Here is a 223,906-nt window from a genome sequence, read left to right on the forward strand (position 1 = left end):
CCTTTCCCGATTCTAAAATAGTTGAGAACTAGCAGTTGCGTAGAATGAAAGCCACAGCGGTGATAAAGAAAGTCATTGGTAAATATCATTTGGATGAACTGAATGAAGTTTTACGGAGACAAAAATTCAGTTTCATAATTGATGAAACTACCGACATTTCCGCTACGTAAAATTTGTGTATTTGTGTGTGGTATTTTGATGAAGATAGCTCCAAACTGCATACTAAATTTTGACAGTTGTTACAGCTGTTTGACGAGAAAAATGCAGAGGCCGCTCATAAAGGTGCCAATGCTAATCGTTTGTACGATCTCGTACGTAAAGCCTTGTCAGTACATAATATTCCTCCTGGAAATTTAGTAGGATTTGCTTGGGATGGGTGCAACACAATGATGGGGAAAGATAATTCTGTTGCTAGTCGAATAATTAGAGATATTCCTGGTATTTTTATACAGAAATGTATATGTCATTCATTGCACCTATGTGCAAGTGAGGCTTGCAAACAATTACCAAGACTATGTGAAGACACAGAAAGGGATACATATTCATTCTTTAAGCATAGTTCAAAAAGAATAGCCCAGTTTGTGGAATTCCAACAGTTTTGTAATGTCGAACCTCACAAGATACTGCATCCGTCTCAAACAAGATGGTTATCTTTGTTAACTGTTGTTTCACGTATTCTAGAAGGATGGAATGCATTGCAATTATTTTTCACTTGCAAGTGGGAAGAAGAAAGATTGTATGCAGCTGAACAGTTAGCAAAGGCATTCAGAGACAACTTTGTACGTGTATTTTTTATATTTCTCGAGTAGATTCGACCCAAATTTTTGTCTCTGAATCAATATTTTCAAAGCTAGGAATTAGTAATTTACTCTTTGCGTGATAGAATGTGCAAAACGTACAAAGAAATCCTTCTCTGCTATGTCTCCTGATTATATCAGTAAAACTGATTTGACAGACATAGACCCAGCAAACCCAGCCCAATTTGTGCCTTATGCGCAAATGTATTTAGGTATAGGTGTGATGGATTTCATGAGCCAATCTGAAAACGTCTCACAAAAATCTAAAGTTACTGATTTCTACTACAGAGTGCAACAGTTTATTATAGTATCTTGTTGTGAGATAAAAAAGCGGTATGATTTCAACAATTCTGTTCTAAAAATGTTGAGATGGTTAACACCAGAAATAGCATTGTCAAAAAGTGCTGAAAGGCCGTCAACGATTGTTCCACTTATAAAGGCGGTTCAGAGGATTTCTCCAAAAGACAAAAGGCTTATGCAAATGATTAATGATCAGTGGAGAGCATTGCCACATGCAGAATTTCCCTAAAATCTACGGTCTAAAGAGGTGGAGGAATTTTGGGTGTTCATAAAGAACGCTAGGGACCTTCATGGTAACCAAGAGCTCCTCCAAATAGGAATCTTTGTGCTAGATATATTAGTTTTACCACATTCTAGTGCTGATTGTGAACGGGTCTTTTCAAAAATGAATCTAGTTAAGACACCATTGAGAAATAAGTTACATTTGGGTACAGTCAGCGCAGTAGTGCTCACTTCCCAGCGTGTGAAGAACTGTGTACAGTTCGAACCAACCAGTGTAATGATTGCATCAATGAACACGTCGAACATTTATGCTAAGAAGAAGGAATCCCATCGGGATAGTGACGTCGATTTCGCCGATGTGGGGTTCGACAACGATGCTTATTAGAGTGAGTTTAATTATATTATTATTTTTAATTATATTACGTACACAATGCTACTTTTCGATCGGGGTTAGCGAATTTTCCTTGCATAAAATCTGTGATGCTTTGGACACTTCCGAGTTTATCTGGTTCTGAACATATTTTTAATACTTATCATAGCGATTAGAGACGTTTTGGTTCGTAATTAGGAGGTTTTATGGACAAACATTTTAAAAGATGAGAAGACTTAGCCATTTACGATTGAAAACAAATATTGTGTACGTCATTTTATCAGCACTATTGTTTTTTTTAAGGTTATCAATATAAGATAATTTTATATAAAAAACGATAATTTTAAATACAAAATGCCATAATTTTATCTTCGGGGATTGGCAACGCTGCTGTAGCGTTGGGCAGTTGAAGGTGAGGCGCCAGCAGTGGTGGATGTGGGGAGAGAGATGTCCGAGTTTTGAGAGGTTACTATGAGCCGACGATCTTAAAGTATGTCATCAGAAAAATGAAATTTGTAAGACTGGATGTCGTGAACTGATATATATTATGACTTTTGAACACTATTAAGGTAAATACATTGTTTGTTCTGTGTCAAAATCTTTCATTAGCTTACTATATGCCCATCAGTAGCTAGTGCCTTAAATTAGTTAGAATCTTCTATTTAGCTGGCAGTATTGGCGCTCGCTATATTGCAGTAGTTCGAGTACTGAAGATTTTTGTAAGGCAAGTGTGTCATGAAAGGTATAGGTTACTGTTAGTCAGGGCTATTCTTTTGTAGGAATTATTAACAGTCACATTGCGTTGCGTTAAAATACTGTGTGTCAGTTTATAAACGGTCAGAATAAGTAAAGAGAAAACTGAGTACGTTCAGTTTGACTCAGCTGTTTCTGTATGAAATAAAGTAGAAATTTACCAGCGCACTCATTCTTTACACTCAAAGGAGAAGATTCATGTTCAAACCAAAAGTAAACCATAAAACCTTACAACAAGACTGTTTCTTCGTACAGTACAGCTGCAGTAAATGTGTCGTCGAGCAGCAGTAATCATAATGTGAACCAATGTGAAGCAAGACAAACGAATGTAACAAATGAACGTAAATTAATGTAAACTGATAACATGAAAACTGAACCATAACTATGCACACTATTGGGACAATGACGAGAGTGCTGTAGTATAGGAGCACTCGCAGAATGCCAGTAACAAACAGCGCCTCCATACCAGTATGTAATAATAATATTTTTGCAAGCGAAATGAGACGTGCAAAAACTGTAAAAAAGGGGTCATGTGACTATTAAATGCGCAAAGACAGTGTTTTATGCGAACAATTACGAAAATTAATAGTTTAAAAAAAAACAAAGCAATAATGATGTATTTGAAAAATAAATGCCGCGCGGGATTAGCCGAGCGGTCTTCGGCGCTGCAGTCATGGACTGTGCGGCTGGTACCGGCGGAGGTTCGAGTCCTCCTTTGGGCATGGGTGTGTGTGTTTGTCCTTAGGATAATTTAGGTTAAGTAGTGTGTACGTTTAGGGACGGATGACCTTAGCAGTTAAGTCCCATAAGATTTCACACACATTTGAACATTACCATTGTACTGACAAGTGTTCATCTGCGGTCTTGAACCGATTTATATATGTAAAGGTTCTCTCTCTCTCTCTCTCTCTCTCTCTCTCTCTCTCTCTCTCTCTCTCTGTGGTTGTCTTCCCAACTGTTATTATACTGTTTATCCAGGCGCGTAATGTAATGTAATTTAGTGAACTGATGCCAAATGTATACTAAGCTTTGTTTAAGTTGAATTTTATTTATAGAAATGTTAAATCTATATCTTCAGAGGATCGAAAACATCATCGCTGGAGCGCTGGGGTTCGCCGCCATTACGCGGTACACTTAAAATTTACTTTATTATTCTACAGGCGCGTTACTATCAGCGCAGACTAATAATTTTTTCTCAAAGCTGGAGACCTGTAACAGACAGTTTAATGACGAAGTTGCCAGTCATTTTAAGGTATTGTATGGAATTAGGCCCTGGTCTGTACTACATCTAAAGGAAAACGACTGTCATTGCAAAAAGTGAACATAATATTTGAGATAGCACTTTGAAAAGCAAAGTGACAACTAAAAGCATATTTTCAAGAATAATTATCAAGGTGCATTTGGTTGTGTTTCAGCGTGTTCGTAAGGTATAGATCGTATGTGGCTTAGAATTTCTATAGCGTTGCTGGATTGTTTTTACTGTTTTATTAATTGTAGCAATATTACGCAATATATAGAAAATTTCACTGAAATAATAATAATAATAATATTTAATTAAAATAATAACATTTTCAAATAATGTATAAAACACAATTCAGGCAGAGTACAGGCACATTAAATAATGACCTTGCATCAGTATTAATTGTAACCTCAGGTTTTCGTATATGATGCATTTCCCTAATGAATTAGCGTCTAAAAGAAGCTACTCAAATATTCAACCAGATATTGATAAGATTTCAAATTTGTGTGAAGAGCGGCAACTTTCTTTAAATGTTCAGAAATATAAAATTGTGCACTTCACAAAACAAAAAACGTAGCACATCATGTGAATATATAAATTAGTCACAGTTGCAATCGGCCAACTAATACAAATGCCTGGGTGTTACAGTTTATAGGGATATGAAACAGAAGGATCACTTATTTTCAGTCGCAAGTGAAGTATGTGTCTGACTATGTTTTCCTGGTAGAATACTAGGGAAATGCAGTCAGCGAACAAAAGAGACTGCATTCAAAACACTGGTACTATTCATCCTATAATATTGCGCAAGTACGTGGGACCCGTACCAAACAGGACTAACAGGAGAGCCGGCCGGTGTGTCCGAGCGGTTCTGGGCGCTTCAGTCTGGAACCGCGATACCACGACGGTCGCATCTTCGAATATTGCTTCGGGCATGAATGTGTGTGATGTCCTTAGGTTAGTTACGTTTAAGTAGTTCTAAGTTCTAGGGGACTGATGACCTCAGATGTTAAGTCCCATAGTGCTCAGAGCCATTTGAACCAATTTCGAGCTAAGAGGAGATAATCGTATTAGAGAAGGGCATCCCGAAGGTCACAGGTTTGTATGCTCCATGGGAGAGTGTCACGAAGATGCTTAAAGAACTGAACTGGCCCCTGGAAACCCACTTATGAGGTTTCTAGAACCAAGTTTAAGTGATGAGTCTAGAAATATACTACAACTGCCTCCCTGTCGGTTCCACAGAGATGACGAAGGCAAAATTAGATTAATTAACAGCGCAGACAGAGGCATTTAAGTAATCTTCTTCCCGCACTCCGTGTGTGAATAGAAAGGAAAAAAGCCCTAATAACTTGTACAATGACACGAACCCTCTTCCATGCTCTTCACAGTGGTTTTCAGAGTGTGGGTGTAGATGTAGATGTATACCAACCCATGTTAAGTCTAGAATGTTTCCGGCTTTGATTTTTGCCCCAAGGCTCAATCGCAGTTCCACTTCTGTTCTTCATATAAGTAAACGATCTTCCGCCAAATATAAAACATGCAGAACTAGTTCTTTTTGCAGATGACACTAGTATTGTAATCAGTCCAAGCATACTTACAGAAACAGAAGAAATGGTGAACAAAGTTCTTAAAAGTATCATTGAACGGCTTTCTGTAAATGGCCTTGCACAGTTTTAAAAAGAGACAACATATTCAGTTCTGCATATATAGAGGTACTGCACCAATGATAAGAATAACACAAGGTAGGAAATAATAAATACGGTGGAAATTTCAAAATTCGTAGGGGTCTATATCGACGAGAATTTAAATTAAAACACGTTTTGTAACTCCTGAAACAACTCGGTTCAGCTACATTTGCACTTAGAATAATTGCAAATCTTCGGTAGAGACAAATCAGTAAGTTGGCGTATTTTACGTATTTCTATTCAATAATGACATACGAAATAATGTTCTGGGGTAACTCATCTGTAAGAAAGACAGTCTTCATTGCTCACCCACGATCATTTCGTAGATATCTTTTAGAGGAGTTGGGTTTTCTGACTACTGTTTCACAGTACATTTATTCCCTCATGAAGTTTTTGTAAATACTTCACTGCCGTTCAAAAGGAACAGTGATGTACACAATCGCAATACCAGAAGGAAAAATCACAATGCTGAAACTAAAATTTTTGATAACTTATCCAGTTCACGGCAAAGTAAATTTTCAAAACAAACTAGAAAAGTTTCCCCTTGACAACTCTTATTTCATAGAAGAATTTCTGTTGCTGTAATGTTTACGAGTTGGTGGGTAGGAATTACGAATTCACGTCTGTACACATTTAAAAGGAATCAACGTTTTAAATGTACAGCATGTAACCACATTTACAAATTAATTTGCGATGTGGATGGAAAATGAATTGTTCCACATCATTACGTTTTATCGTGAAAATGATAAATGGAACATGAAACTAATTAATTATATGGTAGCTAGAGAAAATTCAACGAAGAGCAGCGTCTTTCGTCTTGTGTTCGTACAGTAAGCACAAGAGCACCACGAAGATTCTTATCAATTTCCAGTAGCCCATGCTGGAAGACATGTGCTGTGTATCATGAAAAGGCTTACTTTTAATATTCCAAGTAAGCGCATTCAAAGAAGTGGCAAAATGTATTACTTTCTTCTTTGTCACAATTTCCGAATGAGACAGGAAATGTTGAAAATTATACCATTACTTGAAGTATATTCACCCACACACTGTATCTACATCTACCTCTATACTCTGCAAACACCGTGAGCTGCATGGCAGAGGGTACGTCACATTGTACCAGGTATCAGGAGTTATTCCTGTTACATTCAAGTATGGAGTGCGTGAAAAATGACTGTTGGACTGCCTATTTGCGTAATTATTCTAATCTTATCTTCACGATCACTATATGAGTGATTAGTAGGAGTTGTAGTAATGTATTCCCAGAGTAATAATTTCAAGCAGGTTCTTAAACTTCGTTGATAGACTTTCTTGACATAGTGTATATCTATCTTCAAGGATCTTCCAATTCAGTTCCTTCAGTATCTCCGTGACACTCTCCCACGGATTAAACAAACCTATGACCATTCGTGCTGCCCTTCTCTGTGTACGTTCAAAATCCCCTGTTAGTCCTATCTGGTAAGGGTCCCACACTCTCGAGAAATATTCTAGAATTGGTCACACGAGTACTTTGTAAGTAATCTTCTTTATAGATTGATTGCATTGTCACAGGATTCTGTCAATAAACCGAAGTCTACCACCTGCTTTACCCACGACTGAACCTATGCGATCATTCCATTTCATATCCCTACAAAGTATTACACCTAGGTATTTGTATGAGTTGGCCGATGTCCACAGTGACTCACTGATATTATAGTCATAGGATACTACATGTTTTCTGTTTGTGTAAAATTTTACATTTCTGAACATTTAAAGCAAGTTACCCACCTACATCTACACAGGTACTCTGGAAGCCACTGTACGGTGAGTAACGGAGGATACCCTGTACCACTATTATTTCCTCTACCAGTATGCCTCTGTATGAGCCCTAATTTCTCGTATCTTATCTTCGTGGCCCTTAAGCGCGATGTATGTTGGCGCCAGTAGAATCGCTCGGCAGCCAGCTTCAAATCCCGGTTCTCTAAATTTTCTCAATAGAGTTTCTCGAAAAGGACGTCGCCTTCCCTCCGGGGATTCCCATTTGAGTTCCCGAATCATCTCCGTAACACTTACGTGTTGTTCGAATCTATCGGTAACAAATCTAGCAGCCCGCCTCTGGATTGCTTTGATGTCTTCCTTCAGCCTGACCTGGATCGGATCCCAAACACACGAGCTGTACTCAAGGATAGGTCGCACCAGCGTCCTATATGCGGTCTCCTTCACAGATGAATCACTCTTTCCTAACATTCTCCCAATAAACGGAATTTGACCAGTTGCCTTCTCCACTACACTTTTCACATGCTCGTTACACCTCATATCGCTTTGCAGCATCACGCCCAGATATTTAAATGACTTGACTGTGTCAATCAGAACACTAGTAATTCTGCATCCGATCATTACAGGTTTGTTCTTCCTACTCATCCGCATTAACTTACATTTTTCCACATTTAGGACTAGCTGCCATTCACGCAACCGAACGTAACCTACAGTCACTCAACTTCCACACCACTGCGTCATCAGCAAATAACCGCAGATTGCTGCCCACCCTGTCCGCCAAATCATTTACGTATACAGAGAACAACAGCGATCCTGTCACACTTCCGTGGGGAACTCGTGATGATACCGTTGTCTCTGATGAACACTGGCCGTCGAGGACAACATACTGAGTTCTACTATTTACGAAGTCTTCGAGCTACTCACATACCTGCTATTTATTCCAAGTGCTCGTACCTCCGTTAACTACCATCAATGGGGCACCAAGTCAAATGCTTTCCGGATATCTAGATATATTGAATCTGCCTGTTGCCCTTCATCCATGGTTCTCAGTATATCATGTGAGAAAAGGGCGAGCTTAGTTTCGCACGAGCGATGACCTCTAAAACCAGGCTGATTCTTTGACAAAAGCTTCTCAGTCTAAAGGAAGTTTATTATATTCGAGGTGAGAATACGTTCAACGATTCTGAAGCAAATGGAAGTTAGGGATACTGATCTGTAATTTTGCGGGTACGTTCTTTTACCATTCTTGTACACTTCATCACCTGCGCTTTTATCCAGTCGATTTGGAGTTTTGTACTGGGAGAGAGATTTCACGATAAATGCAATTTAGGTAAGGGGCCAATTCCATAGAGTAGTCTCTGTAAAACGGAAATGGCGTTCTATGCGGAGCTGGTGATTTATTTGTTTTCAAATCTTTCAGTTGTTACTCAACGCCAGGTATGCTTATTTCTATGTCATCCATACGGGAGTCTGTCCACTGCTCAAATGACGGTATGTTTGTGCGGTTCTCCTGTGTGAAAGATTTCTTGAAAGCGAAATTTAAAACTTCACGTTCAAGAAATCCTATTAAGATATGACTGAATATTTATGCAGCTTCTTTCAGGCAGTACTTCTTTACAGATAACTACGACATCTGCAAAAAGCCCGAGACTGCTACGGTCGCAGGCTCAAATCCTGCCTCGGGCGTGGATGTGTGTGATGTCCTTAGGTTAGTTAGGTTTAAGTAGTTCTAAGTTCTAGGGGACTGATCACCTCAGCTGTTAAGTCCCATAGTGCTCAGAGCCATTTGAACCATTTGCAAAAATTCTGATTTTACTATTATTATTGTCTTCAAGGTCATTAATATACAACATGAACAGAAGGAGTCCCAACACACTTCCCTGGAGCACACCCAAAGTTACTGCTACACCTGACAATGACTCTCCATCAAAAATGACATGTTGCGTCCTCCCTACCAAGAAGCTCTAAATCCAGTCATAAATTTCACTTTATGCCCTATATGAGCGTACTTTTGACAATAATCGTAGGTTTGGTACTGAGTCAAATGCTTTTCGGAAATCAGGAAATACAGCATCTACCTGATTGCCTTGATCCAAAGCTTTCAGTACGTCATATGGGAAAAGTGCGAGTTCGGTTACACATGATCGATGTTTCTGAAATCCAACCTGGTTGGCATTGACGAAGTCATTCTGTTCGAAATACCTCATTATGTTTCAGCTCAGAATATTTTCTAAGACTCTACAACATACGGACGTCAAAGATATTGAATGGTAGTTTTGTACATCAGTTCTACTTCCCCTAGCGTTCTCGCTTCCCGCGCCCGGGTTCCCGGGTTCGATTCCCGGCGGGGTCAGGGATTTTCTCTGCCTCGTGATGACTGTGTTGTGTGATGTCCTTAGGTTAGTTAGGTTTAAGTAGTTCTAAGTTCTAGGGGACGGATGACCATAGATGTTAAGGCCCATAGAGCTCAGAGCCATTTGAACCATTCAACTTCCCCTCTTGTAGACGGCGTGACATGTGCCTTCTGTGCCTTTTTCGAAGGACTGGGCACCGTTTTTCGTTCGAGGGATCTACTATAGATTATAGTTAGAAGAGGGGTTCACTCAACTGCAAATTCGGTACAGATCTGACAGGGATTTAATCGGGCGCTGGATGTGATAACAGAGTATAAATGAGATGTATGAAACGTGGCAACCGCTTATGTATATCGCTTATCTCCATTCTAAAACGCGTATTTTATGACTGATGTACGCGAATGCTCTTACTTTCAGGTAGCTGCTCATGTAAATATGCTTTTGCTGAATGCTTTTGAAATGGCAGCAATATAATATGTTTCCTGTTTCTCCATTTTATATAATTCTCTTCTGGCGTCAGCAGTATGCGTTCAGTGGCCTCTGGAGTTCACAGATAAGTTTATAATTGCTTCATAAGGTTAGAGAGCGTTTCACAACGTCAACGATCTGTAGTCCGTTGCTGACAGAAACGAAAGAAGAAAGAAAAAAGGCGCGGATGCAGTCGCAAAAAATTCCAAGCATCCCCCCTGAGACGTCTGCAATGATATCTGCTATTACCCAATCTCCGTTACGTCAATCCTTCAGCGTCTGGTACGTCCGATAAGTAAGCTCTAAATAGCACATCTAGCGCACGAAAAACAAAATACAGAAACGCCCATTGATGTTATTTTATTAGGAATAATTATTTCTTCTAGAAAATTTGACGAGAATATTATTAACAGACAGAAGCAAAATTAGGGAGAAACCTACGGGTGAAATTATTGTCATTAGAAATGCAGGAATATCTCCGTTGGATAAGAATGCGGTATGAACTCAGGATCTTGTTGGAACCACCCCGACGTTCGCTTGGAAAGTCAGTCGAGGGAACTGGTGTAAATCCGTATGAAACTGTTTTGGGACGGAATCTGGACCACAAACTTCCTTTATACGATGCATTTTCAACACCGTACTTAAAGCGATACAGAACACGTCCATTTCGAATTTCACCTGTAATCACTAAATAATAAAACTATCGATCATACTGGTGAAATTCGATTCCCTGCCGGCTTATCTATTGAATTTACATCTGGTGAAACCTTCAGTAGGAAGACTACAATATTTTTCTTTAATTTTCCACCAAAAAATCTTTCGGCACCTAGGAACGTCCTACAGTTAGTGTCAGCATAGTTCCCGTAATTGTAGTCGTTATCAACGAATTTCACTTAGATTTCGTCTGATCTAAACTATTCTGCACATTACCCATTTAGTTCCCACTTATAAAACATTTCTAGACTTTAGCCTACAATGTAGATCTTCAGAATAAACAGTGCGTACCATCTGACAGATTTCATGTGGAGATTAAAGTTTCCGTTTTACATCTTGGTAAAAGTTATACCAAGTGTCTTCCATGACTACGAATGTGAGGAATTACACATAATAGATTTTCACCAAGATCTACGAATATTGGTTTTAGTGTTCATTCTTGTAATATTTATTATGCTTCTTAGCATTAAGAGCTATTTTTCTACTGCCTTTTTTAGCTATAAGAGCTACTCATAATTAGAAATCAGATACTGAGTGCAAGTCCGGAATGTCTAATACAATGCCCATAAAAACAAAAGTAAATGAATAATATGCAGCCCGAAGAGATATAGCTACAGCCATTAGGGATATCACATATTGTTGGACTTCTGTTACTTCTAGGTTGTGATGGGATCCTCAGTTACGGCAAAATTCACACATTTCGTGTAATTCCAAAACTTACTCATAATTCAGAAATGCATTGTATAGCTCTTAATTGGTTTGGTTCTGTTTAGAGCATTTTTTAGTCATTTTGTTTTTATCATCTTCAGTTAGTCAAAAATGGTTCAAATGGCTCTTAGCACTATGGGACTTAACTACTGAGGTCATCAGCCCTCTAGAACTTAGAACTACTTAAACCTACCTAACCTAAGGACATCACACACATCCATGCCCGAGGCAGGATTCGAACCTGCGACCGTAGCGGTCACACGGTTCCAAACTGAAGCGCTTAGAACCGCATGGCCACTTCGGCCGGTCTTCAGTTAGTCATTTTGATTAATTCACACCTAGGATTTCTCTTCTATTATCCTCATTGGTTCTAATTCAAATCCGCGCTGCAGTCAAGACCAAAGTTCTTACTAATATCATTGGAGCACCTTTGACTGAATATCAGCTGTCTTCCACTCATACAATGAACGATTATTAATGTATTTTAAACAATTTCCTCTAACACTGTGTGCGTACAAGGGGCAGTCAAATGATAGACCGATGGAAAAAAGTAAGTAAACTGCTTATTGTTACACAAGTAACTATTAAAACATTTATCCCATTGTGAGACAAGACTTTCACTGAGCAGAATAGCAGTGTGTATGTTCAAGGCCAGAAGCGGTAATAACAGATTTCTTATTTCAAGATCACTGATAAGGACTTTCAGTGCTATGTTACAAACATGGGCGATTTATATTCATGTTCACCGCGCCACGCCACCTCCTACTCCCCCCCTCCCCCCCAATCCTTTCCTCTCCCACTGGGAACTGTTCAGGGTCACCCAGGGAAAATACTGTCCCCTTGCAGACCCATCCCATTCCGTTCCTCCTAGATCAGTGAGACTGAAGCACCCCTTCGCCATCTACTTCTTTTACACTACTGGTCATCAAAATTGCTCCACCACAAAGATGACGTGCTACAGATGCTACATTTAACCGACAGGAAGAAGATGCTGTGATGTGCAAATGATTAGCTTTCCAGAGCATTCACACAAGGTTGGCGCCGATGGCGACACCTGCAACGTGCTGACATCTGGAAAGTTGCCAACCGATTTCTCATACACAAACAGCAGTTGACCGGTGTTGCCTGGTGAAACGTTGTTGTGATGCCTCGTGTAGGGAGGAGAAATACATACCATCACGTTTCTGACTCTGATAAAGGTCGGATTGTAGCCTACCGCGATTGCGGTTTATCGTATCGCGAAATTGATGCTCGAGTTGGTCGAGAGCCAATGACTGTTAGCAGAATATGAAATCGGTGGGTTCAGGAGGATAATACGGAACGCCGTGTTGGATCCCAACGGCCTCGTATCACTAGCAGTTGAGATGACAGGCGTCTTATCCGCATGGCTGTAACGGATCGTGCAGCCACGTCTCGATCCCTGAGTCAACAGATGGGGACGTTTGCAAGACAACAACCATCTGCACGAACAGTTCGACGACGTTTGCAGCAGCATGGACTATCAGTTCGGAGACCATGGCTGCGGTTACCCTTGACGCTGTATCACAGACAGGAGCACCTGCAATGGTGTACTCAACGACGAACCTGGGTGCACGAATGGCAAAACGTCATATTTTTCGGATGAATCCAGGTTCTGTTTACAGCATCATGATGGTCGCATCCGTGTTTGGTGACATCGCGATGAACGCGCATTGGAAGCGTGTATTCGTCATCGTCATACTGGTGTATTACCCGGCATGATGGTATGGGCTGCCATTGGTTACACGTGTCGGTCACCTCTTGTTCGCACTGACGGAACTTTGAACAGTGGACGTTACATTTCAGATGTGTTACGACCCGTGGCCCTACGCTTCATTCGATCCCTGCGAAACCCTGTGATAAAGATTGAGAGGGAGCTCGCTGATCCTTTGGAATAAATACAAATATATGGAGTTCGCTATTTACACTTTGGGAGGGAGAGACAAGGCGTCATACGTACATTTAGAAATTTAAAAAAATCATTATACAAAAGCTGTGATCAGCAGAGAGAGAGGCATGACGAGTAGATATAAGAGAAGGTACGGCATTGCACGTGCCTTAATAGTGGAAAACGGTGCACTGGAGACACACACGCACACACACACACACACACACACACACACACACATACACACACATACAGAGAGAGAGAGAGAGAGACATGGAGACACAAGAGAACGTCGTCACATTCTCACAAGTTCTGTGTACATGAGGAAACAGTGATGTTATTATATTCTGAATGCTGTGTGTTCTCCTCCAATACATGCGAGTTGCAAGTAATTTATATTTGAATTCGTGAAAAATATTTAGGTGTAATTAAAGTTACGTGTGTGGATAACATATTAAAACGTTACTATAGATGAAATCACAAGAAGTCTGCTGGTAGGGGACAAAAGGGGCTCTGTGCACAACATGGATAGCATGCATTTTTATCAGCATGACTTAGATTAGCACCTAATTTTATAGCCCGTTTTTAAAACGTTTTATCCTACGACTAACTATTTCTTCGTTTATTTTCTCTGGATGTATCAGTTGTGGCAAAGTTACTACTTTCGACACATATACAACTGAGTGTTTTGGAGGAGAGTGAGCGCATGTTGGAGAGAGAGTCAGCGTAGAAACTGTCTCAGATCTCATAACCAACCATACTGTCATGGGATACGTCTTTTAAGCACCTGAATCGTCCAGGATTGTTCAACAGATCCATTCGCAAGCCTGCGACCTCCTGTCAGCATCCGTAGTTCAACATTTTACAGACATACATAGTTATTACTATTTTTAAAAGTCGTTAACGTTTCCCTGTAAGGTAGTAAAGTGAATTTCCTACATTGTTATGTGTTTTGGGTGACACCATGCATACAGAAAAAATCACATCCACCCTACCCCTCGACTTGGTATATCCATTACATCCACTCTCAGAGGGAATGACCGAAAGTGCTGTCATCTTGAGTGCATGTTACTTGTAGCTGGACGCACGCCCCATGCCATGACCCGGGAGACACACGTCGCAACACACACACACACACACACACACACACACACACACACACACACACAAAATACAATAATTTTTTTGCAAGTCTAATCACATACAGGGAGCGAAAGGCTATTTACAATTTGTACAGAAACCAGATGGCAGTCATAAGAGTCGAGGGACATGAAAGGGAAGCAGTGGTTGGGAAAGGAGTGAGACAGGGTTGTAGCCTCTCCCCGATGTTATTCAATCTGTATATTGAGCAAGCAGTAAAGGAAACAAAAGAAAAATTTGGAGTAGGTATTAAAATCCATGGCGAAGAAATAAAAACTTTGAGGTTCGCCGATGACATTGTAATTCTGTCAGAGACAGCAAAGGACTTGGAAGAGCAGTTTAACGGAATGGACAGTGTCTGCAAAGGAGGGTATAAGATAAACATCAACAATAGCAAAACGAGGATAATGGAATGTAGTCGAATTAACTCGGGTGATGCTGAGGGAATTAGATTAGGAAATGAGACACTTAAAGTAGTAAAGAAGTTTTGCTGTTTGGGGAGCAAAATAACTGATCATGGTAGAAGCAGAGAGGATATAAAATGTAGACTGGCAATGGCAAGGAAAGCGTTTCTGAAGAAGAGAAATTTGTTAACATCGAATATAGATTTAAGTGTCAGGAAGTCATTTCTGAAAATATTTGTTTGGAGTGTAGCCATGTATGGAAGTGAAACATGGACGATAACTAGTTTGGACAAGAAGAGAATAGAAGCTTTCGAAATGTGGTGCTACAGAAGAATACTGAAGATAAGGTGGATAGATCACGTAACTAATGAGGAGGTATTGAAAAGGATTGGGGAGAAGAGAAGTTTGTGGCACAACTTGACTAGAAGAAGGGATCGGTTGGTAGGACATGTTTTGAGGCATCAAGGGATCACAAATTTAGCATTGGAGGGCAGTGTGGAGGGTAAAAATCGTAGAGGGAGACCGAGAGATGAGTACACTAAGCAGATTCAGAAGGATGTAGGTTGTAGTAGGTACTGGGAGATGAAGCAGCTTGCACAGGATAGAGTAGCATGGAGAGCTGCATCAAACCAGTCTCAGGACTGAAGACAACAACAACAACAATCACATGCTGAAGTTATGGCCAGAAAATCACACGACCGGTCTGTTGTCATGATCATCTTTACCCAAAGGTGTTTCTGCTAGATTGAAAAATCGTCATCTGTAAAAAAAAAGTAGCTGCCGTTGGCGGTCATATTTCTATGCTAAGGCGCATTGCAGTGTTTGTTCTCTACATTTACGATTACTGTTAGACAAACTGAAGTGGCATTTAAGATCACATCTTCTGGAGAATCAAAGTAAGTACTGAAGGCTTGTGTGGATTCCGGGTAGTCAGGATTGATTCTTTTTTTTTTCTTTTTGGGTCATCAGTCTTATGACTGGTTTGATGCGACCGCCACGAATTCCTATCCTATGCTAACTTCTTCATCTCAGAGTAGCATTTGCAACCTAAGTCCTCTATTATTTGCTAGATGTATTCTAATCTCTGTCTTCCTCTACAGTTTTTACCTTCTACAGTTCCCTCTAGTACCACGGAAGTCATTCCCTCTTGTCTTAACAGATGTCCTATCATCTTATCCCTTCTTCTTATCAGTGTTGTCCACATATTTCTTTCCTCTCTGATTCTGCACTGAACCTCCTCATTCCTTACCTTATCAGTCCACCTAATTTTCAACTTTCGTCTGCAGCAGCACATCTCAAATACTACGATTCTCTTCTGTTCCGGTTTTCCCACAGTCCATGTTTCACTTCCATACAATGCTGTACTGCAGACGTACATTCTCAGAAGTTTCTTCCTCAAATTAAGGCCGAAATTTGATATTAGTAGACTTCTCTTGGCAAGGAATACTGTTTTTGCCAGTGCTAGTCTGCTTTTGATGTCCGTCACTCATTATTTTACTGCTTAGGTAGCAGAGTTCCTTAACTTCATCTACATTGTGATCATCGATCCTAATGTTAAGTTTCTCGCTGTTCTCATTTGTACTACTTCTCATTACCTTCGTCTTTCTTCGAATTATTCTCAATCCATATTCTGTACTCGTTAGATTGTTCATTCCGTTCAGCAGATCATGTAATTCTTTTTCACTTTCACTCAGGTTAGCAATGCCGTCAGCGAATCGTATCATTAATATTCTTTCACCTTGAATTTTAATTCCACTCCTCGACCTTTCTTTTATTTCCATCATTGCTTCCTCGACCTACAGATTGAACAGTAGAGGTGAAAGACTACATCTTGTCTTACACCCTTTTTAATGCGAGACTTCGTTCTTAGTCGTCCACTCAGTTATCAGGACTGATAACTGGTAATAAAAATAAGTTCTGTACATCTGTAGTTTCAGTTAATTGGCATGGAGATCAATTACATGAATTACCAAGCAGCAATGCTGACAGTTATATTGTGAACTGAATCTGGGTGCATGAGAGTATATTCCTCGGAAACAAATCAATATGAGATACACTACCGTCTCAGAGCTTTTACTGATAGTATTGAGAATGTGGAAAATTCTAGTGTCAGTAAGTTTGCGAATGCAAAAAGCAGCTACACTTGGGTCTAATGATCTTATTATACATGTAGAACAAATCATACCTTCCTGGAAGGGATCTGGATCACTACGTATTAAAGTATTCGCATCTATGTAGTCCTAAGATAGTTCTGCATCTTCTATTGGGCTTTAACACGAGCTTATATGTAGCTGATCACACGATCATGACGTCTTTTGTGGTTATGGGTCCCAAAATTAGAATAAACAAATGTTACATTTTTAGCTTGTTGCGTAATTGTTGTGCAAGACTATTATTTCTTAATGGCACCATGAAATACCATACCTCAATACTCTGCTTAAAATAAAACAAATAGGACTATAATCTGTACTACTGTATGAACACAAGTCATTGATTAACATTGTTACCAAAAATCTCGAAAAAAAGTTCTTGAGTGTTTTGCTTCAAAATTTTACCACAATACTCTAATAAAATTTAGGTCTGAAATAATCCCCGAGCGATAATATATATACAGGAACTATATACATACCAGTCTTACAGTGATATAAACTAGTAAACTAATATTGCGAGACTTGCATGTCTTTTTATTGTACCTGTGAGCCCTATCACATCCTTCGATCACTGCCAGTGTGCTTGCACGTCTGCATTGTGTCACTCAATTTTCCCCGATATGACGAGTATGATTCACGTGCAAGAGTGCGGAAAATAGCATTTGCGCCAATCCCGCCGAAGTTTGAAGGAAAATTCATATTTACTTTACCAATGAAATGGTCAAAGGATTGTTGACTGTCCAGCTCGAATTTTTTACTTGTCTTCTAGCAATGTCACAGACTCTGCATAATTTGTTCTGTAGTTTATATCGTGTTACATGGTTTCATTCCACCTGGAAGTTCTGGATGACCGAGACCGACGTCAGCCATATGTAATCACTAGTTTTGAAAGATTCAGTCTGATTGGTCCAGAGAGGAAGGGGAGAGGGGAGGCAGTACTTGCCGATTAAACTGTTAGCAACTCGCTTCTGCAACGTCGTCCACTGCTTTCCACTGGTGAATATGTAAGCGTCAACCAGTTACGATTGATTTCCTATGGCGGGGCGCTCCCTCTCTGAATGCCGTATTTCGTAGCAGTAACCTTCGCACCAGGCACTATGCATGATGCTCGAACAGTCCACGCATATACTGCCGGTTCATAGTGTCCAACGGCACAATATTTCGGCGGTCAGACATGTCGCCATTGTTAGGTGCGCTGACGAACTGAGCTCCTGAGGGCGGTCGGCCGACCAAGCAATGGCCGAGAGCACAAAAGGCACTGCCCCCATATTATTCTTGTACAAGGGACGTCCCTCCCACGGTACTGACGATTCCACCCGCAGGCCGCTCTCTTCGCCGTCCGCGCCCGTGCGCCGGCGGTCGCGAAAACGTGGGCTTCGGAATCTGTCGTAGCGTCGATGTGCTCGCTACATCTGCCCTGGTCGCCAGTTCGTACTTCTTGCTGATAGTCTTCTTAATTACATTCAATGCCGGGTCCCAAGCCTTGCTCGACTGAAATATCCAATTTTATTTATTTAGCGTATGGCACGTACAAATCACCTTTATAGAGAAATAAGCTGCTACAATAACTTTATAACTTTGGCACTAAAAACAAGACATAAAGAATTAAATACAGTTCTGTCATGAACAACATTATATAATTACAAATTAACATTTAGGTTTTTAATATATTGAACTGCACTTCGAGTCGCATCCAGGAAGTCCGTTGTTTGACCTGAGTAGGCTCTCAGAGGGCACTCTCCAATGATGTGCCGGATCGTCTGCTCCTCAGCGCCGCAGTCGCACTTTGGGGATGGTGCTCTTCGCCATTTGTGTAGAGAGTCCGCACATCGACCGTGGCCCGTCCTGATACTGTTGAGGATGGTCCAGGTTTTACGTGGTAAGCCAAAGCCTGGAGGTCTGTTCGACGTTTCAGTGAGGTGTTTACCTGTGGTGGTGCTGATTCTTCCCATTCCACTTTCCAGCGTTCTTCAAGACAGAAACGATTTTCCTCCAGATCTTTGGCCCTTATAAGAGGTGGGTGTCTAGAGCGCAATCTATCTCTGTCAATGCCATTGCTCAAAGCGTGAATCGGAAGTTGCGGGTTGTATTGTATTTTTTTTAAATTCTCTGAGAAGCGCATGTTCTCTTCGTGAGGTGGCGGTATGTGGCTAAGTACAGGTAGCCACTGAATGGAGGTTGATTTTATTGTACCTGAAATAATGCTCATAGTTTGGTTCAGTACTGTGTCCACCATCTTGGTGTGAGCGCTCTTTAGCCAAACAGGGGAACAGTGCTCTGCCGCAGAGTAGACAAGTCCCAAAGCACAGCATCGCAAGGTAGAGGCGTAGGAGCCCAAGCTGGTACCACATAGTTTCTGAATGATATTGTTCCTAGTACGGATTTTTGCAGCAGTGTTGATGAGGTATTGTTTGTAGCTCAGGGTTCTATCTAATGTCACTCCCAGGTATTTTGGATTTTTATTATAAGGCACAATATTGTTATCAAAATATATCTTAAGGCGTCTGTTAGCCAATTTATTATTCAAGTGGAAACACATAGCCTCAGTTTTAGTTGTACTAGGTTGTGTGGTCTTCATTCACGAAAGTACGTTCACAGCAAGGACAAGTCGCTTGTCAGGACAGTCTCAGTATGCTCCATATCTCGATGCTGAGTAGCTATGGCCCAGTCATCTGCATATCCAAACTTTTCAGATTTAGTATTAGGCATATCGGCTATATACATGCTGAAAAGTAGCCGTGCCAGGACTGATCCTTGGGGCAAGCCATTATTGAGATTCATTGTTTTGCTCCTATAATTTCCAAGTATCACCTGGAATGGTCTGTTGCAGAGCATCTCGTTGGTAAGGTTAGCCATTTTCAAACATGGCACGATGTGGAGTAGTTTGTAAATCAGGCCTTGCCTCCATACAGTATCATAAGCCGCTGTCAGGTCTATAAATACCACGGATGTTTTTTCTTGTCTTTGGAAGCCTGCCAGCATGTAGGAAGTTAGTGAGAGGACGTGATCTGTGCAGCTTCTGTCTGGCCGGAAGCCTGCTTGTTCCACAGGGATACGCTTCAGGATATCTGGACTTATTCTGTTACATATAAGTCTCTCCAGTAGTTTGCATATCATGCTAAGAAGGGCAATTTGGCGGTAGCTGTTTGGTTGGTCATGCGCTTTACCTGGTTTCAGTATCGCTATGATTTTTGCTTTCTTAAGAGTATTTGGTATTCTTCCAGTTTCCATCAAGCTGGAGAAGAACTGTGCAAGCCATAATTTTGCAAATTTACCGCAGTGAATCAGAAACTCTGGATGAATTCCATCAAAACCTGGGGCTTTCCGTGGCTTGATGTCTCTCAGAGCCAGTGTTATCTCTTCGATTGAGAAGGGCTGCGAGTGTAGTGAATTGTTTCCTACTAAAGTTTTCAACTTTTTAAGTTCCTTTTTAACTTTTATGGTATGAGCTCGATCCCCTGGAGCTCTAGAGGTTTTACTGATGTGCGCCGCAACTGTGGTTGGAGAAATAGAGCTGGCTGGTCGTTGGTTCCTCTTACTGCCACCAAACTTCCGAAGTAGCGACCACGCCTTTCCGCTTGATTTTGTGAAGTCCATTTCCTCAACGGTCTCTATCCATTCAGTGCGCCTGGCAGCGTGCACACTGTGCAATAAGTCATCTGCAATCTCCCTATCCCCATGCTCTAGGAACTGTTTATAGAGGCGCTCGCTCTCTTCGTTCGACCCCGACACGTATTCTTTTCTAAATCCCCGGGGAATGCTGTTCTTAGCTGAGATGATGACTGCTCCCACAAATCTTTTGTAATTTTTATAAGTTGGAGGTATCCACCCAAGGCGTTTATCAAGTTTTTCTGGGAAAGTTGCCCAGTCCACTTTCCCAAAGTTCCATCTGGGCCGAGGATACGATGAAATTAGGGGGATAGTATATCTATGAGCACCGGACGATGTTGGGAGTGAGGGAAGTCCCCAAGTATTCTGTTGGAGGCTGGTATAGGTTTGTTATTAGTGTCAGCCGTAACAAAGATAGATCAGGGTGGGTTTCAGTTCACCATGCAGCTGACTTAAATGTACTTTGGTCTTTGGCGTCAAAGATTAGCTGTGTATTGCAATCTTCAGCCCATTTCACCAAGTCTTCACCATTCTGGTCAGATGTGCGGTATTTCCACAGTTCGTGGTGGCTGTTGAAGTCACCCACATATATTGCGGGGTGATGCAGGGGTTGTAGAACTTGTGGAGGCCACGAGTGGCCTGGAGGTTTGTAGATGTTGTTTACTGTTAGTTCACCTACTTTTACTGTAACTTCGTGGATATCACATGTGGTAGATGTAGAAATAAGGACTGCATCCTCTATGTCCTTTCTAACGTACGTTGCTGTACCATAATGCCTGTGATGTGTAGAACCTATCAGGTCATAGCCCGCTATTTTACCTCTTGATCTTAGCTGCTCATCGTTTTCTGTATGAATCTCCTGGATTGCAACTATGTCAATGTTGTACATTGTTAAAATTTTATGCATGTATTGGCATTTGGCTTTACTTATGACTTCAGTATTAAGTTGGCAGACTCGTCCGAGCGGTCCGAGCTGTCTAATCAAGTTGCCCTCAGATGGACGCTCAGCATTCCGTTTTCTGTGAGTCATCGTGATTTGATTATGACCAGGAGATCGTTTACCGATTGTATGGTCACCAATATGAGGCTAGTTCATTTAGCGTTACCCAGGGTGCACATGTAGTTTTCAACTACGGACGCGAACTAGCTTTACACCCCGAAATATCCAAATAAGTCGGCGATAGCAGAGTACTGTTTGTCCGAGAAACACGAGATGGATTATGAGCGTATCAAGATCCTGGCTCAGACCTCTAAATATTGGGACAGCGTTATAAGGGAGGCTATCGAAATTCGCACCAGGGAAAATCTTATCAACTGAGATTGCGGCTACAATCACAGCAAGGCTAGGGACCCGGCATTGAATGTACTTAAGAAGACTCTCAGCAAGAAGTACGAACTGGCGACCAGGGCAGACGTAGCAAGCACGTCGACGCTACGACAGATTCCGACGCCCACGTCTTCGCGACCGCCGGCGCTCGGGTGCGGACGGCGAAGAGAGCGGCCCGCGGGGGGAGGGGATTTAAATCGTCCGCCCGCCCTCAGGAGTTCAGTTCGTCAGCGCACCTGACGATGGCTACATATCTGATCGCCGAAATATTGTGCCCGTTGGACACTACGAACCGGCAGTACACCCCTGGACTGTTCGAGCAACAAATACGCCGGGAGAAACTGAAGAATCACTACACATGTTGTTTAAATAATGCAAATTTTTCTAACCTTTCTGGGGAGATGGTCTCGTGTGGTTTGGGCAGAATGTGGAGCTCTCTTGTTTTCGGCCAGAGATTCAGTGGCGACCGCACCCACTTGAGTCGTACCACACCACATCGGCACCTCATCTGATTAATTTAACTTGCATTATCGGGCGAATAAAGAGGGAGAAGGATTTCTTCATAATCTACGTGTGTATTTGTAGCAGTCTTTGATATTTCCACTGACTAGTTGGGACCTGTTTGCCGCCAGTACCGTGGGCGGAACGTCCCTTGCCCAGGAATAATATGGGGCCAGTGCCTTTTGTGGTAGCAACTTTCAAGGACACTGTTTGGTCGTAGCAGTGTTCGCAGCTACACACTACACGTCAGCGTTAGAGGAGAGGCCCTACCCCAACAAGCGACATATTTTTCACTGGGAGGGGAGGGGGGAGAGAGGGTTGTAGATACTAGTCACCTCTATATCAAGGTGCCTATTTTGTAGCAGCTCTGTGCTATTTTTTATTGGTTGGAAGCATCACAATTTTGCTCTGATTTCGAGTAGTCTAGTAATGTAGTGGTGACTTTGCAGGATTTTATCTATTCCGGTACGGTATTTCCTTTGCACCATTGGTTGGAAATCGGTAATACTTATATAATTTGGAATGATGTGAAACATTCGTAAAATTGTGGAAAAATGAGAGTTCTTACGTATCTGCATGGGTGTGGTCTCAGTTGGTGCCACGAATGACATAACACTAAATTGCTATTAACAAATAGATATTGAAGGAATGCCTTATCGTAACTTGTTAGTAACAAATGGATATAACCTGATCCTCTCCCCATGCTGCCCAGCTTCAGAGAGAATCCCGCCCACTCAAATGTCCTACCTATGAAAGATGATACGGGGTGCTTTAATAGCAGTGATAAATAATTTGACCACATGCTGCATTGCAATTGGCTAAGATGATTATGATGTCACTATGACATCATGGCAATGGTGAGCTGGAACTCTCGTAATTGGATAAAATATGAAGAAATGTTGAAAAATACGTAAAATTGTGGAAAATTCGGGAAAAATCCGACAGTGGGTGAAAAATACTTAAAATGGGGGAAAATACGAAAAAATGTGGCAAATATTGATAAATATGTAAAAGTGCCGCAGAATTACAGCAGTTATACCCATGGCAGTACGTGGTCTCTGTTGGTGCCTCGGATGACGAAATATTAAATTACTCTTAACAAACAGACCTGAGTGACATGGCTCAACATAATTTCTTATTAACAAACAGACCAGCCTGAATCTCTCCCTATGATGTACAACTCCAGAATGAATGCCACCCACATAAGTGTCCCAGTTATAAAAGATGAAGATATGGAAGCAGTGCTTCAATCTCAATGGTCTTGGGGGGCAATGAGATGAGAAAGGGCAGGTGGGGATAGTAGGGGAGGAGTAAGGGTTCCCCTGGGTGACCTTGATCAATACCTAGTGGTTTTCCAAATGTTGGGCAGAGGAGGCAGGAGGTGACCATGAACATAAATTGCAAAAGTTTTTAATCTGACGCCCAAACTGCTTACCAATGACCTTGAGACAAGATACTGGTTATAACCAGTTCTGGCTTTGAAGATGCACTGTTGTCCTGCTTCAGTGCCTTCATGCACGAGTGTACTAGGTGCGCATCTATTCGTCCAAAAGAAATCGATGGCGACAAGTGTCTATCGTCAGAGCTCAAAAAATATGAAAATCGCATGGCGAGAGATCGTCACTGTATGGAAAATGTGTAAGGGCTTCCCAGCGAAACTTCTCCGCATAGCCGAAACCACCCTGGAAAAATGTGTGCCCGCTTTGGATGAACAGGTGCACGCCTGCGTAGAATCATGATACCTTAAGCAACTGCTAACATTTTTCCATGAAGGCATCGAGCGTCTTGTATCACCATGGGATAAATGTATTAACGGCTATAGCGATTACTTTTGAAGCGGATAACACTTTACCTACGTTTCATCCATCTGCCTCTTTTTCATTTGACTGCTCCTTATACTTCAGCTTGTTCGTCTTTTTTTTTTTAAAAAAAAAAAGAATTCAAATGGATCTAAGCACTACGGGACTTAACATCTGAGGTCATCAGTCCCCGTGAGTTAGAAATACTTAACCCTAACGCAGTGGCTAGCACACTGGACTCGCATTCGGGAGGACGACGGTTCAATCCCGCGTCTGGTCATCCTGATTTAGGTTTTCCGTGATTTCCCTAAATCGCTCCAGGCAAATGCCGGGATGGTCCCTTTGAAAGGGCACGGCCGACTTCCTTCCGTAATCCGAGGAGACCAGTGACCTCACTGTCTGGTATCCTCCCCCAAACAATCCAACCACAACTTAAACCTAACTAAGGACACCACACACATCCATTCCCGAGGCAGGATTAGAACCTGCGACCACAGCAGCAGCCGTTTTTTCTTTTCTTCTCTGATGTGGCACCGTGCTTAGATTCGTACTTGGGAAGAGGGAGGGTTCAAGTAAACATCTGTTTAAGCAAATTTAGGTTTCCGTGGTTTTTCTAAAGGTAAATGCCTGGCTGATTCCAATATGCGAAGAGGACTTGCTGGTTCAAATCCTCGTCCGATCATTTGGATTTATGTTTGTGATTTTCCTAAATCGCTTAACGTGATGGCCAGAGAGGTTCTTTCGAAAGAGCACAGTTGATTTCTTCCTCAGTTCGAGATTGTGCTCTGTTTCTAATGATGTAATCTTTCTTTCCTTCGGTACAGTTCTTTCTAAAGGATAGGGCCGATATCCTTCTCCACCCTTGTCAATTATTAGCTTATCCTTTGTTTGTAAGGATCCTGGCGTCGACGGAACGTTAAACCGTAAACTTCCTTCTTCCTACAAAATTTGGTGTTCTCAGTGCTGCCGTGTCTCTAATAGTACATTATTACTCCCATTTAACTGGTGCTTCAGACGATCTTACTGGGACTGGTGTTGTTGTAGTGATTATGTTCAATATTATTGCTGTTTCATTTCTTTCGTTTCACTCGACGTTGGCTTACGTTACACTAATCACTTTTTAATGTTCTGTGCTTTTTTTAAACCCAGGATTGTTTCAGTCTTTCTGATCTTGCTTTCCTTTTTTCTTTCGTTTTCATTTTGACTTGGAATCTCTATCTCTTGTCATTGGTTAATTATTTTTGAGTTTTACCTGTGAACATATTTTATATGATTTGAAGCTCTTTTAAGTCCTTCTCCGTTTCTTAAAGCAACGTTAAACCGTAAACTTCCTTCTTCCTACAAAATTTGGTGTTCTCAGTGCTGCCGTGTCTCTCTAATAGTACATTATTACTCCCATTTAACTGGTGCTTCAGACGATCTTACTGGGACTGGTGTTGTTGTAGTGATTATGTTCAATATTATTGCTGTTTCATTTCTTTCGTTTCACTCGACGTTGGCTTACGTTACACTAATCACTTTTTAATGTTCTGTGCTTTTTTTAAACCCAGGATTGTTTCAGTCTTTCTGATCTTGCTTTCCTTTTTTCTTTCGTTTTCATTTTGACTTGGAATCTCTATCTCTTGTCATTGGTTAATTATTTTTGAGTTTTACCTGTGAACATATTTTATATGATTTGAAGCTCTTTTAAGTCCTTCTCCGTTTCTTAAAGCAACGTTAAACCGTAAACTTCCTTCTTCCTACAAAATTTGGTGTTCTCAGTGCTGCCGTGTCTCTCTAATAGTACATTATTACTCCCATTTAACTGGTGCTTCAGACGATCTTACTGGGACTGGTGTTGTTGTAGTGATTATGTTCAATATTATTGCTGTTTCATTTCTTTCGTTTCACTCGACGTTGGCTTACGTTACACTAATCACTTTTTAATGTTCTGTGCTTTTTTTAAACCCAGGATTGTTTCAGTCTTTCTGATCTTGCTTTCCTTTTTTCTTTCGTTTTCATTTTGACTTGGAATCTCTATCTCTTGTCATTGGTTAATTATTTTTGAGTTTTACCTGTGAACATATTTTATATGATTTGAAGCTCTTTTAAGTCCTTCTCCGTTTCTTAAAGCAGTATGGTTTGGTTTTTCTGTTGCGAAAGTAGTCAAAACCTTTTTTTGTTAGGCAACTTGGGTTCGTTCTGAGACTGTGTCCATAAAAATCAATTCTTCTCTACCACGCTGCGTCTGAGAACTTTTCGATTATTTGGTAAAGGTTTCGTTCCTGAACTAGATTAGTTTGTTGTTAAGGAATCTGGAGCCTACTGTCTTTTTACGTTTCTTTCCCTGACCTTCAGCATTTCAGTTTGTCCATTGTTGGTGATGGAGAGCGTTTATATTATGTATAGTGTCTTATTTTTGCGTTCCATGGGAAGGCTTTCATGTTATACGTAGTTTTTGTTGAGCTCGAATGCCAGTTCAGTTATATTTCTTTTTGATTATATTGCCTTATTCTCAAGGGTATTCTAGCTGATCCATTGCCTAAGATATTTGAATTCTTTGACTATTTCTATTTTTTGTTCTCCCACTGTTTATTGTTTCGATGTGATTTTTATGTCTGTCATTATTTTGGTCTTTTTCGAAGGAGATTTTGAGACCCATTTTTTCTGACTGTTTTTCTAGTTTCTTATGCTTTTATAGTTTCTTAGGCTTAGTCCTAAGTCTCACCTAGCAAGACAATATCACCTGCAAATGCTACGCAGTTGACATGGATGCCTTTGTTTTTTGTTCCTAGGCAGGTTTCACTATGTGTTTTCGTGTTCCACTCTCCGATTACTTTTTCTCAGTTACAGTTAAACAACGGTGGAAGAGCCCATCTCCTCGCCGTAACCATTTTTGGACTTAAAAGGGTCGCAAACTTCTCCCATGATTTTAACTTTGGAGTATGTGTTGCTAAGGGTTTCTCGATTAGGTTTGTGCTATTGTTGTATACTTTCAGTTCTTTTAATGTAGGTGTGAAGGATTGCAGACCAACTGAGCCGTAAACTTGTGGGAAGGCAATGTAAGTTATAACTTGATTTTATTCTTGATTTTTGGTCGGACGTGAGGTTTTTGAAGTTTAGGATTTGTTCTGGGGAGGATCACCCTTTCCTGAAACTCGCTTGGTGTTCTCCAAGTTGACAATCTGGTTGGGTTCTGTTCTGCTTAGTAGGGCTTCAGAAAAGATCTTGTATGTTACTTCTAGAAGTGGATCATTTTTTAAGGATCCTCTATTTATTTGGGATTCTTTCACTTATTCATATTTCTGCAAATATGTGTTGGAGAACCTGTGTGGCTTTTTGTTGACGTTTCTCCGAAGTTCGGCAGTGATTTGGCTTTCTCCTAAGGCCCTGTAGTTTTTGAAATTCAATGTGCGTTTTCGTAGTTCGTCGATAGTGGGTGGTTCCGAGGTTGGGTTGGTTGTTGCTGAGGTGCTAAATTCCCTTTTCCTGTGAGTTCTTTACAGTTGAGGAGATTTCAGAAATATCTGTCAATATTTCGCAAATCCCTGTTATTCTGGGCAATAATTCCGTGTTTTCCTGGAATTTTAGTGCCGATGGGTTGTATTTGATCATTATTTGTTTAGAAGTCTTATTAAAAAGTTTTATTTTGTTGTTTTTGATGAAGTCTTGTTTGGTCTGACATAGGTGCTAGTCCCCATGGGCTTTTACAATTCCTTTGAGGTTTTTTCCTCAATAATTTTCGTACACTTAAGATGTTTTGTCTTTTATGATCGTTCTTCTGTGTTTGACGATTTTGCCATGCTTTTTTACTTAGTTTAAGGAGTCTATCACATCCCTACGTCCACAAGGATAATTTTTGGCTTTGGTTATGGGAGTTAGTTTTAGTGTTTAGTTATTACACTTTCTTTTATTTAATCCCAGTTTTTGTTTTACTCGTCTTCAGTTGCGAGGGGAAACTTTTGAGCCGGACGCGGTGACCGAGCGGTTCTAGGCGCTTCAGTCCGAAACCGCACGACTGCTACGGTCGCAGGTTCGAATCCTGCGTCGGGCATGGATGTGTGCGATGTCCTTAGGTTAGTTAGTTGGTTTTAAGTTAGTTAGTTTTAAGTAGTTCTAATTTATAGGGGACTGATGACCTCAGTAGTTAAGTCCCATATTGCTCAGAGCCATTTGAGCCATTTTTTGAAACTATTGAATTTATCTTTCGTGGATGATATTTCCTGCTTTTGAGTTCGTTGATTCGATATTTCCTTTAGGGGATTTGTTGAGCCTTGTGTTAGAAAGATATTGTTCAGAATCTAGGCTGGCTTCTCTGAGGACTTTGACATTTTGTATTTCTTTATGGAACTTCCATTCGGTTGCTACGTGATCGAGCTGTAATTCACCTGGTGTGGGTTCATGAGATCCATGTTTTCTGTCTTATAAGTAGCTTTTTTAAGGCTGTGGATTTCAAGATCTTGTTGTGTGCTTGGCATAGTTATTTATTCTTCTTCTTATTGTTATTAGAATTTTAATTGAAGATAATCTATTATCGTGCCTGTTTCGATGTTTGAAAAGGTCTGAGGGGTCTGCAACTGCATGCATAAAAATATTCCATTTCCTTAATTGCCATTTTTGTATTTATTCTTTCGTTAGTGTCGTGTAACTGTATTCTTTCCGTCATAAACAGATTATCTGTAAATAACTGCAGACTACTTTCTTAAACCGCTAATGCACGCGAAATGACGCTTCTCAGAAATAGAACAAATATCCTCCGTCCTTCGACCGCATTCGCAAAAGATTGCCTACCCCGTGAGCTTTCTTGTACTTTTTCGTCTTGAAAAAGTTTTTCTAGCATCTTCCTGCATAGCTGCTTGTTTTTCCGTACTCTATAGGACTTCGGTAAGTGATGTTAGAAGTATATTGACCTGTGCTTTGCGTACTGATATGGCTAGCCTCTGTCGAATGTGTTATGAATGTTGATGTCACTTGCATATTCATGACAGCGTTCACTGACCCTGCTCATTAGCGTTTCTAGTCAGTAGAGAAAGAGCCACAAGGTGAAGGTACCAGAGAGGCAGGCCCTTGATAATGGAAGCAACAGTTTAGAAAAAATCAAGAAACGTTCACAAGATTTGTCGACCTAGAAAAGTCCGCAAATCGTGGTCTAGTGGCTAGTGTTGCTGCATCTGAATCACGGGGTCCCGGGTTCGATCCCCATCCAGGTCGAGGACTTTCTCCGCCCGGAGACTGGGTGTTTGTGTTGTTCTCACCATCTCATCATCGTTCTGGAAGTGCCGAGACTGCAAATGGAAAGATTGGGACATGCACGGGCGCTGATGAAACGATGTTGAGCGCTCCACAAACCAATATTATTATTGTCATCACACATTGACCCAGAGGAAGCGTTCGCTAGTATAATATGGCGTAAGATGTTCGCTATTCTCAAAAAAATAGCTGTAAGGTATAGGGGAAAAGCGTAAAGCACTGTATGTACGAGAACCATATGGAAAAAAAAGAATGGAAAACCAAGAACGAAGTGCTCGGATAAAAAGTGGTGTAAGGCATGAACGCTGTCTTCCGCCCATACCATTCAATCTATACGTCGAAGAAACGCTGAAGAAAATAAAAGAAAGGTTCAAGAGTGGGTTTAAAATTTACTATGGAAGGATATCAATGAAACGATTCTCTGACGACATTGCTGTATTTAGTGAAAGTGAAGAAGAATTACTGTAAATAAATGGAATGAACAGTCTAATGATTATAGAATTTGGATTGAGGGTAAGACGGAAGCAATGAAAAGTAGCTGAAACGAGTTTAGTGACAAACGTTACATCAAACTCTTACCTTGGAAGCAAAATAACATTTGACGGACGAAGTAAGGAGGACAGAAAAAGCAGACAAGCACAGACATAGAGGGCATTCCGGGCCAAAGGAAGTTTACTGGTATCAAACATAGGCCCTTAATCTGAGGAAGAAGTTGTTGAGAATGTACGTTCGGAACACAACACTGTATGTGAATCGTGGGCACTGCGAAAACGAGAAAAGAGGGGAATCGAAGCGTTTGAAATGTGATGCTATAAGAGGATTTCGAAAATTACTATAAAGAGTTCTGGTTTGTAATCAGAGACAGTCGCAGTGTATTCAGCAGATTTCAAGAAAGGATTAAGAACTCCACAAGAGTTATTTGATTCACCTACATCTACATCTACATCCATACTCCGCAAGCCACCTGACGGTATGTGGCGTCGTTCATTATTGAAGCACAAATTATGCCTACGTTCTATTCAGAAATCAGATACTTTGTTGTGATACCATTAAATTGGAAAATTGTTCATTAATACCCAAAAATTGGTTACATTACAAATGCTGAATGCGCAATTTATAAGTAACTGGAGCAGACGAGAGCATATCCGCTTTATTTATCCTGAGGTTCATTCCAGCTGTGGTCACTCCGAAAGCCTCCTTCCCAATTGTTGACACGTGAAGCGTTGCGTCACTACCGTTTGTCGGTCTCGAATCGAAATGCTGGGTCATCGCAGGCCCACTTAGTCTCAATCTGCATAGCAGGTCCCTGTCAAAGAGGCCAGCTCTCTATGGCCACCAAGTAGGCCCAGCGGCACGTGTCTACAATTGCCCTTCACATCACTTCGCTCTGGTTTGCCCTGGTTCCGATGCGGCGGTTACTTACCAATCCACTGGTGAGGCCCACTCCAACATCGTCGCAAATAACAAACGAAACAACAACGTCCGCTGTTTCTGCGGCAATGATGTGGACGAAAACTGCAAGGGATATCTAGATCTCCTGACACTGTGCGTGGTTCATTGGTGAATGTTCGCGATGCAGACCTATTCACCAAAACACCTCGCGCTGAATCAAGATTGGCTGTACTCAGTAAACAAACCTTTAGGATCAAAAGTTATACTGACAAACTCACTAAACTACACTAGTGTGCAAAACTTAAAGACGAAGTAACTGTTGCATGATGCGTCACTACCAAGTAACACTGTCGATCGAATTTGGGTCACACACAAAAAGAACTGCTACAATGTAGTGCAGACGGTAAATGAAATATGCAAAGAGACGAAGTGAAATGACACTTTTATTCAAAGACTATGACTACAACAAAGTCGTCGCCTGCGTGGCTGAGTGGTAAATTATTTGCCTACCATGCAGCGGGCCCCGGTCCGAGTCCTGGTTGTGCTGAAGATTTTCTCCGCTCGTGGTCTGTGTGTTGTGTTGTCCTCACCATCATTTCGTTCACCGAGACGCATGTCGCCCAATGTGGTGTCGCCTGAAATAAGACTTGCAACGCGGTGGCCGAACTTCCGCGGATGGAGCGTCCTGGCCATCAATGCCACACGAGCACTTCATACTTTTACAGTGCAGTCACTGTGATTCGTAATCGTCCCCTGGTCATTACAAAAAGTTGGTTCTTAATAGGGCGTATGATCGCACAAACGGCAATGCAAGTTCTGCAGTGCATTCCCATGCTGGCCACAAGGTTGGTGAGGAGCTCTTGTGGTAGGGCGTTCCATTCCTCTAGCCAGCGCTATTAACAACTGCTGGATGTTTGGTGGTTCATGTCGATGTACGACAATGCCTTTCCCTAAAGCACCCCACACCTGTCCGATAAGATTTAAGTCGGACGTACAGGCAGGCCAGTCTATTTCCAGAATATCATCTCGTTCTAAGACCTGCTCCATCTGCTCTGCTCCATGCAGTCGCGCTTTTTCATCCACAAAAATGAAGTAGAAAGCTCCTCTGAAAAGGCGCAGATGAAGGAGTACAGTGTCGGAATAAAGTTGAGCCGGCTTTGGTGGCCGTGCCGTTCTAGGCACTTCAGTCCGGAACCGCGTGACTGCTACGGTCGCAGGTTCGAATCCTGCCTTGGCCATGGATGTGTAATGTCCTTACGTTAGTTGGGTTTAATTAGTTCCAAGTTCTACGCGACTGATGACCTCAGAAGTTAAGACGCACAGTGCTCAGAGCCATTTGAACCATTTGAAATAAAGTTGACCGGTGAGTCTACCGTTTTCAAACATTTGGAGTTCAGTACGCCCAAGCAACATTTCACTTCTCTACACCATAGCACGTGGACCACCAAAACGATGCCGGCCTCTGCGGCCGAGCGGTTCTCGGCGCTTTAGTCTGGAACCGCGCGACTGCTACGGTCGCAGGTTCGAATCCTGCCTCGGGCATGGATGTGTGCGATGTCCTTAGGTTAGTTAGGTTTAAGTAGTTCTAAGTCTAGGGGACTGATGACCCCAGATGTTAAGTTCCATGGTGCTCATAGCCATTTGAACCTTTTGAACCAAAACGATAAAGTTCGACAATGTTCCTGGGTGTACTATGTGTTCCCACCTCTCGCCATATGAGGGTTCGTCCACAATGATCTCGAACATGATAGTTTTAGTGGTCCAGGTGTTATGGTTTGGGGAAGCATAATGTTCATGGGCGTACTCATTCTCAAATCTTTGCCCAGGGTACAGTTTCCGGTCAACGTTATTGCGACATGTGCTCTTTCCCCTTTTGCGTCTTTTCAGGGGTGTGTTCGGCCCTGACTTCGTTTTTATGATTCCGGACATCAGTCGTTAAAAATGGAATCCTTACTGAATCCTTTTGTTGTGTGTCCCTCTGTCCGTTTGTCTGTCCGACTGTTAAAAACACTTTCCCTCCGGAACGGGTAGACGTATCAAGTTGAGATTTATGTCACGTACTGGGGTCTATATTCTCTTGGTGGTATTATAAATGTATTCTTCTAAGTTAACGTAACCAAAAGATACGGCTATTAATGTCACATATTTTGATACTCATAATCTCACTCATCAGAACCTGCTAGTTACTTTCCGTTGACGTAGAATCATGAAATACGGCGAGAAGCGATGTTTCTCTGTACAAGTAAAAGAAAAATCTGAAAAGTTTTAATTTGTAATTATGTCAAATGAAAAAAATATATTTTTATCATTTGTTGTTCTACTGTCTATCTACAGTCAGTTTGCTAAGACCTATTTTTCTCTGGAACGGGTAGACGTATCATGTTGAAGTGTATGTCACAACCTAAGGACTATGGCTCCATGCGTTGTAAATCACTTAAGCTTCTAAGTAAATGCAAATAAGTTATACAGACATTTATGTCACATATTTTGATAATCGGAAACCTAGAAGTTTTACAGTGCAAGAAAAGGGAGAAATTCGAAACTGTTAATTTGTTATTATATCACATCAAAAAAACTTTTTCCCCTTTGTTATCAGACAGTCTCGCTGTTCGTCCGTCTGTTAAGACATCTTTATCTCACGAACGGGCAGACGTATTAAGATCAAGCTAAGGTTAAATACTGAGGTCTATAGTCCCTTGTGGTGTAAGAAGCTTAAGCTTATAGGTCAATGCAATCAAAAGATATGGCCATTTATTTTATATAATTTGATACCCGCAAACTCACTCATTAAAACCAATAAGGTACTTCCCGTTGACAAAGAATGATGAAACACAAAGAATGATGAAATATGGCAAGAAGCAAGGTTCCACTGTACGAATAAGGTAAAAAAAAAAAAAATCAGAAATTTTTTAATTTGTAATTAAATATTTTCTGAAATATTGTTTTACCAAATTTTATTAATTTTTAATTATATGACACCGAAAAATATTTCTTTTGATGTTTCTTATCCGACTTCACACTTGAAATTAAAACATTCTCGAAAGTCTTCGAATCTCCGCAACCGATGTCTCGCCAGTATAAATGTCGATAAAAGGCAAAAATCTTCGTGATTCTCGACTCCCGGAATGGATGGACTGTGTATATAGATAATTAAGTTTGTACGTAAACCCCAGAGCGCGGGCCCTACTAGCACCTGAGCAATTTTTTTGGATGAGAATGCGCGACCGCAAAGAACTGCGTAGGTGGAGCAGCTCTTGTAACGAGAATATTTTCAAAGGATGGACTGCCCTCCCCGTTCACTCAGATCCCATCGAGCACCTGTGAGACGTTGGGGGGACGTACTGTTGCACGTCCACAAACACCAACGACCATTCGGCAGTTGCCAGCCACGCTGGTGGAGGAATCGAACTCTCTACCACAGAACCTACGTAGTGACCTTGCAGCCATAACGGGAACACGCTGCAGAGCATGTATTGCCACCAGTGGTGAGTTTGGTTGGGACGGAGCAGCAGTTAGGTCCGGCAGCGCGAAGACATGTTGGGATTGCTGGTGGCACGCAGGCACTGCTGTATAAAGGGGTTGTAATTGCGAGGGCCATACCTCGTTGTCCATCGGACTCAGGACGTTTGAGTTGAGTGAACATTAACTCAGTAGTGAAACTTCCACTATTTTGAGATCACGATGTTTCTTCTCTCTTAGACGAAGAGCAAATGGATGTAGTGTTTGGCGTTGGAGAAATTAGTTATCTGTCCTCCGCTTCTTATTATTAATCATTGAATTCGTTGAGTTTATTGGTGAAGTTCAGCCAGGGGTATTTTTCTGCCTAGTGGCTGCTAACGCCCCAGTTACGTGCCCTAGAAGTTAGCGTATTTTCGTGGCTTTGTACCTTTCCTCGCCTTGCCACTGCTGTCCAGTAAGGCATGTTGTTAGACAGCCTCCTTAACTGTGGTTCGGATATGTTATTTCTGTTGGACTGCTTTGGTCATAGTGGTTCCTTCTACTTCTGGATGTTCCAAACGCCAGATTCTCAAGACTCAGTACTGTCTGCTGGTTCCGCCTTGCCTGGGTTAATCCATCTTTGTATTGGTTATCAGACGTTAGGTAGATTTTGCTAGAGTGTTGGTCTGCATTTAAACTCTCACTAGTTTGAGTTGCCATCCGGTTGAAGGACTTTCCCAGGCCGATCCTTGGAGCACTGTCTGAGGCCCACTTCTCTCTTGGTTGATCAGATTGTGATGATTGTTTTAAAAGAAATTTAATTTTGAGTTATTACTATTGGGTCCTTCAGCTGACAAATAATTTGAATTTCTGGTCAATAAGGCCTTCAGCTGTGAATACAATGTGTCCTAAGAATTTTTAATTAGATATTGTCTCTTAATAATGAAATTTTGATGATTGTCTTTTCTTTAAAATATTTTAGTTTCGAGCTATTACTATTGGGTACTGTTTGATTTAATGATGATGGCGTCCTCTTGGATAAAATATTCCGGAGGTAAAATAATCCCCCATTCGGATCTCCGGGCAGGGACTACTCAAGAGGACGTCGTTTTCAGGAGAAAGAAAACTGGAGTTCTATGTAACGGAGAATGGAATGTAAGATCCCTTAATAAGGCAGGTAGGTTAGAAAATTTAAAAAGGGAAATGGATGGGTTAAAGTTAGATATCGTGGGAATTAGTGAAGTTCGGTGGCGGGAGGAACAAGACTTTTGGTCAGGTGATTACAGGGTTAAAAATACAAAATCAAATAGGGGTAATGCACGAGTAGGTTTAATAATGAATAAAAACATAGTAGTGCGGGTAAGCTACTACAAACAACATAGTGAACGCATTATTGAGGCCAAGATAGACACGAAGCCCACGCTTCTACAGTAGTACAAGTTTATATGGCTACTAGCTCTGCAGATGGTGAAGAAATTGATGAAATGTATGATGAGATTCAGGTAGTGAAGGGAGACGAAAATTTAATAGTCATGGGTAACTGGAATTCGACAGTACGAAAAGGAAGAGAAGGAAACGTAGTAGGTGAATATTGATTGGGGCTAAGAAATGAAAGAGGAAGACGCGTAGTAGAATTTTGCACAGAGCGTAACTTAATCATAGCTAACACTTGGTTCAAGAATCATGAAAGGAGGTTGTATACAAGGAAGAACCCTCGAGATACTATAAGGTTTCAGATAGATTATATAATGGTAAGACAGAGATTTAGGAACCAGATTTTAAACTGTAAGACATTTCCAGGGGCAGATGTGGACTCTGACCACAATCTATTGGTTATGATCTGTAGATTAAAACTGAAGAAACTGCAAAAAGGTGGGAAATCGAGGAGATGGGACCTGGATAAACTGACTAAGCCAGAGGTTGTACAGAGTTTCAGGGAGAGCATAAGGGACCAATTGACAAGAATGGGGAAAGAAATACAGTAGAAGAAGAATGGGTAGCTTTGAGGGATGAAGTCGTGAAGGTAGCAGAGGATCAAGTAGGTAAAAAGACGAGGGCTAGTAGAAATCCTTGGGTAACAGAAGAAATATTGAATTTAATTAACGAAAGGAGAAAATATAAAAATGCAGTAAATAAAGCAGGCAAAAAGGAATACAAACATCTCAAAAATGAGGTCGACAGTAAGTGCACAATGGCTAAGCAGGCATGGCTAGAGGACAAATGTAAGGATGTAGAGACTTATCTCACGAGGGGTAAGACAGATACTGCCTACAGGAAAAGTAAAGAGACCTTTGGAGAAAAGAGAACCACTTATATGAATGTCAAGAGCTCAAATGGGAACCCAGTTCTAAGCAAAGAAAGGAAAGCAGAAAGTTGGAAGGAAGATATAGAGGGTCTATACAGGGGCGATGTTCTTGAGGACAATATTATGGAAATTGAAGAGGATGTAGATGAAGACGAAATGGGAGATAAGATACTGCGTGAAGAATTTGACAGAGCACTGAAAGACCTAAGTCGAAACAAGGCCCCGGGAGTAGACAACATTCGATTAGGACTATTGACCGCCTTTGGCAAGCCAGTCCTGACAAAACTCTACCATCTGGTGAGGAAGTTGTATGAGACAGGCGAAATTCCCTCAGACTTCAAGAAGAATATAATAATTCCAATCCCAAAGAAATCAGGTGTTGACAGATGTGAAAATTACAGAACTATCAGTTTAATAAGTCACAGCTGCAAAACACTAACGCGAATTATTTACAGACGAATGGAAAAACTGCTAGAAGCGGACCTTGGGGAAGATCAGTTTGGATTCCGCAGAAATGTTGGAACACATGAGGCAATACTAACCTTACGACTTATCTTAGAAGAAAGATTAAGAAAAGGCAAACCTACATTTCTAGCATTTGTAGACTTAAAGAAAGCTTTTGACAATGTTAACTGGAATACTGTCTTTCAAATTCTGAAGGTGGCAGGGGTGAAATACAGGGAGCGTAAGGCTATTTACAATTTGTACAGAAAGAAGATGGCAGTTATAAGAGTCGAGGGACATGAAAGGGAAGCAGTGGTTGGGAAGGGAGTGAGACAGGGTTGTAGCCTCTCCCCGACGCTATTCGATCTGTATATTGAGCAAGCAGTAAAGGAAACAAAAGAAAAATTCGGAGTAGGTATTAAAATCCATGGTGAAGAAATAAAAACTTTGAGGTTCGCCGATGACATTGTAATTCTGTCAGAGTCAGAAAAAGGACTTAGAAGAGCAGTTGAACGGAATGGACAGTGTCTGCAAAGGAGGGTATAAGATAAACATCAACAAAAGCAAAACGAGGATAATGGAATGTAGTCGAATTAAGTCGGGTGATACTGAGGGAATTAGATTAGGGAATGAGACACTTAAAGTAGTAAAGGAGTTTTGCTATTTAGGAAGTAAAATAACTGACGATGGTCGAAGTAGAGAGGATATAAAATGTAGACTGGCAATGGCAAGGAAAGCGTTTATGAAGAAGAGAAATTTGTTAACATCGAATATAGATTTATGTATCAGGAAGTCGTTTCTGAAAGTATTTGTATGGAGCGTAGCCATGTATGGAAGTGAAACATGGACGATAAATAGTTTGGACAAGAAGAGAATAGAAGCTTTCAAAATGTGGTGCTACAGAAGAATGCTGAAGATTAGATGGGTAGATCACATAACTAATGAGGAGGTATTGAATAGAATTGGGGAGAAGAGGAGTTTGTGGCACAACTTGGCTAGAAGAAGGGATCGGTTGGTAGGACATGTTCTGAAGCATCAAGGGATCACTAATTTAGTACTGGAGGGCAGCGTGGAGGATAAAAATCGTAGAGGGAGACCTAGAAATGAATACTCTAAGCAGATTCAGAAGGATGTAAGCTGCAGTAGGTACTGGGAGATGAAGAAGCTTACACAGTATAGAGTAGCATGGAGAGATGCACGAAACCAGTCTCAGGACTGAAGACCACAACAACAACAACAACAACAACAACAACAACTGTATTGGGGGCCTTCAGCCGACAAATAATTTGAATTTCTGGTCAATAAGGCCCTCAGCCATGAGTGCTACTTGCTTAAGAATTTTTTTATTTAGACAATGTGTCTTTATAGTCCAATTTGATAATTGTTGCTTATTGTCTACCTTATTTGCAATTGGTTCCAAATAAAGTGTACGTGAATTTAAAAACAAAAATCCTGAGCAACCAACGGTAACTGAATAAGGCCCCGTCCACACCGAATCCTGCCTTTCCCTAATTTCCATGTTTCAACTTAAATGTAATTATTGTCTTTGAATAAAAGCGTCATTCTGTTCGTCTCACTGCGCATGTTTTTCACTTACCTTCTATATTACACTGTAGCCGTTCTGTCTGGGTATGGTCCAAGTTTTATCGATCTATGTTACTTGATAGTGACAGATCATGCGAAACTTACGTTCGCCTTTAAGCTTCGCACACATGTGTGTTTTAAGATAAGGAGACCAATGATCGTAAATTAAATGAATATTTTTAATGAGGTGCGATACCTTGCAGATTAAACGCATGTAAAGCAAGTGCTTGTAAACAGATTACGTTTCATGACAAACTAGTGCGTGCTGTATCGACGTTTCTGGAGCGACCTTGGAAACCGATACACAATCGCTTGTGATGTGTCCACGGCAAAGTTTGTCAGTGTTTTCAGTTCGCGACTCTTGAGAGAGGGAGCATTATTCGCTACAGGAACTTACAGATATGTATTTAATTTGTTGCTCTGCGTGACATACAACTAACACCCATACAGAAAAAAAACACGTAGAGCTGGCCAAGATTTTTACGTAACTATTCCTCATACTTACAAGAGATAGTACTGGTAAAATCTAGAAACAAGTTCCATAAAAATACTTGCTGAGGTTGCGAAGAAAACAGTTCTCAGGGGTGTACTTCGCGTGATTTTAGACTGTGTATTTATTCGAAGTTTTGTTGAAAATATCCTAACTGAGTTGATACCTGATTATTTCGCCCCAGAAGAACTCGTTTTACTTCCGAACTGTGTGGATGTGGAGAATATGATTCCCAGAGTTCTGTTACTGATCGCGTTAATACTGTACGCTATGTATACCTGTTCACTTATCCCTGTAATTATCAACAACCAAGTCATTTCTCGGGAAAATGTGGTCACATGACTAAGTACGATATAAAAATAGTCAGCGTGTTTTGACAGCTGTACATTAAATTTAACCTCGCCGCGAAGCTTAGACCAGTAACGAACAAGCAGCTTTAATTCTATTGGTCTGGGGCCAGAAATATGTGTGGGATGCCGCAGTTATCCGCGCGACTGTACCAAATTACGGTATGCTAACTCACTTTGAAAATAAAATTACATACACATTTGTAACACATCCTCTGAAGAGGCACACAAAAATATGCAACTGTAGCAGTTTTAGTGTAAAAGAATGAGTTAATTTAAGAGAAGAAATGTACTTATAACTCATGTTGGATCAACAAAGCAAATTGAAAGTTAATAGTTCACTTTAAGCAATTTTATTTACGCAGAAAAAGTTAAGATAGGGAAGAAAATTGTTTTATAATGAAACAAACGGTTTACCATGTAGTTCTCTTAGTCTTTAACTGGGGAGAGCGCTCAGAAATGCAGTTTATCTGTTCGGCGTTGGATAGGCGTGGTGGCGGCAGCTTGTGATGTTGCAGATGAAATTATTACAGTAACTCTGTCGTATTTCCACGGTGAAGCGTCCTGGTGAAGTCTCTTCTTGGTTACTTTGCAAAGTCATCCGCAATGGTGTTTAACAAGCCACTAACTGAGTAGACGTAATTGTTGGTGATAATCCACAGGTTTAGAGTGTGCACGCAGGCTGCAGGTAGATTACTTTGAGACATGACACAAGTTGTACAGTTTTCGGTGATTAGTTAAAGAAAAATCGGAGGTGCTGTAACTTCAATGTACCTCGTATAAAACAAACAAAAATGCTCTTTATCACCAGTTTTTTGCGACAAGTTAACTGTGCTGTTAGAGAACGTTATCCTTTCATCGAGACAACGGATGTGGCTTATGCACGACGGGGCACCACGCCATTTTCTACGCCTCGTATGTCAGTATCTAAGTGTTTCATGAGCCATGGATTGGTTGAGGAGGCCCAGAAGCATGGCCTTCCCGTTCACCTGACCTTAATCACGTAGATTTCATTATACGAGGGTTGGAAGTTTAATACAGATCGTAGGTTGTGTTCCAAAAATGAACAGCATAGAGACAGAAGGGATGACATTTTCTGCAGGTCCTGACCATCCTTTTGCAGGACAATGCTCAAGCACGTACAGTGCAAGCTGTTAGTGATTTGTTTGACTGATTGGGGTGCCAAGTGCTATACCACCTACTCCACTCCCCTGACTTAAGCCCTCGTGAGATCAACTCGATTTCTAAGCTGAAGGAAACACTTCACGGCATTCGCTTCAGAACTGCTCTAAATTTGTCTGGCAATAGACCGCGGCGTTCGAACTGTCTTCCCAACTGGAATTGCTAACAGCATCCTACGACTTACACATCGCTGATAACGGATTATACAGAATGCTGGTCAATACTTTGAAGGTCAGCAAAACTGTGAAACACGTATCTATTTTGCACGAGCTGTAAATAAATAGTTGCCACTATTAAAGTTCCAACCCTCGAATAGGAACTACAGTTGTTAAACTATCACAAGCTACAGTAGACTATCATAAGTAAGCATAGACTATGGCCGTTTTCCTAGTAGCTTTGGTCACTTAAGATCGGAACCGCGTTACTTATAGCTTAGGTAAATTGTATACCTATCGAACGTTACATCATTTCGATCGATTTGTTTGAGTATGCGATCAATGTCTTAGTAGATACCCCTAGAAACCGGAAACTAGAAACTAAATGAAGACATATATAGGGCCGTGTAACCTACAGAAAATGTTCGTTCTAAGTATTTTTACACCTGCTTCTTACTTAAAAATGATAGTATTTAGAGCAAAATTGAAACTGTCAGTATTTAACTTAGGTCTGCAACGTGAAGCAGAGACTTACCGTGATACAATAAAAAAAGAAAACAAAAACAACGCAGATTTATCATTCAGCACTAGAAAACGCAATTTCTTCAAAAAAAAGTTAAAATTAAAGAAAACGCTCAACAACAAAATGATAACAGGAACTCATGTCTTTAATCATGATGGATAACTCTCTATTGAGTTAAAAAACAATAGTAACAATACTAATATAAATTTTTTATGTTTCTATACGTAAAATGCACTTGCATAAAGACAACGGATGTGGCTTACGTTTTGGCTACATAAAAGCGAGGAAGTTACGCTAAGAACTAGATTTTATTATTTATAAAATGTAACGTATATTTTGTAAGGATATAGAACGCACAATTCATTAACACTGAATGATGTGGAGTCTTAATTATATGCAAAACAAACCAAAAAGAAAAAGAAGTCGTCCGCTCCCAGTTTCTCTCTTACAAATTCATTTATGTTTATGTCCGTACCAATGCTGCCAAAGGGCCTACTGTCGGTAATCCTAGCATTTTCTGTGTCATTTATGTGTTGTATCAATACGATCGAAGTGTGGTTTTGGCAGAGGACAGCTCTTATGAGGACATAGAGTACTTGCGTATTCCACACCCATGGAAAGGAAGTAAGATTAGAGTTTAACATCTTTTCGACATCCAGGTCATTAGAGAGGGAGCACAAGCTTGCATTTTTAAAAGGAACCATCCTGGCATTTGAATTAAGCGATTTAGGGAAATCAAAGAAAAACTAAATCTGGATAGGTGGACGGGGGTCCACCTATCACAACGCGCCCACGTTATAGGAGTGTGTGACATGCATGTGATCAAATGCGAAGGCAACAAAGTGTGTCCGCTCGACTCTGTGATCCTCTGGGAAGATTGATGTAAGAACAGTATCGGTACTGGGCTCCTTCTGCAGTAACAACAGAAACATAGCTATCATAGGGCAGAATGGCCAACATCTCAACAAGCACTTGTTTCCGTAGACTGGTTTATCGGACCACCTCCTTTTGTAGATCTGATGTGTACCATCTCTTGTAAGAACATAAGATTCTCCTTTAAAACACCATATATAATATTCTTCCCACACGATATCCACAATGCCATGAAAGAGGTATACACTTCTACTAGGCGCTTCCCCAGTATCCGAAAGCGTTTTGATTCGCATCTGCCTCTACTAAAGAAAGTATCGTCCATACAGGTTTGCGACTGGACTGTGGAATCCGTAGTAGACAGGAAACAGCATGTTTTCTTCGGTGGACAGTCATCTGCAAACAGAGAAGTGTACCATGAAAATGTATTGTCCTTACTGCGCATTCACTTATTGGGCAGTATCAGCTGCAATTAAAGACTTTTGTCGATAACGAAATTGCTTGTTTTGAGGAAAAATGATGCCCTGTTACATCTTGAGAAAATATAGGCCTTTTGCAAATCATCAGCATAGCTGTTAATATAAAAAAGTGTATTGTATTTCACGAAATGTTTAAATTTAATAGTTTTTGGCTACACATAAATGACTCACTACTAGAGTTGGTCTTGTCGTTAAGATATTTCATAGGAACATTGTGTAGAGATATGCTGTAACATGACTATAAACATAATGCTAGGTAAACCAGATGGAAGGCTCTGATACTTTGGCACATTTGTGAGAAATTGTTGATTATCTGTAGAAGAGATCGCTTGCAAAACACTGACTGGAACATTTAGATTAGCTGCAGAAGAGATCGTTAACAAAACACTGACTGGAATATTTTTTATCTATTAGAAATGGCTGGTGAAAGCCTTCAACTATAAAAATAATGGTTTTGTTTTTTATGAAATAACATTTGCTTCTGCCAGTCACGCTTTTCTTTTATTTATTTCCTGCACGCCGCGCTGCAGGAAATAATTCCTTTCAGCCAGATCATTTTTCGTATATTACGGCATTTTTGAATGTTGTTTCCGATGTGTGAACTGCTGCATGTTGTTGCCTTTATCGTAATATACAAACACGTGTAATTTTGTAATTGATGATGGATCTTTGTATACAGTTAATATGCACACTGGAGCTCCTGACCCTGTAACATACACACACGCAACAGACATACATCTGCAACAGCCAAAAACATATTAATACAGGACACCCCATTTGAAATGTAGAGCAAAATGCCAAAGTACTTCATCAATTAGATCATTTTCTAAGTTAGCGGTAAAAATGCGATTAAGTGGTTCATTTGAAGAATTAAGATAATTTAGTAAAGATACCGCCGGCCGCGGTGGTCTCGCGGTTCTAGGCGCGCAGTCCGGAACCGTGCGACTGCTACGGTCGCAGGTTCGAATCCTGCCTCGGGCATGGATGTGTGTGACGTCCTTAGGTTAGTTAGGTTTAAGTAGTTCTAAGTTCTAGGGGACTGATGACCACAGCAGTTGAGTCCCATAGTGCTCAGAGCTATTTGAACCATTTATTAAAGATACCATTCCATAAAACTTTAAGCAACTAGATGTAGCATCAACAGCCTTCACTAAAATTAATGAAATTATAAAAAACTCTAAAAAACGAAAGTTCATATCGTGTAGGAATTACCAATAGAACTATGGAAAGTTGTTCAAACTTAAGTAGTGAGAACTTTTCGAGACAGATTAAAATACGTAATTATTAAGTTTCTTCACAAGAAAGGTGACAAGAAAGTCTTAAACAATTATCATCCAGTTTCCAAACTCACATCTTTTTCCAGAGTGTTCGAAAACTAGTATACTCACACTTAAATAGAAACAATTTACTTATCATATCACAGTTTGGATTTCAGAAGGGTTACCCGACTGAGATGCTATTTACACGTTCACTCATCAAATACCACAAGTCTTAAATAACAAGAAATCGCCAATTGATATTTTTTGTGATTTTTCCATGGCGTTTGATTGTGTAGATCCTATTACACAATTTGAATCACTCTTAACAGACAGAATGCAAAATGCATGCTGAGTAATTTGAATAACTGTAGAAGGGCAGAAATGTTAGTGACTGGAGAAAGCACGAATGAGTCGCACAGGGTTCAATTTTAGGTCCATTCCTATTCCTGATATATGTGAGTTATGTTCCATTTAACGTTCAAGAAGCATAATTGGCATTTAATGTAGATGATACTAGTGTTATAACAAATCCCACTAGACAGGAAGGCACGTAAGAGATTATTAATGATGTTTTTCAAACAATAATTTAGTGGTTCTCTGAAAATGGATACTCTCATCATTTCGAAAAGAAAACATTACATTCAGTTCTGTGCGCCAAATAGAGTCATGCCCACAAATGATGTAGCACATGAACAGGAGTCAGAAAATTGAGTAGAATGCTCCAAATTTTTGGATGTATATTGATGAAAACTTGAACTGGCACGAGCGTTTTACTGGGCTCCTCGAACAAGTGACTTCAATTACTTTTGTTCTTTGTGTAATTGCTAGACTTGTAAGAAAACAAATTAACCTCCTGACATACTTTGCAGACGTCCTTTCAATAATGTCTTATGGAACATTTTTCTAAGGTACCTCATCACTTAAAAAGAAGATACTGATTACACAAAAGCACAGGGTAAGTATAATATGTGGTGTTCACCTGGCGCATCATGTAGGTATGTTTTCAAGGAATTAGCATTTTAACTGAAACTTGGCAGTATACATATCCACTAATGAAAGTCATCATAAATAACCCATCACCGTTTGAGAACAATGATGTTCATGCCTACAGCACTAGTCAAAAAAGTTATTACTCATTAAAAAGGATGTCAGTGTCTCATAAAGAAGTTAAATATACAGCAACAATATTATTTTATCTTTTGCCCAATAACATAAATCGTACTAACAGTTAGCAAAGCAACTTTTGAATCTAGCTCACACAACATTTCTTCTGGTCAATTCCTCCTATTCCAGGGATGAATTTCTATTTAAAAGCTGGTAGCCTGTAAAAAATTGTTTTGATTTTAAATGTTGTTGCATGAGTAGAACTAAAAAATAAAGTGTTCATTAATGTTAAAACTGACTCGTTCCACATCATTTCGATAAAAGAATCGTTTAAAGGATCCATGAAATATGTAACTCACTAGCTAACTAAATAAAGGTAATAAGATGGAGATGATGTACTAAAGAAAAGCACCCCTTCTCTGTGGAGAGCTTACTATCACAAGTTTGTTAGTAACATGTAAAACATCTTTTTGGCTGTTTGTTACTGTACGTTCCTGTTTTTCCGTGTAATGTAGACTGGGCTGTGTAAGCGACCTTTAATATGTGTGAGTTTCTGCGTAAGAGAACTGCAAAAAGTCCGTTAGTAGAAGTTATTTTCAAATTCACCACTACCTATGTGGAAAGCCATATTTAATAAAGGGAAATCACAAAAGAAGGACAGAAAAATATGTGCTTGCGAAGCAACCTTGTGTAACAGAAGCTATATTTCAACTGACTGAAGAAAGAAGGAAGCACAAAAACATTCAGGAAAATGGTTTCAGATGTTCGATATACAGGCAAACATAAGCGTAAGCTGTAGCGAAAGACTGGTAATACACGGCATGTAAAAGACTCCATAGGGATTAACAGTACTTGAAGAATGAAGTGCTCGGGTAAGCATGGGTGTAGTACAGGGACACCCTATAGCTCCAGTACTTTTCAATCTCTACAGCGAAGAAGCGATGATGGGAATAAAAGAAAGTTCCAGGAGTAGAATTAAAATTCAGGGTGAAAGGATATCAATGATACGATTCGATTATGACATTGCTATCCTGAGTGAAAGAGGAGAAGAATTACAGGGTGTGCTGAATGGAATGAACAGTCTAATGAGTACTGAATATGGATTGAGAGTAAATCAAAGAAAGACAAAAGTAATGAGAAGTAGCTTGAATGAGAAAAGCGAGAAGCTGAACAACAGGACTGGTGACCACGAAGTAGATGAAGTTCGGGATTTTGCAAAATAACCAATGATGGACGGAGCAAGGAGGACATCAAAAGCAGACTAGCAGTGGCAAGAAGGGCCTTCCTGGCCAAGAGAAGTCTGCGAGTATCCAAAACAGGCCTTAACCTAAGGAAGAAATTTCTGCGAATGTGCATTTGGAGCACAGGATTATGTGGAAGAGAAACATGGGCTACGGGAAAACAGGAACAGAAGGGAACTGATGCATTAGAGATGTGGTGCTACAGACGAATGTCGAAAATTAGATAGACTGATGAGGTAAAGGCCGGCCGCGGTTTCCGAGCGGTTGTAGGCACTTCAGTCCGGAACCGCGCGACTTCTACGGTCGCACATTCGAATCTTGCCTCGGTCATGGATGTGTGTCATGTTCTTAGGTTAGTTAGGTTTACGTAGTTCTACGTTATAGGGGACTGATGACCTCAGATGTCAAGTCCCATAATGCTCAGAGCCATTTGAACCAATTTGATGAGGTAAGGAGTAAGGAGGTTCCGCGTAAATTCGGAGAGTTAGGGAATATGTGAGAAACACTGACAAGGAGAAGGGACCGAATGATAGGTCATCTGTTAATGCATCAGGGAATGACTTCCATGGTACCAGAGAGATCTGTAGAGGGCAAAACTGAAGAGGAAGACAGAGACTAGGATACGTCGAGCAAATAATTGAGGAGGTAATTTGCAAGTGCTACTCTGAGCTGAAGAGGTTGGCACAGGAGAAGAATTTGTTGCGGGCCGCATCAAACCAGTCATAACACTGATCACCAAAGAAAAAAAGTGCCAATGGAAATTAAAATCAGTCCCTTCCAGCAACAACAATGTGATCTTTTTCTCCAGCTGTCCAACTAACGCAAGGGATTTCATGAACTCTCAGGTCATGTGACAACAGGGACGAAGCTGATTACTTTACTTTTCCCGTCGGGATGGGGGGTGGGGGTGGGGGTGGGGGGTGGGGGGTGGGAGAGGGGGACGAGAATATCTACACCCTCTTTCTTCACAACTCTGCAGCTTTAATAGCCTTGCCATTGAATAAAAATAGATCTTCCGCTATACAAGGGAACTCCATCTTTGGAGATATGAGCCAAAGTTCTATCTCGTGTGTTTCTCAGCAGTTACACTAATGAGCCAAAACATTATGGCCAACTGTTTAATAGCATGTTGTTCCATTTTTCAAACACGGTACAGCAGAGATTGTGCTTGGCACTGATTCTGCAAGTTCTTGACACGATTCCATAAGAATGGGGCACCGGATGTCTACGCACAGATCAAGCAATTCCCCCAAATTACGGGATGGTGGTTTACGAGCACGCAGCTGGCCCCGATATGTGTTCCAGTGGGTTCAGATCAGCCACATTTGATGGCCAAGACATCAATGTGAGTTCACTACAATATCCCTCAAACCACTTAGCACGATTATGACCTTGCAGCACGTATAGTTATCTTGTGGGAAGGTGTCACCGCCGTGCAAGGCATGAAATCATACAGGTGATCCGCAGTAATGTTCACGTACTTTACTGCTGTCATAATACCTTCTATTACCACCACAAATTCCATGGACGCCCAATGAAATGTGCCTCATATCATAATTCTGTCCTCACCGCCCTGCATCTGTGGCGCGGTGCATGTTTCGTGCAGTCATTCGTCTGGATGACGGCGTGTAAGTACCCAACCATCGACACGGCGTAACAAGAAATGCAATTCATCGACAGGCGACACGTTTCTATTAATCCACGGAGAAAACTCATTGATGTTGTGCCCACTGCAGTCATAACTGACGACGTCGTAGTGTCAACACAGAAATACGTAGGCGTCGTGTGATGTGGTTCTCCATATTCAAAAATGGCCTTTGAACACTGTGCTCCGAAACACTTGTGCCTTTCCCAGCGCTGTACTCTGTCCTCAGATCTGCCACAGATTGCTCCGACCTCTACGTTTTGTGATGGTACGTGGTTGTCCAATACCATACGGTCTCACTTTCTATAGGTGCTCACGACGGTAGTATACCAACAGGCGACCTGCTTTGCCGTTTCAGATATTCTTGTTTCCAGCTGCAGTGCAACAACAATGTGCTCTTCATGAAAACTGCTTATATCTGTGGATTTCCACTTTTACGGCCTGTATCTTGCTGTAATGAGTGCCCATTCGTCTTTCTTCCGCTTACATTCTCTCCTTATTGCGTCAAGTGCCCGAATCACCACCAGGAGGCATTCAGCCTCGTGGTGGGCAGTGGTCATCATGTTTTGGTTCATCAGTGTACACTGGTCATATTCAGAGTAGCCCCACGTGAATTTTGCGACTATTGTTCAAAATCTGTTTAGTGCTCTCCGTGTACAATACTGTAGTTGCTGCCCTTGTGTGACTTCCTCTTTGGAAGTGTAGCTTTCCATTTTGCAGAGAATCCTACAATAAAGATATGGAGCGGGTCTTAGGTTGGCCTTCTAGGGGCACTGTCCGTTGGATAAGGTTCTTCGTCGATTTCAGACGAATTGGAACTGTTCAGTGGTTTCGTATTGGGGCCATGGGTCGGTTTGCTGTTTTGTTTCCTCTCTGTTTCACTGACTATTTTGCGTATGATATTTGGTAGTGCTGTAGCCACAAGTGGATAACTTTTGCGGACAGGTGTAAGCCTCACACATCACATAATCTCATTTAAAGCGACAACTGCTTGTTTGGGGTATCATGGCGCCTCCCATAGTGGTGCCACATATTCTCCAGAAAAAAAGTGTCCCACTGCTGATGACTGAAGAACTTAAGGCTGCGCTTCCCATATTGATGTAGTCATTTTTCGTACAAGATTGTTACTTAAACATATTTTTCCTTTGAGCTCAGGGCAGAGGTTTTTAAATAACAGTGTGCGGTCTAGCCTCACTGCAAGTATCTTGGGTTACTTCAATGGTCTAATCTAAACCCTCTCCATTCTGTTTCCAACAGTCTCGTGGCTTGTTGTTAAGTGGGTGGAATAAGCGTACTAGAGTTTTTCCTGGCTTAGGTGGCAGATGAGTTCCTCATAGTACTTCCCCACGGTTTCGAAATCCTCTGTCGCTATTCTTTCAACATCTTTACATGTTTTTCCTTGAGCAATAATAGCGGTGCCACCTACATATATGAATCGTTTTATGCCTGGTCGGTGTGGCTGGTTGTTTGTGTAAGTACTGTACAGACTAGAGGAAAGAACGCTCACTTGTAATAATCCGTTCTTTTGATTTCTCCATCTAATTGTCATCCCACGGAGGGTCACGTAGAATCTTGGAATCTGCAGCATGCATCTTAACATGTGAGTCAGACGAATGTCTTTTGTTGTTTCACAGACTTTCGTGAAGATTGGTTTGCTGTATCGTACGCACCAGAAGGATCAACGAGAACAGCACAGTTATTAATTTTCTTTCGAAACCGCCTTCAATGTGTTCAATCAGATTTAATATTAGACTTACAACACGATTTCCGTGATCTCAAACCAGTTTTCCCAGAGCTAAATTTTAACCGATTTTAGTCGGTACACTTTACGGAATCATTCCTTCAAATCCATACAAATTATAAGAAAGGATGTGTGTAAGTTTGTGTGTGTGTGTGTTTTTCACATATCCTCCTAAACCACAGGACCTATTTCAGCCAAACGTGGTACACATACATCGTACTGTCAAGTGACAATCACTACGGGGATAAGAACCATCGATCTATCAAAGGGGTAGGGGTGAGGGTGAAAAAGAAGCGTAGCCTGCGATGCGTGAATTCCCAGACTATTCATTCAGTATTTGAGAGTGAGAGCACTTGGCAACTTCCAACAACCTTTAAACACTGTTTCAAACAGTTACGAATTTTTTTCTCGCTGACAGACCCCTACAAAATGATGAAAGGAAAAATGATTACCTTTTACTGTTTTTTTCGTTCATACAGTAAAAGTACTGCACAAGGCATGACATTATAATTTATTACTTCTTTACTACTAACTGCCACATCATGCACGGCGTTTAAATTTATTGCTTTTTTCCTACTAAAGCTATTCGAAATAAATTTGACAGTCAGTATCCACATATTTTCTGAATGTACGTCCAGTATTATATCACTGTAAGACAATTAGTTCAAGAGATATGACGTCATAAACAGTGAGATGCTTGAAAAACTGCCGGATGGTACATGATGTGTTAATTTATTACTTCGTTCTTACTAACTCCATAAGGTTCAAATGGCTCTGTGACTCAACTGCTGTGGTCATCAGTCCCCTAGAACTTAGAACTACTTAAACCTAACTAACCTAAGGACATCACACACATCCATGCCCGAGGCAGGATTCGAACCTGCGACCGTAGCAGTCGCACGGTTCCGGACTGCGCGCCTAGAACCGCGAGACCACCGCGGCCGGCACTCCAGAAGGAACGCATTTTTCAGACAGTATGCACGTATGCCGCTGAATTTACCTACAAAATTGTATCATTTGACGACACATAGTTCAGGAGGTATGACCTCACAAACATTAAGCACAAGGCCTGACGCTGCTTGGTACGGGCGTGGACGTATAGCTAAAAATAAAATACTTTGGCAACGTCGGGTTCCTTTGCTACTAGGTTATACAGGCGGCGAGGTAAGGAAAAAGGATAGAAATTTTGTGGCTCAGTTGGTTCTTTGTCAGACTTTAGAAGTGCTGCTACTTGTGCTTTCCTCCACAGTTTTGGAATCTGAAATATTTCAAACATCCGTTCGTCCTTCTCACTAGCCATTCATAAAATTTTGACCCATACAGATCTGTTTGTTCAGTTCGCATGTTACGAGGGTTTGCTGCCTTATTTTCTTTCACTTCTCACACTGTTCTTCCCAGTACTTCTGGCCAGAATGAAGTCTCTAGAGATTCACTCTCTCCTCCTGTTTCGATTGAGATTCAATCTAGTCGCCTGTGTCTTGTTCTCCCTTTCAGTAGAAGTTGGTGGGCGGTGTGGTGTTAAGATTTTTACCTGTTTCCAAGCTCTTAGGCTGTTCTGTTTCATGTCGAGATCGTATAGTAATTAAGCTCATCTTTCATTTCTTTGTTCAATTATTGGACAGTGTTCCCCCCTTCAGTAGTATCTGCAGAGAAAGGATGTGTGCTGTACTTGCTATGATAGTCGTTCAAAGGGCTTTTGAACTTAGGCGATGGCCACTTACAGTGAGGTGACAAAATTCATGCCATACCTCCCAATACCGTGTCGGTCGTCTTTCGCCCAGTATAGTGCAGAAAACCGACGTGGCATGGAATCAACACGTCGCTGGAAGTCTCCTCTAGAAATACTGAGCCATGCTGCTTCTACAGCTGTCCATAATAGCAAAAGTGTTGCCAGTGCAGGATTTTATGCTCGAACTGACCTCTCGATTATGACACATAAATATTCGATGGGATTCATGGCTTGCGATATGGGTGGTCAAACCTTTTGCTCTAATTGTCCAGTATGTTTTTCAAACGAATTGTGACACGATGACATGGCACATTGTCATCCATAAACGTTTCATCGTTGTTTGTGATCGTGAAGTCCATGAATGGTTGCAGATGGTGTCCAAGTAGCAGAACATAACCATTTCCTCGATGATCGGACCAGAGGACCCAGATCATTCCCTGCAAACACAGCCCATACCATTGTGAAGCCACTACCAGCTTTACAGTGCATTGCTGACAATTTCTGTCCATGGCTTCAAGGGAGACCAGGAGAGGCGCTGCAGGTGATGTCGTTCTGTTAGCAAAGGCACTCGCGTCTGTCGTCTGCTGCCGCAGCCCATTAATGCCAAATTTTGCCGCACTGTCCTAACGGCTATGTTCGTCATACGTCCTAGTTGATTACTGCGGTTATTTCATGCAGTGTTGCTTGTCTGTTAGCACTGGCAACTCTTACTCAAACGCCGCTGTTCTCGGTCGTTAAGTGAAGGCTGTCGGCCATTGGCTTGCCGGTGGCGATAGGTAACGTCTTAAATTTGGTATTGTCAGCACACTCTTGACATTGTGAATTGATTGAATTCCCCAATGATTTCCGAAATGGAATACCCATTTGTGACTAGCTCCAGCTACCATTCTCCGTTCAAAGTCTATCAATTCCCATCGTGACGTCGGAAACCTTTTCACGCTAATCACCTAAATACAAAAGACATCTTCTCCAATGTACTGCCCGTTTACACGTTTTGTTCGCGATACCACCGCCATCTCTAAATGTGCATATCGCTATCCCGTGACTTATGTGACCTAGTGCTTAAATTGCGTCCTACAACCACGTGGAATAGGCCTCATTGATATTTTTTTCACAAGTTCGAGAAATTATCGTAGTTTTTGGGTCTGCCTCTACGCTTTTAACATCGAGATTAAGTTCTTCTCCGGAAATCTATTTGTCTTTCTTGAAGTTAAAATGGCGTTTGAAGAATAATATTTCTACTTGGACGATTCCAGAATCTATCAAATTATAGGGCATTATTTCGTCCTGGGGATGAGTTCTTCTGCTGTCTTCGTAACATGATGAGCAATGTTCTCAGTACTGAAGGTATTTTAGGGATTATAATATCTCTGTCAAGTCTTCATCTACATCTACATTTATACTGCGCAAGCCACCCAACGGTGTGTGGCGGAGGGCACTTTACGTGCCACTGTCATTACCTCCCTTTTCTGTTCCAGTCGCGTATGGTTCGCGGGAAGAACGACTGTCTGAATGCCTCCGTGCGCGCTCGAATCTCTCTAATTGTACATTCGTGATCTCCTCGGGAGGTGTAAGTAGGGGGAAGCAATATATTCGATACCTCATCCAGAAACGCACCCTCTCGAAACCTGGCGAGCAAGCTACACCGCGATGCAGAGCGCCTCTCTCGCAGAGTCTGCCACTTGAGTTTGCTAAACATCTGCGTAACGCTATCTCGGTTACTAAATAACCCTGTGACGAAACGCGCCGCTCTTCTTTGGATCTTCTCTATCTCCTCCGTCAACCCGATCTGGTACGGATCCCACACTGATGAGCAATACTCACGTATAGGTCGAATGAGTGTTTTGTAAGCCATCTCCTTTGTTGATGGACTACATTTTCTAGGGACTCTCCCAATGAATATCAACCTGGTACCCTCCTTACCAACAATTAATTTTATATGATCATTCCACTTCAAATCGCTCCGCACGCATACTCCCAGATATTTTACAGAAGTAACTGCTGTCAGTGTTTGTTCCGCTATCATATAATCATACAATAAAGGATCCTTCTTTCTATTAAGGGGACCTGCACGTGAACGGGCTGCATTTTTGTACCTCGCCCTCAGTGCACATTACTCTCGATCTACAATGCGGAGGAAGTTGTGTTTCTTTACCAACAATGAATGACAATGTAAAAGGAAATTTATTCAAATATCTGTTATGGTTTAAGAATTTTGCCTAATAGTTGTTTTTATAATACACGTTCCCCTTCTGGTACCATTTTCTGGTCCATCATCAGTCTAATAGCATTCAAACTGTGGCAGGCTGCTGTCAACATTCATAGGAACACCTTATGTCTCTCGTTTTGTAGTTCTGAGTATATCTGATGCTATAGAAAAACCCTTATTATACCACATTACTATTTTGTCTAAAAAATAGCGCTAAAATTATATACAGAGTGACAAACATGGATCATTTCTGCGATGTATTAGGCATAATACAAAGACACTATCCCATTCTTCACTTGAGAGAAATTTGGTGAACATTATGAAAACCATTGTGAAGTTATATGTACCTAATGTTCTGAAAATGTAGTTTCAAGGAAATGAGAAAAGAACGTTCACAGTGTTTTTGACTGACCGTATGCCTCTTTCAGAACATTCCAGCAGCATAATCTTGCTGGCCAGCTGCTTCTTCATCCTCCGTAGACTTCTTCAGGAGCCTTTACCTTACTCTGGACTCTTTAGTGGTGACTTTCACAGCCTTTTCAGCTTCAACTAGTCGCTGACGATCTATGGCAGTCAGAGCAGCTATTATATTATTTCCTAGCTAGATGACTAATTTGTCCATTACTATTGTTCAGCTGATTACACCATCATTGAAACAGATGACAGCATCCATCAGACCCACTTTGAGTACTGTCCATCCAACAAACACTGTTTTTGGTACTCGTTGACACACACAGCTGTTGAAACCCTCATTAGGGTTTTATGTACGGCCATGTAGACATTTGCTAAGTAATTTTGTATTTGCAAGGTCCCTGTGTATTGGCTTTATTGTTTCCATGACTGAGGCAGGGAAGAAATGTTTGTGGTGATATTCCTTGCCTGTCGCATGAGCGTGGCTGGTTTCTAGACTTTTGTTCAAAAAGCGTTTAAGATCAAATCAACAACTGAAAAGGAGATATAAAGACATTTTTTAAAACTGTCTTTCAGATGGTGACAAAAAAATGTTTTCGGAAATTTTAGTCATTTTACGCCCAGGTGATGGCGCACTAGTTTAGGGTCGAGAATAAGCCTCATTCGATCCCTTTCTGCCCAACTTTCTAGTTGTTCCTCATTATCATCAGTCGAATTATATCTCCCGTTGACACTTAGTTAAAATTTTCTAATACAAATCATAATATCTGATCGTGTTCCTGGGTGCATTCTTTGTTCTCACTTCTCGCGGTATGAGAGTACGTCCACCAATGTCGCATATGATCTTTTTGATGCTCCAGGTGCAATGGTGTGGGGAGGCATAACGTTGCTTCCAAATCTCTCCAAACGGTATACTTCCTTATCAACGTTATTGTGACACTGTATGCCTTACCCGTGTGTGTCTTTTCAGTTTTCATTAGACCCTGACTTCATTTTTATCGGTACAACGCGGGAGAGGAACGGACGGCGCAACTGGAGGAGCTCGTGGAACGACGGGATATTCTATGAATGGACTGGCCTGCTCGTTTACGTTACTTAAATCCCACCGAGTACGTGTGGGGTGCGTTTTGAAAGACGTATTGCGCCATGTCAACAAGAACCAACCACCATCCAGCACTTGTCAACAGCGCTGGTGGAGGGATGGGGCGCCCTACCCGAAGAGGTCCTTACCAGTCTTGTGGCCAGTATGGGAGCACGTTCCAGAGCATGCAATGCTGTACGTGGTGGTCGCACACCATGTCTTGCCTTCTTTTAATGTCCAAGGGACCACTCAAATAGTGGTTACTTCAGTGTAATTATAGCCTTTGAATGAAATTATTATTTCTTTTTATCTCATTGCGTATTTCTTTCAGTTACCTTCTGCATTATACTGGAACAGTTCTTTCTATATATGGTCCAAGTTAGATCGAGCCATGTTACTTGGCACTGACACACGATGCGAATGTTAGTTTCGTTCTTAAATTTTGAACATCAGTGTATTTCAATATGTATCTATAAATGTATCGGAACGGACCTAGTACATCACAATACGCCACATATTGTGACGTATTTGGTTCATGGTGCCGTATGATTGTTAGCCGCGCGTGCCGTATGCCTCAGTGAATATACCGAAATGAAACTCAGTGAAATACAAGTTATTAATTTATTGAATATTCATTTTTGCTTACAAATTTTCACATTAAATGTTGAAAGTGTCCCCCCTGTTGTTGAATACACAATTCATTTCGTCTACGCATGCTTCCAAACACTATCTGTAACATTTCTTCTGTAACAGAAACAGTGAAAGTGGATATTGCAGTTTTCAGTTCATCGATGGATTTTTGACGGTTTTTATAGACAGTTTCTTTCGCTGCACCCCAGAAGAAAAAGTCAGGTGGTGGTAGGTCAGGTGATCGCGAAGGCCAAAGTCCCTGTGAAATTATGCGATCACCAAAAACATCAGCAAGCAGTAACATTGTAAACCGAACTGTATGAGCGGTTGCACCATCTTCTTGAAAATAACCGTTCAGTATTTCACTTAACACAAGGTCTCCTATGAATGGGTACAGAATATCGCTGCAGTATCGTTGTGCGTTTGTTTCGTTGAAAAATATGGGACCCACAATCCGACGTCTAGAAATTGCAGTCCAAACTTCCTATTTTCACAGAATGAAGTGGTTCCTAATGAACACACAATGGATTTGCAGTACTACACATAAGAGAATTTTGCGAGTTTGTGTACCCGTATAAATGAAACCACGCCTCATCAGCGAAAAACGATTCATTAAGAATATCCCTTCCATTTTGTTCAACTAAATTTTTGAACCATTAGAATAATGCAGTCTCTTGCCATGATCGCTATTTTTAAGTTCTCGAACGACTGTCACTCTGTATGGGTGAAGTTCTAATTTCTTCCTTGCAGCTGTGTGGGACTTTCCGACACTAACATCGATTTCCTGGGTGAGTTTTCTTACTGACTTGTTCGGCCTCGTGGACATTTTATCGGAAATATAGGGTAGTTTATCCTCAGACAAAACGCTAGGACGACCACTTCTCGGTGCATCTGTCACTGAACCCGTACTTCGAAATTTGTTAATCAAATGTCGCACAGTATCGCGATGTGGGAGTGTTGTCTCCGGGAAAACAGAATTAAATGTTCTGAAACTGTGTATTTACCGCCTGCTTTGAACACTTGTTCGACTAAAAACACACATTCTTCAATGGTCAGCATTTTAATAGTGACAAAAACGAAACAAACGAAAAAGGAACTAAAAAGTTCACGTCAACACGTAACGACACACACCAATACTGCTGACGCTGGCTGACTTAACGGTGATTCAACACAATTTCTTGTGATTTATAAAGCTTTTACTCCTTTACCTTTCCCACTTAACAAATATGTAGTCGAATTCTAAGACGACGTACTTGTCTTGATGATAACCCATATGAATGGCGTCCGAAAGCTTACGAACACAGATGGAAACATTGAGAATATTGTACTCAACGATAGGCTTTGTGTACGAAGTAAATACACCACAGCCACATCAGAAGAAAATGTATCCTACATTTTGGATAAATGGTTAACTGTGAGAGTCCTTTGTGCAAGATTAGCGCTGTTTTTCTTGAATGTCGACCAAAAGCAGAAATTAAAATTAATTTCTCAGCAATGTTTGGATTCCTTTATAGCAGGTTGTGCATTAGTTCGCAGCGTTTTTCCGTAAGTTTAATAAATACAACAGATACACGTAACACAGGCTGTAGTCATCAAGAACATATTTTCCTTCTCTATTTACAACAGTCTGCCAACGCTGGAGTAAATTGTCGGTTTCGCGACTGTAGAAATCATGTGGTTTTGAGGCAAAGAACTTGTCGAGTCATTTTCGGAGTACATTATTTATCCGGAAAGGAAGTTCCTTGAGGGCTGTTAATAGAGAGAGGAAAAGGTGAAAATCTGAGGCGCAAGATTACTTGAATAAGGGGGGTGTGGAATGACTTTTCAATACAACTCTTGCATAGTGTTTCTTGTCAGTCTAGCAGAATGCGGACGGGCTTTATCGTGGAGTAGCATTACTTCTCGCAATCTTCTTGTCGTCATAGTTCGACTACGTCTTTAAGACGTCTCAGTTGAAGACAAATGTCAGCAGTGATGATTACATCTCGGGGAAGCGATCGTTAGTACACCACACAGCGGCTATTCCACCAGATGCATAACATTATCTTTTGTGGATTCGCAAACGTCTTTGTGCGGGGAGTTGCTGCTTTGTTTGGACTCAACCATTCCTTTATCTTCCTTACTTTAGCATAAGATCACCATTCCTCGTCAGCAGTAACGATACGGGATTGAAATCTCTATAGTAGATCTAAACCAGTCATCCACAAATGAAAAGTAAAAGCTTATTTGTGACCACGACTGTGATTGCTAAATAAATATTAATTTTATCAGGTCACTGTTACCTGGAACAATATTCCAAAAAAAATTATTAAGATGATAATTTGATGCAGAGCTCGCACTCACGGTTCGAAAAAATGGAACAATGGGTAAATATTAAATCGATACCAAATGCATAATACAAGTAAATGTGAGGACTTTCTACAAACGAAGTGCTTAAAGAATACCGACTCGAGTTGAAACTTATGCTAAGCGTGCCCGCTCTGGGAATCACGATCCACTCACCACGCCGTCATTAGGAACAGTCTCTCTCAAAACCCTCCAGATTTCCACGCTAGCCGCCGTTGTCAGAATCATCTTTGCAGAGTGGAGGTATGGCGGGTAAATTGAAAAAAAAAACACCAAATCGGGAGGATTGTTAAAAAAAAGCGGGAGGCAGTTGTTCTGTCACATTTGAATCAGATTCCGTGCAAACTTTCCGAGACTGTAGAAAGAGATGTAACAAAAACTACTCGAACATTCCTCGTAGGTAAGCACACCCAAGTACCCGCACATTCGCACGTTTCAGAGCTTATTTATGGTGGAGTTATGAAAAAAGAATAAAACAGGATGCCCTTATAAAAAACAAAATATAATAATCAGTAAAAATGAGTCCCCAGGCAATCCTTCTCCCAGTATAGAAAACAAAACAAAATAGCAAAAGCTGGTATAGCTCAGAGAAGATACGTACTACAAGCAACAGTTATGTGTAAGAAGACTGAAACAGGCTCCTTTTAACGTGTACTACGCTATTCTTCCAGACCAGATGGATAAAAATACGCGGGAAGAGGACTGAATTGTTAAAGAAAGCCGGCCGCTGGTGGCCGAGCGGTTCTAGGCGCTTCAGTTTGGAACCGCGCGACCGCTACGTCGGAGGTTCGAATCCTGCATCGGGCATGGATGTGTGTGATGTCCTTAGTTTAGTTAGGTTTAAGTAGTTCTACGTTCTAGGGGACTGATGACCTCAGATGTTAAGTCCCATAGTGCTCAGAGCCATTTGAACCATTTTTTTTTGTTAAAGAAATAAAAATTACACCACATTCCTCATATTCATCAAACATCTTTGTATCAAAATCTTATGTTGAAAACGCCGTGTATTATCTGTCTTTCGCCCATTTTGATGCTGTTCACCAGTTCTTTCATCCAGCAGAATTCACTTAAAGTTGGGTAACTTACTACATTTCACTTCCTCGATAATTTATATCAGTTTCACTACTGTTTATCCCTCGCAAATTTTTGTTCTGCTGCCCCTTTTATCATCTGGATAATTAATCCGGGACATTTTTGCATATTCTGATCCTCCATTGCTTCATACTGCATGCATACTCCAATAGTCATGTTATGGTGCTTGACAGAGAGAATTTCTGGTACCACAACTTTCACCCTTTCTTGTTCCATTCACGAATGGTACAGGTAAAAAACAACTGTTTATGAACTTTTGTATGAGCTCTACTTACTGCGGTTTTCTGGTCGTGGTCATTTTGCAAGACATATGTGGGAGGGAGTAATGAGATGTCCGTCTCTTCTTCGAAAGTACACTCTCAGAATTTCGACACTAAATCGCTCCGTGATGCATAACGTATCTTTTGTTGCGACTGCCACCGGAATTTGTTCATCTCACTAGCGCTCTCACGCCGGCTACACGATGGCGCAATGGATCGTGTCGCTCTTCGTTGCATCTTCTCTACCTCATGTGTTAACTCTAGATCGTAAGAGCTCCAAAGTGATTATCAGTACCCAGTTAAACAAGTTTTTAGTAAACCAATTCTTTCGTAGATAAATCTAATCTATCTGGGATTCTTCCACTGAATCTGTCCAGCATTTTGTTTTCCTATAATTAGCTTTAAGAGGTCATTACAGTTTAGTTCACTCCAGATGGTTAGGATCCACGGAGGATGTGGTGGCTGGATTCTTAGTGACCAATTTTACTCCTATGTCCTGGGCGAGTTCAATCGTTTGTCTGGAAGGGGAGGCCGACACTGCCCGCTTTCGGCCAGTAGGTGATATGCTGCGATGGCAGAATTAAGGCACACCCTGTAATCTTTCTCAAATGGTTTTACAGAAACAATTCGGTAAAAAAAATCATTTTTCCATTACGTATAGCTTTCTATGTCAGCTGCATGAGGACATGCCCATTATTTCGTTAATGGTTATAGATATTGTGATGTTTGTATTTAAGACAGTGCGCAAAATTCGAAAAAATTTGCAGTGAAAAATAGGGATCGTTATGATTTTGCGTTTGGTGCATACATAATTTGTTGCTGAATGTGAAATTTAGCTAACATACTGAATTTTCCCCTGCACTTGTGCCGAAGTCTATCTGTCACCAACGACGAGGAAACTGATTTTATGTAGTGCACTCATATGGGATCGTTTGTACCATCAATAAAGCCGGAATGAAATATGCGTAACGTTCCTCAGATCTCATAAATGGTTTTAGATATCAAAACAATAATTTGGTAAATGAGAGCACGCAAGAAGGAGAGTATTTTGCCATATCGTTGTTACGCGAAAATACATTATCTACTTTGTTTTTCCACTAACTAACAGACTTTTTCAATGAAAGAATACAATTTTTAAGGGCCTTCAGTAGCTCGCTAAAGGAGAAGTGCTGTGGGTTTTGGAACAACATAAGTGAAGAGATTACACGCTACTTTTTGCACTGAGGACGTGCTTTTTCGTAAGTTATTGACCTTACTTTTCGTCAGTACCTCACTTAGTAAACTTAATAAACCACTGTTTCAGAATTCTCTCGCTGTTGCGTCTGCAAAAAACGTTAGTGAGGTGACATTGTGTATACTCCGTTGTGTGTTGGCAAAAGACGTGAATTTTAACATGGAACAAGAGAAATGTAGGTTTTACTCAAAATCCGCCACTAATAAAAAATTAGAGACAGCTAATAAGTCAGGAGAAAATAAATCACTGTTTTTTTATTGCATTTTCAGCGGAATTCGTTTTAAATACTGTCCAAGCAGAAGTGACAGTAGGTCTTTATGGATGGTCTACACGAAAGTGCGGCCGTGGAGAGGCTCCACTTAATATTTACAATAATGCGGGCGTAGGCTTCAGTTCAGAATGGCACTTACCTCCAGAGCTTGGCACTTCCCAAGCAGCGCGTTGGTAACCGTTCATAACCCCTGACACTAGCGTTCTCCCCACGCTTGCGCGCAGGCCACGTTATTCTGTGCACACTCTGCTCGTAGGTACTTTAAGGCTGTAACTGTTTTTCACTATAACTATAATCCAACACTAATGGATAACTTTGTTTATTTACGCTCAATGTCCTATATTTATTTAGATTCAGGGCCAACTGCCTGTTCCTGCATCAATTATTGATCCTTTGCACGTCTTTCTGCAGTTCACTACACTATAATGTTGTCCCGAAATTACCTTTTTCGTCTATCGATTTCATTCCCTTAAAAATAATGTACTGAGTTGTATCTACAAGGATGCCTTCAATTAAGTCGTAAATCTGGTCCGGTACTCTGTAATTTCGTATTTTGTTCCCTACACGATGTTGGAGAACTGTATCGAATGCCTTCTTGAAGTCAAGGAACACAGCATGAGCCTGGGCGCATTTGTCTACGGAACTCCGGATTTCGTGGATGAACAGAGCGAACTGTTTTTCACAAGATACCTGTTTAGGGAATATATGTTTCTTGAGAACAATAATCTCTTCTACAAAAGCTCATGTCACAATGACAGAGTATAGAAAAAGTTCCATAATCCTGCAACAGATTGATATCAGGGATATAGGGCAACAATTGTGCAAATCACATCGTCGACCCTTCAGCTAAATACTCCTATGTCCACGGACTTCCTTTTTGTCTACTTTGTCAGTTTCTCATATCGTAGTTTTCCTCTCCAGCTAGTGTTGAAAGCTGTTAAGCGAAATCTGGTAACGATATCAGCCACAGTTTCTTAGCCCGATCAGCAAACCGCTGCAGCTCTCTCACTTTGTCCCCGTGACAAACACCATTGCCTTGGCAACTGTCAAGTTTCTCCCTCAAGTCAAGATACGCAACAATAGTGCTGTAAGCTGTTACGAAAGGCGCCCGACTGTCAGAAACGATAAACCGCTGCCATATATATGCATTCTCGGGGCAGCGTAATTCTGTGTGCGTGACTCTGCCGACGATACGGGCCCAGTGTAGCAGCGTCGGAAGCAAGAGTATGGCGTCGAACAATCTGAGCGCTATTCTCCACGGCAAGAATGATCTTCGTCTTGTGAGTATCCATTAACGCAATGATTGAGTTATCTTTCTGTCATACGGCCATAACATATCGAAGTATTTGTGTAATTCCAGGTTCGTGGCCCTGCGCAGAAGAATGTATTGTCATTTAGGATTAAAGTATCTCGCGTTTGTGACCGTACCGCGACAAAAAACTTAATCGGTTTAGTTGCTATTTCAAGGAGCCTTAATTAGTGTGACGATGGCAGTATTGTCATCCCAACGATGTTTGTATCGTCACTCAAAAGAAGGGCACCTATAATTATGATCGAGCCGGCCGTTGTGACCGAGCGGTTCTAGGCGCTTCAGTCCGGAACCGCGCTGCTGCTACGGTCGTAGGTTCGAATCCTGCCTCCGGCATGGATGTGTGTGATTTGCCCTTGGATTAGGTAGGTTTAAGTAGTTCTAAGTCTAGGGGACTGGTGACCTCTGACGTTAAGTCCCATAGTGTTTAGAGCCATTTGAACCATTTGAATAATGATTGAAACGTTGGAGCATTTGAAACCATTCTGCTGTAACAAGTCCAGAAGCGCTTATCCAAACTATCACCGTCCAGTGAATCCTGCTCTCTTATGTATTCTTCATTTTTATGTAATAGCATCCGGTCTAAGAAATTTATGTACTCTAGGTAATATAATACATTCGCGTTGTAATGAGATGGAGCAGATAATCGAATCACTTGCTGATCAGTAGAGCGAGTGTTACAACTGGGCTACTGCCTAAGATCTTTAGCTAGATTCAGAGGACCTACAGGAAGTTCTCAGTCTTTGTAGAGCTCTGTAAGCCTGTCAATGCTCTACAATCCGAGATGTGATTCATCTCAGAGTCTGAATCAGGAAAACAAAAATTTTAAAAGAGTGTATTGTAAAGAAATATCTGTAGTCAGACAGGAACAAAGGTTATTTAGTAGGGATGAGTTGTCCATTGAGGTAGTGTTCCAAGAAAACACTGCCCTGATGGCAGCATTGACACAGCTGGTTCTCTTTCAACAGCTGCTTTGCTCCGCTTGCGTTGTTTTCCATCTCAGATTAGAACGTTATGCAGGGCACATGACGACGCATAATCTACTTCGTGTCGTCAAGGAGGTTACTCGGTACTTCGATAGTCTCGAGTCAGCCTCCAATGCCAGCTATTCTAGGTGTGAAGAGTCTGCCACGCTGTCTAGCATAAGAAACTTTATGTAAACTCTTCACTCAAGCTAAGCTGGGCTCATATGAGATCATCGTCAATTAAATGAGGTAAGCGACTTCGCTTACAGGATCGCTTCCATAGACAAGGGCGTTTTCACTACCTATGCCGCCACTTTCCTATAACGTAGGGAACCAACAGAATAATTTCGGCAAACGACATGTCAGTCATCATACGAAGTTGATGACATGACGTACTATAGCACGGAATTCAACATATCACGACTGTGATCGACCCTACAATGCTCATCGAACAGCGTCAATTAGAATCTTCTATATCCACATCGCGCAGAAGCAGCCCGTAAAACATATTGGCTACATCAGAATGAAGCTTGGACTTGGTCATGACATTATGTATGGAAATGAATCTCCCCAGCCGGCCGCGGTCGTCGAGTGGTTCTAGGCGCTTCAGTCCGGAACCGCGCGACTGCTACGGTCGCTGGTTCGAATCCTGCCTCGGGCATGCATTTGTGTGATGTCCTTGGGTTAGTTAGGTTTAAGTAGTTCTAGGGGACTGATGACCTCAGATGTTAAGTCCCATAGTGCTCAGAGCCATTTGAATCTCCCCATCTCAAAATGTTGTGCTGAACAGGGTCTTTGTCTCTCGGACGCAATGTACTGCTTCAGAAAGACATGCACGCTGAAGAGTGTTTTAATCAGAAAAGCCTATTTAATAGTGCTTGGATGGGTGAAGGTCTGGTCTGCCGAGCTCTGTTGTTAAGTGGCGCGCACTCAGCCCTAGTGAGGCAAATTTAGAAACTACTTAATTGAGAGGTAGCAGCTCTGGTCTCGTCAACTGATAACGGCCGGGAGAGCGGAGTGCTGACCACATGCCTCTCCATATCCGCATCCTGTGACGGTTAATAGCTGAGGACGACACGGCGGTCGGTTGTTAACATTGGGCCTTCAAGGGCTGCTTGGATTGAGTTTTACTTAACAGTCTGTAACACCCTCTTTCTCCCAGATGACGATGGGGACGTATAGTGGCAAAGATTCTACAAGACACCATAAGTGGTGGGGAGCCAACTTGCTCTATGATTGTTCGGTTAGCACCCTCACGTCACGATCACTGGTGGGAGCCGTATTCAAGGCGGAGTATCCAAAGTGTGATCAGTACGGCTGAGATAAGATGATCTGTGTGGCCACATCCTCATGCGAGCAGACTGTACCTCAAACCTTTCTGTCCAAACTAGTTGGAGGTATGGATGATCTACTTTCTTACGCTAGGTGAAGCAGCAGACAGCAGATCTCTGTATGAAACTCCAGCAAGATACTGTGGCAGGGACCTCAATTCGCCCTTGTAAATGCCCCCATCCACATTCTCCACCCGCCCCCCTGTACCTCTACCTCTGTCCCCCTCCGCTCCACTCTCTTCACTTCACACCTTACGAGAATAACTCATGCCTGAACGGAAAGCCATATTAGTAAGGAGGATACATCATCTTAATGGTTTACAGTGTATGTCACCATTCATAACTTTATTTTCATGCCTCGAACCACCAGAGACGCTGTTCCTCCGACCATGTGCCCACTGAGACCTGTGGTGACCAAACGTGTGAATGGCGATTTCTGTATCCTTTGGCTGGGAGTTTCCTTTTTTTATTTCAGTTTATTGGCTTTCTGTTCGTGTCCATTCAGTCATCGCAGTAATGGGAAGATGATACGATTGGCGACCATGTTCTCGTCAGTTACGGCGATACAAAGGAAAGGACAACACAACATGCAGATCCCGAGCGGAGAAAAATGACGACCCGGTCAAAGCTCGAATCGGGCCCTTTCGGTAGGCAATCTGTTGTGGTGACCTCGCGCCTATCGAGGCGGATAGGCAGATAGTTTGTTTCGACAGCAGGGCTTCTGACTCGTACTTGTCTTCCACCATTGTCTTGGTGAGTGATCTGCTACACTATGATTTTTCTATCTGCTATTGTTCACGCACGATCTGTATATTGAACAAGCAGTAAAGGAAACAAAAGAAAAATTCGGAGTAGGTACTAAAATCCGTGGAGAAGAAATAAAAACTTTGAGGTTCGCTGATGACATTGTAGTTCCTCCAGAGACAGCAAAGGACTTGGAACCGCAGTTGAACGGAATGGGCAGTGTCTTGAAAGACGGATATAAGATGAACAACAACAAAAGCAACACGAGGGTAATGGAATGTAGCCGAATTAAGTCCGCTGATGCTGAGGGAATTAGATTAGGACATGAGACACTTAAAGTAGTAAAGGAGTTTTGCTATTTGGGGAGCAAAATAACTGATGATTGTCGAAGTAGAGAAGATCTAAAATGTAGGCTGCCAATGGCAAGGAAAGTGTTTCTGAAGAAGAGATATTTGTTAACATCGAGTATAGATTTGTGTCAGGAAGTCGTTTCAGAAAGTATTTTTATGGAGTGTAGCCATGTATGGAAGTGAAACATGGACGATAAATAGTTTGGACAAGAAGAGAATAGACGCTTTCGAAATGTGGTGTTACAGAAGAATGATGAAGATTAGATGGGTATATTACGTAACTAATGAGGAGGTATTGAATAGAATTGGGGAGAAGAGGAGTATATGGCACAACTTGACTAGAAGAAGGGATCGGTTGGTAGGACGTGTTCTGAGGCATCAAGGGATCACGAACTTAGTATTGGAGGGCAGCGTGGAGGGTAAAAATCGTGGAGGGAGACCAAGAGATGAATACACTAAGCAGATTCAGAAGGATGTAGATTGGAGTAGGTACTGGGAGATGAAGAAGCTTGCACAGGATAGAGTAGCATGGAGAGCTGATTCAAACCAGTCTCAGGACTGAAGAGCACAACAACAACATTGTTAACAATGCCAACGGCCCTGCCGCAGTGGTAATACCAGTTCCCGCCATATCACCGAAGTAAGTGCTATCGGACTTGACTAGCACTTGGATGGTTTACGGTGTGGGTCTGCGGAGTGCTGTTGACAAGCTGGGTGCACCCAGCCTTTGTGACGCTAAGTGAGAAGCTACTTGACTGAGAAGTAGCGGCACCAGTCACGAAAACTGATAATGGCCGGGAGAGTGGTGTGCTGATCACATACCCTCCACACTCGCATTCAGTGACGCCTAAGGGCTGAGGATGACACGGCGACCGGTCGGTATCGTTGGGCCTTCACGGCATGTTCGGACAGCGTTTCTTTCTTTGTGTGTGTGTTTTTTTATCACGATAGTCGACATTGTCCTGACCTCAAGGCGATGTTATCCTCCAAAGCTGACACAGGTGCGACTGGTTCTTTTCTTTTTTTCTTTTTCGAATCGAAGTATTCATGGCTCATTCTCGACGCGAAAATCTCAGTGCTTACACAACATGGGAGGAGCGTACCGTACGTCAGGGGCCCACGATTTGCCCGTATTCAAATCTAAATACTGTTTCTGTATTTACAGCCCGGCCGAAGTGGCCGAGCGGTTCTAGGCGCTATAGTCTGGAACCGCGCGACCGCTACGGTCGCAGGTTCGAATTCTGCCTCGGGAATGGATGTATGTGATGTCCTTTGGTTAGTTAGACTTATGTAGTTCTAGGGGACTGATGACCTCAGAAGTTAAGTCCCATAGTGCTCAGAGCCATTTGAACCATTTTTGAATTTGTATTTACAGTCACCGAATACCCAGAGACATCAGAGGAAGGAGAATGTGCATTGACCTCCCCTACTTTGTCTTGGTACGTGGCCAAATATTATTATTCCGACAATAGCCATGTGAATAGTGACGCGCTGATACGGGTTGACATGCGCCATTGTCTCAGCTGCAATATGACGCCGCAATAAGAAAGTGATGATGCTGATTTCAGGATTTCCGGAATGACATCAAGGTCGGGTTCAAGACTGGTTCTTGTACCCAGTGCTGCACCGCTCATGAATCCCGACACACTGACAAAAATACTGTTCACTTATTTCGGTAAACCGCAAATGAGTAACACAGGATGTAAAATAACTGTAAGGGCACGTAAATGGACTCCGAATGTCCCCACAGGATATCACGGAAAGATTGCCATTCAGAAAGAATCTGGAAGATTTCAAAGGTTTCCATGAAAAACACTAGAAACGGGTGAGGCTCTTGAACTGAAGAAAGAAAAGAGAATGGGAAATGGGAAATGAACTGTGGAAGGAAAGGAAGCAGGAAGAAAGGAAATAAACTTAGTAATGCGACACATTTATTATTTCTGAGAGCAAGATTTTATTCAGGATTCCAATACACCATATTATTTCCCACTCTTTTAGCTACAAGATCCTATTGCTCTACATAATCTCAGTTGAATGCAACGAACTTACGCCAACTTGCTGGTATGACATGCGCAATTGTCTCAGTTGCAATATGAATAGTCGACTTCGGTACGAACGTCTTGTTGCATCAATAACCTCCCCATCATCTCATGGAGTGCATCCTTCATTGGGACAAACGGATGGAAGTCGGAATGTGCGGCATCCTGGCTGTGTGGTGGCTGAGGAAGACCAGTCCAGTGAAGTTTTGTAATTTCCACTCTGGTGCGCAGGCTTGTGTAAAGCCTTGCGTTATTACGGAGAAGGAGAAGTTCGTTTGCATTTTTGTGGCGACGAACGCCATACAGGAGTCACAGCTGTGTGCGTGGCCGGAGAGTGGACAGATTTGCGCGATGCGCAAAAATGACAGATGTCTCGCCTAACGACTCACCATGCTTTTGTTCTCTGGCAGGTCTCTGCAGACATTCTACAAGCGCCTATAAATATATGTGATGCTCTGTTTTTCCACCAAAAGAAATACAATGACAGCTCTCTACTCGAAACCCACTTCTGCTACAGACAACATTTTGAAGGTAACGTATAGCGCCACCACCTATCGGAACTTCATGAAACTACAGGGACTGAAGCGAAAATACACTACTGGCCATAAAAATTTCTACACCAAGAATAAATGCAGATGATAAAGTGGTATTCATTGGACAAATATATTATACTAGAACTGACATGTGATTACATTTTCACGCAATTTGGGAGCATACATCCTGAGAAATCAGTACCCAGAACAACCACCTCTGACCGTAATAACGCATTGAGTCAAACAGAGTTTGGATGGCGTGTACAGGTATAGCTGCCAATGCAGCTTCAACACTATACCACAGTTCATCAACAGTAGTCACTGGCGTATTGTGACGAGCCAGTTGCTCGGCCACCATTGACCAAACGTTTTCAACTGGTGAGAGATCTGGAGAACGTGCTGGCCAGGGCAGCAGTCGAACAATTTCTGTATCCAAAAAGGCCCGTACAGGACGTGCAACATGCGGTCGTGCATTATCCTGCTGAAATGTAGGGTTTCGCAGAGATCGAATGAAGGGTAGAGACACGGGTCGTAACGTAAATGTAACGTCCACTGTTCAAAGTGCCGTCAGAGGGAACAAGAGGTGACAGAGACGTGTAACCAATGGCACCCCATACCATCACGCTGGGTGATACGCCAGTGTGGCGATGACGAATACACGTTTCCAATGTGCGTTCACCGTGCTGTCGCCAAACACGGATGCGACCATCATGATGCTGTAAACAGAACCTCGTTCGTCGTTGAGTACACCATCACAGTCGCTTCTGTCTGTGTTGCAGCATCAAGGGTAACCGCAGCCATGGTCTCCGAGCTGATAGTCCATGTTGCTGCAAACGCCGTCGAACTGTTCGTGCAGATGGTTGTTGTCTTGCAAACGTCCCCATCTGCTGACTCTGGGATCGAGGCGTGGCAGCACGATCCGTTACAGCCATGCCTGATGCCTGTCATCTCGACTGCGAGTGATACGAGGCCGTTGGGATACTCACTACTACGAGAATATTTACTTCTAAGTTACTCATGTTGGCAGCCGTTCTTGATTCGAATTCTGGAATAGTTACTTCGTCTTCTTTGGCGAAGGAATTTCGAAAGGCTGTGTTTAATAACTCAGCTTTTGCAGCACTGTCATGGATGGTATATCCATTGCTATCGGCCAGAGAATGCATAGATTGTATATTGCCACTAGCACACTTTACATACGACCAGAACTTCTGTGCATTTTTTGCCAGGTTTCAAGGCAAAGTTTCGTTTTGGAAACAAGTATAAAGCATCTCGCACTGAAGTCCGCGCTAAATTTCGAGCATCTGTAAAAGATCACCAATATTGCAGGTTTTGCTTTTGTTTAAATTTGTCATGCTTTCTTCGTTGTTTCTGCAACAATGTTCTGTGCTATGTTGTGTACCATGGGGGATCTGCTCCGTCGTTTGTTAATTTATTTGGTATAAATATCTCAATTTCTGTCGATTCTGTGTCTTTGAATTCAAACCATTTATGGTCTACATATACATTGTTAATTTGGAAGAAGTGGAGATTACCTCTCAGGAAGCCGTCAAGCGAAATGTTATCTAGTTTTTGATTAGATATACTTTTCGTTTATTTTTGGTGGATTTTAGAGTTGCAATACTCAGTCTCTCTACGACAGCCATGTGTCCACTTGAAAGCTGGAGTTCGTCACCAGCTTCAAGTTCGGTGTGCTCTCCTTAGGAAGATGTTGCAGCGTGACGTTACTGTAATGAGAAATTTTTAAATTTTTCTGGGACGTGAAGACATGCTGTGCAGGTTGTAGCTGTTTTCAGCCCATATAGGGTTTTTACACCCTTCATCGACAGAGAAAAGTTCGTGTTAATCTCCCTTAGGAGTCCGAAATTTACGATTGATGAGCCTAGAATGACCAACGACACCCGCTTGGCTACATACTTTTTCCTAGGAGTATTAGCCGTGCAAGTCGTGCCTGGACAATTCAACCATTGTCCACGAAAGTCAAGGCCGCTGGTTCGAATCTGCTGTAACGCCCACAATAAGGATGTTTATGTATACTGGGAATCACAATTCTGTCTAATAGGATGAGGGGGTTTCTTAGCCTGACACTTGCAAGACGGATCACCAGAAAGAGTGGGTGTCACATATGTGAGAGGCTGCAGACAAGTTAGGAATTTAATCCAGCATCCTAGCGCAAACCCTTCTCATCAGGAACTCCTCTTTCCTACCAAAGACTGGAAGTATAAATTTCTTCCACCGTTAGGATTCGAACCGAATACCCCGAGTAGAGTGCTGGCGTACGGATTTTCATTGGCCATCTTGACTATGGAAGCAGGTTAAACGGATTGTGTGTTAATGGAGGAGTTCGCTCAGTAATTTCATTACGCAGCAAACTCTCCGTAGCAAAACGAAGCTGGAACGTTAGTCAGCAGCACTGTGTTCATATTGAGGTTGTACAGTATCTAAATAATAATGTTGCAGTTCAGCCAAAAATAAATGTCATAATTGCCGGCCGCTGTGGCCGAGACGTTCTAGGCACTTCCGTCCGGAACCGCGGTGCTGCTATGGTCGCAGGTTCGAATCCTGTCTCGGTCATGGATGTGTGTGATGTCGTTAGGATTAAGTAGTTCTAAGTCTAGGGGACTGATGACTTCAGATGTTAAGTCCCATAGTGCTTAGAGCCATTTGAACCATTTTGATATGTCATAGTCCATCTAATGGTTTTAGAGGCTACGAAATATGGCATAAATCTTGACCACATGTCCATGAGTTCTGAGAAATTAGGATAATACGTGATGGACCAACGCTGGGTAATCATTTAGTATGTTACATAACACACAAATAGCACATGCAGTCAGGGATAAAATGCTCAAGTTCATGAAAAGTAGAAAAGAATACTCGCTGGTTGCGCGATGGTCACAATACGATAATTACACTACTGTTTGAATAAAAGTGGAATCGAGAGATGTGATCACAACTAAATTTAATCCACTGATTAGGGACATGACACTACTGAAACCATTCGCATTACAGACCTCTACATGGACTGTGACTGTGGGAATTCAGCACGGAGTAGCGCCACTATGTGCTGCATTCAAAGCTGCTAGAGATCGTGGTATGGAATCAAAGAGAACCTGATTATGGTGATGGGAAATACTCTGCCACACGATTTGTAGGCGCATGCACAAAACAATAACTGTGATTGCGGGAGGACCTGAACGGACAAGTTACCGACCGACAATATCCCAGACATGTTTGATGGGAGACAGGTCAGGCGAAGCGGCCGGGTTGGCCGAGCGGTTCTAGGCGCTTCAGTCTGGCACCGCGTGACCGCTACGGTCGCAGGTTCGAATCCTGCATCGGGCATGAGTGTGTGTGATGTCCTTAGGTTAGTTAGGTTTAAGTAGTTCTAAGTTCTAGGGGACTGATGACCTTAGAAGTTAAGTCCCATAGTGTTCAGAGCCATTTGAACCATTTGTCAGGCGAACGGGCTGGCCAGGTAAGCAGTGTTATTCATCGTTCTTCGAAGAAGGCTTGCACACTCATCGCCACATGTGGCCGGGTGTTATTCTGCTGAAATATGGCACGTGGAACGGCCTCAAAGAGGGGCAGTACCCCGGGCTGTAAAACCTTCCTAATGCATCTGTTCAGATTACGTCAAGCTGTAGGAGGTGAGATCGTGTCTTACAGGGAATGGCGCCGGGAACCGTCACACTTGGCATTTACCCGCTATGCGGGTCAACAATACCTTCTGCCCAACTGCATTCACCACGCTAGCGTCAAACTCGTAAGCGGCCGTCACTGTAGGACAAGTTGAAGTGGGATTCACCCGAAAACACTATATTTTAGCACTCAACATGTCAATGTCGAACTTCACGTGTCCATTGCAGTCCTTGATGTTGGTGGTTTCTGGTCAGTGGAAGCCGATGCAATGCCATGCGTGCAACCAGTCCAGCCCTCAGAAGACGGCGTCGAACCGTCGTCGCAGACATGCCCACACCCGTTGCACTCTCCAACGTCGCACCAACACTGCGGACGAAGATGTTCTGCCCGATACGGGAAAGCAGACAAGACGGCGGTCACCTCGCGCTTTGGTCACAATGACTCGTCCAGTTCCCTGTCGGAGCTGTCTACGGCCCTCTTCTCTCCACTAGTTCAACATACGCCTCTGCGTTGAAGCAGCGTGCCCTGTACGAGCCGCAATGTCACGCAACGATGGACCCAGATCCTGGAGGCCAATCATTCAGCCCACTCAAATGCCGATATTCCACCCTGGTATGTCGGCGAGGCATAGTGGCACTTGGTTACACGTTACCAATTCGTATGATGGCTCCGCACTGACAGCGTTGCACAGCCTTGACCTGTCCGGTCACACAAAGGAGGGCGCTGTTGAGTCAATGTTCACATCACCTCTCTGCCATTTAAATAACTTATAAACGTTCTGCTATTCTACTTGTCCTCTTACCCCGGCGTGTTGCAGACCACTGCTTGTGAGTGTTTTACTCTTAACAAGCAGTAACGTACTTTCATGTACATCACTTGATAGTGATAAAGACGATGAAACGCGTACAGGTTAATGCAGAAATTAAAGTTTGTTGCGGAATTTTCATAAAAAATTTTCAAAGTCAGTACTCTGACAAAATAATAAAATGCTGACCGAGCGAGGTGGCGCAGTAGTTAGCTCACAGTAGTCGCATTCGGGATGATGACGATTTCCCTAAATCGCTTGAGGCAAATGCTGGGATGGGTTCTTTGAAAGGGCACGGCCGACTTCCTTCACCAACTTTCCGTAATCGATGAGATCAATGAACTCCCTGATTGGTCTCTTCGACCAAATCAAATCCTATCTAAATGCCGATTTAATGATTGTGTACATACTGACTTCCTACAGAGGTTAATACGGTTTTCTCCTTTGAGGGACAATTTGTACTATTTAAAATAATCTCCTTTCCTTAACACCATACATACATTTATTAATTACTATTATAATTTGGATTGTTCGTCATCTTCAGGTATACATACGAAATGCCGTGGCACACGTAAACAATACTTCTGACGAACAAGATTGTTGAAATATTGTTTGTGTGTGCCACGACATTCGACATAAGCTTGAAAATGACAAACCACAGTCGCTTCTAATAAATCTATTGACCCTATTTCATGTACGGTAGAAACAATTATTACCGAAGAAGAAGACATATAAGAAATCTGTCCCTTGTATTGTTTCGTTTGATCGTTGTATTTCCAGTAGATTTTTCTAGCATATAACATTGTTAATGTGTAGCACAGTATTCGGGAAGTACGCTTGAAAATTGCAAACCATAAAAATTTCAATCATAGCCTATAATTTGACTGTCACTTATAATCAGTACTCATTACGCCCAAAAATTTTATAAAACTGTTCAATTGTGCTTCATTTAGATTCATCGTGGGAAACATCTAGAGACGAATTGCAAACACTTGCCTACGAATTCAGAGGAAAAGTATTGAAGTTATATCTAGAAGATATATCTAGAGTCTTCGTTAACGTCGAGTATAGATTAAAGTGTCAGGAAGTCGTTTCAGAAAGTATTTGTATGGAAGTATAGCCATATATGGAAGTTAAACATGGACGATAAATAGTTTGGACAAGAAGAAGATAGAAGATTTCGAAATGTGTTGCTACAGAAGAATGCTGAAGATTAGACGGGTGGATCACTAATGAGCAGGTATTGAATAGAATTGGGGAGAAGAGGAGTTTGTGGCACAACTTGACAAGAAGAAGGGATCGGTAGGTAGGTCATGTTCTGAGGCATTAAGGCATCGCCAATTTAGTATTGGAGGGCAGCGTTAAGGGTAAAAACCGTAGAGGGAGACCAAGAGATGAATACACTAAGCAGATTCAGAAGGAGTAGGTTCGAATGGCTCTGAGCACTATGGGACTTAACTACTGTGGTCGTCAGTCCCCTAGAACTTAGAACTACTTAAACCTAACTAACCTAAGGACAGGACACACATCCATGCCAGAGGCAGGATTCGAATCTGCGACCGGAGCGGTCGCGCGGCTCCATACTGTAGCGCCTAGAACCGCTCGGTCACTCTGGCCGGTCAGAAGGAGTAGGTTGCAGTAGGTACGGAGAGATGAAGAAGCTTGCACAGGATAGAGTAGCATGGAGAGCTGCATTAAACCAGCCTCAGGACTGAAGACCGCAACAACAACAACAACAACAACAACAACAACAACAACATCTAGAGCTAGTGGACTGACACAACGGCAACCTGGAAATTAGGTTTTCAAGAAGAATTACATCACCCAGTTAAGTCAGGATCACACACATCAAATCGCAGCATGCAACCAGCGGGTTTCGTCAATAAACAGTGAAAGTGATTATCAAAATTAGTATGTGAACACAGCAAGTCTTAAGTCAAGAAGAAAACAGCACTTTACTAGTAGAGAAAAATTTTCAGCGAGATGGGTCGTAATATTGAAGATAAAAATTAATAAGCTAATAGCAAGCACATACACTGTTAAACAGTCAGGTCATGATAAACCAGTAGCACGCAAATGGATATCGGGAGAGGAACAACAAGAAAAAAGTTTAACTTAAGGCCGTGACACGAAAACAAAATGGGGGCAAAGACACGAAGGAGCATCCCGATAACCAAAAATAACCTGAGACCTTCTGTAGACAGAAGGTGACATCTTTGAATATATCGTCAGAGATGTTGAAACGCGAAAAAACTAGCAGAATGCTAAAGCGAATTTCACATTGTAAGGCAAATAATACGCAATTGACGCAAAAAAGTCCACTGCTTAAATCAAAACTGTTGTCTACGCGTATTGGTGGAATTCATGGCTAATTTGTGACAAACAGGCTATCTGCGTTTGCTGTCTGATATATTAAAAATACTTCCGGTAACACTTTTACGGAATAAAGCCGAGCTTTTAAGAAACCATATATGTTTATTGTACTGAGTTAACAAGACATTGTTGGGCTCTTCAGTCAACAAAGAAATGACTTAACTGTAACTCTGACCATCTTCATGGGCATGACAACTATCTTCTGCTATTACAGATAAAAAAAAAGGTGACGAAAGTAATAACACTGAAAGCGTCATTACCAATATGGTTCAACTTTGGTCCCTACGTCAGAAAATCTCTTAAACAATCACTTCTGAGAGCGAATTAGCAATACTATGTCAGTACAGAGAGTAGTCGCAAAGGTGGTTTGGAAATAAGTGTGCAACTCAGTAACTACAGGTTTATAACGCGGTCAAAGTCCGAAAAAAAAAATCTTGTCGTCGATTGTATCCGACCATGATAGTACAAGACGCTTGTTGTAAGAGAGATATGAGTAATTTTTACATAGCACCATACACAAATCGAAAGGATAGAAACTAGCCAACATTGTTAGGAACTGGTCTTCGTTGTATACAACATGATGCATTGCTGAATATGTACTGGACGGTTAAAATGGTCACTCTAGGGAAGTTTACCGCTTACAGATTTTGAAACTTCATACACTACTCGTCATTAAAATCGCTACACCAAGAAGAAATCCAGATGACAAACGGATACTCATTGGACAAATGTATTATACTTGAACTGACGTATGATTACATTTTCGCGCAATTTGGGTGCATAGATCCTGAGAAATCAGTACCCAAACAACCACCTCTGGCCGTAATAACGATCTTGCTACGCCTGGGCATTGAGTCAAACAGAGCTTGCATGGCGTGTACAGGTACAGCTGGCCATGCAGCTTCAACACGATACCACAGTTCATCAAGAGTAGTGACTGGCGTATTGTGACGAGCCAGTTGCTCGGCCACCATTGACCAGACGTTTTCAATTGGTGAGAGATCTGAAGAATGTGCTGGCCAGGGCAGCAGTCGAAAATTTTCTGTATCCAGAAAGGCCTGTACAGCACCCACAACATGCGGTCGTGTATTATCCTGCTGAAATGTAGGGCTTCGCAGGGATCGAATGAAGGTTAGAGCCACGAGTCGTAACGTGTCTGAAATGTAACGTGCACTGTTCAAAGTGCCGTCAATGTGAACAAGAGGTGACCGAGACGTGTAACCAATGGCACCCCATACCATCACGCCGGGGGATACGCCAGGGCGATGACGAATACACGCTTCAAATGTGCTTTCACCGCGATGTCGCCAAGCATGGATGCGACCATCATGATGCTGTAAACAGAACCTGGATTCATCCGAAAAAATTACGTTTTGCCATTCGTCTACCCAGGTTCGTCGTTGAGTACACGATCGCAGGCGCTGCTGTCTGTGATGTAGCGTTAAGGGTAACCGCAGTCATGGTCTCCGAGCTGATAGTCCTTGCTGCTGGAACCGTCGTCGAACTGTTCGTGCAGATGGTTGTTGTCTTGCAAACGTCCCCATCTGTTGACTCAGGGATCGAGACGTTGCTGCACGATCCGTTACAGCCACACGGATAAGATGCCTATCTCGAATGCTAGCGATATGAGGCCGTTGGGATCCAGCACGGCGTTCTGTATTGCCCTCCTGAACACACCGATTCCACATTCTGCTAGCAGTCGTTAGATCTCGACCATCGCGAGCAGCAATGTTGCGATACGATAAACCGCATTCGCGATAGTCTACAATCCGACTTTTATCGAAGTCGTAAACGTGTTGGTACACATTTCTTCTCCTTACACGAGGCATCACAGCAACGTTTCACCAGGCAACGCCGCTCAACTTTTGTTTGTGTATGAGAAATCGGTGGGAAACTTTCCTCATATCAGCACGTTGTAGGTGTCGCCATCGGCGCCAGCCTTGTGTGAATGCTCTGAATATTTAATCATTGGCATATCACAGCATCTTCATGTCGGTTAAATTTCTCGTCTGTGGCACGTGATCTTCGTGGTGTAGCAATTTTAATGGCCAGTAGTGTATTATAAGGTAACACATTAAATATTTACAAGTAAAAAAATATAGACGAACATGCATTAATCCTAGGCTCTACACAGAGAGCCCTATCCCCAACCTAATGGAGTTTTGTGGCTAGTGCGGCAAAACGCTGTCCAGTCAAGTCAGTGCGATGCAGATACGTTAATATGACCACCTATCAAAAGGTCTTCCAACCACGGACATACACTGCGTGATGTGCCACACGTTGCATTGTCCTGCTGGCAGATGCCATCGCGTTAAGGAAAAAGAAGCTGCACATAGGGATGGATATGTTCCCCAAGGATAGATGCATATTAGTGTTGATCCGTTGTGGGTTCCAGAATGACGAGATCACAGACGGAATGCCACGAAATCATTCCCTAGACCATAACCCTACCTTCTCCGGCCTGGACTATTCTGAGTGTTGTTGCAGGGTGTTTGCTTTCAGGCGTTTCACGCCATACAAGCCAACGGCCTTGTGTCCGGTGGAGTATAAAACGTGATTCATCTGAAAAGGACAAGAGTCGACTCTCAGTGGATGTACAGTTGCGATATTGGCGTAGAAATTCTAGCTTTCGTCGCCGACGAACAACAGTCGGTATGGGTGCATGAAACGGGCTCTTGCTGCAGAATCTCATGAGGAGCAACGTCCGCTGAACGGTCGTTCAAGAGACAGTGTTGGTAGCCCACTGGTTCATCTAGGCGGTCAGTAGCGCGTCTATTCACCCGCACATGTCTCTACAGTCGTCGTTCACTCCTACCTTGTAAGACCTGTATTGCACCCCAGTTGCCTCAGCACCGGTTTTGTATAGGATTTGTACGGGCGCTGATTACAATGCACTTGAGCGCCCCACAAACCAAATATCATCATCCAATGTCATTAGGTCTAATATAATAGAACAGAGACCGTTTTAGACGATGTTAATCAGTTAATTAATTCAAAATGACAGCTGACAGCTCTGTATATAAAGGAATTTAGTAGTAAATATGTAGTATTACGTATGATACGAGGAAGTTTTTTTTTTGTCATCTGTCTACTGACTGGTTTGATGCAGCCCGCCACGAATTCCTTTCTTCTGCTAACCTCTTCATCTCAGAGTAGCAGTTGCAACCTACGTCCTCAATTATTTGCTTGACGTATTCCAATCTCTGTCTTCCTCTACAGTTTTTGCCCTCTAAAGCTCCCTTTAGTACCATGGAAGTCATTCCCTCATGTCTTAGCAGATGTCCTATCATCCTGTCCCTTCTCCTTATCAGTGTTTTCCACATATTCCTTTCCTCTCCGATTCTGCGTAGAACCTCCTCATTCCTTACCTTATCAGTCCACCTAATTTTCAACATTCGTCTATAGCACCACATCTCAAATGCTTCGATTCTCTTCTGTTCAGGTTTTCCCACAGTCCATGTTTCACTACCATACAAGGCTGTACTCCAGACGTACATCCTCAGAAATTTCTTCCTCAAATTAAGGCCGGTATTTGATATTAGTAGACTTCTCTTGGCCAGAAATGCCATTTTTGCCATAGCGAGTCTGCTTTTGATGTCCTCCTTGCTCCGTCCGTCATTGGTTATTTTACTGCCTAGGTAGCAGAATTCCTTAACTTCATTGACTTCGTGACCATCAATCCTGATGTTATGTTTCTCGCTGTTCTCATTTCTACTACTTCTCATTACCTTAGTCTTTCTCCGATTTACTCTCAAACCATACTATGTACTCATTAGACTGTTCATTCCGTTCAGCAGATCATTTAATTCTTCTTCACTTTCACTCAGGATAGCAATGTCATCAGCGAATCGTATCACTGATATCCTTTCACCTTGTATTTTAATTCCACTCCTGAACCTTTCTTTTATTTCCATCACTGCTTCCTCGATGTACAGATTGAAGAGTAGGGGCGAAAGGCTACCGCCTTGTCTTACACCCTTCTTAATACGAGCAGTTCTTGATCGTCCACTCTTATTATTCCCTCTTGGTTGTTGTACATATTGTATATGACCCGTCTCTCCCTATAGCTTACCCCTACTTTTTTTCAGAATCTCGATCAGCTTGCACCATTTTATATTGTCGAACGCTTTTTCCAGGTCGACAAATCCTATGAACGTGTCTTGATTTTTCTTTAGCCTTGCTTCTATTATTAGCCGTAACGTCAGAATTGCCTCTCTCGTGCCTTTACTTGTCCTAAAGCCAAACTGATCGTCACCTACCGCATTCTCAATTTTCTTTTCCATTCTTCTGTATATTATTCTTGTAAGCAGCTTCGATGCACGAGCTGTTAAGCTGATTGTGCGATAATTCTCGCACTTGTCAGCTCTTGCCGTCTTCGGAATTGTGTGGATGATGCTTTTCCGAAAGTCAGATGGTATGTCGCCAGACTCATATATTCTACACACCAACGTGAATAGTTGTTTTGTTGCCACTTGCCCTAATGATTTTAGAAATTCTGATGGAATGTTATCTATCCCTTCTGCGTTATTTGACCGTAAGTCCTCCAAAGCTCTTTTAAATTCCGATTCTAATACTGGATCGCCTATCTCTTCTAAATCGACTCCTGTTTCTTCTTCTATCACATCAGACAAATCCTCATCCTTATAGAGGCTTTCAATGTATTCTTTCCGCCTATCTGCTCTCTTCTCTGCATTTAACAGTGGAATTCCCGTTGCACTCTTAATGTTACCACCGTTGCATTTAATGTCAGCAAAGGTTGTTTTGACTTTACTGTATGCTGAGACTGTCCTTCCGACAATCATATCTTTTTCGATGTCTTCACATATTTCCTGCAGCCATTTCGTCTTAGCTTCCCTGCACTTACTATTTATTTCATTCCTCAGCGACTTGTATTTCTGTATTCCTGATTTTCCCGGAACATGTTTGTACTTTCTCCTTTCATCAATCAACTGAAGCATTTCTTCTGTTACCCATGTTTCTTCGCAGCTACCTTCTTTGTACCTATGTTTGCCTTCCCAGCTTCTGTGATGGCCCTTTTTAGAGACGTCCATTCCTCTTCAACTGTGTCGCCTACTGCGCTATTCCTCATTCCTGTATCTGTAGCGTTAGAGAACTTCAAACGTATCTCGTCATTCCTTAGAACTTCCGTATCGCACTTCTTAGCGTATTGATTCTTCCTGACTAACGTCTTGAACTTCAGCCTACTCTTCATCACTACTATATTGTGATCTGAGTCTATATCTGCTCCTGGGTACGCCTTACAATCCAGTATCTGATTTCGGAATCTCTGTCTGACCATGATGTAATCTAATCGAAATCTTCCCGTATCTCCTGGCCTTTTCCGAGTATACCTCCTCTTCTTGTGATTCTTGAACAGGGTATTCGCTATTACTAGATGAAACTTGTTACAGAACTCAATTAGTCTTTCTCCTCTTTCATTCCTTGTCCCAAGCCCATATTCTCCTGTAACCTTTTCTTCTACTCCTTCCCCTACAACTGCATTCCAGTCGCCCATGACTATTAGATTTTCGTCCCCCTTTACATACTGCATTACCCTTTCAATATCCTCATATACTTTCTCTATCTGTTCATCTTCAGCTTGCGACGTCGGCATGTATACCTGAACTATCGTTGTCGGTGTTGGTCTGCTGTCGATTGTGATTAGAACAACCTGATCACTGAACTGTTCACAGTAACACACCCTCTGCCCTACCTTTCTATTCATAACGATTCCTACACCTGTTGTACATTTTCTGCTGCTGTTGATATTACCCGATACTCATCTGACCAGAAATCCTTGTCTTCCTTCCCCTTCACTTCACTGGCCCCTACTATATCTAGATTGAGCCTTTGCATTTCCCTTTTCAGATTTTCTAGTTTCCCTACCACGTTCAAGCTTCTTACATTCCACGCCCCGACTCGTAGAACATTATCCTTTCGTTGATTATTCAATCTTTTTCTCATGGTAACCTCCCCCTTGGCAGTCACCTCCTGGAGATCCGAATGGGGGACTATTTCGGAATCTTTTGCCAATGGAGAGATCATCGTGACACTTCTTCAACTACAGGCCACATGTCCTGTTGATACACGTTACGTGTCTTTAATGCAGTGGTTTCCATTGCCTTCTGCATCCTCATGTCGTTGATCATTGCTAATTCTTCCACCTTTAGGGGCAATTTCCCATCCGTAGGACAAGAGAGTGCCCTGAACCTCTATCCGCTCCTCTGCCCTCTTTGACAAGGCCGTTGGCAGAATGAGGCTGACTACTTATGCCGGAAGTCTTCGGCCGCCAATGCTGATTATTTATCAAAATTTAGGCAGTGGTGGGAATCAAAGACGCTACCCCTAGACCACGGGTCTAGGGAAGTAACTAACTCTTATTAGGGGAATCACATTAAAAGTGAACTGGCCACATAGGCCATTTTTTTCATAAAGTAGTGTGTCCATTTTTCCCAATTGGACTGCCTATATCATGTCCGGAAAAATAAACACCGTTTTGGAAGAAAACTCATAAAAATATTTTTTTTCAAACGGAAATTTATTTTTACAAGAAAGAGCATTTTTAATCTGTTTTTCTACATAGTTACCACTATTGTTTAGGCATTTATCAAGGCAGGAAACCAATTTCTCTAAGCTCTCTTATTAGAACGTTGTCGCGAGTAAGGACAGTCACCGTTGAACAACGTTTTTTTGTGTCGTCATCGTGGAATCACTTAACTGTGTGAACACTACGGCTACCAGACTCTGAGACATTAGAAATCTGGGTCTGTCCGCAAATCGTGTTCAGACAGCCGAAGCAGTTAATGCGACTGCTCTCGTTAACTGGAAAACGTGAGTTCGAGTCTCTATCCGACACAAATTTTCAGTTCTGTAGCTGTGGTGGAACTGTATTCGCTGTTTCCGAACACATTTCATGATTTTGGTTTTAGGGTAGTTGCAGAAATTGAGGGGATGGACATGATGATTTTGGGGCGCTCAACTGCGCGGTTATAAGCGCCCGTACAAATTCTCAACCTTTTCTCAGTCCAGTCTCGCCACTTTCACGAATGATGATGTAATGATGAGGACAACACAAACACCCATTCATCTCGAGGCAGGTGAAAATGTCTTACCCCGCTGGCAATCGAACTCGGGACACCGAGTTCGGGAAGCGAGAACGCGGCTGCGAGACCACGAGCTGCGGACAGGGATGGACAGCCAAACGAATGAACAAGCATAACGAGAGTCTAAAATCCTTTTGCTGCACTATTGACTGTTTTCAAAATTAAGTTTTCGATACATCTGGAATGGTAAGATATAAAATGTATGTGTTTTCAATTTGGAATTATGGCAATGAGATGTTGACTTTTAATGTGAAAACCATTCAAAAACTGAAGTTGGCAAGCGATTAATGCAGAAGTACATGTCACGCAATTCTAGGAGACACTGGAAAACAATATATATATATATATATATATATATATATATATACAGGGAACAAAATGGTTCGGAAGACGTGTTTATGACGATAACAAAAATGAATTGGAGATTGGCGGCGCATGTCACCAGTGGAGTGGGTGGTAGGTGGTGCAAGGAGACGCTTCGGTGTAGGAACAGACCGAAACGACGATCTACTTGAAGGTATGGAGATGACGCTGAAGAACACGTAGGAACAACGTGGTTGTTGGGAAAAATTTTGAAACGGACTTTGTCCAGCAGCTAAAGATGGTCTGAATGCCAGTTTTTTTAAAAAATATGGGTAGATAAATTTTCAGATTATTGTAACAAATCAAATTTTTACCTTCATCAGCAGTGTGAAGGATTATTTTGTACGTCATGCATTTTGTGTGTTATCTTGCATGTGTATGGCCACAGATGATTTACTCATGTGTTCGAGTTTGATAGCATCTACGCGTTTTCCTTATGTTTTAGGAAGCTCCTCCTCGTTTTCTCTATATGGGAAGACGAACCGGCTACAGGTGAATACTTGTACACACCATTGCGTTAGTACACTATCAAAACAAAAGTATCCAGACACTACAATGTAAGCAGAATCGACCACTAGATGTCACGAGAGGCGGACCCGGCAGCGTAATTGGAGGGGCAGAGTACGGTGTTGTCTGTAGTGAAGTAGTAACAGCAGAAATTGTCCGTCAGGATGACTCAGTAGGTGTTAACAGAGTAACAGTTATATCAAGGACATATCAGCCAATCTAAAGCTGCCCAAGTCGACCGTTGGTGATGTGACTGTACAGTGGAAACGCGAAGGAACAACAAAGCTAGACCAACAACCGGTAGACCTTATGTACTGTCGGACAAGGGTTTCCAGACACTGCGAAGGGCGTTTACAAAAAATCACTTGAAACCAGTGGAAGGAATCACTCGTAAGTACCGAAGATCTACCAGTAGTCCAGCTAGCACAATGACTACGGTTAGGAAGTTAAAAATAATTGCGTACAATGGTCGAGCAGCTCCATGCAAGGCACACATTTCTGAATCAGTGCGAGGTGACGCTTGAGGTGGAACAAAGAGTAACACCACTGGACAATGGGCAACTAGAAACGAGGGATTTGGAATGGTAAGTCTCGCTATAACCTATGACAATCCGCTGGAATGCCTTGCGTTTGGCAATGCCTAGATAACGCTTCCCGCCATCATGTGTAGTGCCGACAGTGAAGTATGGAGAAAGTAGTGTTACGGGCTCGGGATGTTTTTCGTTGTTAAGATGTGGTCCTCTTATTGCACTTAAGAAAATGCTAAATGCGAAATTATATGAACACACTTTACAGACATCGAAAAAGTTCAAAGAAGGGCAGCTCGTTTTGTATTATTGCCTCAGACATGATACGTGAATTGGAATGGCAATCATTAAAACAAAGTCGTTTTTCGTTCGGACGGGATCTTCCCATGAAATCTCAATCACCAGTTTTCTCCTCCGATTGCGAAAACATTCTGTTGGCACCCACCTACATAGGCAGAAATGATCATCACGATAAAATAAGAGAAATCAGGGCTCGCACAGAAAAATTTAAGTGCTCGTCTTCCCACTCGCCGTTAGAGAGTAGAACGGTAGAGAGACAGCTTGAAGGTGGTTCATTCAACCCTCTGCCATGCGCTTTATTGTGAATAGCAGAGTAATCACGTAGATGCAGATGTAGATGTACTGCATCGTGCACTGTGCGCACCAGAGGAACTTTTTGGGAATGATGACTGTAGCAGCGTGAAAACGCACCCTGTCAATAAACCAGAATCTGTCAGGCAATGGTTTGTGGACAACAGCATTTCTGAAATTGACCGGCCTGCCCGAATTCCCGACCTGAACCCAATGAAACACCCTTGGGATGAGTCAGAAGGTCGGCTTCGTTCGAGAAGTACAAGCTGCCATCCCCCCACAGACATTCAGACATGTCATTGAAAATGTACCCTGCAGAATTCGTCATAAAGGCGAAGGGTGGACACACCCTGTCTCAATGTCCACAGACAGAGGTCTGGACACTTTTGATCAGATAGTGCAATTGTCCAGTTTGTAGAAAAACTGGTTATTAAGGGACTTGACCAAGTTTCACATGTCACGTCTCACTTAGCCGAGAAATGTTCAGCTAATTTTAGATGGCCTGACTCAGAATACACTCCACCCTACTACAGATTTATCTTTTACAATAACTTCTCCTTGATCTGAAATTTCCCCAATGTTGACGTAAATAAGCAGAAGCTAGCAATAAACGTAAGAATTGTTCTTTATTTTGAATCGAAATTGTTGACACCACTTATCCAGGAAACGTTTTGTATAACGTCTTTCAGTTGATAATCGGCCATTTTCAGGAATATTTGTTATACTTAAAGGTGTTAACGTATGGTGTCACCATTCTCTCATGTATTTGTACAAAAACGTTTACTGTGTTCAAGATTGACATTTTATTTAGTGGTCAATTGCTGAAAATGATCGCTTCTTTCTCAAGTAAACGTTATCTCACTCTCTATGAAAGGACAATGCATATACAGAAACTCGTTCAGTTCTCTACGAAATACAACCTGTAATTTTCTATCTTAACAGTAAGCACACCAAAGTTTGGCCTGTATTAACTTTACGCACGTTTTTAGATTGCCAGTTGCCGATTGGGTGAAAGGAAGACTACATATTACTGTTACGACTCAAGGTAAATGGGTGGAGCGTTCCTGCCGAGTAGCCCTCGTTAATGAATATCAGGACAGGTGTTTTTTTTACCTATGATAGCTCGTAGTTCCCCCCGCTCCCCCCTCCCCACAAATGTACCGTATTTTGCAAAGTATATTGTAGGGAGCACGGTCGACAGATACATCAGCTAAGAAAACAACTTAACTAACGAGCTCAGCTCTGTGAGAGGCTGACATATTTCTACAAGTTACAAAGGTGAAAAAGCAACTACAATGTCATCCACAAGCGAATTGCACTACCAGTAATCTCAGCCACAAAGACTGTGAGCTGGTGGCAACAGATGAATGATCTAATAATTCCTTTTGTTATCTCTGAGCACTATAACTGACATACGTCATTACTGTACTATTAAGCAACAAACTGCGTAATTTAACGTTGTCTTGTCTCTTTTTCAGGAGCAGAGGCCGATCCCAGAACCCGGAGAAAACGGTAAGATTCTCTTGGCTATGACCTGCATCTATATTTCATTTCAATGTTAATCGAGAAGTAAAATTTATATTTCGAACTGTAACTGCAGTAAAAAGGATTTTCATCTCTTTTTCTCGAGTAGCGAAAAGGGCAATATGTACCATATGTGTAAGCAATTTTTGTCCGTTGTTCAATTTTATCTCCTCGCTTGTTATTATAAGTGTACAATTTGAAATCTCGATAGTTTGGTGTGGAAAAACACAGAAGAGCCACTTTCTGTTCTGCTAGTTATCATAAAACACAGTGCTCAATAAGCGTGCTGTCACTGCCCACGAAACGGAAAGAGAAAAAATTTCTAAAACCAAGATCGGATAAATATTTCTTTATTTTCTACAACCAGTTCCGGCAGACTTTGCTGTCATCTTCAGGTCTTAGAAATTTTTTGTACAAAACATGTTCATTGTGAGTTGGAACCTCATATCAAGTTGTCATGTTAGTGGAGAAAATGTAGCACATTACAGAAAGCTTTCTCAGAAAGAAAAAAAAACATTTACAATCAAAAAGCACCGTGTGCACATGGTCATGTTTGTATATGTAGTGCTCACAGACGATTCTTACGTTATAAACATCGCAATACACAATAAAATGCACATTAATACATCTATTTATGTTAGCTTTATACTTTCCTTTCACTGATGATATATCTCCTACGCCGTATGAGGTGTAACTAGTTGTACTACGCAGGGTTCCCACTCAAACGCTTCAGCGCAAATATCTCTGAGTCAACAATAGATATTGAAAAACGACTTGCAGAGCTATGAATGAAGGGAGCGGCTCACCAAAGTAAATACTATGAGCCATTCTAAAAATTAATCTAATATTAGTTTCTACACACATTATGTTTTCTTTAAATGGGCACCTCATGTTACACTCAAGAGCCAAATAAACTGGTACCCCTGCCATGTAGAGCCTCCGCGAGCACAAAGAAGTGCCGCAACACGACGTGGCATTGACTCAAACTGATGTCTGAAGTAGTGATGGAGGGAACTGACACCATGAATCCTGCAGGGCTCTCCATAAATCTGTAAGAATACGAGGGGGAGGAGATGTCTTGCGAACAGCACGTTGCAAGGCATCCCAGATATGGTCAATAATGTTCATGTCTGGGGAGTTTGGTGGAGAGCTGAAGTGTATAAAATCAGAAGAGTGTTCCTGGAGACACTCTGTAGCAATTCTGGACGTGTGGGGTGTCGCATTGTCCTGCTGGAATTGCCCAAGTCCGTCGGAATGCATTATGCATTTAATGGATGCAGGTCTCAGACAGAATGCTCACGTACATGTCACCTGTCAGAGTAGTATCTAGACATATCAGGGGTCCCACATCACTCCAACTGCACAAGCCCCGCATCATTACAGAACCTCCACCAGCTTGAACAGTCGCCTGCTGACTTGCAGGGTCCATGGATTCATTGGGTTGTCTCCATACCCATACACGTCCATCCACTCGACACAATTTGAAACGATATTCGTCCGACCAGACTACGTGTTTCAAGTCATTAACAGTCCAATATCTGTGTTTACGGGCCCAAGCGAGGCGTAGGGCTTTGTATTGTGCAGTCGTCATGGGTACATGAGTGGCCCTTCGACTCCGAAAGCCCCTATCGATGAAGTTTCGTTGAATAGTTCGCAGGCTGACACTTCTTGATAGTCCAGCATTGAAATCTGCTGCAATTTGCCGAAGGATTGCTCTTCTCTCACGTTGAACAATTCTCTTGAGTCGTCGTCCTCTCCGTTCTTGCAGGATCTTTTCCCGGTCTCAGCGATGTGGGAAATTTGATTTTTCCTGATGTTTAGGGTACACTTGTGAATTGGTCATACTGGAAAATCCCCACTTGATCGCTACCTCGGAGACGCTCTGCCCCATCGCTCCTGGGCAGACTGTAACACCACGTTCAAACTCACTTAAATCTTGGCAACCTGCCATTGTAGCACCAGTAACAGATCTAACAACTGTGCAAGACACTTATTTCTTATATAGGCGTTGCCGATCACAGCGCCGTGTTCTCCCTGTTTACATATGTCTGTATTTTAATACGCATGTCTATACTAGTTTCTTTGGCACTCGAGTGTATTTCTTAAGTAATGAGTAACATGAAAAATAACAAAAAGCATAGCGTTGGTTGCATCGCAGTATGTCAATTACATCCCGAAACACTGCAAGGCGAAGTTGACTCTTGAAATAAACGAAACGTGCCGCTATTGTACTTCCAGAGATGCCTCATGTTGCTAGTAATTGCAATGTGATTTTCATACTACGTTGTGACAAACGCTGAATTTATTGCTGTTTACACTGTTATGAAGAGGACTGGAAAGAATACAGATGCCCAGCCACACGCAGTGAAAAATAAGGAAATGATTTGTTCAGGGTGAAACGATTACATAAACGTACAGCAGTACCTAGAAAACAAAACACGTCTTCTCAGAAACACACAAAATGTGCGCCGGTATGCAGTCACATTAGCCTGCCGCAATGGCCGAGCGGTTCTAGGCGCTTCAGTCTGGAACCACGTGATCGCTACGGTCGCAGGTTCGAATCCTGCCTCGGGCATGGATGTGTGTGATACCCTTGGGTTAGTTAGGTTTCAGTAGTTCTAAGTTCTAGGGGACTGATGACCACAGATGTTAGTCCCATAGTGGTCAGAGCCATTTGAACCATTTTTTGGGCAGTCACATTTCTCACAGCAGAAACGCTACAATGTATGTTCGAAAAGATCGCCGTTAAATGGGAACACGCGGTGCAACCTCCAACACCGATCGACTCACTGCTGTCAGTGTTTCTGGTGTTACTACACAACACGCAGCTGCAACATGGGCTCTCATGTTGTCCATTGTTGTTGGAACATACTGATACACCACATTTTTCACATGCCCCTACACCAAAAAGCTCATGGGGGTAAGGTCCGGCGACCGCGCTAGAAATCTCTCAATATGACTGCCCCGTCCTATTCATCTAGTTGGGAATTGTTTGCTCAGTGCATTTCTTGATACCATGGCATCATGCTGATACCACATTATTTGACGTAGGTGAAGAGATAGGTCTTTCATCAGTCCAGGTAAGGTACATCTCAAGAACCGCCCATATTGCCGCCCGTTAAGACTGCTGTCATTGAAATACGGGCCAACGATGTGTTGACCTGCAATGCCATATCATATGTTGGCACACCACTGACGCTGAAGTCCTGCCTGACAAAGCCAATGTGGGGTTTCCGGCGACCACTAGCGCATATCGTGTGAGTTGACGTTCCCACGGTCTGTGAACGTAGCTTCATCGGTAAATATCACCCTTAGCGTGAAGTCAATCCTTGCCGTAGAACCAACTGTAAGTGTTCCAGACGAACTGAAAGTTATTATCTTGTAGCGACACGAGGTACGGGTGTATTTATACCTGTGAAGAATAAGTAGCACTCTTGTTCGAGGAATTCTCGCCAGTCTCTTCATTCCACAAGCACTGGCATGAGGGATTACTGCAGCGGCCGCCAGAATCGCTACTTCTGCTGCCTCAAGTGTTACTCTTTTGCTACGAATACATGTCCATGGAGACACGTGTCGTGTTGCGAGAAGCTTTCTAACAATATTCGTAAAGATAAGTCGTTTCGGATGATGTCTATTAGTGTAAGGATGGCCAAACAGTTATGCCGCTCGTGTGCCATTTTGGTGTAGAACTCCGTAAAGTTAACATGTCAGCCATTTCTTCATTTGTGAAAACCACTTCCAATGCGTAAAACGGACGGATAGGTAAATTAATATCACGTTTACAACAATGATACCAATTACATTGTACAGTTTATCAGCGCCACTTATCTGTACATGAATCTACCTACTTCCAAGAGATCTGTCACATACACAGCTCCGATTGCGGCCCGTTCCAGTACACATCTGAGTAGTGTAATGGCTGAGCGTGTACAGACCGGTACTCTTCCGTAGTGCGTAAGTAGATAAATAAAATATGCAAGAGGAAAACCATAAGTATACATCCATGTTTGTGGCAGGAAACGGTATCATAACTTTGGGCTATCGTGATAACACTGAAAGTAAGATTACCTACACATAGCGTTTACGCGCAACCTGGAGTTCACGTTTACATCTCGGGATTTGCTATAGCGGTGCTTTTTGTTTATTTCAAGTTTCAACTTCTCTTTGCAGTTTCTCTGGATGTTATTGATGTATTGCGATACAACCAACGCCATCCTTTTTGTGATTTTCATGTTATTGATTGCGTAAGAACTAACAAGGGGTGTCCATTGAAGAAACATAAGTGTGCATTGAACCGACTGCTTACTTTTTAGAACATCTCATAGTATTTACTTTCGTGAACACCTGCCTTGCACTCATACCCGTGAAAGATGTTCTTCACCATGTTTTGTTGATCCAGAGATGTTTGCTCCGACAGTTTTAAGTGTGCCACCCTGTATACGCCATCTGAAGTTGATCATTAGTCAATGGAACCTGTCAAGTTAACGTAAAAAGGATGTGCTAGTGTGTATTTTATTGTGTATTGTGATGTTAATGACATAAGAATCATCTATGAGAGCCCGCATCTTGTGGTCGTGCGGTAGCGTTCTCGCTTCCCGCGCCCGGGTCCCGGGTTCGATTCCCGGCGGGGTCAGGGAATTTCTCTGCCTCGTGATGGCTGGGTGTTGTGTGTTGTTCTTAGGTTAGTTAGGTTTAAGTAGTTCTAAGTTCTAGGGGACTAATGACCGTAGATGTTAAGTCTCATAGTGCTCAGAGCCATTTGAACCATCTATGAGTGCTACATATACGAATATGACCATGTGCACAAGGTGCTTTTTGACTGTAAATGTTTTATTTCTGACAAATCTTCGTATAGCGTGCGACATTTTGGTCCGTTAACATGACGAGGTTCCAACTCACAATGAACACGTTTTGTAACAAATATTTCGAAGACCTGAAGATGACATCAAAGTCTGCTGAAACTGGTTGTTGATGATAAAGAAATCTGGGCGTTTGAAAGCTTTTCACGAAGTAAAACAGATCATTTCTTCAGATTTCTCTACATGAGGAAATAGGTACTCCTCCTGTAAGATGATGAAGTATTAGTTTCCTCTACACTTAAGTCTTCTCTGACGTAAAGGCACTGGATGGGTGGTCTCTATAGTGGCAGGGCTGCGTTGAGGCGTTGGATTCCGGTCAAGATGACGACCAGTGGTGGCTCAAGAAAAGAGCATTAACAGCCAAAAATTTTACGAAGATCGTACTGAAAGTAGTGTGCAACAATTTTTAAATTTATTAATACTTCTCTTTTTTTAGAGGAACCAAGTACATCATCCTAATCTACAGAATCTCCTGTCAGTTGATCTCCATTTCTTTGCATATATTTCTCATTGTTCGGCAAGTTTGAAAATATCCTTACGATAGAACTACGCTCCAGCGGGATGAGAGCCTTGAGTATCCTCCACTGTCTTGTAGTGTTTGCCTCGCATTTCTTCCTTTTTCAGCTTTCGTCGCTTGTCACAATACTCGTCAAAACAATCGTCATCTCCCTTTTGAAATCTCTGAAGAAAGTTTTGGCTTATGATTTTCTTCTGAACTTCGTGGCCTGCAGTCAATAAACGTGGGACAAAACGAGCGCAAACTTTTCGATAACCTAAGCTTTGAATCATTTCTTGCAGGGCACTAAGTCATACTACAAGCTTGGCAGCGATTTCATTCGTTATGACTGTCTGTCCTGTCTAATGAGACCACCATCTCTTTCCTTGCTGCGTTCCGTGGGGGCAGTTCACGGCCGATTTCTATGAGGTTCATCGCGGATGCCAGTTTTCCCGTTTTTGAAATGCTTCACACACATGCAGACATTTCCATAGGCAAGTTGAAGTCTGAGGTGAATTTCAGCAGCAGATTTTCTCTCTTTAACTAGGACAGAATGCTGTCGAAACAAACGCTGATGCCCGCCATTTTTGAATATTGCCTGTGGTCTCGTGGTACACAGAATGAAGTCACACTATGAAAACATGTGGTGTAAGGTCTGTAGATTGAGACCCTACTAGTGACCTTGTTGGAATTTGAATTTTAGAAATGGGTTACTCCCGTCTTTCAGTATGACTTTCGTATTAGAAAACAAGCCACAGCAATCGTAGCATCATTCGTAGTGCAACGCACCCTTAATATTCTTTGACGCGGCGAATACGGCTGTGCTTGATGCGAAAGACGGCTAGCGGCTGGGTCGGAATGCTTACATATGACGTCCGCAGTAACAAGTGCAACGTCTTAGCTCAAATGACTCTGAGCACTATGAGACTTAACATCTGAGGTAGTCAGTCCCCTAGAACTTAGAACTACTTAAACCTAACTACCTAAGGACATCATACACATCTATGCCTGAGGCAGGATTCGAACCTGCGACCGTAGCGGTCGCGCGGTTCCGGACTGAAGCACCTAGAATCGCTCGGTCATAACGGCCGGCCTGCAACGTCTTGTTACGACTCCGCAAATCACGAGGAGAACAGGGCAAGTGCCACCACCCGATTTATCACAAACTTCGCTCAACGAAAGAGCAGTCAACATAAGCGCACACGCGTCTCGGCTTCTCAGTGGGTATCCGACTGTTTCTGAAAAAAAAAAAAAAACTGTCAACGTTTTCAAGGCATGTTCGAGATACTTTATGTGCCTATTACCGCGGAATAGCCTCAGACGAAATGGTCGCTCTGTGGTTAGCTTCGCAACTTCTTAATTCTGGACCAAATGTTCGAATTGCGATTACTCTGTTTTACTTATTTTATTCTTATTTTTTCATTTATCTACCCACGTTCATACAAGTTTACTACACAAGTGTTTCTTATCATATTAGGGAAAACAAGGGCGTTATATTAACTGTAAAATTACAACTGGATTTCACTATAAGTGTCACACATTTATAATATATGTCTGCCTTATATGGTATGTTGAGGGGTTACAACCTGTTAAATTCTCGTAATCTAATATTTCATTCTCATATCAATTCTTACATTAATTCTTATATTTTATTCATTTGTTTATTCTTCTTTCTTTTGGATGATACCGATCGTAGAAACATTCGAAACATACATATTCTGAACACCACGAGCATTGCACAAAGCCAGATTTGCCGCAGCGACGTTTCTTCGTGTGAGTCTCACTCGGGAAAGAAACTTCGTTAAAAATGGTGAAGCATTCGCATGTTCACAAATAATTTTGTGACGAATCTTGCATAACGAAACACTTTTTTGAAAACTGGAGCTTGCAATTGATTATGAATCAAGGTACACTACAGGAATTACACCGAAAACAATTTAAGTTTATTTTTACATTTTTTTAAAAATCTTTCATCTGACATACAATTAGCAGACAAATAACTGTTATATCAATATTCAAAGGGAGACGTTTCTGTGGTAATCTTTTATAGACATGGGTATATAACTGATAAACACTAATAAAAGTAATAATCAGGTTTCGAAGATGGGGCACAACATGAAGAGGCTGTGGGGCTAACCAGTGTGCTACCATTTCGCCTGAGGATACGGCACGATAAAAGGCACACAAAGTACCTGGAAAACACATCGAAAACTTTGCGAGTCGCTCTTTCAAAAACGGTCGAGTGTCTACTGATAAACCGAGACAAGTATTCGATTATTTTGACCCCTCTGCCTCGAAGCGAAGTTTCAGCGAAATCGGGTGATGGCAGTTGCCGTGCTCTCCTCGTCAGCGCATGGCGCGCCAGTACATGCGGGCATCCCCGGCGATTCTTGCAGCGGAAAACAGCCCCCAGGCGTGGCGTCCGCCATTGCGAGCAGAGACATACAACATCAGTTTGCCTGCATAAGTGCGGGACATGGAATGACTGCACCGTTCCGGTCACGAACGACTCGCCTCCAGAGCTGAAGGTTGACTGCGGCTGAAGTGAGCCCCAAGGTGTCCCGCCTTCTGGAAAGCGTTAAGTCGATGAGAGCGGACATACTACCAGCAGTGGACATTTTTTTGGGAAATTTGTGGTAAATTCTATGGGACCAAACGGCTGAAGTCATCGGTCCCTAAGTTTACACACTACTTAATCTAACTTTAACTTACGGTCTACATCTACATCTACATGATTACTCTACAATTCACATTTAAGTGCTTGGCAGAGGGTTCATCGAACCACAATCATACTATCTCTCTACCATTTCACTCCCGAACAGCGCGCGGGAAAAACGAACACCTAAATCTTTCTCTTCGAGCTCTGATTTCTCTTATTTTATTTTAATGATCATTCCTACCTATGTAGGTTGGGCTCAACAAAATATTTTCGCATTCGGAAGAGAAAGTTGGTGAATGAAATTTTGTAAATAGATCTCGCCGCGACGGAAAACGTCTTTGCTTTAATGACTTCCATCCCAACTCGCGTATCATATCTGTCACACTCTCTCTTATTACGTGATAATACAAAATGAGCTACCCTTTTTTGCACCCTTTCGATGTCCTCCGTCAATCCCACCTGGTAAGGATCCCACACCGCGCAGCAATATTCTAACAGAGGACGAACGAGTTTAGTGTAAGCTGTCTCTTTAGTGGACTTGTTGCATCTTCTAAGTGTCCTGCCAATGAAACGCAACCTTTGGCTCGCTTTCCCCACAATATTATCTATGTGGTCTTTCCAACTGAAGTTGTTCGTAATTTTTACACCCAGGTACTTAGTTGAATTGACAGCCTTGAGAATTGTACTATTTATCGAGTAATCGAATTCCAACGGATTTGTTTTGGAACTCATGTGGATCACCTCACACTTTTCGTTATTTAGCGTCAACTGCCACCTGCCACACCATACAGCAATATTTTCTAAATCGCTTTGCAACTGATACTGGTCTTCGGATGACCTTACTAGACGGTAAATTACAGCATTATCTGCGAACAACCTAAGAGAACTGCTCAGATTGTCACCCAGGTCATTTATATAGATCAAGAACAGCACAGGTCCCAGGACGCTTCCCTGGGGAACACCTGATATCACTTCAGTTTTACTCAATGATTCGCCGTCTATTACTACGAACTACGGTAAGGACAACACACACATCCATGCCCGAGGGTGAACTCGAACCTTCGACGGGGGCAGGCGCGCGAACCGTGACAAGACGCAAGACGTCAGAGACCGCACGGCCACCCCGCGCGACCCAGCAGTGGACTCTTCGGTAGTGGAGCCAATCGCTCCTTAGCTTGTGTGTTCGTCCCCCTGTAGATGTGCTGCCAGGCAGATGCCAAATGCTAAAAAGGATTATACAGCTTCAATGCCTACTTGGTATGCCGCTCTATCTGTTCCAACCACGCACGCCAAACCAAGGCGGCGGCCAGCACTTAATTCCAGCTTGAGCAACTTTTACATATGTTAACCTCCAAACATCAAATATACGTAATTACGGGCTTTGACTTATAAATGACCTTGCTTGGTGTTACAACATGCACATGCCCGGATTTTAAAATCACTTTCATTTAGGTTTAGCCATTGAAGCCGGGATACGTCCCTGAATGGCAATCAAGACTGCTGCGCGCTACCTGAATTACGTTTGCATACGTGCTTTATGAGTCATCACATGAAGGTTCATTTCGCCTTTTCATTTTCCATTCGCGGATGATGCATGGAAAGAGAGATTCAACCTCTTGATATAACGCTGCGGTGACAGAAGTCATGGGGTAGCAATACGCACATATACAAATGACGGTAGTATAGCGTACACAAGGTATGAAAGGGCAGTGCGTTGGCGGAGCGACCTTATTAAGGACGCACGACTGGAATTAACAGCCTTCGAACGCGGAATAGTAGTAGGAACCAGATTCATGGGACTTTCAATTTTGGAAATCGTTAAGGAATTAAATATTCTGAGATGCACAGTGTCAAGAGTCTGAAGAGAATGCCAGATTGCAGGCATTACTTCTCACCACGAAGAATCCAGTGGCCGAGGGGCTTCACTTAACCACACTGAGCAGCAGCGTAGAGTTGTCAAAGCTTAAAGAGAAGCAAAAATGCTTCAAATAACCGCAGAAGTCAATGTGGGACGTACGACGAAAGCATCCTTTAGGCAGTGCGATGAAATTTGGCATTAATGGGCTATGCCGCGATTCCCCTGGGCTCATGACTGTATCAGTTGGACCCTAGACTACTGGAAAACTATGGCCTGGTCAGACGAGTCCCGATTTTAGTTGGCAAGAGCTGATCGTAGGTATCGATTGTAGCACAGACCCCTCGAAGCCATGGACCCAGGAAGTCAACAAGGCACTGTACAAGCCGGTGATGGCTCCACAATGGTGTGGGCCGCGTTTACATGGAACGGACTGGATCCTCTGGCGCAACTGAACCGATCATTGTCTGGAAATGGTTATTTTCGGCTGTTGGAGACCATATGCAGCCATTCATGGACTTTATGTTCCCAAGCAACGATGTACCATGTCGCCAGGCCACAACTTTTCGCACATGGTTTGAAGAACTTTCTGTACAACTCGAGGGGACAATGTGGTCACCCAGATCGCCCGATATGAATCCCATGGAATATTTATGGGAGATAATAGAGAGGTCAGTTCTTGTACAAAATCCAGCATCAGCAACTTTATCGAAATACTGGATTGCCATAGAGGCAGCAGGGGCCTTATAATTACTTGTTAGTGTATTATATTGTATGGTACTGGGGACCTAGAAACGACGGAGAGGCTTCGCTTCGTCCCCGCAGTAGCCCTCAGTGGTACACAACCTCACAACAGGCTACAGCATTGTGGTGCCGTTCGGTCCCTATTGGAGTCTCCCCCCCCCTCCCCCGCCCCCCCCCCTTCCCACCCAGGAACATCTCACACCAGACGATTGCAACCTCAATGTTTCTCAATGTTTGCGTGGTAGAGTAATAATGGTATACGCGTACGTGAAGATAGTGTCGACATGGTGTAACTGAGGCGGAATAAGGGGAACCAGCCAGCATTCGCGGAGGCAGAGCGAAAATCGCCTTAAGAACCATCCACAGACTGATCAATACACCGGATCTCTACATTATCCGCCGAGCGGATTCGTGCCGTGGACAGGCACGCCTTCCCTACCGAAAAGCAGTGCGTTAGACCGAACAGCTAACTGGGTGGGCTAACTACTTGTTAAGTCCACGCCATATCGAGTTGCTTAACTAAGCCGGGCAAAAGGAGGTCCGGCACGATATTAGGAGGTATCCCATGACTTTGATTACCCGATCTCTGCCTTTCCTTAGAGTTTTTAACCTCTTCAGCTATCTCAGGTTCCATGGAAATTGTTCCCTGATGCCTTAACACATGTCCCATCATTCTGTCCCTTCTTATCAGTGTTTTCCTTATATTCCTTTCCTCGCCGATTCCTCATTCCTTATATTGTAAGTCCACGTAATTTATAACATACTTCTGTAGCACCAGAGCTCAAACGCTTCGGTTCTCTTCTGTTCCGGATTTCCCACAGTCTACGATTCATTTTTATTCAGTGCTGTGCTCCAGACATGTATTCTCAGAAATGTCTTCGTCAAATTGAGGCCATTTTTTTTTTGTAGTCCTACTTTCGCTAGGAATGTGCTCTTTGGCTGTGCTACTCTGCTTTTTGTGTCTTCTTTGCGTCATTCGCCATACGCTATTTTGCTTCCGACGTAGCAAGATTCCTTCACTTCTTCTTCGAGGTCCGAAATTCTGATGTTAAGTTTATCGTTCAGCTCATTTCGGCTACGCCTAATTACTTTCGTTTTTCTTCAGTTTACACTCAGTACATACTGTGTTCCCTCTAAATTGCTCATTCAGTTCAAAAGATTCTCACCCTAAGTAAATATTATTTATTCTTCTAATTATCTCTATTCCTCCTGGTAATTCCGTAAGGCTTCTAGATCCGAGACCAATGGCAAAGATTTGGTCCAACGAGCCTTTCATAAGCGGCAACCTTCATCGGTGAATTATCCTACTTTGGGATTAGTCCAACAAATCTATCTGTGCTTTCCCACAGCTAATTTTGAGTGTACCTTTTCATCTAGTTGCGCGTTTCACGTTTTATTTAAGCATATTAGGGGACAGCTTTGCATCAGAAGCTAATGAACTGCGAGCCTTCCCACATTTGGCAATACTTTTTAGCTGTCTGTCTTCAATCTACACGACCGCGGCGTCTGCGCACAGTCTTTGGGACCTAAAAATTTTGTCTGCCTGGTCGTTTACGTACAGGTTGGTTATAATTAAACTTTCGCTACTTGAGAGGGTCCACGTGAAAACCTAGTCATTGTAGAACAAAGAAACTTTGTGTGAACACGTGTAAAAGTGACAAATGAACCATTGAAAGAAACACATTTTCATTTCCACCTTAGAGAGAAACATTTGTTAACTGCGTGTCATGTTCGCACACAGGTTACAAACGTTGCTCAATGTGACGGCCGTCAGCATCCACAACGGCCTGGAACCGCACTAGGGATAGCATTTCATGACTGTTAGCAGCACACATCGAATGGTGGACCATGGAATGTTCAGCTGTCGTAACACAGCTCGCGCACTGTTTGAAGATCGCACACTGCGTACAGCATTCTCACCCATGGAAACAGTAAATTACTCAGCAATTTGTGACGCAATTCCAAAATCGCCATTTAATTCGAACTTTGGAATCGTGCCGAAACAGGATCTCTCAGAATTTCTTTACTGCATCGATACTCGCGGAGAACAGCAGCACTATTGCTGTTGTTTTGATAAAACCGCTTTACGAGTAACGCTATGTTCACCTCGTGCAGATCTATATTGGCTGTCTGAAATTGTAGTGCACACTGATGCTTGTGTTTTAGTTCACCGTTGCTGTACCAGTACCTGCGGCTAAAGACAAGTCATGACACTAACATTACGAACATCGTAAATCCTGCAGCACACAGTTTGAACGTCATTCCCATAAAGTTAGGTACCCATACGGTAAATAGTTTTCCGCGTACACTGCCTGAAGTACCGAAAGGTTACTTATAAGCACCCTGTATACAGCGAATAAATAACTGCCTTATCCTCTTCCTAGATTACGCCGGAAGGAGGTATCATTTCTCATAATGTCTTCTCATTAAGAAGGACGTCGTAGAAAATCTCAGAAGGAAAACTCCTCATCGCACACCTCTCAGATTACGTGATAAGATGGCGCAGTGGATGCCCCGTCAAAAGCTGAACATGAAAACAAGCATGAAAGCAGGAAGAAGGTGTACTTAACTGTGAATAAGAAATCGAAACAGAAACAGTGAACGGTCCAAAAGGAAGAAGGGCGATGAGAAGTACATTAAACTGCTAAGTTGTCGTGGGTAAGTGGTCATGGCGTTGGACTGCCACGCGGGCGTGCAGTGTTTAAAACTCCCTCGACTTATTACTTTTCTTTTTCCCACAACATTATGAACTGTCCGACTTGTTATTGAAATGCCTTTTCTCCTCTGTAGTCTTTGCAGTTGTCATACTACTCATTGGCTATAGAATATGAGTCATGTGGTAAAAATACGTTACGGTCGCAAGTAAATGTGATGAATAGCGAGAGCAGGCGAGGTACCACATAGACGTTTTACAGAAATGAAAACAACAAATAAACTTTGAGTGAACTATGTCATAAAAAAGGAATTCAAGAGTCAAAACTTCCAAAAAGGAACGCAACTTCAAAAACTTTAGAAACACATGTTTTTGACAGAGTACAGAGAAACTGTGTGAATGTGAAACTGTTGCGGTCATTTGTTGCCGCTTATGTGACAAAATGTGTTCATCATTTTCTTGGGAGAGATCACTTTCACTTTCATACGAACCCTTATATCGGGCAAGGAGGCAGCTCTCATTCGCTTACCTGCCGTACAAATTAGGTGCGTCGATAAGAGATTCCTAGCACATAACACACGTACTGTCACTAATGCCGTGTATGACAGGCCAGGCGTGTTTTGCTGTGGAGGATTCGGTTGACTTTTCGCCTTGTCATCAAATGTTTGCGGATCCCATTCGAAAGCCACGTCCTTTCGTCTGCTAATAGAGTAGTTGTGCAGAATCAGCTAAGCGAACAGTGGGGGGGAATTGGCACGAGTTGTGTTTGAACACAGTCCTACACGTTAACTACTGAACCAGTACGTCGTGTCATTTCGCTTCTGATATATACTGCATTTCCTGATCTTGGACAGTTCACTGTTTATTTTATTTTATTTTATTTATTTATTTATTTATTTTTGTTTCACAGTCCAGTAACCCTTCTTCCTGTTTTCTTGCTTGATCTGTGTTCAGTTTTTTACGGGCTGTCCACTCGGCTCTCTTACCACTATATCTTAGGGGTTTCTGATGGGGAGTTTCCCTTGTCAGCAGGAAAGTATTAAATCGAATCACATACCTGCTCCGACGTTACGCAAGTAAGCGTTTTGTGAGTTAGTCGTCTGTACAGGAGCATTAAACCAGCCAGCACACAACATTGGAAGTTATGTTCAATAAATCAATGGCATATTGGTGTCAGTGAGATAGGTCTATTGTTCTTTGTGTCCTGAGCTATTGACTTCTATGCAACAGGCAAAGATATCCCAAACTGTAATAAAGCATTAACCTCACACTTTAACTTGAACTAATGCCAAAATGGCACGATGTGAGACACTCTATACAGTTTTTTATGACTACATTCTTCGATAAATATTTCCGCGATGTACAGATCGATGAACGTATTCGTTTCTCATTATATATAGTGGTCAGAAACAGTCTGAAAACTTGTGAGAGTGTTGCCGGGTAGGTTGTGCTCAAAAATAACTGAAGAAAAAACTTCGATACGTTGCGCTTTTTATGAGTTAATTAGCATTGAAGTTAACCAATCATGCCGCTGTGCGTGCAAATTCTAGTGGCCCACCGGATATAATAAGTGTCAGTTGTTATCGTAGCATAGACGATAGCACACGAGACTGCTTATCCTTTGGCTAGGATTCGAGTCTTGCTACCATTCCATGCCCAGTTTTTGTATCACGCTATTGTACTGTTTGGCGACATCATCTCTGACGGAGCACTTGAATTTGCATGTACAACGGCCTGATTGGCTAACTTCAATGTTAATTAAATCGAGAACGGCGGCATGTATCGAATTTTTTCTTAACAATTATCGCTGAGCACAGCCTACCCTGCAAGCGCCTTACAAACTTCTCACACTGTTTCTCACCACTTAGTATATTTAATAAGAAACGAAAATGAAATGATTATGAGGCATTATTGGCCGAGAGACCGCATTTGGGGTTCTTGGGCCACGTGGTGGAAGTCTTTATGTGACGCGACTTCAGTGACTTAATCTATGAAGATAAGATGAAACTGTTAGGAAAACATTGAAACCTAGAGCCCGAGCGAGGAAAATCTTCGACACAGCCGAAAATCGAACCCAGGACCGCGGGATCTTCAGGCAGCGACGATAACCGCTAGACCACGAACTGTGGATACGGGAAACAAAAGTGGATAACTCGTCCAAAGTCCTTTAACCAAAAATGGCACTTGTTTATAGCTGTATCTGTGCTTGTTTTTTCATGTCCCATGTTTTCTTCGATTTTATCCATCCTGACATGATACATATGTCCGAAGGTCAGAAGGACGCACAGATCACACTCGTCCATAAGAACGGCAGCAGAAGTGATCCACTGAATTACTGTTCAATATTCTTGATATCCATTCGTTGTAGAATCTTAGAACAAATTTTGAGCTGAAATGTAATGAAGTGTCTTGAACAGGACGACCTCTTCCATGTCATACAGTATGGATTCCGAAACCATCCATCATATGATATTCAACTCCATTTTTCTCAAATGCCATCATCAAACCTATGGAACAACTCAGTAAGATTAAAGCAGTGTTTCTTGATTGATTATTATCAAAAGTGTGGTTGTATGGAACATCAAGAGAAGAATGTGACTTGATTGAGATAGGACGCATCACATTATCTTAGATGGAGAGTTTTCGCCATGTGTAGAGATAATTTCGGGTGCGCCCCAGCGAAGTATTTTGCGACCAAATTGCATATTAATGCCCAATGGCTTCGTTGCAGTGGTTCGCCGGTTTCTGTGAGATCACCGAAGTTTGTAGCTGTAGGGTTTGACTAGCACTTGGATGGGTCTGCCATACGCCGTTGGCAAGAGGGGTGCTCTCAGCCCTTTTGAGGCCGATTGAGAAGCTACTAGATTGAAAAATTGCAGCTCTGGTCACTAAAACTGACAACGCGGAAGCGAGAGCCTCAGCCCTTTGAGGCTGATTGAGAAGCTACTAGACTGAAAAATTGCAGCTCTGATCACTAAAACTGACAACACGGAAGCAAGAGCGGAGTTCTGACCACATGCCCCACCATTTCCACATCCAGTGACGCCTGGCGACTGAGGATGGCTCGGCGGTCGATTGGTGCCGACGGACTTGTTTATAGTATATATAAAACTGTGCTCGTTTTTCCATGTCCCATGTTTTCTTCGAATTTATCCATGCTGAGATGTCTCTTCGGAGGCCGGCCGGTGTGGCCGTGCGGTTCTAGGCGCTTCAGTCTGGAACCGCGTGACCGCTACGGTCGCTGGTTCGAATCCTGCCTCGGGCATGGATGTGTGTGATGTCCTTAGGTTAGTTAGGTTTAAGTAGTTCTAAGTTCTAGCGGACTGATGACCACAGATGTTAAGTCCCATACTGCTCAGAGCCATTTGAACCTTTTTTTTTTTTTTTTTGTCTTTTCGGACGAAGTTCAGTTTTTGTATATTAACGACCCTGCTGTCAATAATAACCTCAGACATTTAGCAGACGTTGCAGTTATCTGTAATGATATCGTGTCTGAAAACAGATCGAAATAAATTCGCTGAATGTGAATGACTTGGGATCAGCTGTATTAGGTACAGTTGTTATACTTGTGGTGAAACATGAAAATTTGTGCCGGACGGGGATTCGAACCAGGATTTCCAGGTTATCACGAGTGGTCTCAGGCTACCCGTGCACTGCCCGGGGCGATCCAACCTCCTGTGTCTACATCCCTACACCTTTGAGGTAGAACATTTGTACCTAATGCAGCTGACGCCTACTTACGCGCATTCAGCGAATTTATTTCGGCCTAATTACGAACGGCTCTCTGTTATCATCAACGTAAATATGTCTGACGCAAACTGTGCAAATATTTAGTCAGACCTGGAGAAGAATTCTAGCTGGTGCAAAGAGAATCACTTGCTTTAAAGATTCAGAAACATAAAATGTTGCAATTCACAAAAAGAAAAAATGTAGTATCCTATTACTACGATATCAGTAGGACGAAACATTAATCAGTCAATTCATATAAGTAAGAGGATGTAACAATTTTCGGGGACATGAAGTGGAACCAGCAAACAGGCTCAACCGTAGACGAAGCAGGTGGCAGACTTCGGTTCATTGGTAGAATGGTAGGAAAATGCAGTCTACACTGCAGCCTGTTTGCAAAACACTCGTGCGCCCGTCTTAGAATATTGGTCAAGCGTTTCGAATCCTTATCAGATATGACTGACTACGGACATTGAACAAATAAAAAGAATGGAAGCACGAATGATGACAAGTATGTCTGACCCATAGGAGAGTGTTACATAGATGCTGAAGAAACTGATGTGGCAGACAGTTGAAAACAGATTTAAATTATCCCGAAAAAGCCTGCTTGCAAGGTTTCGATAACCAGTTCTAGGTGATGAATCTAGGTATAAACTACAGCTCATATATTTCCCATAGGAATCACAAAAACACGATTAGTGTAATTACAGTGCACACAAAGGCGCTTATGCAGTCATTCTTTCCGCCTTCCGTACAGGAAAGTGCTCTAATTTCTGGTACAACAGGAAGTACCCTCTGCCATGCACTTCGCAGTAGCTTACAGAACATAGATTTAGATGTAGTTGCAGATGCAGAAGAACTTCAACCTCTACACAAAAACAAGACATTTCACATACAAACTGAAAGGGTATTTATCCAAAAAGAAAAACACGTAATACTCAGTGGAGGTAGAACAACAGTCAACCATTTGCAAAATACAGGTTTACTAAACCTCGACCATGGTTTTGGAAGTTTTAAAACTGTTTTCTTCGGATGACATGCTATCTACTAACAAATATTACGACATTGTATGTAGAACGGATAGTGTAAATACTTTGCTATTTTTACCTGAGACTGTAAGCTCTTTATTTGCTATATGACTTCAACGGCATGCCTTGTAACCATCCCCCCCTTTTAAAGTTCTTAATTAATGTGTTTATTCCAGTAATAAATACGTACTTGTGCCTCCACTCTTCAGCTAGTCGGCGCATGTCACTTGTTCTGTATGTGGCATACTTACGCTCCTTGAGATCCGAGGCCACGTTTTATATTTAATGTCTTATGTACACAGATCTGTCAAGTGGCACACTACATGTTGTCGGATCCAGGGTCAAATGTGATATTTTAAAAAGATTTAAGACAAAGCTCTACAGTAGAGAGCTACTGCTTTTGAATCATATATTTTAAATGGTGATTAAGTGGGGGCGACGCACATGTACCAGAAAGACTCAACGAGTCCCATGTTGGATATACATAATGTGATTCTACGTGAGCATGCTTCACTAAACTTTTTTGTAAACGTTTCCTGTAGTTATGTTTATTGTAACGACGCCACATCTCTTCTACATAAAATGTCGTAATATTTGTTAATCGTGTAATATGTTCTGCAGAAGACAGTTTTAAAACTGTTGAAACCATGGTAAAGGCTTAAGAAACCTATATTTTGCAGCTAGTTGGCTGTTGTTTCCAAACCATTGAAGCTCTTGCACGCGTAGTGGCTGAAGAGCAGGCATGTTCAGAATCTAAGATATCATTCATTTTGGGCTGTCTGGGATACCTGTATTTCTTACGTTCACCGATCTTGCATGGGAAAAGTTCATCTTCTTCTTTTTCTTCGTAGCACGTGTCCGGTGATCGACAGCTGCTTGCAACATCCGCACGCTGCTCCGGTAGCCAGAACTGGCAAGTCTTGCACGGACGTCTTTTTCTGCTTGCAGAGGTTCTGCTGCGTATGGCGTGCGTCGGCATCTGCGGCTCCGACGTCCACTACCTGACACACGGCAGGATCGGCGACAACGCGGTCGAAGTGCCCATGACGATCGGCCACGAAGCTTCAGGGGTCGTCGCCAAAGTGGGGCCCGGAGTAAAGCATCTCAAAGTGGGTCAGTGCCACACGTTTGGAAATTTTTATTTTGCCACGACACGTGCGACAGAAACTTTAAATTACAAATTTAATAAAGTACAAGTATCTGTCGTCCGAATGATAAACCTGGTTGTCCTACTATGGGAGGCCACAATGCTGTGGTCGCTGATTTACTTCAAACTTTGTACACCTTTAGTAGGCCATTAAAACAATATAATGTGAAAGTAGTAAGGTGCACTACTCTGCCAATTCCGAGAAAATCGCAAGAGAAGTTTTACACTTATATTATGTGACTGATGTATCTGTGCGTAGGGGCCCCATGATAGAGATCTTGGTGCTCAAGTGATGCCGCACGGTAGCTCAGCATGTGCAGTTAGAGGTTTAGGTGCCCTCTGTAATAAAGAGAACTGAGTGAATGGATCAACTATGAACTTGAACGTGTGTCATGGGACGTCCGCCCCGAAAGACGAACGTGTATGAGGCGACGGTTCGACTCCTGCTCAAACCGTAAATTTTGTGATATTCAAAAAATTTGCACCTACACTATTCGTTCTCGTTACATTAGCTACGTCTCAGCGCTACGCAGGTTAACTGCCAAATCGGGTCTGTCTCTATGTCTACTGCTCGATGTTTTCAGGTACAAAGTAGTTCCGAGTACCTTACCAGTCTGCATATATAAGGGATTTAGCAAATCACGACAAACATACATTTTTAGGAAACCTCTATGCGTTTCTTCATTTACGTATCGATATTTATAAATATGTTTGGTCTAATAATTACATTTAATTTAAAATAGTAAGCCGTCAAATAACATGAAGTTCACTAAAACTTCATGCAAATACACATGGTTTTTAAAATTATATTATCATTGAATGTCATATAAATTAAATACTATGACAAGTGATGAAGAAATATAGATTAAAAATTAAGTTTGAGCAGAGGCAAACGGTCGCTTCATACACTGTCGTCTTACAAAGCTCGAACGCTAACCGCTTCACCAGCATGAAGTCTAACGTCCAGCCCCTGCGCACAGATACATGTTACATAATAGACGCGTAAAACTTCTCTTGCGATTTTCCCGAAATTACCAGAGAAGTGCATCTTACTGCTAACACATTATGTTGTTTTATGGCCTACTAAAGATGTACAAAGTCTGAAGTAAATCTGTGATCCCAGCGTCGTGCCCCCCCCCCCCCCCCCCCCCTTTGTTAGAGTATGACTTGCAAATTTGTCCCTTGCACTGGTAAACGTTTTTTGAGGACGAGTTTCTTCTTCTACAGCATTTCTTAATTTCTCTTCGAATATCTTTCGCTTCCAATCAGGTACGTCGTAGAAAAGATACTTGACAGACTCAGAAATTTGTAGTAAAAAAAACGAATTTTGGTATCCAGGTATCCTGTGTGGGGAGACTGATCCAGAAAATTAACATCATTCTCATATTATATGTGTGCCGCTGAAGTTATCTGCCAAAATTTAGTCATAAATTCCTCACCCGGTGTGATGAAATCACGTTGAAACATTAAAAAAATGTACATATTTTTTGTCAAGCAGTATGCCTACTTGAGCTCACGGTTGCTAATTTTGTACCGAAGCTAATTTTTCATGAAGAAGATTACGTTCTACTACAAGCCACACAGCTTGTTTTCGGCTAACATTGCTGCAGCCACGCAGCTATCATCATAGCTCATTGATAGTGCTACAGTGTTGCAAATTTCTCTTCTCACGGACTACTATTAAAGTCTATCAATTTCGATCCAATGTCGTAAGTCGCTTCTCACATTGTACATGTCATATAGAAAAGTTGACTGGTCTTCTAAGTTTTCTCTAAACTCATTTTAAAATATGTTTATTGAAATCATTTTATTTACATTACGGACTTCACTAGCATTAAAACTGACTTCCAAATAAAAGGTAATTGTTTTATTCATAAACTTTGCCTCCTTTTAACTGAAATCTGAACCTCAGCAGACTGAGGGTATGTTGGCTATGTATGTAGAAAACCTTATGAAACGTTCCCCGTTCGTATCATAAAATAGTATAACAATTTCAAATATCTGGTTCAAATAAAAATCACCGTTTTGACTGAGAATGAATGTGGATGTTTTGGTATGCAGATGCACCAAGGTAGGTCTATTATCAGGCAGGTGGAAGATCTTTAAGTGTCAATATTTGTGCAACTTTTAGTTCAACAGTTATATTATTTTTTCTTGACGTAAGTAGCTGCGTAAGGTCGGTATTAATGATTTCTCAACAACAACAAAGAACAAAAGGACAGTCGGCATACCTAAATAGAATGTATTCTCAGTGATTTCTACTAATAGGACATGGAGGAAATCTGTAAAGATGGTATTTAAGCCTGTAGATCTTTCACATGACAATGCAGTGTTAACTTTATCTGTTCTGTGTGTAGCATAAATACTCGAATGTACACTTCCAGGTGACCGAGTCGCCATAGAGCCTGGTGTTCCGTGCCGCAAATGCGACTTCTGTAAACAAGGCACCTACCACCTGTGTCCGGACATCTTCTTCTGTGGTACTCCGCCTCATAACGGAAATCTCTCTCAGTACTACAAACACGCAGCTGATTTCTGTTACAAGTAAGGCTTATAATAATATAATTATGTTTTTGTTTTAAAAACAACTTGTAACTTGGACTGTAGCCTTTCTGACATCCATTTTAACGATCTTGAAGTACAGAACATTGTTTCGCAAGATCGTTCATAAGAATCCATTCAGTTTTCCTGTTCTTGGAAAGATCTCTTCATGAAATATGTGTTATCCATAATGCAAAAATTGCCTGACTCGTTATGGAACATTAGTGATTTCGAAACATGATCTTTAAATGTATGAGCGTCTAAGTGGTCCTTCAAAATGGCTCTGAAGACTATGGGAGTTAACATCTGAGGTCATCAGTCCCCTAGAACTTAGAACTACTTAAACCTAACTAACCTAAGGACATCACACACATCCATGCCCGAGGCAGGATTCGAACCTGCGACCGTAGCGGTCGCGCGGTTCCATACTGAAGCACCTAGAACCGCTCGGCCACAACGGCCACCCAGTGGTCCTTCTTACAGTCCATCTTATCCACATTATCTTTAATAACTGCGAGTAAATTTTCCCTGTAGCTTCAGTTTTACGAAGTCAAAAACGGAAAGATGACGGTGTGCACTGTACCCTAACAAATCTAAGGCGATTTTTCGTCGTTTCTTAACTGAACTCTGGAATCGTTCCACAAAATTCTCTTTTCGTGGTCATTCTTAGACTCGAGACACCTCTCCCCACCATGTGTTAGGTGTCGTGTGAAACATAACATAAAAAAGAGAACGTTTTTCCTACTTCATTACCAATTAACAATTTTCTTCCCACCAACAGTAAAAAGAATTGTAAGTTTCGTATTCATTTCATTTAATAGACTCATGCTCCGAGAATATTTCCTCATTTCTTACAATATTATCACTAAGTCTTTAATCTTTATCTTAAGTCATGATTCCTAGGAGCAACTTCCGCCCCAGGAAATATCAACTAAATTTTTGTATCACAAGAAGTAAAAGCTATGACATTTTCTGATGAAGATGTACTTCTGTCTGAGAAAGCAAATGATTGGAAAGAATAATGCCTTCAAAGGAGATTATAAGAAGAACATCAACAAAAGTAAAATATGGGTAATGGAATGCAGTCGAATTAAACCAGGGCAGTCGAATTAAGCCAGGTGACGCTTCAAATTCAAATGGCTCTGAGCACAATGGGACTTAACATCTTGGGTCATCAGTCCCCTAGAACTTAGAACTACTTAAACCTAACTAACCTAAGGACATCACACATCACCCAGCCATCGCGAGGCAGAGAAAATCCTTGACCCCGCCTTGAATCGAATCCGGGAACCCGGGCGTGGGAAGAGAGAACGCTACCGCACGACCACGAGATGCGGGCAGGTGACGCTTAAGCTTGCGGTTGGACAAGAATATGACACACTAAAAGTAGGCGATGAATGAAAATACACTCCTGGAAATGGAAAAAAGAACACATTGACACCGGTGTGTCAGACCCACCATACTTGCTCCGGACACTGCGAGAGGGCTGTACAAGCAATGATCACACGCACGGCACAGCGGACACACCAGGAACCGCGGTGTCGGCCGTCGAATGGCGCTAGCTGCGCAGCATTTGTGCACCGCCGCCGTCAGTGTCAGCCAGTTTGCCGTGGCATACGGAGCTCCATCGCAATCTTTACCACTGGTCGCATGCCGCGACAGCGTGGACGTGAACCGTATGTGCAGTTGACGGACTTTGAGCGAGGGCGTATAGTGGGCATGCGGGAGGCCGGGTGGACGTACCGCCGAATTGCTCAACACGTGGGGCGTGAGGTCTCCACAGTACATCGATGTTGTCGCCAGTGGTCGGCGGAAGGTGCACGTGCCCGTCGACCTGGGACCGGACCGCAGCGACGCACGGATGCACGCCAAGACCGCAGGATCCTACGCAGTGCCGTAGGGGACCGCACCGCCACTTCCCAGCAAATTAGGGACACTGTTGCTCCTGGGGTATCGGCGAGGGCCATTCGCAACCGTCTCCGTGAAGCTGGGCTACGGTCCGCTCACGCCTCAACATCGTGCAGCCCGCCTCCAGTGGTGTCGCGACAGGCGTGAATGGAGGGACGAATGGAGACGTGTCGGCTTCAGCGATGAGAGTCGCTTCTGCCTTGGTGCCAATGATGGTCGTACGCGTGTTTGGCGCCGTGCAGGTGAGCGCCACAATCAGGACTGCATACGACCGAGGCACACAGGGCCAACACCCGGCATCATGGTGTGGGGAGCGATCTCCTACACTGGCCGTACACCTCTGGTGATCGTCGAGGGGACACTGAATAGTGCACGGTACATCCAAACCGTCATCGAACCCATCGTTCTACCGTTCCTAGACCGGCAAGGGAACTTGCTGTTCCAACAGGACGATGCACGTCCGCATGTATCCCATGCCACCCAACGTGCTCTAGAAGGTGTAAGTCAACTACCCTGGCCAGCAAGATCTCCGGATCTGTCCCACATTGAGCATGTTTGGGACTGGATGAAGCGTCGTCTCACGCGGTCAGCACGTCCAGCACGAACGCTGGTCCAGCTGAGGCGCCAGGTGGAAATGGCATGGCAAGCCGTTCCACAGGACTACATCCAGCATCTCTACGATCGTCTCCATGGGAGAATAGCAGCCTGCATTGCTGCGAAAGGTGGATATACACTGTACTAGTGCCGACATAGTGCATGCTCTGTTGCCTGTGTCTATGTGCCTGTGGTTCTGTCAGTGTGATCATGTGATGTATCTGACCCCAGGAATGTGTCAATAAAGTTTCCCCTTCCTGGGACAATGAATTCACGGTGTTCTTATTTCAATTTCCAGGAGTGTAACTAACGGTGGCCGAAGTGTACAGAACATGAATTGTAGTTGTGCAGCACCTCGACGTGGCCCGTATTCAACAAGTCGTTGGAAATCCCCTGTAGAAATAATGAGCCACGCTGCCTCCTTAGCCGTCCATAATCCTGAAAGTGTTGCCGGTGCAGGATGTTTTGCATTAATTGACCTCTAGATTATGTTCCATAAATGTTCGATGGGATTCATGTCGAGTGAGCTGGGTGGCCAAATCAAAATGTCCAGAGTGTTCTTCAAACCAAATGCGAACAGTTGTGCCGTTTTGAATCGGCGCATTGTCATTCATAAAAATTCCATGGTTGAGTGGCTGCATATGGTCCCAAAGCTGCCAAACATAACCATGGTAGTCAATTATCAGGTCAGTTGGACTAGGGGACCCAATCCATTCCATGTGAGTATAGGACACACCATTATGGAGGTACCACCAGGTTACACAGTTCCTTGTTGACAACATGCGTCCATGGCTTCGTTGGGTCTGCGGCACACTCAAACCCTACCAACCCTACCAACTGAGATCTGAACTCTTCTGACCAGGCGACGGGTTTCCAATTCTCTACGACCCAATTGATGTGGTCATGAGACCAGGGGAGGCGCTGCAGGCGGTTTCGTGCTGTCAGCAAAAGCGCTGCGTAGGTCGTCTAATGGTAAAGTCCATTAACGCCACATTTCGCGGCTCTGTCCTAACGGATACATTCGCACATTCGTCCTACATTGATTTCCTGCTGTTATCTCACGCAGTACACCTTGTCTGTTAGCACTGACAACTCTACGCAAACGCCGCTGTTCTTGGTCGTTAACTGAAAGTTTTCGGTGGTGAAAGATGGTACCTGAAATTTGGTGTTCTCGGCACACTACTGATGCCGTGGATCTCGGAATACTGAATTCCCTAACGATTTCCGAAATGGAATGGCCCGTGCGTCTAGCTCCAACTACCATTCCGCTTTCAAAGTCTGATAATTCCCGTAGTGCGGTCACTATCACGTTGGAAAACTTTTCACATGAATCACCTGCGTACAAATGACAGCTTCACCAGCGCACTGCCATTTTATACAGGGTGGGGCAAATAAAAGTGACCCGGAGAACAATGTTCCAGAGCACAAAGAAACACAGCAGAGGAGACGGAATACAGTACTAACCTGACTATAGCAGATGTTGAAAGTGACCACTGTTCATCGCTTGGCGTTTTTGGGCGCTGGTAAGTAAGTCGCTGAAGATGGATGGAAGCTGGATTGCTAGAATTGCAGCAATATCATCTGAAATGTTCTGCTGCCACTGTCTACTAATGCCTCTCTCCCACTGTGTTCTTTTTCTCTCCTTATCACTTTCTCCACATATGTCTCTGGAGATGGTTAATTTGGGGTTTTCACTCCTAGACGAGGGAACTACAGCACGTGAGTATAGAGGGTGTAGTAAAATGACCAAATCTTTTGTGTTAATTTCCGCTGGTCATGAGGGAGGAGTGAGGAGGGAGGAGGGGAGTGCGAAAAGTTTTGGCAGTTTATGTATGCGCTTCGTCATATTACTGTGCTATGACACATATGAATAACAAAGAAGTACGCGTGGTATAAGGTTAAAACAATATAGTCGCTCTTCCGCCGCAAGTCCACTTTACATTACTTTGCATAAAAATGCACAACATTTTTAGGCTACACGTACAGCATACCAAAAAATGTTCTGTGTGATTTGTAAGAACAAAGGATTTCGTATGACCAAATACATTTTTGTAACATCCTTACGTCGCCAGGTGACGCCATCGAATAATTTCCAGGTCAAACCGGTCTGTATAGGTGTGAAGTGCCCATTATTGAGAAGCAGCGCGTCACAATGTTTTGTTGGTGACAAAATGGCGACTAAAAACATAGTGGTGACATTAAAAGCTTTGTGGGTGCCCCAGAACTCTTTCCATGTGTTCAGTACGTCAGTTAAAACTACATTTACGCCACATACCGGACATTACGTGCTTGTTTTAGCTTGTTTTACGCGCATACGTACTGTAACTTTGAACATCTGGATCTTGCTAATGATAACGATAACGAAAAAAGTTTCTAATTTTCCCGAGAACATCATCTTAAGAACAAATGGTAAAAATTTTAACAATTTTCCACGAACGGAAAGTATAGAAGTGGCTTGCCTAGGCCGAAGGAAATGTGTAATGGTTAAATTCTGACTCTGTAGTAAAGGGTAGGTACAGTATTCCCGTTTTTCTGGTAGGTCTAAAAGCGATCGCTAGACCAAGGGCTATCCAAATCGCTTGACACCTTACATCTGTGATCAGTAGTGTACGAGACATGGCCCTCTGAAAAATTAAATTTTCGCGCGCGGATTTTTGGAAAGTATTGGTACTGTGCACTGCCATGCACGGACCGATAATAACAATTTTGTGTGACACAGTGGCCTGATGCAGGTCTTTCAATCTGGACGCCATTTCGGCGACTTATGTATTCCTAATCTACACTAGTTATCCATCCGCGAAAGTAGACCTGCAGTTTAATGTGGAATCCAAAACACTTGCCTTTCTGGCGACTCCTCACATCGATGAAATGTGATGGGTGGGTTAAAACGCAGAGTGAAAAGCGATGTTGAATCGAAATGGAGAAAAAGGAAATTTATGACACAGCTTGACGAAAACAAGGGGTCGCTTGATAAGACCCATCCTGAGGCATCAAGGAATCGTCAGTTTGCTGATGGATGGAAGTATAGGAGGCATTAATTGTAGAGTGAGACCAAGATATGGATATAGTAAGCAGGTTCACAAGGATGTAGGCTGCGGGTGTGAAGAGACTTACGAGACTTACACAGGACAGACCTGCTTGGAGAATTGCATCAAACCAGTTTCAGATTGAAGACCACAACAACGACAAAAAGTCAACTGGTCTCAGAAGGGCTGAGTTCTCCCCGCTTGCCAGCAGTACTCAGCAGACCCGGACAGTTAGCCATCCAAGTGCTAGCCAACCCAAACAGCGCTTGACATCGTTGATCTGACGGGAGTCGATGTTACTACAGCGGCAAGGCCGTATTTTGTCATAACAACCGGTCATAATGTGGCGTATGGAATTCTCACACATGACTTGGCGGAGGTATTCTAATGAACAGTAAATTTAGGGATACATCACTAACAAGTTTCGCACTGAAATTCCCCGGGTGACAAACTATGTGCTGGACAGGGTCTCGAACCTGAAACCTTGTCTTAAACGGGCAATGCTCTTAACAGTAATGCTGTTAGCGTGTGTCGCGTATCGTGGCTGGATAGCACATTTGGTAAGAGCAGTGTCCGCGAAAGGCAAGGTTTTGGGTCCCTTCCCAGCACACAGTATTAATCTGTCAGGAAGTTGCATAACAACACACACTCCTCTGGAAAGTGGAATGTTCGTTCTGGAAAACTTAGCACTTTCACCCTGGCGATGAATCGATTCGACCAGGTAAAACGTCAAATAACACTGACAATTGTCGAGCCACACAGGTCGATTTCAGTAACAGCAAGCAACACTCGAACATTCTTTGAAATAGGGTCTAAGACGCCGACAGCTCTCACGACAGCAGACACGATTTTGTTAGTAGGACTGTGGTCTAGTAATCTTGTGAGTCTGGCAAGTGTTCCCACCTCTGGGGTGATCTAGTAATCTTGTGAGTATGGCAAGTGTTCCCACCTCTGTGGGGTTTCACTAGGAAGTTGCTAGCGAACAAATGACTATAACGGATGTTTTGCCGACACCAGCATGCTCTACTGGCAACAGCTCTCTCATCACTTCTTGTGCTTTCCAGGTGAGTACCGTACTCTTTTATTGCATCTCAGATTAAATGACACTAAGCCTCCAGGTACTTCGAACAACTTCTCATGTCTGCTTTTTAGCTCATTTGTCGACAATGCTCATACATGCCAAGGTGGGATTTTCAAACTTATTGGAAGTTGTATTTGGTGCTTACGAGCCTAAAAGCTCATCTGCTGTCACCGGAGGGCCCTCTTCTTATCTCATGTTCATTCCCAGAAAGAGAGGTATTTGTGAATTAGCTTATCTTTCTAATGATTTACCTCCGTTTGAAAACTTACTGTTTACACATAAACTGTTAATTCAAAAGAGGTAGAAGAGCTAGCACTATACCTTCAGCAAAAATGTTTCTAAAATCGACCTATTTTCAATAAAGAAACATCATTCAGTTTTGTAAGACACTGTTGCTACACTGTCACGAATAAAAACTACAATAATAATAATAAACTCGGAGTAAGGTATGTAAGAGAAAAAGGATAGACCGTCAATAAAAACAGTGCAAACATAAAACAAGAAAGTGTGCCCACCTCTTTTATGTACGTGAAGAAATTTCGAGAAGTACGAAAATCACTGCCAAGGCAAACTGCTTAAGAACCATTCCACACCAAGTGGATCAATAATCCTCTCCTGACCATCACCAGTCTGAATAAAATTTTGCACAAATTATCCTTATAGAATAAAATTAGAGCTCAAAATGCAAAGAAGTCGTTGTTTTGCAAGACTTTCAGTAGGAGCCTGCGAAATGTTGTATGAGTCAAAGCAGTTTTGGTCAAATTTAAGACGAATTAAAATTGAAACGAGATGTAATCCAGAGGCGATATTTGGATTAGATGCACAGCTCTTTGTGTTTACCACGATGTTAAAATTTCAAGTTTGTATAAATCGTCGTGGGGTCAAAACTGGAAATAAATAAATTATGACGGCTTTCCAACCATTCTGTGACTACAATACAGTTTGTAAAACCAAATGTGTTGTTTACCCTTTAGTGGTTCCACAGGGAAGTAATTTGTCAGTTGCACCGAATTGCAATAATTATAAGGATGTAAATATGGCATCAAAAATTTACATTTACTTTATTTTTGTTTTCTTGAAGGGGCAATTTATTTTATACTACAAAAGGGTTTGTTTGTTAAGATTCATTGGATACGTTAAATAACATTCGCAAACCGTATTCTTGACTATGGCATTTACATAGAAGACATAAAAATAGCTACATGGTAGGGACATTCTTTGATCTATATATTCAGTACAGCTTTCGCAAAGCGTTTCAAAGTTTTTGCATACAACAGTCCATTTAATGCGTTTTCATTCCAGTTAAATTCCTTATACTCCAAGTAAGTTAAAAATCTATTTTGTATGTTACGAGAAAGAACTTCACCCTTTTTGTTATCAGGCTCTGCCAATGTAACCACCTGCTCTTCAAGTTTTCTAGCACTTTTTGCTAATTTTGTTGAAACTAATTTAATAAGCCACGTGTATTATAGTCGACTTTTTGGAGTGAGTTTTAATATTTTCATTTTACATCAGCATTTTAAGAACCTCAGTTTTTTGTTTCCACTCATTCAGTAAGCCATCATAATAAATACATCACCATTGCTGGTCGTTACAACTGTGTTATACAAATGTATCTGGTTGAAATCAACCAGCAACGAAATATGCCCAAAATTTCACTTCGTTATTGAGAATTCTGCCGTTTTATGTAACCATATGAATCTTATTTCGAGACTTTATGACTGTTTGGAAGAGTTGACTCTTTTTGCAGTTTCCATTTGCTCGTCACTACTGGACTCCGAAAACTCTGAGAAGAATAACAGATCAGCAGGTTTCTTGTGAACCTCATTTTGGAATATTGTGCACAGTATTTGTGAGCGTTCTTAATTCAGCAACTCATGATTTTTAACGATAGTTGGTTTTGCAATAGTTTGTAGAAATGATTTTGAGAGAACTTAAACAGCGTAGAAGCAAGACTTCCTGATATAAGCGTATAATTGAACATATTTCAAGGTCACAACCAAAGGCTTTAGCAGTCTTCGGTATGCGAGTGACTGGAGTCTTTTTTTACAATTACTAAAAGATACCCGATGAAACTCTCAATTTTCATAACAACCAATTTTGTAAGGTAGTAATTCACGCCCAGTTTTAAGTAGGCATCCTAGTGATACAAAACACTGAAACTGCTCGGGATACAAAGCAATTGTATAGATATGATGAGTTAGACAGCTAAGTTGGTGCCAAATTGAGCAGTGTGCCCTTGAACTGAAAAATTATTAATTCTTGGCTACAATTGAAAAACGTGGAAGAGACTACCACTCGCCCGTAAATGATTTGTACCAAAGTACGTCTTTAATTACCAGGTACCAGACATACACATACACACACACACACACACACACACACACACACACACACACACACACACACACATATTCGCAGTCGTTTACATACACTAGTTAACGAGCACTGCGTCTGAGTTGCTGATGGCAGCCACCAAACATTATCACACTGATGGCCAGACTGCCACCAACACCTGAATCGTAACGCACACGTTAACCATTACGTATCTGGAAATACTTATATGAGGCTACCTCTAGGACTTGAAAGAGTTCAGTTGTAGCGTCACCTGAATTCAGTGGTAAGTGGTAGGGTGTTTCCGATTTGGAATTATAACCAAGAAATGAGCCACCTTTGAGTCTAAGACTGGTTGTTAGACTAGCAGTTGTTGCTAGCTGCCACCAGCAGGTAAAGTGCAGAGTCCACAGCCCTTGTGTGTCTCGAGACAAATAACGTGGATTCAAATGGTCCAAATGGCTCTGAGCACTATGGGACTCAACATCTGTGGTCATAAGTCCCCTAGGACTTAGAACTACTTGAACCTAACTAACCTAAGGACATCACACACATCCATGCCCGAGGCAGGATTCGAACCTGCGACCGCAGCAGTCGCGCGGTTCCTGACTGAGCGCCTAGAACCGCTAGACCACCGCGGCCGGCACAAATAACGTGGATGTATTTACTACGTGAAGTGTGTTACTACGATTATCTACGGATGACAAATCGCCTGTTATCCTTTTTCAATTATTTCCACCCAGGATTTGTATTGTTGAATAATTTCTTGGATATGACGTGTCTGTCGGTGTAAAGTAAAAATATTATGAAGTACACTTAAAATTCTGTCAAAAATCAAATATAGCAAGAGTTTGAGAATGTTTGACTCCAGATTTTTCAAACTCATTTTCCAATCTTTACCCAGGTAGTATCCAAAAAAAAACCTTTTCTAATACAAAAACAATTCTCTTTCTAATGTGACGAAAATAAACAAAGTAGGTGGTCATATTCGGTCATACGACATCGAAGAATGAACAAATGTGAAGCAAAACTTTTTGATGGCATGTTTACGTATATATCTTCTAAAATAAAAATAATTGCTGTTGTACGGTAGAAGCGATAACAAGCAATTTCACTGCGGAACCACTAAAGGGCAATCGATATGTTGGTACAAAAATCGTTGGAGTCACAAAACGGTTGAATAATTGTGGTGATTAATTTTTCGTTATCTTGGACTTGACGTGGTGCCTAAAACGTTGAACGACTCAGCCTTGAAACTTTAACAGTGTGAAAAGCACAGAACGTTGTGCATCTCATCGACATATCTCTCTTATTTGGCAGCCATTTTCAATTTTAAGCCAGTTTTAATTTGCCAAAAACTGTAGTAGAGGTCGAAAACTATTTTGTGAAACTCCACTGAATGCCACTTAAAATTTTGAATCTTTGGTATCTTGAGTTCAAATTTTGCTCTATTCTGTTATTGGGAACCTCTACGAAAAAATGGTCAGGTGGAGCGTGTCTCTATAGATTGCACATTTACCCAACAACATAAAATGTCGAGTTCTTTCATTATAAGAATTATTTTGTGTGTACACCTAGTCCGGACACGACGTAGGTGACACTTCTTTACGTGAAGGATGCGATCTGCCTATTTCTTCTGAAGCCATTATTCAGCGATCTTTACACCGCTTTTCGTTATCTATATACCGGTTGCTATTAGAATCAGGCAGTGTTCCTTTGTTATTCAGAAAGAACTACAGTTCTGGATTGTGGGAAATTCTAGGCGGTAATTCACACTGATCGCTCACTTCCCCGATTTTCCTTTTATCCCAGTTATGTCAAACGTTTTGAAATTAAGATTCTCTGCTCGCACTGCACGACTTTGCTTGTTCACGTACAGCAAGACGAAGGGTAACATAGAGCAGTTTACCTCGGCGCAGCTCGTTACGATAACACTCTGAATCTTGAGCACACCGTCCACTCTAGATTACATTGGCTTATGACCAACCTCTGGGAATTTATTTTCCTTTATTGTTATTTTAATACCTGAAAAATCAGGTAGGCTGTCAGCGGCATGCTACGCCGCTCTTCAGCCATAGTGTTGACAATAACAGAACACAGAATGGAGAAACAGAATGAACATAGTGACGGGCAAAAAGTAGTGGTCACAGATACACAAAAAACATGGAGCCGTTCACACTCGACGATAACGACACTGGAAACACGTTGACACGGCGCACAGAACGCTGATGAATCCGACGGCACAAGTGAACGTAGGAGCGTGACGGCGGACACTAAAAACACGAAACGACGTTGTTGTAGTTGGCAGGAGAGCCAACCAGGGTTACTACAGGGGGCCGAAATGCACGCGTTTTAGCTCAAGCAGGCTGGCGTGAGGTCTGGAACATGACAAGGGAATTAGAATTGAGAAAAACGGACGTAGCTGGTGGAATACTCAACTTTAATCCATTAACAGAGAACGTCGCTCTTTATGGTACACGATTCACAATATCAATAGTACGGATACTGGCGCCTTGCTAGGTCGTAGCAAATAACGTAGCTGAAGGCTATGCTAACTATCGTCTCGGCAAATGAGAGCGTTGAAGTCAGTGAACCATCGCTAGCAACGTCGGCTGTACAACTGGGGCGAGTGCTAGGAAGTCTCTCTAGACCTGCCGTGTGGTGGCGCTCGGTCTGCAATCACTGATAGTGGCGCACGCGGGTCCGACATATACTACCGGACCACGGCCGATTTGAAGGCTACCACCTAGCAAGTGTGGTGTCTGGCGGTGACACCACAGACGTCACACACACAAGGTACAGATGGCGATGATCTCCGGCGCGCGAAAATCCACGTAGCGTGTGCGAGTCCAGGGACCTGCCAAGAGGGGAAGAAAGGTGAGGGGGGGAGGAGAGGGGGGAGATGGGAGACTAAAGATGCCAATGGCTGAGGAGATAGGAGGGGTAGAGGGACAGGGGAGGCGAAGCCCGGGGGAGGAGTGTGGAAAGAGGGGGGAGGGATGTAGTGTGCCCAAAGGAACAGACAGAGGAAGAGGGAGGGAGGATCAAAGTTGGTAGGGGGGGGTATATGGATGGGAGGAGGACATCATCAGGGAGGGTTGAGCTGGTGGAAGCCACCCTGGGAGAGGGTAAGGAGGGTGGAGAGATGGATACCAGGTGGGACATGGGAATACAGGCGCGGCAGCGGGCGGGGGCAGGAGAGGATGGGCGAGACAAGCGGGTGAGGAGGATCGAGTTTGTGGGAGGTGTACAGGATCCGTATCCTCTCAAGGAAAAGGAGGAGGTGGGGGAATGGTATGAGATCGTACAGGATCCGTGGAGGAGGGGAGACGGATGCGATAGGCAAGGCGGAGAGCATGGCGTTCAAGGATTTGGAGGGGTTTATAAAAGGTAGGGGGGGCGGAGATCCAGGCCAGATGGGCGTAACAAAGGATAGGGCGGATGAGGGATTTATAGGTGTGGAGTATGGTGCAGTGGTCCAGACCCCACGTACGGCCGGAAAGGAGCTTGAGGAGACAGAGTCGGGAGCGTGCCTTGGCTTGGATTGTCCGGAGTTGGGGGATCCAGGAAAGTCGACGATCGAGGGTGACGCCAAGGTACTTAAGGGTGAGATAGAAATCAAGGAGGCGGAAGGAAGGGGTGGTTTTGCCTACAATGATCGCCTGGATTTTGGAGGGATTGACCTTGAGCAACCACTGGTTGCACCAAGCGGTGAACTGGTCAAGATAGGATTGGAGAAGGTGTTGGAAGCGCTGCAGGGTGGGGGCAAGGGCAAGGAAGGCGGTGTCATCGGCAAACCGGTGAAGGTGGCCGGGGGGGGGGGGGGGGGGGGTGACGGCGGCGGCATGTCCGCCGTATATAAAAGGTACAGAAGGGGAGATAGGACGCAGCCTTGGGGCACTCCGGCGGAGGGAAAAAAGGTGTAGGAATCCGTGTTATGGATAGTGACGTAGGAAGGACGGTGAGAGAGAAAGGAGCCGATCAGACGGACGTAATTAATGGGAACGGCGAAGCTTTGGAGCTTGAAGAGGAGACCGGAATGCCATACGCGGTCATAAGCACGTTCGAGGTCCAGGGAGAGGAAGATTGTGGACCGACGGGAATTAAGCTGGTCGGAAAGGAGATGAGTGAGGTGAAGAAGAAGGTCGTCAGAAGAGAAGGATGGCCGAAAGCCACACTGGGTAACGGGAAGGAGGCGGTGCTGGCGGAGATACTGGTGGATGCGGCGGGTGAGAATATATATATATATATATATATATATATATATATATATATATATATCACATATCGGGTGGTCCATTAATAGTGACTGGGCCAAATATCTCACGAAATAAGCATCAAACGACAAAACTACAAAGAACGAAACTCGTCTAGCTTGAAGGGGGAAACCAGATGGCGCTATAGTTGGCCCGCTAGATGGCGCTGCCATAGGTCAAACGGATATCAACTACGTTTTTTTTAAATAGGAACCCCCATTTTATTATATATTCGTGTAGTACGTAAAAAAATATGTATGTCTTAGTTGGTCCACTTTTTTCGCTTTGTGATAGATGGCGCTGTAATGGTCACAAACTTATGGCTCACAATTTTAGACGAACGGTTGGTAACAGGTAAGTTTTTTAAATTAAAATACAGAACGTAGGTACGTTTGAACATTTTAGTTCGGTTGTTCCAATGTGATACATGTACCTTTGTGAACTAATCATTTCTGAGAACGCATGCTGTTATAGCGTGATTACCTGTAAGTACCACATTAATGCAATAAATGCTCAAAATGACGTCAACCTCAATGCATTTGGCAATACGTGTAACGACATTCCACTCAACAGCGAGTAGTTCGCCTTCCGTAATGTTCCCACATGCACTGGCATTGCACTGACGCATGTTGTCAGGCGTTGCCGGTGGATCACGATAGCAATTATCCTTCAAATTTCCCCACAGAAAGAAATCCGGGGACGTCAGATCCGGTGAACGTGCGGGCCATGGTATGGTGCTTCGACGACCAATCCACCTGTCATGAAACATGCTATTCCATACCGCTTCAACCGCACGCGAGCCATGTGCCGTACATCCATAATGTTGGAAGTACATCTCCATTCTGTCATGCAGTGAAACATCTTGTAGTAACAAAAAAAGGTTCGAATGGCTCTGAGCACTATGGGACATAGCATCTATGGTCATCAGTCCCCTAGAACTTAGAACTACTTAAACCTTACTAACCTAAGGACATCACACAACACCCAGTCATCACGAGGCAGAGAAAATCCCTGACCCCAGCGGGAATCGAACCCGGGAACCCGGGCGCGGGAAGCGAGAACGCTACCGCACGACCACGAACTGCGGACTTTGTAGTAACATCGGTAGAACATTACGTCGAAAATCAGCATACATTGCACCATTTAGATTGCCATCGATAAAATGGGGCCGATTATCCTTCCTCCCATAATGCCTCACCATACATTAACCCGCCAAGGCCGCTGATGTTCTACTTGTCGCAGCCATCGTGGATTTTTCGTTGCCCAACAGTGCATATTATGCCGGTTTCCGTTAGCGCTGTTGGCGAATGACGCTTCGTCGCTAAATAGAATGCGTGAAAAAAATCTGTCATCGTCCTGTAATTTCTCTTGCGCCCAGTGGCAGAACTGTACACGACGTTCAAAGTCGTCGCCATGCAATTCATGGTGTATGGACATATGGTACAGGTGCAATCGATGTTGATGTAGCATTCCCAAAAACACCGACGTTTTTGAAATTCCCGATTCTCGCGCAATTTGTCTGCTACTGATGTGCCAATTAGCCGCGACAGCAGCTAAAACACCTGCTTGCTTGAGCATCATCATTTGTTGTAGGTCGTGGTTGACGTTTCACATGTGGCTGAACACTTCCTGTTTCCTTAAATATCTTAACTATCTGGCGAACGGTCCGGACACTTGGATGATGTCGTCCAGGATACCGAGCAGCATACATAGCACACGCCCGTTGGGCATTTTGATCACAATAGTCACACATCAACACGATATCGACCTTTTCCGCAATTGGTAAACGGTCCATTTTAACACGGGTATTGTGTCACGAAGCAAATACCGTCCGCACTGGCGGAATGTTACGTGGTACAATGTGCTTGCTTATACGTTTGCGACTATTAAGCGACATCTATCACATAGCGAAGAAAGTGGTCCAACTAAAACATTCATATTTCCTTACGTACTACACAAATATGTAATAAAAATGATGGTTCCTATTTAATAAAAAACGCAGTTGATATCCGTTTTACCTACGGCAGCGCCATCTTGCGTGCCACCCATAGCGCCATCTGGTTTCCCCCTTCAAGCTAGATAAGTTTCGTAGTTTGTAGTTTTTTCGTTTGACGATTATTTCATGAGATATTTGGCCCGGTCACGATCAATGGACCACCCTGTATATATATACACTCCTGGAAATGGAAAAAAGAACACATTGACACCGGTGTGTCAGACCCACCATACTTGCTCCGGACACTGCGGGAGGGCTGTACAAGAAATGATCACACGCACGGCACAGCGGACACACCAGGAACCGCGGTGTTGGCCGTCGAATGGCGCTAGCTGCGCAGCATTTGTGCACCGCCGCCGTCAGTGTCAGCCAGTTTGCCGTGGCATACGGAGCTCCATTGCAGTCTTTAACACTGGTAGCATGCCGCGACAGCGTGGACGTGAACCGTATGTGCAGTTGACGGACTTTGAGCGAGGGCGTATAGTGGGCATGCGGGAGGCCGGGTGGAAGTACCGCCGAATTGCTCAACACGTGGGGCGTGAGGTCTCCACAGTACATCGATGTTGTCGCCAGTGGTCGGCGGAAGGTGCACGTGCCCGTCGACCTGGGACCGGATCGCAGCGAAGCACGGATGCACGCCAAGACCGTAGGATCCTATGCAGTGCCGTAGGGGACCACACCGCCACTTCCCAGCCAATTAGGGACACTGTTGCTCCTGGGGTATCGGCGAGGACCATTCGCAACCGTCTCCATGAAGCTGGGCTACGGTCACGCACACCGTTAGGCCGTCTTCCGCTCACGCCCCAACATCGTGCAGCCCGCCTCCAGTGGTGTCGCGACAGGCGTGAATGGAGGGACGAATGGAGACTTGTCGTCTTCAGCGATGAGAGTCGCTTCTGCCTTGGTGCAAATGATGGTCGTATGCGTGTTTGGCGCCGTGCAGGTGAGCGCCACAATCAGGACTGCATACGACTGAGGCACACAAGGCCAACACCTGGCATCATGGTGTGGGGAGCGATCTCCTACACTGGCCGTACACCTCTGGTGATCGTCGAGGGGACACTGAATAGTCCACGGTACATCCAAACCGTCATCGAACCCATCGTTCTACCATTCCTAGACCGGCAAGGGAACTTGCTGTTCCAACAGGACAATGCACGTCCGCACGTATCCCGTGCCACCCAACGTGCTCTAGAAGGAGTAAGTTAACTACCCTGGCCAGCAAGATCTCCGGATGTGTCCCCCATGGGGCATGTTTGGGACTGGATGAAGCGTCGTCTCACGCGGTCTGCACGTCCAGCACGAACGCTGGTCCAACTGAGACGCCAGGTGGAAATGGCATGGCAAGCCGTTCCACAGGACTACATTTGGCAACTCTATGATCGTCTCCATGGGAAAATAGCAGCCTGCATTGCTGCGAAAGGTGGATATACACTGTACTAGTGCCGACATTGTGCATGCTCTGTTGCCTGTGTCTATGTGCCTGTGGTTCTGTCAGTGTGATCATGTGATGTATCTGACCCCAGGAATGTGTCAATAAAGTTTCCCCTTCCTGGGACAATGAATTCACGGTGTTCTTATTTCAATTTCCAGGAGTGTATATATATATATTCTAATAACCACATTGTTGTGTGTGGCGGTGGGTACTTGCTCCCTCTCCTGTTGCAATAGCGAGTGGTTCACGGGAAAAACGGTTTTTAGTAAGCGTCTGTCCGAGCTCGAATCTCTCTAGTATTACTTTCATAGCCTTTTCTCAAGAGATAAATAGGCGGTAGCTGTGTATTAGTGAACTCTTCTATGAAAGTATTCTTGCAATACAGAAAGGAATTCTGTCAACACAGTATGACAGTTAGAATGTAACCAGGAAGTGAAGCCAATTTAGCAATAGCGACGAACACAACTGAGGCATTGCCACAGAGTGTGACCACAGTAGGATAACCGCATCATAACGTCACTCTGACAGAAATGGAAGGTGCCGTAAAAGCAGGTAAACCGTACACAAGGACAGCCTGTTGGTGCGGCAGAGAGCACCAAGTTGAAGAGGTGAAAGTGACAAAAAAAATGGCTCTGAGCACTATGGGACTTAACATCTTTGGTCATCAGACCCCTAGTACTTAGAACTACTTAAACCTAACTAACCTAAGGACATCACACACATCCATGCCCGATGCAGGATTCGAATCTGCGACCGTAGCAGTCGCGCGGTTCCGGACTGAGCGCCTTAACTGCGAGACCACCGCGGCCGGCGGGAAAGTGACAACTGGGCACCGCAGTACGGTGTAAAGTGCCGACAAGCTCAGAAAACGCGGCTAAATGATGCATTTTCACCATGATAGATAAGAGTAGGCTGCTCAGAAGGTAAGATCTTTTGCGCTAAACTTAAGGTCAAAATAATTGCTTGAATATTACGTGCTCCAAGTCGACGCACCCGCCCCGCCAAACGAAAAATCAGCCAGAAGTAGGAAGAGGAATGGAGTGCTTGCCATGTAAACTAAGAGCCGCATGACCAGAAGCAGCATACACTACAGCCTCGCATCCTGACTGGCGGACTAGCGTTCAAATACCTTATTATTACTGTCTTAAAAGAGATTGCCACATACTGACACTTGCAAAGATGCATAGCACCCACACTTTTCGATAAACAAGCGACAAAAACAAAGAATATTGTATATTGCAGATTCAGGAGTAGGCGCCATTCAGAGTAAACGACAGACCAAAAAATTATTCATTTCTTTTATTTAACTGACGAGTGGCGTATTTTATGTATATTTTTGAGATGATACATAAATGTTGGTGTTATTACGAAATTAGGAAAATTTAACAGCTTGACAGTAATTCTCTATATTGCTTAGCAGACTAATTGTAGTGAATTGCTATTCCTACTCTCGCCTTTAGTGACAAGACTCTCATACATAGTCAATGACTGGTGACAAATTCTTCGCTAATTCTTACCGCAGGAGTAGGAATCTGTCTGCAGTTGTTAGGAAGTTTTGTAGCATTCCGCATTCCCCAAAACGTTTATGTGCAATAACGTTCCAGGAATGATCAGATTGTACATTTTCTCACATAATCTACGCTTCCTTTTCTCCTTGCAATTTTTTCTCTTGTTCACTTACCTCATATGCTCCTCAATCCTGCGACAAACGATGTAACCCATTGTCAGTCAAGAAAAACTGTAAAAAGTTAACTGCATTGGGTATAACCCGAGGCAGCGTTCTTTTGACCGTTAATCAGCTGAAAATTTATTCTAAACGTCAGGTATTGGCTCACTATCTAAATCAGAAAAGTCCGTTAAATTGTATTATGCATTCATACAAAAATATCTCAAATCTATCGGTGACTGAAGAACGTGTTTGGACCACTTTGTGTGTCGAAAACCAACGTTGTGGAATGGTGCGCTAAGTTTCGCGCAGGTCGCGATTCGACACAAGACGACGTTCGATCCCGTACCGTAAATGTCGTAACGCAGAAGTCACGCCAACTAAAATGTGAGACTCTCGAGCACCGTCCTATAGTCCTGGGCTCCCCCCCCCCCCCCCCCCCCCCCGGCTTCGGTCCCTGAAAAGAACCTTGAAGAGTTGACGATTCCTGATGGACGAGAATGTGCAGCAGGCAGTTAGGGACTTCTTGACGCAACTGGACACAATGTTTACCAGATGGCCATCTTCAACGTCGTGCTTCGGTATGGTGATTCCCTTCACGCTTAGTGCGATTTTCTCTGATTGGCATACCGATTCCAGACTCTACAGCCTTCGAACGAAAACATTTTGGTTCAAATGGCTCTATGCACTATGGGACTTAACATCTGAGGTCATCAGTCCTCTTGACTTAGAATTACTTAAGCCCAACTAACCTAAGGCCATCACACACATCCATGTCCGAGGCAGGATTCGAACCTGCGACCGTAGCAGCAAAGCGGTTCCGGACTGAAGCGCCGAGAACCGCTTAGCCACGGCGGCCCGCGAAACATTTTGACCGCTCCTTATATTTATGATGGTGAAACACGTACCTTTCTTGTTAAAAGCTGCTTTATAGCTATTTTACAATAAAGTCTTTAGCAAGATAACTTCAATGGTAAATAATCCATGTCGTATTAGTGTATCAAAACTTTACACTTTATCCGTAACTGCATGTTTCGAGTTTTATGTAAATTTGTATGCCTCATCAATCAAATTAAATTTATCAACTCCATTACTATCTGACAGTGTAAGATAAAATAAACATGTTGGACTACGATTTAGCGACTTGATACATACTCGCAAACAACAACCATAGGTGCACTCACAGCGTGGAAACTAGCTGTATCTAACAACATCTCTGCTCGGCGTTTTGAAAGGCCATCAATACTGCCTCTTCATGAGTGATTAAATATCACTACTCCACAACAGGCGTAATGAAACAATTTTGCACAGATTAATTGGCTTGGTTAAGATTTATAAAGAAATCTTTCTTCAAAAATCTCCACTTTCTCTTCCTCAAGAGTTCGTTGATATCCTTTACGACACGGTACCCTTCATTTATTAAAAATATTACCCATAACCACACTACGTGCTGGCTATATCGGAACACACGATTCGCAGACACCACTTTAAGCAACAGACGTACGGAAAACCGATATTTTATCGTCCTAGCAAAATCGATACGAGAATAATTTATGAAGATTACAGCAAAATCAATTTCCGATAGTTTTATATTTGTCTGCTGCTAGCAGTGTTGCGTGTAAACGTGATGTGTAGACAAACCCATTTCCTGGAAAGCCACTCGTGTTGCCTCATTCAGACTCACTTACTCGTTGGCACCGGGCCCGCTCCTGCTGAGGAGCTGTGCTGACAGTAGTTTCCAGGTTTCTACTTTATCTGATAGCTCTTCATTGACTGAGCTTAGCATTATACTGACCTTTCGATCCACATGCGAGGCAACACGTGTGACATTCGCCTGCAGTCAAATCAGTGATAGCTGGTACAGTGCTTTACACAATCTCCACTTTTGAGTTTATTCGGATCAGTCTTTCTGGAGTTGAAAGTTTCTCAGAAGTTAGTATATTCTGAAATCTGCTGCTATAAACTCTTCTATCTAGTGAATTTATAAAATTACTAACTTTTTATAAGAAGGAACTCTAAATTACACATGTAAACACGTATGGTGTTCCATGGCCTGTCCGGACTGCGAACCTATGCATTTTCAGACAGTTGATTCTGAGGTAATACTTCCTCATTGACACACTGCACTTCTTGTCACGATCAGCCATAATCCATACTCCACCCTGCACCTTTCATTCACCTGCAGGGGACTCGCTTTCCCCAGCATTTGTTCATATACACTCATCCTGCACTCGCAACTCTATCATACACTCCTGGAAATTGAAATAAGAACACCGTGAATTCATTGTCCCAGGAAGGGGAAACTTTATTGACACATTCCTGGGGTCAGATACATCACATGATCACACTGACAGAACCACAGGCACATAGACACAGGCAACAGAGCATGCACAATGTCGGCACTAGTACAGTGTATATCCACCTTTCGCAGCAATGCAGGCTGCTATTCTCCCATGGAGACGATCGTAGAGATGCTGGATGTAGTCCTGTGGAACGGCTTGCCATGCCATTTCCACCTGGCGCCTCAGTTGGACCAGCGTTCGTGCTGGACGTGCAGACCGCGTGAGACGACGCTTCATCCAGTCCCAAACATGCTCAATGGGGGACACATCCGGAGATCTTGCTGGCCAGGGTAGTTGACTTACACCTTCTAGAGCACGTTGGGTGGCACGGGATACATGCGGACGTGCATTGTCCTGTTGGAACAGCAAGTTCCCTTGCCGGTCTAGGAACGGTAGAACGATGGGTACGATGACGGTTTGGATGTACCGTGCACTATTCAGTGTCCCCTCGACGATCACCAGAGGTGTATGGCCAGTGTAGGAGATCGCTCCCCACACCATGATGCCAGGTGTTGGCCCTGTGTGCCTCGGTCGTATGCAGTCCTGATTGTGGCGCTCACCTGCACGGCGCCAAACACGCATACGACCATCATTTGCACCAAGGCAGAAGCGACTCTCATCGCTGAAGACGACACGTCTCCATTCGTCCCTCCATTCACGCCTGTCGCAACACCACTGGAGGCGGGCTGCACGATGTTGGGGCGTAGCGGAAGACGGCCTAACGGTGTGCGTGACCGTAGCCCAGCTTCATGGAGACGGTTGCGAATGGTCCTCGCCGATACCCCAGGAGCAACAGTGTCCCTAATTGGCTGTGAAGTGGCGGTGCGGTCCCCTACGGCACTGCGTAGGATCCTACGGTCTTGGCGTGCATCCGTGCGTCGCTGCGATCCGGTCCCAGGTCGACGGGCACGTGCACCTTCCGCCGACCACTGGCGACAACATCGATGTACTTTGGAGACCTCACGCCCCACGTGTTGAGCAATTCGGCGGTACTTCCACCCGGCCTCCCGCATGCCCACTATACGCCCTCGCTCAAAGTCCGTCAACTGCACATACGGTTCACGTCCACGCTGTCGCGGCATGCTACCAGTGTTAAAGACTGCAATGGAGCTCCGTATGCCACGGCAAACTGGCTGACACTGACGGCGGCGGTGCACAAATGCTGCGCAGTTAGCGCCATTCGACGGCCAACACCGCGATTCCTGGTGTGTCCGCTGTGCCGTGCGTGTGATCATTGCTTGTACAGCCTTCTCGCAGTGTCCGGAGCAAGTATGGGGGGCTGACACACCGGTGTCAATGTGTTCTTTTTTCCATTTCCAGGAGTGTATTTACGATTAGCTGATCATCATGCCCAACAATGTCCATCATCTACTCACCACATCATCACATGCAGTCCATTACACTGATCTATTTTTTGTTTAAAAATTACGCTAAGGTAAATCATACTTGGTTGTGTCTTATCACATATTATTTTATTGGTTTAAATTGTATACAGGGTGTTACAAAAAGGTACGGCCAAACTTTCAGGAAACATTCCTCAAACGCAAAGAAAGAAAATATGTTATGTGGACATGTGTCCGGAAACGCTTCCTTTCCATGTTAGAGCTCACTTTATTACTTCTCTCCAAATCACATTAATCATGGAATGGAAACACACAGCAACAGAACTTACCAGCGTTACTTCAAACACTTTGTTACAGGAAATGTTCAAAATGTCCTCCCTTAGGGGAGTAATGTAATGGGGCCCCTTAGGGATACGGCGACTAAAGAGGGGAAGAAATCCAGTGTGCACTCCGTGTGCATTCCGGGAGGAGTCATTCCTGATGTGGAAAGGGTCCTTCCGGATGCCATGAAGAGCACAGGGTGCAGCCAGCTGCAGGTGGTGGCACATGTCGGCACTAATGACGTGTGTCGCTTTGGATCTGAGGAAATTCTCTCTGGATTCCAGCGGCTATCTGATTTGGTGAAGGCTGCCGGTCTTGCTTACGAGATGAAGGCAGAGCTCACCATCTGCAGCATCGTTGACAGAACCGACTGCGGACCTTTGGTGCAGAGCCGGGTGGAGGGTCTGAATCAGAGGCTCAGACGGTTTTGCGACCGTATTGGCTGCAGATTCCTTGACTTGCGCCATAGGGTGGTGGGGTTTCGGGTTCCGCTGAATAGGTCAGGAGTTCACTACACTCAGCTGGCGGCTACACGGGTAGCGGAGGCTGTGTGGCGTGGACTGGGCGGTTTTTTAGGTTAGAAGACCTCGGGAAAGTGCGGGATGGGCTGCAATGTCAAAGGGTGCTTGGCAATTACAGGACGTGCTTGGATCAAGGAACAGTCGGAATTATAGTTGTAAATTGTTGTAGTTGCACTGGAAAAGTCCCTGAGCTTCAAGCGCTAATAGAAAGCACAGAAGCTGATATCGTTATAGGTACAGAAAGCTGGCTAAAGCCTGAAATAAGTTCTGCAGAAATTTTTACGAAGTCTCAGACGGTGTTCAGGAAAGATAGATTAGGCAGAATTGGTGGTGGAGTGTTTGTGTCTGTCAGTAGTGGTTTATCTTGTAGTGAAGTCGAAGTAGATACTCCATTCGAATTGGTGTGGGTGGAGGTTATACTTAACAGCCGAATTAAGTTAATAATTGGCTCCTTCTACCGACCCCCAGACTCCGATGATATAGTTGCGGAACAGTTCAGAGAAAGTTTGAGTCTCGTAACAAATAAATACCCCATTCATACGGTTATAGTTGGTGGGGACTTCAACCTACCCTCGGTATGTTGGCAAAAATACTGGTTCAAAACCGGTGGTAGGCAGAAAACGTCTTCCGAGATTGTCCTAAATGCATTCTCCGAAAATTATTTCGAGCAGTTAGTCCACGAACCCACGCGAATTGTAAATGGTTGCGAAAACACACTTGACCTCTTGGCCACAAACAATCCAGAGCTGATAGAGAGCATCATGACTGATACAGGGATTAGTGATCACAAGGTCATTGTTGCTAGGCTCAATACCATTTGTTCCAAATCCATCAGAAACAAACGCAAAATAATTTTATTTAAAAAAGCGGATAAAGTGCCACTAGAAGCCTTCTTAAAAGACAATTTCCATTCCTTCCAAACTGACTATGCGAATGTAGACGAGATGTGGCTCAAATTCAAAGATATAGTAGCAACAGCCATTGAGATATTCATACCTCATAAATTGGTAAGAGATGGAACGGATCCCCCGTGGTACACAAAAAAGGTCCGAACGCTGTTGCAGAGGCAACGGAAAAAGCATGCGAAGTTCAGAAGAACGCGAAATCCTGAAGATGGGCTAAAATTTACAGACGAGCGAAATTTGGCACGTACTTCGATGCGAGATGCCTTTGATAGGTTCCACAACGAAACATTGTCTCGAAATTTGGTAGAAAATCCGAAGAAATTCTGGTCGTATGTAAAGTACACAAGCGGCAAGACGCAGTCAATACCTTCGCTGTGCAGTGCCGATGGTACTGTTATCGACGACTGTGCCGCTAAAGCCGAGTTATTGAACGCAGTTTTCCGAAATTCTTTCACCAGGGAAGACGAATGGAATATTCCAGAATTTGAAACACGAACATATGCTAGCATGAGTTTCTTAGAAGTAGATACCTTAGGGGTTGCGAAGCAACTCAAATCGCTTGATACGGGCAAGTCTTCAGGTCCAGATTGTATACCGATTAGGTTCCTTTCAGATTACGCTGATACTATAGCTCCCTACTTAGCACTCATATACAACCGCTCGCTCACCGATAGATCTGTACCTACAGATTGGAAAATTGCGCAGGTCGCACCAGTGTTCAAGAAGGGTAGTAGGAGTAATCCATTTAACTACAGACCTATATCATTGACGTCGGTTTGCAATAGGGTTTTGGAGCATATACTGTATTCAAACATTATGAATCACCTCGAAGGGAACGATCTATTGACACGTAATCAGCATGGCTTCAGAAAACATCGCTCTTGTGCAACGCAGCTAGCTCTTTATTCGCACGAAGTAATGGCCGCTATCGACAGGGGATCTCAAGCTGATTCCGTATTTCTAGATTTCAGGAAAGCTTTTGACACCGTTCCTCACAAGCGACTTCTAATCAAGCTGCGGAGCTATGGGGTATCGTCTCAGTTGTGCGACTGGATTCGTGATTTCCTGTCAGGAAGGTCGCAGTTCGTAGTAATAGACGGCAAATCATCGAGTAAAACTGAAGTGATATCAGGTGTTCCCCAGGGAAGCGTCCTGGGACCTCTACTGTTCCTGATCTATATAAATGACCTGGGTGACAATCTGAGCAGTTCTCTTAGACTGTTCACAGATGATGCTGTAATTTACCGTCTAGTAAGGTCATCCGAAGACCAGTATCAGCTTCAAAGCGATTTAGAAAAGATTTCTGTATGGTGTGTCAGGTGGCAGTTGACGCTAAATAAAGAAAAGTGTGAGATGATCCACATGAGTTCCAAAAGAAATCCGTTGGAATTCGATTACTCGATAAATAGTACAATTCTCAAGGCTGTCAATTCAACTAAGTACCTGGGTGTTAAAATTACGAACAACTTCAGTTGGAAAGACCACATAGATAATATTGTCGGGAAGGCGAGCCAAAGGTTGCGTTTCATTGGCAGGGCACTTAGAAGATGCAACAAGTCCACTAAAGAGACAGCTTACACTACACTCGTTCGTCCTCTGTTAGAATATTGCTGCGCGGTGTGGGATCCTTACCAGGTGGGATTGACGGAGGACATCGAAAGGGTGCAAAAAAGGGCAGCTCGTTTTGTATTATCGCGTTATAGGGGAGAGATACACGAGTTGGGATGGAAGTCATTACAGCATAGACGTTTTTCGTCGCGGCGAGACCTTTTTACGAAATTTCAGTCACCAACTTTCTCTTCCGAATGCGAAAATATTTTGTTGAGCCTAACCTACATAGGTAGGAATGATCATCAAAATAAAATAAGAGAAATCAGTGCTCGAACAGAAAGGTTTAGGTGTTCGTTTTTCCCGCTCGCTGTTCGGGAGTGGAGTGGAATAGTAGAGAGATAGTATGATTGTGGTTCGATGAACCCTCTGCCAAGCACTTAAATGTGAATTGCAGAGTAGTCATGTAGATGTACATGTAGCGAGGATACATGCATCCACCCTCCGTGGCAAGGAATCCCTGATGCGCTGATGCAGCCCTGGAGAATTGCGTATTGTATCACAGCCGTCCACAATACGAGCACGAAGAGTCTGTACATTTGGTACCGGGGTTGCGTAGACAAGAGCTTTCAAATGCCCCCATAAATGAAAGTCAAGAGGTTTGAGGTCAGGAGAGCGTGGAGACCATGGAATTGGTCCGCCTCTACCAATCCATCGGTCACCGAATCTGTTGTTGAGAAGTGTTTGAACACTTCGACTGAAATGTGCAGGAGCGCCATTACGCATGAACCACATACTGTGTCGTACTTGTAAAGGCACATGTTCTAGCAGCACAGGTAGAGTATCCCCTACGAAATCTTGGTAACGTGCTCCAATGAGCGTAGGTGGAAGAACATGGTGCCCAATCAAGACATGCCCAAACGTCCACAGAAAATCTGTGTTGATGACGTGATTGCACAGTTGCGTGCGGATTCTCGTCAGCCCATGCATGTTGATTGTGAAAATTAACAAGTTGATCACGTTGGAATGAAGCCTCTTCCGCAAAGAGAACATTTGCACTGAAATGAGGATTGACACATTGTTGGATGAACCATTCGCAGAAGTGTACCCGTGGAGGCCAATCAGCTGCTGATAGTGCCTGCACACGCTGTACATGGTACGGAAACGACTGGTTCTCCCGTAGCACTCGCCATACAGTGACGTGGTCAACGTTACCTTGTACAGCAGCAACTTCTCTGACGCTGACATTAGGGTTATCGTCAACTGCACGAAGAATTGCCTCGTCCATTGCAGGTGTCCTCGTTGTTCTAAGTCTTCCCCAGTCACGAGTCATAGGCTGGAATGTTCCGTGCTCTCTAAGAAGCCGATCAATTGCTACGAACGTCTTCCTGTCGGGACACCTTCGTTCTGGAAATCTGTCTCGATACAAACGTACCGCGCCACGGCTATTGCCCCGTGCTAATCCATACATCAAATGGGCATCTGCCAACTCCGTGTTTGTAAACATTGCGCTGACAGACTGCAAAACCACGTTCGTGATGAACACTAACGTGTTGATGCTACCTACTGATGTGCTTGATGCTAGTACTGTAGTGTAGAGCACTGAGTCACATGTCAACACAAGCACCGAAGTCAACATTACCTTCCTTCTATTGGGCCAACTGGCGGTGAATCGAGGAAGTAAAGTACATACTGACGAAACTAAAATGAGCTCTAACATGGAAATTAAGCGTTTCCGGACACATGTCCACATAACATTTTTTCTTTATTTGTATGTGAGGAATGTTTCCAGAAAGTTTGGCCGTACCTTTTTGTAACACCCTGTAAATCTCTCTAAATTTTAAATGAAATTAGGCTGAAGAAAACTAACATGGCCACTTGCCAACATACACGTATATTCCAAGAATAATTGCGTTATTCCACTACTAGTGATGATCCTCACGATAGCATTTTGAGCGAAATGCTCACTTAGAAAGCATAAAAAGGAGATCTCAATACATTTACTCACTGATGAAATTCGCAGTTAACAATCTATTGGAATCTGCGAGTAACAGGCGCTTTCACCAACATTACGCTATAAGGAAAGTGGGGCCCATAGGGAAGAAGATCCAAGAAAGTAGGGTAAGATGGTATGGACATGAGCATAGACGAGTGGAGTACTACGTGGGGAGAAGAATTGAAATCCTAGAATTCGAAGGATCAAGGAGAAGAGGAAGACCGAAACTGAGATGGAAGGACAAAGTAGCAGGGGAGCTACGGGAGAAAGGACGGCTCAGAGAAGAAGCACTGGATAGCCATTTATGGAAGAGAAGGATCGAGCAAAGCAACGCCGACTCCACATGACGTGGGGAAAGGCTGAGATGATGATGATGATGAAGAGAATGACACTAGCAGGAAAAATTGTTTTCCCTGCTCTCTATTGCTGGGCCTCAGGGTGTTTGTACCAGCGCACCGCATAGTGCAATGTGTCAGAACGCCTCTTCACTATTTTGACGACGATGCAAAGCCCCTTTACTCGACCTGGCTCAATAGCGCTGCTCTCTCTTTCATTTACGGTTGTCTCGCTCGTTCCACCTATCTCGACCTTTTCTAGAACTTCACCTCTGTTTCCTTCGTCATTGCTAAATGTTTATGTGCGGTAGGCGGAGAGCTTAGTTTGGTGGTACAATATTAGTGGGACAAAGCAGATTTAAATAATAATAATAATTTTCAATTTGGTTTCAACAGAAAATTATCTATTCTATTTTCTCATTCTTTTATTCGCAAATATGCTGCTAAGATCTGGAACAAGGGATCGGCTGTCAGCACTTAATTGAGCACTTCTTAAATTACAATCAGAGATGCTTGCACTCAATCTGGTTTTAGTACAAGACAAAACAGAAGAAAAACTTTCACATACGCATGTGGTATCAAACATAGAAATAATCTTCGCTGCTTCTCTGTGCAGCTTAGGAAATTCTTCCTTCCACAAATTCTGGTAGTATTCGAGGGGACCTTTGGTACTGTTAAATAAGTCCTTCCGATGATCATCGGTTTGCAAATCGATTAGTTCGAAATATAAATCGGGAGGCGCACTTTCAAATGCTTTCGACAAGATCTTTACAAGCGCTTCAGGTGTTGGCTGCAAGGTAGTAATATCTTGCAACAAAAAGAGAACCAAATGTTAATAATTGGAAAAAAAACTGGTTCACATGGCTCTGAGCACTATGGGACTCAACTTGTGAGGTCATTAGTCCCCTAGAATTTAGAACTAGTTAAACAGAACTAACCTAAGAACATCACACACATCCATGCCCGAGGCAGGATTCGAACCTGAGACCGTAGCGGTATCGTGGTTCCAGACTGTATCGCCGAGAACCGCTCGGCCACTCCGGGCGGCTGATAATTGAAAGTAAAGTATAAAGCTGCTTTGAAGTACTAAAAGGTGTTACGTTTTAAGAATCAGGTACAATGAACTATTGTTTTTAATGTAATGTAACACTTGTACATTTAACAAAATCGACTTTATTTTGCTGTTAATGATATACCTGTACATTATCTGGAATCGGTCGTTAAGCTCATTTTCAACGATTTCTCACAGCGCGCCTTCCCGTACAGAAGCTGTCAAACAAAACCATAATATCGTTATGAATAAAGCGCTTTCAAAACTACGGGTGGATTATTAAAGGTAAAAATTATATACCGCTTACCTAACACAAAACTGTAGCGGACTTTTAGCTGAAAGGTTGTTTTTGAAGAGCTGAAGTTTACTTTGTAAAGCGTTTATTTTTCCGACGATACCCTTGATGAGACTATTTTCTTTTTGGGGTTTCGGACTTAAATCATTTAGGAGGGCTATAATATCTGCTAAAAATCCTAAATCAGCTGTCCATTCAGGGTCATGCGAAAGTGCCTCCGGACATTCTTTTCCCTCCAAAATTGTCCGAAAACTCAGGAAATCTCTTTTCCTTCGCTCAGCCGGCATACCTCAGCATGGTAGGGGATATCTGGATATTCCTTCTCGAATGAACTATAAAAGTCTTTGAGTAGACTAGGAATGAGAAGGTGTGAAAGAATGTAGTTTACGATATGCACCTTCATTGCGTCTTGAAGACCAATAACTTTTGCACAAAGTGTGCAAAACAATGAACGGAAGGTAAAGCAGGCATGTTAAGCTTTTGCCACCGTACGGCAATAAATCCTTTTACTTTGACACATACTGCTGGCGGCCGCCTGTTGTTGAAGATAACAGCTTTTCCCAAGTGAGTCCTACTCTTTCAGCTGCTATTTCGATCACTTGTAAAATATCCGTCCCCGTAGCGGTGTCCTTCATCGAAATCACTTTCCAGGAGCACTTCCGTTACATGTAGGTCGCCTTTACGTCACATGAACAAATGGCTAACTGAGCGTTTCGCTAATATCCGTCGACTCATCAAGTGCGATGGAGTACACTAGGAGGTTTTCAATGTCGGCTGCCACCAGTTTGTGCAAATTCCCGGCAATATCGCTGATTCGACGAGATATTGTCACTCTGGAAAGTGGTAATCCGCAGTATGTGGAAGCTAATGTGGGATTCATTGTCTCTACTATGTCCAACAAAACATTCTTCATTAATGACCCTTCCATAAACGGCTTCCCATCTCTTGCTAAGCGTAGAACAACTTTATGATTAGCTCTAAGAGTCCTTTTGCAGCACCCTTCGTCTGCTTCGACGTAAATTAGAGTAAAAAGATTGTGTTGGGAATAATACAAGCGGAAACAAAAGCGAATACACATGTGAGAGGAATGTAAACAAACTTCAGTTCGTTTGGCTGTACCTTTAAGCAAAATAAACAAGCTAAAGTACTAGTACAAACCTCATGTATGGATGCAAAATTCTCTTCTGCAAGAGTTGGCAACCTCCTTAAGTCTTTCTCTCTGGCGTCCCCTATACTTTTCTGAATGCAGATTGCTGTAGTGTCTTTTAACAGGCGACTTTCGTACACACGTAACCACTGTGCCGAGGTTAGACACTTGGATTTATCGTCAAAATTAACAAAAAATAGTAAAGTTCTCATTCCAGTTTAAACAGACTTTCGGAAATCTTTTTCGGAGCAGTTTATTCCATTATTCCAGTAACCGTCTTGCGCTTATTTATTTCAGTGTCGGGTAAGCCTTCTATCGGCGCAATCGGCAGCACACCACGGCGGTTCACCATGCAAGCCGAGTCGAGGCGAATTAAGCCGTTAGACCGATTCACCGTGCAAGCACGCTCTCTGCACTTCGCTTGGCGCAGCCGCGCTTTTCTGAGAGTGAGAGGCCCTGCTTTATTGACTGTGATGTCGGCCCACAGTGAGTGAAATACTCATAAACATTAGCAAACGGTAGCAATTTACCAACTGAAAACTGAGTGATAGACTACGGAAGTATTTCGCAATGCAGAGTAAAATGTTTCCTCATTAACAACTGCTTCTACAACACAAAAATTTCTCTGACAGAAATAAGTAGTCAATTACAAGCTCCTAAATGTCAATCTTGTGGCTATTTAAATACAGTTTTTCAAAAGAATACGTAACTTTTATTCATTTTCAATGTTCCACATCATAAAATTTATCTTGAGTATAATCCGTTGACCACGTAATTGAACAAGATAACAATAAAATAAAGACTAATTTCTTCTCCAGCGGAACTGAGAAGGTTCAAGAATGAACCGCTTACAAGAAAAACTCCCCATCGCACCCCTCAGATACAGCCATAAAATAGGCCAGTGAGAACCCTTCAAAAACTGAACATAGATCAAGCATGAAAACAGGAAGAATGTGTACTACACTGCGATAAAAGAAGCAAAATAGAAATAGTGAACGATCAAAGCTCAAGATGTGCAACATCGAACGTACTGTGAAAACGGCGGCGTCAGGTTGAGTGACACCTCTCGCCAGGTTGCTGCCATACTTGCCGTCAATAGCCATTTGGTGTATCGCAGTAAGTCGATTCACCAGTGGACACAGTGCGAAACCATTCGTCAGCAGGCCTTGCTTTCCCATCGCGGCGCCATTTCAAAGCAGCCGTTCGAATGTGGTTTTAAAGGCAGCCTACTACGAGGTGTCATCAAAAAGTAACGGATTTTTTGTTTTTATTTCATCAACATCAGCTTTGTCCCCTTCAACGTAATCCACTTCAGATATAATGCTATTTTACCAGCGTTTTTTCCAATCTTGAAAACACTTCTGGAACTCATATTTCGTTAAAGTGTTGAGCTACTTGAGCAGTACTATTTTTTTCTCATCAACGGTGACATAACGAAGTCCTTAGCTCTCTTCAGCCACTGGAATAGAAAGAAGTCGCAGGGGCCCCCGTTCGGCAAATACGGTGGCCGCGGCAACATAACGATTTTTTTTTGTCAAAAAATCGCGAACAAGCATTGAGGTGTGAGCGGGAGCACTATCGTGATACATTTTCCATGAGCGGTTTTGCGACAGCTCTGGTCGTTCTCTTCGGACTGTTACACACAAACGGTGCAGAAATTCTAGCTAGTATTCGTTACTGACCGTGTGACCATAACGCAGGAAATCGTGATGCATTATCCCATTGCAAGCGAAGTAAACTATGAGAACATTCACATGTGATCGAAGGTCTAGAATTTTTTTCGGTCTTGGCTCTTCAGGCAGTTTCCATTTGGGATAATTAGACCTTGGTTTCGACGTCATACCCTCATACCCATGTTTTGTCGCCTGTATTGAACTCGTTTAGAAGTTCTGGATCACTGTTGACTTCATTCAGCAACTTCTGAATGATGTCTTCGCAACGTCGTTTTTGTTCAAAATTCAGCAATTTCGGAACAAACTTTGCTGCTACACGTTTCATGCCCAAAATATCCGAAGAAATTGCTTGTCATGAGCCAGAGGATATGCTGACATCACCAACAACATCTCTGATGGCAATTTCGCGATGTCCACGAATGATTTTCTTTACTTCTTCCAATAATTTGTGTCCTAGAACGTCCAGGATGGCCGCCGTCTTCAATGTCTTCTCGATCCTTTTTGAAACGTTTATAAAACTCGGAAACTCTAGTATTTCTCATAGTAGAATCACCAAATTCCACAGTCAACATTTCGAATACGATGCTGCACATTATTCAAATTTTCAAGCAAAATTTAATGCAAATTCTTGGTCCGTCTTTTTCGAAACGAAAAGGTCGCCCAGCATATAACCTTTTCAACTGTCAGTAACAAAATAATTATTCAAAACAGCTGAAAATGCAAACATACAACTGGAACATACATGTGTACCAACAAAAAAAAAAAAAAAAGATTTGAAAATCGGATTATAAAGCCCACGAAATTATAAAAATTGCCATTACTTTTTGATCACACCTCGTATTGGAGGTTTCCTTGTGCTACCGTGCTCAACATTAATTGTACGGGATGACATAAAGTGTTGTTGTGGTGTCACCGCCAGACACCACACTTGCTAGGTGGTAGCCTTTAAATCGGCCGCGGTCCGTTAGTATACGTCGGACCCGCGTGTCGCCACTATCAGTGATTGCAGACCGAGCGCCGCCACACGGCAGGTCTAGTCTAGAGAGACTCCCTAGCACTCGCACCAGTTGTACAGCCGACTTTGCTAGCGATGGTTCACTGTCTACATACGCTCTCATTTGCAGAGCCGACAGTTTAGCATAGCCTTCAGCTACGTCATTTGCTACGACCTAGCAAGGTGCCATATTCAGTTACTATGTATCCTGAACAGATAATATGAAACGTCCCCTTAGAACAATTTATACAAGACTGTGCTTAAACTGACACACAATATTTTTAGCGCAACGCAATCTGACTTTCAAAAATCCCTACAAAAGAATGGACCTGACTAACATTAACCTATACCTTTCACAAATCACTTACCTCACAAAAATCTTCGTTACTCGAACCACTGCAATACAGCGAGCGCCACTACTGCCAGCTAAATAAAAGATTCAAACTACGGAAGGCACTAACTACTGATAGGGATAGTTAGCAAATGAAAGATTTTAATAGAGAACAAACAATGTATTTACCTTAATAGTGTTCAAAAGCCATAATGTATATAGCAGTTCATGACATCCAGTCTTACAAATTTCAAAACTCCGCCATCTCTCTCCCCACATCCACCACTGCTGGCGGCTCACCTCCAACTGCGCAACGCTGCGCGCTGTTAACATCCAGCTGCCCAACACTACAATGGCGAGTATTACAACAATGCCAACCAGCCACAGACTGCGCTCAGCACAGCCAGTGATTTTTCATACAGAGCTCTATGTGGCGTTACCAATAAGAAAACCTAAACAGCCTACATACAAATACTGTGGATCATGTGCCGTCAAGAGCGATGTTCATCATTAATGGTTTAAAGTTAAGTATCAAACTAAGTCGTCCGCTTTCTGAATTCTAATTCCTTGTCATGTTCTAGACCTCATGTCAATATAGTCCTTCCCTCCTCACGCCAGCCTGCGTGAGCTAAAACGCGTGCATTTCGGCCTCCTCTAGTAACATGGTGTTGGCTCTTCTGCCAACACAACAGTTTTAGTGGGTCCATTATTTGTTATCCGATGGTATGGACAGCTGTGAGGTGTTAGGACGTGCCTGGTGCACCATACGGCAATCCTCCCCTCTGGTGGTCGGGCGTGCAGACTGGAACCTTGACAATGATTATACCTGCCCTCAGGTTCCCATGAAGTTCAACGTTGGACCGCTGTTACGTCCAAATACCTCACAAATCTGGATATTGCACGATTCCACCAGCTGACGAAATGGAGCCCCACAATGTGGCGCCCTACCAGTCGTAGTCACAACACCAGTGCACTCGGGTGGCCGCTGTGTCACGCTAGATTTTTAGCTCTAATCACTTACAAACTTACCAATGGTGTTTGCATTGGTCACTGTAGTCCCCTAAAGAGGTAAAATACAATATACATGTCTATATCTTAGCAAATTCAACGTAAATCTCTCCAGATTATTTGTTTAAGACAGTTGATATTAATGATAAAGGAGTTTTTCAAAAGACGAAGGTTGACAGGTGCCCCATTTGAAGAATCTATTATTTCTGAGATTCCTGTGTATGTGCCAACTGACCCCACATACCACATGTGTTATTTTTAGCAAGTGTATGTCATGGAGCGTATTTTATGAAGGCTTCCAGACCACGTGTCTCTGGAGGAAGGCGCCCTGCTGGAGCCGCTGTCGGTGGGAGTGCACGCTTGTCGCAGGGCTGGAGTAACACTCGGCTCCACGGTCCTCGTCCTGGGAGCAGGGCCCATTGGACTCGTCACTCTCATAGCAGCCAAGGCAATGGGAGCGGCGAAGGTACTCATAACAGGTAAGAACGAGGTAGACTTGTCAAGGTGCCGGCAGCTGCTGGTTTTCCAATTGGCTGATTACAGTAGAGAATCGATCGATCTTACAACGATTATAGGTGTGCCCGCTGACGAAAACGACCGTCTGGTCGGTTCCAGAATCAGAAAAGTGCTAACGAAAACTGTAACAGCGACAAAGAAAGAAGTATATTCAAATACAAAAAGGTGGATAACAGTGTTCAGGAGGCTCCATGTTCTGCTACGAAGCCTTTTCCTAGGCCCGTGTACACCCACTAGTCAGCGCCACCAGCCTTTGAAACGGGAAGACATGTAAGCCAGTACCACGCTAGTCTAATGGAACACACTGGTGAAGTCTTTCGAACCTTTTCACTCGCAGAAAACCACTTGTGTGATCACTGACTACCAACTTCCAAAATAACCCTACAACACTATCTCCGCCACAGAGTCCACAAAATGAGCGCCGTGTACAAACGAGGGCTGCCGCGGACTTCAAAACCGCTCCAGTAAATCATTTTAACCTGCTGTTAAGATTCCCCAAGCTGGCTCAGATATATGTTTTGGGAAAGAGGGATGAAGCACTTGTAGATGTACCGAGATACATAGACAAGTTTGAGATTCACTTTCATTTCGCCGAAGAATACTCAGTGCCCCTGCTGATCCGGACATCGGCGGCGCGGCGTTTGTGCATATGTCAGCTCAAAAGCCAGCACCAGAATCTGCTGCTAAGGCACCTGCCGCTCCGTCTCCGCGATGTAACTGCTGTTTAACCAAGTTGCAAAAAATTTTCAAATGTGTATGAATTCCTAAGGAACCAAACTATTGAGGTCATAGGTCCATAGACTGACACACTACTTAAACTAACTTATGCTAAGAACAACACACACACCCATGCCCGAGGGAGGACTCGAACCTCCGGCGCGAGGCGCCGCGTAATCCGTGCATGGCCCCTCAAACCACGCGTCCAACCAAGTTGCATCTCTAGTTGTCTAGTTGTTCAGATGATTGTTTTCAATTCAAAAAAAGTAAATATTTGTCTCCTGGTCTTTGTTCTTCTAACATAATGATACCAGTCATTATAACACCGACCATATTGCATCATATGCAATATAACTAGTTCTTCTGCGCCATGTCGAGGCTCTACATTCAGTTTTGATTCCTCTTAAAGGTGACATGAATCATAAATATACGGAACGATAAAAAAAATATGTTTGAGGACGCTACAGTAGTGTATATGCAACGTAGTGCGACTCTGAATAAAACCAGGTATCTTAGGTGTTGCGAAACAACGCAAATCACTTAAGAAAGGCAAGTCTTCCGGTCCAGATGGTATACCAGTCAGGTTCCTTTCAGAGTATGCAGACACAATAGCGCCTTTTTTAGCAATCATATACAACCGCTCACTTGACGAAAGGTCTGTTCCTGAAGACTGTAAAGTAGCACAGGTCACACCAATATCCAAGAAAGGAAATATGAGTAACCCATTGAATTACAGACCCATATCACTGACCTCAATTTGCAGCAGGATTTTGGAGCATATACTATACTCGAATATTATCAATCACCTTGAAGAAAATGACTTATTGATACATAGCCAACACGGATTCAGAAAACATCGTTCTTGTGCAACACAACTAGCTTTTTATTCCCATGAAGTAATGAGTGCTGTCGACAAGGGATCTCAGATCTATTCCACATTCATAGATTTCCAGAAGGCTTTTGATACCATTCCTCAAATTGCGTGCATATGGAGTATCGTCTGAGTTGTGTGACTGGATTCGTGGTTTCCTCTCTGGGAGCTCACAGTTCGTAGTGATAGACGGTAAATCATCGAGTAGAACAGAATTGATATCTGGCGTTCTGCAAGGTAGTGTCATAAGCCTTCTGCTGTTCTTGAGTTAAATAAATGATCTAGGTGATAATATGAGCAGTCCCCTTAGACTGTTTGCAGATTATGCTGTAGTTTACCGTCTAATAAAATTATCAGACGATCAATTCCAATTACAAAATGATCTAGAGAGAATTTCTCTATGGTGCGAAAAGTGGCAATTGGCACTAAACAAAGAAAAGTGCGAGGTCACCCACATGAGTACTAAAAGAAATCCGTTAATTTTGGGTGTACGATAAATCGCACAAATATAAGGGCTGTCAATTCGACTAAATACCTAGGAATTACAATCACTAGCAACTTAAATTGGAAATACCACATAGATGATATTGTGGGGAAGGCGAAACAAAGACTGCGCTTTGTTGGCATAACACTTAGAAGATGCGACAAACCCACTAAAGAGACAGCCTACATTACACATGTCCGTCCTCCGCTGGAATATTGCTGCGCGGTATGAGATCGTTACCAGGTAGGATTGACGGAGGAGAGGACATCGAGAAAGTGCAAAGAAGGGCAGCTCATTTCGTGTTATCGCGCAATAGGGGTGAGTGTGTCACTGATGTGATACGTGAGTTGGGGTGGCAGTCACTGAAACAAAGGCGAGGTCTATTTACGAAATTTCAATCACCAACTTCCTCTTCCGAATGCCCAAATATTTTGTTGACACCCACCTACGTAGGGAGAGATGATCATCATAATGAAATAAGAGAAATAAGAGATCGAACGGAAAGATGTTCCTTTTTTCCACGTGCCATTCGAGAGTGGAATGGTAGAGAAGTAGCATAAAAATGGTTCAATGAACCCTCTGCCAGGCACTTAAGTGTGAATTGCAGAGTAACCATGTAGATGTAGATGTAGATGATGCAGGTATATAAGCGCCGAAAGGTAGGCAAGGAATTAGTGTGGCATTCATATCTTTCCGACATGTTTACCGTAAATGCGTGACTGGACCATCTTGCTATTGCTCTTTTCTTGGTTGCCAAAGGACCAACATCGATAGACATCCGTCGGAGAATGAAGAATGTTTATGGTGAAGAATGTATGTCGTAAGCCACTGTCGTGGAATGGTGCGCCAAATTTGGTGCTGGTCGCTATTCGACACAAGACGCTAGTCGGTATCATATCACAAAGCAAAAGTGGGAGGTACTCCAGCACCCGCGTTGGAGTCCTTATCTCTCCCCAAGCCACTTTATGCCTTCGGTCCGTTGTAAAAGGTATAAACGGCTTTAAGGGAGCGACGACTTTTGTCAAACGAGGATGTGCAGCAGGCAGTCACGGACTTTTTCACGCAGCAGAATACGGTGACGGCTTTTATATGTTTATTTATTTATTTATTTTGAATCGTCCGTCTTCCCAATGCTTTGATTCGACCCCTTCACGAATTCCTCTCCTGTGCCAACCTTTCCATCTCAGAGTAGCACTTAAGTCTTAACAGATGTACCATCATCCTGTTCCTTCTTCTTGTCAGTTTTTTCCACACATTCCTTTCCTCTACGACGCACTGGAAAAACTCTTCATTCCTTTCTATATCAGTCCACCTAATTTTCATACGTCTCATATCATTCTCTTTTCTTCTTTTCCCGTTTTCCCACAGTCTGTGTCTCACTGCCATACAATGCTGTGCACCAAACGTACATTCTCATAAATTTCTTCTCAAATTAAGACTTATGTTTGATATTAGTAGACTTCTACGGTCCAGGAATGCCCGTTTTTCCAGTGCTAGTTTGCTTTTTATGTCCTCCTTGCTCAGCCCGTCATTGGTTATTTTACTGCCTGGGTAGCAGAATTCCCTAACTTCATCTACTTTGAGATCACCTATCCTGATGTTCAGTTTCTATTCTCATTTCTGATAGGTATGATACTTTCATCTTTATTAGATTTACTCTTAATTCACATTCTGTACTCATTAGACTGCTCATTCCATTCCACACTTACTTTCACTGAGGATTCGAATGTCATTAGCGATCTTATCATTGATATTGTTTCATCTTGAATTTTAATAAACTTCTATTTTATTTTGGTCACTGCTTCTTCGACATGTATGTTGGACAGTAGAACGATTATATCCCACTCTTACATCCTTTTTAATCCGAGCACTTCGTTCTTGGTATTCTATCCTTATTTCTCCCTCTTCTCAATTACCGGTCCTCCAGTATAGCTTATTCCTAGTTTTCTCAGTATTTTGAACATCTTGCACCATTTTACATTGTCGACCGCTTTTCCAAGTCGACAAATCCCATGGACAAGTGTTGATTTTTCTTCAGTCTCGCTTTCATTGCCAACCGCAATGTCAGAACTGCCTCTCTGCTGCCTTTGCGTTTCCTAAAGCCGAACTGATTGCCATCTAACGCATTCTCAGTTTTCTTTTCCATTCTTCTGTATGCTATTCTTGCCAGCAACTTGGTTGCAGGATCTTTTAAGCTGAGTGTGTGGTGATTTTCACATTTGTCGCCTCTTGCAATCTTGGGAACTGTGTCGATGATGTATTTTTCCGATAGTCCGATTACGAGGACTGGAACTTAAATAGTGGCAACTACTTATTCATAACCGATACGTAAGAGTTACATATTTACACCTTTTACTGTCCTTCAAAGTAGTCACCAGCGTAATGTGGAACCAGTTGCCCAGTCACGTGGAAGGCGTACTATATTGTTAGCAGAACCTGTTCTGTTGATGGTGCGAATGGAGCGGTCTACTGCCTGTCGAGTCTCTGGAACAGTTCTGATCGAATGCCACCGACAGTGCACAGTATTGCTGTTCGTTTTTGGAACATCACCTGCGACCAGTTCTGCGAAAGAAGCGGCTTCACTTTCTGCGCAACCCATCCATCATTTTGCATGACAATGCGCGGGCGCATACAGCGCAAGCTGTGGTTGCTGTGTTCGGTCAATGGCACTGGGAAGTACTGTGCCATCCACCATTCTCCCTGGACTTAAGTCCTTGTGACTCTGATTTGATTCCGAAGATGAAGGAACCACTTCGTGGCATTCGCTTCAGAACTGTTCCAGAGATTCGACTGACAGAAGACCGCCACCATCAACAGAACAGGCTGTGCTAACGGTATACTACGCCTTCCACATCGCTGGCAACGGGTTCTACACAACGGTGGTGGCTACTTTGAAGGACAGTAACAGGTGCAAACATGAAACTTTTCTGTATCGGTTGTTAATAAATAGTTGCCACTATTTAAGTTCCAATCCGCGTATATGTCGCCAGTCTTATACATTCAACACATAAAAGTGAATAATCATCTTTTTGCCACTTCCTCCAACGGTTTTAGAAATTTTGATGGAAGATTATCTATCCTTTCTGCCTTATTTAGGTCTTCCAAAGCTCTTCTAAATTCTGATTCTAGTAGTGGATCCTCTATCTCTTCCCTATCGACTGCTGTTTCTTCTTCTATTACGTCATCAGATAAGTCCTCTCCCTTACAAAGGCCCTCAATTCTGAATTTCCCTGAATATTTATGTGCTTCCTTCTTGAAGGATTTCTTCTGTTACCCATGATTTCTTCGCAGTTAACCTTCCTTGTACCTACGTTTCCTCTCCAACTTCTGTAACGTGCTCTTTTTAGTGATGTCCATTCCTCTACGACTTCTTTGCGTATTGATTCTTCCTGACTAGTCTCTTAAACTGCAATCTCCTCTTCATCACTAATAAATTGTGATCTGACTTTGTATCTGCCTCTTACAATCTAATATTTGATTTCGGAATCTCTGCCCGACCACGATGTAATCTAATTGAAATCTTCCAGTATCTCCCGGCCGTTTCCAAGTATATCTTTTGTGATTGTTGAATAAAGCATTCACTGTGCAGGCTTTCACGGCCGGAATAGTCTTCAGTTAAAACTTCCGGGCTGAGAGGCCGTGGTCGATGTATAAAATTTCCACCTGACGTTTCGTCTCCAGCTGCGGGAGACATCTTCCGAGGTCGTCCGGCTACTGCCACTGAGGCTCCAGGTACTCTCGCATTTATAGAGCGCATAGAGGGCACCACCATTCGTCACGTGATGCCGACAGTATGCCTATCTTTGGAGGCGTCATTATTCTCGATTACGAGTAATCGATTGTCATTCTTCTTGCGCAACGTCGACATCCATATTTTGTCCAATTTTAAAACTTCCTCTTTTCTATTAAAATTGTTGTGGTGTTTGTGGATCTCTATTGCTTCCCTATACATGCGTGCATGATAATGGGATGTTCGTGCTAGAACGCTAGTCTCATTAAATTTAATTTCGTGGTTCCCATCTCGAAAAACATGCTCAGCTACGGCCGATTTTTCGATGTGTCCTAAGCGACAGTTTCTCTTATGTTCGGCTAAGCGGGTGTTTACACTTCTTTTTGTTGTTCCAATGTATACTTGTCCACAACTGCATGGAATTTTGTATACCCCAGGTGTTGCTAGGGGGTGTCGAGCGTCTTTTGCAGTTCTTAAATATTCCTTAATCTTCTTGGTGGGTCTGAAGATAGTTTCGATCCCATGTTTAGCCAAAACTTTGCCGATGCGGTCCGTGACTTTATTAATGAACGGTAAGAAAACTTTTCCAATAGGTGACCGTTGTTGCTCTGGAATTCTGGCTTCTTTTCTTCTTTGATGGAGGGCTCGATCAATTTCCTTGCTGGTATATCCGTTTTTCATGAAGGCCGAACGTAAGTGATATAATTCGTCTTGCAAGTAAACCGGCTCGCAGATTTTGTTGGTGTCATGAAAACCTTGGTGGACAGAGCCACTCAGCTAACGGGGTCGGACAGTAATGACAGTGCACGTTTTCGATTCCCGCCGGGGTTAGGGATTTTCTCTGGCTCGTGATGACTGGGTGTTGTGTGATGTCGTTAGGTTAGTTAGGTTTAAGTAGTTCTGAGTTCTAGGGGACTGATGACCATAGCTGTTAAATCCCATAGTGCTCAGAGCCTTTTTTTTAGTAATGACAGTGAAAACGTCTTTGCGAATTTTCTTGCTTCGAAAGGGAGTTTCTGTTCCCTCGTAGATGTGATAACATTTCTCTTGAGACAGACATTGCAGTGGGGAGAGAATGGTCTGGATACGAGAAATATGCCTACGAATCGTATGTGTTCATTTTTCAGATATAAATTCTCATCGCCTGGAAGTATCTAAGAAGTTTGGTGCTGACTACACATTGCGGGTGTCTAAGGGTATAGACGAGAAGCAGGTGGCCAACGAAATACGATCTATTTTGGGAGTGGCTCCTGACGTCAGCATTGATTGCTGCGGCATGGAATCCACTGTGATACTTGGACTGCAGGTACAGCTGACATATAGCTAGTTCTTTTGTTGCCCGTACGGAGACGAGTTTGCTAACGGTGGCGTGTTTCTCTGCTGACAGGCGACGCGACAAAATGGCGTAGTGGTGGTCGTGGGGTTGGCGGAGACGCACGCCCGCATACCACTCAGGCCTCTCTTCTACGAGATAGACTTACGTGGCATCTTCCGCTACTGCAACGAGTAAGTATGCACTTCCGTCACCCTGACGCCGTATCACAGTCTATGAAAAACATTTTGGGAATGTCTACATTGCTGTAAAGCAGCGGCGATAACTGAAACTAAACGCCCGACAACGCAACATTTAGCGGGTTCACTACCAGGAGATTGTTTGTTAAAATTACTGCAGCTTAGAATAATAAATAGCAACAAAGAAATTTATTCGACTTACGTAACGTGCCTACAATTTTGTAGTAAAGTTGCATCGTTAGAATTTTTCGAGTTAACTAACTTAGAAATTTTCATTTTTATAAATTTTTACACCATCACTTACACCGTTTAGGCACCCTATTAATTAGAACATTACATGTACGGAGTGAATCACTTAAAATGTGCACCGCAAATATTGCAGAAACCGAAAGTGCTACTGAAGAGCGGTTTTCACAGAATCGATTGGTAATGAGGGGCTCGTACTGTTAGCCACTAAACAGATTGTGGTAATACTTAGAAAGTGTATCTTTGTGCAAACAAACTCTACTTTAAGTGCCCACTGACATTAACAAACTAAAAGTATGGTAAATTAGAATGCCAGTGGTGTTTGTTGTAGGATTCTAGTGCAGGTCGTTTGCGAGATATCGTGCAAGATTTAGGTGATTCGCCCAGTATGTCGGGAGCCCCATTCTACAGATAAGTGCAGGTGATCAAAACAGGCTGAAAATTATTTGATAAAATTCCAGTAAATCGGACGTTGGACAAGGGTGTAATATCTGAAACCTCTGGAGACTGGATAGAGGACTTAAAAAGAAGCAAAAAAGTTGATATATACATATTGTATTTTCTTAGATGCGTTTTTTTCGTCGTTTTGCTGTTTTAAAAACAAGATATCAACAAGAGTTTGGCGTTAATGTATCGGCTGGTATGACTGGAGAAAGATTAATCAGACTTTTCATTTTTCGTGGAATGCTAGCTGGAGCATCGTACAGTGAATTTTTAACGGAACATTCAAATGTTTTACTGGAAGACGTTCCACTAAACTTACCACAAACTATTTTATATTCCGGGCAACCGCAGCTGTCAAAACGCATGATGCTAGGAAAAACTCCTCTGGCAGCTGCTAAAATTGTTGTTTATTAAAACACAGCCAGTTTCGCGGCTTAAAGATACATCATCAGGTGCAACAACGTTAAAAGGTCATAAGCATACCCACCGCTCTTAGTCAAAATTCGTTATTCAGGGAATATCGTCAGTACTATTGTCTGAATAGTATATTTTAACTAGGAGCGATGACGTTTGACGTTGTTGCACCTGATGATGCGGCTTTAAGTCGCAAAACTGGTTGTGTTTTAATGAAAAACATTGCTACCAACTGTCAGCGGCGATCTTCCTAACATAATACACTAAAGTTGCGTCAGAACATGTGCTTCACACAGAATTGAGCATCTCCTCATTTTTCTCTGCAAGTAAAAACGATTTTAAATCAGTGTTTCCAAATTCTAAACGGATGGGTCATAGGGCAGCAACATGTTATCCTGCTCGTTCTCCTAATTTCAGTCCTCTGGTTTTTTTTATTATTTGGGGAATTTAAGGGACATAGTATATTCAGGACTTACTGTAAGTGTTCGTATTCCTCGCCAATGTGTTCAAGAAGGATTTCAGCAGATAGAGCAGACACTTGAAATATTGGAGCGAGTAAGACTATTCATGACGCGGCGTTTATAACCTTGCGTTAGAGCAAATAGTAGACATTTTGAACCTTTCATTTAGTCATCAGAACACATTTTAAAAGAAAAAAAAATCCTGTAAAACCAAATTGGAAATTTGATAACAAAACGACAGAAACGAAGCAAACATATAACTAAAAAAAAGCAATAAATAGAAGTTACCATATAAATATATGAACTTCATTGCTTCTTTCTAAGTTCTTTATTCATTCTCCAGAGGTTTTCCACATATTAGTTAACAACTTGTATTTAGTGACGACCTCTTGAGAAAGTGGAATCTTTTAGTTCATCAGTTAACTGCATGTGCTGATGAAAACAAACTGCAGAGCATCATCCGCAAGCTGAGCTCACTGTCCCAAAAACCAAATATGAAGATTATTTTATTCATTAAGGTTAGAGAACACCACAGCTGTATTCGTAAATTACACTGTAGGAAATGCTGCAATGATCCATAAGTTTACTTGAAATGATTCTATTGTACCGTTCCTAATTTCGGGCCTGAGCCCATCATCAGACGGTAGTATTGACTTCTTTGCAAGTTTTACATGTGTGCATACTATTCATCACTGAAGTGTCAGATCAGACTGAAAACTATTCTGTGCCAAAAATATCAAAATTGGTTTTTCCACAAACAACGAAATTAAGCCAAAATGATTCACGACCTAAATTCAAAAAATTAAGTACACCACAGGCCTGGCATTTATAAACTAAATTGTTGTGTGTGCCCAAAATTTTACAGTGGCCAAACAGAGTTAAAAGAGCGATACCGTTAACACTTGGACGCTCTCAAGGTCAATGACCTAGATAAGTCAACTATCACTATCTGATTGGTCCAACAAGGAAACACAGAGATAAGCATCGAAAAAAACTTACAGATATTACGTTTTGCCGAAAAAGGAGTGCAAATGAATTTGTTGACGAATTATAAATATACAACCACACTCACAGTAAACCTGACTGCATCGTGAATGATCAACTATAATTAAAAAACCAAATGTACCAGCGAAAGTTCATAAAACTCCTATAATTTGAAATTACAGAAATAATAATTGATTGAGAAAGAGTCAATTCTTCGTTGGCCGTTACCAGCATCTTTCAAACCTAATAAATTAAATGTATAATCGTATAAAATTATCCGTACTACGAACAAGTATCTTTGCAGTAACTCCAGAAGTATGCCATATCTGCATACATATCACATTCCTTAGCCCGCAAGATCAGCAACCGATGTAGACAAATGTATTCACCATCTCGTATTTTGTTGAGTTCATTGATCAGCTTACATCGTAAAATAAAATAAAATCTCTGCCTTATAATACGTAAAAGAGAGGTTTTCGTGAAGTGTAAAGTATTTGAAGTGCATACGTAAGTGTAAAACTATGCAATCACAAAAACCTTGTTATATTTTAGGACACAAATGTAAAACTTACAAAGAAGTCAATGCAAGCGTCTGACGATGGACTCACGCCCGAATCGGTACAATAAAATTATTTCAAGAAAACTTGTGGCTGCTTGCAGTATTTCGCACAGCGTAATAATACGAATATCTCTACCAACAAGACAAAATGAATGGCTTTGCGAGTAGTCCAACAAATAAGATGAAAAATTGTTTCTTATGACAAGACAACAGGAGATATAACAAATGTTAACTATCATGCAAGTCAAATAAATTATCTAGACGATTAAAATGCATGTAAAAAGACTTATATTATTTCAATATGTATCTTGCGTTGTAAACAGAATTTTGAAAACCTTAAGTAAGAAAAATTATGTTGTATAAATCTATGACAGTTTATGTACTTCTCTGCAGCAGTGGAACCTTGATCCTTGCTAAAGGACAAAGAAGTAAGATTCAAGCGTCTGAAATAAGCTTACTACAAGTTGTGAAACTGTGTACAAAATCAGACATACTAACAGATCCAGATATTATAAACGACTTAATAGTTGAACCAATGACAGATATAATAAATGAATACAGAGACCAATAGAAGGACCGTGTGGAAAGAATGCTACAGCGGTATGTCAGCTGCTCGCTATCAAACGTGTTTCAAATAGAGAAAGAAAATACGAGAAGAGAGGGCATGAATAAAATTGACCCATAAAGAAGGAACAGTCGTCACGTCTGGTCTCTGAAAGTGATGAAAGTCAAGCTTTGTCTCCGCAACCACAGCCGCCTCTTTTCGGCAGTCGTCTTTATCTCCACGCATGGGAAACACATCATCTCACTGATAAGGGTGTTTACCGTCGTCCCTCCATTTTATTTCTTGCCTTCAAAAATATTTTGTACGAAACTATCATATGAAATTAAGTGGCCAGTGAGTTTTGCTTTACGCTGGTTTACAATTTTCAGTCCTTCCTTCTCTCCTGTTTCTTGTAGCACCATCTCATTCAGTCCAGAACCACATTTCCGCAGCTTCAAGGTGAGCTTTCTCCTGCTTTGCTTACGACCAGCCTTCAGACTTCTCTGTCAGAACACTCCACACAAAAGTCTTCACAAATCTTTTCTCAGTGTGGAAGCTAGTACGTTTGTTCAGTGAAAGAGTTTATTTTGGAATTCGCTCTTGGGCAGCGCTAATCATCTCTTAATTTCCGTAGGACACATTTTGTTTTTCTTCACAGTGCTACCGAAGTAGCAAAATTCGGTTATTTCCTCTAGTTGCTCACTGCTTACTAATTTTGTTTCGCTGTTGCCTCGTCGATGAACATACTGAATAAGTGAGGTAATAGAGGATCTCCTTGTCTTACTCCACTTCTGATTTATGTTTTTTTCTTCCAACCATTCACACGCAATTAACATTTGTATGTACTCAAAATTAATAGCTTGTCCTTCCAGCGAAGCCTTACTTTGCGAATTGCTTTAAATAATAACAACTTCCAGTCATCCATATCTGATAGTTCTTCTGGCTCAAAAACGCTGTTTATTTCTGTAATTCTAATCTTCTTACAAAATCTGGTGTAATGCTAATATTGCTATTACTGTTCCTTTCCCTGATCTGAAGCCACATTGATAACCGGCTACGTTCGAATATATTTTCTTTTTCGTCCTCTCTTTCACTATTGACAGCAATCTTTTTATGCATGTGACAGAAGTGCAGTCCTTTGCATTTGTCCTTAGCTAATAGCTCTTCTTTTTTTTTAAGTCGGTTGTTATTGTACCCTCTTCATAACATTTAGATACCATATTAAATAACTTACTTTGGACGTGATCACAACTATTCTGTAAGAGCTCTGATGGGATGTCATCTATACACATTGTTTTATTTGATTTTAATCTGTTTGGTGCAAGGAAGAGCTCTTCTTTCTTATCTATGGTCTCTTATTGTTTTCATGAGTTAATTTTTCATCTTCAAGTAGACTCATGTAAACGTCCAGTTTCAGAAATACTGTACAGATCTTCGACATATTCTTTCCGTTTGCCACTTACATCTTCTATGTCAAATATCAGCTTCCCGTTTTAATCTCTCACTGTGTGGTTCTTGGTGCTCTGCCTTTGTTGCAATAATTTAATCTTTGAGCAAGCTTTATCCTGTTTTACACCTTTAAAATCATCTATTTCTTTGTTAATTTTTCACAGCCACTTTTCTTCCTTTAAAGAGCACATTGATGTTATCTTGTTTTTCACTGCATTATACTGATCATGGCCTATCTTCTTTTAGGCTGTTCCTTTTGTCAGTTGAGTTGTAAATATTTCTTGGATCATGTAACTTCCTTATTCCTAATACATCTGTCGATACACTTGTTATATTCGACTTGATAATATCCCAACTGCCTTCTTGCTGTGGGTTTCAATTGTTACATGCTTCAATTCCTGCACAGCCTCTACAGTCTTCCATTTATACACTGCCCATTCCTTTGGATATTTCAGCCGATGCTTCTTAAATCGGATACTGCACTTTGCTGAAACAAGTGTATGGTCACAATCTACATTAGCACCATGATAACTGTGACTGCATGTCACTTTATTCCTTTACCTCTGCTTTACTGTTATATAATCAGTCATATATTTCCCGCTATCGCCAGGTGTCTTCCACACGTAGTGGCTTTTCTTTGGCGCTTCATAACATGTGTTTGTTACAACCATCGGATGTTATTAACAAAAGTCTAATAATTTCTCACCTCCTGAACTCATTAATGGCTCAAACGGCTCTAAGCACTATGGGACTTAACATCTGTGGTCATCAGTCCCCTAGAACTTAGAACAACTTAAACCTAACTAACCTAAGGACATCACACACATCCATGCCCGAGGCAAGATTCGAACCTGCGACCGGAGCGGTCACGCGTTTCCAGACTGAAGCGCCTAGAACGCACGTCCACACAGGCCGGCGAACTCATTATTCCCAGTGCGAACGTACTAGTGCAATTGTGGTTCTCTTGTATATCTATCGATGCATTACAGTCTCCCACGAGAATAACATTTTCTTTTATGTTTATGTATTCTGTTTATAATTTTCATTAATTTTTCAATGGCGTCATAAATGTTTTTTGTTCCTTCATAGATGTTATTGTCGTTCGTAAATACGCTTAGATTACTGTTAAGTCAAGTGGGCTAGCTTTTAAGTTTATCATTAATATCCTATCAGTAGCAGTGGGAACAGCACTTTAAGAGAGCAGAAGTCTTTGTAAAGACAAAAGCAGGAGGCTGCAGTCAGCACGATGTAACTGTCTGAACGAATGAAGAAAACATTCCCCAGTAGTCTACAAACGTCAGTAATTTGTGGCAGTCGCGACCCAGGAATTCGAAAGTCGACTGTTTTGGAGAGTGCTGAGAAAAAGGCTGCGAATGAAACCGTATCGGATTCAGCTGCTCCAAGTCATTACACACGGCGAGAAAAATTGCATCGTTAAGCGGTTGCGGACTCACTCGTGCACAATTTGATCACTCAAAAGGCCTTCTCCGTTGGCCTAGCAGCCTTATTGCTGTAACAAAAAAATTCCTTGAGTTGTTACCATGCATATAATCATATGATACTTTGCCTCATTGCAAATATTTTTTGAAATTACTTGAAAGTGTCAAGAGCATTTTGAATACCCTTGTAATATCAGTTATCAGTAATGTCTCCAATTTTCTTGTAGACTCACGTATCACAGTAAGTTCAGCTTGTGGACAGCGGTTTGCAGTTCATTGTCATTAAAACTTCCTGGCAGATTAAAACTGTCTGCCCGATCGATACTCAAACTCGGGACCTTTGCTGTGAGTACCGGCCGTGAGTCGTGCTTCGGTAGCTCAATAGCAGTCGGCTTTCGGCCGTGGTCGCGTGCGGACCGGCTCCCCGCGCCGGACAGCGCACCGTAGTTTGTTTACTTCCGCGTCGCGGTATTTCGTGTTGTGTAGCGTCCATTTCTATTGCACCTCATGGCGCACTGTTACCGCCGAGCGACAGTTAAAGTAACATTCCAAGCCGAACATGCTAGACCACGCGCTTTTGAAATTGAGCAATTCATTCGCGAAGAGCTACGTCTGGACCCTCAGGAAGTGATAGGTATTCATTTCTCTATCACTAGCAGCATCGTCTATATTAAGATGACGACGGAGGAAGCGTGTGCTAACGTAGTTCGACAACACGCACGCGGACTCAAGTTCAAACATTCTGACGGGCATATTGGAGAGGTGACGGTCGATCACGCTGGTTTCGGACTTCGAACAATCCGGGTTTTTGAGCTCCCTTTCGAAGTGCCGCAAGATGTGGTCGTCGAAGCTTTCCGACCCTATGGCAATGTTGTGGGGCACATCGCGGAGAAATGGCAGACATTCACGACATACAACGTGTTGAATGGTGTCCGCCAAATCAAAATCGAACTCTCCAAACATGTACCATCCTATCTGCTGATAGGTGGCGTGCGAGCCATCGTTATGTATGATGGCCAGCCGCGGACGTGTGCCGGTTGCGGACAGGAGGGCCATGTTCGGTCAGAATGTCTCCGCCGACGTTTGCTCCAGGTCCCGACCAGTGACTCAGCTCCCAAAGTGACGGCCGCTTCTTTACCAGATAGCTACGCCACAGCCGTACGCAGCCCCGATGCGTCACTTCAGGAAGCACCTCTTCTCCACCCGGCACTCCCCACTGGAAATGACGGTGCTGCCATGGCCTCACCGGCACCATCTCCTCTGACGGCTACGACACCACCAACTCTCCAGAGCTCGATGGACATCGACGCGAATGCGGTGCCTACCTCTGCCTTTCTTCAGACTGGCGCGACCTCGGACATCGAACATCCACATTCTGATTCAGAACAGCACCTCCGAAAGCAACGGTCGCCCAGAAAACGGAAGAAGAGGAGTCAAACGCCATCTGACGACACACTTCTTCATGTGGCATCACAGGCAGTGGAGCTGATACACGACAGTGATCTCCCTTCGAGCGTTCTGACGACAGGAGAGGCTGCTCCTGATGTCCCATCTGAAGAACGTTCTCACACGAATATGACGGATTCCAAGGAGGGTGCCTCCCTGGACCCCACTACAGCAGCGTCGCTACAACTCGCCCTCGAGGAGTGTGACAGTCGCTCACCGTCTGTTCCAGTCTCCTGGGCTGATGATATCGACGAAGGAGCAGTTCGAGATGGTGGTCCTCCCATCAGGCAGTGCCCCATGGAGGTGCCTGACCCACCTTCCAGCCAGTGATTACGACAACGGTGACTACGTCAGATGTTACACGCCAGCCAGACATCTCTGCCGGAACATCTGTGCCAATGGTGGGAGCACGCCCCCAACATTACCGCATAGCGACGATGAATCTGGCCACCATTCGGGCCCCCCATAAACTGGCAATGTTCCGTGAGACCATTTATGCTGCTGATGTCGACATTGCCCTCCTCCAAGAAGTGTTTGTCGCCGATTTCCATGCCCCCACTGGCTACGTGGCACACATCTCCCATGCTTCTGACAACGGTAGTGGAGTTGCCATCCTCCTCCGTTCTGGACTCCCTGCTGAAGATGTAGTGTACCTTGCTAATGCTAGGGGTATGGCTCTCACGCTGTTCGGCGTCCGTATCCTCAATGTATATGCGCCGTCCGGCTCCAGTCGACGTCGTGATCGACACACTTTCTTTGCTGACGAGGTAACGCCGCTGTTTGAGGGTCCCCTAGATGATATGGTCCTCGGTGGCGATTTCAACTCCACGCAAAGGCCTGAAGATCAATTACCGCATCATTCCCCTTGTGCGGCCCTCTCCGTCATCATCGACAGACTCCAGCTTGTTGACACATGGACAAAGGTGCATGGCACCCGTGCAGGTTTCACATATTATACGGCGCATTCATCTAGTCGTCTCGATCGTATATACCTCACACGTTCCCTTGCTGCCGACACTCGACATGCCGAAGTATGGCCTCTGGCTTTCTCTGACCATGACGCCTACATCTGCGATGTCGTCCTCGCCCGCCAACAAGTGTGGCACAGCCGCGGCTTGTGGAAATTCAACGTTTCCCACCTGACTGTCCCTGACTGCCGACGAATCGTTGAGGATGCGTGGGCCCTCTGTCATCGTCGTCGCCCCGCCTACGCATCCACCTTATCGTGGTGGGTATCATGCGCGAAACCAGCTCTGCGCAGGGCGCTGATAGGATATGGCAAAGACTTCAAAGCCTGGCAAGCGAGCACCATGGACTTTTATTATGCAGTCCTTCGTGACTGCACTTCGATGGCCTTCTCTCCTGATCGTCAGATGATGGTGCATCGTGCTAAAGCGCAGATCACTTCCCTCACGCGACGGCGCTTAGAAGGGACTCTTGTCAGATCCTGCACCCGTAACCATATGCCTCATGAAACGCCATCGATGTACCACCTTCTCAGGGAACGCCGACGTCGTCGTCGAACCCTCATCCACGATCTCACAGATGCGGAAGGACGACGACACACTACGCAATGCGACATTGGTCACGCTTTCTATTCTCATTTCCGTCAACTGTTCGCTGCCGTCCCTCATCCCCCGACCTTAATTGAGGAGGTGGCAGCAATGACTGTCAACACCATGCCAGAGGATGTGGCTCAAGAACTTCAGGAACAAGTGACCTCTGATGAAGTCCTAGATGCAATCAAGGTGGGGGCTGCCAACAAGTCCCCTGGACCTGACGGCCTCCCCCTCGACTTTTACAAGTATTTTAGCTACCTTTTGTTACCTGCTTGGACGTCCATCTGTCGTGAATTGATGTCACCCACAACGATGATCCCAGCCACCTTCCTTGATGGGGTCATCATCCTGGTCCCTAAGCCACATGGGCGATCACGGATCTGTGATTACCGGCCCATCACTCTACTCAACAGTGACATGAAAATTTTCACCCGTTTGTTGGCCTCACGCCTCAAGAAGGCAGCAAGATCCGTCACCTCCCTTGATCAGACTTCGTTGGGCGGTGACAACAACATCCATACGGCCCTTTGCCGTTATAGGGACATGATTGCGCTCGCGCGCTCGCGACATTTACCTGGCGCATTGGCATCGCTTGACTTCCGTCAAGCTTTCGACCGTGTCGACCATACTTTTCTGAAATCGGTCCTCCAACACATGGGTTTTCCGGTTCGTACAATCACCGTGGTAATGCGGCTCTTGAGCGGCGCAACTTCAAGAATACTCTGTAATGGTCGCCTCACCGCGCCTCTAGCGATCGAGCGCTCTGTCCGACAGGGATGCCCACTTTCCACGATACTGTATGCTTTGGCATTAGAGCCCCTCCTACAGGGGCTTCGCCAACGCCTGGTGGGCCTGACATTGCATGGGCACCGCTTCTGTTGTACAGCCTATGCTGACGATCTAGTCCTCTACCTCCGCAATGAAGACGATGTTCGCGCTGCTCTGACTTGGGTGACGACTTATGGGGAGGCATCGGGCAGTTCTCTTAACATTTCCAAATCGAAGGTTCTGCTCATTGGTGAGGGTCTACCAGAAAGATCTGTCGCTCCTCTAAGTGTGGCCACCAGCGTCCGCTGTTTGGGCATTGATTTTATGAATGACCTCCGTCGCTCAGCGGCAACCAACGGTCGACGTCTCCTACAAACGATCAGGGCTGGCCTTGTGGACCACCGGCTTCGATCCCTCGACATTATACAGCGCGCGCAATACGTGAATGTTTATCACGCCTCACGCATCCCCCATGTGGCACAAGTGTTCCCGGTTCCGATTACCCTCGCACGTCGTATGTTGATGGCGATGGGATCCTTTGTCTGTGCCGGGATGTTATTTAAAGTTCAATATTCCTCCCTTGCCCTCCCGCGGGAGCGTGGTGGAGTGGGCTTATTCCATGTGCCAGACAGAGTTACCGCACTTTTTGTTAGCTCCCAACTGAAAGTCTGGCGTCGCTGCCCGACGAGCCTGACCGGACTGCTTTTGCGTGAATACGCACCAGTCTCCATGTCAGCCCCGGTCATTTTATCCGACATTCCACCCCCCTTTTATCACTTTCGGTACTTCTTCTTTGAAATCAGTTACATTCTGCACTCCTTACCCCTTCTCCGTATACTCCAGACAAAGACTGTATACGACACCTTACAAATGTGTCAAACCCCCAACCCCATTGAACACAAGTTTCCCCAGATCATATGGCGCCGTGTGTGGAAAGCAGTGCATGCTGGTTACCTCGACACCAGCGTTCAGTCCACCTGGTATATCACCGTCAATGGCAAACAGGTCAACCAGTCTCGTTTGCACCGCATCCGCCTTGCTGACACACCACTCTGTGTTCACTGTGGTGTAGAGGACACGGACGCTCATCGGTTCTCATGTGGTCCGTCTGCTGACGTCTGGAGGCTCGCGCAGCGTATCCTGGCTTTCCTCACCCGACAGCCGCCTGCTCAGATTATTTTCCTGACGCTTCTATTCCCGGATGTGATTCATTACCCCACAACAAAAACTAATGCCGTGAATTGGATACGCGGTCATACAGTCCGCTACCTTTTTGGGCCCGATGAGAAATCAGAACTAGGTTATTGGACGTACCTTAACGATCGACATTGTGCACTTGTTCGCAACCCCAGATACAAGCAGTTCTTTTCCAATTTTCTACGGAGCGCCTTTCATGACCCGCCTTCCAGCTGGAACGTCCAAGCCATGAGATGCTGATGTTTTTTTTTGCCGATATGATGTTCTGAACGTACTACACACGGAATCCCCACTAAAATTTCGAGAAGACACGTTTGGATGTTCCGCCAATTAGACGGCGCAAGCGACTCCTAGAATTCTGGTGCAACGACTGCCATAATACAAAAAAAAAATGAATAAATAAAAACATACATACAAAAAAAAACAACAAAGAAAAATAAAGAAAACAAAAATGCAATACAATAAACTAAAAAAAAAGTTCCTGTTCACAACAAATTTCATTTTTTTTTTATCGCTACTCTCTATGTTTCTTCCCCCCTACTTTCTTCCTTTCCTACACCTTTGCAGTAATAGGTTAGTTGTTTTGGAATAGGTGTAGATAGGTGCCAACGCCTGAAGAGGTGCATTTAATTTTATTTTTTTGTTAGAATACAAGTGGCGGTGGCAAATAGACATTTTTTTTTGTAGTTTTTCCTTAAAAAAAGAAAAAAAAGAAAAAAAACAAAAAAAAGATAAAAAAAAAGTTGGTAGAGCACTTGCCCGCGAAAGACAAAGGTCTCGAGTTCGAGTCTCGGTCCGGCACACAGTTTTAATCTGCCAAGGAGTTTCATATCAGCGCACCCTCCGCTGCAGAGTGAAAATCTCATTCATTTTCGTTATTATACACAGTTAACTTGTCGTCAGAGAACGAACAAATGTTTAATATAAACGTATACTAAAAAAAGTGCGGACGACAGACTACACCCTGATGTATATCGGTTTTATAAGATATTTTAACCAGTTTTGATCAATTATATGTATTTTTAGAATGGTAACTACTGACAGAGATGCCATTTACTAATTAATGGGATGCCCAAAAGGCGCATTATCATCGAATTTATTATAGATTAATGCGAAATGGCAACAGCATTTTTGTGTGCGCTAGATCAATGCATGTAATGTTGTCTGAGCAAAAATATATTTCTGCGATACAGTTCTTAAATTCTTCCACTACTTACATATATTTTTTGTGTTTTGCAGATATCCCATGGCCTTAGAGCTTGTCGCATCGGGGAAAACAAATGTCAAAGGTCTGATTACACACAACTTCAGCATGAAGGACACCTTGAAAGCCTTCTCGACTGCCGTTTCTGGGGAAGGAAACCCTATCAAAATCATGATCCATTGCAACAAAGATTAGAGCAAAATCTCAGCATTCAAAGTCTACAATCTAATTTTAAGGAAAACGTAGTATTAGTTATGGACATGAAACATTATGAGTAACTAATCTTAAGAATTCGACATGTAGTGCATCGTCATTTGTGATTATAGTATTTGATTCCATGAATATCGTGTCGTAATGTTAAAGATGTTTTCTCATTACTTATAATTTGCAGTGTTACTTCCCCAATCCGGGCTAACATATAATTGAACAAACGCCACGGAATCCAAGAGGCTTTTCAAGGCTGAGCTAGCCTTAATGTCCCATTAAATGATGTAATGTTCTACGGTAGCAGATACCAGGTTCTGTATCCAGATTAGACAGGCGCATGTACTGGACACAGAAGACTGGGTCTGTGAATGTACGATGATACGCCATTTGACAGAAATATGTAACGCCATTGCACTCTGATTATCTCATGCTCCTGTATGGTTCATGACATACTGACAAACGGAAGCTTGCAACGTATTTTTTTGTGGTGTTTCATGATAATATCAACGGATTCAGATTAGCTAATTTCCAATGAAATAAAGTATTTGTTATAAATAAAAAGCGACTTGATGCAAGAACAGTTGGCGATTGAAATAAACACTTCCGAAAATCGTTTGAAGTTGTCTATCGAGACAAGCAGCTGAGTTTCTCTGTAAAATCAAACAGCACACAAAACGCAGAGATATTAATCATACAAGAAGTTTAAATTTACAGCAGCAATGATAAAATAAATTATTCTAGAAGAAAAGAGCAATAACGGGCAAACAGTACCAAAAAAGTTTGTCAGAACATGCCAACGGGTGAAAGAAGGTTCCGAATCTCGTTCATAAGGGTCACAACAGTCACAGAGACGGATCTTCTAACGCTTAGACCAGACAATCAGACAAAACAACGCTCTAATTTTAGTAGTGTTCCATATTTAGGTGCACTATCCAAAAAAATAGGCACGAGACCTAACAAAAATCGTTCCAGCGTATTTTACTTCCTCCGATCTAGGTAGAAAGCTCAAATGTAAGGAAAAAAACTGTGGTAAATGAATATAATGAGCTGAGTGCGTACTGCGTTGTATGCAATAATTTTATTTGTAAGGCAAACGGATGGTCGTTTCGCAACAGATTTTAAGAACACCGCAGCTTAAATAGCCCCCGATCTGCATCATCACAAGTAAGTCCTTCAGAAAAGTTAAAAATACTTCACAAAAAAGGAAAAACAGGCGTATTGTGGAAACAGAATTTTTTAGATGTCAAAAGAAAATGCACAGTTCACTTTGAATAATCAGAATTGAAGCAATATAACATTCCAGCTAATTGTCGTTGTTTATATAACAAGTGTTAATACGTAACACAATTCTATATTAAACTGACTCTGGGAGAGCGCTCCTAGTCATGACTACATGACGTCACACCGTCCACAAGATAGTTTCCATTTTGCCAGTGTGTTAGTCCGTCTTAGTCGCTTCTATTATTCCCAGCACATGATTACCCTGCCGTCACACAGGTAAGAAAGTACCACCTTATATCGTTCCACATAATAATTTGCATTGTGCGCTGACAACTCACTTTATTAGTGGCTATTTTATAGTTTCTTTTAAAATGCTTTAGCGTCTTCTTAATATAAAAAGCTTTTTTTCTTCATTTAGATGTAGTCAAATCGATAAACAAGGGCCCTTAACTACATGATCCAACCACTAGTAATTTTAACGAAATTAATGGATCACGAGGTTGCCACCCTTCGTTCGCCAATGTAATGTAGATAATATTCACTGAATAATATAACTTGACTGGGAGCGATGGGTACATATATGACCGTTTAACATTGTATCTATTACCTTTATTAATTTTAATACTCCACAAAGTCGAGACCTTTAATACTGATCTTAAACACGTAGGTTGCACCTGATGATTTGGTTTTAGGCCGCAAAACCGGTTGTGCACCAATAAGCTGTCAGCGGAATTCTTCTTAACATTTTGCCCTTCAACTGCTACGGATGCCCAGAGTACAAAATAATTTTTGAAATAGTAATTAACTGAAGTATTTTCTTCTCTAGCAAACACAGGAAGTCTGATACAGTCGTCAGTAAAACAGAATGGTTCGAGAACTGCAAATGCGCAAATAAAACAATGATGTTTGATCAGATTCTTGTACAAATTCCTTCTCGCGAGACTACTTTAAATCGCATATTCATAACTTAGTTACTTAATTACAGCTCTGGTGCAAGTTGCCATCGACAAACAAATAAATACACGTGAAGAACTACCAGCTACTAAGTCCCTCTTAAGCCTGTCGCTCTTGGCTACCTAGGTCTGAAGGACTCTGCACTTTTTACAAACTAAAAGAAAGCATAAAAAAGTTTGTATAATGTATCACAAATATATCTTATTTTGACCGTTATAATGGGATTTAGAACAAAATACTTTCTTAATGCTTTCACACTTGAGAGTCAACCAATTTTCGGTTAGTAAGTTATAAATGCTCTACTGACGAATCTGTTTCACGGCTGCCAAACTTTCTTGACGTTAAGCAATATGTATACAGAATTTTTTCTTCTCTGACATTAGTGATCTAATTTTGCAATACCAGAGTATATGCTCGAATTTTCCTGCTCAGCAATTCTTTGTCCTCTACATCTACATTTATACTCCGCGGGGTCATCTTACGGTGTGTGGCGGAGGTTACTTCTATATTCATGTTCTATTTACAAACGCTGATAATCTCGACGTTGAGCGTCCTTAAGCTACTTCTCTATTAATGAACTGCATTTGGCAAGGATAGCTGTTGATAACGCTCCGTGTGACATCCAATTTCTTTTGTTAACTATCCAGGCCAGTTTTGTAAAGCCCTCATCGCTACTGTCATAGAGGCCGAGTTGCCACTGTTGTTATGGTGGGCCGAGGTTGTGAGATCGCGAAACGACTTCTGTTGCAGTACACTGCTATGACGATTTCTCCCTCCAACTATTACACAGCTATACCCCAGGGTAAACAATCAGGATAGGAGAACGAAGGTTCTACAACACTTCAACAACTTAGTAACAAAGTCACACAAATGAATTAAGAAGGTTTACTTATCTTTGGGAGTTGTCGAATAAGGAAGTCTGCAACACTGCATGTAATGTAACTCAAAAAGAGCTCTGAAAGGTAAGTGCAAATAATAGTAGGTAAACTTCACAGTACATGTCAAATGCAATTTACAACAACTATCTGTTCACTTCTAAGAGTTCACTAAACAACTTTCCGTCTAAGTCATCTCTGGACGATGATCTGTAACCGGGTAGCCGAGAGCTGCTCCTCTATCTTCTGAGTAGGCATCTGTCCTTTGTCATCCGGTCATAGGTGGATTGTACTCGGCCGGAAATTGGCCGAGAGGAGGTCGATACACTATGTGATCAAAAGTATCCGGACACCTGGCTGAAAATGACTTACACGTTCGTGGTGCCCTTCATCGGTAATGCTAGAATTCAATATGGTGTTGGCCTTTATGACAGCTTCCACTCTCGCAGGCATACGTTCAATCAGGTGCTGGAAGGTTTCTTGGGGAATGGCAGACCATTCTTCACGGAGTGCTACACTGAGGAGTGGTATCGATGTCAATCGGTGAGGCCTGGCACGAAGTCGGCGTTCCAAAACCACCTAAAGGTGCTCTATAGGATTTAGGTCAAGACTCTGTGCAGGCCAGACCATTACAGTGATGTTATTGTCGTGTGACCACTCCGCCCCTGGCTGTGCATTATGAACAGGTGCTCGATCGTGTTGAGAGATGCAATGGCCACCCCGAATTGCCCTTCGACAGTAGGAAGCAAGAAAGAGCTAAAAACACCAATGTAGGCCTGTGCTGTGATAGTGCCACGCAAAACAACAAGGGGTGCAAGCCCCCTCCATGAAAAACACGACCACGCCATAACACCACAGCCTCCGAATTTCACTGTTGGCACTACACACGCTGGCAGATGACATTCACCGGGCATTCGCCATACCCACACCCAGCCATCAGATCTCCACGTTGTGTACCGTGATTTGTCACTTCACACAACGTTCTTCCATTGTTAAATCGTCCAGTGTTTACGCTCCTTACACCAAGTGAGGCGTCGTTTAACTTATGAGCAGTGGTTCGACCATAAAATCCAAGTTTTCTCACCTCCCGCCTAACTGTCATAGTACTTGCAATGGATACTGATGCAGTTTGGAATTACTATGTGATGGTCTGGATAGATGTCTGCCTATTACACATTACGACCCTGTTCTCTGTCAGTCAACAGACGAGGTCGGCCTGTACGTGTCCCTTCACGTTTCCACTTCACTATCACTTCGGAAACAGTTGACCTACGGGTGTTCAGACGTGTAGAAATCTCGCGTACAGACATATGACACAAGTGACACCCGATCACCTGACCACGTTTGAAGTCCGTGAGTTCCGCGGAGCACCCTATTATGCATTCTCACGATGTCTAATGACAACTGAGGTCGCTGGTATGAAGTACCTGTCAGTAGGTGACAGCAATAATATTCTCTCGTGATAATTTCACAAGACATATTTGTGTGTGTAAGGGGGGGGGGGGGGGGGGGAGGAGGAGGGCGAAGTAATATGTATCCCGACTCTTCTTCTCTCTGAATTTCTAGAAGCGTCTGGCACTCGTGCCGACTTAACGACCCCGTGACGAATCGTGCCACTCTTCTACGTCTACATGACAACTCTGCAGTTCACACTTTAGTGCCTGGAGGAGGGTTCTTCGAACCACTTTCACACTATTTCTCTACCGTCCCATGCTCGCTATGTAGATGGTGCCATGTTTGAAGGAGAACGTTGGGTCCTGAAATTACGCGAGAAGATCTCGCCACAACGAAACACACCTTTGTTTTAATGATTGCCACCCCAATTCGCGTACTGTATCCGTGACATTATCTCCCCTATTTCTTGATAAGACAAAACGAGTTGTCTTTCTTTGAACCTTTTCGATGTGCTCTGTCAGTCCAATCGAGTGAGGAGCCCGTGCTGCACAGCAGTAGTCTAGCCGAGTACGGACAAGCACAATGTAGCTAGTTTCTTTAGTGGACCTGGTGCATTTTTCAAGTCTTAAATTTGCCTTCCTCACAACGTTATCTATGTCATTCTTCCATTTTAGTTGTTCGCAATTGTAATTCATAGGTATTTAGTTGAATTGACAGCCTTTAGACTTGTGTGATGTACACTCCTGGAAATGGAAAAAAGAACACATTGACACCGGTGTGTCAGACCCACCATACTTGCTCCGGACACTGCGAGAGGGCTGTACAAGCAATGATCACACGCACGGCACAGCGGACACACCAGGAACCGCGGTGTTGGCCGTCGAATGGCGCTAGCTGCGTAGCATTTGTGCACCGCCGCCGTCAGTGTCAGCCGGTTTGCCGTGGCATACGGAGCTCCATCGCAGTCTTTAACACTGGTAGCATGCCGCGACAGCGAGGACGTGAACCGTATATGCAGTTGACGGACTTTGAGCGAGGGCGTATGCGGGAGGCCGGGTGGACGTACCGGCGAATTGCGCAACATGTGGGGCGTGAGGTCTCCACAGTACATCGATGTTGTCGCCAGTGGTCGGCGGAAGGTGCACGTGCCCGTCGACCTGCGACCGGACCGCAGCGACGCACGGATGCACGCCAAGACCGTAGGATCCTACGCAGTGCCGTAGGGGACCGCACCGCCACTTCCCAGCAAATTAGGGACACTGTTGCTCCTGGGTTATCGGTGAGGACCATTCGCAACCGTCTCCATGAAGCTGGGCTATGGTCCCGCACACCGTTAGGCCGTCTTCTGCTCACGCCCCAACATCGTGCAGCCCGCCTCCAGTGGTGTCGCGACAGCCGTGAATGGAGGGACGAATGGAGACGTGTCGTCTTCAGCGATGAGAGTCGCTTCTGCCTTGGTGCCAATGATGGTCGTATGCGTGTTTAGCGCCGTGCAGGTGAGTGCCACAATCAGGACTGCATACGACCGAGGCACACAGGGCCAACACCCGGCATCATGGTGTGAGGAGTGATCTCCTACACTGGCCGTACACCTCTAGTGATCGTCGAGGGGACACTGAATAGTGCACGGTACATCCAAACCGTCATCGAACCATCGTTCTACCATTCCTAGACCGGCAAGGGAACTTGCTGTTCCAACAGGACAATGCACGTCCGCATGTATCCCGTGCCACCCAACGTGCTCTAGAAGGTGTAAGTCAACTACCCTGGCCAGCAAGATCTCCGGATTTGTCCCCCATTGAGCATGTTTGGGACTGGATGAAGCGTCGTCTCACGCGGCCTGCACGTCCAGCATGAACGCTGGTCCAACTGAGGCGCCAGGTGGAAATGGCATGGCAAGCCGTTCCACAGGACTACATCCAGCATCTCTACGATCGTCTCCATGGGGGAATAGCAGCCTGCATTGCTGCGAAAGGTGGATATACACTGTACTAGTGCCGACATTGTGCATGCTCTGTTGCCTGTGTCTATGTGCCTGTGGTTCTGTCAGTGTGATCATGTGATGTATCTGACCCCAGGAATGTGTCAATAAAGTTTCCCCTTCCTGGGACAATGAATTCACGGTGTTCTTATTTAAATTTCCAGGAGTGTATTACGTAATCTAAATTTAACGAATTCCACTTTTTACTCATGTGGATCACCGCACACTATTCGTTATTTATTGTCAATTGTCACTTTTCGCATCAGACAGATATCTTGCCTAAACTATTTTGCTATTGGTTTTGATAATTTAATGACTTTACAAGAGACGCACTGGAGTAGCCGAGCGGTCTAGGGCGCTACAGTCATGGACTGTGCGGCTGGTCCTGGTGGAGGTTGGAGTCCTCCCTCGGGCATGGGTGTGTGTGTTTATCCTTAGGATAATTTAGGTTAAGTAGTGTGTAAGCTTAGGGACTGATGACCTTAGCAGTCAAGTCCCATAAGATTTCACACACATTTGAACATTTTTTGACTTTACAAGACGGTAAATGACAACATCATCTGCAGGCAGTCTAAGATGGCTGCTCAGATTGTCTCCTAAATCCTTTATGTAGAGTAGAAACAGAAGAGCGCTTATAACACTTCCTGGGGGAACGTCGGATGTCACTTCTGTTTTACTCCATTACTTCCCGCCAATTACAGCGAACTGTGATCTTTCCGACAGGAAATCACGAATCCAGTCTCACAACCGAGACTGTAGTCCGCAGGCACTTAACTTGATTAGAAGTTGTTCTTGAGGAACTGTGTCCAAAGCCTTCTGGAAATCTAGAAATATGAAATCAGTAGGAGATACCTTGTCATAGCAGTCATCACTTCCTGAGAAGAAAGAGGTATGGTGTTCAAACTTCTTTTTCTCTTCTGTTAATTCTAGATGGTAAGTGTTCCTCGCTGATTAATGCCATGCTCAAGAATCGATGGAACAGGTGTCCTGTAAACTGTTTATTTCGTGGATGAATTACGTTTCCTCAACATTCTGCCACTAAATCTCAGTCTGGCACTGTTTTTCCTTTTTTGTTTTATGTGGTCATTGCAGCTTAGGTAGCTCCCTATGGTTACTCGCAGGTATTTACGGTAGTTACTATTTAGAGTGTTTGCCGGCAGAGATATAGCCGCCCTCTGCGAGGGCGAACAAGCGTCATGGGATGTCCGCCACGAACAATCACGAACAAAATGCGGAAATAGTGCTTTGTCGCCAATAGCGCAGTCTGACAGTGCGAGGGCGAACAAGCGTCATGGGATGTCCGCCACGAACAATCACGAACAAAATGCGGAAATAGTGCTTTGTCGCCAATAGCGCAGTCTGACAGTGCGAGGGTGAACAAGCGTCATGGGATGTGATTTCGTAGACTTTCCCGGCGTAATAACTGCTGATATTCTTCACGGGTTTGCAGCCGGATCATTTCGTCCTCCAGACACAATATTTCGGCGGACCAGCTGGCCGCCATCCTCAGGTGAGTTAATGCTGGTGCACTGCCTCGCCGGAAACTGAGTTCCAGCCACAACGACGGAAACCTTTATACACCACAAACCGTTCACCGCGCGTGCGCGAGAAGATAGCGCCTCCTGGCGGTAGGAAGACACGCAGCGCGCCGGTGGAGAAAGACGGCGGAAACGATAAATCGCATCAGGAAGGATCCAAAGATCGAAAAGAAGAACGTTTTTGTTTAATGTCCGACAACATCGGATTCCATATTTTGCTTAGAGGAAAACCTCTATCCCTGTTAATAATATTGCTTGCTAATCTGATTTCAATAGATTCTTTAAGAATACATTCCCAATAGCGAGAAGCAGGAGAGATCAATTGTGTCCTGTCGTACATCATTCTGTGTCCCTCGTTAAGGCAATGTTCCGCCACTGCAGATTTCTCGGGCTGGAGCAACCGAGTGTGCCGATGATGTTCCACACACCGGTCCTTAATCGTTCGAATAGTCTGACCAATGTACTTCTTTCCACAGTGACACGGGATTTCATATACACCGGGTTTCCTCAAACCCAAATTATCCTTAACTGAGCCGAGAAGGGCTCTAGTCTTGGCCACCGGCGTAAAAACACTTTTAATATCATATCTCCTTAGAATTCTTGAAATTTTAGATGATATACTTCCCGCAAAGGGTAAATAAGCAACAGCTACAAAAGTATCCTCTATAGGCTCGCGTGACGGACCAAACTGAAGAGCACGGCATATTTGTTGTTCCGTATATCCATTCTGTTTGAAAACAGTTTTCAAATGGTCAAGTTCTTCTTTCAAATGTTCCTCGTCAGAAATGGCATAAGCTCTTTTTACCAAAGTCCGCAAAACTCCACTACGTTGGTGTGGTGGATGACAGCTGGTCGCATGAAGATAACGGTCAGTATGAGTAGGCTTCCGATACACACTGTGTCCGAAAGTCCCATCGTCCTTTCTTTCAACCAAAACATCAAGAAATGGAAGTTTGCCATCACTTTCAATTTCCATGGTAAACTGAATGCTCGGATGTAGACAATTAAAGTGATCCAAAAAACGATTCAAGGCATCAATTCCATGCGGCCAAACCATAAAAATGTCATCAACATATCTGAAAAAACACTTAGGTTTAAGAAACGAAGTTTTGAGTGCCATGTCCTCAAAGTCTTCCATAAAAAGGTTAGCGACTATGGGGGAGAGGGGACTCCCCATAGCCACTCCGTCAGTTTGCTCAAAATATACATCATTAAAAAGGAAATACGTCGAAGTCAACACATGACGACATAACTTGGTGGTTTCTTCATCTAATTTCTCACTGATTAGTGACAGGGACTCTTCAAGAGGAACCCGAGTAAAAAGAGAAATAACATCAAAGCTGACAAGCAAGTCAGAAGGACCAGAGTATAATGATTTTAATCGTCGAATGAAGTCAGACGAATTAGATATGTGATGTTCACATTTTCCCACATATGGCCTGAGGACCGAAGCTAAATATTTGGCCAAATTATAGGTAGGGGCGCCCAAGTTGCTGACAATGGGACGCAGAGGAATACCACTCTTATGTATTTTGGGTAAACCATACAATCTCGGAGGAACCGCCGCACCAGGATGAAGTTTCTTGATGACATCACTAGGTAAAGAGCTCTTCTTTAAAAGTGAGAGAGTCTTTCGTTTTATACAATCCGTGGGATCATTTTTGATTTTCCGATAGGCCGATTCCTGTAGCAAAAGATCCATTTTGGCAACATAATCCTCACGTGCGAGAATAACCGTGGCATTGCCTTTATCAGCCGGAAGAATGATTAGATCCCGATTTTCTCTCAGAGACCGAATAGCAGCCCTTTCACAAGATGGAATATTATTCCTTGGAGGTGGAGTTCGACGAAGTTTATAGGCAACCTCCTGCCTGATCTCTTCTGCCCTGTCCTCAGGAAGGCGGGCCACAGCTTGTTCTACAGCACAAATAAAATCCGTAATAGGAGTCCTCTTGGGAGTAGGTGCGAAATTTAACCCTTTTTTTCAAAACAGATAATGTAGCATCATCAAATTCCTGAGTCGTAAGATTAATAACCACCTGTTGACGGGTGTCGTCACCAGACATAATAGGAGAAACAGAGAGACGTTGGAACTTAGATGACTGTTTACCAGCAGCAATTTTCTGCACCGAGTCCGAAAAAGCCCATGAAGCGCTATCCACCCATTCCCACGATGTGGCAGACAGTCTCGAAGATATTTCCAGATGCAAATAAAATAAATCTTTGGATATAAAATCCAATCGTCGACGCGTAAAGCGAATACGTTCCCGTACCAATGCACGACTGGCCCGCTTCTTGATTTTGTTGGCCGCTTTTGTGTCAATATAATGATTAATTCTGGCAAATTTAGGGATAATACCCTCGTCCCGACATCTCAATAAAAACACAAGTGCACTCAGTAACTTCCCTTTCTTCTTGCGAAAATTATCCAACTTTCTAACAAGACTCACCATCTCCTCCCCGTAGAGGTTTTGGATGTGATTTCGTAGACTTTCCCGGCGTAATAACTGCTGATATTCTTCACGGGTTTGCAGCCGGATCATTTCGTCCTCCAGACACAATCCCACGGATTGTATAAAACGAAAGACTCTCTCACTTTTAAAGAAGAGCTCTTTACCTAGTGATGTCATCAAGAAACTTCATCCTGGTGCGGCGGTTCCTCCGAGATTGTATGGTTTACCCAAAATACATAAGAGTGGTATTCCTCTGCGTCCCATTGTCAGCAACTTGGGCGCCCCTACCTATAATTTGGCCAAATATTTAGCTTCGGTCCTCAGGCCATATGTGGGAAAATGTGAACATCACATATCTAATTCGTCTGACTTCATTCGACGATTAAAATCATTATACTCTGGTCCTTCTGACTTGCTTGTCAGCTTTGATGTTATTTCTCTTTTTACTCGGGTTCCTCTTGAAGAGTCCCTGTCACTAATCAGTGAGAAATTAGATGAAGAAACCACCAAGTTATGTCGTCATGTGTTGACTTCGACGTATTTCCTTTTTAATGATGTATATTTTGAGCAAACTGACGGAGTGGCTATGGGGAGTCCCCTCTCCCCCATAGTCGCTAACCTTTTTATGGAAGACTTTGAGGACATGGCACTCAAAACTTCGTTTCTTAAACCTAAGTGTTTTTTCAGATATGTTGATGACATTTTTATGGTTTGGCCGCATGGAATTGATGCCTTGAATCGTTTTTTGGATCACTTTAATTGTCTACATCCGAGCATTCAGTTTACCATGGAAATTGAAAGTGATGGCAAACTTCCATTTCTTGATGTTTTGGTTGAAAGAAAGGACGATGGGACTTTCGGACACAGTGTGTATCGGAAGCCTACTCATACTGACCGTTATCTTCATGCGACCAGCTGTCATCCACCACACCAACGTAGTGGAGTTTTGCGGACTTTGGTAAAAAGAGCTTATGCCATTTCTGACGAGGAACATTTGAAAGAAGAACTTGACCATTTGAAAACTGTTTTCAAACAGAATGGATATACGGAACAACAAATATGCCGTGCTCTTCAGTTTGGTCCGTCACGCGAGCCTATAGAGGATACTTTTGTAGCTGTTGCTTATTTACCCTTTGCGGGAAGTATATCATCTAAAATTTCAAGAATTCTAAGGAGATATGATATTAAAAGTGTTTTTACGCCGGTGGCCAAGACTAGAGCCCTTCTCGGCTCAGTTAAGGATAATTTGGGTTTGAGGAAACCCGGTGTATATGAAATCCCGTGTCACTGTGGAAAGAAGTACATTGGTCAGACTATTCGAACGATTAAGGACCGGTGTGTGGAACATCATCGGCACACTCGGTTGCTCCAGCCCGAGAAATCTGCAGTGGCGGAACATTGCCTTAACGAGGGACACAGAATGATGTACGACAGGACACAATTGATCTCTCCTGCTTCTCGCTATTGGGAATGTATTCTTAAAGAATCTATTGAAATCAGATTAGCAAGCAATATTATTAACAGGGATAGAGGTTTTCCTCTAAGCAAAATATGGAATCCGATGTTGTCGGACATTAAACAAAAACGTTCTTCTTTTCGATCTTTGGATCCTTCCTGATGCGATTTATCGTTTCCGCCGTCTTTCTCCACCGGCGCGCTGCGTGTCTTCCTACCGCCAGGAGGCGCTATCTTCTCGCGCACGCGCGGTGAACGGTTTGTGGTGTATAAAGGTTTCCGTCGTTGTGGCTGGAACTCAGTTTCCGGCGAGGCAGTGCACCAGCATTAACTCACCTGAGGATGGCGGCCAGCTGGTCCGCCGAAATATTGTGTCTGGAGGACGAAATGATCCGGCTGCAAACCCGTGAAGAATATAAGCGTCATGGGATGTCCGCCACGAACAATCACGAACAAAATGCGGAAATAGTGCTTTGTCGCCAATAGTGCAGTCTCACAGTCTCTTCACCTACTATTCTCAATTAGTTTCATTTATTTACTTTGAGAGCCACAGTGCAGTCCGTGCACAGATAGCCGATCCTCTGAAGGTCTTCGTACGTTTCACTGCTGTATTTTGGCTATGAAACCTTCATATACGCAGCAGTATCGTCCGCTGCAAGATTATACCGATTGAAGAGAAGCCCAGTAGCCTGCTTGCGGAATCCTTGGGACTCCCGCCATGGGTTCTGTCTGCACACGTACGTTTTTAAGGTGCTGAACAAAGGCGGGTTCGTAGCACCGAGAGTTTTGCCGAACTGAGTCGTCTTAGAAGGATACTTTGCCGTTTTATTCACGAGTGTGTTAAAGTCACAACCCCCTGTAATCAAGCCACAGGATGACGCGAAAAAGGAGGGATAAAAAGCATAAGCACCCTTTGCTACTTCTTATCACGTTCAAATTTCGTAGAATGGTGTTGAACGGTCGCTAGTGGTTTCAAACTGTACACGAGAGCAAAAATTGTGGTCGCGCTGCACTCACAGCCCCACACTATCCTTAGAGAAGGATTGGAACGTCCGAGGGCGTCAGCAATTTCAAAGGTTGTGCCAAAAGTTATGAAAGACGTCTTCCCGTTGCTCAAGGCTCTGAGAACTGTCGTTTTCCATCGCGAAATGTGTGGTAATCAACGCCCCAAGGAAAGAGGTGGTTTCATTGAGGTTCTTTATCCAACCCACTGAGGCCTTTTCGTTGCTATTCTGAGCAGCGGTGTGTGGAATATTTTCCTCGGCCACTCATAAGGAAACAGCATGATTTCAGTCGCCGTCCTAACCTCCATTGCAGAGGCGTCAGAAGAAGGGGTGAAATGTGGGTAATAGGGGCTGTGGCGACTTTCTATCGTGTGATTCGTTCACGCTATCATTGGGCACAATTGTGGCGAATTTTGGTACCAATGTGAAGTCATTAACCACTTTTACAGGTCGAATGAACTTCTGAGCAGTGGCTTTTTCTTCGCTTGTGTCGACACCTTGCTGTTGGAAGCGTCTTCGAGGCCGAGGGTGACGTCACAGGGTATCACGCTTTTGCACGAATACAGGGGAGGCTGCACGCACCTTTGAGCCAAATATCAGGTTTACGTGACGCAATCGTTGGTAATTACAGGATTTCGAGGAAGTGATCCTTTCGTTCTGAGGCGCGCAGTGTCTACGCTCGAAGTAATTTTCAGGCAAGACATTCAGAGCAGTCTTACACTAATCCCCTTCTCAGGCACCAGTTTTCATTGCGTGACTGCCCCATTCTATAGATGTGAAGTGGAAGTGTCTCCCTATTTCAATAGCATGATCAGGAAACGTACTCGTGATATTGTTCCAGTCGTTTTGGCATTATTATCTCTATTATCCGATATTACACTACTCATCTCAGTACTATGGTCACAATAACACAATCTAAAATAAAGCTAATCAAGTTCCCGACTTTGTGAAATCAGTTTCACATTTACGTATCTTAAATATAGCAAACAAAAGTGGCGTTTCTAATCTATGAAAGACTACTCTAATGCTATGTAAATTGTAAAATCTATTTATATTCAGAATGACTTTGTCTTTGTTGATGTGTAACTATAGAGGAAAGAAACTGTAAAATATCTGGGAGTATGCGTACGTAACGATTTCAAGTTGAATGATCATATAAAATTAATTGTTGGTAAGGCGGATGCCAGGTTGAGATTCATTGGGAGAGTCCTTAGAGAATGTAGTCCATCAACAAAGGAGGTGGCTTACAAAACACTCGTTAGACCTGTACTTGAGTATAGCTCTTCAGTGTGGGTTGCGTACCAGGTCGGGTTGACAGAGGAGATAGAAAAGATCCAAAGAAGATCCAAAGTAGAGCGGCGCGTTTCGTCACAGGGTTATTTGTTAAGCGTGATAGCGTTACGGAGATGTTTAGCAAACTCAAGTGGCAGACTCTGCAAGAGAGACGCTCTGCATCGTGTAGCTTAGTGTCCAGGTTTCGAGAGGGCGCGTTTCTGGACGAGGTACCGAATATATTGCTTCCCCCTACTTACACCTCCCGAGGAGATCACGAATGCAAAATTTGACAGATTCGAGAGCGCACGGAGTATAAGTTGCTCTACAAGATTAAAAAAAATGTAGAAACAAACAATGGAAACTAAGAAATAACAGAGGAAGAAAGGAAGTAATTAATACACAAGAATTAAAAGCCAACGAGTATAAGAGAAAGAATGTAGCGTATCTCAAAGAAAAAACAAAAATTATACAATGAAATGATGATTTAACGAAACAAAACGACAGAAAAGAGGGAAATGAAACTATCACGGAAAAGAAGTACGTGATAATTTGCAAAGAAGTTCACTAGATAGCTGGTTCTGAATCTCATACATTATTTCATGTTGTATGCATAAATAAATATTTTAGGTTGTATCAGTCTATACTGTTTTGTTACTTTGTTAAAGTATTTTATTCATGACTGCACAGTCTTCCCTGACACATAACTTCATGTAGTCAAGTAACCTAGTCCTACGTGGTTTCGCTATTTTCCCGTCAGCATCAACATTATTTCCTACAATATGATCAAAAGCGGCTATTGTCCGATGAAAAGCAAAATTATGATATAGTTGACAACTTGATCACACGACTGATCTGGATGTATGAACATAGACAGCAAGTCATGTACATTTGAAATACTCCTCTCACATACTTCATAGTCCATTACGTAAGTGTGCCTTGTGGAACGCTGTTGTGACGACGTCGCTAAACATGCCTTCGTGCGGACGATAATGTGATTACGTGCATATTCGTTACTACGATGTAACACTTCATAAACACGAAACATGTCTTGCTAGTCAGCGTTCAATGCATTGTAGAACCATTGGATGCAAAATACTCAATCTGCGCACTCTAATTCTTAAATGATGTTTCTCTCGTATTTATACACTTATGGGAACGCAAGAAACAATTCAGAACATAAAATCACCCCACTTCCACGGTTCAGTTTTGGGTCCATTCCTTTTCCTTAAATATGTGAAAGACCTTCCACTTAATATTCAACAAGTAGAATTCGTGCTTTTTGCAGCCGATAGTGGCGTTATAAAAATTCAATTGCAGAGAAAGCAACAGAAGAAATTATAAATCATGTTTTTCCAAAGAATTAGTAAGTGGTTCTCAAAAAATATATTCTTCATAAATTCTGAAAGAACACATTACAGACAGTACTGTAAAACAAATGATATCATACTAGCAATTGACATAGCATGTAGGCAAAAGTCAGTAAATGGGGTAGAAGGCTCCAAACTTTTGGATGTATGTATTAATGAAACATTGAATTGAAAGAAGCATATTACTGAGATTCTCAAAAAGTGAAGTTCAGCTTATTTTGCTCTTTGTTTAATTGTTAATCTTGGAAACAAACGAATTAACTTCCTGAAATATTTTGCATATATCTACCCAATAATATCTTATGAAATAAGTTTCTGAAGTATGTAACCACTTATAAAGAGAGCATTGATTCTAAAAATACCAGCAGTAAGAACAAAATGTGATGTTCACCTACAGACGTGATTTAGATCCGTCAAAAGGACCTAAGCATTTTAACTGCGCTGTCACAATACATATATCCGCCGATGAAACAGTCTTAAATAAACCATTTGAAAAGAATAATAAGGTTCACATCAAACTAGACACAAAAACTTCTTTTATTACCTATTATTAAAACTATCAGTGGCTCGGAAGAGGACTCAACCTGTAGTAACAAAAAAGTTCGACCATTTGTCCAATAACATAGAATGTATGACAGCAATTTTTAAATCTAACATAAAAGGATTTCTCCTAGACAACTCCTTTTATTTCATAGACAAATTTGGATTTGAAAACTGGTAACTATTTAAGATGGAGCGACCACATAAGTCCAGGCGAGGGAAAGTAGCCAGGAGGTAGGCAGATCCCAGAGTCAATTTTCTGAAAAAATCTTAGGCAGTGTAGTTCTCTCTCGAAAGAAACAACTTTAAAAAATTCTCATTCGGTCATTTCTGCAGCACTGTTCATCAGTCTGGGACCATTATTGAGTTAGATTAATGGAAGATAATGGATAAGATTAAAGAAGAACTGAACGACTCGTCAATGTTTCTTTTCTCTGTTTGAGAATATCACAGAAATGCGCAACAAATTGTAGTGGTACAGCAAGAAAGATGTCCATCGTGAGGAGGTACGTATATTTCCCAGAGCCCATGATACCAAAGTGGTCGAGAAACATACTACTTCCATCAATATATATCTGAAGTGTAGTTGCATGAATAGGAATAAAATTATGTGTTCGTTAATGTTAACACTGGTCATGTTTACATAGGAAAAATTTGGAATTGTACACAGAGGAATCAACAGTAATTCTGCTTCCATAGCATTTGATAGTGCAGTAGGAATGAGGCAGACGGTACAGGGGCATTATGTTCCCTCCACCAGACACCATACACTCGCTTGCTGAGTATAGTTGCAGACAAAGACGAAACATACACGCCTTTCGAAAATTTGGAAATTTGTGGTAAGTGCTATGGGACCAAACAACTCAGGTCATAAGTCCCTAACCTTACACACTACTTAATAAATTAACTTACACTAAGGGCAACACACACACTCATGAAACTTCCTGGCAGATTAAAACTGTGTGCCCGACCGAGACTCGAACTAGGGACCTTTGCCTTTCGCGGGCAAGTGCTCTACCATCTGAGCTACCGAAGCACGACTCACGCCCGGTAGTCACAGCTTTACTTCTGCCAGTACCTCGTCTCCTACCTTCCAAACTTTACAGAAGCTCTCCTGCGAACCATGCAGAACTAGCATTCCTGAAAGAAAGGATATTGCGGAGACATGGCGTAGCCACAGCCTGGGGGATGTTTCCAGAATGAGATTTTCACTCTGCAGCGGAGTGTGCGCTGATATGAAACTTCCTGGCAGATTAAAACTGTGTGCCCGACCGAGACTCGAACTAGGGACCTTTGCCTTTCGCGGGCAAGTGCTCTACCATCTGAGCTACCGAAGCACGACTCACGCCCGGTACTCACAGCTTTACTTCTGCCAGTACCTCGTCTCCTACCTTCCAAACTTTACAGAAGCTCTCCTGCGAACCATGCATCGTTAAGCGGTTGCGGACTCACTCATGCACAATTTGATCACTCAAAAGTCCGATTGAGATGGTCCGACAGATTCTCCATAGGGTTCTAATTCAGGACTTTGGTGGCAAGAGGAGTACAGAGCACTCAACATGGTGCTGTCCGAACCATCCACTTACACTGGGGGCTGCGTGAGACGTTGCATTGCCCTGCAGATAGATGACATCGTGCCGAGGAAAGACAAACTGCGTGCAGGAGTGTACATGGTCCCCAAGAATAGACACATAGTTGTGTTGCTCCTTTGTGCCATCAGGAATCACGAGATCACCAAGGGCATGCCACGAAAACATTCCCCACACCATAACTCCTCCGGCCTGGACCCTTTCGCTTTCAGACGTTTCACATCATACCTGCCAACGGCCATCTGTCTCATGGAACATAAAACGTGGTTCATCTGAAAAGACCACTTGTCGCTATTCAGTGTTCGTTCAGTTCCGTTACTACCGAGCAAATTCCAGACTTCTTCGCCGATGAACAGCAGTCAGCGGGGGCCCATACGCAGAGGCGCTCGCTACCGTCATTTACCACTGTCACTTACTATGGCCAGTGGTGCAACACAGTTACCTCGGCTCCGATTTCGGATTTGCGATGCACGGTATACTTTAACCATAGCGACACGAAAAAGTTTACAAACTTAGTTGTTTCGGAAATACTTCCACACTTGATCCCCTTTTGTAAGTCAGAGAAACCGCTCCGTTTCGCAGTATGACTACGACTGCAATGTTGTCCGCGTCCTCCAGACACGCCTTATATAGCCTTCACTGCTAGTGCTGCCACCTATCGTCTGTGAGTGGTAATCGCATGTTAACGTCGAACATTGACGGTAGTAAAAGTAATATAACTGGACCATGTGAAACTCTTTCATCAAAACAAAGCCGCGCGGGATTAGCCGAGCGGTCTCCGGCGCTGCAGTCATAGACTGTGCGGCTTGTCCCGGCGGAGGTTGGAGTCCTCCCTCGGGCATGGGTGTGTGTGTTTGTCCTTGGATAATTAAGGTTAAGTAGTGTGTAAGCTTAGGGACTGATGACCTTAGCAGTTCAGTCCCACAAGATTTCATTCACTACCCACATTTGAACATTTTTGAACATGAAAACAAAGTGAGAATATTGAAGGAAGGCTTAGTGTGTTCTGATCTACTTTCAGTGAAGCTCTGGCAGGAACGTTTGAAACCCTGCTCGAAGAACTTGACATCTAATACGGATATCGTTTCCTTTCAGAAACTGAGATACCATTGACAGAGCTTATATGATCATTTAGAAACACCATACTTAAGCGTGAGTGACAAAAAGATGAAAGGGAGGCGTCGTGTCGCCTCTACAATGGTTTTAAGTGAGTGTTCAGAGTTGTGCGTCTCCTGTCAGTGTTGCGAACAGCTTCCATACTGTCACTAGTTGTGTTTTTATCTCGTGCGAACAGAAACCCGACTGTGGCCGTGTTTTTTTATTGTGCATGTCTCCTTCCTGTGTATCTTCATCCGCATTGTCAACGCCCTGGTTTTGTATTTTAGGTTCCGCAACTTTCTGCCATTTTACTGTTATTAAAAAAGTTGTTACAATTTTATCGCATTTTTATATGTTTTGTAAGGGGTCCGTAGGCCCTTACTAAACTATGCACTCGGCACAGGTCGATAGGGCGAACAATCGATTGTGACGTGTTGCGAGAGCGAGTGTCGAGATGCGCCGGGGTGGTTGGCGGGAATAGTGTGTGTGTGGAGGCCATTATTGGAATATAGGGTTTTTAACCGAGAAGGGTGTCACCATCGCCGTGGTTAGACCACTAAATAATAAATAAATACCAGGAAAGTGATGAAGTAACTTTATAAAAGTGATCAATGACGTTACTAGAGCTGATATTTAGTTTTGCGTCTACCGCGCCGGCCTAACCTTGGATTGCAGTGTTGGATGCAGTGATGGATTAGGGTGGGACGATAATGGCAAATGAAGAAAGCCTGTGCTGAGATTAGTCGTAATTAGATATGTATGATGAAGGCAGTGGCTGTCTCCTTTTTGTGTTTTGAGAAGAATATAAGTTCGTAATTAGTAAAACTGTGTTGGTGTTCCTTATTACCATACATTCAGTATTATAGTATTGAACAGGACGAACTGGAAAGTAACAACTTTCGTAGCAGTCAATTCCGATTACCAGCCCCATTAGGTTTACGGTCACGTAAATAATAAGTAGTGGGCTGCTAATCGATCAGATCAGGTCGGGATAAAAAACGGAGGTGTTACAGTTTGTTTTATATGTTCGTTTTGTTTAACTTTTCTCTCGGCTGTAGCGCAGCGTATTAAGCTGCAATCAGCTCGCCTGTCCCCAAGTGGTGGGGAATCGAAAATCAATAAAAAAAGGATGAAGTGGCTACCAAACCCGATATCAATAGGTAGAATATTTCCTCAAATTTCATGTTGCACATTGTAACTGCAGATGAAAGCAAATCATGCAATTCATTCTTTATGGTACCAACGACGACAAAAACCTTTCCGGAAGCGTAACATATTGAGTGCTGCTTATGAGTTATGAATTTTATATGAAAATCTTGTGTTCCTATAACATTGTGTACACAGAGCAGACCTGTGTGAAAACCAGACCTGAATATTGCGTTACCCTTATCCTCCAACTCATGTGTCGCTTATCTGCAATTATCAGTCGTAACACGAGGCGCTTGCTACCACATGGCCTTGCCTTTAGCAGACTTTTTTCAACTTGCTTTTAAACATTCTGTACTGTGAAAAATGAGTGTTTTGTGTGTCTGTCGGCGACAAAGATGTAAATGCAGCGTTTTAATTCTTGTTGTGTGGAAACATTCACTACAACGAATTAGCGAACTATTGTAATGTTTCAATTCTTAATACTGACTTGATTTTTCCAGCTACGTCTTCGATCGTACGGACTTAACTACTCTGCTGCTCTAGTTTAAAGACAATAACATTATGTCGCTGATACTTACACGGCATTACTCCACCATTAGCTTATTTATTAATAGCTTAGCTTCCGCTTCTTCGCTCGCGTAGACTGTACGGTCCGCACGAGATTTTTCTGTGATCAAATTTTTGTGTTGTTCACAAACTTCGACATCTTCTAAACTTTTCACTCTATTTAAGGCCATAGTAGGATGATATTTTCCGACTTCGCTTCTCACGAAAAAGCAGTTCTGGTAGCTGGATACCAAGGTTTTTGTTAATCATGCATTTTGCGTTCTTGTGGTGATATTGCCATAGAAACGTTGATCCCCTAAAACAGATAAGTAAAATACCAGTTTTTTCAGTTTTAACTATAAATTTTTTTAACATAACGAAATACTTTCTTAAAAATTTTCCTCCCTTTTTTCACCCTCTTGGGGGTCGTATTTCCAAAAACAGTGAAACACGTATTTTTTATTTCTAATGGACAAAAGAAAATGCTTTCATAATGAAATAATTTCATATGACTTTTCATCTCCTATTTCAATCCCTTAGGGGGTTGAATTTCCAAAAACATTGAAACAAGTACTTTTTATTTCTAGCTGAGAAGTCAAATACCAGTTTTCACAGGCATAGCCTTAAAAATACTTCAAAGTTCTTTAATAACGATTTATTTTCAAAACAACTTTTCATCCACTATTTCACCTCCCATAGCGATTAAATTTCCAAATATGTTGAAACAAGGTATTTCTTTATTTTTGAGGGATGAAATTTTCGAAAAATCCTTCGTAAACCACGCCTACAGTGTAAAATCAACATCCACTCCTAATTTCAGGTTTTTACCCTTAGCGATTTATCCTGGGCGCTGATGAGTCGGTCAGGACACTGTATTTTACGTATATAGATAGACTGCTGCAGTAGGCCTGCCGCGGTGGCAGAGCGGTTCTAAACGCTTAAGTCCGGAACCGCGCCTTTGTAAGACAACAAGTTGTTAGATCGGTTACTGCTGCTACAAGGGCAGGTTATCAAGATTTAAGTGAGTTTGAACGCGATGTTATAGTGGGCGCATAAGTGATAGGACACAGCATCTCCGAGGTAGGGATGAAGGGATTTTTCCGTACGACTATTTCAAGAGTGTACCGTGAATATCGGGAATTCGGTAAAGCATCAATTTCTCCGACATCGCTGCGGCCGGAAAAAGATCCTGCAAGAACGGGACCAACGAGAATCGATCAGCTTGACATAAGTGCAACCCTTCCGTAAATTTCTGCAGATTTCAATGCTGGGTCATCAATAAATGTCAGCTTGCGAACCATTCAACGACACATCATCGATATGGGCTTTCGGAGCCGAAGGTTCACTCGTGCACCCTCGATGACTGCACGATTTACGCCTCGCCTGGGTGCGTCAAAACCGACATTGGACTGTTGATGACTGGAAATATGTTGTCTCCTTCAACATTGTATCGAGCGAATAGACGAGTCCTGGTATGGATACAACGTCATGAATCCATGGACCCTGCATGTCAGCAGGGGACTGTTCAAGCTGGTGGAGGCTCTGTAATGACGTGGAGCGTGTGCAGTTGGAGTAACATGGGACCCCTGATGCGTCTAGACACGACTCTGACCGGTGACACGTAATTAAGCATCCTGTCTCATCACCTGCATCTATTCATGTCCATTGTGCATTCTGACGGACTTGGGCAATTCCAGCAGCACAGAGCGACACCCCACACGTCCAGAATTGCTACAGAGGCGCTTTAGAAACACCCCTCTGAGTTTAAACAGTTCCGCTGGCCACCAAACTCCCCAGACATGAACATTAATGTGCATATATGAGATACCTTGCAACACTCTGTTACGAAGAGATCACCACCCCCTCGTGCTCTTACGGATTTATGGACTGCCCTGCAGGATTCATGGTGTCATTTCCTTCCGGCACTAATTCAGACATCGTTTGAGTCCATGCCACTCGTGTTGCGGCACTTCTGCGTGCTCGCGCACGTCTGACTTTCAATCTTAAACTGCGTCGTTACGCTATGACACGTTTCATCAAAATCGAACAACCGATTGACAGAGGAGGAGCAGTTTACTGCAAAGTTGTTTACGGGCGTTAGTGTAGCTTTTTCTGTATGAGACTCGCTACTAGACAGTTTATAATAGCCTTCTCGTGCACTGCAATTGACCACATCGATTTTGATCAAATCTATCACAGCTTTAAGGGTACACTCCTTATCTCCGTTTCTTGTCTTTGTAGACACAAGTGTAACTAACAGGTAAGGGGTAAAGTCCTCGAAAGAGATGTAGTACCATGTACTGGCACATAAGTTCGGTTACTCCGCCAAACATGTCGAAAAACCGTCGTGTAATAATATGATACGAGAAACAGCTCCTTAATGACGCGAGCTATCTTTTTTGCCAGTGTTTACTGAGCTACTCTTCCTCGAAATCATCACCTGAAATCGTCTTACGATCCTTTGTAAATGCGAGTGATAATACATACGTGTTCTAGAGTAATCGAACAAGACTACTAACTTCAATATGTGCCACAAAATAAGAGAGCATGATAAAAACCTCTAATCTACTGTTTCACTAATATACTAATGCGTAGGGGTATAATCTATTCAATATGAAATATGAAAGACACATGACTATATCTACACTCCTGGAAATGGAAAAAAGAACACATTGACACCGGTGTGTCAGACCCACCATACTTGCTCCGGACACTGCGAGAGGGCTGTACAAGCAATGATCACACGCACGGCACAGCGGACACACCAGGAACCGCGGTGTTGGCCGTCGAATGGCGCTAGCTGCGCAGCATTTGTGCACCGCCGCCGTCAGTGTCAGCCAGTTTGCCGTGGCATACGGAGCTCCATCGCAGTCTTTAACACTGGTAGCATGCCGCGACAGCGTGAACGTGAACCGTATGTGCAGTTGACGGACTTTGAGCGAGGGCGTATAATGGGCATGCGGGAGGCCGGGTGGACGTACCGCCGAATTGCTCAACACGTGGGGCGTGAGGTCTCCACAGTACATCGATGTTGTCGCCAGTGGTCGGCGGAAGGTGCACGTGCCCGTCGACCTGGGACCGGACCGCAGCGACGCACGGATGCACGCCAAGACCGTAGTTCCTACGCAGTGCCGTAGGGGACCGCACCGCCACTTCACAGCAAATTAGGGACACTGTTGCTCCTGGGGTATCGACGAGGACCATTCGCAACCGTCTCCATGAATCTGGGCTACGGTCCCGCACACCGTTAGGCCGTCTTCCGCTCACGCCCCAACATCGTGCAGCCCGCCTCCAGTGGTGTCGCAACAGGCGTGAATGGAGGGACGAATGGAGACGTGTCGTCTTCAGCGATGAGAGTCGCTTCTGCCTTGGTGCCAATGATGGTCGTATGCGTGTTTGGCGCCGTGCAGGTGAGCGCCACAATCAGGACTGCATACGACCGAGGCACACAGGGCCAACACCCGGCATCATGGTGTGGGGAGCGATCTCCTACACTGGCCGTACACCTCTGGTGATCGTCGACGGGGCACTGAATAGTGCACGGTACATCCAAACCGTCATCGGACCCATCGTTCTACCATTCCTAGACCGGCAAGGGAACTTGCTGTTCCAACAGGACAATGCACGTCCGCATGTATCCCATGCCACCCAACGTGCTCTAGAAGGTGTAAGTCAACTACCCTGGCCAGCAAGATCTCCGGATCTGTCCCCCACTGAGCATGTTTGGGACTGGATGAAGCGTCGTCTCAGGCGGTCTGCACGTCCAGCACGAACGCTGGTCCAACTGAGGCGCCAGGTGGAAATGGCATGGCAAGCCGTTCCAAGGGACTACATCCAGCATCTCTACGATCGTCTCCATGGGAGAATAGCAGCCTGCATTGCTGCGAAAGGTGGATATACACTGTACTAGTGCCGACATTGTGCATGCTCTGTTGCCTGTGTCTATGTGCCTGTTGTTCTGTCAGTGTGATCATGTGATGTATCTGACCCCAGGAATGTGTCAATAAAGTTTTCCCTTCCTGGGACAATGAATTCACGGTGTTCTTATTTCAATTTCCAGGAGTGTAAATAGATTGTACGTCATGCATTTCGAGGTATATGATTATGCGACTTCCCCACCACTTTTTTGCGTGTATCCATTTATTTATAACGATACAAATTGAATTGAGAGATACAGAAATTTCCTTTTTTGCTGATGATAAAAATTATGGAATAGTGTGAAGAGAGAGAATTTTAAAAGAATTACTATAGTAAGTTATTAAGAAATTTTTTACGAACAGGGATACTGAATACAGATAGACTATTTTTAGGCACACCATCTGCAAAAAATACATCATATGAAACTGTGGTATGTCTCCGTAACCTAGCAATTAAAGTTGAATGTTCTATACGTTTTGACGTACATATTAGTGAGGACTTAAAATAGAAAAACGTATTCCGATTTCTTTAGGTTCAGGTAATAATCTGTGGGGATCGAGTCCTTGTCCAGCACAAATTTTCATTGTCGTCATTCCATTACACAGCTGATGTTCATACTCGCAACTGGGAATACATTTGCTACATCAAGAAGAAAGGCAAATGATAAACGGGTATTCATTGGACAAATATATTATACTAGAACTGACATGTGATAACATTTTCACGCAATTTGGGTGCATAGATCCTGAGAAATCAGTACCCAGAACAATCACCTCTGGCCGTAATAACGGCTTTGATACGCCTGGGCATTGATTCAAACAGAGCTTGGAAGGCGTGTACAGGTACAGCTGCCCTTGCAGCTTCAACATCAAGAGTAGTGACTGGCGTATTGTGACGAGCCAGTTGCTCGGCCACCATTGACCAGACGTTTTCAGTTGGTGAGAGATCTGGAGAATGTGCTGGCCAGGGAAGCAGTCGAACATTTTCTGTATCCAGAAAGGCAACATGCGGTCGTGCATTACCCTGCTGAAATGTGGGGTTTCGCAGGGATCGAGTGAAGAGTATAGCCACAGGTCGTAACACATCTGAAATGTAACGTCCACTGTTCAAAGAGCCGTCACTGCGAACAAGAGGTGACTGAGACGTGTAACCAATGGCACCCCATACCATCACGCCGGGTCATACGTCATTATGGCGATGACGAATACATGGGATGTCGCCAAACACGTATGCGACCATTATGAAGCTGTAAACAGAACCTGGATTCATCCGAAAAAATGATGTTTTGCCATTCATGCACCCAGGTTTCTTCGTTGAGTAACCCATCGGAACCGCTCCTGTCTCTGATGCAGCGTCAATGGTAACCGCAGTCATGGTCTCCGAGCTGATAGTCCATGCTTCTGTAAACGTCGTCGAACTGTTCGTGCAGATGGTTGTTGTCTTGCAAACGTATCGAGACGTGGCTGCACGATCCGTTACAGCCATGCGGATAAGATGCATGTCATCTCGACTGCTAGTAGGCCGTTGGGATCCAGCACGGCGATCTGTATTACCCTCCTGAATCCACCGATTCCGTATTCTGCTAACAGTCATTGGATCTCGACCAACGCGAGCATCAATGTCGAGATACGATAAACCGCAATCGCGATATGCTCCAACCCGACCTTTATCAAAGTCGGAAACGTGATGGAACGCATTCCTCTTCCTTACACGAGGCATTACACCAGGCAACTCCGGTCAACTGCTGTTTGTGTATGGGAAATCGATTGGAAACTTTCCTCATGTCAGCACGTTATAGGTTTCGCCAACTGCGCCAACCATGTGTGAATGCTCCGAAAAGCTAATCATTTGCGTATTACAGCACCTTTTCCCTGTCGGTTAAATTTCGCATCTGTAACACGTCATCGTCGTGGTGTAGCAATTTTAATGGTCAGTAGTTTATTTCTCTAGAACAAAGTCATCTTTCTTCCAAAGAATACCATTCTAAGTTTGTGAGAATTTCTGATACACTTTCGTATGGGCTAAACACATGGGACGATCATAAAGTTTCAGTTAGAAGGCCGTAGAGACCGGAATTGGTCTGCCAGCCAAGCAGAATCAGAGTAAGCATTGTGCCAATCATCCCACCAACGTACCAGGCTGAAGATCCCCGTCTGGTACACCACCATGTTCTTCTGCACAAAGACGTGGGTAAACGCCTGCTGCACATCCAGTGCGACAGGCATCATCACACCTTCACTGCATTTTGTAAGGTACCGATGGCGTGATGATCGCAAGGAAAGAGATCAAGTCTATAAATGCAGGGGGACGGGGTGCTCAAGAGTCTCTCATTTGATGAGAGTGGCCTCCCAGGTCGACCGACGTCTTGTGTCGAATCGCAACCATGACGGAACTTGGCGCACCATTAGTCAACGTCGGTTTTGCTACAAACATGCTGCACCACACATATTCTTCATTCTCCGATGCATGTCTACTGGTGTTTGTACTTTGGCAACCAAGAAACCAGTAACAGCAAGTTGGTCCTGTTTGGACGAATTTCGAAATAACATCGGCATAGTTCACGTTTCCTCGTTTACCACAAATATGTCGGAAAGACACGATTGGCACACTAATCCCTTGGCTATATATGAATGCATATATAACCGCGTCGTAGCGACGCTACGTTGTCTGTAGGCTGCAGCGAAGCCTTCAAAGGTAGCACTCCTTCTATATATCTCCTACGATCCTAGCAGAGCACCTCTTGATCGTTCGGTGTCTGCTGTCATGCTTGGTAGATTAAGACTTCAAGCCCTGCGAGTAGTTCTCCCACTAGTCTCCAAGTTCCAAGTTGGAAACCCTTAGCCCTTGACTATGAGTGAGTATGCTCTTAACAGAGTGGAATTTAGGTCACTAAGCACAAACCATTTTTTCTAACCTTTTACAAAAGTAGTCCTACTGAGAAATCAATGTTTTACACGTTTACCTTGTCAAATTAAAACTTTTCCGGCAGATTAAACGTTCGAGGAGATTTCGGGATTGCAGCCGGTCGTTGTGAACTTCACTCCGCGATATTTCGGCTGAACACCTGCCAGTCACCTTCAGATGAGTCATCGTAGACGACTAGTAGGTGTCCAGTCGAAATATCGTAGAATAAATTTTATGACGACCGGCTGCAATCCCGTATTTATACACTGACGGAAATGAGAAGCGTTACATCAGTCTGATAACTATCATACTGTTTACACTGTTGTCGGGTGTCCATCTGGTACAACGAAAACAACTGGACCCATCTGGACACCCTACAACGGCAGAAACAGCTGATTCATCGGGAAAACCTAAGATCACACTACTATCAAACTTTCTGTAAATCTTCATCACATAGTGATTAAGCTTGCATTCCATTTGGAGCTGACATGCATAATCAACAGCAGTTTGAGCTCTGGCAGACACAGGCATAAATGCAATCCGCAGTTCGTTGTCGCAGGGAAGAAAATGGTTTCTATCATTTTGAGGAGTTTGTTATTATGTCTGAAAACCATGCTGTATTAGTCGATGAAGGCTGATGCTTGGAGGCTGTACGTCTTGCCATCGCATCCCATACACTCTAGGAGTCACAAATCTGGGGACCAGGCAAGCCAGTCAGTAGTCCATATATCCCTCAAAGCGTTTCTGATGTGAACTGCAGTGCAGTGTCTTGCAATATTCAGCTGGAGCTGAGGTGGCTAACAGTCATCTTTCTGTAAGCAATCACATAATCAGTACTGCGGTCATATCGAGTAGCTCCCACACAATAATTCCTGTAGTTGTAGGGGTCTCGAGAATCGCTGCTTCCTTGACTCTACACCTGGTCGTCCACGGACACGGTGGGGTCGTTCTGACCGCCACAAATAGAGGCGAGGCTCATCTCCGAATACCACAGATTGCATTTCAGAGTACTAATGTACATCATGCAAGTCTCTATTCTCCACGGTATGGTGTCAACAGCGAAAGACGCATTGCAACTCGAGCTTCTAGTTCTAGACTTTTAAAAAGAAAAAAATCGACGCACCATGAAAGAATTACCCAAATTCGACGGATGTTGCTAGTTTCGATGTACACATACAGATTAACAAATTATTACAAATTGAGAAAAAATGGATGATTTATCAAGAGAAAGAGCTTCACTAACTGAATAAGCCGATAACGCGTTGGTCCACCTCTGGCCCTTATGCCAGCAGCCATTCGGGTTTGCATTGATAGGCATTTTGGATGTCCTCCCGAGGTATATCATGCCAAATTCTTCCCAACTGGTGCCTTAGATCGTCAAAAACCCGTACTGTATGATGGTCCTTACCCATAATGCTCCAAACGCTCTCAATTGGGTAGACGGGGATGGGGGTGGGAAAAAGGGCGAGGGGAAGTTCCAGCGACCTTGCCGGTCAAGGTGGGTTTCGGAAAGCATGAATACGAGCAGTGGAAATTCTCGCCATGTGCGGGAGGGAACTATCTTGTTGAAACGTGAGCCCACGATGGCTTACCATAAAGGGCAACAGAACGGTTCGTAGAATATATTCGACGTACCACGGTACTGTAAGGGTGTCGCAGCTTAAAACCAAAGCGGTACTGCTGTGAACGATAGACAGGTCGGTATTCCATTACTGTCTGGGGCGTCTCTAGACTCTTCATTGGCGTGGAATCTCCTTGAATGGATTAGAATTGTCTTCAATAATGAGTCACACTTCGTACTGGGCCCGATAAACAGCGAAAGCAAAGACGTGTTTGAAGATGCTCTGGACAGCGGTGGGGGGAGAGGGGGGGGGACACACAATAGACTGTCTCCCGTCTTACTGTCTGGTGGTCCGAGATGCCATTTCATTTCGTAGCAAGGTTGTTATTCGAGGCACTGCGGTACGTCAACGATTTTCTACGCCCCGTTTTGTTGCCCATCATGGCAATCCATCCCGCACTTACATTTCGACAAGATAATGCCTGCCCACATACAGCTAGATTTTCTACTGCTTGTCTTCGTGCTTGTCAAGCTCTATCTTTTCCTGCAAAGTCACCGGGTCTTTCCCCAATTGAGAATGTGTGGATCATCATGGGCAGTGCTCTCCAACCAGCTCGTGATTTTGACGATCTAAAGATCCAGGTGAACAGAATTTGGCACGATATCCCTCAGGAGAACACCGAACAACTCTATCAGTCAATGCCACGGGGAGTAATTGCTTGAATAAGGGCCAGGGATGGACCAACACATAACTGACTTACTCGATTTTTGAAGCTCTTGCTCTTGAATAAATCATCCAGTTGTCCTGAAATTGCAATAAATTGTTTGTATGTAGGCGTACAACTCATCTTCCGGTTTCTGTCCCATTCAGCTGCCGTTATCGCTTTTTATCGGTCGGAGTTAGTCGAACAAGTCCTACGATCTTGACGTGGTGTAGCCCTTCTTGGGGGACCAATGCCTAATATTGTTGGCACACTGCTGCCCTGAGTCCGCCACCACTCGTTCTGCAGTCACTGCACTACAGTCAACCCTCTGTGCCATCTGTCACTATGATGCTCCCATGCCAGTTACGCCAACAATTCAACCTTTCTTACGATCCTAAAGATGGATGGCGGAAAGCTGCACATGAATGTGCTCCGTTCACATTGTGTTGTAAGATCCACTTGAGAAGTCCAATAATGTTAGATATATCCAATAGCTATTATGTACTCATGCAATTCTTCATCTGCATGAATGGCATGTTTCCGTACTGAAAATAAGCTCACATATGAATGGTGTTTTAAACGTCTAGAGCAGGGGTGGCCAAGGATTCATCTCGCGGTCTGTGCCTTGACCTGAGTGCATTAATACTCAGCCTCGCTGGCACACTTCCCCCACCACCATTCCACTCTGTCTGAGCATGAGGAGGCGGAAACTGCGAACGTCCCACATTTAAATGGCAATGCATATGACTCGTTTTTATATTTGACATTTCTCAACAACACAGGTTACCCAAAAAAAATTTGTATTATTGAATTGTTATAATTTTTATCTAATGCAAACTGTCGGCATATGAACAGATGCAGAGCCTTTAACAAAATTCACACTCAGGTTGTCACGTAATAATTACTTATTTAGTTTCAGTGTCGAAAAAATGTGTGACACACGCACACATGTTGGTCTAAATATTGTACCATCTTTGAATCATCATTTTGGAGACTTAAAAACTACCTGAGTAGAGCACTGTAGACGTTTCGATAGTTTTGACATTAAAGGGATTTGTCTTAAAACGGGAATTGCCTTACAGACCAATAGGCTACATTTGCACATGCACAGGGGCGCTTTCAACTAAATGGCAAACTGTCTCGGAAACAGATTTAAGACTTGCAGTGTCCTCAAAACGTTTAGGAAATTATCCTTGTAATTCTGTGAAGGCCACAGTGAACTCTTCAGACCTCACCAAGGAGCTTCGGAAACTGAACAGGTTTGACAGATTGTGTCCCTTCTACAATGTGATTTTCTTTCTAAATACATCCACACCAAATTAGCAAAAAGTTGTTTCTCACCTTGTGAGTGTGCAATCAAGTCCACTTAAAATCCGAGGCCTCCACTCCATCCTGAATGTTCTACTGTTCGTTACTGTACTCCAGTTTCCTTCACAAAATCAATAATACCTACATTTTAATCAACAAATCTTTCCATACATTCCTCTTCACTTAATCAATTTACTTTCCGGTAGCACATAGCCACTGCATACTCTTCGTTCAGTTCCATCGAAAACTGTTGCGACTGACTGTGGAATAATGACTGATACTTCAGGAATTTTACTACTCGTATCACCAATATCTTTACATGCTCTACGCCTGCAAATTTAGTACAAAGTGCTTCTTGCTGTATGGAACAATGAATGTCGTTTGTCGATCGTCGTAATTTTTTGTTCTTTCACTTTCAACTAAGTCTTTAAATTCTTTCTACGTGGTATTGTACTGTGGTTTCATAGCAAATATTGAGTACCTGTGACTTATACGGTATAATATATATCAATAATTCTCATCCCTCTCTCCTGTCATTCCAACTCATTTCTAGAGGCTTGTGACAATAGATCACAAGGCTGCCTCTTTTTGTGCAATCAGCCACTGGACTTGTAAACGTTCTTCGTGTCACGAATAAATAGCAAAGGGTAAACAGCAAGGGTAAATAGCACTAACTCCACGATTCTGCTGAATCGAGCGTCTACGCCTACATAGACACACCGCAAGCAACCGTAAGGACCGTGGCGGAGGGTACTTTGTACCACTACTTGTCATTCCCATTTCTGTTACAGTCGCTAATACAGCGAGAGAAAAAGGACAGTCGATTTGCCTCCGTATGAGCCCTAATATCTCGTATCTTACGTTCGTGGTCCTTACGCGCATCGTGTGTTGGCCGCAGTAGAATCGTTTGCAGTCAGCTTCAAAAGCCGGTTCTCTAAATTTTCTCAATAGTGTTTCCTGAAAAGAAAGTCGCTTTCCTTCCAGGGATACCCATTTGAGTTCCTGAAGCCTCACCGTAACACTTATGTGTTGTTCGAACCTATCGGTAACAAATCTAGCAACCCGCCTCTGAACTGATTCGATGCCTCCTTTCAATTCGACCTGATACGGATCCAAAACAAGCGAACAGTATTCAAGAATAGGTCGCACCATCGTCCTATATGCACTCTCCTTTACAGGCGAACCACTCTTTCTTAAAATTCTCCCAGTAGATCGAAGTCGGCTATTTGCCCTCCCTAGCACATTTCGCACATGCTCGGTCCACCTCATATCGCTTTGCACCGTTACGCCCAGATATTTAAACGACTTGACTGTGTTCAAATGTTCAAATGTCTGTGAGTTCCTAAGGGACCAAACTGCTAAGGTCATCGGTCCCTTGAGTTACCCTAAGGACAACACACACACACCCATGCCCGAGGGAGGACTCGAATCTCCGTTGGGGGCGACCGCACAATTCGAGACATGGTGCCTCTAACCGCGAGGCCACACCGCGTGGCCTTGACTGTGTCAAGCAGGACACTAGTAACACTGTGCCCGAATATTAAAGGGTTGATCTTCCTGCTCATCTACATGAACCTACATTCTTCCACATTTAGAGTTAACTGCCATTCATCACACCAATTGCAAATTTTTTCTAAGTCGTCTTGTACCTTCCTACAGCCACTCAACTTCGACACATTACCGTACACCATGGAATCATCAGCAAATAACCACAGATTGCTGCCCACCCTGTCCGCCAAACAGTTTGAGTATACAGAAAGCAACAGCGGTCCTGTCACTCTTCCCTGAGGCACTCCTGACGCTACCCTTTTGTTTGATGAACTCTCATCGTCGATGACAACTTACTGGGTTCTATTACTTAAGAAGTCTTCGAGCCATTCGCATATAGCCGAAGAGAGCTGTGCCGTCTGAAAAATGCCACCCCGCAATACTAAAAAGTAACGCACCATTGCTCCGTGTACTTCCGGGAAAGACCGAGCAAAGCCGGAACAGGCAGCGCCTTGCACCGCGACCGCCTGCGGCCTGCACCCCATGCTTGCGTGAAGTTTGGCAAACCGTGGCCGCCCCTGGAATAGAGTATCAGTTCAGTAGCATGCAGCCAAGGTGTTCATGTTGTAACACTTTTCATTTCCGTTTGAGTATTTTGAGTGTTTATCAATTCCCAGAATTAAAAATTAAGGTCTTCTGTTCGCATATTAACTAATTTATAAGTCGTTGTATATTTTTTAGGTAGTGATCTAACCCTGACAACTAGTCACACTCGGGTCTTAGTAACAGAACAAAACACAGTTTAAGCGCAAGGAACATAGCACTTTTTCGTGAATTGCTGTTGTATGTACTATGGCGAGAGATGGACATGTGGAGTGAAGGATATTGTGACAATCTGAAAACAGATCAAGCAGTAAAATAGTCTCTGCTTATCCATTTGTCACTAGAGCAGGATAAAAGACGAGGTAGGCCTCTTTATAATTGATAGAGACGCAGTATTGATGCCTGGTGGACACCATACAGTTAGGTTTTACAAATGCCTTGAAATGTATGTGGCTCTGACAACGGTGCAGTACAGAATTGGTGCGCCACCACATATCTCCTGCATTCTCTTGTGAACTGGAGATGCATAATCTCCTACTGCAATGCGAATTTAATATACATGCACTATTACCACCAGTTATTGCTTCTGCGACGATTAAACAACACCCAAAATGGAAATCAAACATCACAGACGTGGTCTTGAGGTCAGCCGGTAAAGTATATATAGTGGGTACAGTGACTAGTATTGAGAAATAAACAAACAGTATAACATTATCCTTTTATATTACGACGTAACTTCTTGGTGGGAATGTCTAAACAAAACAGTATTATTCTCTACGAATGTATAAAATGAGGTAGCACTGTTTTCATGAAAATTTTTATTCTGGAGGATGGAAGCTCTAATCAGCATCTAGCCACTCTCATTTAAGTTTTCCGTGTTTTCGCTAAATTACTTCAGGCAGGGGCCGATATGGTTTCACTATAGGGCCACTGCCTATTACCTGTCTCGCTATTGTCAAACTAGGCCCGTACTGTGTAAATACCTTCATACATCAATTAAACAATGGAAAATCCAGGATGGAATGTAACAATATTATGATCTCTCCAAGCTACTCTATCCTGTGCGAGCTTCTTCATCTACAAGTAACTACTGCAACCTACATCCTTCTGAATCTGCTTAGTGTATTCTTCTCTTCGTCTCCCTCTACGATTTTTATCCTCCACGCTGCCTTCCAATACTAAATTGGTGATCCCTTGATGCCCCAGAACATGTCCTACCAACCGATTCCTTCTGCTAGTCAAGTAGTACCACAAATTTCTCTTCTCGACAATTCTTTTCAGTACCTCCTCATTAGTTATGTGATCTACCCACCTAATTTTCAACATTACTCTGTAGCACCGCATTTCGAAAGCTTCTATTCTCTTTTTGTCTAAACTGTGTATCGTTCATGTTTCACTTCCATACATGACTACACTCTACACAAGTACTTTCAGAAAAGACTTTCTGACATTTAAATCTGTACTCGATGCTAACAAATTTCTTTTCTTCAGAAACGATATCCTTGCCATTGCCAGGCTGCATTTTATATCCTCTCCGGCCATCATCAGTTATTTTGCTTCCCAAATATCAAATCTCATTTACTACTTTAAGTGTCTCATCTCCTAATCTAATTCCCTCAGCATCACCTCATTTAATTTGACTACATTCCATTAACCTCGATTTGCTTTTGTTGATTTTTCCTCTTATACCCTCCTTTCAAGACACTGTCTATTCCGTTTAACTGGTCTTCCATGTCCTTTGCTGTCTCCAACAGAATTAGAGTGTCATCGGCAAACATCAAAGTTTTTCTTTTTTCTCCGTGGATTTCAATTCCTACTCCAAATTTTTCTTCTGTTTCGTTTACTGCTTGTTCAATATTGAATAACATCGAGAATAGGCTACAACCCTGTCTCATTCCCTTCCCAACCACTGGTTCTCTTTCATGTCCCTCGACTCTTATACCTTCCATCTGGTTTCTGTACAAAATGTAAATAGCATGTCGCCCCCAGTATTTGACCCCTGCCACCTTCAGAATTTGAAAGAGTCAACATTGTCTAAAGTTTTCTCTAAGTCTACAAATGATAGAAACGTAGGTTTGCCTTTCCTTAATCTATCTTCTAAGGTAATTCGTAGGGGCAGTATTGCCTCACGTGTTCCAACATTTCTAAGGGGCCCAAACTGATCTTCCTCGAGGTCGGTTTCTGTAGAGAATTTGTGTTAGCATTTTGCAGCCGTGACTTATTAAACTGATAGTTCGATAATTTTCATACTTGTCATCACTTGCCTTCTTTGGAATTAGAATTACTATATTCTTCTTGAAGTCTGGGGGTATTTCACCTGTCTCATACATCTTGCTCACCAGATGGTAGAGTTTTGTTAGGTTGGCTCTCCCAAGGCTATTGGTAGTTCTAATGGAGTCGCAGATAGGCACAACAAAAAGACTCTTTATCAACAATAAACACACAACTCACACGCACAACTGCAACCAGTTGGTATGTTGTGGTTTCAGTTTCCTGAGACTGCAGTTATGTGTGTGAGTTGCGTTTGCGTGCGTGCGTGCGTGTGTGTGTGTGTGTGTGTGTGTGTGTGTGTGTGTGTGTGTGTGTGTGTGTCTATTGTTGACGAAGACCCATGGCCGAAAGCTTTAATTGTGAGAGTCTTTTTGTTGTGCCTATCTGCGACTCACCATCTCCGCTAATGGTTAGTAGTAACTTTTCTTCTCATAATATTCATAAAAGAATTATTGTTTTTGATCTTAAACTATAATGCAATGAGAGTACAAGAATTATTGTTTTTTATCTTAAACTATAATGCAACGAGAGGTTCAGTATCCTTATACAAGTGATCCAGGAATGACTAGAACTTCTATTACTAAGACTGCTATTGCGAAATCATTTTACCTACTTCTTATTCACTAACACGGTTTAATTATTTACAAACATCACAGAAACACATTAACGGAAGTAAGAACGCAGTACGGTTTTCATCTATCACAGACCTAATTGACAAACATTTTCCGCTACCGTCATTTCTGAAAAAATGGCTTCACACCAAAAAAGCTTAACGATGTTGCGTAGAATACATTGTCTATGTTGGTCAGCCACTGAAACCCATGTGTTGTACTCACAAATATGAGAAAGAAAAGGAAGCTGTAAGACTGTATGGGCCTATCGTAGCAGCCTATTCCACAACGAATGAAATCATTCGCGTTTAGAGCTCAGCACAAGAATCGGTACAACAAGGAACCCTTCGTCGTCCGTCTGTCTATCTGTCCGTCCGCCGTTAAGACCCGTTTTTCTCAGGATCAGTTAGACGTATCAAGTCGAAATTTATGTCACATACCAAAGTCTACGGCATCTTGGCGGAGTAAAATATTTAAGCTTCAAAGTCAGTGCCACTTATTTTGATACTCGCAAACTCACTTGTCAGAATCTATAGGGTACTTACAGTTGATCTAGAATTATGAAACTTGTCAAGAAGCAAGTAGTCCTTGTATAACTACACCAAGTAAACAGAGCGATAGGGAAGGCCATCTTCCTGTAGCAGGTCAACAGGAGATAGCCGAACGTGATACTTACTATCCACAAACGTGGCGCACCACATAGCGTCTGTTGTTGGGTAAAAGTGACGACATCTGACACTGAAAATTACTTCCATCATTCCCGGAGGACAACGGAACGTGAGGAACGTAATGTGAATCGCTGAGAACTATAACACTTGCCTCATATTAAACCTTGTAACTACGATTTATTTTCGAAGATGATATAAACGCAATTAGGAAAAAGCAGTCGCATCATTCCATAGATATTTCTGTCGTAGCACATTATCTTTAAACTCCATCACGACATGATGCTGTAGGTGCCATTTGTTTGAAAGTACCTAATCTGAACAGTAGCAGATTACATTTCTACGTTCCCATTTGACAGAAATCAGATATCTCGTCACATCAAGAAAAATGGCCATCATGCGTTTGGCCTTGGCTGTTTCTCACGCGTATTTCGTAATGGTAGACAATTATAATGTGACAACTCTATTCCGTATTTTGTTCGTTTGAATCAGTCTTTCGTGAATGATTACGTAATAGCCTCCCATATCAGGAGAGGTGATACGTGGATGGTGACTGCATAATAGAAAAAAATTCGTGGCGGTTTTGTTTGAGTAATGAAAGCTACTTTACATAGTTAATAACAAGGATCTAGACGATGTTATAGGAACAAAAAGCACTTACATCCAAAAAAGAGGTAGGCTAACGGTCCTTCCACAGATCCTAAGTGATATGGCCCTCAAGGAAGGAGAACAAGTCTACATTTACATCTGCATGGATACTGTCAAATCATATTTAAGTGCCTGGCAGAGGGTTCATCGAACCACCTTCACAATTCTCTATTATTCCAATCTCGTATAGCGCGCGAAAAGAACGAACACCTATATCTTTCCGTACGAGTCTGATTTCCCTTGTTTTATCGTGGTGATCGTTTCTCCCTTTGTTGGTCGGTGGCAACAAAATATTTTCGCATTCGGAGGAGAAAGTTGGTGATTGGAATTTCGTGAGAAGATTCCATCGCAACAAAAAAGGCCTTCTTTTAATGCTGTCCAGCCCAAATACTGTATCATTTCTGTGACACTCTCTCCCATATTTCGCGATAATACAAAACGTGATGCCCTTCTTTGAACTTTTTCGATGTACTCCGTCAGTCCTATCTCGTAAGAATCCCACACCACGCAGCAGTACTCTAAAAGAGGACGGACAAGTGTAGTGTAGGCAGTTTCTTAGAAGATCTCTCTTAGCCTGCCCCACAACATTTTATGTGTGTTCCTTCCAATTTGAATTGTTCGTAATTGTAATTCCTGGGTATTTAGTTGAATTTACCGTCTTTGTATTTGACTGATTTATCGTGTAACCGAAGTTTAACGGATTCCTTTCAGTACTCATGTGGAAGACCTCACACTTTTCGTTATTTAGTGTCAACTGCCAATTTTCGTACAGTTCAGATATCGTTTCTAAATTGTTTCGCCGTTTGTTTTTATCTTCGGATAAGTTTATTCGTCGATAAACGACAGCGTCATCTGCAAACAACCTACGACGGCTGCCCAGATTGCCTCTCAGATCGTTTGTATAGATAAGGAACAGCAAAGGGCCTATAACACTTCCTTGGGGAACGTCAGAAATCACTTCTGTTTTACTCGATTACTTTCCGTCAATTACTGCGAACTATGACCCCTCTTAGAGGAAGTCACAAATCTAGTCACATAACTGAGACGATATTCCATAAGCACACAATTTCACTAGAAGCCGCTTGTATGGTACAGTGTTAAAAGCCTTGTGGAAATCCAGAAATGCGGAATCGATCTGAAATCCGTTGTCAATAGCACTCAACATTTCATGCGAATAAAGAGCTAGTTGTGTTTCACAAGAACGATGTTTTCTAAACCCATGTCGACTGTGTGTCAAGAGACCGTTTTCTTCGAGGTAATTCATTATGTTCGAACACAATATATGTTCCAGAATCCTGCTGCATATGGACGTCAAAGATATGGGCCTGCAATTAACTGGATTACTCCTACTACCTTTGCTGAATATAGGTGTGACCTGTGCAACTTTCCACTCTTTGTGTACGGATCTTTCGTCGAGAGAACGATTGTATACGATTGTCAAGTATGGAGCTAATGCACCAGCATACTCTGAAAGAACCTAATTGGTATATATTCTGGACCAAAAGACTTGCTTTTATTAAGTGATTTAAGTTGCTTCACTACTCCGATGATATTTACTCTAGGCCACTCATGTTGGCAGCTATTCTTGATTTGAATTCTGGAATATTTACTTGGTCTTCTTTTGTGAAGGCATTTCGGAAGGTTGTTTTTAGTATGCTTTGGCAGCACTGTCTTCGATAGTATCTCCATAACTATCGCGCAGAGAAAGCATTGATTGTTTTTTTGTCGCTAACATACTTTACATACGATCAGAATCTCTTTGGATTTTCTACCAAGTTTCGAGACAAAGTTTCATTGTGGAAACTGTTATAAGCATCTCGTATTGAAGTCCGCACTAAAGTTCGAGCTTCTGTAAAAGATCGCCAATCTTGGAGATTCTGCGTTTGTCAAAATCAGAAACTTCGTTTAAAAATTAACACCGAGTTCCATTGGCATTTTGGGGATTTTGCCTTCGTCAAAATCGGAAACATACTTTCGTTTAAAAATTAACACCGAGTTTCTCATAGAGGAGTAAATGTACACACGCTGAAGTTTATTAGACAGTTTTACAAGACTTATTTACATAGGCCTCATTACTACGTCGAAATTGTGAACAAGTAATGATTTGTGCTTGCATGAACGTCTGTGTGTTGCATACCTTAGCAGAAGGCCGTTTCACCGAAAGCTCACCTGTTTAGCAGTCTTTTTGTTGTGTTTGTCTGCTACTCAACGTCTGCACTATATGGCGAATAGCAAACTATTCTTTTCGTAATATTGTTAATACACTACTGGCCATTATAACTGCTACACCAAGGAGAAATGCAGATGATAAACGGGCATTCATTGGACAAATGTATTACACTAGAACAGACATTTGATAACATTTTCATGCAATTTGGGTGCATAGATCCTGAGAAATCAGTACCCAGAACAACCACCTCTGGCCGTAATAATGGCTTTGATACGCACCGGCATTGAGTCACACATAGCTTGGATGGCGTGTACAGGTACAGCTGCCCGTGCAGCTTCAACACGATACCACAGTTCATCAACAGTAGTGACTGGCGTATTGTGACGAACCAGTTGCTCGGCCACCATTAACCAGACGTTTTCAATTGGTGAGAGATCTGGAGAATGTGCTAGCCAGGGCAGCAGTCGAACATTTTCTCTATCCAGAAAGGCCCGTACATGACCTGCAACATGCTGTCCTGGATTATCCTGCTAAAATGTAGGGTTTGGCAGGGATCGAATGAAGGATAGAGCCACGGGTCGTAACACGTCTGAAATGTAACGTCCACCGTTCAAAGTGCCGTCAATGCGAACAAGAGGTGACCAGACGTGTAACCAATGCCACCCCATAGCATCACGCCGGATGATACGCCAGTATGGCGATGATGAATACACGCTTCCAATGTGCGTTCACCGCGATGTCGCCAAACACGGATGCGACCATCATGATGCTGTAAACAGAATCTGGATTCATCCGAAAAAATGACTTTTGCCATTCGTGCACCCAGGTTCGTCGTTGAGTGCAGCATCGCAGGCACTCCTGTCTGTGATGCAGCGTCGAGGGTATCCGCAACCATGGTCTCCCAGCTGATAGTCCATGCTGCTGGATACGTCGTCGAACTGTTCGTGCAGATGGTTGTTGTCTTGCAAATGTCCCCATCTGTTGACTCTGGAATCGAGACTTGGCTGCACGATCCGTTACAGCCATACGGATAAGATGCCTGTCATCTCGACTGCTAGTAATACGATGCAGTTAGGATCAAGCACGGCGTTCCGTATTACCGTCCTGAACCCACCGATTCCATATTCTGCTAGCAGTCATTGGATCTCGATCAACGGGAGCAGCAATGTCGCGATACGATAAACCGCAATCGCGATAGGCTACAATCTGACCTTTATCAAAGTCGGAAACATGATAGTGCGCATTTCTTCTCCTTATACGAGGCATCACAACAACGTTTCACCAGGCAACGCCGGTCAACTGCTGTTTGTGTATGAGAAATCGGTTGGAAACTTTCCTGATGTCAGTACGTTGTAGGTGTCGCCAACAGCGTCAACCTTGTGTGAATGCTCTGAAAAGCTAATCATTTGCATATCACAGAATCTTCTTCCTGTCGATTAAATTTTGCGACTGTAGCAAGTCATCTTCGTGGTGTAGCAATTTAAATGGCCAGTAGTGTAATCTGAGGGTTGTTCAGAGGAAGTTGTGCGAAACAACAGTGTGGGTATAGCTGAAGTCTATTCAAAAGCAATCACCAGAAGCCCGAGCTCAGCAATCCTACCATATCTCGAGCCGAAAGTTACCCTGTTCCCAGAATTTATGTGGCCGTTAGCGGACAAAATACATGGCAGAAGCAGAGCGACATGTCCGGGCTGTAGGTTGGATGTTCAATCTGATCCCACTTCTTGAACATGGCCATTACATTTTACGTGAAGCTGGGGAGGTGTGTGGGACGTGCGTTGTCGTGGGGCACAATCACGCCCCCCGTGAGTAACTGAGGCTGTTTGATTTTGATGGACTCTCAGGTTAAAGAGTTTCTCACAGTAAACGTCACTGTTAATGGTTTTACCCTTTGCTGCTTCTGATTAGGTTCAAATTTTGTCGAATGGTTTAGAAGGGCCCCTAGTGGCACCATACATGCCAAAGCAAAAATTGCGGTCGCGCTACACTAAAGGGGGTCAGACCACGTTCAGTGGGGATGCAACCCGCATATCATTGCTAGAGAACGGCTGAATCGTCCGTGGCGTGTCAGCAGTGTTGAACATTGTCGAGAACCTCCTCCTGTGGGACCTCGCACTTCGAACTGTCGTTTTCGACTGCGAAAGGTGTGGAAATCAACGTCCCAAGGGATGGGATGGTTTCGTGTCGATTCTGAACGCCAACGTGTCTGAAATGTTTTCCTCGGCCATTCGTAAGAAACCCTCTGGTGTCAAAGCTGGGAGTCACGGTTGACCTCCATCGCAGAGGCGTCTAAGGAAGGGGCGAGATGTGGGTAAGAGTAGGCGTGACGATTTTCTCATCGCGTGACACATCCACCGTGGCCTTGGGCAGAATTGTGGTCAAATTTGGTGCCAATGTGACATCACTGACCCACCTTACATTTCACATGAACTTCCGAGCTCCGGCCTTTTCTTCGCATGTGTCACTATCTTGCTGTTGGAAGAGTCGCCGATCTCGAGGAAGACGTAGCGGGGAGCCATGCTTTTCGCCATTACGGAGGATGGTTGTAGGCTTCTGCTTCCCGATGAGAAACAATTAAGTGGCTTCAAAAAAGTGACCCATTAATTGTGTTGTTAGTGTAGAGGGCTGAGAAAGTTTTCGAAGTGTTCACATAGCACGTATCTCAGGCGTACGTAGCTGGAAGTGGGAGACCGCCTAAAAACCGCATCTACGCTAGCCGACTCTCAGGTATTTTCGTTATTTTGCGAGGCGGATTATTCGATCCGGGAACGGCTCGCCTCGTTGAGTCGTCAGAGCGTGCGCCTTGGCATTCGCTTTAAGGCTCTCTGCTATCTGGGCAGGTCTTTACATGACTACTACTATCTAAACCCAGCTAAGCGTACTTACTCTATTCAAGCCCTGGCCTTACTCCACTATTTTCGCCCTCTACACATCGCTCCTTTGCCAAATTAACCATTTATTGATACCTGTTATGTATTCTATCAACATATCCCTTCTCTTGTGAAGTTCTGCTGCAAAGTTATTTGCTTCTTTATTCGATTCAGTACCTTTTCATTAGCTATGCAATATACTCATCTAATCTCCAGAACTCTTCTGTAACATGACATTTCAAAAGCTTCTCTTCTCCTTGTGTCTGCACTACTTATCATTCACGTTTCACTTCCACGTATAACCAAGCTGTACGCATTTTCAGTGTACTTTCTAACACTTATGTTTGATGTCAATATATTTCTCTCAGTCGAGAAAGATTTTCTTGAAATTTGCGGTCTGCATTTTATATCATATTTAGTTCGTACATCGTCATTTATTTTGGTGGCCAGATAACAAAACTTGTTTACTGCTTTTAGGGTTTCAGTTTGTAATGCAACAACTATACGATGCACATAAGCAATAACCTTTTTTACCGCCTCCTATGCAAATAACGATCGATTAATCTTGAAACAAGCGTGAAGATTGGCAATAGAGGTATCTTTGGAAACTTGTAAAATGTATTACTTTCTCTATGCGTATAACTTTCTAAAGGATGAAAACAGAGAAACGTTTACTTATGCTCTACTCTGAGGATTGAACTGAGCTTTAATTAAGGGAAAAACTAATACCGCGAAAATGTAGAAATCGGACTGAACGATTGACTTGACTCGGTCGGTGGTACCGTACGCAACCACGACGGAGGGAAGGGACAATGGGAGACATTCAACGGTGTAGACCCATACTGGATAGCCACCGATGTAAAATTATTATGAAGCACGCCAAATCTTCATCAAAGTAGTTTGGCTTTTCCCTTACATGCTGTTAAGTCATGTCTGCAGTCGCCAAATCATTGATGCATGAATTTCCGAACTCGTGACACTGAAATTTCTTGAGCGTTGGCTGCCACTGAAAGAATGGCTCTGGGACGCTTCAGGTTGCTTCGAGTGTCTTAACTTATCAGAGATGTGAAGAAGTTGAGTGAGATCATCGTCCACCACTGCTTCGATGACGCAACTACAATTACGTTTCCATCCACACAAACTACGATAAGATAAGGCTTTAAATTTGCTCAGTAAAGTACTTTTGTTAATTACAATCAGCCACAATAAGTCACAGTGAAAAAACATTTAATTTGAGTATTATAGTTTATTTGCAACAGCAATCGGACTTTTATTTGATTATTCCATTACTATTCCAGTTTCAGTCATTTGTCATTTATTACAGACAATAACGTGTGTGAGGACTACGATATTTAGAACCCAGAAAATATTTTCAAAGACTATAGTACTTCAGAACACAGTGTTAACAAAGCAGTTCATTTAAACCACAATTTAAGTATCGTGTATTGGTCACCTTTGCCGTTCCATTTGCTAACATAAATTTTGCTAACTGAAATTTCATAATGAAGTTAATAATTTTCAATAACAATTAAGTAAAACAGTTTAAAGATAGCTGCCAGAAAATGACATTACAATCAGTTTGGCTTGCTAGCAACTTAGAGTTTTGAGTAGAAAGCACAGCTAGCAACTTCGCTTTTAAATCCACAGTAAATTTCAGAATTAATTAAAATAAAATCAACTCCTTCACGGTTTGGTGACAGGGAGAATCTAGACATAACATTTCTGTCAGAGGGTTTAATAAGAAGGTAAGTCACAGTCTTTTCCTGCACCCGTAACTTAAGCTGTTCAACGGAAGGATGTAGTCACAGTGTCGAAACGATACTAAAGGTAGGCAGTCCTATGATTAAGGCATTGTTCTTTATTTTTATAGTCAAGTCCCTGCGTAAATGAGTTACTTCGGAATTGATAGCTGATCACATTAATTTCATAAGAACAATCAATTTAGTACGCACACGGTTCAATTAAAAAGGAAAGGTTAGCTGCCCAAATAAATGCAGTGCATATACTACAGGGAATGGTAGGGCGAATCTTTTGTGTTCACCGATAACCTTTGCTAAGGCTAAAAATTACGAGCGGTGCTACAGCATAGGTCACGCGCAACAGCTGAGCATTAGACACCTACAGCGTCCAATTTTGCACGCAGCGGCCGATGACAGAGTACAACAGCTTTCGTTATTCAGTATAGAAGTTTTGGGCACACTTGGTACATTTAAACGATAATAACATAGGCAACAAACAATTATAAGACCAATAGGTCACAAAATATCAGTTTTATACACTGCTGGCCATTAAAACTGCTACACCACGAAGATGACTTGCTACAGCCGCGAAATTTAACCGACAGGAAGAAGATTCTGTGATATGCAAATGATTAGCTTAGCAGAGCATTCACACAAGGTTGGCGCCGGTGGCGACACCTACAACGTGCTGACAAGGGGAAAGTTTCCAACCGATTTCTCATGCACAAACAGCAGTTGACCGGCGTTACCTGGTGAAACGTTGTTGTGATGCCTCATGTAAGGAGGAGAAATACGTGCCATCGCGTTTCCGACTTTGATAAAGGTCAGATTGTGGCCTATCGCGATTGCGGTTTATCGTATCGCGACATTGCTGCTCGCGTTGGTCGAGATCCAATGACTGCTAGCAGAATACGGAATCGGTGGGTTCAGGAGGGTAATACAGAACGCCGTGTTCGATCCCAACGGCCTCGTATCACTAGCAGTCGAGATGACAGCCATGTCATCCGCATGGCTGTAACGGGTCGTGCAGTCACGTCTCGATCCCTGAGTCAACAGGTGGGAACGTTTGCAAGACAACAACCCCCTGCGCGAACAGTTCGACGACGTTTGCAGCAGCATGGACTATCACCTCGGAGACCATGGCTGCGGTTACCCTTGACGCTGCATCACACACAGGAGCGTCTGCGATGGTGTATTCAACGACGAACGTGGGAGCACGAATGACGAAACGTCATTTTTTCGTATGAATCCAAGTTCTGTTTACAGCATCATGCTGGTCGAAGTGTTTGGCGACACCGCGCTGAACGCACATTGGAAGCGTGTATTCGTCATCGCCATGCTGGCGAAGCAACCGGCGTGATGGTATGGGGTGCCATTGGTTACACATCTCGGTCACCTCTTCTTCGCATTGAAGGCACTTTGAACAGTGGGCGTTACATTTCAGATGTGTTACGATCCGTGGCTCTACCCTCCCAAAAATGTTCAAATATGTGTGAAACCTTATGGGACTTAACTGCTAAGGTCATCAGTCCCTAATCTTACACACTACTTAGCCTCAATCATCCTAAGGACAAACACACACACCCATGCCCGAGGGAGGACTCGAACCTCCGCCGGGACCAGTCGCACAGCTCTACCCTTCATTCGATCCCTGCGAAACCCTACAGTTCAGCAGGATACTGCACGACCTCATGTTGCAGGTCCTGTACGGGCCTTTCTGGATACAGAAAATGTTCGACTGCTGCCCTGGCTAGCACATTCTCCAGATCTGTCACCAAATGAAAACGTCTGGTCAATGGTGGCCGAGCAACTGGCTCGTCACAATACGCCAGTCACTACTCTTGATGAACTGTGGTATCGTGTTGAAGCTGCTTGGCAGCTGTACCTGTACACGCCATCCATGCTCTGTTTGACTCAATGCTCAGGCCAGAGGTGGTTATTCTGGGTTCTGATTTCTCAGGATCTATGCACCAAATTGCGTGAAAATGTAATCACATGTCAGTTCTAGTATAATATATTTGTCCAATGAATACCCGTTTATCATCTGCATTTCTTCTTGGTGTAGCAATTTTAATTGCCAGTAGTGTAATAATTGTCAAATAATAAACATGAATCAATTGTACGCAGTTTTTCGCCATTTAAAGAACACAAAATGAATTTGTGTAAAATCGTGATGGTTCAGTCGCAAATTTCCCCATTTAATTATCTTATGATAGTCTGTTTTAATTCGACTATATTTTATTCGTATTTTACTTTTTTTGATGACTGCGTTATAACTTCTTTCCAAGCCACATGCCATTCCACTTAGCGTCTGGTCCAAGTCCTTTGCCATCTCAGACAGAATTAGTGCATCATCGGCAAACTTAGAATTTTTATTCCTTTCTTACGAATTTTTATTTATTTTCCAAATTTTTCTCTAGTTTCCTTTCTTGCTAGATATATACGCATTTTATGGAACTATATACGCATATGTTGAATGATGGGGGGGATATTCCCTGCTTGCTTTTAAAATGTCCTACTTGAAACGTGCCTTTCTTGTATGCTGAGATATTCAAATGAGAAGTTTCTCAAGAACCGGCGATACAAACTAATGCGACTGATTAAAACTTCTTATCAGTTATTGCAAAAACAGAAGCACTTGCCAACGACGACGGGCAAAATTGATTTCATGGAAGCACCGTGGAGTGCAAATAAGTTCATAATTATGGAAAATAGAAGTCCTTAACTTTTAATTATAACGTAGTCGCAATAAAAAAGTAGGACCGCATCAGGCCAGTGAGTATGTTGGATTATGTCACCGTTCAATAATGTATGACCGATCAGTTGAGAACAGTTCTTACGCAAGAAAGACACAGGTCGTCCATGAAACCAAAAGACCACTCACGGAAAGCTGAATGATCAAGGCATCCACCCTCAGATTTCTACTGCGTTTCTGCTGTACCTCGCCGGATCGACTCTTGCATTTACACTATCTCATTAAAAATACCATATACCACTGTGTAATACGGAATTGACTACTAGATGTCAAGAGGGGCAGTCACGCCCGCACATAAGAAGGCGGGGCGTATAGTGTCGCCAGTAGAGAAGCAATAACAGCACAATGGCTCGGTCAGGAGAGCTCACTGACTTCGAAAGTAGACTAGTCATTGAATGTCACCTAAGTAACAAATCCATCAGAGACATTTCAACCCTTCTAAAACTGCCCAACACACACTGTTGGTGATGTGACTGCGATTGGAAACGTGAAGGAACAACGTAAACGTTAACTCCGCCCACAGGCCGTGGCGGACCTAACGGAACCGACCGGCCGCCGTGTCATCCTCACCCACTGGCGTCACCGGATGCGGATATGGAGTGGCATGAGGTCAGCACACCGCTCTCCCAGCCGTAGGTCAATTTGCGAGACCGGAGCCGCTACTTCTCAGTCAAGTAGCTCCTCAGTTTGCCTCACCAGGGCTCAGTGCACCCCGCTTGCCAACAGCGCTCGGCGGACCAGGTGGTCACCCACCACGAGTGCTAACCCAACCCGACAGCGCTTAACTTCGGTGATCTGACGGGAACCGGTGTTACCACTGCGGCAAGGCCGTTGGCGTGAAGGAACAGCTAAAGCAAGGCCAGACACACTTGATGTATTGACGATCAGGGACCGTTGAGCATTGCGGAGCGCGTTTGTAAAAAATCAGCTGGAAGGGTCACCCTGAATTCCAAAGTGCTGCCACCTGTCCAGTCATAACAACGGCTGTGCATAGATAGTTAAAAAAGATGGGGTACAGTGGTCGAGCAGCTCCTCATAAACCACACATTTTTGTAGTCAGTGCTAAGCGAAGCTTGAGGTGGTGTAAAGAGCTAAGCCACTAGACAATGGATGATTGGAGACGAGTGTTCTGAACTGATGAACCACGCCATACCCTGTGGCAATCCGATAAACAAGTTTTGGTTTGTCGAATACCTGGAGAACGTTTCGGCCATCATATGCAGCGCCAACAGTTAAGTATGGTGAAGGTGGTGTTATATGGTATGGTTTTTCTTTTCGTGGGTTAGCGTTGCGGAAGGATATGAATACATTTTACAGCTTTGCATACTGCGTTCAGTAAAGGAGTAGTTTGGAGACGATTATTGTTTGGATCAGCGCGACAGTGCACATAAAGCGGCAAATGTGAGAAAATGGTTTGTGGAGAATAACATTCCTGAACTGGACTGGTCTGCCCAATATCCCAATCTGAACCAAATGGAGCACCTTTTGGATGAGGTAGAACGCCCACTTCTCTCCATACTCCAGCGTCCAACATCACTACCTTCTCCAGTTTCTGTTCTGGAAATATCGGCTGTCATTCTCCACACACACACACACACACACACACACACACACACACACACACATTCAGACACATCTTTGAAAGTGTCCCCAGCAGAGTTCGAGTGGTCACGAAGACTAAAGGTGGACACATTCCATATTTATGTCCATTAATTGGTGTCCAAATGCTTCTGATCAGATAGTGTATTAAGACATCAGTTCTCCCCGTCAGATAACGTCTATGGCACCCCAGTTCATCTCAGGTTTTTGTATCTTTCTTTTGTACATTTCACGCCTATATCTCTAACTGCTGAACGTGCTTTCCTAATCTGGCAAAAAAAATGCAATTATATCCAGCGAGATCTCGACAAAATATGAGCTTAGGAACAAAGACTGGCAATTATCTGCTACTGTAGACAAATACGAAGTTGTGCACTACCTGAAATGTAAAAGAGTGGGATTTTTTGACTACAAGCCGTTTTGAGTCACATCTAGAGTCACTCAAGTTGTACAGATATTTGGAAATACAATGTAGAGATAGAGTAAGTGTAGCAAAATAACCCTGGGTTCGGTGTGGGGCGGCGGAGGGGTGAAGTGGACTGCGGTAGTCGTCGTGGGGTTGTGGACCACTGCGGCTGCGGCGGGGACGGAGCCTCTCCGTCGTTTCTAGGTCCCCGGTTAACATACAATACAGTACAAGTGTAGCAAACGGTAATGCCAAGCTATTTGTAAAACAAATAACATGCTACGATTCGTTGATAACACTGTGAAATTTTAGTCGGCCCATAATAGAGATTGCGTACAAAACACTTGTACGCCCCATACGTAATAAAAAAAGAGAATATAAGTATATATGTTCCACATCTTCTTCTAAACCACTGGACCGATATCAACCAAACTTGAAACACATATCATTTACTGTCTGGAAATCAATGCTATGAGAACACAACCACCTACCGATCAAACGCGTGAGGGTGAAGCTGCAGTGTAGCCCACGGTGCGCGAATACTCTACTTCAGTAATCCAGCGATTGAGAATGAGGGCACTTAGAGACTTGCGACAAGCTTTACACATAATTTCAAACCTTCACATTTTTTCTCGCTAACGACGCCCTCAAAGAACGGGGAAAATTATGTCGCTTACAACATTTTCACTGTTCATGTAATAAAACTACCGCGTGAAGCATGACGTTTTAATTTATTATGATTTTACTACTAACTGTATTCGTGACACATTTTGCAGACAGAATTCACATATTCCACTGAAAGTATCCAGAAATATTATGTCACTGAACGACACTTAGTCCAGGAGATATGGTGTCATAAACACTGATGCGTGGAAAATTGCTCCGTCATGCCGACAGTATCCGCATAATTATGTCGGTGAGTTTATGTGCAAAAGTATTTCATAACACGACACATAATTTAGGAGGTATGAAACCTAATACTGTGAAGTGCGAAAAACTGTAGCACCATGTATAACGTTTTAACGTATTGCTTCTTTACTATTAACTCTATTCCCAAAAAATTCCCTGAAAAATTACTGTATATTATTTTACACCACGTAGTTGAGAAGATATAACGTCCTCAAAATTGAGTTGGAAATTCGATATACACACAGGCGAAATATGTGTAAAAATATGTTGAATATATGAAAATATATTTGAGTTGTGCATTGGCAGAGCTATGGTTAAAAGCTCATCCTAAACCCTTGGAATGATTTGAACTAAATTTGGTACAATCTGGAAATAAATATTGATTGTGGGGATAAAAACCACCAGCCTCATGTTGGGGTGAGCTTGATTACATTGTGAGGGAAATTACGGGGGGGGGGGGGAGGGGGAGGGCGAAGTGTTGAGATGATGCAAAGACAGAGAGAGGGAAGAGGGATAGAGAAGAAGGGCACAGATAGAAGGGAAGAGAAGACAGAGAGAGAGAGGAGAAGTGCGAAATGAACAGACACAGAAAGGAGAATATGGACAGAGAAAGGAAAGAGGTGAAAATGGACAGAAAAAGGAAAGAGGAGGAGACGGAGAGAGGCAGTGGGAGGAAGAGATAGTCGGAGAGAGTGAAGGGAGGAGGTGAACAGACGGAGAAGGAAATCGACAGAGTAAGGGAAGAGGAGATGGGTAGAGAGGGGAGAGAGGAGGAGATGGACAGATGGACAGAGAAAGGAAAGCAGAGGACATGGAGGAAGAAGGACATGGGCAGAGAGAGGGAGATGGACAGAAGGGAAAGAAGCAAATGAACAGAAGGGGGAAGAGGAGCAGATTGATAGAGGGGAAGGAGGATATGGACAGAGAGTGGGTGGAGGATGTGGTAGGCAGAGAGGGTGGAGCAAGTGGAAAGAGAGTGGGGGAAGAAGAGATGGACAGAGAGTGATGGAGGAGGAGATACATTGAATTACTCAGCTAGTAGTGTATAGGAGGGCGGTACGAGTTGTCACAATGCATGTTTGACTGACGAGATAAAATAAAAGAAATCCTGAAATTTCCTAACTGGCGGACCCTCCAAGAAAGACGCCGCATATATCGCGAGAACCTGCTAAGACCACTTCAAATAATGTTTATCTGGGCATAAACTACGAATATTCTTCAGGTCGGAAACCTGAAGTTGCACCTAATACCTGAAATGAACGGTAACTTCCACTTGTGGCTCCAGTCCAGATGGTATTTTCCGCGTAATATACATGTTACGGCGCTTCGTGGCATTACAGGGAAGGCAGTTGAAGAGGAAATGTACCGGGAACGCCGGCGGATTCGGAGAACCAAAGCACAGTGCATGTCGCAATGTCGCAAGGGCATCCCGTCTCGCAGAAGCCGTGTGCGCCTGCGCTGTACGATTTCCCATTGTTATTGGAGGAGCAGCTGATTCTGTTTCAAGAAGCGGTTATGAAACTGGCCGGTTGTTTAGGAGGCACTCAACAAGTGGGTATTTCTCAGAAGTATTCACAGTGAACTTGATGAGTGAAAGCCACTAGTGAAACGGCTTATGGGCCCAAAAGTCAGGGTCAATGCACATAGAAACAAGTGGATAAATAGCGGGTGCAAGGAAGTCCTCCCAGACTATGATATACACTCCTGGAAATGGAAAAAAGAACACATTGACACCGGTGTGTCAGACCCATCACACTTGCTCCGGACACTGCGAGAGGGCTGTACAAGCAATGATCACACGCATGGCACAGCGGACACACCAGGAACCGCGGTGTTGGCCGTCGAATGGCGCTAGCTGCGCAGCATTTGTGCACCGCCGCCGTCAGTGTCAGCCAGTTTGCCGTGGCATACGGAGCTCCATCGCAGTCTTTAACACTGGTAGCATGCCGCGACAGCGTGGACGTGAACCGTATGTGCAGTTGACGGACTTTGAGCGAGGGCGTATAGTGGGCATGCGGGAGGCCGGGTGGACGTACCGCCGAATTGCTCAACACGTTGGGCGTGAGGTCTCCACAGTACATCGATGTTGTCGCCAGTGGTCGACGGAAGGGACACTGTTGCTCCTGGGGTATCGGCGAGGACCATTCGCAACCGTCTCCATGAAGCTGGGCTACGGTCCCGCACACCGTTAGGCCGTCTTCCGCTCACGCCCCAACATCGTGCAGCCCGCCTCCAGTGGTGTCGCGACAGGCGTGAATGGAGGGACGAATGGAGACGTGTCGTCTTCAGCGACGAGAGTCGCTTCTGCCTTGGTGCCAATGATGGTCGTATGCGTGTTTGGCGCCGTGCAGGTGAGCGCCACAATCAGGACTGCATACGACCGAGGCACACAGGGCCAACACCCGGCATCATGCTGTGGGGAGCGATCTCCTACACTGGCCGTACACCTCTGGTGATCGTCGAGGGGACACTGAATAGTGCACGGTACATCCAAACCGTCATCGAACCCATCGTTCTACCATTCCTAGACCGGCAAGGGAACTTGCTGTTCCAACAGGACAATGCACGTCCGCATGTATCCCGTGCCACCCAACGTGCTCTAGAAGGTGTAAGTCAACTACCCTGGCCAGCAAGATCTCCGGATGTCTCCCCCATTGAGCATGTTTGGGACTGGATGAAGCGTCGTCTCACACGGTCTGCACGTCCAGCACGAACGCTGGTCCAACTGAGGCGCCAGGTGGAAATGGCATGGCAAGCCGTTCCACAGGACTACATCCAGCATCTCTAGGATCGTCTCCATGGGAGAATAGCAGCCTGCATTGCTGCTAAAGGTAGATATACACTGTACTAATGCCGACATTGTGCATGCTCTGTTGCCTGTGTCTATGTGCCTGTGGTTCTGTCAGTGTGATCATGTGATGTATCTGACCCCAGGAATGTGTCAATAAAGTTTCCCCTTCCTGGGACAATGAATTCACGGTGTTCTTATTTCAATTTCCAGGAGTGTACCTGACTTCCATAATAAATGTTCACGGGGAGCCACAGTTCTCAAGCTATTATTAAATATTTACATTAAATCATAAAACAGTGTTTAATGCTGAAAATAAAAGCAAAACAGTCCGGAAGGTTGTAACACACGAAATAGAAAACGGTTACAGAATGACAATAACTTACAGAAGAAAGATAGTGGTAAATATTTAAATGATCTGCAGAAACTAGCGTATTTTGTGAATTAATGTTTTTGAAGTATAACAGAGAAACAAAAATTCCCAGAATCGAATGTTACCCACCACAGACTATGAAGTCAGGAAAACAGTACAAAAATTAAGGACAAGAAGTCAAAATACAAGCCCATTAATAAATGAGCCTTTTAGCTCAGGTTACTTTCTAGCATATCTGAAATAGGCAAGAGGTATGCATCAGCAAAAGAACGGTTAAGCAGAACATACAGAAAACCACTGGTCAGTTTCTCTTTCTAGAAAATAATATGATCCATTATCGAAGACACACAATGATTTACACGAATAAATATAACTTCATCACTGAAGAATAAATCGGTTTCTGGTGTAGCAAAAGTACAGAATCAGCTATTGTAGAATTTATAAATGTGGTACTTGATTAGCTGCAGAAAGATGAATGTGTCAGAGGTGTATTCTATTAAAAATTAGATTCATTGGTAATAAAAGGATCTGTGAGTGACAGGTTCTGATCAAATACGAAAAAGAATGTGCAGAGATAGATGTGGCACAAGATTAAACTAAAGCATAATTTTACTGAACCATTTGTCAAATCGTATGTATATTAATAAAGGAATCCCTCAGGGCAACATCTTAGAACCAATGTTGACGGTATTTCCGCCGCTCTATTGTATTCTTGGTGTTGTCCCATTGGCTCTGTCGGAAAACTGAGGCAGTGCCTCACCACAATGAATGAGATGTTGAACTCAAGAAAAGGTTATACAGTAAGATTAATAGACTATGACAGTTGAACATTATTAAATAATTTTAATTTCTACCATTTCCTACTCTGTGCTATCTAAATAAGCCTTGACTCTCTAATGTGAATTAATTAAGAAGTATGCTTTAAGAGCATCATAAATATTGAGATTTAAGTTGTCCATTTAATCTTATTGTGTAAATCACCACACCATTTTACTCTCTGCTACAAAATATTATATTATGTTTTTATTTGTTTACTCATGGTGAACATCCAAATTTCCTGAATCCATGACAAGCTGGCGACAGCTATTGCTGAGGTTGCGATGAAGTGTTCACTGTCCAATTCTTCTAAGCTGGGTGCTGCTTGTCAGCGATTGGAGATATATCTGCGAAGGGCAGTGGTAGGCGGGTGCTATTCTCTCGCCATGTCTTCGCAGCTTCACTGCTGTAGTGTGACGTGGCTCCATTCTATCACATGTACAGATGAAACGCGAGAGGAAGTGACGCTGTGAGCTTGCGATAGTAGTCACTAGTGTGCAAAGACGCGGTAGGCTGGCTCGGCGAGTAACTAACGGTGCAGGATGGCAAAGCGAAGGGCTGGCAACACGGCCGGCCTGGCCCAACGGGCTGCTTTGACCTCGTTAACTTATCTTTGACAAGCAATGGCATTGTTAATATAATAAGACCTTGGCACGTATGACAAAGAAGTTGGGCGAAGGATTTTGATAACAGCATAAGTTAATTATTTGCAATCCTGAAGCGCCCACTGACTTTTTTGGAAATTTGTGGTAAGTTCCTATGGGACCAAACTGCTGAGGTCATCGCTCCTAGGCTTACACGCCGTGTGGGTGGGGGAGCCGCGCGAACCATTGCAAGGCGTCTAGACCGCGCGGCTACCCCGCGCGGTGCCCAGTGATTGCCGTGATGTTAACTGAAGGGCAAATAGCCCTACAGAACGGAATACATCACACCTGTGGTCAGAGGTGAAAGACGACTGTTCACTAAACAAAAAAGAAGCCTTCAAAGTGGCGCTCGAAGTTACTGAAATGTTATGAAAATCTCTAATTTCCTTACACATCCTTGCTCCTCGATCTCATCTTAGTGTTGGAGGTGGCTGAAGTGGATGCAGATTCAGTCATTGGTGGCACCAACGACGTTCCCCAATGGCAAAGTGCGAATCAGCCAGAAATTTCTCTAAATCCCTCTATACATCAGCTCTGGTGGCAGTAGGCCATCGGCGGCTCTTGGGGAGTCTGAAGTCCAAGATGAAGCCTAAGGTGAAGTAGAAAATGAAGCGTGGAATGAAGTGATTTCTGATGGAATGTTTTCTATAAGGAAGCCTCGCATTACCACATTTCGCGTCTCTTACTGTATTCGTGTTGGCTGGGATTCAGATCTTCAGAGCGCCAACAGAAAAAATTGGTCCTAGATCTATTCAGTTAACCAGTAATGTGCATTCTATCATATCACACAGAAAGAAGACGTCTCACTGCCTCTCCGTGACAAATGAGGCGATCTTCGTCAGAGCATCTTTGTATAACCTCTTGTTTATTTATGTTAGCCAGTCCCTGTGATTCTTATACTGACGAAAACAGATGGGTCTTGCAAACTGAAAACGTCCACCGCCATCTCACGCCTTGAAACGCCCAAAAATTGCGAGCTCCATTCCATTTTTGAGATGTTTATCTGCGGCGTAGAATGCTTTGAGAGAAAATTTCTGCTTTCTGCTTTTATGCGCTGTAGTGCCTTCTTCTGAAAACTTCCCTCGGCTTTGCCCTCTCCTTGGATGTAAAATGTTTTGTGGGAGGGGTCTTGCATCACAGGAAATCCTATCTCCGCAGTGCTTTCGATGCCCAAGCGTGGAAATCCGAAGAGCTATCTGACCTGTGGGTTCCTGACGTGCGTCGCCCTTAGACATCCTTCTGCAAATTGCTCTGATAGTGGTGGTCTACTTTTATCCCCGTGGAAACCCGCGTGTTTCTGCACTGTCCAGAATGCTTTCAACGTTCTCTCTTTTATCCTCTCATTTATACTGAGGTGACAAAAGTCGTGTGAGTCCTCCTAATAACGTGTCGAACATCTTTTTGCCCGGCTTAGTGCAACAGCTCGACTCGGCATAGACTCAACAAGTCGTTGGAAATCCCCTGCAGAAATATTGAGCCAACCTGCCTCTACAGATGTCCATAATAGTGAAAATGTTGCTTGTGTAGGATTTTGTCACGAACTGATGTCTCGGTTATGTCCCATAAGTGTTCAATGGGTTTCACGTCGTGAAAAATGGTGTCTGGGTGATACGACATAGTTGTTCGGGAACATGAAGTCCATAAATAGCTGGAGATCGTCTCCAACTAGCCGAACCTAACCATTTCCAGTCAATGATTGGTTCAGTTGGACCAGAGGACACAGTCCATTCCATGTAAACACAGCCCACACCATTACGGAGCCACCACCAGCTTTCAAACTGTCTTGTTGAGTGGATCCATGGCTTCGTGGGGCCTGTGACACACTCGAACCGTACCATCAGTTCTTATCAACTGAAATCGAGACTGATCTGACCAGGACACAAATTTCCAGTCGTCTAGGGTCCAACCGATATGATCAAGAGCCCATGAGAGGCGCTGCAGGCGATCGTGCTGTTAACAAAAGCACTCGCGTCAGTCATCTGCTACCATAGTCCATTGATGCCAATTTCGCCGCACTGTCCTGACGGAATTTGGTACTCTTTGCACACTCTTGACACTGTGGATCTCGGAATATTGAATTCCCTAACGATTTCGGAAATGGAATGTCCCATGCCTCTAGCTTTAGCTACTATTCCGCGTTAATTCTCGTTGTGCTGTTTCCGGAGAAACAGTCGCGTCACATCTCCTGCATGCCCGGGGTACACTGCACGCAGCAGAGGCAGACCAAACGGGTCCCGGCGTTTGTAAAGCACGCAGTCCAATGAGGCACCGCTTAAGGACCGAGGAGAGATCCAGGGCAGTCGTGTGAGGCAAGCCTCTGGCACTTATTTTCCGCCGGCTAGTACTTTTAGTTTATTTTGACATGAGATTATGTGTGAGGCAAGCCACTGGCTCTTATTTTCCGCCGGCTAGTACTTCTAGTTTATTTTGACATGAGATTATTTTAGGAAGTAGACTGAGCCCCTTTTTGATATTAAACCTGCCAAATTATAAGACGGTTTATCCATTTTTTTTAGTTTAAGCATATTTAAGGTTGATCACACGGAACATTGACTGTAATCGTTTACTTTATTAACGACTGAAAATACCCCACTAACTATATTTCTAGTTAAAGTAGGTAGTATATCTGAACACTCCCTTAGGATAGCGGAAGATTCCACCCGAAATCCACTTTTGCGCATAAGAACGTACTTCCGGAATCTCTCAAAGCTTGGAATTGCAAGAAGTAACTCGGCTGCCCATGAAGGATCACCTGTCCTGACTCATGGAAAAAAACTCTACGAAAGACCATCTCCGCCCCAGACGGCACACACTACTTCTTACATCCCATGTGGGCTCCAGGCCGACTCCTCGATTCCGCCTACGCCAGACAGCTTCAAGAAAATAATTTTACATTCAGGCCTTCCAGCCTACCAGAATCAGGAACACAAAAAAGGTATTTTCATTGGCCGGTTCCTATTCCCCCTAATATCACTTCTGTAATGAACTGATTCGTGGCAGGACCTTAACGAATTTTTTTGTAACAGCTGTCGGAAAACCGTGCGTTATGGGAAATTTACTCGTCAGCCTATTTAGCTCCGGCTGCCAGCTGTTTAGGAGGATTAGGGCGGGAACGGTCCACCATGTTCAGGTCGAATGAGAACTTCCTTCCCGGAAAATGACCGAGGCGACTACAGCATGAATGATATGTTACAAAATTCCTTTATTTTCTATCCCTACTGTTGCCGAGATTTTAATGACCAACAGTGTAGTTCGAGAGAGTGTATGCAAGGTACCTCTAGGCACCCTTCTTGAAACTTTGTTTCTTTTCGAAGTGATGTGGGCTGGTGTGGATTCTTCGACAAGTTCACAGCCAATCACATGCCCCAGTCTTGGCTGGCTGAGCTGCTGCACCGAGGTTGATGGACATGGGCCGCTAAACTGTGATCTTTCGTTTTCTCTACAAATTATCCCAGGCTCAATATACATAACACTGGTCCGTGCAGCTAACCGTTGTCTACTTCTCAACTCCCACTTGTACTTCAGTTTAGATAGTACTTACAGCTGTCAAAAAGCAACGGCCCTCATTAAAAAGCTCCACGAATTTATGGACCTGTAGCTCATAATTATGTCTTTTATAAATGTTGTTGTTGTGGTCTTCAGTCCTGAGACTGGTTTGATGCAGCTCTCCATGCTACTCTATCCTGTCCAAGCTTCTTCATCTCCCAGTACCTACTGCAACCTACATCCTTTTGAATCTGCTTAGTGTATCATTTCTTGGTCTCCCTCTACGATTTTTACCCTCCACGCTGCCCTCCAGTACCAAATTGGTGATCCCTCGCTGCCTCAGAACATGTCCTACCAACCGATCCCTTCTTCTGGTCAAGTTGTGCCACAAACTTCTCTTCTCCCCAATCCTTTTCAATACTTCCTCATTGGTTATGTGATCTACCCATCTAATCTTCAACATTCTTCTGTAGCACCACATTTCGAAAGCTTCTATTCTCTTCTTGTCCACACTATTTATCGTCCATGTTTCACTTCCATACGTGGCTACACTCCATACAAATACTTTCAGAAATGAGTTCCTCACACTTAAATCTATACTCAGTTTTAACAAATTTCTCTTCTTCAGAAACGCTTTCCTTGCCATTGCCAGTCTACATTTTATATCATCTCTACTTCGACCATCATCAGTTATTTTGCTCCCCAAATAGCAAAACTCCTTTACTACTTTAAGTGTCTCATTTCCTAATCTAATTCCCTCAGCATCACCCGACTTAATTCGACTACATTCCATTATCCTCGTTTTGCTTTTGTTGATGTTCATCTTATACCCTCCTTTCAAGACGCTATCCATACCATTCAACTGCTCTTCCAAGTCATTTGCTGTCTCTGACAGAATTACAATGTCATCGGCGAACCTCGAAGTTTTTATTTCTTCTCCATGGATTTTAATACCTACTCCGAATTTTTCTTTTGTTTCATTTACTGCAGATTGAATAACACCGGGGAGAGGCTACTACCCTGTCTTACTCCCTTCCCAACAACTGCTTCCCTTTCATGTCCCTCGACTCTTATAACTGCCATCTGGTTTCTGTACAAATTGTAAATAGCCTTTCGCTCCCTGTATTTTACCCCTGCCACCTTTAGCATTTGAAAGAGAGTGTTCCAGTCAACATTGTCAAAAGCTTTCTCTAAGTCTACAAATGCTAGGTTTGCCTTTCCTTAATCTTTCTTGTAAGATAAGTCGTAAGGTGAGTATTGCCTCACGTGTTCCAGTATTTCTACGGAATCCAAACTGATCTTCCCCGAGGTCGGCTTCTACTAGTTTTTCCATTCGTCTGTAAAGAATGCGCGTTAGTATTTTGGATCTGTGGCTTATTAAACTGATAGTTCAGCAATTTTCACATGTGTTAACACCTGATTTCTTTGGGATTGGAATTATTATATTCTTCTTGAAGTCTGAGGGTATTTCGCCTGTCTCATACATCTTGCTCACCAGATTGTAGAGGTTTGTCAGGACTGGCTCTCCCAAGGCCGTCAGTAGTTCCAATTGAATGTTGTCTACTCCGAGGGCCTTTTTTCGACTCGGGTCAAAGTGGGCTCTCAGATCATGGCCTTGTGCACCTGTTTTTCAAGTTTTGAGGGCAGCATAAGTTGACTGAGTTGCAGAGACTATAGATTTAAACCAAGCGAGAAAATGTGCCACTCTCTCGGCCTTGTTGACTGATTCATCAGCAACAGCTAACGGCTATGTGTGGAATGAGGTCGGCTGCAGGTACTGCCGCCTATTTCCTGTTGCACCGCACCCACTTCCATCTGCAGTAACAATTCCGGGGTTTGGTTCCGTGTCCTTTCCTTATACGGATTGGAGATCAGTATTGGCAAAGTCTCCGAAACCGAAACGATAGGAAGAATCGGGACAGAACAAAGGAAGAAAGGGTGCTGTGAGACACACTTCGTCTGATTCCTCCCACAAAGGCTCTACCAGCTTGGCCCGTTAGCTACGCTGCAGCCAGCATGGCCTTCCACATCACTTTCTCGCTCTCACGGATAGCGCTCCTGGGGAGAATTTACTTGGAGAACACCTACATTTTCCATAACTTCAGGTTTAACTCAGGAAAACATATTGGGACCCTTGTTGTTCAGGTTGTAAAGAAAAATTACGTGGATGAAAATTTTTATTCAAAAGTAATTTCCAAAGACCTGAGTACAACTTCTCCAACTGTTTAACGAGTCGGAGAATTCCATGCTCCCAGAATTCTTATTGCTGTGACAGGAGCCAGGAACTTAATCAGTTTTCACAAACACTGTTGTTTACAGATAAATTTAAACCTCTTTTTTCCCTTTTCAAAGGACGGTTAGCTTTCTGTATCATTACAAGTAAGGTTCGATGTGGCGACCAGCAAGTTCGGTGCAGCCCACAACAACTCTGCACTGATCTCTTGGGTCATTCTACGCGCTCCTACGTGAAGCACCGTGTTGCTTATAGTTGTTGTATCGAACACAAGTCTTTTGATTTTCGACATCAGATTCGACTCTTTAATTAAATTGCTACAAAGCTGAGTCTGAGATTCACCAGAGTCCCGTTCTATTTTGGAACTCCTAAAAGCTTTGCTTGTCCATTTCCAACAACAAAGACAGAAATTCTGTCAACCTTTTTTCCTCAGTAACTGGTATAAGGAAGCATTTTGCTATCCCAATGTAAAAGAAGTGGATCACATATTATTACCTTTCTCTTCCTCTCCTAAAACTGCTTACCTAGTTTACCTTCTTGATCTCCTGAACGAACTTCTAGGGATAGTTAAATCAGAAACATTATGACTTGGCCCCTGTGCAATGGCTCCAGCTACAAATGCTGCTCCACGATCTGGAAAACTCTTTCCAGAGCAGTAACAATCTTACGCGACTCGAATGTGTTTACATGTATATTTGGTGGTTCGGGAGGGAACATATGGAGCAGATGATGTTGAAGGTGTACTTAATGGTCCACATTCGTCTTTGTCATCAGCCAAGCAGATGAACATGATGATGATGAAGTAGAAGAAAGGATGATTGCAGCTTCTTTCGTGGATAAATTCATTTCTTCTTCATACCAAGCTCGCGTTATTCTATATCTTTTCTCTCGCTTCCTCTTCTTAGTTTTGCTGCTGTCTTCAGATCAACTCCTGCCATAGTATAAGAAAAGACATTTTCTCTTTGCCTTTGAATAAATAGCTTGTCCACTTCATTTATAATCTCTTTTACTGTATTTTTCGTAGCAATATCAAATAACATCATTTTTTGGATATATTTGTGTCTTTATTTCAACTTATCTCTGTCTGTTTCTGTTCCTCTTTAAGATCTACATCTACGTGATTACTCTGCTATTCACAATACGGTTCCTGGTAGAGGGTTCAATGGACCAACTTCAAGCTGTTCCACTCTCGAACGGCGAGCGGGAAAAACGAGCGCTTAAATTTTTCTGTGCGAGCAATGATTTCTCTTATTTTATGGTGGTGATAATTTTTCCTTATGTAGGTGGGTGCCATAAGAATGTTTTCGCAATCGGAGGAGAAAACGGGCGATTGAAATTTCTTGAGAAGTTCCCGTCGCAACGAAAAACGATTTTGTTTTAATGATTGCCACTCCAATTCACGTATCATTTCTGTGACACTATCTCCCCTATTTCGCGATAATACAAAACGAGCCGAGCTCCCCTTCTTTGTACTCTTGCAATGTCATCCGTTAGTCCCACCTGATGCGGATCCTACACCGCACACCAATAGTCCAGAACAGGGCGGACAAGCGTGTTGTAAGTACTCTGTTTAGTAGACCTGTTGCACCATCTAAACGTTCTGCCAATGAATCGCAGTCTTTGGTTTGCTCTACCCACAACATTATCTATGTGATCGGACCAATTTAGGTTATCAGTAATTGTAATCCCTAAGTATTTAGTTGAGTTTACAGCCCTCATATTTGAGCGACTTATCGCGTAATCGAAATTTAGCGAGTTTCTTTCAGTACTCAAGTGAATAACTTCACACTTTTCTTTATTCAGTGACAATTGCCACTTTTCGCTCCATAAAGATGTCTAAAT

The 223,906-nt window shown here is 43.1% G+C and overlaps 1 protein-coding gene and 1 pseudogene across 1 annotated transcript; one reads left to right on the plus strand and one right to left on the minus strand.

Annotated features, from left to right (window-relative positions):
• Window positions 1-62,068: 62,068 nt before the first annotated feature.
• Window positions 62,069-162,394, plus strand: LOC126281438 (sorbitol dehydrogenase-like). Its single transcript, XM_049980409.1, has 8 exons — window positions 62,069-62,167; window positions 85,545-85,578; window positions 104,559-104,723; window positions 107,142-107,301; window positions 141,699-141,883; window positions 148,850-149,028; window positions 149,110-149,228; window positions 161,984-162,394. Exons 1-8 carry the CDS (start codon window positions 62,114-62,116, stop codon window positions 162,141-162,143), a joined length of 1,056 nt encoding a protein of 351 aa, XP_049836366.1. The 5' UTR covers window positions 62,069-62,113; the 3' UTR covers window positions 162,144-162,394.
• A 47,133-nt stretch (window positions 162,395-209,527) lies between these two features.
• Window positions 209,528-209,646, minus strand: LOC126282531 (5S ribosomal RNA; annotated as a pseudogene).
• Between the last annotated feature and the right edge of the window lie 14,260 nt (window positions 209,647-223,906).

Source organism: Schistocerca gregaria, chromosome 7, assembly GCF_023897955.1.
Source record: "Schistocerca gregaria isolate iqSchGreg1 chromosome 7, iqSchGreg1.2, whole genome shotgun sequence".
Classification (NCBI taxonomy): Eukaryota; Metazoa; Arthropoda; class Insecta; order Orthoptera; family Acrididae; genus Schistocerca; species Schistocerca gregaria.

Coding starts and splice junctions, on each gene's coding strand:
- LOC126281438 (XM_049980409.1), top strand. CDS start 62,114: ATGGCGTCGAACAATCTGAGCGCTATTCTCCACGGCAAGAATGATCTT. Junction 85,579..104,558: donor CCCAGAACCCGGAGAAAACG/GTAAGATTCTCT, acceptor TTCTGCTTGCAG/AGGTTCTGCTGCGTATGGCG. Junction 107,302..141,698: donor GCAGCTGATTTCTGTTACAA/GTAAGGCTTATA, acceptor TATTTTATGAAG/GCTTCCAGACCACGTGTCTC.